The 269488-nt window shown below is 47.3% G+C and overlaps 1 protein-coding gene across 1 annotated transcript; it reads right to left on the reverse strand.

Annotated features, from left to right (window-relative positions):
* Positions 1 to 74186: 74186 nt before the first annotated feature.
* Positions 74187 to 193772, reverse strand: LOC147110442 (maestro heat-like repeat-containing protein family member 1). The gene is made up of 3 exons (XM_086002233.1): positions 191829 to 193772; positions 74584 to 74740; positions 74187 to 74212 (listed from the first exon to the last, which is right to left on the reverse strand). Exons 1-3 carry the CDS (start codon positions 193770 to 193772, stop codon positions 74187 to 74189), a joined length of 2127 nt encoding a protein of 708 aa, XP_085858359.1.
* Between the last annotated feature and the right edge of the window lie 75716 nt (positions 193773 to 269488).

Raw genomic sequence — 269488 nt, forward strand, 5'->3', positions numbered from 1 at the left:
GCCATGATGTTTTATAACAGGAGGTTGCGGTCCAGGTTGGACTTGTTAAAACCAAATGTGCGGAGGGAAGTTGAAAACAAACAGTTCCAGCATATAAATAACAAGACCACTCGGAGTTTCGAGGTAGGACAACCAGTGTTGGCCAGGGACTATGGAAACGAGAAATGGCAATCCGGAACAATTCGGGCCAGACAAGGACCCCTGATGTACACGGTAGATGTTGGTAAAAATGTAATACAGCGTCATGCTGACCAACTGGTGGAATCGAGAACAAGGGTCGCACCCATGGTTACGACAGAGACAACCGTGGAAGAAGTTAGTGAACCTGAAGCATCTACCTCGGCAGTGAATGTACCTGATGATGATGTCCAAGACATAAGAGACCAACTAGAGGAGTCACCTCAGCAACAAGAATCAGAGACCCCTGAAAGGCATTATCCAACTCGAATCAGGAGGCCTCCTGAGACTGAACCTTTGAACTGTTTCTACATGAAGTTGTATATGTATATATGTTATTATGTTATGTTAAATGGGGATATAACTGTTAAGCTAAAAAGGGAGGATTGTGGTGTATGTAACTTGTTCCACCTTAAGAGAACTTAAACCTGTTCCACCTTAAGAGATGTACTACTTTCTCTGGCTGCTGTATACGGTAATACCGGTGGTGACCACACCGGTATATAAGTGCTGTGTAGTAATTTGCTGAGTAGTTCAGCCCTGACCTTCGACTAGTAAAGACCTGTTAAAGTTATTCTTGTGGTCTGTGTGCAGTGATTCATATTAACCATAACTGGAACACACAGACTTAACACTCGGGTTTATAAATAGGCGTATAAAATGCAAGCTCAACAAGGTAATGCCAAATTGATACAAATGATTGGTTAGCCATAGTTACAATATTGTGTCCAGTTTGGGGTGACCTATTTTAGGAATGATATCAAGGCATGGGAAAGGGAGCTGACCAGATTCACTAAGAATGTTCCAGGGATCAGAGGATTTAGTGATGAGAGGAGATCGGAGAAACTGGGGCTCATTTCATTATAACGAAAAAATGTTAAAAGGAGAGTTGAAAGAGGTGTTTGAGATTATGAAAGATAAATTGCTAAAAACTATTTCCACTACTAGTGAGTCTGTAAGTAGAGGACAAACATTTATGATCATCATCAAAAGGATGAATGTGAGAAGTCACACAACACCAGGTTATAGTCCAACAGTTTTATTTGAAATCACAAGCTTTCGGAGCGCTGCTCCTTCATCAGGTGAAGTGGAGAGATGCATAAAGACACAGCTTATATAGTCAGAGAATAATGCCAGATGATTACAGGTAATCTTTCTAACTGCCATTTATCACACCTCGGCAGAGAGATAATCACAACAATCAAAGGTGTGAATGGTGTCCAAACAGGTTAGTCAGGAAAACATTACATCAAAGAACAATGAGGTGGGGTCACAAGGGGTCAAATGTTGCAGATGCTGGGGTCTGTATGAAAAACAAAAAACAGACAAAAAAACATTTTTTTTGCTGGAAATCACAGCAGGTCCGGCCGCATCTATGTAGAGAGAACAAGCCAACGGCGACTCGAGTCTGGATGACCCTACGTCAGGTGGGGTTACTTGTAGCGTGACATGAACCCAAGATCATGGTTGAGGCCGTCCTCATGAGTGCGGAACTTGGCTATCGGTTTCTGCTCTACGATTTTGCGTTGTCGTGTGTCTTGAAGGCCGCCTTGGAGAATGCTTACCCGAAGATCGGAGGCTGAATGTCCTTGACTGCTGAAGTCTTCCCCGACTGGGAGGGAACACTCCTGCCTGGCGATTGTTGCGCGGTGTCTGTTCATCCGTTGTCGCAGTGTCTGCATGGTCTCGCCGATGTACCATGCTTCGGGGCATCCTTTCCTGCAACGTATGAGGCAGACAACGTTGGCCGAGTCACATGAGTATGTACCATGTACCTGGTGGGTGGTGTCCTCACATGTGATGATGGTATCTGTGTTGATGATCTGGCATGTCTTGCAGAGGTTGCCGTGGCAGGGTTGTGTGGTGTCATGGTCACTGTTCTCCTGAAAGCTGGGTAATTTGCTGCGAACGATGGTCTGTTTGAGGTTAGGCGGCTGTTTGAAGGTGAGTATTGGAGGCATGGGGATGGCCTTAGCGAGGTGTTCGTCGTCATCGATGACATGTTGAAGGCTGCGAAGAACATGGCATAGTTTCTCCGCTCCGGGGAAGTACTGGATGACGAAGGGTACTCTGTTGGTTGTGTCCCGTGTTTGTCTTCTGAGGAGGTCTATGCGATTTTTTGCTGTGGCCCGTCGGAACTGTCGATCGACAAGTCGAGCGTCATATCCCGTTCTTACGAGGGCGTCTTTCAGCGTCTGTAGGTGTCCATCGCGTTCCTCCTCGTCTGAGCAGATCCTGTGTATTCGCAGGGCTTGTCCATAGGGGATGGCTTCTTTAACGTAGTTAGGGTGGAAGCTGGAGAAGTGTAGCATCCTGAGGTTGTCCGTGGGCTTGCGGTAGAGTGAAGTGCTGAGGTGTCTGTCTTTGATGGAGATTCGTGTGTCCTGACGAAGGAGCAGCGCTCCGAAAGCTTGTGATTTCAAATAAAACTGTTGGACTATAACCTGGTGTTGTGTGACTTCTTACATTTGTCCACCCCAGTCCAACACCGGCATCTCCACACCAAAAGGATGAAGGGAGAGCTTTAGGAGAAATGTTTTTGTATACATGCAGAGGGGGTTGTTAGGACATGGAATGGTCTACCAGAAACAGTGATGGAAGCAGAGTCTATAATAGATTTAAAAGAGAAACAAATAAATATTGGAAAAATAAAAATATATGGGGAAAGGCAGGGGAATGGGATTAAGTGCAGAGCTCTTTCAGAGAGTTGGCATGAATGTGATGGGTCAAATGGCATCCTGTGCTGTAAAATTTTATGATTCTAATATCAATTGATGGAAATTTCTGGCAAAGCACCCTCGACTTTCCAATAAATTGCCCCCTCTAAGAGGTCCTACTGATGGTGCAGGACCTCAGAAAGTTCTGCCCATAAATTCATGCTGGGGAACGATTCGATGTGTACTAGCAGCCAATCGTTATCCCTTATGGGTACGGTAGCATAATGGTTATGTTACTGGACTAGTAATCCAGTAGGCCTGGGCTAATGATCCGGGGACATCTGTTCAAATCCCACCACAGCAGCTGGGGAATTTAAATTCAGTTAATTAAATAAGTCTGGAATAAAAAACTAGTACCAGTAATGGTGACCGTGAAACTACCAGATTGTTGTAAAACCCATCTGGTTCATTAATGTCCTTTAGGGAAGGAAATCTGCTGTCCTTACCTGGTCTGGCCTATATGTGACTCCAGACCCACAGCAATGTGTTTGACTCTGAATTGGCCTAGCGAGCCACTCAGTTATACACCAAATCGTGAGGAAAGCCTTCACCATGCGGACTGCAGCGGTTCAAGAAGGTGGCTCACCACCACCTTCTCAAGGGTAATTAGGGATGGGCAATAAATGCCAGTGATGCCCACATGTAAACAAGTAGCCAAATTCCATTTATGAGCCTCAACATTGAGTGTTGCATTATTCAACTGTGGGAAGATTCCCACAACTGAAGTTGATCATGACCTTTTAACATTCACATGGATCATTGCATAGTGTCTGGGTGAGATGGTTAGCCCAATTCTTGCCATTCTAGGTGCTTTGAGTCCAGTTTTAGATTCCTCGCTCCTGCCCTGGCTGAGATCCGCTAACTCAGAACAGAACATTAAAAATGTATTCCTCTGGAAGAATTTTTTTACACACTAATACTATTTCCAAGTGTAACAGAGAAGAAAGAAAATAATTCTTTGCAATCTAGCTACTGACATCATTGCTCAAGGGACTGCAATCAAGATATTAACTGATTATATTACCAAATTAGTCCTTGGCTAAGCTCAATCTTTATATTCGTTGGTGGCATTCTGAATAACTGACATATTCCTTTATCCAGGCTGAAATTCATTATTATAATCTAAATGAACAATCAGACTTCATCTTTAAATAAGATTGTTCACATCACCGTGCAGACTTGGTGCATATGGTGACCATTCTTTCCTCATTCTCAATGCTGCTCCTTTTATTTTCCATAGCTCATATCACTTTCACAGTGGTGTTTTGTTAAAATGAAAGATGCTGAGGGAAGGCCCCCCACTTATTGACTCCACAAGTTGCCACTGAATGATGGCTGCGTTTTGCTTCACTGGCAAGTAATTGTATGAAAACTGGATCCTCTGAGGGCATTCCTTTAAAGTAGAAGTGGATAGTTCAGCTTAACTTACTGTAGCAGGCAACTACTAAATGCTTATTTTTTCAAATAAACACAAGCTCAAAATCAATTTTCTCTGCAGTTTACGTTAAATGAATGGACGTAAAGGGCTAAGTTAATATTTTTATGTATATTTTCTTATAATTATCAACTAATCACAACATCTTTACTTACCTTACCTTTTCTCCTAATCTTCAAACTTGACAGTGTTCTGCACTACAGGCCAGGCCATTTGCGGAGGTGACTCACTTTGTGTCCTGCGTTAAAGGCCTGACCCTTTGCTTAGATGCCACCATTTGTATCCTGTACCATAGCCCCTAGGTTTCTCAGTTTGTGCCCTGCATTAGAGGCCTGGCCCTTTGCCGAGGTATCTCAGCTTGTCTCAGCACTATAGGCCTGATCGTTCACCGAGTTGTCTCATAGCCCCAGTCTCTAGGTTTCTCCATTTATATCCCATACTATAGGCCAGGCCCATTGAATAGGCTTCTCCATTTTTAAAAAAATAACCATTTACCATGCCCCAGAAATTCCACGAGGGTCCTCCCAGTCTCCTGCAACATGGGAGACTGGCAGAACTGCCAGAGGAACAGTATAAAATAGCTGTAAACAGACACAAGCGGTTTTTCGGGGTTTCCACTGACCTCCTGTCAAGGTTACGGCGGGAGACGGGAGAACATGCAGGGAATGTCAGGGCCCATGTTCTAAAGTGTGACTACTAGTCCTGCAGTTGCTCTCAAATCTCCATTTAACATTAGAAAAATATAGGAAGTTTCTTTATTACTGTGATGTTCCCATGCTAAGCTTCATACGGAGCATTTGGGGTACTAAATATGAAACACTGTAAACTTTTGAGAGCTAATATCACATCAAAATAGCAAATAATAAATAAATGCATATTTTTTAAAGCTTTATAGATGGTTAAAAGCAAAGACAGCTTTGAAAGTTTCTGAATTACCACAGAAATCATTTGATTAACAGGAATACACAACAAAACTAATCAAGCAACTTGAATTTAATTAAAAATAAATAATACTATTTCAGTTTCTATTGTTCAAACAGAAAAGTCTGCTGATATGTTAGGAAATTGAATGGATGACTGCCATTTCCTCCTATCCCTTTACTCTATAACATCATTGCCATGACATAAGACCATTGATAAAGATTGTTGCTGTATTTTATACACAGTACTACTGTCGGCTGTGGCTCAGTGGGTAGCACTCTTGCCTTCGAGTCAAAAAGGTTGTGTGGTTCAAAGTCCCACTCCAGAGACTTGAGCACAAAAATCTAGGCTGACGCTCCAGTGCAGTGCTGAGGGAGTGCTGCATTGTTGGAGGTGCTGTCTTTCGGATGAGACGCTAAACCGAGGCCCCATCTGTTCTCTCAGGTGGACGTAAAAGATCCCATGGCACTATTTCGAAGAAGAGCAGGGGAGTTATCCCCGGTGTCCTGGCCAATATTTATCCCTCAATCAACATCACTAAAACAGATTATCTGGTCATTATCACATTGCTGTTTGTGGGAGCTTGCTGTGCGCAAATTGGCTGCTGAGTTTCCTACATTACAACAGTGACTACACTTCAAAAAGTACTTCATTGGCGCTTTGGGACGTCCGGTGGTCATGAAAGGCGCTATATAAATGCAAGTCTTTCTTTCTTACCATATTTCAACCCATATTGCCTGTACACCTCTGTGACCGTATTGTTCAGGGTAGTATTCAGGGTTGCACAACATACGGATTTTTGTTTCTGTAAGGTGCAATTTATTCATATGGTTAGATTTGCACAGCATAGCTTATACCACTTTAAAATGCAATAAAGAACTGCGCAGAATAAAATTGGCTACTGTTGAGAAGATTTTACTGGCAATTTCATATTGGCAAATGGGCATTAGTGATATGGGCAAATTCATATATTGTGTAAAAAAGGGCAGCCCTCAGGGTTTATAGGAATCACAAGCTAAGCCTTAATGCTTGGTCTGATACACACTATTTTTGGAGATTTAGATTTAATTTTTTTTTAAATGCCTTATGTGCTGTGTGAGGAATTATGAGAAAATTTAGAATCAGGATTACACTAGTGGTGCCAGTGAAGGTGTGACAGCAGTGTGGATTTTCTGTGTTGCTGGCAGCTTTTAAGGCCCCGGACTCAGGTTAGCAATGACAGAATCATTTCTCAGTGCACCGTTATGCTCGGGCAAATACCAAATTAGATCAGCTTCCCAGCATCGTTGCGCGGTGACAGAGAGCAAAAGAAGCATCGTGTGCTATTGCTGCACTCCACAATATCCGAGGTACTATAACCAAATTAGTAACAATATTGTGGAGGAGGAATTCCTGGAGTGTTTACGGGATGGTTTCCTGGACCAATATGTCGAGGAACCAACCAGAGATCAGGCCATCTTAGACTGGGTATTATGTAACGAGAAAGGATTAATTAACAATCTTGTTGTACGAGGCCCCTTGGGTCGGAGCGATCATAATATGATAGAATTCTTCATTAAGATGGAGAATGAAGTTGTTGACTCAGAGACTAGGGTCCTGAATTTAAATAAAGGAAACTACGATGGTCTGAGGCGCGCGTTGGGTAGGATTGATTGGGGAATGTCACTCAAAGGGTTGACGGTGGATAGGCAATGGCAAACATTCAAAGACCGCATGGATGAACTACAGAATTTGTTCATCTCAGTTTGGCATAAAAATAAAACAAAAAAGGTGACTCAACCGTGGCTAACAAGGGAAATTAGGGATAGCATAAGATCCAAGGAGAGGACATATAAATTGGCCAGAAAAAGCAGTAAACCTGAGGATTGGGAGCAGTTTAGGATTCAACAAAGGAGGACAAAGGGATTAATTAAGAAGGGGAAAATAGAATAAGAGAGTAAGCTTTCAGGGAACATAAAAGCTGACTGTAAAAGCTTTTATAGATATGTGAAGAGAAAAAGATTGGTGAAGTCAAGCGTAGGTCCCTTGCAGTCAGAATCAGAGGAATTTATAATGGGGAACAAAGAAATGGCAGACCAATTAAATATATATTTTGGTTCTGTCTTCACAAAGGAGGACACAAATAACCTCCCAGAGATGTCAGGGAGCATAGGGTCTGATGAAAGGGAGGAACTGAAAGAAATCAGTATTTGTAGGGAAATGGTGTTAAGGAAATTGATGGAATTGAAGGCCGATAAATCCCCAGGGCCTGATAATCTACATCCGAGGGTACTTAAGGAAGTGACCCTAGAAATAGTAGATGCATTGCTGATCATCTTCCAACATTCGATGGAATCTGGAACAGTACCTTTAAAGTCCGCGCCTCAATAATACACGGACTTCGGGAGAACAGTTAACAGGTACTTTACTGAACAAGAGGCAGCTTGAAACTGAAACTACAGAAGCCTGCTAGGGCCTTTTATACAGGGGTGGTCACTGCCGGTACTACAGTCTAAGACCAGTTATTCCCTTAAAGGTACATACACAAGAATTCCTCCCCTTTTAGATAAAAAGTACATAACATTCATTTAACAACTAAATAATAACTAATTACAATTACAATTTTCTCAGTAATATATACATCAACTGAAATAGTCATCTATAAGTTCAGTCTTTGAGGAGGCTTCCTGATCAGGACTGGATAGCGCCTTTCTCGAGTATCCTGTTCTGGCGGTGGAGTCAATTCTGGCTCATTGTCATTGGTTGGTTCGTCAGCTTCCAATACCCCTGCTTCTGAGGTAGATGCAATCTGTACTTCGGGCTCATTACCAGGTGCACATGCTTGCGGTACAGGTTTGGCTTGTTCCTGTGACCATAGAATCTGGTCAGCATGGTGTCTCATGATGCTCTTTCCAACGTCCACTGTGTACATTAGTGGTCCCTGCTGTGTGCATATCGTGCCTGGCTGCCATTTTTCTGTGCGGTAATCGCGGGCCAAGACTGGTTGCCCTATCTTGAAGCTCCTGGTTGGCTTCTCATTTATGTGCTGGAACTGCTTATCCTCAACATCTCATCTTATGTTTGGTTTGAGCAAATCCAAGCGACATCTTAGTCTCAGGTTGGAAAACAGTACGGCTGGAGTTTGGTTGGTTACTGCATGTGTCGCATTCCGGTAAGCAAACAGGAAGTTATCCACCTTGTGTTGCAGTGGTATGTCGTCATTATACATTGCCTTGATGGCCTTTTTAAAGGTCTGAACAACCCTCTCAGCCAATCCATTTGTGGCTGGATGATATGGGGCAGATGTGTAATGTTTCACCCCATTATTCTTCAGGAACCTCCGGAAATCCTCAGACACAAACTGTGGGCCATTGTCAGAACAGATCTGTTCTGGCAACCCATTCCTGGCAAAGATGGTCCTTAGGACTGCAATAGTTTTCTCCGTGGTGGTGGAGGACATTTTAATGACCTCTGGCCATTTCGAATGGGCGTCCACAGCGATTAGAAACATTTTGTCCATAAATGGACCAGCGAAATCAATGTGTACCCGTTGCCATGGAAATGAGGGCCACTCCCATGGATGTAGCGAGGCCTGTGGTGGAGCGTTTTGGACCTTCTGGCATCCTGTGCATCTCTTGGTCATATCCTCGATTTCTTTATCGATTCCCGGCCACCACACAAACGCCCTGGCTAGGCTCTTAATTTTTACCCCTCCCAGATGACCCTCGTGAAGCTCATTGAGTATTGAGTACTCTATCTCTCAACTTGGGTGGAATTACCACTTGGGATCCACACATCAAGGTTCCCCGGCACACTGACAGCTGTTCTCTCCTTGGCGAGAATGCTGGCAACAGTGAGTCGCCATATGCTGGCCATCCCTTCACCGTCAAATCATAGACCCGAGAGAGTGTCAGGTCATTTCGGGTTTCCTTCTCAATACTTGCGTTTGTAACAGGCAAACATTCGACTATGGTCGCATGGAATATCTCCACCGGGTCCACTGCAGGTGCTTCTTCCACCGTAGGCAACGGTAGGCGCGACAGCCCATCAGCGTTTCCATGTTGTTTCGTACCTTTGTACTCTATGTCATACTGATGTGCCCCTAGAAAAAGTGACCATCTTTGCAGCTGTTGCGCCGTCATCACCGGAACGCCCTTCTTTGGGTTAAAAATTGAGACCAGGGGTTGATGATCAGTCAGTAGGGTGAATTTCTGCCCGTGCAGATAGTGATTGAACTTCTTCACCCCCCACACCAGGCTGAGGGCCTCCCTGTCAATCTGGGCGTAGTTACGCTCGGCTGAGGTTAGCGAGCGCGATGCAAAGGCTATTGGCCTCTCTGAACCATCACGGAATTTGTGTGACAGCACCGCTCCAATGCCGTAAGGTGACGCATCACATGCCAACCGAATCGGTAGTGTTGGGTTGTAGTGGGCCAATACTTCTTTTGAAGTGATTTGGCATTTACATTCCTGAAAGGCACGCTTACACTCATCACTCCATTTCCATGTTACACCAGTTTGAAGGAGGGCGTTCAGTGGGTGCAGAATTGTAGATAAATTCGGCAAGAACTTATGGTAGTAGTTCACCAACCCGAGGAACGACCTCAGTTGTGACACATTTTCTGGTGCTGGAGCCTTGACTACAGCCTCAATCTTGTCCGGCGACTTATGCAACCCTTCCTCATCAACCATGTGGCCACAATACGAGATTTGTCTCCTGAAGAACTCGCATTTGGGGCGGTTGGCTCATAGCCCATATTCCTGCAATCTCGTGAGCACCTGTTCCATGTTGGCAAGGTGTTCATTGTCATTTTTGCCCGTAACCAGGATGTCGTCCAAATAACACTGGGTCCCCGGAATCCCTTGCAGGACTTGTTCCATTGCCCTCTGCCACATAGCCGGGGCCGATGCTACCCCAAATACCAGTCAATTGTACTGGTAAAGGCCTTTGTGAGTGTTTATCATGAGGTATTTCCTTGATGCTTCTTCCACCTCCATTTGTAGATACGCTTGAGCCAGTTCAATCTTTGTAAAACGTTTCCCTCCAGATAGTGAGGCGAAAATATCTTCTATCCGCAGAAGCGGATACTGTACTGTGTGCAGGACTGGGTTCACAGTCACCTTGAAGTCCCCACAGATGCGAACCTTCCTTGGCTCCCCAGGCGTGCTGCTCAATGCTTTCTTCATTACAGGAATGATGGGTGTGGCCCACTCGCTCCAGTCCACCTTAGACAGCACCACCGAATGCTCCAGACTCTCCAGTTCAGCTTCCACAGCTGGGCGTATCGCGTATGGCACCGGTCTGGCCTTGAAAAATGTTGGGTTTGCGTTATCCTCAATCTTTATGGTTGCCTTTACTCCTTTTAGAGTCCCAAGTCCTTGTTGGAACACCTCTTCCGCGTCAGATAGAATTTGTGACAGGCGTCCAGGTGCGACGTCATCATCTTTTTTGTCAGTCACAGTTAGTGCCAGAATGGAATGCCAATCCAATTGTAGTCTTCGGATCCATTCACGTCCCAATAATGGTGGTCCTCCATCTCGTAGTATATACATGTATAGTTTCTGTGTTTCCTTTCCGTTATATTCAACTGGCGCCCTTATTTTTCCTCTGGGGTAGACCTTTTGCCCCGTGTATGTCTTCAATACAATGGACGTGTCCTTTAAGGGTATGTGTGAGAATAGCCGCTCATAGTCTCATCGATTCATGACAGTTAGGGCTGATCCTGTGTCCAATTCCATCTTCACTGGGGACCCTGCTATCATGAGGGTGACCCAAATGGTTCGGTGATCTTCTTTTGCGAACACGTTGTGTAACTTTAAACAACTTAGTCGCCTGCTCCTGGAGTCCTTATCACTCTCCTGATCTTCTGAACTACTATCTGTCAGTTTCTTTACTTTCCTGTACTGTTCCTTAGTAGTTCTTGTCATGTTGGTCTTCTTTCCCGACCTGCAGACTCTTGCTATGTGTCCCATTTTCCCGCATTGCCTGCATATTTTGTCTTTAATCCAGCAGTCCTTCTGCTCATGGGTTGTTCTGCCGCAGCGGTAGCACTTTTCGGCTCCATACGCCATTTCGTTAGCGCTGTATTCTTGTGGTTTCTGTTGTATTTCTGCAGCTCCCCGTGCTGCTGCTTCATAGGATACTGCCACGCTGAAAGCCTGTTCTAGCGTCAGGTCCTTTTTTGAAAGTAGTCGTTTCTGGGTTCCTTCACTCTGGAGCCCGCAGACAAACTTATCCCGTAAGGTGTCTGCCAGTCCTGCTCCGAACTGGCAGTGCCTCGACAACCTGCGTAGTTCCGTAAGATAATCAGCATTGTTCTCATCTTTGTGCTGGTTTCTTTTATGGAATTTGAATCTTTCTGCTATCAGCAGTGGTGTAGGGCTTCGATGTTCCTGTAAGATATGAACAATCTCCTCAAAACTTTTCTCCATTGGTTTAGTTGGGGTAATTAAATTCCGCAATAGGCCGTACGTACTCGCACCCATCAGATTTAATAATACCGACGCCCTCTTTCCATCAGCCACCTAATTTGCCTTGCAGTACACTTCAATTCTTTCCACATACGTGGTCCAGTCTTCTACCTCGTTGTCAAAAGCAGTGATACTGCCACTTTTTGGCATCTTGGGCGATTTAAAATGGCGCCTCCCGCGCTTTTGCTTCTTCCCCAATGGAATAAAATGGCGCCTCCCGCGCTTTTGCTTCTTCCCCAACGGGATAAAATGGCGCCTCCCGCGCTTTTGCTTCTTCCCCGTACTGCCACGCTGCTCCTAGCGTTCTACAGGGTAATGGCGGCGACCCGCAGCTTCGGCGCGTCTCCCTTTCCTTCCCCCCCATTTAGTTTCTCTCCGCTGTCCTGTTCTTGAGCACCGACCACGCCCTGTGCGCTCCACCCTCTCTCTCTTGTTTTCTTTTCCCGGCGACGCTGCGCAGCCCGATTTGTAGAGCTGCTCGATCGAGCTTGAGCCTGCCGTAGTCCGGAAGGGTCAGCGCGCTACCTGCTACCAGCACGATTCGCTGGAACCACAGTCTCTCCCGCAATTCTCCAAACACCGATGGATTCTTTGGGCGGTTGCCCTCGGTCGACGCCCGTTGCTCAGACTACGACCTTCCAGGACCTTCCTTTCAGGCGAGATCCCCGTGAAATGATGCCACACTGCAGGTGAGTTCGAATTTACTCGTCGCCACAGTAAAGTCCGCACCTCAATAATACACGGACTTCGGGAGAACAGTTAACAGGTACTTTACTGAACAAGAGGCAGCTTGAAACTGAAACTACAGAAGCCAGCTAGGGCCTTTTATACAGGGGTGGTCACTGCCGGTACTGCAGTCTAAGACCAGTTATTCCCTTAAAGGTACATCCACAACAGTACCCATGGATTGGAGGGTAGCTAATGTTACCCCACTATTCAAAAAAGGTGGTAGAGAGAAAACAGGGAATTACAGTAAGCCTGACATCAGTAGTGGGGAAAATGCTAGAGTCCATTATAAAAGATGTAATAGCAGAGCACTTGGAAAACAGTGACAGGATCGGACAAAGTCAACATGGATTTACAAAGGGTAAATCGTGCTTGACTAATCTACTGGAATTTTTTGAGGATGTAACTGATAAAATAGATAAGGGAGAACCAGTGGATGTGGTGTATTTGGACTTTCAGAAGGCTTTTGATAAGGTCCCGCATAAGAGATTAGCGTGTAAAGTTAAGGCACATGGGATTGGGAGCAAGGTACTGACTTGGATAGAGAACTGGTTGGCAGACAGAAAGCAAAGAGTTGGAATAAATGGGTCTTTTTCCGAGTGGCAGGCAGTGACTAGTGGGGTACCGCAGGGATCGGTCCTTGGACCCCAGCTATTCACAATATATATTAATGATCTAGACAAGGGAACTAGATGTAATATCTCCAAATTTGCAGACGACACAAAGCTGGGTGGGTGTATGTGCTGTGAGGAGGATGCCGAGAAACTCCAGGATGATTTGGACAGGTTGGGTGATTGGGCAGAAGCATGGCAGATGCAATATAACGTGGATAAATGTGAGGTTATCCACTTTGGTAGCAAAAACAGGAAGGCAGATTATTATCTGAATGGCAATAGATTGGGAGAAGGGGAAGTGCAACGAGACCTGGGTGTCCTTGTGCACCAGTCGCTGAAGGTAAGCATGCAGGTGCAGCAGGCGGTTAAGAAGGCAAATGGTATGTTGGCCTTCGTAGCGAGAGGGTTTGAGTACAGGAACAAGGATGTCTTGCTGCAGTTGTACAGGGCCTTGGTGAGACCACATCTTGAGTATTGTGTGCAGTTTTGGTCGCCTTATCTGAGGAAGGATGTTCTTGCCATGGAAGGAGTTCAGCGAAGATTCACCAGGCTGATACCTGGGATGGCAGGAATGACGTATGAGGAGAGATTGGATCGATTGGGCTTGTACTCGCTGGAGTTTAGAAGAATGAGAGGGGATCTCATCGAAACTTACAAAATTCTAACAGGACTAGACAGACTAGATGCTGGAAGGATGTTCCCGATGGTCGGGGAGTCCAGAACCAGGGATCACAGTCTAAGGATAAGGGGTAGGCCATTTAGGACAGAAATGAGGAGGAATTTCTTCACCCAGAGAATGGTGAACCTGTGGAATTCTCTATCACAGAAGGCAGTAGAGGCCAATTCATTAAATATATTCAAGAAGGAGTTGGATATATTTCTCAAGGCTAAAGGGATCAAGGGGTATGGGGAGAAAACAGGGACCGGGTACTGAATTTGGATGATCAGCCATGATCGCATTGAATGGCGGAGCAGGCTCGAGGGGCCGAATGGCCTACTCCTGCTCCTATCTTCTATGTTTCTATTGACTGCACCCACAATGCACCAGGTGAGAGTGATAACAGGAATAGCTTCCATTTTGTTAATGGAATGTGATGTCTATAAGATTATTAACAATGTATGTGCACTTCTAATGATTCTCTTATCCTTTACAATAGAGATCGAGGCTGGAACTTTATTAAAGCAGAACTGGCTAGTGACTGGTTGCTAGGTAAGAGGCTAACCTATGGACCTCATTGCCTGGAATTTCCGCTGGGGTTCTCCCAATCTCCCACTGTAACTTTGGGGGGAAAATCAGTGGAAATCCTGGAGCAAGGTCAAAAACAGGGTTTCTGACAATCTTCCTGGTATCAGCCTTGGCTCAGTGATAGCACTCTCTTGCCTCTGAGTCAGAAGGTTGTGGGTTCAAGTCCCATTCCAGCGACTTGAGCAGATAATCCAGCCTGGCACTTCAGTGCAGTACTGAGGGAGTGCTGCAGTGTTGGAGGTGCCCTCTTTTGGATGAGACATTAAACTGTGGCCCCGTCTACCCTCTCAGGTGGACGTAAAAGATCCCACGCACTATTCAAAGCAGAGTAGGGGAGATCCCCTGGTGTCCTGGACAATATTTATGCCTCAACCAATACCTAAAACAGGTTAAAAAAGAATTGGTCATTTGTTCCCTCGCTGTCTATGGGACTTTTTTTTTTCCTTTTCTCACTCTTTTTATTTAAATAGAAATAAAAATCGGGAGAGATGTAAAACGGGCTGCTGATTCACTGTCGCCCGTTCTACACTATCGCCACAAAGTCAAAATTACCCCCATTGTGTGAAATTTATATGTGCTATTAGATTCAGTTCTGTGTAGCGGGACAGCTCTGTTTTTGAAAAGCAAAAATTGACATATTTTGAGTTATGCGGCTAAAGCCTAGTCCTGGTGGCATAACTTGTTGCTGCAAAAGTTTGGGTCTAAACCGCAAGTATATAGCTGGTAAACTAAATGTTACCTGGGAAAGGGAAGTGAGAAAGAGAACTACAGTACAAAACAAGTTCATGCACAATTTTACCACAAACATGTCTGACATGTGTTCATATCATGCATTTGTGTAACCATATAAATATTATTTTGTCATTTGGGAAGTATCAACATTTTTCTCTAAAATTCTAACGTTAGATGAGAAGAATGGGTAGAACCACACAGGAGCATATTTTTCTGAAGAGTTCACTGTATAAAGGAAAAAGTAAAGGCATTCAAATGTATTGTTACCTTAGTCTTACAGTATTAGTTAATGGGGTTAGCGTAGGGTAATGGAAAATTAATTGACTTAATGTGCACTTCAGTGAATTCCAGATGAAGTTACATTCAATTTCACATCATCCCGCAGTATTAGAATCTCTGAAATATTAAACTATCCAAACCATTCTGTTAATAAAAAGTGCCTTCCTCTGTGTCTTTTGAAAAGGTTTCTGTCAGTCGATACTGGAGGGTATTCAGTCTTCTCTCATGTAAAGGATATCTGTTTCTGTTTCATAATGAAATTCAGCTGCTGCGCTCATATTGATTAATCACAGGCAGGATTATATTAGATCAAAATCGAGAAATGCTATCTCTGTAATTCCATTTAATCTGCAAGGACTGAATCTGTAAGGAGCACAGAGATCTGTCAAAGCCAGACTGGGAATCATGACCTGCGATGGAATTCTAAAATAAATAATCATTCCCAAGTTACCTCAAGTTGCAACAAATAAGATCACCAATGAGAGAAAGTGGTCTACTGACTGATGAAGAGGAAGTACTTCCCATAACTGCTCTCAGGCAGTCCTCACAAGCAGTCCTCGGTGCCAAAGTACAACCGTTGTGCTTTTGGGTCATCTAACCTTCCTATCCTGGATTATTTCAGATCTTGTAAATTAGGTCTCTCTCATGGATGAGTCCCAATTCCCCATACCCTTTCAGACTTTCTATCCTTGCCTCGGGTTCTAGGTAGGCTTTCGGTAATGTGCCCAGGAAATGAACAGTAAACCTTGTCTGGTAATTGCTTTTAGCCACTGGACTCCTTACTATGTCTCCATCAGGTCTCACTCCAGTAGACCATCACATCAGACTACCTTTTCAGCTTAAAATATCGAGCAAATTTATTTTACAAAATATGTAGAAGCAAATAACCAGTAATCTATGGTTATATATTTACCAAACTCTTTGAGTGGATTAAATATTAGCAATACTAAGACCTCAGTTAATCCTTTGTAAATAGTATTTAAATATTGCCGTGTTTTTTTCCCTAGAATTCCTTACCACAGCGAGTGTCTAATTGATTTAAACTTTCTTGGAAATTGAAGCTGATTTTCCTCTCTTTCAGGAGTTTCAATCCTTCTTTGATATTTTCAGACTCTTCTGATTTTCTTATATCCCAGAAAAGAGTTAGTGCGGCCACCAGCATTTTGAATATGTTACCTCTCAAATTTAAAGACAAACTATCCGTCATATACACATTGAACCAATTGCGCAGTATTATTTAAATAGGAATTCTTTATCTCTCTAGCCTGTAGCCGAGGCAACTTGCAACATATTGCAACAAGCTGAGTCTTTGAATATTTTTAAGGCAAAGGTAGATAGATTCTTGATAAGCAAGGGGGTGAAAGTTTATCGGGAGTAGGCGGGAATGTGGAGTAATCAGATCAGCCATGATCTTATTGAATGGCGGAGCAGGCTCGAGGGACCGAGTGGCCTACTCCTGCTCCTAATTTGTATTTTCTTATATGTATCACGATAGGTTTGTACAAGATTCTGACTTAGCTGGTGTTAAACACCTGGGCCTAGAATGTCTTCCGTGGGCGCGACCCAGAAGTTAGACCCGAAAATGCATCCATTGTCGTGCTCATTCTGCCAATGTCAAGTTAAGCTCAAAATTCCTGTTAATCTCATTAGAATACGCCCAAATGTAGAATGGGCATAAATCAGCGTAAACAATTGGGGCCAAAGAAAAGCGTCAAACTCACACCATGGGCTGGATTTTCATTGAGCCGTGGAGGCGGGATTGGAGGCGTGTGGGGGATTAAAATCTTGAAATCAGGGGGCACGAACCCATCCCGCCCCCAACCCACCTCCATACCAGTTTCAAAGGAGGCAGGTACCCGACCCGCGCTGGGACCCGCCTCCCCGAGGCGGGAAGGGGATTAGTGCCAATTAACTGCCTGTTAACAGGTAGTTAACAGGCAGTTTTTAGCCTAATCCCTATTTTTATTGGTGAAGTGTGGGATTCCCGACGGCTCCAAACCACGCCAAGTTAGCGAGGCAGGCCGTCGGGATGAAGGGCTTGGAGGGGTCGAGATGTCCGGTGTTCAGGTGAGTGACGGGTGCATGAGTGCAGAGGTAAGCGTGTTTGGTGTGTGTAAAGTGTTTAAAGAAGTTTTACTTACATGTACTTACCTTTACAGCCTTCCTTCCTTCAGATCTCAGGAGTCCCTCATCTCACCGGCACAGAAAGCAGAATGGCTGAGATCTGTCAAAATCTGCAGCATTCAGCTTTCTGTTCCGGAGAGATCTCTAAATCATCCTGAGAGGAAGGAATTAACTTGTAATACAGATTGTCAGTGCTTGACAGTTTTAAACAGCTGTCAAACGCTGATATTTCATCTGTCAAAAGGTCTTGACAGATAAAATGTCTGTCTGTGATATCACCTGTTGCCAGGTGGCCCTTAATTGGCCTGCTGAGCCCGCTGGGCGGGCACAACAAGATCAATCAAGTGAAAATCGCGTGGGTTGGCCACAACTCGATGGAGGCGGGACTACAACCCCGAAAGTTGTAGTCCCACCTCCTACACACCTCCAGAATCAAAATCCAGCCCCATGTATTTCTTCTTTAAATATGAAAATTAAAGTTTCAGCTCATTAAACCATCATTCGTGCACATTAGGCACAGCCGGCTTATGGGACCTGCAATCGGGGAAGCTTTACAGTTTTAAATGTGATGAAAATACATGCACAAAAACAGAAAATACAGAGCAGGTCTCAGGGAGGATCATTTTTTTCTTAAGGCATTCAAACAATTGCAATAAAACACCAGAAAAAAATGACTTTGTTTCCTGTTGCACCAGAAAATCTGGTCATAGTTTGAAGACAGCCTCTGAGCAAGTGCAATTTGGGGCTGTTATTGTAAGCGGTGCTGCATTCTGGCAGAGGTATCTATAGACGATCGTAAAAGATCGAGGCGATTTGGTTGTATGGTACTTATGCATGTAAACTCATTCACACCCAAAAATCCGCCATCTTTTAGACCACGTACTTGATTTGCACCCAGATTATGCGTGTCTTTGGGTGTAACTACAAGGGAAATTCCAGGCAAAGGGGCCTGCAAATCCTTGCTGCACTGCTGACCTCCGTTCCTGACCCCAGTGGAGTATCTGGGATCAGGATGGAGCTGTCCTAATTAAATATTTTTAGATGACGTTTGTGCCAAGGTGGATGCATCTTGGGAAACCACTGGGGGGAGGGGGAAGCAAAAGGTGCGGTGCCAGACGGCCATATGGGTTGCTGCTGTCAGGTCTTGTATCTAAGATCTCTCTCATGGATAAGTCCCAACTCCCCATACCTTTTCAGACTTTCTATCCTTGCCTTATAATCTAGGTAGGCTTTCGGTAATGTGCCCAGGAAATGACCAGTAAGCCCTGTCTGGTAATTGCTTTTAGCCACTGGACTCTTTACTATGTCTCCATTAGGTCTCCCGCCAGTCTTCAAGAGCAGTAAAGCATCACATTAGACCACCTTTTCAGCTCACTTTCCTCCTTTAAAACACTCCTTAAAACATCCCAAAGATGTCGGGGAACATAGGGTCTAATGAAAGTGAGAAACTGATAGAAATCAGTATTTGTAGGGAAATGGTGTTAGGGAAATTGATGGGATTGAGGGCCGATAAATCCCCAGGGCCTGATAATCTACATCCTAGGGTACTTAAGGAAGTGGCCCTAGAAATAGTAGATGCATTGCTGGTCATCTTCCAAAATTCGATAGACTCTGGAACAGTACCCATGGATTGGCGGGTAGCTAATGTTACCCCACTGTTCAAAAAGGGTGGTAGAGAGAAAACGGGGAATTACAGACCGGTAAGCCTGACATCAGTAGTGGGAAAATGCTAGAGTCCATTATAAAGGATGTAATAGCAGAGCACTTGGAAAAAAGTGACCGGATTGGACAAAGTCAACATGCATTTACAAAAGGTAAATCGTGCTTGACTAATCTACTGGAATTTTTTGAGGATGTAACTGGTAAAATAGATAAGGGAGAACCAGTGGATGTGGTGTATTTGGACTTTCAGAAGGCTTTCGATAAGAGATTAGCATATAAAATTAAGGCACATGGGATTGGGGGCAAGGTATTGACTTGGATAGAGAACTGGTTGGCAGACAGAAAGCAAAGAGTTGGAATAAACGGCTCTTTTTCCGAGTGGCAGGCAGTGACTAGTGGGGTACCGCAGGGATCGGTCCTTGGACCCCAGCTATTCACAATATATATTAATGATCTAGACAAGGGAACTAGATGTAATATCTCCAAATTTGCAGACGACACAAAGCTGGGTGGGTGTATGTGCTGTGAGGAGGATGCCGAGAAACTCCAGGATGATTTGGACAGGTTGGGTGGTTGGGCAGAAGCATGGCAGATGCAATATAACGTGGATAAATGTGAGGTTATCCACTTTGGTAGCAAAAACAGGAAGGCAGATTATTATCTGAATGGCAATAGATTGGGAGAAGGGGAAGTGCAACGAGACCTGGGCGTTCTTGTGCACCAGTCGCTGAAAGTAAGCATGCAGGTGCAGCAGGCGGTTAAGAAGGCAAATGGTATGTTGGCCTTCGTAGCGAGAGGGTTTGAGCACAGGAACAAGGATGTCTTGCTGCAGTTGTACAGGGCCTTGGTGAGGCCACATCTTGAGTATTGTGTGCAGTTTTGGTCACCTTATCTGAGGAAGGATGTTCTTGCCATGGAAGGAGTGCAGCGAAGATTCACCAGGCTGATACCTGGGATGGCAGGAATGACATACGAGGAGAGATTGGGTCGATTGGGCTTGTACTCGCTGGAGTTTAGAAGAATGAGAGGGGTTCTCATCGAAACTTATAAAATTCTAACAGGACTAGACAGACTAGATGCTGGAAGGATGTTCCCGATGGTCGGGGAGTCCAGAACCACGGGTCACAGTCTAAGGATAAGGGGTAGGCCATTTAGGACACTGATGAGGAGGAATTTCTTCACCCAGAGAGTGGTGAACCTGTGGAATTCTCTGCCAAAGAAGGCAGTAGAGGCCAATTTATTAAATATATTCAAGAAGGAGTTGGATATATTTCTTAAGGTTAAAGGGATCAAGGGATATGGAGAGAAGGCAGGAACAGGGTACTGAATTTGGATGATCAGCCATGATCTCATTGAATGGCGGAGCAGGCTCGAGGGGCCGAATGGCCTACTCCTGCTCCTTTCTTCTATGTTTCTATGTTACCTCTTTTATCAAGTTTCTGGCCACGTGTCCTAATATCTCCCTACGTGGCTCGGTATCAAATTTTGTTTGGTAACCATCCTGTGAAGTGCTTTGGGACATTTTACAATATTAAAGGCGCTACAGGAAACTTTGGTTTATCCGGAGGTTGTATGTCCGGAAACCTCGATCTAACGGCAGAAATCAGCAGCCGTTTTGTTAGGTTTTTTTTCTTTTTTTTTCTTCTCCTAGCATTTTTTAAACAGTCAGTCTCTGGAAAGCCTCTCTGAAGCTGTTGCTAAGCTACAGAGACACTTCCAAGGTACGGGCCGACTGTTTACAAGCTGTTGCTAAGCAGCAGTGTTTGTTGTCAGATACGGAGATGAAAACCTCCGTATCCTTCAACATTAGCACTGGTCTGTCCGGAAGTTTTCATAGATCGGCATCACCCCGGTCCCGTCGGTGCCGGATATCGCAAAGTTTCCTGTACATATAAATGCAAATTGTTGTGATTGATCAAATCAAAAAAACGGAATGGGGTAGAGGAGCAAGGTGTCTGGGAATACAGATACATAAATCGCTAAAAGTAGCAACACAAGTTGATAAGGCCATAAAGAGTACAAACAAAGTACAGGAGTAAATTTCTAGAGGAACAGAATACAATGTTAAATTTATATAGAACTTTGGTTAGATCACACTTGGAGTATTGTGTGCAGTCCTGGTCTCCATACTACAAAAAGGAGATTGAATCATTGGAGAAAGTGCATTAAAGATTTACAAGGATGTTACTAGAATTGAGAGGGTGTAACTACAAGGAAAGATTGAGCAGGCTGGGGCCTAAATATAAGATAGCACTGACAGATCAAATAAAGAATTTAGGAGGAATTTCTTGACACAGAGTGTGGTGAGAATATGGAACTCAATGCAGTAAGGAGTGGTTGAAAAAAATAGAATTGATGCATTTAAGGGGAGGCATGATGCATACCTGAGGGAGAAGGAAATAGAGGGATATGAGGGAAGAGTGGGAAGAGATAATTAGAGTGGGAGGAGGCGTAAACCAGTTGGGCTGTTTCTGTGCTCTAGATTCTATATCATCCTATGTAATGTCATTTAGAGAAGGGAACCTCCCACCCTTCCCAGTCTGGCATGCATGTGACTCATGTCCCACACCCTGTGGTTGACTCTTAACGTCCTCATCGCAACTGAAGATGGGGAATAAATGCAGCCTTGTCACTGTTGCCCACGTCCTGAAAACAAATCATAAAAAAACACAGTGCAGCAAAATGCACTGAAAGACAGAGCAACACAATACATTCAGCACACTCTAATGCACTTACGCCTTCGGAAGGTTTCCAGAGTAAAGTTGTGTGTTCCTGGGCATGTATGAGATATTTGAAATTCTACTTAATGCAATGGATTACTTAAAAAAGGTAATTAAAAGGTGTTGGCTCAGTTATAGCACTCCTGCCTCTGAGTCAGAAGGTGGTGGCTGCACTGTTGGAAGTACCGTCTTTCAGGTGAGACATTAAACTGAGGCTCTGTCTGCCCTCTCAGGTGGACTACTTGAAGAAGAGCGGGGGAGTTGTCCTGGTCAACATTTATCCATCAACAAAAAAACCTAATTACAGGTGATCTGGTAATTTATTTCCTTGCTATTTGTTGGACCTTACTGTGGACAAATTGGCTGCCGCAATTACAACAGTGACCACACTTCAAAATTACTTCATTGACTGTAAAGCGCTTTGGGATGTTCTGAGGTCGTGAAAGGTGCTATATAAATGCAAGTTCTTTCTTTTTGTTTAATTTTGTGAAGCCCACTAGAGGGAATGCAGGATGCATGATCAGCACTATAGCGTTATAGCCTGATATCCGACCTACACTGCTGTTTAACAAGGCTCCATGCTGGTATCCTTGGCTCAAAAAATTACCCCTTAAAATTCATTTCATCCCCTAGGAAAGTAAACAAATAAAAGAATCACTTATTAAAAGATCTAAAGTAACTTTCACTGACAGAGAAAATAAAATCAGTCTGAAAACAGAAATGACACCAAACAATTCTTAACAACTAAAGCAAGGCTGGACAGAAACAATAAACTAAAACATATTAATAAAAATAGCAGCAGATTGGGAAGATGTTGAAGAGCCTTGTTAAACAGCAGTGTAGGTCAGATATCAGGCTATAACACTATAGTGCTGATCATGCACCCTGTATAGGATCTCAGGTCTGATAGACAGCAAGATAAACAAAATCAGCAAAATACTAGGATTGTAATAAACAAAGCTTCCAAAAAATAAAGATAAAGTATTAAACATCTTCTAATGAACAGAAGACAAAGCATGCAGGGAAAGGACAATGTGACATCTCCAGACAAATCTCACAGCATAGGCCAGTAACCATAGGCCAGTAAACCATTTTCAACTTGTGTTTTGGTATGTTCCGCCTAATTATATACCAAGATTCAACTCATATAGTAAAGTAACTGCACAATGTCATTCATTTTTTGTGAAGCACCTTAGGATATTTCTGAAAAGTGTGTTAATGTGCTTTATAAATGCCACTACCTTTCCTTTCTTTCATTCAGAGGTCCGTACACCAAATATACAGCAGTGCAGGTCAGATATCAGGCTATAACTAAAACATCTGCCTTCTCTCCTCCAAATTCACCACCCTCCTAGCCTCTCTAAATCTCCCCTTGCATCTAAACTCTCCCACCCATATTTACAGCCAGCCCCTTGACTTCACCTTCTCCTGTTGCCTCTCTCAATCAGCAACAAGGCTATCTTCAACCACTTCCTTGTATCCTCCACTACCCACCTCTTCCATCCACCTCTGGAAAAAATTTGTTTGTGAGTCCACTCTTGAGCTTTGCACTGCCTAGCCTTTGGCCCTCCTTTCGCCATGATACCTCTGCAGCTGTTGATTTGCTCAAATAATCCCTCATCTGTACCTTTGATGCCCTTGTCCCCAGCAAAACCTTCATTGTTTCCCATCATGGTCCTTTCTCCTGATATTCTCTCCCTCAAGTCCAAGGAGCACAAAGTTGAGAATAGCTGGCACACAACTGGCTTAGCCATCAATGACCAGATCTGGCTGTACCACACCAAGCTCTACCAGGACGTGCTCTCCTCTGCCAAAACTGCCCACTACTCCAGGATCATCCTGGAGAGTAAAGATAATCCCAACTTCTTTTCTCCACTATCAACTGTCTCCTCAAACCTCTCTTCCCTGCCCGCTCCACCATCACCTCTAGCAACAAGTGCAGGAAGCTCATGGATTTGTTTGTCTCACAATAGAGACCATCTATCCAGCTGCCTCTGCTGCTTCCCCCCATTCACTCTGGCCATTAAGCCAAACCTCCCCCAGTCCCATTCCCATCCTAGCTCTGAACCTTTGTCTCTCTATAATTTCTCCCCCATCTACGCCCATGCCCTCTCCAAGGGCACCACATCCATGAGACCTACCTCCCACTCCCTCCACCCCATTCCTACTAAACCACTGATCAACCAACTTCTGTCAACTCCATACTTTGCCACCAACTTTATTCTGCATCCTGGCCACTGACTCAAGCTGAACTAGACTGCTTTCAACTTTGGCATTCAATCTGACCCAGAGCTCAGTTTCTGACCTTGTATCTACTCTGGAACATCACATGCCTCTGAACCTACCTCAGCCAATCTCCCACTGAAACCATCAATCAAGCCTTTGTCCCCTCCAGACTAAATTATTTCAATGCTCTCCTAGAAGGCCTCCCATCCTCCACCCTCCATAACCTTCAGCTTGTCCAAAATTCTGCTGCTTGTATCGTATCCAATATCAAGTCCTGCTCGCCCATCACATTAGTCTTTGCTGCCCTATATTGGCCCCCGGTCACCCGACACCACTAAATTAAAATCCTTATCCTTGTGTTTAATTCCCTTCATGGCCTTGCCTCTCTCTGTCTCTCTAACTCCTCCATATAAACACTCTATAGGCGCTATAAACACTCCCTCTACCCCCGAAACTGTCCGTCCTCACTCCGGCTTCTTGTGCATTTCCTTTCCCTTGCCCCAGAATTGGCAGCTGCGCCTTTAGCCACCTAAGGCCTACGCTCTGTAATTTTCTCCCTAAACTCCTCCGCCACTGGGAAGCCCATTGTGCAGACCTCAGATTCGACCTCAGTAATTCTCTTGCAATAGAATGCCTTCCAAGTGTAATGCAGAATGCAGGGGAAGATTTCCTGGGTGTACCAGTGAAAACATTTCTTTCCAATATCTGCAGTGAGACGCAATATATGGCCATCAGGTTAATTCCCTGGCCTGTGCTGAGTTGAGTTCAGCCAGATTGACAGTGCGGCATTACAATTAGTCCTAATGCCCCTTGGCTGGGTAAAGGAAAAATCACTCATGATTGTCTTCACTGGTACTTGCTGGAAATGTCTGTGCCTATATGCTAAGGTGGAAGTATGGGTGCCACAGCTAACCTTAGTGTCCCCTCCCTAATTCAGGGACATTCAGCAAGTATTAAAGCTCCTGAACTCCATGCAATGACTCCTGCTGCAAGTACGCGTGGTGTCAGGCAAAGGCGGGATTGTTCTCGGCTGTGGCGCCCTCTCTTCACCGGTCACTGCTGGCATTCACTTTCATAGAAACATGGAATCATACAGCATGCAAGGGGGCCATTCGGCCCTTCGTGCCTGTGCCAGCTCTTTGAAAGAGTTATCCAATTAGTTCCAGTCCCCCCCACCCCCCCACAACTGTCTAGGTTCACACATGCTGATTATTGTCAAAAGCTTCAGGACATGGGAAACAAAGAGCATGGAAGGAAAATGGAGGGGAAATGTTCTTATAAATAAAAGCCACAGCTCATGAAAGTTTGGAGAACACATTAAGACTTTGAGGTTTGTTATTCATTAGAAAAAAATGTGGATTTAAAAGCAAAGGGAAGGAAAGTAAATTTCTAGTCTTCCTTTTTAATTATAACCCATTTCAACCACAATTACAGTTTAGAGCTGAATACAAATTGCAACCATGAAGTAAAATTCCACTTGAAATTTACAAAAACAAGAATATTTTTTGTTCCATCTGTGGAACTGGGAAAGTTGTAGCAAAGGAAGTTGAAAACATTCTAGTTCTCAGTGGTTTTGCATCTTGTCTTCTGGGCAACCTAAATGACTGCAATACCTTGGTACAATTCCAGAGTAAAGTCTTTTCAGTTCAATTTTCTTCTTCACAATGATACAGCAAAACTCATCAAAACTGAACTCCATACCGGCCCAACCCCTCTTTAAAAATCACTTTTTGATGTTCAAATTGATTTCTCTTCAGCAAACTTACATTAGCCCCAATATTCCACGTGGCCAATGACAGTGTTGCATCGCTGTGCTGGGGACTTGCACCTCCTGACTCTCTGCAGTGCTCAGCTCCACCATAATTGGCAGAGTCAGCTCATTTAAACATCCATTGGTGGTTCTCAAGTGCAAATCCCGTGTAAAATGGGAGTACTGTACTTGGTGGAGTGGTGTTGAAAAATTGGTGTGCAGTCTTTAAAAAGACAAGTATGGTTGAAGATTGCAGCCGTAGGCTGGGGCAGCAGCAGGTCAGTAGGGAAGTGCTTGGCTCAGTGAGTCGCCTGTCAGGTAGCTGTACTGGACGGCTTATGTGTGATTTTTGAGCTACTTTTAAAGAATGTCTTCCACTGGAGGACCTGGCAGAGGCAGCCAAAGTATGATACAGAGGTAGAAAAGAAGAGCACACCATCTCAATGAGACTGACCTACAAACTCTGTTGGATTCAGCAGAGGAAGGAGAGATTGCTGGGCTTCCATGGGAGAAAGCACTGAGCAGTGTGTCTCAGAGCAATGTGGTGGCAGTGGTGTTGGATGCTATCTCTCTCACCCCCAAAACTGCAGATCATGTTGCAAGAAGTTCAACAACCTGATGAGGGCAGGCAAGGTAATACACTGGCTACTCTCCCCTTTCCTCCCTGGGCACTCGAGGCATCAACACACTGTTCACCCTCTAACATTAATAGCTGCACAACTACCCCTTCCTTTCACAATGTATTCTGATTAAGGCGGTTGGGGAAATAACACGGGATCTTACAGTATGTGTTGCCATCTCCCCAGCATCAATTACTTGTATGCAGAACCTTAAAAGCTCTTACCCCAATTTAATAGGGTGATACAGCAAATCTATTCCATCAGCTGTCCAATGCCACTTGGGAGTGCTAATCCACACCTAATTCATTCATTGCAGGAGAAACTTGCACACAATGCCTGTGAAAGGCCGGGTACTGAGAGAGGGGTTCTTGACATCAGAGAGCCAACCTTCTATGAGGAAGAAGGCCATGAAGTTGCTGGGGAGGCACTCTGCTCTAGCCATGTCATCATGCCATCCCTGTGAAGCAGCACACAGCCACAAGTTTCCACAAATTTCACTCTCTCCTTAATCCTGAGGGCAGAATGCTCACCCCTTCTTAGCTTACGTCCCCCTTTCCTGCAGACCCATCGCAGTAACAGTGGATGAGGCAGAGGAGAAAGCTGATGATGAAGAGGAGAAGGAGGAGGAGAGAAGGAAAATCATCCTTGTCGAGTACGATGGTGATGATGATGATGATGAGGATGAAGAGGGAGAGAGTATGGAGATCAAGCCCGCCCAAGTGTTCATGGAGCAAGATCCTGCCTGGTGTTTCCCTGCCACAACCCCCTCAATCTCACCCCCGCTACGTCACTTGCTTTTTCACTCTCATGCACCATCTTAGATACTTTCAAGGGGGAAATTCGATGATATGGTACTGTGTGATTCACAGAGCATGAGGGTGCTGGAGTGGGAGTGAGACTGGATGAGGGTGCGTCATCTTCCCAACGGAGACAGAAGATAAAGCTGCCCATGACTTCAGAATTCTGGGACCCAGATCTCCTGGGTACATGCCTGAGGAGAAGAATGTTTGAGGCACATCACACCTATGTGCAGGTTGAGATCAGTCTCTGAGGATGTGCGACATGTGACAGCTGTAACCCTGGAGTCCTCATTTGCAGCAAAATCAAGGAAGATTTTTCTTCATTGCTGGAAACAAAAGAGCACATAGCAACTGCATTGAAATTTTCAGGAGCCTCCCAACCAAGAAGCAGCCAAGAACCAGTCAATTTCTCCTTCTTCACAGAAGCACATACTTCAGCTCTGGACTGCTGCTATTCAACTGATTGGTGGGAGGAGATAACCAGGGCCCAGTGAATGGCGGTGGTTAGAGATGAATTACCGAGGACTGCCATTCCTCAGAACAGCAGCACATGCCACGCATCCAACCTTCACCCCTTAGAGCGTTATACTAGTGTCACCTCAGTCCCTGAGCCTTTTGTAGCATGGGAGCAGCCAACCACCTCTTGCGATACTGTCCCGGGGTTGCACGTAGGAGAAGCACTAGAACAGGAGAAAGAAAGGCACATTCAGACACCCAGGGGAAGCACAGGATCAGGAAAGAGTAGATCAATTTCTCTTCACTTTGAAGTTTGTTGTATTAAAAGAGAATGTGCACTTATGTAGTGCTTTGTTATTTATGATTGTAGTCATATTGGACAGGATAGATTTATTTTGACTTACTCAATCAGATGATTGAGACTTGCATAGTCAAATAGGCCAAAGTGCTCTGATGTGATGTAATGTTCGAGGATGGGTACTGGAGTGAAGGATTTGTCCTTAACTTGAGGTGGGGAGAAGGAGTCACGGCAGTGGTGATAAACGTAGTTAAACCGATGATAATTCTTCATTGATCAGTTGTGTTCTGATGCCCCTTACACCAGTCACTAAGGACTCCATTAATTAACAATCATCCTGATGGTCTGCTCCAAAGTAGCTAGGGCCACATCTCTAGGCATGTCAATGCTCCGGCCTTTTCGAATTGCAAAGTTGTACAAGGCACAGCAGGCTACAACTTTGCAGGGCAGACAACCGGGAGCATAATATAGAGCTCCTTCTGAACTATCAAGGCAGTGAAAGCACCCCTTTAAGAACACTGGTCCTCTCAACAACTATTTTGGTAGAGTCACGTACCTCACCTTTGTTGCTGCAGCTCCTAAAGGGGTCAATATTTATGGGAGCAATGGGCACGCCTTGTCACACACAAGCCATCTGTTTACATTATTCTCTTCCTTGAAGAAGTCAGGAAGTCACTACAACTTCCAGCAAATCTCAATTGAAGGAAACTTTGTATGTTATCACCCCTGACCTCGCTGACCTACATTGATGCTCCCGGTTAAGCAGCGCCTCGATTTCAAAATTCTCATCCTTGTTTTCAAATCCCTCCATGGCCTCGCCCCTTCCTATCTCTGTAACCTCCTTCAGCCCCACAACCCCCCCGAGATATTTGCGTTCCTCTAATTCTGTCCTCTTGAGCATCCCTGATTATAATCACTCAACCTTTGGTGGCCGTGCCTTCTGTTGCCTCAGCCTTAAGCTCTGGAATTCCCTCCCTAAATCTCTATGCCTCTCTACCTCTCTTTCCTCCTTTAAGACGCTCCTTAAAAACTTTTGGTCACCTGCCCTAATTTATCCTTATGTGGATCGGTGTCAAATTTGTTGTCTTAAAATACTCCTGTGAAGAGCCTTTGGATGTTTTACTACGTTAAAGGCGCTATAAAAATACAAGTTGTTGTTGTTGTCGTTTATAACTTGAATATTGAGCGAGTGGTAGCCCTTTCTGTTCAGGAAGTTCAGGGGGTTAACCATGGTTTCTCACAAAGAGACCTCGATACCATCTATTTTATCCCACTCCTTGGGAATGTCAGCAACCTCATAATGGCCCTATCTCACTGCTGCATTGCTGTTATGCCAAACAGGAAGAATTCTCCAGTTCCGCTGGAAAAGTACATCAGTTCCCTGATGATTGCATGATTCCCAGGTTGATAGTTGTACGGATCCCTCATGCCTGCCTGAAATGGCGGCATAGTAAAAAGTTGAGTAATGCCTCATTACAGCCTTGGTCAGAACATGGACAAAGGAGTTGAATTCCAGAGGTGAGGTGAGAGTGACTGCCCTTGACATCAAGGCAGCATTTGATCGAGTCTGGCATCAAGGAGCCCTAATAAAACTGAAGTCAATGGGAATCAGGGGGAAATTGCTCCACTGGCTGGAGTCACACCTAGCACAAAGGAAGATGGTTGTGGTGGTTGAAGGTCAATCATCACAGCCCCAGGACATCACTGCAGGAGTTCCTCAGGGCAGTGTCCTAGGCCCAACCATCTCCAGCTGCTTCATCAATGACCTTCCCTCCAACATAAGGCCAGAAATGGGAATGTTCGCTGATGATTGCACAGTGTTCAGTGCCATTCGCAACTCCACAGATAATGAAGCAGTCCATGCCGGCATGCAACAAGAACTGGACGACATTCAGGCTTGGGCTGATAAGTGGTAGGTAACATTCACGCCACAGAAGTGCCAGGCAATGACTATCTCCAACAAGCGAGAGTCTAACCACCTCCCCTTGACATTCAATGGCATTACCATCACCGAATCCCCCACTATCAACATCCTGGGGGGTCACCATTGACTGGAAACTTAACTGGACCAGCCACATAAATACTGTGGCAACAAGAGCAGGTCAGAAGCTAGTATTCTGCGGCAAGTGTCTCACCTCCTGACTCCCCAAAGCCTTTCCATCATCTACAAGGCACAAGTAAGGAGTGTGATGGAATACTCTCCACTTGCCTGGACAACAACACTCAAGAAGCTCAACACCATCCAGGACAAAGCAGCCTGCTTGATTGGCACCCCATCCACCATCTTAAACTTTCACTCCACCACCGGCATACCATGGCTGTAGTGTGTACCATCTACAAGATGCACTGCAGCAACTCGCCAAGGATTCTTCGGCAGCACCTCCCAAACCCGCGACCTCTTCCACCTAGAAGGACAAGGGCATCAGGCGCATGGGAACACCACCACCTCCAAGTTCCCCTCCAAGTCACACACCATCCTGACTTGGAAGTATATCGCCAATCCTTCATCATCGCTGGGTCAAAATCCTGGAACTCCCTCCCTAACAGCACTGTGGGAGTACCATCACCAAATAGACTGCGGCAGTTCAAGAAGGCAGCTCACCACTACCTTCTCAAGGGAAACTAGTGATGGGCAATAAATGCTGGCATTGCCAGCGACGCCCTGATCCCATAAACGAATAAAAACATTTTTTTTAAATGACATTACCTTTGTAGCCATAGATCTGTATGGGAGATAACTATCTTAAAAAAAAAGAGCTAAAGGGCAGATCTACCAATTGTTGGCTGGCAATTGAAATGCCAACAGTAACTAAGAATAATGATGGAAATATTGGCAGGATAATACATGAAATTGCAAAAATGGCAGACTAACAATCTAAACTAAACTTTATATAGCGCTTTTCATGTCTACCGGATGTCCCAAACACTTTACAGCCAATAAAGTACTTTTTGAAGTGTAGTCACTGTTTGCAATGTAGGAAATGTGGCAGACAATTTACACACAGCAAGCTGCCACAAACAGCAATGTGATAATGACCAGATAATCTGTTTTTAGTGATGTTGATTAAGTGATAAATATTGGCTAGGACACCAGGTTTAACTCCCCTGCTCTTCTTCGAAATAGTGCCATACTGAGAGGGCAGATGCAGGCCTCGATTTAATGTCTCATCCGAAAGACGGCTAACTCCGACAGTGCAGCACTCCCTCAGTACTGCCCTGGAGTGTCAGCCTAGATTTTTGCGCTCAAGTCTCTGGAGTGGGACTATGAACCCATAACCTTCTGACTCAGAGGCAAGGGGGCTACTAAGTGAGCCACAGCTGACACTAATTGATACAAGGAACAAAGTTCAGCAAAATGCCATTAAAAATGCAAAATATAAAGACTGTTGCCAGCAACTGTAACTCCCATCTCCGTTTATGTAGGTCAGGTCTTCCCGCTCCCATGCTCCCATTTTATATGCGTGAGGTACAGGCCTTGGGCAAAGCCTTTTCGGAAGGCACCAGATTAGGCAAGGGACCTGGTTTAAATATTTTATCCACAATGTGGCCTTGTTTCCTTATCCCAAATGATGACACAGCAAGCTGGGCATGTGACCTTGCATGCCTGATTTTATGGTCCTTGCCCATCATCAGCATAGCCCTGCACAGCTGGCGAGACTCACAAAGTCGTGGCTGATATCTAAATCATTTCCTAATAATGCCACATATACTAATGAATTAACCACTCCTACCATGTTTCTACCCATCCAAGATGAAAAATTCTGTGTTGCTTTAGCTAAACGTGCTTTCAGCAAAGGTTGCTTAAGTGGCAATTTATGTGCTTAACAAGTGTGAAAACAGCACTATTACAGATAGACCCTCTTTGTTCAACTCACTCCTGCTAACTCCAATGGATTGGCAAATATAGTCACAACCACCATTTTAAAATTGCTCTCTTAAATTATACAAGATATGGAATAGTAATACAGGTACAAACTACTAAATGAGGAACATATAGGCCTTTATCTTTAAAATCTGCAGCAGCCCAGGTCTAGTCCGATTACTGTCGGAAATACTGTCAATTGAAGGGAGGACAGCTTGTGGTGTTGATTTACAGATTTAAAAAAAAAAGCATATATAGTATGATGACATGACTGATAGCTGTACAAACAAGCCAGTCTGTTTTCTTAGTACTTCTCATCTACACTTCAATATTCCACAGTGCTACCAGACAACAAGGGGGAGTCTGTAGGCCTGCTCAGATCTTGTTCATTCTGGCAGTCTTCCACATGTTAGGGGAAGTAACTTCGTCAAAGTATATCTTGTGATGTGTCACATCAAATGCTTCTGGAATCCTCAGAAGTCTGAGTTAAAGAGACAGAATTCATATCGCTAATTCCCTTCTTTGACTAATACTGAATATTTAATAAAATCAGCACAACCTTGGCTGCTAGAATCAGGCAGTCCGGAAATACAATTCTACGGCAGCAGGTGTGACCTGCCATATCCCTGAATTTTCAGCTTCCAGGTGTCAAGCTTCAATCAAAGTGCCCACACTGTTAATGCCACGGGCGTCCCATAATGGCTATTCCAGGCTCCAGTATCAGTGGCCTCGTCTCCCATAGTCACTACAGACATTCAACGGCGTTACCATCGCCGAATCCCCCACCATCAATATCCTGGGGGGTCACCATTGACCACAAACTTAACTGGACCAGCCACATAAATACAGTGACTACAAGAGCAGGTCAGAGGCTGGGTATTCTGCGGCGAGTGTCTCACCTCCTGATTCCCCAAAGCCTTTCCACCATCTACAAGGCACAAGTCAGGAGTGTGATGGAATACTCTTCACTTGTCTGGATGAATGCAGCTCCAACAGCACTCAGGAAACTCATCACCATCCAGGACAAAGCAGCCTGCTTGATTGGCACCCCATCCACCACCTTAAACATTCACTCCCTCCACCACCGGCATACCGTGGCTGCAGTGTGTACCTTCTACAAGGTGCACTGCAGCAACTTGCCAAGGTTTCGTTGACAACACCTCCCAAACCTGTGACCTCTACCATCTAGAAGGACAAGGGCAGCAGGCGTATGGGAACACCATCACCTCCAAGTTCCCCTCCAAGTTGCACACCATCCTGACTTGGAAGTATATCGCCGTTCCTTCATCGTCACTGAGTCTAAATCCTGGAACTCCCTCCCTAACAGCACTGTGGGAGTACCTTCACCACACGGACTGCAGCAGTTCAAGAAGGAGACTCACTACCACCTTCTCAAGGGCAATTAGGGAAGGGCAATAAATACTGGCCTTGCCAGCGATGCCCACATCCTGTGAATGAATTTAAAAAAAACCCTGGATCAACACAAGCCTTCTACCAACTGATGATTCAGGGCTTAGATTCCCTGCGGCATGTTTCAGGATCTGATAACAGTGACTGTTTCTCGAAGGGGCTCTCTAGGTTCTAAACAACATTAACTGGTTCAGTAGGGCAGAGTTTTGTTTTTGAATATTTTCAGGTACCTCTTGCAAACAGTGACACATCCATAGGACCCTGCAAGTATTGACACACTACTGGTGACTGCAAGTACTGATGGACTACTGAGGAACCCTTACAAATATTGACACACTCCTGGGTATCCCGAGCCTCAACCTTCAAAAGAAAGCATCCACTCATCCAAAGGAAAATTGTGCTATCATTACAGGAAACATTTTTATTAGTGTACAGCAACAAATACAGAAAAAAAATTAGAATACAGAATTCTCCCGATACTGTACCCAAGGCAGGGGCAAGGCTATACTGATTGCTTCAGTAGTTGATTCTATCGGATCCAGCCAACTGACTTCCTCCCTGATGGACTTTCCAGCTTCCCAGAGCTGCAAAAGCTTTTTTCCGGATTTTGAAGGTGCGCACCACAAATAAAAGCAGCATTTATCTGGAAGGAAAAGTTAGATAAATGTTGGAAAACTGACATAATTTAATGGGAATTATCACAAGAGATTACTCAATTGATGCTGTTCAGTCAAATATAATAGTTATGAATTCCCCATTATATTTAATGGCCCTGAAATTCCGCAGGAGTTCTGGTCTCCTGTTTTAACTCCATTGGGAGATAGGGCAAACCCTCAAGGGAATGTTGACATGGATGTTTTCAGCCACTTGCACTGTTTCTCAAGGGCTCCACCACGCTCCCACTGGATTTATTGCGGGAGATTGACAGGATGCTTGCAGTATTTCAGTGTCAGTGTTCACAGCAATAGAAATTAAAGGCAGAATTATTGATTGATATTTGGTGTTATATTTATGCTTGCAGTAGAACTGCTAGTGGTGTGACGCCATCTTTTTAAATGATAAAAATAAAGTTTAACAAGATCCCAAGGGCACCACTGGACAGCCTTTACTTTTTGCAACATTTACATAAGGCAGTCACTGTCACTAACTTCACCCATGAGCGGAGCTTCACTTTGCTTGAACATAGAACAATGCTCATCTGACAGTATACGGGATGTTTTCCTGGACCAATATGTCGAGTAACCAACTAGAGATCAGGCCATCTTAGACTGGGTATTATGTAATGAGAAAGGATTAATTAGCAATGTTGTTGTACGAGGCACCTTGGGGAGGAACGATCATAATATGATAGAATTGTTTATTAAGATGGAGAGTGAAGTAGTTGACTCAGAGACTAGGGTCCTGAATTTAAATAAAGGAAACTACGATGGTATGAGGCACGAGTTGGCTAGGATGGATTGGGGAATGTTACTTAAAGGGTTGATGGTGGATAGGCAATGGCAAACATTTAAAGATCGCATGGATGAACTACAGAATTTGTTCATCCCTGTTTGGCATAAAAATAAAACAAAAAAGGTGACTCAACCAAGGCTAACAAGGGAAATTAGGGATAGCATAAGATCCAAGGAGAGGACATATAAATTAGCCAGAAAAAGCAGCAAACCTGAGGATTGGGAGCAGTTTAGGATTCAGCAGAGGACAAAGGGATTAATTAAGAGAGGGAAAATAGAATATGAGAGTAAGCTTTCAGGGAACATAAAAGCTGACTGTAAAAGCTTCTATAGATATGTGAAGAGAAAAAGATCGGTGAAGTCAAGCATAGGTCCCTTGCAGTCAGAATCAGGGGAATTTATAATGGGGAACAAAGAAATGGCGGACCAATTAATACATACTTTGGTTCTGTCTTCACAAAGGAGGACACAAATAACCTTCCAGAGATGTCAGGAAACATAGGGTCCAATGAGAGGGAGGAATTGAATGAAATCAGTATTTGTAGGGAAATGGTGTTAGGGAAATTGACGGGATTGAAGGCCGATAAATCCCCAGGGCCTGATAATCTACATCCTAGGGTACTTAAGGAAGTGGCCCTAGAAATAGTAGATACATTGCTGGTCATCTTCCAAAATTCTATAGACTCTAGAATAGTTCCCATGGATTGGAGGGTAGCTAATGTAACCCCACTATTTAAAAAAGGTGGCAGAGAGAAAACAGGGAATTATAGATCGGTAAGCCTAACATTGGTAGTGGGGAAAATGCTAGAGTCCATTATAAAAGATGTAATAGCAGAGCACTTGGAAAACAGTGACAGGATCGGACAAAGTCAGCATGGATTTACAAAAGGTAAATCATGCTTGACTAATCTACTGGAATTTTTTATGGATGTAACTGGTAGAATAGATAAGGGAGAACCAGTAGATGTAGTGTATTTGGACTTTCAGAAGGCTTTCGATAAGGTCCCGCATAAGAGATTGGCGTGCAAATTTAAAGCACATGGGATTGGGGGTAAGGTACTGACTTGGATAGAGAACTGGTTGGCAGACAGGAAGCAAAGAGTTGGAATAAACGGGTCTTTTTCCGAGTGGCAGGCAGTGACTAGTGGGGTACTGCAGAGATCGGTGCTAGGACCCCAGCTATTCACAATATCTAAAAATGATCTAGATGAGGGAACTAGATGTAATATCTCCAAGTTTGCAGATGACACAAAGCTGGGTGGGCATGTGTGCTGTGAGGAGGATGCAGAGAAACTCCAGTATGATTTGGACAGGTTGGGTGATTGGGCAGATGCATGGCAGATGCAGTATAATGTGGATAACTGCGAGGTTATCCACTTTGGTGGCAAAAATAGGAAGACAGATTATTATCTGAACGGCAATAGATTGGGAAAAGGGGAAGTGCAACGAGACCTGGGTGTCCTTGTGCACCAGTCACTGAAGATAAGCATGCAGGTGCAGCAGGCGGTTAAGAAGGCAAATGGTATGTTGGCCTTCATAGCGAGAGGATTCGAGTACAGGAGCAAGGATGTCTTGCTGCAGTTGTACAGGGCCTTGGTGAGACCACATCTTGAGTATTGTGTGCAGTTTTGGTCGCCTTATCTGAGGAAGGATGTTCTTGCCATGGAGGGAGTGCAGCGATGATTCACCAGACTGATACCTGGGATGGCAGGAATGACATATGAAGAGAGATTGGATCGATTAGGCTTATATTCACTAGAGTTTAGAAGAATGAGAGGGGATCGCATTGAAACTTATAAAATTCTAACAGGACTAGACAGACTAGATGCAGGAAGGATGTTCCCGATGGCGGGGGAGTCCAGAACCAGGGGTCACAGTCTAAAGATAAGGGGTAAGCCATTTAGGACTGAGATGAGGGGGAATTTCTTTACCCAGAGAGTGGTGAACCTGTGGAATTCTCTACCACAGAAGGCAGTTGCGGCCAACTTATTAAATATATTCAAGAAGGAGTTAGATATATTTCTTATGGCTAAAGGGATCAAGGGATATGGGGAGAAAGCAGGGACAGGGTACTGAATTTGGATGATCAGCCATGATCTCATTAAATGGCGGAACAGGCTCGAGGGGCCGAATGGCCGAATGTTTCTATGTAAGTATGACCATGCTGCTGATTCGCACTGCTTTGAAACAAGTACTGATGCCAAAGGATCTAAGGACTGTCTGAAATTATGATCATTAAATCCTGCAGTGAAAATGAGCCGCCATTTATCAGAACATTCTGTAATCTCTAAACCAAATTCCTTCAAGCTTGGCAGATCACCCGTGATATTGCTTGTGCTAGTTCAGATGAGACACTGTTTTATAATGACAGTATTGCGATATCAATTAGCATGCAATGTATTATTCTGCTGCTTAAGTGTGGCCTGTGCCTTTTAAACCACAAAGTGTATTTGTCACAAATGAGGTCAGTTAGAGATTAAGGGGGAAAAATTCAGTCGCGTCCCCTTTGGGGCGTTAACTTCGCCGGTTTTTAGCGCCCCGGAAAAATGATCGCCCCCATGGCCGAAACTGAGTGGTAGCGCCCCAAACGGAAGCGGGGTGCTACTGGAAGCACCCCGCCTCCCTCTTGGGGCGCTGCGAGGGAATATCGCGGCTCTATGTGCCGCGGTATTGCAGGCCTTCCTCCCCTTCTTAAAGGGGCGGGGCCTTGCGCAGCACGACCCGGGGCCCAGCTGGGCCACCGGGAATCGGAGTGCTGGCAAAAGAGCCCGGCACTCAAGAGAAGTGCCTGGCTCATGGAGCGCAGCTGGCACTCCGTGGGGGTGGGGGACGGCTCAGGAGGCCGGGGACGGCAGCGGAGGCAGGTGCTGGCAGGCGACCAGCAACAAAAATTGCCGCCCAGCACCTCGCCTTTAAATAGCACTGCCCTGGCCGCAGGTAGACCCCCCTGACCCCGTCGGACATAGCGTCATTACCTTTCTTTCTCTCTTCTTTTAATACTTTTGACACTTTTGATGTGTGACATCTAAAGTGTGACATCTGAATTATGCCTAATGTACACTCAATGCAAGCCTATATGGAGGAACATTTCCACACATAATTTGAGTGCCTAATCAGGAAAAGTAACTTTTTGTGACAGAGAAATGGGGCAAAAACAGTTTGGCCCCAATTCTAACTGCCCGCACCTGGCGGAAACCAGGCAGGGGGTGGCAGTTAAAATAACGTGTGTCAGTTACCCCCCACCGATCGCACTTCCTCTACGCCGTGTTCCCATATTAACCTGCTTGTTTGAGCAGGTGAGCAGGACACTCGCAGGAAGGCCCTGTTTTAAATATGCAGGTTGTCATCAGGATCCGATCTGCAATTTCAAGCTGAGGTCTAAGCGGGGGCGGGAGGCAGTACCAGGGCCTGAGCTGGGGGGGCAGTGTTGGGACCTGAGCAGGGGAAAGGTGCAGTGTCGGGGCCTGAGCAGAGGTGGGGGGACGGGTGGGGGGGGGCGGCGGTGCAGTGTCGGGAGCCTGAACGGGAGCCGGGGGGGTGCAGTGTCACGACCTGAGAAGGTGGGAAGGGGCAGTGTTGGATCCCCTATCGGGAAAAACCTGCCAGGTGTTGGTTTGTGGGCCAGAAGATGCCCAGAAGGTAAGTTTTAAATAGATTTTTCAGGTTTCCTTGTGGGCCAGGAGGGGCAGGATTGCCCCTCTGGATCTCACAACAAAGCCTTGGGTCTCCTGTGCACCGGGCTACCATCCCCCTCCCTCTGATCGCAGCAAGACTTCCCACTAACTGCTGGGGACCGTCCCCATTGCCCGCACCTTGCTGGGTTTTCCCTGCGCTACCACACTCCCCTGCACCCTCCCCATTAATATCGGGGCCTTTATGTCAGTTTTTGGCTCCAAACTCCATTCCCCCAAAATTGCCTCATGCTTTTTGGCCCTTCTCGTGATCCATCCGCCGAGCCTCAAGTGACCTCATTTAATTATGTGATAATACTACAACTCCAGGTTCTCCTGTTTTTAGACTTACAAGGCCCAGCCATTGTTAGGAGTCATGGTGTGGAGATGCCGGAGTTGGACTGGGGTGGACAAATGTAAGAAGTCACACAACACTGTTGTGTTGTGTAACTTCTTACAATTGTTAGGAGTGACTGAGATACCCAGGGGGGAGGAGCTTGTGAGCCTGAAGAAGGTTGAAAGTATCACTAGTGATTTCTCGGAACCACTTCTTGGAGTGATTTTTTTTGCCATTCTGCCTACACACACCTGGGGGTTTTCACCACTGGGCGGAAAGCTGGCGGTAGCTAGGATTACCAACTCTAGTTGGATGTATTCCCGAAGGTTTCAAAACATGACCTCCCACCTCCAACTGTACCACCCAGCCAAACATCCGTTTCCCCTATCTCCCCCAATATTTTTTATAACTAAGAAATGAAACTGATTTAAAAAATTGAATGAAACTCATCATTTTTTTAATGCCCCTATGCTTTTTCTCCTGGGTTGATCGCAGGAGATTAATCTTCACTTGCTGGAGACTCCAGGGCAATCCTAGAGGGTTGGTGACACTAGCAGTAGCGATCGGTCGCCCGTTACACACCCCACCCAATTTTCCTTTCCATTGAAGTCATTGAACTTCTTGCCGTACCGGTCTGCCATCCTGAGGGTGAGAGAGTTGGCACTTGGTGCCAGTGCCACTTCCCTCTCTGCGGCACGAGCGGCATTTCTGACTGGTTTCCTGCCACGGACACCCAGCAGTCTGTGCCTTCCGATCTACAATTCAGCGAGGGGGGCTTGCAGGTCAGACTCCATTAAATTCTGGCCTCTTCTTCTCTGCCTGGGCCCCATTCCGCTGTGTCTTGTTTGGCTGCTTGAGCTCCTGTTGTAGACATGCTTGGAAAGTGGCACAAAAAGACTCATCAGACATATAATCAAGTTAGCTGAGAGTCAAGCGAGTGAGCCAAACACTGTAACCTCCTGACCTATGGTTCCCCCAGGCTTCTGCTGCAACCTTCAGCCAGAGCTGGCTTTCAAAAGGATGCACTCTAATGTTCATGCATGCCAGCAGATCAGTCCCATTTTATACGGGTTTGGCACAAAGCATTACTCCAATAGATATGCAAATGAGCGGATCCAGGAAATTCTGGTGTAAATACCTTCTCCAGACCAGCAGCGGGCTCAACTCATTTCCATTGGCATAAACATGGTGCAAATCACTGTGTGGAATAACTATAACATGTGAAGAGAAAAGACTTGTGGGAATTTAGAAGAAATGCTGGAAAAGATCATTTTAACAATTTTAATTCACAACCTGTTATCTGTTGATTTATTCAACGTTTTCATTGTTCCTTCATTAAAAATCGAACAGTCCAATGGCTTTTCTGAGCAGTGTTGTGTTTATTGGAATGTTTTCATTCAAATCTAAGGCTGTTTAATTTTATTTAACAGGCAGGGCTGGATGGAGTCTGGATTTACCTGTCAACTAAGTACGCTGGCAAATACTGCCAGAATGTGACTGATTTTTAAAGAGTTCATCAATCTTTTTTCATTCAATCAACGCAGCACTTTGCTGCATTAGTTACTCTAAATCTTCGAATGAAGTATTGACAGAAGATTCTAATTCTACATATTCCAAACATTTCACACACCACCAGCGGCGAACTGAAATTTTACATATGTTGTGTAGCCTGCGGATCATTTTTCTTTCCATTGTTTCTCCTTCCCTTCCCCCTCCAATTTCTTTCCCCTTGTCTCTTCTCCCATTCTCAAGATGCTGACCATTGTTGGGTACAACTCCAATACCTTGCCCAAGTGACCACTCTTCATGAGGGTTAAGAGAGAATTAGATAATTACTTGAAGAAGAAAAATATTAACCGGTACGGAGGAAGAGAGCAGAGATATCGATTTAGAGTAGATCGCTCCAGTGTGCATCTGGAGCCATCGCAGGCATGATGGACTGAATGGCCTCTTTCTGTGCTGAAATTGCTATGATTTTATACTTATAAACCCAGCCTCTATCCATAGTACTATATTACCCCCAACCCCATGAGCTCTTATCTTGTGTAATAACCTTTTAAGTAGCACCTTATCGAATGCCTTTTGGAAATCCAAATATACTACATCCACTGGTTCCCCTTTATCTACCCTGCTAGTTACGTCCTCAAAAAACTCTAATAAATTTGTCAAACACGATTTCCCTTTCATAAAACCATGTTGACTCTGCCTAAACATGTTATGATTTTCTAAGTGCCCTGATACCACTTCCTTAACAATAGATTCCAACATTTTCCCAATGATTGATGTCAGGTTAACTGGCATGTGCTTCCCTGTTTTCTCTCTCCCTCCTTTCTTGAATAGTGGTGTTACATTTGCTATCTTCCAATCCACTGGGACTGTTCTAGAATCTAGGGAATTTTGGAAGATCAAAACCAATGCATCCACTATCTCTGCAGCCACCTCTTTTAGAACCCTAGGATGTAGGCCGTCAGGTCCAGGGGATTTGTTGGCTTTTAGTCCCATTAATTTCACTAATACTATTTCTCTACTTATATTGATTACGTTTAAGTTCATCACCCTCATTAGACCCTTGGTTCCCCATGATTTTTGGTATGCTTTTTGTGTCTTCTACTGTGAAAACAGATACAAAATATTTGTTTAATGTTTCTGCCATTTCCTTATTCTCCATAATAATTTCTCCTGACTCAGCCTCTAAGGGACCAATGTTTACTTTTGCTACTCTCTTCCTTTTTACATACTTGTAGAAGCTCTTACAATCTGTTTTTATATTTCTTGCTAGTGTTCTCTCATATTCTATTTTTTCCCTTTTTATCAAATTTTTGGTCATCCTTTGCTGGTTTCTAAAGCTCTCCCAATCCTCAGGCTTACTACTATTCCTCGCAACATTATAAGCTTCTTCTTTCAATCTAATGCTATCCCTAACTTCTTTAGTTGGCCACGGATGGATCACTTTCCCCGTGGAGTTTTTGTTTCTCAATGGAATGTACTTTTGTTGAGAATTATGAAATATTTTTGTACAGGGGAGTGATGGATGGCACACAGGATGACCATCTGGGACCCTATCCATAATGCAATAGCCTGCATTAACAGAAAGGGTTCTATTCAGTGTACAGCTAATCTGTGGCCACCAGCACTGTATCATGCAAGGAGGATGAGGATATGGAAGAGGCTAAATCGCAGGCACTTAGTGTGAGGCATCACAGAAGATGTTTGTTTCCCCACATGTAAATACCCACTCAACAGGACTTACAAACTGAGAAGGTGTAACTTAGATTTCTCTGCATGTCTGGGGCCTTGTCCATCTATTGCAAGGCCCCCTCCAAAATTTGCAGTGGGCACGAAGATGGTGCGAAGCTGTCGATATGTTCTTCCTACAATTTTCATCTCACTACCACCACGTTCAGGGTGAAAAACAAAAATCGGCCCCACTATGACATTCATACTTTGCCCATCTATTTGGTATAAGGTGCTTTCAGGTTGCCTTTCCTTGGCTAATTTCTTACGGTCTGATAACTGCTTACGAATTTGGCTCCCTCCCCTTTGGTTGCTGCAGACCAAATTGACCTAAATCGACCTTCTGCCAGACATGATGCACCACTCTCCTGTGGGGAAGATGCTTTGACACATCAAACAGGCCAACTTTCCCACACTTCAAGCAAGCACCTCGATTGCAGTATTCATAAATCTAGGTACTCTTCCTGGGTGCAGCTCCATTTTAACTACAGACTATTGACAAGGAACTACAACTTCTCCACAACCTTTGTCTGAAAAAAAGGAACCTTTCCATTGAAATGACTGCAGCTGTGCCTGATATCCTATCTTTGAATCTGTGGGGTTTGATTTTAATAGCCCTGAGGAGGCGGATTTGGAGGCGGGTCGACAGCGAAAATCGGATAAATGGCTTCAGACACCTGACCCGCCTCCAGCCTGCCCCCACGCGATTTTCGTGAGTGTCCGTTCAGCCACTCCCAAACTGACCTGACTGGAACCGGTGGGACAGATAGTTAAGGCAGTTAAGAGCCTGTTAACTGCCTTGATAATCATATATTTATAGTGGTTTCCCATTTTCATGCTTCTGGCTCCTGTTTCCCATCTTGTCAGAAACAGGCCAGCTGCAAGGAGACAAGTTTTTCGAGGACATGATTTATAGCCATTGGTACAGCACTTTAAAAGCGCTCCTGTAACATGGCTGACATTAAAATGCAACAACTTTGTTGTTGGAGGTTTGGGATAAGATTTTGCAAATCTACTGACCTTGTGACTGTTCAAGCTGACACCCATCTGTAGTGTGACCTGATAGGAATAATTTCAGGCCACTACTAATGTGCGCTTGCAAGCTTCTTGCCTCAAGTGGAATCTATAGCTACGGGATGGGAAACATTTACACCCTCTCATCCTGGTCATCAGATTCGGAGGAAGAGCAGCCATGGCAGCACCACAACCAGCCACAACAGCAGCACCAGCACCAGGAGCACTAACCTTCTCCTCACCCACCTGATGATGCACAGGGCGGAGGGCTTCAGCTCAGGGCTGCACCTCACCACAGGAGATACCCCCAACACAGCGTTTACAGGCAGAGGATCAGCTTCCTCAGCATGACTGAGCAACAGTGCCAAAGGAGGCTGAGACTTTCAAGAGACGTAGTCGCTGACATCTGCGCAATGCTGCACCAACACCTGGAGCCCAGAAGAGCACGTGGACACTCCTTACCAGTGGCTGTCAAAGTCACCACCGCACTCAACTTCTTTGCTTCGGGCTCCTTCCAGGGATCAGCTGCAGACATCAGCGGCATCTCCCAGTCGGCCGCACACACCCGCATCACGCAGGTCACTGATGCCCTCTTTGCAAAGGCCCACAATTATATCCACTTCTCCACGGATGGCCCAAATATGACGGCTCATGTGTTTGGCTTTGCCAATATGGCTAGCTTGCCAATGGTGCAGGGAGTCATTGACTGCACACATGTAGCCATTAGGGCCCCCTATCACAACCCAGCTGTATTTGTCAACCGCAAGGGATTCCACTCCCTGAATGTCCAGCTGGTGTGTAACCACAGGAAGATCATAATGCATGTTTACGCAAAGTACCCTGGCAGTTACCATGACTCCTTCATCCTGTGCCAGCCTATGGTGCCTCAGCTCTTGCATCCGCCAAACCAACTTTCCGGATGGCTTCTTGGCGACAAAGGCTATCCCCTGAAAAAGTGGCTCATGACACCGATGAGGAGGCCATCAAACGATGCTGAGGAGCGGTACAATGTGAGCCACATATCCACCAGAAGCATCATCGAGCAAACCATCGGCTTGCTCAAAATGCGCTTCCGATGCCTAGCCAGATCTGGAGGAGCCTTGCAGTATGCACCAGCCAGGGTGTCCAGAATCACTGTGGTCTGCTGTGCCCTGCACAACATCGCACAGCAGCGCGGCTTAGTGCTGCCGCATGAACAAGCGGCTCAGCACACAGCCTCCTCGGAGGAAGAGGATGAGGAAGAGGACGAGGAAGAGGATGAGGAGGAGGACTGGGAGCGACGTGGATGTGGCCAATCCAGCAGCAGGCGAACACATTGCTGGCCATCAGGCAAGGGATGCACTCATCCATGCCAGATTTGCGTAAGCTTACACTTCAACCACACATGGAGATGAATAGAAGTCCGACATCCTCAAAACCCCAGGCATCATCTGTCTACTAAAGCGCTCAGTGTCACCACCAACATTCTACATGGCATTCGCCCTGAGCCCTCACTCTTGAACTTCCATTTCCCAGAACACAGAGGCCACACTTTAGGTGATCTCAGCAGATCGCGAAATCTTTAACAACACTGAACCCATGTGTGCCTGCACACAGACCTTGAACTCACCTCCTCAGCAATTTGCAGCTAAGTTGCCTTGGTTTGCTGAGGAGGCCGCCTCCTTCTGTTTCCAGGGAACAGGACCTCCTGATGTCCTCTAACTCCCTCCACAAGAGCATGGAGGGAGCCCTCATTGAACCTGGGTGCAGCCTTAGCTTTTGTGGCTGCCATTCCTGCAGCAGCCAGCACCTTTAAGAGAAAAAAGCATTAATTTTACTAAGCCAGTGATTGGAACACATCTGGCAAATGTTTCATTTCTTAGTTACATACTACATTGATAGATAAAAAAATCATAAATGTTTTTCTGAAATAATATGACCAGCAATTTCAATCCATTATTTGTGTTCACACCAGCCGCTGTCAACTCCCCTTTCTAGATAATACAGCACCAAGCCATTCCAGTTACATTTTTTGCAAAGGGGACATGGTCCCTTTAAATTTTTGCTCCCAAAATGCATCATCAGACGTGAAAAACTGACATGCTCCAAGCAATTGCCTGGAGGGACCCGCACATCTGCCGTAACGAGGCCAATCAGGCAAAAATCGGAACTGCGGGCCGGCGGCATCCGGGAGCGGGTCCGAAGGCTGCCAAACAGCGGGCCCGCCCTCAACCCGCCCTCAACCCGCCTCCTCGATAAAAATCTAGGCCGCGAACTCCCTGTGACTTCCAAATTACACACTGGGGTTTGCCATTAATATGTAATTCAGGGGGACTTCAGAATATTTGCCGGGTCCGCTGTGTGCTACTTGGATGGATTTCATATCCACACCGTAATATTCTGCCATGGTCCACGACCGTCGAGGAAAATCCACCACATATGTGTTGTTCATGGAGTAATGATATGAAACCTCGAGACATGCACCAACGTACCCTGCATGTAAACACACTGAGAGATAGCTTTTCATTTGGAATCATAAGATTATTGTTGCTGTCCTGATGTGGCTTTTTGTGAGATTGCATATTTTGCTTGTCTGTAAGCAAATAGGATTCTAAACTGTAAATCAGTCCTTGGGAGTCCCATGTGAATGTATAATTGCTTTAAAAAGGAAGCAGAATGAGGGAATGGAGTCCAAACTAAACACAAAATCCATTTAATTTCATGCAGAATTGCAGATCACTTCACAATAAGCCAGTCAACAACAGCATGCTCCAGGAATGAGGACAAAGAAAGACTTGCATTTATACTGCTTTCATGACCACCGGACATGCTAAAGCACTTTACAGTCAGTCAATGAAGTACTTTTTGAAGTTGTAATGTAGGAAATGTGGCAGCCAATTTGCACACAGCAAGCTCCCACAAACTTCTTCTCTTCTTAGGCAGTCTCTCGGAACCGAGGATGACTTGCTTCCACATTAAAAATGAGTTTGCAGGTGACTGATGAGTCCAATGCGGGACCTACAGTCTCTTTCACAGGTGGGGCAGACGGTGGTTGAAGGGGCGGGTGGGTGGGGTGCTTGGGTTGACGTGCGCTCCTTGCACTGCTTACGCTTGGCTTCCTCTTGCTCCCGGCGAAGAGACCCGAGGTGTTCGGCACCTTCCCGGATGCTTCTCCTTCACTTTGTGCGGTCTTGGGCCAGGGATTCCCAGGTGTCGGTGGGGATGTTGCACTTTTTCAAGGAGGCTTTGAGGCTGTCCTTGAAGCGTTTCCTCTGCCCACCTGGGGCTCTCTTGCCATGTCGGAGCTCCAAGTACAGTACTTGTTTTGGGAGTCTTGTATCGGGCATGCGGACGATGTGACCCGTCCATCGGAGCTGATCGAGCGTGGTCAAAGCTTCGATGCTGGGGATGTTGGCCTGTGCGAGAACACTGATGTTGGTGCACCTATCCTGCCAATGAATTTGCAGGATCTTGCGGAGGCAGCGTTGGTGGTACCTCTCCAGTGCTTTGAGGTGCCTGCTGTACATGGTTCATGTCTCTGAGGCATACAGGAGGGCAGGTATCACTACTGCTCTGTAGACCATGAGCTTGGTGCTGGGTTTGAGGTCCTGGTCTTCAAACACTCTCTTCCTCAGGCGACCGAAGGCTGCACTGGCACACTGAAGGCGGTGTTGGACTTCGTCATCGATGTCTGCCCTTGTTGACAGTAGGCTACCGAGGTATGAAAAGTGGTCCACGTTGTCCAAGGCCTTGTCGTGGATTTTGATAATCGGGGGGGGGGGGGGGGACAGTACTGTGTGGCAGGGCAGGTTGGTAGAGGACCTTTGTCTGACGGATGATTAGTGTAAAGCCCATGCTCTCATACGCTTCAGTGAAGGTGTTAACAATGGTTTGGAGTTCGACCTCCAAGTGTGCGCAGACGCAAGCGTCATCTGCATACTGTAATTCGACGACAGAGGATGGGACGACCTTGGATCTGAACTGGAGGTGACGGAGGTTGAAGTTTCCTGTTTGTTCTGTAAATTAGCTCCACTCCAGCGGGGAGCTTACTGAGGGTGAGATGGAGCATTGCAGCAAGGAAGATTGAGAAGAGCGTTGGTGCATGACACAGCCTTGCTTGACCCCGGTCCGTATATGAATTGGGTCTGTGGTGGAAACATTGGTCAGGATCATGGCTTGCATGTCGTCGTGAAGCAGGCGGAGGATGGTGACAAACTTTTGAGGGCAGCCGAATTTGAGGAGGACACTCCATAATCCCTCATGGTTGACAGTGTCGAAGGCCTTTGTGAGGTCAAAGAAGGCCATGTATAGCGGTTGGTGCTGTTCCCTGCATTTCTCTTGTAATTGGCGCGCAGTGAAGATCATGAGGTTGAAAAGGCCATCCAACAACTGAAGAACAACAAGGCCTCAGGAGCAGATGGGATCCCTGCCGAGTGTGATAATGAACAAATAATCTGTATCAGTGATGTTGATTGAGGGATAAATATTGGCCAGGACACCAGGAATAACTCGAAATAACAACAGAAGACACTGGAAAAACTCAGCAGGCCAGGCAACATCTGTGGAGAGAGAAACAGAGTTAAAATTTCAGGCCAAAACCCTTCTTCAGAACTGAGAAAAAAGCAGGAAATGAAACAGATTAAAAGGCCAGTTTGGGGGCTGGGAAATGGGGGAGGGGATGAAAGAACAAAAGGGAAGGTCTGGGAGGTGAAGATACATTAAGAGATATTCAAGACGAGACAAGATGGTAATAGGACAGGTAAAGAGACAAAAGATGGCTCTAGATGAAGTGTGAAATGTGCTGAATAACTCCCCTGCTTTTCTTTGAAATAGTGCCATAGGATCTTTCACATCCACCTGAGAGGACAAACAGTGCCTTGGTTTAATGTCTCATCTGAAAGACAACACCTCCGACAGTGCAGCACTCCCTCAGTACTGCACTGGGTGCATCAGCTTGGATTTTTATGCTCAAATCTCTGGAGTGGGACTATGAACCCACAACCTTCTGACCCAGAAGTGAGGGGGCTACCAACTGAGCCATGGCTGACACACAACATAACTCAGGAAAGAAATCTATATTTATTTGTCAGGAGAAACGTTTATTGTGTTAAAAAGCTGTAAAATGTTAAAATTGACACACACACGGATGCCTCTGTCAGGTGACTTGAAACATGTGCTCGTGCGTTGCAAAGAGCTTTTAATTCAAAACACTTTTTTCCATACAACCTGGGGGATATCATTGCCGCTTCTTTCTACAGTATTACTTTGCTTGTAATGGGTTTTTTTTCTGGAGGATCCTTAGCTTCAGATTTCTACAATGGGTCAGAATTTACTGCAAAAATAGCACTCACTGTTATTTATGCGCAAATCACATAATTTCAGGCGAGCACAGATGCGCAGTTAAACGTGAAAATCAGAATTTGCCGTCCGAGCTGCGTCGCTCCCCCGTAAACTGTGTGAAAACGGCATCTCACCGTCTGACTCAGCATTCAAATGTTGTGAACAGCGAGAAGTTCATGTACTTGCATGGTAGATATGGACTAAACTCGCCACTCTCACAGTCCAATCTTTCTTTACCTCTCTGCGTGCAGTTCTGGTCACCACATTACAGGAAAGATGTGATTGCACTAGAGAGGGTACAGAGGAGATTTACAAGGATGTTGCCGGGAGTAGAGAATCTTAGCTATGAGGAAAGATTGGATAGGCTGGGTCTGTTTTCCTTGGAACAGAGGAGGCTGAGGGGAGACCTTATTGAGGTATATAAAATTATGAGGGGCATAGATAAAGTGGATAGAAAGGACCTATTTCCTTTAGCAGGGGATCAAAAACCAGGGGGCACAGATTTAAAGTAATTGGGGGAAGGTTTAGAGGGGATTTGAGGGGAAATTTCTTCACCCAAAGGGTTGTGGGGGGGTGGAACTCACTGCCTGAAAGGGTGGTAGAGGCAGGAACCCTAACCACATTTAAAAAGTACTTGGATGCGCACTTGGGATGCTCTAACCTGCAGGGCTATGGACCAAGAGCTGGGAAGTGGGATTAGGCTGGATAGCTCTTTGTTGGCCGGCGCGGACACGATGGGCTGAAATGGCCTCCTTCTGTGCTGTAACTTTCTATAATTCTATGAGTCTTTATTTCACTTTCTGTACCTGATTTGACATTGAATTCACTGTTCTAACTTACACTTCCTGGTTCAGACTCTGCTTTATTCATTAACAATACTTCAATGCGATTGGTTAAGGAGACACACAGTTGCTTGCCCTGTTCACACAAGTCCCAGATACCCTGTAGGGGGCGCCACGCTGTTTGGCTCTGCAACTTCCAGCAACTTCCACTGCAAAAGGTCACAGAAATAAATGGGCAAAGGCAAGTCTAACAAATGGCGAGTGCCGACTACATTAAACTCTGGCCCAATATGTTATACTTTATGACCAGGCTATGCAACTTTCCACAATGTGCTGCTGGAAGGGATATGCTAGACATCTGCCTGAAGATTAAAATTGAAATATTTTAAGTTTGGATTCTTCACAACACCCTAGCATATCCACTATCTAACGTGATCTGGAATTCTGTATAGAAAGAAATGGATTTTATGTTTAGTTTGGAGTCCATTACCTCATTCAGCTTCCTTATTAAAACAATTATACTGTCACGTGAGGCTCAGACCCCTTGGCAGGTGAAATTGCTTCTGAGACTAACTATTTACATTTTGATTTTGTAAAGCTCCCAATTAAATGACAACTTTCCCTTAATTATTACTGTTGCAGATTTTTGAGAATATGACAGCCACACTTTGTGGCTTTGAAGCCATTTGCTACTTTGAAGCCATTCTTCAATCACTTTGTATTACAGGCTGTTATATTGTAGATTGTCAACCTTTCAGGGAGTGGAGGAAACCAACAGAACTGAAACTTGGAGAAGTCAAACCTGCTGATATTGGCTTTGCACTGCCCAAGGTGGTAGAGGAATGTGAATGCACCATGATTTTCCCCATACTGTTATAACTTATAAAGACTTATATTTATATAGCACCTCATCACTTCTCTTAGAAACATTTCAATCTTTAAATTACAATGACTGTTTTTATGTAGCCATGCACAGTAGTCATTTTGCATACACTGAGGTCACATAAAGAGCATTGAGCTAAGTACCCACTTGGTCCCTATTTAGCAGAGGAAAGAATGTTGCCCAGAACACCAGGAGAACTCCCTGCTCTTTTTCCAGTACTGTCATAGATTCTTTCACATCCACCTAAACAGGTAGACAAGGCCTCGTTTTAACATCCCAGCCAAAGACACTGCACCTCCAGCAACCCCTCAATAATGCACTGGAGTATAATGTACTCTGCTATCGTATCCTAACTCACACCCAGTCCCGTTCACCCATCACCCCTGTGCTCGCTGATCTGCATTGGCTCCCAATCCGGCAACGCCTCGATTTTAAAATTCAATCCTTGGCCTAGAAATTGGGTTGGGGCGCCAAAGTGGCACAAAAGTCGCCTGAGCGCAGGATTTAGCGCAGCGATTGGAGTGATACCGATCGCCAGAAATTCAGTTTCAGTGCCCCTCGAGGGACACGGGGTGAGGCTCGAGGCGCTCCGCGTCCCTCTTAGGGCGCTGAAACTGATTATCGCAGCGCAACGTGCCGCAGCGCCACACGCTGCGGCACGGCACGCTGCGGTACTGCAGGCCTTCCTCCCACTGTTAAGGGGGAGGTGCCTGCAACAGCGCGATCCCCGCTCGCGAGTGCCGGCAAATGAGCCCGGCACCAAGGAGAAGTGCCGGGCTCTCAGGAAACAGCCGGCAATGCCGCAGGGGGGGGTGGTTAGGAGGCCGGGGATGGAGGTGCTGGCAGGCGGCTGCCGAAAAAGCAGCCGCCCCGCACCTCCACCTTAACTTGCGGCGCTGCCGGCACAGTAAGGCCCCGTGAACCGGGCGCGGGTAGCGAACGGCGCAACTGCGGCGTTCGCTACCAAATATCGCGAACGGGGCACGAATGGGGCGCTGCGCACACCGATGACATCATCGGTGGCGGCGCAGCGCAACAGGCTAACGCCACCATTAGCGTCCCTCCTGAATATCGCGGGAGGCGCAGCCAGTGGCGCTACAGCCACTGCCTGCCTCTTTAGGTGCTAACAGGTGGCGCTACTCACCCAATTTCTCCCCCCTTGTTTTTAAATCCCTCCATGGCCTCGCCCCTCCCTATCTCTGTAACCTCCTCCAGCTCTGCAACCCTCTGAGATCACTGCGTTCCTCCAATTCTGGCCTCTTGTGCATCCCTGATTTTCATCGTTCCACCACTGGCGGGTGTACCTTCAGCTGATTTTGCCCTATCTCTGGAATTCCCTCCCAAAACCTCTACAACCTCTCTACCTGTCTCCCCTCCTTTAAGATGCTCCTTAAAACCTACCTCTTTGACCAAGCTTTTGGTCCCCTGTCCTAATATCTCCTTAGTGTCAAATTTTGTTTGGTAACGCTGCTGTGAAGCTCCTTGGGACGTTTTACTATGTTAAAGGCGCTATATAAATACAAGTAGTTGTTGTATCAGCTGAGATTATGTGCTCAGGTCCTGAATTGGGGCTTGAAACTCACAACCTTCTGCCTCAGAGGTAAGGGTGTTATTGATGGAGCCAAGCTGATACTTGTGGTATTTCAGAGTTTATAAGAAAGCTATTCAGCTATTAGTGCTGGAGCTGGCATGCATGATCCAGGCTTCTGTTGGAGCTGCAAAGCCATGGCAAATTGATTTCTATAGTGTCTGTAAACTGCGCGAATGCTTTGACCATTTTTTCACGAGCTGAATATTTGACATATGAATTACTATTTAAATCGATCCGCCTTCGCAGATCCTTGTGTCAAAGCCAGCCAGAGCATTGCAAGTTTAAATTCCCAACCTTGATTGATTTTCGGATTCCTGTACTTTCATCAGGCATGTTTTGAGTGCTCCTGCATGCGTTGCTAGATGATGCACTTTGGAGCACCATAACATAGGGAGCAGAAGTGCCCTGGAGGAGTGCACCACTGTTGACTGTGACACAACGTTGACAGAAGCTGCGGAGCGGTCTGCGGAACAGTTCATTCCCAATCTCTCAACGAAACAATGAAGCATGACAATGGAACCTAGCAGTGAGGGGCCTAAAAGGGTAAAATATTTTTAAGAATGCTAAGCAGTCAACCATATAAATTCTAAAACCTAAGCAGACAGGCGTCATGCGGATCTTAGTTATTATTCTGCAGAGTTTAGAGGAAAATTCAACCCATGTTTCATGAGATTTAATATGTGCCATTTGTTTATTTTATTTCTTTTAGTGGAGGAGGAGAAATTATAAATTATTAAAATATTTCTAAGTGAGGCGCCATGGCTGGATGAATCCTCTTTTGATGTGGCGGTTTCATTTTGAGCACTGAGCTATATTTAAGTCACTTCTGTTGACATTTTAAATCCGGATTCGCTGAAGATTGATCATCATTTGAGCACTGCTTACAGGATTAAACACAAAAATTCCGTCAATCTTAAAGGGAGTAAAATGAGCTGGAGAAATAACATTCCAGACACATGACTGTTAGCGTTGCTGATGAGAGTCTGAAATTGAACTTGAATTAAGAAAAGCTGCTGTAGGTGTGAATCGCAAGATACTTATGGATGAGGAAGGCCATTTGGTCCATCTTAATGTATCCGTCCCGAACATCCCTACACTCCCCCAGCCCCCCGACCCCCTCATTGCACATTTAATTGTCTCTTAAGTGCCAGGGTTTTGGTCTCCAACAATCTGATCGGGCATCGATTCCAAGTGATGATCATTCTCTACATGAAGAAGAATTTCCTAATATCAGTTGTAAAGTTCCCTTTCAGTAGTTTGAAGCTGTGTCTTCTTGCCTTACTTCCACAGTTTAATTTAAAGTAGTATTCCAAATGAACCTTTTCCATACCATTTACTATCTTCTATACCTCTAGAAGATCACCTCTCAGATGCCTTTCCAGGCTGGAAAGCCCAAAACTCTCTTGTATTTTCTTATAACTCAGGCCCCAAACACAAGAGATCAGCCTCGTGACTCTTCTCTGCACTGTCTTCTGTGCTTGACTGTCTCCTTTGTTTCTTGCTGATCAGAACTGGACACAGTACTCAAGAGGTTAGATCTTGACTTTGTGCGCTACTGCAGAACAGGCGATAGCGAGTCGGCAGCCCATTTTACACCTCTCCCAGTTTTTATTTCTACTGACTTCAATGGAAATAAAAATAGAGCGAGATGTAAAATGGGCTGCTGATTCGCCATCACCCATTTTACACTATCGCACAAAGTCAAGATCTACCCCAAAGTGTGATCTGACCAGAGCATTGTATAGTTTGATCACGACATCCTCTGATGTATTCTATTGCTTGGCTATATAGTTCAATGTTGTATTGGTTTTGTTGACTGTTTCTCTACATGGGTTGGGCGTTTGGGGTTAGATCTTGACTTTGTACGTTAATGTAAAACGGGCGATAGCGAGTCGGCAGCTCGTTTTATATCTCTCCCGATTGAAGTCAATTGAAATAAAAATCGGGAAATAAAAGTCAAGATCTACCCCATTGAATGTTAGGGCTATACTGTATACTGTAAAACAGTTAATGGCATTGCATTTTAATGAAGATATAGACAAGCTCCTAAGGTTCTCTGAAAGAAGACACTATGCTTCCCACTAGTTACGCAGCCTCAAAGCCAATCTAAACAGCTCACTTGACAGAGTTTGATGTTTTTACAGGAATACAGTTTCTGTTCCAAATAGTCGACTACGTTTTCATGAACAACCAAAAAGAAAACTGAAATGTTTTAATAACATTTTCCAAAGAGGCAGAAATTCTTTTGTTCTGCCAATAGGGTGTTTTTCAAACCTACTGAAAATCAAAATTTCCTTTAAATAACAACTCCACCCGACTTACTGTAAGCTGAAGTATGACTTGCTAAAGCAGCCAGTTTTTGTATTTCAAAGGTTATCAAGAGGCACAGAAACTCACTTCAGCATTGAAGTTAGACTGTGCAAATATTAGTGCATGAACGTGAACATGTTCCGTGTGGAAACCCTTTCACCGGGAATTTCCTCGGAGGTGCTCCTGATCAGCTGCTGTAACTTCGGCAGAAAACGGGCAGAAACCCTGGATAGATGCATAAAATGGGTTTCCGCCAAAATTACGCCGGTCCATCAGGAGAATCCCATCTTCCCCCTTAGGATATACCTGGCCTTCTTATCCACTATTTTAATGGCAGCTTCAGTCCCTTTAAGAACAATGGGGTAGAGTTTCCTGTTGTTTACGTTAGTAATAACAGTGCAGTCCGGGCAGAATCGACCAAACCAGTGTAAAAGATTGGGGAATTTTAAACGTAAGTGAGTTGCGCCCCAAACCACGTACATTTGTGCTTTGAGTGATCTTTTACGCTGGTTTAAGATTCAATTCACCCAGATCAGGCCCCGCCCACAAAAATGGCCACCCCCCCCCCCCCCCCCGCAAGTCACAATTGCGAGATTCTGCCGATTGCGTTGGTTCGGGAAGGTCTCTTCAAATTGCGCTCATTTTCATAATCTCACAGGCACTAGTAGGCACGTTTTAAAAGTTTCTTCCATCTCAAAAAATATTTAATTTAATAAGAAACCGTAGTAACGTAAAAAAAAAGTGCCCTCTAGTACGTCACCCAAATGGCTATTATTTGTATGTGAGCCTTGACAACAAGCAGTGCTGACCAGAGGACACCACAGCCAAGAGTCATCCTGTTCTCGCCTGTGCATTTCCACTGGAGGTCACTGGATCATGAGCATGAATAGAAACCCTGGGCGATTTTCCCTTCCCGAACCCATGTGTATCAAGGTTAACTGTAGTGTACCCACAGTGTCCCAGCTGAGATCAATCGTAGATCGAACTCCACTTCTCAAATGGAATCAATAATTCAAACAGATTGCTCCACAGCACTTCATGTTAAGCTTTTTAAACTGTTTCTTTAAAACAGTTTCGTGCTTATTATTTTCTTTTATTTCTTTGTATGAAATATGAACATTCCTTTTCAATTACTCGTGTTCAAACTCCACACTGAATTTAAAGTAAATCTGTTTGTTGTTAAAGCAGATTCTTAAATATTACCATGCAGTTGCCAAGTCATGAAAACAGATGAGTAACGAGGATCACAGCTAGAATCCTACATATTGCTGCATCAGTAAGACGTGCCCCCAATCCCAGCCCCTAAAATCCATGACACGCCATTGTGCAGCATGTAATCCACTCATTAATCACAATGTCATATCATCACCAAGGCATCCTCCTACTTCTTTTGCAAACTGCTGACTTGCTTCATTTGTCGATGAGCCTACCAGTTATTTATTACATGTTGGCAGGTTGATGGAGAATGTGTGCAGAGTGCAACTCAGCGCAGCCTGTCTTGCTCAAGGACCTGATAGTGTAAAAAGACATCTGCAAAACTGCAAGGCAGTACGTTCATTCCCTAAACTGCTCAAGTGCACCCATCCTGCTTTCTTAATGGCACTGAAAACCGTTTCCTCTTGTGTACACTTTAAATGTGGCAGTCATCTCGCACCAGCTAAAACAACACATTCTGCTTCATGTTCAAGGCGTACAAGAGATACGACTTGCATTTGCAAGAGTACTGGCACTGGAAATGGAGTGACCTCTCCAGGGCAATAGCTGAACTCCCTCATTTCGGTTCAAAGCCAACTAATTTTCTTTCTCCAACAAAATTGGACTTGGAGCTGCATCGGTGGTTTTGCTGCTGTTCAAATATTTTTTGGCTTGTTTGCCAAACAATTGACACAATGAGGCAGTTTGAATTAAGATATGTCATTGTGTTGTGAGAAAATCACTTGTATATGACATCTGGCCAATGAAAATGACATGTGACTGTTCTGTCTCTTCCCCGCCCCTTGTGACAGAGACTGTGCGCTATGAAGTAACCAATTAGTGTTTGAGCTCAATCTTTGATTATATAGAGGGACCAACAACAACAACAACAACAGCATGCACGTATTTAGCACTTTTAACGTACTAAAACGTCCCAAGGCACTTTACAGGAGCATTATCAAACAAAATTTGACACCGAACCACTTAAGGCGATATTAGAACAGGAAGAGGTAGGTTTTAAGGAGCATCTTAAAGGAGGTGGAGAGGTAAAGAGGTGGAGAGGTTTAGAGGTGGAATTCCAGAGCTTAGGGCCTGGTGGAGCGATGAAAATCAGGGATGCACAAGAGGCCAGAATTGGAGGAGCGCAGGGACCTCGGAGGGTTGTAGGGCTGGAAGCGATTTCAGAAATAGTGAGGGGCGAGGCCATGGAAGGATTTGAAAACAAGGATGAGACTTATAACATCGAGGCATTTCTGGACTGGGAGCCAATGTAGGTCAGTGGGACTTGGTGTGAGTTAGAATACGGGCAGCAGAGTGTTGGATGAGTTCAAGTTTAGGGAGGGTGGGAGGTGGGAGGCTAACCAGGAGAGCACTGAAAAAGTTGACTCTAGATGTAACAAAGGTATAGATGAGGTCTCATGGTCCAGTGGCCTAAAGTGGCCCCAACGAGAAATTCACAATCCATAGTTGAACCTGTAACTGCAGCTCATGTCACCCATTAAGCAAAGATAAAAAGGAAAACTGTGACACACGTAGATTACAACTTTTGGTGATAGCAAGATCCAGGCAGCTGATTGACACTGAGAACTCCAAACCCCAATGCTAGTCCCTGCATAAATATATCCCCATGGAGATGGGAAAAAAGCAGGAATACTAAAAAAAAACACCCTCTCCCAAAGGAAGGCAGAAATCCCATGCACATCCCTCCCCTCCACCCTTGCCTCCTTGCCCAAAGTCAGCTCCCAGTTGCTGGCTCCTAGATCCAAAAATGAGACCATGAAGATACCATGAACATGGAGAGCAAGGCTGTTCAGAAAACCCCCTACACAGCCTACCATTCATAGACAGGGGTCCAGAAACACCCAATAATAACAGTGACACTATCTGCCTGTACAGAGGACTGCACCTTCCTGAAACTCCCTCAGGATTTATCAGTTCTTTTCCCAATCTGGCAGAATGGAGAGTTCCCAGAGGTATTTGCCAGGGGTGGATCCTGAACCTGGCATAACAAAGATTACCAGACTAGGATAACTCTTTGACAGAGACCAAATTATGCCCTTTCAACAACTGGCAGACAAATTCCATTTTCATCTATTTTCAAACAATGTCAGATGCTCTCACATTGCTGCCAGTATTTGTACTGATGTGGTAGAATGATTCATTGTTTCCAGCAGGATCTAACCCACCAGCTCCAAATTAAACATTTCCTCCAAAGCCCAGCCATGTAAGAAATTCCAATATGAGACGACTCCCCACTGGAACGATACCTCCAGTCTCCAATAAATCCTCGCTAACATGTGTCCCCTTCTATACCCTACTGGCTTCCAGATCAAAAATGACACCAAAAGCCTTAGAGAAGCCTTGGAGTGAAACCCAAAGGTGCTGGATAATAAAGGAAGACTAGGTAGAATCATGGATGGAGATGCTCACAACTACCACATACAGGACAGTGTGCAAGTGTCTGCTCAAGTGTATCGCACCCCACTTGGTTCACAGATTCCACCCTTTGCCAGAGGACAAATGCTGGAGGGGTTGTGGTCAGAGAGGTACGCTGCTGCACATGTTCTGGTCCTGAAAACCCATTCCAGAGGGGAATTTACTTGCAGTCGGGATTCATTCAGTGTAACGAATTTTATGCAGCTATACTGTCTACTGGGGGTTAGATTTCCATAGATTTGGGCTCCAAACAAACATCCAATTGCCTGTATGGGCTTTAGATTTCCAATGGCACAACTGGTGGACCTATTTCTCTTGGTCGACAGTCCCAATTTATGACCTTTATTCCAATATTTTTTTTGCTGTGAATGATGTGTTTTTTCTTTTACATTCGAACAATGCCAGATGCTCCCACATTGCTGCCAGAAGTTGCACTGATGTGGTAGAATGATTCATTGTTTCCATGGTAAGTATTCTCAGATGCTGACAGATTACAAATTCAACCCATTATATGGGCTGGTCTTAGTTGTGATCTGCTTCTTTGGAGAAGGGCAAGAAAAAAGGTCAAAGAGGTGATGACATTGTGTCAATGATCATATAATTTTCAAAAGGTTTCTTTTCCAACTTCATAAGATATCTTGCAAGGCTCTTTTTATCAGATGACAAAACCTCTTTAAGTTCAAGTCTTCTGTTCATTCTTAATTGGACGACATCGCTAATTTGAAACAAATCCTTTTCTTAATGTTTTTCAAAGGAAACTCATGACATGCACACTGACAGAAGTCTCATTCAGTGTGAACTGAAGTTTCAAACAAAATATACGCTAAGTTCCTCTGATGGTTTAGTGAGCACATTCATCGAGTATTTGAGCCATACAGATCAGGAAGGAGTCATCTTCAATCATTGGTCTGTGCTGAGTTAATTGATCTCCATCACAATGGCACAGTAGGACTATTGGAATCGGCTAGTGTGCCCTTTGATTATGAATGGAATATTGGTGCTTCCTGTGACCCCTGCTGGAAGTGAGCCTGAGTGGTTGTTGGGTGAGGATAGGATTGGATTCAGCTATGACCTTTCCTATGGCAGAATAGACTGCTGTCAAGGCTCATGCATGAATAATGAGTAGGGTATTGGAGGATGAGGGCTACTGACCTGAGCGCACTTGGCAACTGACTGGTCTTGTTGTCCACTGCCAAATCTGTATTAACCATCTCAAGCATTACAGTGCTTCCCTCCCAACAGCTAAATCTTCCTACTGGATGAACAATCTCTGACTCTATGACAAAGTGCTCCTCAAAACCCTGCTCCTCCTGCCCCTTCCACCTGCATCGGCAACACCCGTTGTGAGGAGCTCATGGATTTCTTTGTTTTAAAGGGTGAGGCCATCTGTTCAACTGCCTCAGGCGCCAATTCCTCCTCTTCACCGCCCTACCCTCAATCACCTCCTAGCCTTTCACTCATTCTAACTGTGACTGCCCCCATCACCGTGCAGCTTATTTTACCTCTCTACTCTTCACTAAGACCCACCTTCTGCCCCTCAATCTTCTCCCCACCCTACTCCTGACCACTGCATTATCTTTCCTGACCCCGGTGCTCGTCAACATTGTTAACGGCTCTCTTTGTTCGGACCGTGAGATTTTATTCCCTCTCTATAGTAAAGCTGCTGTACAAATGCAAGTTGTTGTTGTGATTGGCTCCACCAAGAAGTCAATGTCTTCAAAAAGAAGAGGGGGAATGGCGGGGGGGGGGGGGGTTTGAAGAAAATTGATGGGGAAAAACTAATTTTTTTTAAAGTGTGCTGAAGAACACTTTCATATGGAACGCATTAACACTAATTATTTAATGAATCCTCGTAATCTGAGTGAAATGACCTTAGTCTTCACTTTTTACAGTGCATGCAAGATATCAATTAAACTACTTCTAAATGTCTAACAGAATCCAGCTGTTGACAGAACTTTGCTAAATGTATGGGTTTATTTTGAAACCGGGTCTTTGATAGACAATAGTCCTTAAGGCCTTAGGAAATAAAAGTGGAATTTATTTTGACATTTGTTATTAAGAAAATCTTACATTACGTTAAAGTACTGTTTGAAAAAGTACCAATATTATTCTCTGAAACTGCTGCAATTTTGGCGAAAATTCTGTTTGGGCCGAGCACTCTGCAGTACTCGACTTATATTAACTGTTTAAAGGCAAAAGAATAATGTACATATTAACACATTGTCCAATTTCCACTAAGCATAAGTATTGCAAACTAACTTTAACAGCTAATGATATTTAAACAATATAAATGAGCTTTCATAAAATTAGGAGAATTTCCCTTATGCAAGAGGTTGGTAAAACATGGATTGCCTTTCTAACAACAGAGGTGCACACAGCAGAATACACGACAGCTTTTAAAAGGGAAATGGATACATATATCAAAAATAAATAATTTAAAACGGTATGGCGAATGTAATTAAATGGATAGTTCTTCAGCACAGTCAGCACAGGCATGATGGGCCAAATGACCTCCTTCTATGCTGTTACATTTTGTAATTTTATTTTGCAAAAGAATCTTGCAGAGTGAGAACCCCACAGGATGAAGTCAGGTTTAATCAGAGAGTGGTTAGAATGTGGAACTTGCTACCACAGTAGCAAGTTGCTTCAAAAATACTTCATTGACTGTAAAGCGCTTTGCGACATCCAGTGGTCGTGAAAGGTGCTATATAAATGCAAGTCTTTCTTTTTCTTTCTTTCACATGAAGTAGTTGAGGTGAATAGCATAGATGAATTTAAGGGGAAGCTCGTTAAATACATGAGGGAAAAAGGAATAGAAAGATGTTGATAGGGTTAGATGAAGTAAGGTGGGAGGAGGCTCGTGTGGAGCATAAACACCGGCACAGACCAGTTGGGCCGAATGGTCTGTTTCTGTGTTATAAATACTATGTAGGTTACTCAGCATGGACTGTAATGGTTACAGAATCTGCCATTATTTCTCAATAATTTGAATGAATTGTTTGACCTAGATCCCATCTTGGAAACTGTTCAAAGCTTTTATTACATAAATATTGTGGGAGGCAACTGCAAGCCTGTGGCCATACCTTTGATTCAGGCCCATGGAGTTACAGACCCAAGAATCTTTTACAAGAAAATGCTCAGTGACTTTATAGTATCACTTTTAAAAAGAGACTTAATAAAATTAATAAAAATTGAAGTAACCAAATTAAAGCAGTGCCAAAGAAGAGAGTATCTTTACAGTTTCAGGTGATTGTTATTTCATTTGTCTCCTGAATTTAAGTACTAACAGACTCCAGACTCATGGATTACAGATGGATTTAATAGTTGATGGAGTAACCAATTAACTCTGAATTTTCACCCATTATTTGAACAGCTGTTAGGCGAGAGTGAGTGGGCAATTTTCCTTTTATTCAAAATTGGGTTTCGTGTAGTTAAGACTTTTGGAAGTCAGCAAAATGGCACTTATTTAATGATTGTTTTCTATCATTCCATGATTGTTTCATTGTCAACTTTTTATTTGTGTTATAATGCTCCTGTGAAGCGCCTTGGGACATTTTACTATGTTAAAGGCGCTATATAAATAAAAGTTGTTGTTGTACACTGCACAATGCGATCACAGCACCAAGTAAACTTTACAAATCGGTAGTAAAACATGTTAAAATACCATTAAAAATCTAAGACATCCAGATTCAAAGGTCTACAATGATTGGGAATGGGGTTTACTGGGGTTCTTGGTATAAGGTCCACTCTTTTTTTTACTGCTGTTACCATGCTTGGTAGTAGGGCTTTAAGGGAATGCCACCCTCGCTGTTTCTCTTCCCTGTTAGGTCTGGCCGAGCAGGATTGACATTCCTCTGTCCTGGATCCTTATTTATTTGTATATTTTGTTCCTTTGCTATACTGCAGAAACTAAGATGGAGTTTCAGATTACACCAGGGATTGTTGTAATGAAACAATAGCTGTAGGCACATTTGCTAAACAAAAAAATCACATTTAGGAGCACCTCCTCATGTCTCTCATGAAATTGCAACAATGAATTGTTTTGAAATCACTCTTGTGTATAAGTTTTGACTGAAATTTGCTTTCCAGAGATATGCCTCTATGTGTACAACTGTCTGAACACGCATAGTACCTTGGTAACTGTAGTGTATGTACCCGTCTACCTTTAAGGAAATTATTGTATGTAACCGTTCACCTTTAAGAGAACTACTTTAGGTGTGGCACTACTTGTTTGGCTTCTGTATACTGTAATACCGACAGTGACCACACCAGTATATAAGTGTTGTGACAGGATTGCTGGGGCAGATTCGCCCTGACCTTCGAATAGTAAAGACCTGTTTGTTGTTACTTCTGAAGTCTGTGCATTCATTAACTGCACAACCCACAGACTTTACAGTGGCGACGAGTCCGATCGTACCCTGCGGCAAGACTACCAAAGCAACGAAGAGCGTCGAAGAGAGGCAACCGCCCTCGTCGTGCTGCTGAAAGAAAACACGAGGCTGCAGCAGGAGAAAGGAGGAAGACTTTAGCAACAAAAGCTTCCATCAGCAACAGGCACTGACTACCCTTCTACCACGGTGCAGAGTGAGCCGATCAGCTGGAAACAAGGCGGCCGCGGAGACTGTGAGTAGGGGAAAGTGTAAGGAGTATCCGGAGGAGAAGGGCAGAGCACTCGACCTCAGTCGAGGAGGAGCTGAGCCAGTCAGAAGTCGGGTCCAACGGCGTCAGGTGACAGCCGGACCGCGATCGGCGGGAAAAATCCGGGCAGCGGCCGAAGCAACGAAGCGCTGAAACCGAGCGTGTGGGAGAGGCAGAGCCGAGCAAAGGAGGCTGCGCAAGAGCCAGCCCAGCGGCTGAACTGTTCTCCGCCAACGGGGTACCCAGCGCCGGTAGAGCCGAACGTGCGGGAGAGAGAGAGACAGAGCCGAGCAAGGGGAGAGAGACTGCGCGAGAGCCAGTCCAGCGGCTGAACTGTTCTCCACCACCGGGGTACTCAGCGCCGGTAGAACCGAACGTGCGGGAGAGAGAGAGACAGAGCCGAGCAAGGAGAGAGAGACTGTGCGAGAGCCAGTCCAGCGGCTGAACTGTTCTCCGTGAACGGGGTGTACCCAGAGCCGGTAGAACCGTGCGAGCGGGAGCGGAAGACAGAGCCGAGTAAGGGGAGCTGTGCGGGAGCCAGCCCAGCGGCTGAACCTGCCCGCTGTGGGGAAAGCGTACCCCTTCCACCAGGGAAGAAACGCGGGAAGCCGCCATTAGGCGAAGAAGACGACAGAGGCGGGAAACCGCCATTGAAGTGGGCGGGGAGAGAAAGGAAGAGCGGGAAACCGCCATTTTCGCAGGAAAACCGCCATTTTAGGAATAAACAGATAATAAATAATACTTAAAGAAATACTGTGCTGCTCCAAGGAAAGGAAGATGCCTAAGCGAGGGAATATTACCGATTTTAATTCCGAGATAGAAGACTGGGCCACGTACGTGGAGCGCATAGAGATCTATTGTGAAGCCAACAAAATAGAGGAAGACGACAAGGCGATAACATTGCTAAACTCGATGGGGGCAAAAACATACGGGCTCTTGAAGCACCTAATAGCACCAGCCAAACCGGCGGATCAGACTTTCGAAGAGACTGTGGCGGTGCTGAAGGATCACTTGAACCCCACACCGTTAATGCTGGCTGAACGATTCAAATTCTATGCAAGAACGCAGAAGAAAGACGAAAGCAACGCAGAATACTTGGTCGAACTGCGTAGACTAGCGAAATACTGCCAGTTCGGAGGGAATCTGACAGAAGCACTGCGGGACAAGTTCGTATGCGGATTGTCCAAAGAAGGGACGCAGAAGCGACTACTGGAAGAGAACGACCTCACACTGGACAGGGCTGTCCTTATAGCTGCATCGCACGAAGCCGCAGCGAAAGGAACGGCGGAAATGCAACTAAAGGCGGCGGCACTCGGGGTGGACCAAATTACCTCAAGCACAACAAAATGCTATCGTTGTGGGAAGACAACACATGACCAGAATCAATGCTGGTTTAAGAACCAAGAGTGTAGGAAATGTGGCAAACTGGGTCACACCGCAAAGGTATGCCGGTCGGGGAAGAAGACCAACAACCAAAGGAAGCCACCACAAGAAAAGTATAACAAGGTACACAAGGTGGCTGAGAAGAGTTCAGATGAACAGAATTCAGACTCAGACCCAAACAACCAGGAGCTGGGTATTCTGAGAATTCACAATGTGGGTAAGGAAGCTGACCTACAAGCTATTTGGGTCATACTAAAAATAGCTGGAGTCCAAGTAAGAATGGAGTTGGACACTGGATCAGCGCTATCAGTCATCAATAAAAGGGACTACCACCGGTTATTCTCGCACATACCCTTAAGAAATACCAAGTTCGTATTACAGACATACACGGGGCATAACGTATACCCCATGGGGAAGATAAGAGTTAAGGTGAGAGATAGGGGTAAAGAACACCCAAGAATGAACTTGTATGTATTACCGGAGGGAGGACCACCACTTCTAGGACGGGAGTGGATCAAGAAAATAGACATGGAATGGCACTACCTAAAAGCCATCATGAGTGAGGACTCGGTGCAAGCTATCAGCTCAGAGGCTGGAATGGATGACGATAAGACCAACGCAAATATGGAAGTCAAGGCTAAAATGGACTTGCCGACCATGGTGGAGAAAACGAAGACATGCTTAAAGGCTTATGCTACCAAAAAGAATAAAGCTTCAGAACAGAACTCCAGGTTGACAGAGAATTCTGAGCCTGTTCAAATTAAGGACTTATCCACGACGGTAGGACACCGAGCTCGGACTCAAATTTATTCCAAAGTACGACAACAAGTAGAACAGTTGAGTTACCGTCTCGTACAAGAGATGAAAAATATGGAAAAGTTCTGGAACACCGAATGGGAAAACCTGGAAAGACAACAGAGGCAGTTAGCTCAAGCAAAGAGCGACCATAGAGCCATCGTGACCAATTACCGATCACATCGCCCTTATGATGTTCAGGAGTTAGAATATTTGCAAAACGAACCAAAGGAAGAGGAATCTTCAGGAAGCCAGGAGTTTATTCCAATTCATCTCTACGACTCCTTACAAGCAGAGTGTGAGAAGTTGAAAGAACAGTATGAACTGGTCCAGACTACCATTCTGGAAGGGGTTAACTCAGCAACCTCCGAAAAGCTAGTTTCAGTAGAAGCATATGAACAACTAAAGGTTGAACATGAGCAGGAAGTCCAAAGGCTGCAGGAAATTCTGGATGAGCTCAAGGCCAAGACAGACTCATCGGTAGAGGTTCCATTCATCGATGAGAAAGTAGAGGTGAAAGACATGGCAGAACATGAAAGACAAGATGTCCAAGAACTCATAATAATATTGAAGGAAACCCAAGACAAATATGAGGCGGCAATGACCGAGGTTCAACGACTTGAAGAACAGATTCAACTGGGAATCCTTTCAGTAAAAAAAAAGGAAACTGTGAGAAACACCGAGACTGTAAGAATGGGCCCTGAACATGAGCAAGAGAGCATCAAGGCGCAACTTCTCCGAGCACTGGAAGCCAAAGTACAAGAGGAAGCGAAGGTGAAAGCATTGGAGAACAAGGTGGATGAAATGGAGAAGACTCTGACCCACCGTGTTCCCAGGGAAGAGTTAACGGTCAGCCAACTCCTTCATATGCTGAAGGACAAGACTCTGCAAGGGGAACAATCTGAACACGAGCTTCAATCTTCAGGGGGAAGGAGTTCGGAGCTCTCAAAAGTCACAGAGATAGCTGAGGTGGCAACACGGATTTTACAAGGATGCCAAAAGTACGTTGAATCACGTCAAGGTGAACAGAAGAATGTGGAAACAGTTACTTCAGTAGAAGGATTAAATAGCCTGATAACGCAATTCCCGATGGAAGGGAAGGTATTGAACTCACAAATGAGGTCCGTCGTGAAGGAATGGCAGATAACCCAGGAAGAGCGGGATGAATATGAATGCATGAAGAAGTCTTTTCAAGAAAGATGTCTAGGGAAGGAACCACCGTCAGCTAACGTCCAGATGGGTGAGGAGGAAGAAGAAGGCTCTCTCGCTGGCCTAACTCAGGACGAACCCGAATATTACCATGACCTGTTGAGTGACACTGAATATTACAAGGATCTGGTCTGCCCAGTTTGTGATGAAAACTCCCAAAGCGCCGAAATCAGGATGAAGCACTTAAGGTCGAAGGAACAAAGAGAGTTGGTGGCGCTACGGCTGGCAGCTGAGAAGGGAGCCCCGAGAGTCTCCAAAAAGCAGAAAAGAAAAAGAAGAAGCCGAAGATGATAACTATCTCAAATATTATCACTTCTATCAGATCATGCGTGGACCCTACGAAAAGAGCTAAATCAGTTGGAAAGTAGGAAATTACCAAGGCAACCCAGTTGTTGTAAAAATCAGCACTGCTGGTTCAGCAGGACGAAAGTTCACACGGTTACGTCAAGAAAAGGCTATGGAGGAGTCACGCTAGCCAAGTGAACCGTCTACACCAAAGAGATGTTGTTCGGACCAAGTCAAGATCAGAGACTGAATCTGTGAACTGTTCCTGCAGAGACTGAACCTGTGAACTGTTTTCCACTGAGACTCTATCTGTAAATTGTTTTATATGAAATTGAAGATATGTTATGTTTAATGGGGACTCTGTAAGTAATAAGCTAAAAAGGGAGGATTGTAGTGTATGTACCCGTCTACCTTTAAGGAAATTATTGTATGTAACCGTTCACCTTTAAGAGAACTACTTTAGGTGTGGCACTACTTGTTTGGCTTCTGTATACTGTAATACCGACAGTGACCACACCAGTATATAAGTGTTGTGACAGGATTGCTGGGGCAGATTCGCCCTGACCTTCGAATAGTAAAGACCTGTTTGTTGTTACTTCTGAAGTCTGTGCATTCATTAACTGCACAACCCACAGACTTTACAGTAACTACAGTTTCTCTGTTATGAGGGCCCCGATTTTAAAATAAGGCCAGTCATTTACTCCCTCTGATCCTGCTTCCTTCCCACTATGTCTCGCTGTTAACCCGCACCTTTGAGCAGGCAAGCACGATATTCGCAGGAAGGAAGTGGTGTCCTACTTTAAATATGCAGATCGGGTCTGATGACATCATCAGGACCCAATCTGCAATTTTAACCTGAGGTCTGAGCGGGGGAGCAGTGTGGGCAATGGGTATTCAATCTGGCCGGGTGTCGGGCTGCGCTCTGCGTACTTTTATTTAAACGAGGTCCTGCCGTTACGATCAACAGGGCCTCCATGTCCCCAGCCTTGCCGGGTTCATCGCCCGGTACTGGGCTCCCCCGCACACTTCCCGCCTCCCCATTAATATCGAGGCCTAGGCGTGGGTTTGTGCTGGATATTGGGTATAAACTACAGGAGACCATAAATCTGAATGAGAGCAGTGAGGAAACACATAGCCTGCTGCTGACTTGGTTCATTAACGGGCTGTAGTTTTTCTGCATCTATCACAGGAAATACTTTAGCTTGATAATTGATCCTGTTTGATATTTTCTGCTAATTTAAAAGCCGTTGTAGTCAGTTTAGTTAGAGTAATGTGCAGATCTTGAATTTGTTCCAATTATCGTCAGTACAAGTTGATTCCTTCACCGCTGCTTTCCCTATCCCTACCTTTTTTTGTCTTGCAACATGTGGTAAACCACTGTTATTGTTGTTCACCGTTGTTGTTGTTGTTGCACACTGTTGTACATATGCATGCCTCAGCATGTCTCTGCTGGCTCCGCCCCTGGCTCCACCCACAGGCCCAGGTATAAAGGTGACCGCTCTGCAGCCCCCTGCCTTCTTGGAACCCAGTCAACCACGAGAGGCATGCTCTGTTCTTTGCTAATAAAAGCCTTTAGTTACTCTCCTAACTCTCCGTCTTTTATGAGTAATTGGTAGCGCATCAATTTTATTAGCAAAAACAAAATGTCGACAACAAACGCTGAGCAGCAGGCTGCTGCACCAAACGCTGAGCAGCAGGAGCTGCTGCGAGCCCTCAGGCCAACATGCCTGGACCTAGATCCCCAAGAAGCGGGTTCGGCTACCAAATTCGCGCATTGGCTGCGTTGCTTCGAGGCCTACCTGCAAGCCTCAACTGTGACCCTGGACGAAAACAAGTTGGAAATCCTGGCCTCAAAGGTGAGCCACCAAGTTTATACAATAATCCAGGATGCGATGACCTACGCGGCGGCTATCGATCTGCTAAAAGGGCAATACGCACGCCCGGTAAATACGGTCTATGCCAGGCACCTCTTAAGATCCCGCAGACAGCAGCCCGGGGAATCGGTGGAGGCCTTCCTACGGGCACTACGGATACTCGGCCGAGGCTGCGATTGCAAAGAAGTATCAGCCGCAGCACACACGGAGGGACTGATCCGAGATGCTTTCGTTGTGGGTCTAAGGTCCGACTACTCCCGGCAGAGACTGTTGGAAAAGGGAGAAATGGACCTGAGAAAGGCAGTGTCCCTCGCGCTCTCGCTCGACGCGGCCCACAGGAATATGGACGCCTTCTCCCCTAACCGCTCCGCAACGTGGACGCCACAACCTTGGGTCATGGGACCACCACCTTCAACTGCTGCTGCGATGTCCAAGGCACAGAAATGTTATTTTTGTGGCCAGGCAAAACACCCCAGAGCACACTGCCCGGCGAGAAACGCTACCTGCTCCGGCTGCGGGAAGAAAGGACGCTATGTCAGCGCCTGCAAAGGTAAAACCGCTAACGCCAGCAGCGCCGCGTGCGAACCGTGGGGGCAGCCATCTTGTCCGCCATCTTGGGCTCCCCCAGCCACGTGGGGATCGGGATCATGGGCGCCGCCATTTTGTCCGCCATCTTGGACGTCTCCAACTTCAACCACGGGGGACCCGGACTCAACCACCGCCTCATCTGACGACCACATCGACTCGCTCGACCATACGCTGGCCTCCGTGACGCTGGACCAGTCTCTCCCTCATCAACTGTCCAGGTCCATGATGGACATTACGGTAAACGGCCGCGCCACTACCTGCCTTTTTGACAGCGGTAGCACGGAGAGCTTTATCCACCCCGACACGGTGCGCAGTTACTCTCTCCCGGTCCTGCCGACGCGCCATCGGATCCCTTTGGCTTCCAAAGCCCAGTCAGCGGACGTCGGTGGCTACTGTGTAGTGACCCTTTCAGTAAGGGGCACAGAATACAAAAATTTTAAACTCCTGGTCCTGCCCCATCTCTGCGCTGCCGTTCTACTGGGGTTGGATTTTCAGTGCCACCTTAAGAGTGTCACATTAGCGTACGACGGACCCCTCCCCCCACTCACAGTCTGCAGCCAGCAGCTTTTAAATCGCCCGCCGCGCACCATTTGCAGCCTCTCCACCCTTAAAGTCCCCTCCCCCCCTTGTTCACTAACCTCACCCGCGACTGTAAGCCCATCGCTACCAAAAGCAGGCGTTACAGTGCCGGGGATAGGAGCTTCATTAAATCCGAGGTAGCGAGACTCCTGAAGGAAGGGATTATTGAAAGTAGCACCAGCCCATGGCGAGCACAAGTGGTGGTAGTGAAGACTGGCGAAAAACAGCGCCTAGTTATTGACTACAGCCAGACGATCAATCGCTACACCCATCTAGATGCATACCCACTCCCCCGCATATCTGACATGGTCAATCAGATAGCACAATACCGGGTGTTCTCGACGATTGATCTGAAGTCGGCATACCACCAGCTCCCCATCAGGGCTGAGGACCGCCAGTACACAGCTTTTGAAGCTGACGGTCGTCTCTACCACTTCCTCAGAGTTCCCTTCGGCGTCACCAACGGGGTTTCAGTCTTCCAACGGGAGATGGACCGGATGGTTGACCAGAACGCGCTCCAGGCCACTTTCCCCTATCTAGACAACGTCACCATCTGCGGCCACGACCAGCAGGACCATGATGTTAATCTAGAGAAATTCCTCCGTACGGCCCAGCGGCTGAACCTAACATACAACAAGGACAAATGTATGTTTCGTACCAAGCGCCTTGCCATTCTTGGCTGTGTAGTGGAGAACGGAGTCATCGGCCCCGACCCCGACCCCGACAGGATGCGCCCCCTTATGGAGCTCCCCCTCCCCCACTGCCAAAAAGCACTGAAGAGATGCCTAGGGTTTTTCTCGTACTATGCTCAGTGGGTGCCCAACTATGCGGACAAAGCCAGACCCCTCATCAAGTCCACCTCCTTCCCCCTGACAGCAGAGGCCTGTGCAGCCTTCACTCTCATAAAAAGAGATATTGCGAGGGCCACGATGCACGCAGTGGATGAGTCCATCACTTTCCAAGTGGAGAGCGACGCATCCGACTTTGCCCTAGCTGCAACCCTTAACCAGGCGGGGAGACCCGTGGCCTTTTTCTCAAGGACCCTCCAGGGCCCTGAGATTCGACACTCCTCTGTCGAAAAGGAGGCCCAGGCCATTGTGGAAGCTGTGCGACATTGGAGGCATTACCTGGCCGGAAAACGATTTACCCTGCTCACTGACCAGCGTTCAGTAGCTTTTATGTTTAATAATAAGCAGAGGGGCAAAATCAAGAATGACAAGATCTTGAGGTGGAGAATCGAACTCTCCACCTACAATTACGATATCTTGTACCGGCCCGGGAAACTCAATGAGCCCCCAGATGCCCTATCACGTGGTACATGCGCCAACGCGCAGGTTGATAGACTGAAGACCCTCCACAATGACCTCTGCCACCCGGGGGTCACCAGGTTTTTTCACTTCATCAAATCCCATAACCTGCCCTACTCCATCGAGGAGGTCAGGACCATGACCAGGAACTGCCAAATCTGTGCCGAGTGCAAACCGCATTTTTATAGGCCAGACAGAGCAAGCCTGATCAAAGCCACGCGCCCCTTTGAACGGCTGAGCGTCGATTTTAAAGAGCCCCTCCCCTCCTCTGACCGCAATGTGTACTTCCTCAACATAATTGACGAGTACTCCCGTTTCCCGTTTGCCATCCCTTGCTCAGACATGACCAGTACCACGGTCATTAAATGTCTGAATGACCTCTTCGCCTTGTTCGGTTTCCCTAGCTATATTCATAGCGACAGGGGCTCATCCTTTATGAGCGACGAACTTCGTCAGTACCTGCTCGCGAGAAGTATTGCTACAAGCAGGACCACCAGCTACAACCCCTGGGGGAATGGCCAGGTGGAAAGGGAGAATGCGACGGTCTGGAAGGCAGTCCTTTTAAACTTGAAATCTAAGGGCCTTCCGACCTCTCGCTGGCAGGAGGTCCTCCCTGTGGCGCTCCATTCCATTCGGTCACTGCTCTGTACAGCCACCAATGCCACCCCTCATGAGAGAATGTTCTCCTTCCCCAGGAAGTCCACATCGGGGATCTCGTTACCGACATGGCTGACTTCTCCAGGACCCGTCCTACTGCGGAAGCACGTGAGGTCCCATAAGACGTGGTTGAGAGGGTGAGCCTCCTCCATGCCAACCCTCAGTATGCTTACGTGGTGTACCCGGACGGGCGGGAGGACACAGTCTCCATACGAGACCTCGCACCTTCGGGTGCTCCCGAAACACCTCCTTCGCCACCCACCACTACCCACGCCTACCCCCAGTACGCTTACATAGTGTACCCGGACGGGCGGGAGGACACAGCCTCCACACGAGATCTCACACCTTCGGGTGCCCCTGAAACACTACCATTGCCATCCACCACTACCCACAACCCAACCCCGCTAGATGGCATGCCGCAGCCCCAGGACCCGTCATTGACCACCCAACCACTCAATGAGACGCCTGATTCAACGTTAGATGCTGCACCATCACCGCCGCCACCACGACGATCAGGACGGCATACAAGGCCACCTGATAGACTTACTTACACGAACCTTTAGTACACTTCACCCCGCCGGACTCAATTTTAAACAAGGGGTGAATGTGGTAAACCACTGTTATTGTTGTTCACCGTTGTTGTTGTTGTTGCACACTGTTGTACCTATGCATGCCTCAGCATGTCTCTGCTGGCTCCGCCCCTGGCTCCACCCACAGGCCCAGGTATAAAGGTGACCGCTCTGCAGCCCCCTGCCTTCTTGGAACCCAGTCAACCACGAGAGGCATGCTCTGTTCTTTGCTAATAAAAGCCTTTAGTTACTCTCCTAACTCTCCGTCTTTTATGAGTAATTGATGGCGCATCACAACGCTCTTGTGAAGCGCCTTGGGATGTTTTACTACGTTAAAGGCGCTATATAAATACAAGTCGGCGTTGTTGTTGTTTATCTTGCTTACACTATACTAGTTAGATGATGCAGGATTTCAACTGACATGGCACTGTTTAGTTGTTGATAAATGTCCCTGAGAGATGAGACATACTAATCATTCTGGCTGATGCACAATTTTGATGTTGTAAATACCATAAATTAAACTATCGTGAAACAGCTGAGAATTGGAAATTCATAAGGAGGAAATTTTCTTCAATTAAAAATAATAGCATGAGGGAAGAGCAAATTACTGTTTCTAGCTTATACATACATTATCGATGTATTGAACTGTTGCATGTAATATATTTTACTCCCTTACCTCCAAACAGGAACACGCCTGGATGAGTGCAGCTCCAACAACACTCAAGAAGCTCGACACCATCCAGGACAAAGCAGCCTGCTTGACTGGCACCCCATCCACCACCTTAAACATTCACTCCCTCCACCACTGGCGCACCGTGGCTGCAGTGTGTACCATCTACAAGATGCACTGCAGCAACTCGCCAAGGCTTCTTCGGCAGCACCTCCCAAACCCGCGGCCTCCATCACCTAGAAGGACAAGGTCAGCAGTCGCATGGGAAGACCACCACCTCCAAGTTCCCCTCCAAGTCACACACCATCCTGACTTAGAAGTATATCGCCGTTCCATCAGCGTCGCTGGGTCAAAATCCTGGAACTCCCTACCTAACAGCACTGTGGGAGTACCTTCACCACATGGACTGCAGCGGTTCAAGAAGGCGGCTCACCACCACCTTCTCAAGGGCAATTAGGGATGGGCAATAAATGCTGCCCTTGCCAGTGATGCCCAGATCCCATAAAAAATGAATTTTAAAAAACACACACGTATATACTGCAGAGAAGGAGACCATTCGGCCCAGTGTGTCCAGGCCAGCTAGAGCAGTGCAAAACTAATCCCAATGCCCTGTATCTTTTTCTGCTTCCAATACTTATCCAATTTTCCCTTAAAGGATGCAATGGTCTCTGTCTCAACCACTCCCTGTGGTAAAGGTTTCCATGTTCCAATGATTCTCTATGCCAATAAATTTCTCATTAACTCCTTACTTTTCTTAGTGACAAGTTTAAATTGATGACCCCTTGTCACTAATTCCCCAACTAGAGGAAATAGTCTTTCCCTATTCGTTCTATCAAAACCCTTCATAATTTTACAAACCTCTATTAAATCTCCTCTTAGCCTTCTCTGCTCCAATGGAAATAATCCCAGTATCTCATGTCTCTCCTCATAACTGTAGTTTCCCTTCCCTGGCATCATCCTGGTGAATCTACGCTGATTGTTCTCTATCGTTTCACTGTCCTTTCTATAATGGGGGAGATAAAATCGCACACTGTATTCGAATAGTGGCCCGACAAATGCTTTGTACAAATTTACTTCTTTACTCGAGTACTTTACGCCCCTATTTACAAAACCCAAAATGCTGTTGGACTTTTTAAATGGCTTTATCTACATGCACTCACACTTTCATGGAATTATTGAGGTCTGTCTGTTCATCCACACTCTGGATTTTAAAGCACAGACGCACTGGAGTGGGGGCTGGGCGGGCAAATAGCCCACGGGAAACCGGGAAGTGAGTGCAGCGTCTCTGTCAGTGGCTTTTTAACTGAGCCACCTCATTATCATTTTACTTCTGGGTTTTCCATCCAATCAGCATCAGCGGGTGTGATGACAATGCGCATGACGTGATTTCAACTCCAGTATTTAAAGGGACGCGCCAAACATCCAAGTTGAAGGAGTCTGGAGTTGGCATGGAGAGCCACAGACCTGTTGGTACGGGCAAAGGCTGTGCCCCACTTCAGCAACGCCTACCTGGATGTGCTGCTGGGGGCTGTAAGGGCTGGGCGGGAAATACTCTTCCCTAATGATGGGAGGGAGAAGCCTGCAGGTGAAACAAAGAAGGCGTGGTTGGAGGTTGCCCAGGAGGTCAGCAGCAGGAGCGTAGTGCCACACTCCTGGATTCAATGCAGAAAGCGGTTTAATGACCTAAGCAGGGCAGGGAAGGTGAGTACAGTGGCACATTCGCCTGCATCCTGATGTGCGTATCACACTAACCCTCTCACTCTGCCTTCTCAAGCCAACTCCAGCACATCAGTCCTCACGCCAACTTACCTCGCAGGTGCAACTATCGCTCTCTGTCTATGCACTTGGTCACATCCCCATCTATCCATCCACCACTGACACTCACCCTTATCCTATTGCAATGTCATGCCTATCCCTCATAGTCACCCTCAACAAATGCTCTCCATCCATCGGGTGAACACATGCCATTACTCTCACTCATAGTTCTCTTCTTTCCCTCCTTGCAGGAGAAGAGAGCAGAAAACACCAGGGAGGGCCCTCCAACCATCTCTCAATTGACATCTGCAGAGGAGGAGGCGCTGGAGATCAGTGGAGTCTCGGTGTGCCTGGCCATTGGAGATGGGATCCTGCCAGCTACCTGGTGACAGAATTAAATATCAGACAATCACATGGCATACAACACTCAGTCATGTTGACTTGATGTCAACAGCCACTGAAATATTATCATGTACATAATCATAACTTCAAGCATTCTTACCTTCACACTACTCATGCATGTCTTTTATCTCCCACAGGGTCTTCACGTATCCAGCAGGAGGTGGTCCAGGTGACCCATGACGATGACAACTCCTCAGAGGAGCTCACTCCCTCTGAGGGTGCACCGTCACAGGACTTATGCAGACCATGAACCAGCTCAGATACTTGCACTTTGGTGGGAGAACTTAGAGAGATAGTTGGGTTTTCACATGGTGACTCGCACTTCACAAGCGAGCAAGAGCAGCTGGTGGAGTCAGGGACAGCAGTGGAGCGTCCGCGTCGGAGGCCGCAGGATTCTCCAAGCTCTGCCGTCGACAACCAGGATACTTCGGGAGCAGCAGCAGAGAATCTGTGATGTACTGGCAGGCGTTCCGGCCGCACTTTCCACGTTTGCAGACAGATTGGAGGAGTTTGTCTCGAGCTTGAGTTGCATGATGTCACAGGCCTTTGCGATGCTGTCTTCTTCCATGGAAAAAGTGGTCACCTACATGGAGCATCAAACGCGGCAATCACACGCGGCAATCACACGAGTGCACGCAGGGCTTCACCAATGGCTTGCACACTTAAATAGGATGAATTATATCCTAGCCTTGGCCATTCAACCCCCCAACTGATCTGCAACTAAGTGTTCTCCAGCACATTGCTAGCAGGAAAATATGGCTGGGCCATGAGAGGGATGATGTTGAAAGGGGACTCAGCTCAAAGTGCTTCCACTTCTCACCCGTTGCCCCCCACCCCCAGTAGTCAGTAACCCATGTGCTGCCTCGGGTCCTGAAGGCCGAGTTTGCCCCGATACAGGTGCAGGTGGAGCAGTCTGTGGTGGGTCCCTCACAGGCTCCAAAATCAAGTGAATGTCAGCCAAGAACATCTCAGCAGTCAGAGCAGTGATCTGAACAGCCTGCCTCTACCTATGCTGAAGCCACAGGGGTTGCACCACATAGAAGTGCTAGGAAAAGGAAGAGTAAAGAATTGTAGTTGTACAAGGATATGCACATGGGTGTGTTACACAATGTAGAATGTTAAGTTTCTGTTTTGTATTTGAGCCACATAAATATTATTCTTTTGCACCACTTTCCCATCTTGCCCATTCTTGGTTGCTGGCTGGCAAGTGGCCTTTTCAGTTGTGTGATGATGAATGGGAAGACATGAATTGATGCAGAGCTTGAAAGAGATGCTTGGCTGTTTGCAGGACTGCTTTTTGTTCATGGCATTGGTGGGAGGGGGCGGCAAAGTGGCTTTTGCATGTGGTTGTTACATGGGTGCAAAGGTGGAACCTAAGTGAACCTCACAATAATGAGGGCATCTCGGGCACCTCAGGCAACAATGTGCACTGCTGGTGGTGCGTTGCCTGCATCACCTTCCACCTCCTCCTCCTTCTCCTGCTTGGAATCATCCAAAGAGGCTCTGTGCTCTGCGCCTTGTTTCTCCTGCAGGTCCAAACCTTGCTGCTGCGCAATGTTGTGCAGAGCGCAGCACACCATGACCATTCTGGACACCCTGGCTGGTGCACACTGAAGGGCACCTCCAGATCTGTCCAGGCATCTGAAGTGCATCTTCAGCATGCCGATGGTTTGTTCGATGACACATGGTATTCATTGTATCGCTCCTGAGGCTCATTCCTTGGGTTTCTGAGAGGTGTCATCAACCACATTTTAAGTGGGTGTCCCTTGTCTCTGAGCAGCTAGCTGGGAACTCTGCTTTGAGGTGCGCAGAGATCAGGGAGGGTGGGCTGCTGCAGGACAAAAGCATCATGGCAGCTGCCCAGGAATCTTGCGCACACCTGCATAAAGATATTTTTGTGGTTGCACACCAGCTGCACAATTATGGAGTGGAAGCCCTTGTGGTTGATGAATACTCCTGTGTGATCTATGGGTGCCTTAATTGCTACATAGAATCATAGAATGGTTACAGCACAGTAGGAGGCCATTCAGCCTGTCTAGCCCATGCCAGCTTTCTGCAAGAGCACTTCAGCAAGTCCCACTCCCCCGCCCTTTCCCCGTAGGCCTGCAATCTTTTTTCCTTCAGGTACTTGTCCAATTCCCTTTTGAAAGCCACGATTGAATCTGCTTCCACCACCCTTTCAGGCAGTGCATTTCAGATCATAACCACTCGCTGCGTAAAAAAGTTTTTGCTCATGTCGTCTTTGGTTCTTCTGCCAATCACCTTAAATCTGTGTCCTCTGGTTCTTGACCCTTCCGCCAATGGGAACAGTTTCTCTCTATCTACTCTGTCCAGACCCCTCATGATTTTAAACACCTCTATCAAATCCCCTCTCAACCTTCTCTGCTCTACAGAGAACAACCCCAGATTCTCCAGTCTATCCACATAACTGAAATCCCTCATCCCTGGAATGATTTTTGTAAATCTTTTCTGCACCCTCTCTAAGGCCTTCACCTCCTTCCTAAAGTGCGGTGCCCAGAATTGGACACAATACTCCAGTTGAGGCCGAACCAGTGTTTTATAAAGGTTCATCATAACTCCCTTGCTTTTGTACTTTATGGGCCCTGTGAAGGCAGGTATGGAGGCGGGACTGCCGAGAAAATGGCAGAATTTGAGGGCGGGTGCCCAACCCGCCCCCAACCTGCCTCCGTACCATCTTGCCAGGAGGCGGGTAGCCATCGCGCGCCGGGTCCCGTCTCCTTGGAGGCGGGAAGCGATTACAGCCACTTAACTGCCTGTTAACAGGTAGTTAACAGGCAAAAAATAGGCTTATCACCATTTTGCCCACACAAGTGCGGGCTTCCCGAAGGCTCCGAACCCCGTCAGGGTCACCGAGGCAAGCAGTGGGTCTACGGGGGTCGGAGGGGTGCAAAAGTGCGCTGTGAAGGTAAGTGATGGGTGCAAGTGTGGAGAGGTGAGTATCTGAGGTAAGTGGAAAGTGTTAGAAAAAGTGTACTTACCTTTGTATCTTCCTGCAGGCTTCGGTCGGCGTGTATGCGGTAGAGATGACAGATGCAACAACCTTCTCATTTCTGCAAAAGAAAGAGGTTTGATGAGGTCTTGAATTCAAGACCTCATCAAACTACAGAGAATGTCATTGTTTGACAGCTTCACAGAGCTGTCAAAAGATGACAATTCATCTGTTCTCTGCAACTGGCTTTCCCATAATTGGCCTGCTAAGCCCGCTGGGCGGCCTTAACAAGGTCAATCAAGGGAAAATAGCGTGGGTTGGCCAGAAGTCGATGGAGGCAAGACTAAAACCCGACAAGTGGGAGTCCCACCTCCAAAAGCTCCCCATTGGCAAAATCACCCCCACTGCCTCTATTTATAGGTGCAGTCAATGATGCCCTGCACCTGTGGGAAGCCAGCCAGAGACGCAAACCCGAACACCCATTCATTCTGACTGGCGCCATCGCAGGACATGTTGACATAATTGCCGGCCCTGGCAAAGAAGCCATCTGTCACCTGTCTTATGCATTTGTGTGCTGCCGACTGCGAGATCCTGCAAATGTCTCCGGCAGATCCCTGGAAAGATCCGGAGGCAAAGAAGTTGAGGGTGTTGGTGACTTTGACAGCTACTAATAAAGCATGGCCACCAGGTCTAGCTGGCAGCAGGTCTTAATCCAGCAGGCTGAAGATGTCTGCCACCACCTGACGTGACATCCTGAGCCTCCTGAGGCACTGGTATTCAGACATGTCGAGGAAACTGATCCTCTGCTTGTAGACCCTGTTTCATGGGTAGTGCCTCCTGTGAGCTGCGCCTCCCTGCTGGTCCCCTCTCTGCTGGTCCCCTCTTTGCTGGTTCCCTCTCTGCTGGTCCCCTCTCTGCCTGTTCCCTCCCTGCTGGTCCCCTCTCTGCTGGTCCCCTCTCTGCTGGTCCCCTCTTTGCTGGTTCCCTCTCTGCTGGTCCCCTCTCTGCCTGTTCCCTCTCTGCTGGTCCCCTCTCTGCTGGTCCCCTTTCTCTACTGGTCCCCTCTCTGCTGGTCCCCTCTCTGCTGGTCCCCTCTCTACTGGTCCCCTCTCTCTACTGGTCCCCTCTCTGCTGGTTCCCTCTCTGCTGGTTCCCTCTCTGCTGGTCCCCTCTCTCTACTGGTCCCCTCTCTGCTGGTCCCCTCTCTGTTGGTCCCCTCTCTGCTGGTCCCCTCTCTCTACTGGTCCCCTCTCTGCTAGTCCCCTCTCTGCTGGTTCCCTCTCTGCTGGTCCCCTCTCTGCTGGTCCCCTCTCGCTACTGGTTCCCTCTCTGCTGGTTCCCTCTCTGCTGGTCCCCTCTCTGCTGGACCCCTCTCTACTGGTCCCCTCTCTGCTGGTCCCCTCTCTGCTGTGCAGCTACAGGTGTGTGAGCAGCAGGCTGTCGCTGATGCTCCTGTTGCTGCTCTTGCTGCATCTGCTGCTGGTGCTGGTCATCTTGGTCCTCACCTGAGGTCCAAAGTAACACAGCGTAAGTGGCACCCATGCTGAACTGATAGATCAGAGCTCCAAAGTGCAGATTAAACCTCCAAATCTCCAAAGTGTAGATGACACCTCCAAAGTGTGTAAAGTAACCTCTTAGCCCAAGTACTGTGAAGAACCCCTTTCACACAAGCAGGTTAGAAAGCAGCTATGAGTATTGAGTACTTATTGGCATATTTCCCTGTCATGGCTCAATTGCTACTGTCTTCTTGTCTTGCATTCACTGCCAAGTTCCAGGAAGCCTGGGAAACCTGTGGACCCAAAATTAAATTCCAAAAGCCATGTTAATATTAACATAAGAACATAAGAAGTAGGAGCAGGAGTAGGCCATACGGTCCCTCGGGCCTGCTCCGCCATTCAATAGGATCATGGCTGATCCGAATCTAGACTCACGTCCACTTCCCTGCCCGCTCCCTGTAACCCCTAATTCCCTTATCTGCTAGGAAAATGTCTATCTCCATTTTTAATTTATTTAATGTTGCAGCTTCCACAGCTCTCTGAGGTAGCAAATTCCATAGATTTACTACCCTCTGAGTGAAGAAGTTTCTCCTCATCTCAGTTTTGAAAGGGCAGCCCCTTATTCTAAGATTATGCCCCCTAGTTCTAGTCTCACCCATCAGTGGAAACATCCTCACCGCATCCACCCGATCAAGCCCCCTCACAATCTTATATGTTTCGACAAGATCGCCTCTCATTCTTCTGAACTCCAATGAGTAGAGTCCCAACCTACTCAACCTTTCCTCATACGTCAACCCCCTCATCTCCGGAATCAACCAAGTGAACCTTCTCTGAACCGCCTCGAGAGCAAGTATATCTTTTCTTAAATATGGAAACCAAAACTGCACGCAGTATTCCAGGTGTGGCCTCACCAATACCCTGTATAACTGCAGCAAGGCTTCCCTGTTTTTATACTCCATCCCCCTTGCAATAAAAGCCAAGATTCCATTGGCCTTCCTAATCACCTGCTGCACCTGCATACTAACTTTTTGTGTTTCATGCACCAGGACCCCCAGATCCCTTTGTACTGTAATTGGCATATTGAAATTGACTACCCGCCTCTCCCGAGGGGATTGCTCACACGCAGCTTAACACATTGCAGTGAAATGCGTAAGTCAGTGGGTTGGAGCCAGCTTACTGATTTAACCCCCTACCCGCACCCAATCTCACCTGCCCACCCATGTTAAAATTCTCCCCATTAAGTCTATACTCCCATTCTTTATTTTTATTCCAAAATGTATTACCTCACACTTATCCACATTAAATTGCATCTCCTATCTGTTTGCCCATTCTCTGACCTGCCTGTACCTTCCTGAAGTCTTTTCAATCCTCCTCATTGTTTGCCAAACCTCCTATTTTTATGTCTTCAGCAAACTGTAAGATTGTGTTCCTTCTACCCAGGTTCGAATCATATATACTGAGAACAAAGGTGGACTCAGCGCTGACCCCTGAGGAAACCGCTTCCAATCCAAGCAACACTAATTTATTCCCCAACTCTTTTACCTGCCCATCAATCAACTTTCTATCCATGCTGCCAAATGTTCTCTGTGAGACATCCTTATAGAATGCCTTATGAAAATCCATATAAACCACATCTACTACATTCCTTTTATATATCCAATTGGTTGCCTCTTTAAATTTGTCAAACATAACACCTTTAACTAATCCAAATCCATGTTGGCTGTCGTTGAATAACCTGTGCAATTCCTTGGCCCCCTCTTCTTCCTTAGCTACAAGCTGTCCCTTGGAAACATCATCCAAAGACACGGCATTAGGTTCTCAATGCATGCTGATGACACCAAGCTCCACTTCTCCACCTCTTCTCTTGACCGCTCCATTGCCTCTGTGTTGTCAGTCTGCTGCCCGACATCACAATTTCTTCTAGTCCATTTCTGGCCTCTTGAGCATCCTCGACTTCCTTCGCCCCACCATTGGTGGCGGTACCTTCAGCTGTCTGGGCTCTAAGTGCTGGAATTCCCTCCCTGAACCTCTCCACCTACCTCTCCTCCATTGCAACATTCCTTAAAACTTAGTTTTTTCAGCCAGCTTTTAGTTCCCCTCCTAATGTCTCCTTCTTTGGAATATTTGTTTGATTACGGATCTGTGGAGCACCCGGGCATATATTTCTGCAATAAGGGTGTTTTCTAATGCCATTTGTTGCTGTTGTTTTTGTTGTTCTAAGTGCTTACTAATTTTCTCTTGAATTATGGATTCTAAGGGGCAATTTTCAACTGCCAACTGCAATCGAAAATTGGGGGTGAGGGGGCACCTCAACTGCCCCCATTAATGCCAAAGGCCCTCCTGATGCAATTTTCAGATGGGTCTATAACAACAACAACAACTTATATTTATATAGCGCCTTTAACGTAGTAAAACGTCCCAAGGTGCTGCACAGGAGTGTTATAAGACAAAAAATTTGACACCGATCCACATAAGGAGATATTAGGACAGGTGACCAAAAGCTTGGTGAAAGAGGTAGGTTTTAAGGAGCGTCTTAAAGGAGGAAAGAGAGGTAGCGACTGGGCAAATAGGCTGCAAACAGGTGGGGAGGCTGCTTAAATAAGCCAATCACAGCCCTACACTGGTTGTAGGACCCCAATTGCACATGCTCCATCTACTTGCACCAACTGGCGAGTGGTCTAACCAGCAGGGCTGAATGGGCCTCCTGCAGGCCACTCACAAAATAGCTCAGGAAACTTGCAATATTCTTTGTGGTGGGCCCAGGAGGAACAGGAATGCAGCTCCTGGACCCCCAAAGAAACTCTGGCCCGCTGCCGGCCCATTCGAGGCTGCCCTCAGGATTGCTTCACCCCCGACCCTCCCCCAACCCCCAGGCCCAACCTGCCGGCTGGGTCAACGCGGGAGCCGACCGATTTCCCTCCCTCCCAGAAGCGGCAAGCTGCAGCGAGGCGCCCACAGCTCACCGCCAGCATGCTAATGAGGCCCGGGCTTCACAATGACTCGAGCCTCACAGCAGCATGAATCTCCATCTTTACGACTGTTTGAAAATCGACCCCTAAGAGTTTGGCCAGAACTGATGTTAGAACAGCTGGTCTATAGTTACCCAGTTTATGATTCTCTCCCTTTTTACAACAAGGGTATCAGATTCGCTGCCGACCAGTCCTTCAGCAGGATTTGGATATTTAATGAGGATTGACTGTGGACATAGCCTCTCGAGTCTGCTCTCTGTCTTGCTTCAGCATTCTAGGATGCATGCCTTATACATTGAGTTCTAATAATGTTTTCAGAATCAATTCCTTTTTTGCAGTTATCTCTAGCAATTGCTCCAGGTCCTCCTCTAGTATATCCATGTTCTCACTTCCACCATCATTTATAAATTCGGATGCAAAGTATTTATTTGCTATTTATATATCTCCGCCATACCTTCAGTTAGACTCCCTCCTTCACCCCTTAACTATTATTGTTTTAACTATTCTTTTACTTTTATATACAGAAGTGACTGCAGTTCCCCATTTGATCATGGTGATTGGAGATCCCCACGACATCTCCGCAAGCCCAACCTATGAGAGCCACCACAATTGCGGCATGTTCTGCGCTCTTAATCATTCCCAACAAAAAACAATGAATTTCTCCAGGATAACTTCTAATGGCGCAATCTGCCTATTCAGCGAGCAGCCCGATAGAAACTGACAGCAGATTCAATCAGGAGCAAAATGGCGGATCGATCCCGATACTTGCAGTGAAGCACGCAGTCAACACCAACGGCACTTTGCTAAAAATCAAAGTGCATGAATGTGTGCACAGAATCATGATGCCCATCTGTGCAAAAACAGCACACAAAAAATGTAACCTTGGAGGTGCCCTGCTGGGAGCCAACAGCGGAAACAAGTGTCTGCATACATTGGAAATTAAAGTGCTGCCCATGGTCCTAACTCGCACCTTGGCTGCCTGTGTCCTAACTCGCACCAAGTCCCATTCACCCATCACCCCTGTGCTCGCTGGCCTACATTGGATCCTGGTTGAAGATCAGCCATGATCTCATTGAATGGCAGAGCAGGCTCGAAGGGCCGAATGGCCTACTCCTGCTCCTATTTCTTATGTTCTTATGTTAAGCAACACCTTGATTTAAAAATTCTCATCCTTGTTTTCAAATCCCTCCATGGCCTCACCCCTCCCTATCTCTGTAATCTCCTCCAACCCCACAACCCCCCGAGATAACTGCGCTCCTCTAATTCTGACCTCTTGAGCATCCCTGATTATAATCACTCAACCATTGGTGGCCGTGCCTTCTGTTGCCTAGGCCCTAAGCTCTGGAATTCCCTCCCTAAACCTCTCTGCCTCTCTACCTCTCTTTCCTCCTTTAAGACGCTCCTTAAAACCTACCTCTTTGACCAAGCTTTTGGTCACCTGCCCTAATTTCTCCTTATGTGGCTCGGTGTCAAATTTTTTGTCTTATAAAAGTCCTTTGAAGCGCCTTGGGATGTTTTACTACATTAAAGGCGCTATATACATACAAGTTGTTGTTGTTGTACTGAGTCTGGACTAATGCACAAGAAACTCAGTATCAATAAAGTATTAGATCAGGGCAAATACCTGCATTCACTCTTGGAATTTTGCATGCAAACTTGCAACAAATATTACTTCACAGCTGTAGAGCAGACAGAGTCAAGACTGGCCTTTATATTGCAGGCCAATTGATAAAGGTTTATCTGTATAGCACACCAGCACAGTGTAATCTCCCATTAATCTCCTCTACTAATGTATATTCCGAGACTCCAAGGGTACACACAAATTCTTCTCTGGTACTCAGCTGAGCAAACTTATCAGCAAATTCCACAGGGCCTTTGATGTATAAAGTAGGTAGTTACAAAAGGGAGGAATCAGTGAGATGTCAGGTACATTGAACAGATATCTCCACTGGCAACAATGCATCTGGTTTTGTCTCTAACCAGTGATCTCTGTCCTTTCATCACACAAGCACTCATGAATATACTGCCCCCTAAGGAATCAAATCCTTTCAGACACTATTTATTTACGAAACATCACTGTTTGAAGACTGGGCAAACAGCACAGTACTTATCCTAAAGGCAATCAGGAAAGGATAATGAAATAATCTGCTTTTAATAAGTTCTAGAAAAACAAAGGAAACTGGAAGATTTGTATTTAAGTTTTTCAGTCTTAGCTCGTATTACCGTAAAGTAAGAAATATTTTGCACTGTATCATTGAAAACTTAGAAATGTAATATATTCAGATTAGTCATTTTGACTAATTAACACAGATAGCCCCTGCTCAACTCTTGTATCATTCTTTACCGCCTATGGTTCTGCCATGTTTTTCTGAGCTCATCATGACAGAGATGACATGGCTGTAGATTTAAATAGTCTTTCATATTTCACCCAATGGTAGCATTAAACAAACTAATGTCAAATATGGTATGGTCTAGATCAGGGGTGGCCAATTTTTTCCTCCTCATGGGCCACATCAGTGCATCGTATCAGCCTCAAGAGCCACATATATAAATCCATGTTCCAATTAATGTGTCCCTATCTCAAACTGCAGATACTAACATATCTTGATGTGCTAATTTAGGACTTATCCATCAATGAGGCACCAAGAACAGCCCCTTCAAACCCTTGGCCCACAAAATTCACATAGGACAAAGCAGCAAATAAGAAATATAAACACAAATAGGACTGAGCTACTCGGGCTCGGGTCTCACATGTGAGTACAGTTACCAATGCTCGGGGATTGCCCTGGAGTCTCCAGGAATTAAAGAATAATCTCCAAGGCACTGCTATGAGGAACCCAGGAGAAAAATCATAGGGGCATTAAAAAAAGTGCTTTTTAACATTTTCTGTGAACACTTTTAGTAAGTAAAATATTGGACATGGGAAAAAAAGGCTGTTTGACCGACAGGCAAGAACCATCCAATCGGGTAATGAAGAGTCTGTTCATTTTCCAATTGGCCGTGGAAAGGCGGGACACTGCGAGGACAGACATGTCAGGTGAACAATGGCGGGAGTGTGTGAGTGGGGGGGAGGTTGGAGGCAGGAAGTATATATCCAATCAGAATTGAGAACCCTACATGTGAGCCATGTGCTGTAGTTTGGACATCCCTGGTCCAGATGGAATGAGGGCTTCCCCATGTTATCTGAACCCCAACCTCTGAACAGGAATTACTACAGTACCAGGGGTAACATTGCGTGTCATTTTTATTCTTATGTCCTCTATCAGTGAGCAGCTCCACTGAGTCAGCATTCCTTGTGGCCTTGGACACTGATGCTCAGTCTTATGTTCAAATTTAGTAATGGCTGAATACTGCTGTAAGACACTATGCTGCCTACATTTGGAGACCTTTTCCACCCAAAACAGCTACTTAATAAAAGGGAGTAATTTTCTCAGAGCAATGGGATTAACAACCCCAGAGATCACTGAACATGTTAGCTCGAGATGATCTATTCAAGCTGGACGGGTTCAGGTTGTACCTCAGAGTAAAATGTTTGGCAGTCTACATAATCATAACTCATACAACGTTCTCCTACGCAGTCTGCTTATCTGTGCCAACGCAGTAAGATAAGATTGAATGCAGGCAACCATTCCTAAATATGTTATGTAATACAATAGATATAAAGAAGAAACAGGGCTGAACATTTTACATTTAAACAGCTGTTATTTGTCAAAACCAAACCTGTTGTTAACTCTTTTAAATCACCGCCAGCTCAATACCTCATCTAATCATCGACTTCTAACGTATCACTCCCATTAGAAACAGTTTTGCCCAAGTTTTCACACTTATGAGTATTTAAATGTATCACGCTATGTGTTTTGTGGTCAAAAGTGGACTCTACTCAGGGCGAAGGGTTAAGGGAATACAGTCAAAGAGATTAGTAGCTGTTTCCTGATGTTTTGCTTTGTTCCCTGGTTTTGGCATGTATGCAGTAAGTCAACTTCAAATAAGAATACATCATATCATGCATATATTGTAGTCAGAAATGATGCTGTGAACTGTGCGTTTTGAACTATACTTCCCTGCATGAGCGTGCATTTAGCAGGACAATGCTGTTCCTTGGAAATAATAACAATCAATTTGAGGAAGCAAGCAGTACTTTCTTTATCTGGTCTGATGCTTTGGGATCACGATATTCTTTTCATGTTTGGCAATCTGACCTTCCCCCAACTCCTTCTGATTGACTCTTTGTCCTTCCGCTGTCTGATGAATGTTCGGTGTGATTCACTGCACCTTTGCTCACATTGCATCCTTAAGGAAGGGAGTGGGGCAGCCTGCATTGTCTTAGGCCCACGATTAACTTCTAAGTAAGTCAATCTAAACAAATCTGTATTTAACTCTTGAATGGGCAACATCTGATTCCATTTGAAATGTTAGCCTGCTCCCATTTATCAAACTTGCACTGCGACCCCTAATTTGGAGTCAGCCTTTAAATCTCTGCAGACACATTGACTGAGGTCACTGTCTTGCTGGCTCTCAGTGAAGCGGTTTATTTTGTTTTTTCACATGTACAATATATACGCACATGCACTTTTAGTGTATAAAGCAGACAGAATGTGGTGGAGACAGTTTATGGCATGTGGTGGAATGCAATGTGCAGAATGATGGATTTTGTTATCATAACAAAGGGATTTGGTCCAGTTCCAGTTCATATTGCCACGAATCTAACATAGCAATAGCACTAATCAAATGACTGAGTTCTGATGGTTACATTTCACCGGTAACACTATTCACAGGCAGCAAGAGAAACCAGTGGGAGGGATATTATATTTGTGTATTTGATATCTATCTTGTACTTTTGTGCTCTTCAATTCTATTATTTACAATTGTGAAGGATCTTCTAGTGCAGCCTGTCAATCTGTAAGTACAGTGGGTGTTACAGTACTGGCTTAGGTGTACAGAAGGTATATAGGCCTAGAAATTGGGTTGAGGCGCCAAACTGGCGCCAAGTTCGCCTGAGCGCAGGATTTAGCGCAGCGTTCGAGTCTTCAGCAATTGTCAGATATTCAGTTTCATTGCCCCTAGAGGGAGACGGGGCGAGGCTCGAGGCGCTCCGCATCCCTCTTAGGGCGCTGAAACTGAATATCGCAGCGCAACGTGCCGCAGCGCCACACGCTGCGGCACGGCACGCTGCGGTACTGCAGGCCTTCCTCCCATTGTTAAGGGGGAGGGGCCTGCAACAGCGCGATCCCCGATCGCGAATGCCGGCAAAAGAGCCCGGCACCGAGGAGAAGTGCCAGACTCTCGGGAAAGAGCCGGCAATGCCGCGGGGGGTGGGGGGGAGGTCAGGAGGCCAGGGACGGAGGTACTGGCAGGCGGCCGCCGAAAAAGGCAGCTGCCCCGCACCTCCACCTTAACTTGCGCCGCTGCTGGCACAGTAAGGCCCCATGAACCGGGCGCAGGTAGCGAACGGCGCAACTGCGGCCTTCGCAACCAAATATCGTGAACGGGGCGCGAATGGGGCGCTGCGCACACCGATGACATCATCGGTGGCGGCGCAGCGCAAAAGGCTAACACCACCAGTATCGCCCCAACTCAATATCGCGGGAGGTGCAGCCAGTGGCGCTACAGCCACTGCCTGCCTCTTTAGGCGCTAACAAGTGGCGCTACTCACCCAATTTCTCCCCCACAGTGTTTACATATAGCAGGTATACAGTCCAGATATACAGCAGGGGTAATGATTTCCTCTGTGCATTAGGTGTAGCAAAATCATAAACCCGTGCTTTATAAAACTGTTATAATTTCACTACTCCTAGCTCACAGATACAAAGCACAAGTATACAGCACTCATGTGTGTGCTGCAAGTATGCACTACATAGATATAGGTATATAGGATACATGTACCAAAAATGACCCTACACATAATTGAAAATTGTTAAAATTGAAGTCAATTTTAAAAATTCTTAGTATAAACAGAGCACACAGTAGGCTACAGTAGTTTAGAAATATTATGTTGCACATGACCTTGGCCAGCATAACCAACTCACTGGTTGTAGTTAGTGACATGAATCTTGTCATTCATGTGGAAATGACTTATGAAATGATACTGGGTGGCCTGCTGGTGGCGCTGTCCAGGGAGAGTATAAATACTCGGGCATGGGCCCAGCTAGCTCAGGACATTCTTTAACAGGAACTAGTGAAGGACACAACTAGATCTCCATGTTGAAAATCAGTTGATTAAAGCCTTGTTTAATACTTAGACTAAAAGTGCCTAGTAGTTTTTTTACGTCAGTTAGCATTGCAAGTGATATAAAAATCATAAACTACTGTCACCTTTATGCATCGTGTAAATATATTATCCTTCTTATCACGTAAATTTCACTTTTCACCTCTTGAAAAAAGGCTGAGGGGTGACCTAATAGAGGTCTTTAAAATTATGAAAGGTTTTGATAGAGTGGATACAGAGAGAATGTTTCCACTTGTGGGGAAGAGCATAACTAGAGGCCATCAATATAAGATAGTCACCAAGAAATCCAATAGGGAATTCGGAAGAAACTTCTTTACCCAAAGAGTGGTGAGAATGTGGAACTCGCTACCACAGGGAGTGGTTGAAGCGAATAGTATAGATGCATTTAAGGGGAGGCTAGACAAGTATATGAGGGAGAAGGGAATAGAGGGTTATGCTGATAGATTTAGATGAGGAAAGTCGGGAGGAGGCTGTGTGGAGCATAAACTGTTTCTGTGCCGTATATCCTATGTAATCCTATGATCTTATGGAAACATATGAGATTCTGAGGGGGCTTGACAGGATAGATGCAGAGAGGATGATTCCCCTCGTGGGGGAATCTAGAACTAGGGGGCATAGTTTCAGAATAAGGGGTCGCCCTTTTAAAACGGAGGTGAGGAGGAATTTCTTCTCTGTAGAGGGTCATGAATCTTTGGAATTCTCTACCCCAGAGAGCTGTGGAGGCTGGGTCATTGAATATATTTAAGGTGGAGATAGACCGATTTTTGAACGATAAGGGAGTCAAGGGTTATGGGGAGCAGACGGGCAAGTGGAGTTGAGGCCAAGATCAGATCAGCCATGATCTTACTGAATGGTGGAGCAGGCTCGATGGGCCGAATGGCCTACTCCTGCTCCTATTTCTTATGTTCTTCTGTAAAAATAATAGGCTTGTTGTGGTTTCCATGAGGATAGCCTCAGATATTTATAATGCCAAGTTAATGTATAAAATGTTGATGGCAGCAATGGATAACCGTGAGTGATAGTTCTCCATCCAGATATAAATCTTTGTAATCAGATGTGTTAAGCTTTTCATTAGCAGTATGGTGAAAGATACTGTTTGCAGCTGATATCTGTATGGAGATGACATTGTTTAAACTCTTCAGAAACAGTGATTAAAAAGGCTCACAGTCCGACTCCAACTTGGAGACTCCTGGTTTGCGTCAGAAATGTATGACTCGTAAACCAGAAATATCTGACAATTGTCAGCAGAGCAGTCAGCACCGGGGAAATCAGCAAACCGATTGAGGCAGACGCTGGAGCGGTGATTCTTTTTTTTAAAGAGCGAAGCTCATAAAAAAAGGCCACCTTTTCAAACTAAAGTGAGTGAGTCTCACGTCAAATGTGTAAAAGTTGAGAGGTCTGGATGGTGAGCAGGCGTGGGTAGCAGCAGAGACTGTGGAATAGGCTTTTGTCTGCACTGCCTGGGCACTAATCTAGCGGGGGAAGATCACCCGCCCTTGACAGAACCTGTCGATTATCATTCCACTGAGTTTGATGGAATGGCAGTCAGGCAGGTTTTATAAAGGGGTGGGGAAAAGGTGGGGAGAGAAATTTGAAAGAAACTCCTCACCCTCGGCTGTTCTGACTCAATTCCCTGCGACCATTTCAGGGCAATCATGTATTATACAATAACCACAACTGGAGTGGGCCTTTGGCGTAGCGGTAAGCATCCCTGCCGCTGGGCCAGAAGGTGTAGGGTTTCGAACCCCGCTCTAGACAGTCCCAGCAAGTAGAGTCGGAGCTCCGGCTCTAAATTCTGGGTTGACATCCAGCAGGATACTTGCGTCCGTGGGTGTGGGTGCCCCCCCCCCCGTGGCCCCCCCCCTTGTATGGGTTGTGGGAGCCCGTAAAACCCTCCCGCCATAGGACTAACCACCCTAATGGCTGGTATGAAGATGGTTACGGTCACGGAAGGAGCGTTTAATGCGGCCAAAAATCCTTCCACTACTTCATACTGTTCCCCAAAGGGAACAGTGTGTAGACACGATAAGAAGAAGAAGACCACAACTGGTGGGTGGAATAGTATACATACTTAACTAGTAGATAAACTGCAGAGGCTGCATTCACAACAGAAATCTAAATGAAGTAAGTATGAAATATCGGAAAAATCCCTCGGTGTGAAAATAGACATAATATTGTGGTAGCTGCAGTCATTTTCTTTCTCTCTGTGTAACTTACTGCTGACCTGTCGTTTGATCCCACTTTGGCAGTTTCCCCCTTGAGATTACTATGAGCTTGTGCTGAGAAATTGTTTTGTTTTGTTTTCTCTGGCTGGCTGCTGGATGTACCAGGCACTGTGCCGGGCCTCCTCCCTGCTGTGACTGACGATGCCACAGGGAGCAATGCTCTGAAGCTTTCAGAAGGAATTGCAGCTTCCTTCACCGGCCTTATAAGGTTCACTTTTTGTACTGGGGTTGCCTTCCTGGATTGAACCATCTCCAGGAGCCACTTGAAAGCATGAACCGCAAAGTCAGGAGAATCAGTCCCTCTGGTAAAAGGAAAACAATTGTACTGAATGGCTTCAAAGCGCGCATAAAATGGAAGTAAATATTTAATGATTAAAAACTTGTGAATAACTCTCTCATGTCTGGTCCTTCTCTGTATCACTAACGTGCGAACATAACATGCAACAGGGCGTTGCCTTGTCCTGTATCCCCTCCCAGCAGTGTGAATTCCCAATCTCAAATGACCATCAAAGGGAGGCACCAAGTAGAGGTAAGCTGTTTCCTCCACATGGAAAGAGGATAGAATGAGAGGCCTCATCGGCCTGGGTTTCACCATTGCATCTCCTACCAATTAATTAGAGGAGAGTTCTAGAAACAGGTTACTGCTCAGTAGAAAAATCGGCAGAACCTAAAGAATAAATTTAACATAAGGGAGAAAGAAAGTGACTAGTGTAGGAATGTTCAGTTCCTAGCCAAAGACTGAGGTCCACTCAGGCGCTTAATCAAAATGAAGTTTAATGGAAACTAACAGGTTTAAACAAGTAACTGCAGGAGAACATCGAGTGTAGGTCTATTCAGTTCGGAGGCTCCACGAGGACTGCTCCCTGGTCCCGTGGTTGACGTCATGACGTTCTTCCAGCCAGTGGGGGATCACGTGATGTACGGTGTGACGTCATCGTGTTTACCCACGCTGTTAAAGTAATCACGCTCTGTACAAGTAAACAGTATAAATATACAGACTCAGGCTGTAGCTAACATGTTGTTAAAGGGAATTATATACAAACGATCTGAGTCCTTTAGTGGCTCCGCCACACTAGCACATATCTCAATAAATATTACTGCAGTAACTATTCATAGTAGCTGTTAGAAAATTACATATGACACAGTTAAGATTATAAATAAGTGTATAGTAAGCTCCATGGCCCTTCCAGCACACTCCTGGGCTACTTTGGCAGCAGTACGTCTGAAGGACTGGAAATTAGGAACCTGGTTATAGTAGGCCCCGGCCTAATATTGGGAGTTCCGTGGCTTTGTAAGGGGCGGAGCCTGTGCCCACCCCCTTACAAGACCAGCGGCACAAGAAGGTTTGAAGTTTGGAGTGAGGACTCCAAATGCTGATCGTTCCTCTGACTCCAGCCTCTCAGTCAGTGGAAGGGGAGGATTGGCAGCTGGAATGGGGGTCCAGACCTGGATTATGGTCTGGATCATGACCTAGATCACCGAAGAAAAAGTAAATTCATTTCTTTATTGTTTAAATGGGGTCCCCTTACAAAGGGAGCCACTGAGGACGGATCAAAGTTCGTTCGAAGGAGCTGAGAACCTCCGCTCCCCCCCCCACCCCCGACTTCCCATTCTTCTCCCAGACCTCTGCTGCAAATTGAGGCTATGATGGAAGGCAGGTGCCAGAGATATAACCCAAGCAGCGCAGGGACTGGCCTGGGCCATGCAAATCAATGGACCTCTCCTAAACTGACTAACTTTGGCCGGGTCAGTAGCTGAGGTCCCAGATGGACACATTCTGGTTATTAAGCCGAAATGCACCCCCACAGATATTCAGCCCCATGTCTCTTACAATCAGTACATGACAACATTTATGTGGAAAAGATTGGCAGTCATACTCTATCATTAAAAGCCATTGGCCTAGAAATCCGATGACGCTGCGCCCTTCCAGCACACTCCTGGGCTAACTTTGGCGGGAGTGCACCTGAAAGACCGGAAAGTAGTCCAGAACCCGGTTATACTAGGCCTCGGCCTAATATAGGGAGTTCAGTGTAAGATGGCTGCAAAGGTGTCCAAAATGGCAGGCGGTGTGTTTGCACATTCTGAGCTGAAAGTGTGCCAAGTGCCATATTGGTATAGGCATCAAAAGAGGCATCCAGGGCCCATGCCCACGCCAGAAAAAGGGGTTAGGCACTTTGTGTTAGATCCATGATTCTGAGAGTATGATGTTTTTCAATAACCACATGGATGCTGTAACTTAACAATCAACAGGTGTTTACTGGAGGAGGGTAGTCTCTAGACTGGGGTACAGAGGCATGCTCAAGGCTTATATACAGGTGTGGTCACTGCCGGTACTACAGTATAAGAACATAAGAACATCAGAAATAGGAGCAGGAGTAGGCCAATCGGCCCCTCGAGCCTGCTCCGCCATTCAATAAGATCATGGCTGATCTGATCCTAACCGCCAATCCACTATCACAGAACCATCTCCTGAATCTAACAGAATTAGACACCCGAAATAGAAGCAGGATCAGGCTACACGGCCCCTGGGCCCGCTCTACTACCCACAGGGCCATGACCGATCCGAACCTAGACTCATGTCCAAATTCCTGCCCGCTCCCCGTAACTCTTAATTCCCTTTAGTTCTAGGAAACTGTCTATTTCTGTTTTAAATTTATGTAATGATGTAGCTTCTACAGCTTTTTGGGGCAGCATATTCCATGGACCTACCACCCTCTGAGTGAAGTAGTTCCTCCTCATCTCAGTTTTGAAAGAGCAGCCCCTTATTCTAAGACTATGCCCCCTAGTTCTAGTTTCACCCATCATCGGGAACATCCTCCCCGCATCCACCCGATCCAACCCCTTCACAATCTTATATGTTTCAATAAGATCGCCTCTCATTCTTCTGAACTCCAATGAGTAGAGTCCCAACCTACTCAACCTCTCCTCATATGTCCATCCCCTCATCCCCGGGATTAACCGAGTGAACCTTCTTTGTACTGACTCGAGAGCAAGTATGCCCTTTCTTAAGTATGGACACCAAAACTGTACGCAGTATTCCAGGTGCGGTCTCACCAATACCTTGTACAACTGAAGCAATACCTCCCTATTTTTATATTCTATCCCCCTAGCAATGAACGCCAACATTCCATTGGCCTTCTTAATCACTTGCTGCACCTGCATACTAACCTTTTGAGTTTCGTGCACCAGGACCCCCAGACCCCTTTGTACTTCAGTACTTTCCAGTTTCTTGCCATTAAGATAATAACTTGCTCTGTGATTTTTCCTGTCAAAGTGCATAACCTCACACTTTCCAGTATTGTATTCCATCTGCCAAATCTCTGCCCACTTACTTAGCCTGTCTATGTCCCCTTGCAGGTTTTTTATGTCCTCCTCACTCACTACTTTCCCTCCCATCTTAGTATCATCTGCAAACTTTGATATGTTACACTCGGTCCCCTCCTCCAAATCGTTAATATAGATTGTAAAGAGTTGGGGACCCAGCACTGACCCCTGCGGAACACCACTAGTTACTGATTGCCAGTCTGAGAATGAACCATTTATCCCAACTCTCTGCCTTCTGTTAGATAGCCAATCCTCTATCCATGCCAGAATATTACCCCCAATCCCGTGATTTTTTATCTTAAGCAATAATCTTTTGTGTGGCACCTTGTCAAATGCCTTTTGGAAGTCTAAATACACTACGTCCACTGGTTCATTTACAGGAGCTGTAAAAGTAGTTCTCTCTTAAAGGTACATACACTACAATTCCTCCCCTTTTAGATTAGTAGTACCCATAATATTCAAATAACAATTAACACTTTAACATGTACCTTAAATAACAATAGTCCATTTATAGATTCAGTCTTTGGGGCGGCTTCCTGACCCTTTCGGGATAGCGCCTTTCCTGAGGTTCTTGTTCTTGGTGCGGAGGCGATTCTGGCCCCTTTTTATCGGTTAGTTCATCGGGTTCCACTGCTACTGGTTCGGAGGTAGATGCTACCGGTATGTTGGGTTCATCCCCAGGTACGCAAGACATGGGGTTGACTCGTTCTTGTGACGCTAAGATCTGATCAACGTGGCGTCTCACAATGTTCTCCCCGACATCCACTGTGTACATTAATGGCCCCTGCCGTGTGCATATCGTTCCGGGTTGCCATTTCTCTGTTCGGTAGTCACGGGCCAAGACTGGTTGTCCTACATTGGAGCTCCTTGTCGGCTTCTCATTGATGTGCTGGAATTGTTTATCCTCAACATTTCTTCGCACATTTGGTCTAAGCAAGTCCAGACGAGATCGCAACCTTCAGTTAAAGAACATCATGGCCGGGGTCTGGTTGGTAACTGCATGTGTCGCGTTTCGGTAGGCTAATAAGAAATTGTCCACCTTATGCTGTAGTGGAATTTCATCGTTGCACATGGCCTTTATCGCCTTCTTAAAGGTTTGTACGAACCTCTCAGCCAATCCATTTGTGGCTAGATGATACGGGGCGGATGTGTAATGCCTTACCCCATTCCTTCTCATAAATTTTCGAAACTCTTTGGACACAAACTGTGGTCCATTATCAGAGCAAATCTGCTCTGGCAAGCCGTTTCTGGCAAATATGGTCCATAGGACTGCAATCGTTTTCTCTGTAGTGGTTGAGGACATTTTTATCACCTCAGGCCACTTCGAATGAGCATCCACTGCTATTAAGAACATTGAGTCCATGAATGGACCAGCGAAATCAATATGCACCCGTTGCCATGGAGAGGAGGGCCACTCCCATGGGCGTAGAGGGGCATGTGGTGGTGCATTTTGGACCTTCTGGCATCCTGAGCAGCTCTTGGTTAGGTCTTCGATTTGTTGATCGATTCCCGGCCACCACACATAAGCCCTAGCAAGGCTTTTCATTTTCACTCCCCCCAGATGACCTTCATGTAGCTCATTTAGCACTCTCTCCCTTAACTTGGGTGGAATCACCACTCTGGATCCACACATCACTATCCCCTGGCATACTGACAGCTGTTCTCTTCTGGATGAGAATGCTGGCAACAGTGAGTCGCCATGTGTTGGCCATCCCCTCACCGTCAAATCATATACCCGAGACAGCGTCGGATCATTGCGGGTCTCCTTCTCTATATCCGCGTTCGTTACTGGCAATCGTTCAATTATTGACGAATAAAATATCTCGATAGGGTCCACTGCTGGTTCTTCCTCCACAGCAGGCAGTGACAGGCGCGATAGCCCATCAGCGTTTCCATGCTGTTTCATGCCTTTATATTCTATTTCATATTGATTCGCCCCTAGAAACAGGGACCATCTTTGTAACCATTGTGCCGTCATCACTGGAATGCCCTTCTTAGAACTAAAGATGGAGACAAGTGGTTGGTGGTCAGTCAGCAAGGTGAACTTCTGCCCATGCAGATAGTGGTTGAATTTTTTTACTCCCCATACTAGGCTGAGGGCCTCCCTGTCAATCTGGGCGTAGTAGCGCTCGGCTGAGGTTAGTGACCGAGACGCAAAGGCTACTGGCCTCTCCAACCCGTCTGGGAATTTGTGCGACAGCACCGCTCCAGTACCATAAGGTGATGCATCACATGCCAAACGAATTGGTAATGCTGGGTTGAAATGGGCCAACACCTCTTTTGATGTGATCAATTCTTTGCACTTCTGGAAAGCTCGTCTACTTTCATCATTCCACTTCCATGGTACCCCTTTTTGCAGTAGGGTGTTCAGTGGGTGTAATACGGTGGACAAATTTGGTAAGAACTTATGGTAGTAGTTTACCAGCCCGAGGAACGACCTCAGTTGTGACACATTTTCCGGTGCTGGAGCCTTGACTACTGCCTCAATCTTTTCAGGGGACTTATGTAGCCCCTCTTCATCGATGACGTGGCCACAGTACGAGATCTGCTTCTGGAAAAACTCGCACTTGTGGCGATTAGCTCGTAGCCAATATTCCTTTAATCTGGTGAGCATCTTCTCCAAGTTGGCGAGGTGATCACTGTCATTTTCACCCGTGACCAGGATGTCGTCCAAATAACACTGGGTCCCTGGAATCCCTTGCAGGACTTGATCCATCGCCCTTTGCCAAATAGCCGGAGCCGATGCTACCCCGAACACCAGCCGGTTGTATTGATAAAGACCTTTATGAGTGTTAATCGTAAGGTATTGTTTCGAGGCTTCTTCTACCTCCATTTGCAAGTACGCCTGGGCTAGATCAATTTTGGTGAAGCGTTTACCTCCAGATAGCGAGGCGAAAATATCCTCAATTCGTGGAAGCGGATATTGTACCGTGTGAAGGATTGGGTTCACTGTCACCTTAAAATCCCCACAGATGCGGACCTTCTTTGGTTCCCCAGGCGTATTACTCAACGACCTCTTCATTACAGGAACGATGGGTGTAGCCCACTCACTCCAGTCTACTTTGGACAGTACTCCTGAACGTTCCAACCCTTCCAGCTCTGCTTCGACAGCTGGTCTGATCGTATAAGGCACTGGTCTGGCCATAAGAAATTTTGGGTTTGCATTTTCCTCTATTTTAATCGTTGCTGTTATGCCTTTTAGTGTTCCGAGTCCCTCCTGGAACACTTCTTTTGCATCAGTTAGCATTTTTGACAGTCGTCCAGGTGTGACGTCGTCATCCTTTTTGGCCTCAACCTTCAGTGCCTGTATGGAATGCCAATCTAATTGTATCTTCCGGATCCATTCACGTCCTAGCAGTGGTGGTCCTCCATCTGGCAATACATATATATCCATTTTAGGTATTTCCTGGCCTTTATATATCACTTTCACCCTTATTTTTCCTTTGGGGTAGACTTTTTGCCCCGTGTACGTCTTCAAGACAATCTCTGTAGCTTTCAAAGGTATATGTGAAAATAGCCACTTGTAGTCCATTTGGTTTATGACTGTTAGGGCTGATCCTGTGTCCAATTCCATTTTCACTTGGACTCCGTCTATCTTGAGTGTAACCCAGATAGTCTGGTGATCCTCCATTTTGGTTACCTTATGTAGTTTCAGACAACCCAGCTCCTTGCTTCCGGAGTCTGTGTCACTTTTCTGTTCGTCTGAACTACTGTCCATCACCTGGTGTACCTTTTTGTACTTTTCCTGTGGAGATTTCTTACTGTTGGTTTTCTTCCCAGACCTGCAGACTCTTGCTATGTGTCCTGCTTTTCCACACTGTCTGCACACTTGGTCCTTGAACCAACAATCCTTCTGGTCATGTGTTGTTCTGCCGCAGCGATAGCACTTCCCTGTTCCATAGGACATTTCATTGGTGCCATATTCTTGCGGTCTCCGTTGTATCTCTGCAGCGCCCCTTGCGGCTGCTTCATGTGATACTGCCATACTGAAAGCCTTGTCCAGCGTAAGATCCTTTTCTGATAGAAGCCGTTTCTGGGTTCCTTCACTTTGCAGCCCACACACAAACTTGTCCCTTAACGTATCTGCTAGTCCCGCTCCAAACTGGCAGTGTTTCGATAGCTTGCGTAGTTCCGTTAGGTACTCAGCATTGCTTTCGTCTTTGTGTTGGTTCATTTTATGGAACTTAAATCGTTCTGCTATCAGCAGCAGTGTGGGGTTTAAGTGGTCCTGTAGGATTTCTACTATGCTTTCGAAATTCTTGTTCACCGGCTTCTCTGGGGTTATTAGGTTTCGCAGTAACCCATAAGTTTTTGCACCCATGGAATTTAAGAAAACCAGTGCTTTCCTAGCATCTGGCACTTCATTCGCCCTGCAATACACCTCAATACGTTCCACATATGTCGCCCAATCTTCGACTTCATTGTCGAACGTAGAGATACTGCCACTCTTCGGCATCCCTGGGTGTGATTTAACTGTCAAAAATGGCGTCTCCCGCGCTTCCCCTTCTTCTCCGCTGGCACAAAATGGCGTCTCCCGCGCTTTCCTTCCTTCCCGCGCTCACACTTCTTCTCCGCTGCGGCTTCTAAAAATGGCGTCTCCTGCGTCCTTCTTCTCCGCGGCTCAATGGCGTCTCCCGCGCTCTACCTTCTTCTCCCCGCGGACACTGTTCAGCCCTTGAGCCCTGGCTGTGCTCTGCGCGTTCTTTTTTTTTGTGCGCCTTTCCCGTTTCCGCCGCTCGGTCCTGAACCCGGCTGTTGCTTTACCCTCTCTCTCTCCATTTTGTTTTTCCTCGATGCCGCTCGGTTTTCAACCCCCGGCTGCGCCCTGTGCGCTTCACCCTCTGTCTTACCCCGTCGACGCTGCTCGGCTTTCCACCGTCGGTCGGCTCCAGCCGCCGCTATCCGGGAAGGGTCTGCGCTGTACCTGTCGTCAGTCTATTGCTGATCGTCGTGGCTGGGGAACCAAGCCCGGCTCTCCACAGCCTCCCCTGCGATGTTCACTCTCTGCCGGACGACTGGGCGGTTGCTCGTGGTCGACGCCCGTGTTTCTGGCCTCGACTTTCTTCCACCGCCCTCCCGGAGCGAATCCTCGAAGGGAAATGCAGAGTTGCAGGTAGATTCGAATCGACACTCGTTGCCACTGTTAGATCCGTGTTTCTGAGAGTATGATGTTTTTCAATAACCACACGGATGCTGTAACTTAACAATGAACAGGTGTTTACTGGAGGAGGGTAGTCTCAAGACTGGGGTACAGAGGCATGCTCAAGGCTTATATACAGGTGTGGTCACTGCCGGTACTACAGTATACAGGAGCTGTAAAAGTAGTTCTCTCTTAAAGGTACATACACTACTCTTTGCATATGCAAATAAGGGGCCTAATAATTGTTTGATGGCCCCTTTACCAAATTAGATTGCCCTGAATGCCGCCGATGCCGAGCTGGCAGTGTTCAGGAAAACCAGGTTGACATGCGGCCTAATCAGAAGTCCTTAAAGGGACCGCTGCAGGCCGCCACCAAAAAGGTAAGTTTTGATAAAGTAATTTGGAATATATATTGGCTGCGTTACACAAATAGCAACATTTCACACCATGTGAAATATTGGGGGGAAAATTGGGTTGCTTTGCGCCTCCCGTTAGCACCCTAAGAGGGCCCTAACGGGGCGCAAAGTAACTGGTGCCCGGGCACGGCGCCACCCATGCCTCCCGCAAAATTCAGAGGGAGGTTAGCGATGGCGCTAACTGGTAGCGACCTGTGGCGCTGCGTCGCCGGCAATGACGTCATCGCCGTGCTTGCGCCCCAGCTGCGATCTGCGGGAGGGCTCCCTGACTTACCGCCGGACGCTATGTCCGACGGGGTCAGGGGGGCCTACCTACGGTCCAGGAGGTGAGGGGTGGCCATTTTTGTTGCTGGCCACCTGCCAGCACCTGCCTGCGCTCCTGTCCCCGGCCTCCTGAACGGGCCCCCCAGCCCCCGCCGCAGAGTGCTGGCTGTGCTGCAAGAGCCCGGCACTTATCTTGAATGCTGGGCTCTTTTGCCTGCACTCCCGATCCCCGGGGGCCCAACTGGGCCCCCGGGTCACACTGCACAACCTGCAATACTGTGGCGTGACGTGCCGTGTGGTGCTGCAGCACATAGGGCCGCGATATTGACTCGCAGCGCCCCAAGAGGGATGCGGGGCGCTTCCAGTAGCACCCCGCTTCCCTCTTGGGGCACAACCACTCAATTTCCGGTGCACTACTCAATTTTTAGCCCATTGTCTCTATTCCTCTTTCATTTCTTTTTCGCTCTTTCTGTTTCTTCCCTCTTGGCTCATTTGTATTTGGGTGTGAGGGGTACAATTTGAACACCCAGAAGTCCAATTTATTTAATTTAATAACTGAATGTAAAAAGAAAGTTGCACTTTAACTTCAGCAACAGACCCTTCGACCAGTTACCAATGCAGCTGTATTAACTGTATGAAGTTCCTGTTTACTAGCAGTATTGTTAATGTATTGGTTATACTTAGTCAGTTACTCCAACACTGTGGGGATTTTAACTTCACCGCCTGGGTGGTAACCTGGCAGAGCAGATCACCCGCCCATTGCAGAATCCACCCGATTGTCGTTCCATATAAGTCAAAATGGCTAAATTTCCAGCATTGGTCCCGCTTTCAGCGGGCCGCTTCTTTTTTCTTTTAAATCCTGGACATAAAGTATACACTGGAGATGAACAAATTGGTGTTTGGGTTTTGCTTGGTTTGCCTTGAAGTGACATCAGTCCATTGAAAGCAGAGCTAGATCAGAAAATGGAGTCAAAGTCATCACATACAAGTAAAACTTGGGCTCTCTCCCATCACTCTGAATTCAGGTTTCCTAAGGACCAGAGAAATTTGCTTTTTTGCAAGAAACCCAAACAAACCTGGAGGAGTGCCAATAATTGCAGCCCATCCTAATTGAATTGGCAAAATTCAGATATTATTCCTTGTTTTGGCTCTGTACCGTCCTCACCCTGACTATGCATGAACCAAAAATAATACTCCAACTTTTTCCCATGAGATTGTCTCAGTGGTGTATTCATGTCACAAAGTTCACTTGTCAAAGCTGAAATCATACCAGATTTGAACATTTTGTTGAAATAAGCTATAATCTCAACGGGAAAGTTCTTTTGCATTGTGCATAGTGGTTCTGGGAGGAGAGAGAGAGAATAAAAATGGAGCTAGGAAGTCCAGTGAAGAGCGGTATTATAGTAAAAGGATTATTGACCTAATAGGAAGTAATAGTGCACATAATATCCAAACGCCATCAATCAATATTGAATCTTTACCAATAATTTGAATTAATTTCTGTGTCGTTCAACAGAAAGTATAATAAAGCAGCTTTAACAGCAAAATGCTAACTTTCTCATTTTTAGCGCTTGTGTATGAGGAGAGAGATCCAACAGGATTAGATCTTCTCTCAACACTGTTTCATTAAGTCTTCTTATGTTTCAAATCCTGACATCCAGGTAGTTGCGAAACACAAGCACTCTTTCTATTCTTCTTTTTCTTTAGAATAAAACTCTGAAATTAGCTGCATTACTCTTCAAGGAAAATTTGCTCCGATCTTGATAGGGGTGGACTGCGTAGGCTGGGCGGGGGATGTGGTGGGTTGGATTGCGCAGGCTGGGCGGGGGATGTGGTGGGGGTGTGGTGGGGTGGATTGCGTAGGCTGGGTGGGGGATGTGGTGGGGGTGTGGTGGGGTGGATTGCGTAGGCTGGGCAGGGGATGTGGTGGGGTGTGGTGGGGTGGACTGCGTAGGCTGGGCGGGGATGTGGTGGGGGTGTAGTGGGGTGGACTGCATAGGCTGGGTGGGGGATGTGGTGGGGGTGTGGTGGGGTGGACTGCGTAGGCTGGGCAGGGGATGTGGTGGGGGATGTGGTGGGGTGGATTGCGTAGGCTGGGTGGGGGATGTGGTGGGGGTGTGGTGGGGTGGACTGCGTAGGCTGGGCGGGGGATGTGGTGGGGGTGTGGTGGGGTGGATTGCGTAGGCTGGGCGGGGGATGTGGTGGGGGTGTGGTGGGGTGGATTGCGTAGGCTGGGCGGGAGATGTGGTGGGGGTGTGGTGGGGTGGACTGCGTAGGCTGGGCGGGGAATGTGGTGGGGGTGTGATGGGGTGGATTGCGTAGGCTGGGCGGGGGGTGTGGTGGGGTGTGGTGGGGTGGACTGCATAGGCTGGGTGGGGGATGTGGTGGGGTGGGTTGTGTAGGCTGGGCGGGGGATGTGGTGGGGGTGTGGTGGGGTGGATTGCGTAGGCTGGGCGGGGGATGTGGTGGGGGTGTGGTGGGGTGGATTGCGTAGGCTGGGCGGGGGATGTGGTCAGGGGTGTGGTGGGGTGGACTGCGTAGGCTGGGCGGGGATATGGTGGGGGTGTGGTGGGGTGGACTGCGTAGGCTTGGCGGGGGATGTGGTGGGGGTGTGGTGGGGTGGATTGCGTAGGCTGGACGGGGGATGTGGTGGGGGTGTGGATTGCGTAGGCTGGGCGGGGGATGTGGTGGGGGTGTGGTGGGGTGGATTGCGTAGGCTGGGCAGGGGATGTGGTGGGGTGTGGTGGGGTGGACTGCGTAGGCTGGGCGGGGATGTGGTGGGGGTGTAGTGGGGTGGACTGCATAGGCTGGGCGGGGGATGTGGTGGGGGTGTGGTGGGGTGGATTGCGTAGGCTGGGCGGGGGATGTGGTCAGGGGGGTTGGGGGGGGCATTGGTGGGTGCAGTTTTGGATGGGAAAATCCGAAGTCTGGGTTTCCCCGCATGCTGTGGAGTTTTAACTTGACAGGTTCCCCACCCAGAAGTTAGTCTGAGTGACAGGCTTGGCTTCCAGTTGGTTGGGGAGGACGCTGCAGCTGGCTGCAGGAGCAGGTAGGAAGCTTGTGGCTTCTACTGGGACCCCAAGGGGGGTCCGATCCCCGATCCCAGGTGGGGGGGTTCCGATCGCTATTCCTGGGTTGGTCCGATCCCCGACCCCCGGGGGTCATTGTATGGAGGGGGATCTGATGGGGGGGGGGGCGGTGGGGAAGCTTGGGGAGCTGGGGGGGAAGCACTCCTGCTCCTCCTGGCCCACAAGCAGTGCTGTAAAGGCACTTACTTTCTCCCCGAAGTTGTCCTTGCCTCCCTTCAGCTGCCGGGTTTCCCGAGGCCTGGAAACCCTGGCCGACCTCTGTTAAACCTGCAAAGCAGGTTAAATCAGAGACTGCCAGTCTCATTAAAATATTCACGCCTCCTGGCAGCTGATTGGCTGCCCACTCCTTGCCCCGCCTCCGTTAATTAGCCGAGTCGAGGTCAGTTTTGATTTTTAAAATTTTAACATCTGACCCAACCCCAGCCCACCTGTTTTTGGGGGTTAAAATTCACCCCGTTGATTTCCTCACTGCCATTGCCTACACCTATTCTTTAGTTTCATGAATTAATAATCTAATATTGTTTTTTTGTTTTCAGCCAGACACTGGACTGACATTAGTTAGCTTTTGGAGAAATAATTTTACTGATAATCATGTGCTGGCTGCATTTGAGGCCTCTTCAAGAGGACATGGACCAAAATTTTGCCTACCTGGGTGAGTCCAGTGCGGGCAGTGGCCATGGCGGGTCACGACCCCGCTGCTGGCTCCATCCCACTGCTGAATAGGACCTATTAAGCCCGCCCTGCGTGTTACCCGGCTAATTAAATGGTGCGGGTCAGGTGACGTCATCGATGATACATTTTCAGCCATGAAATTTAAAGGGGCCATGGTCAGATTGGATTTGAATGTCAATGTAACATAGTGCTGTCAATGCACTACAGCATTGGAACGCTGCAAACACTGACAATGACTGCACAGAGGCAGAGGACTGCACCCAGGTTCTCTGATGACTCCCTCCATATGCTTATGGGAGTCAGAGCACGCAGGGAGGTCCTCTTCCCTTCCAATGGGCGGAAGAGACCTCCCCAAGACACCAACAGCCTGGTTGGAGAATACAGAGGAAGTCACCAGCAGGGATGTGGTCAGGAGGACCTGGATGCAGTGCCGCAAACGTTTCAATGATCCCATTAGATCAGGAAACGTGAATACAAAGCCACACTCACCCTCATCCTGCTGTATCTCTCATCACATCCCCATCACTCTGCCTTCCCAACCCTACCCCTGCACATCCTTACTCACATCAACATACCTTGCACCTCCACCCATCCCCCTCTCTCTATCTTCATTATTACATCCCCATCTCACTAGCCAGCCCTCACACTCACCCTCATCCTAGTGCAATCATACCAATTAACAACACACAAGGAGGCCACTTGGGTGTTTTATCCAATGTTTATGTAAAGTTTTCATTAATGTGTTGTCAAACATAAAATCGGTACCTCCAGCAATGGTGGTGAGTGTGAAAGGAATGGCTTGGACATTGTAGGGATGCTTTATGGTGTTGGTGTGGGGTGGTGCCAACCTGGTGCATCATGTGGCAGCCATATGGGTGTACAGCATCAAGTGAAGTAAATCTGGCCATGGTGAGGCCATCCCTGGCCTCTCGCGAGCAATGTGCTCGGGTGCTGATGCCCTCTGTCCTGTGCAACATCAGGTGATTGCGGAGAAGGTTGGTGGTGTTGTTGTTGGTGCTGCTGGTGTGCCTGGTGCTGCTGGTGTTGGGGCTCATCATGGTCAGATTCTGAGGACAAAAGTGAGACAGTATAAATGGCATCCATGCTGATGGAATAGATGACAGGTTAAGTAGAGATGACAGAAGCAATCTGTCAATGGTGAGAGAGGTTCTTCCAATGAGGTGACACTGGATGGAGACTTTGCTGGAAAGACTTGCAGTCTGCAGAATCTGTGCTGGGAATGGAGTGAGCAACAGCTTCTGCCTGAGGAAAGTGATCAGCTGTCAGGTGGGAGCTTTCACTGTACATTTGATGCTCTCAACTAATCAGCTGGAGCAATGGCCACTGAACTCCCACCTCAGGTTGACAGATGTGGTTCCCGAGCAGCATGTTTCCCGTGGCCATGCAGGTAAATTTAAAAGGCAAGGTTAAAACCACTCTTAAGGGTCTGACAACTAGCTACTAATAGTTTAAATTGGATCGCCTGCCATTGCTGGTCGGGTCAGGTCTGCGCTGACAGACGGGTTTGGGGGAAAGGTGCGTGGGAGTGGGCCACTCCCACGCGCCTTTCCCCCAGGCGTGTCTGTCAGCGCAGAAAGTTGCCACAGGATGTTGCAGACTGATCAAGACACCAGATGACACCAAGACACCCGCTCCCAAAAACAACAACTTTCTCACCCGACCCGCCTCCGATTGCGCCTGCTACCACCTCGGAAAATTCCGGCCATGGTCTCACAGAATTTACGCTAATGTATATTTCAGTTAAGATTTTCTTTCTTGCAACCCATGTGGGAATCCGATCCTAACATACAACAGGGTGAGTTTTCTGGTAGCGACCTTGCTAATACCTTTACCGTTTCATCTGCAATTTGCCTTTTGTGTTGTAGTTGATCAACAACATTTCAGATTGAACAGCAATGACGTTGAACAGCACGTCATCAATTTGCCCATATCCCTAATTTCTCCAGGAATTCAGCTAATCCCCCTTGCACCTTTCCTTACCTCCAACCTTAGCTCTTACACTGTATCAGTCACCTCACCACTGAGATCTTCCGAAACTCTCGTTTCTAACACTTGCAGAATACTTCACAACCAACCACACGCCGTAGCCCAGTGCTGTCTTGTTTTGAACTATGAATCAACCAACTGGAACAGTCTGAGAATTCCTGGTTGCCTTTCTTGGTCCCACGGCTGTTTTCACTCTTCAGACCTTACTATCCCTGCCAGTGAAGTAACTGATGTTATTCTAGCTGGCACTGTAGGATTCACTCATCACTCTTCCCCTTCTGTCAGGTTTAATACTTCTCTTGGTTCAATGCCAGTTGGTCTGTCTCTTGTTAAAAAAAATCTGACTATCTCATCCTGAGGCAACTTTATATCTGCTCAAACCTTCTGCAAATCCATTATTAGAGTTACTGAAAGCAACAATATTGAAAAGAACTGGTGAAGGATTTTAGTCTTTTGCTCCATTCTGTCCAACGATTCGGACAAATATCAAATTTTGATTCCCACCAGGTGTGTTGGAAGCTCCACCTTCTGGATTCCAATAAGATTTCTGGTCCGGATAGTGTCCCTCCCATTGCCCTCAGGATGTGTGCCTCTGACATTATACCTGTCCTGTGCCATATCCTCAATCTCTCTCATGCCTAGTCCACTTTTCCTTCTCTTTGGACATTTGATCAAGTGCACTTGTTCAAGAAAGCTTATTCCTTTTACCCTTCAAACTAGTGTAACAGTACTTTGAAAAATGTTTTTTTTCTTTATCTTCTTATGGTCTAATCCACAATCACCAGTGTGCTTTTTGGCATGGCTGCTCTCGTGGTGACCTTGTTGCATATGTTAAATACCAATGGAGCCCTACTCTTGATTGCTTTGATGATTGATTTTTTAGTGCCTTGAATATCTCCAAAGCCTTTGACAGAGTCTGGCACTGTATACTTCTAAACAACTTACCATAATATGGCCTCCCACCAAAGCTGGTTGTCCAGTTCTTCTCAGGTCACTTCATCTGTGCTGTCATTAATACATCATCCTCCGACTCTTTTTCCATTTAAATCAAAGGTTTCTCCAGTATCTGTTCTCACTTCTACGCACTTCTTTCTTATCACAGAAACCCCACAGTGCAGATAGAGGCCATTTCGGCCCATCGAGCCTGCACCGACACATATCCCACCCGATCCCCGTAACCCCACGTATTTAATCCCCCCCTAACACTAAGGGTTAATTTTTATCATAGCCAATCAACCTAACCCGCACATCTTTGGACTGTGGGAGGAAACCGGAGCACCTGGAGGAAACCCACGCAAACACGGGGAGAATGTGCAAACTCCACACAGACAGTCACCCGAGGCCGGATTTGAACCCGGGTCCCTGGCGCTGTGAGGCAACAGTGCTAACCACTATGATTTCCTTCACTCATTCAACCATATTCACTCTTCCTGATGATTCTGCTTTACGTTTAACTTACTTCGGATTGCTCCTCAATAATAAAGGACTTACATTTATTTTTCACATCTTCAGGACATCCCAAAGTACAGCACAGCCAATTAATTACTCTTGAAGTGTAGTAACAGTTGCTTTGTACCCAATCTCTAGTCCTCTCACAGTGCAATGACTAAACCATTACATCTTGAACTTCACTATGCCCTTCAGTGGGGCAATGAAAATCTTGTATCTTTCAATTATTCAAATTCACAGTTTCTTTGGGCTGAATTTTGCCGGCGCTCAGAGGGTGGGTTCGGAGGTGGGTCTGCAGTCAAAATAGAAAAGATTAACAGCGGCTAGGGAATCCGCTGTCAACCCGTCTCCATGCGAGTCTTCCAGGTGTCGGGTCTGTCGACGCTGAGCAGACCCGACACCAAGCAGCGGGGGAGGCAATTGACATCATTAAATGGATTGTTAACATCCAATTAAGTGTTATTTTATGTCTACATTTCAATTTTACGTGCTCCCCCACGGGTTACCAGCTGCTCAGGGAACACGTCAGCTCAGCATGTCGTGAGTGGATTCAGCATTGAATTATCTCATGACCTGACAGCTGCCAAAGTTGTATAAAAGATCCCACGTTACAACTGTTCACTTTCAAAGCTCAGAAACTGTTGGTTACTGCATCTGGAAGACAGATTGAGCTTTCTGCAGCTTGCAAGTGTTTGGAGCCAACTCTCTATCCAGTGACACCTCATTGGAACAACCTCTCTCTCACATTGATAGATTGCTTCTGTCATCTCAACCTCACCTGCCATCTATTCCATCAGCATCGATGCCCTTGAAAAAATCTCACCTTGGTCCTCAGAACCCCACCAAGATCAGCCCCAACACCAGCATCACCAACAACAACACCAGCCTTCTCCACAATCAACTGATGCTGTTCAGGACAGAGGGCATCAGCACCCGACCACACTGCTGCTCAGGACGCCAGGGATGGCCTCACCATGGTCAGATTTACTTCACTTGACACTGTACACCCTGGATGCCACATGATGCACCAGATTGGCACCACCCCACACCAGCACCATAAAGCATCCCTACAAAGCCCAATCCATTCCTTTCACACTCATCACCATTGCGGGGGGTACTGTTATGTCTCACCATTCACTACAACCCACTAAGCCACTTCCAAAGGTGCACGCAAATCTGTCCAAGAATGTACAGTGCTGAAAATAAAGGTTTCAATGTTTGACAGCACATTACCAGAAACTTCACATGAACATTGACTAAACCACCCAAGTGCTTACCCTTGTGTGTTGTTAGTTGGTATGCTTGCAGTAGGATGAGGGTGAGTATGAGGGGTGGCTAGTGAAATGGTGAAGTGATAATGTAGATAGAGAGGGATGGGTGGAGGTGCAAGGTAAGTTGATGAGTAAAGATGTGCAGGAGTAGGGTAGGGAAGACAGAGTGATGGGGATGTGATGAGTGGCACAGCAGGATGAGGTTGAGTGTGGCTCTGCAGTAATGTTTCGTGATCTACTGAGATCATTGAAAGGCTTGCGCTACTGCAGCCTGGTCCTCCTGACGACATCCCCCCTTGTGCCCTCCTGTGCAATGTGCAACCAGGCTGCGTTGGTCTCCTGGGGAGGTCTCTTCTGCCCATTGGAAGGGAAGAGAACCTCCCTACATGCTATGACTCCCTCCATAACCACATGGAGGGAGTCATGGGAGAGCCTGGGTGCAATGCTGTAGAACAGTGACAGAACTGTCAAAATCAATTTGGGCATGGCCCCTTTAAGGAAACTAGCTGATGACGTGTCATCAAATGATGTCATCAGACCCGCTTCCTTTTAATTGGCCGAGAACCTCGCAGGGTGGGCTTAACAAGCCCAATCAATGAAAAATCACTTGGAGAGTGTGGGCTGCAGTAGGCAATGGGCTGGGACTGCGACACCGACCCCGGCCACCCCGGACCCACCTCGGTCGGCGAAATCGTGGCCGACATGTCCCTTGCAAGTCAAACCAACAGCTACAACCTCTTGGCTCCATGCTTAGATCTTCTTCATCTTTTGACATTCTAGGACACTTCTGAGCTCAAGCGGAATTCCCACATCTCCTCCATTGTTAAGGTTTCCTCGTTCATGCCAAATACTTCTTTTCCCCTCAACAACATTTAACTCTCTATAACGCCCATGTCTGTTTAAGGGTTGAATACAGCTTTCAAATCTATGGAGGCGTTTATAGCACCTTTTCTGCAAGAAAAGGTCTGTTCTATGATAGGTGATCAGTCTTTTACTTTTAGCTTCTATCCCCTCTCCATCACAACAACAGCAACAACTTGCATTTAAATAGCACGTTTAACGTAGTAAAACGTCGCAATGCGCTTCACCGGAGCGCTTTCAAGCAAAATTTGACACCAAGCCACATAAGGAGATATTAGGGCAGATTTGGTCAAAGAGGTAGGTTTTAAGGAGTGTCTTAAAGGAGAAAAGAGAGGTAGCGAGGCAGAGAGGTTTAGGGATAAAATTCCAGAGTTTAGGGCCTAGGCAACAGAAGGCACAGCTGCTAATGGTGGAACGATTAAAATCAGGGATGCTCAAGAGGCCAGAACTGGCAGAGCGCAGAGATCTTGGGGGCTCTTCAGAGATCTTGAGGAGATGCATAGAAGCATAGAAGATAGGAGCAGGAGTAGGCCATTTGGCCCTTCGAGCCTGCTCCACCATTCAATGAGATCATGGCTGATCATCCAAATTCAGTACCCTGTCCCTGCCTTCTCCCCATATCCCTTGATCCCTTTAGCCTTAAGAAATATATCCAACTCTTTTTTGAATATATTTAATGAACTGGCCTCCACCGCCCTCTGTGGCAGAGAATTCCACAGGTTCACCACTCTCTGGGTGAAGAAATTCCTCCTCATTTCAGTCCTAAATGGCTTACCCCTTATCCTTAGACTATGACCCCTGGTTCTGGACTCCCCAGCCATCATAAACATCCTTCCTGCATCTAGTCTGTCCAGGCCTGATAGAATTTTATAGGTTTCGATGAGATCCCCTCTCAATCTTCTAAACTCCAGTGAGTATAATCCCAATCGACACAATCTTTCCTCATACGTCATTCCTGCCATCCCAGGTATCAGCCTGGTGAATCTTCGCTGCACTCCCTCCATGGCAAGAACGTCCTTCCTCAGGTAAGGCGACCAAAACTGCACACAATACTCAAGGTGTGGTCTCACCAAGGCCCTGTACAACTGTAGCAAGACATCCTTGTTCCTGTACTCGAACCCTCTTGCTACGAAGGCCAACATACCATTTGCCTTCTTAACCGCCTGCTGCACCTGCATGCTTACCTTCAGCGACTGGTGCACAAGATTACAGAGATAGAGAGGGGCGAGGCCATGGAGTGATTTAAAAACAAGGATGAGAATTTTAAAATCGAGGCGTTGCTTAACCAGGAGCTAATGTAGGTCAGCGAGCACAGGGGAGATGGGAGAGCAGGACTAGGTGCGAGTTAGGACACAGGCAGCAGAGTTTTGGATGACCTCAAGTTCACAACCCTTTCTTCTCTTTTGTGATTTTATTAATGCTGCCATAGCCAAGTGTTGCTCTGAATTTAACACTCTTGTCCAACTAAGCTCAAAATTTGTATTGGGCACGGTAGCACAGTGGTTGTGTTACTGGACTAGTTAATCCCGACACCTGGACAAACAATCTGGAGATATGAGTTCAAATCTTACCATGGCAGCTGGGGAATTTCAGTTAATTAAATAAATCTGGAATAATAAGTTAGTATAAGTGCCCATGAAACTACTGGATTGTTATAAAAACCTAACTGGTTCACTAATGTCCTTTAGGGAAGGTAATCTGATGTCCTTACCCGGTCTGGCCTTTATGTGACTCCAGACCCACAGCAATGTGGTTGACTCTTAACTGCCCTCTGAAATGGCCTAGCGAGCCACTCCGTTGTATTCACCACCTACTTCTCAAGGGCAATTAGGAGTGGGTAATAAATGCTGGACTTGCCAATTGTAACGTATGTACCTTTAAGGGGGAGAACTACTTTTTACAGCTCCTGTATCCTGTAGTACCGGCAGTGACCACACCTGTATATAAACCCTGAGTAGTGATCTGTACAGTCAGTTGCAGTTTGAACCCTCATTCAGTAAACACCTGTTGATCGTTCCCTGCAGTCTTTTGTCTGATTATTGAAGGACACAACATTAAGATACCCGGATCTAACATTGGCGACGACGCAGATTCGAACCTACCTGCAACTCTGCATCACCTCCCAGGGATTCGCTCCTGGACAACAGTGGAAGGAGGTCGAGTCCAGAAGCACGGGCGTCGACCACGGGCAACCGCCCAGTCATCCAGCGGAGATTTGAGCATCACAGGGGAGGCTGTCGAGAACCAGGCTTGGCTTTCCAGTCACGGTGGTCCAGCGAAACGGGCTGGCAACAGGTACTGCGCAGACCCTTCCCGGACAGCGGCGGCTAGAGCCGACCGAGCAGCACAGAAAAAGGCCGAGCAGCGTCGACGGGGGAGAGAGAGAGGGCAGAGCGCACAGGGCGCAGCCGGTGTTCAGGACCGAGCGGCGTCAACGGGGGAGAGAGGCGAGAGAGAGCAGAGCGCAGCCGGTGTTCAAGGGCCGAGCAGCGTCAACGGGGGAGAGAGGCGAGAGAGAGCAGAGCGCAGCCGGTGTTCAAGGGCTGAGCAGCGTCAACGGGGGAGAGAGGCGCGCAGGAAAACGCGAGGCGCTGCCATTGCCACGAGGACCGCAGAGAGCGGCATTGGCAGCAGCACAGGAGCAGCGCACGAAACCCACAGGGCATCGCCATTTGCCACGAGGACCGCCGAGAGCGGCGTTGGCAGCAGCGCGGGAGACGCCATTTTAAGCCGCAGCGGGGAAGAAAGGAAAGCGCGGGAGACGCCATTTTAAGCCGCAGCGGGGAAGAAAGGAAAGCGTGGGAGACGCCATTTTAAGCCAGTCTAACCACACCCAAAAGTGCCGAAGAGTGGCAGTATCACAGCGTTCGACAATGAAGTCGAAGATTGGACGACATATGTCGCACGCATAGAAGTATACTGCAAGGCGAATGAAGCGCCAGATGACAAGAAAGCGCTGGTATTGTTGAATTCAATGGATGCAAAAACGTATGGCTTACTACGAAACCTAGTAACCCCAGAGAAGCCAGTAGAAAAGGATTTTGAAAACATAGTGTCAATCCTACAGGACCACTTAAACCCCACACCGCTGCTGATAGCAGAAAGATTTAAGTTTCACAAAAGGAACCAGCATAAAGATGAAAGTAATGCTGAGTATTTAACAGAACTGCGCAAGCTATCGAAACACTGCCAGTTTGGAACGGGACTAGCAGATACTTTAAGGGACAAGTTTGTGTGTGGGCTTCAAAGTGAAGGAACTCAGAAACGGCTTCTATCAGAAAAGGATCTTACGCTGGACAAGGCTTTCAGCATTGCAGTATCACACGAAGCAGCCGCACGGGGCGCTGCAGAGATACAACGGAGACCGCAAGAATATGGCACAAATGAAATGTCATACGGAACAGTGAAGTGCTATCGCTGCGGCAGAACAACACACGACCATAATGATTGCTGGTTCAAGGACAACGTGTGCAGACAGTGTGGAAAAGTAGGACAGATAGCAAGAGTCTGCAGGTCGGGAAAGAACCAGCAGCAAGAAATCTCCACAGGAGAAGTACAAGAAGGTACATAAGGTGACGGAGAGTAGTTCAGACGAACAGAAGAGTGATACAGACTCCGGAAGCAAGGAGCTGGGTTGTCTGAAACTACATAATGTGATCAAAATGGAGGATCACCAAACTATCTGGGTCACGCTCAAGATAGCAGGAGTCCAAGTGAAAATGGAATTGGACACAGGATCAGCCCTAACAGTCATAAACTGAAGGGACTACAAGCGGCTATTCTCACATATACCTTTGAGAGATATAAAGATTGTCTTGAAGACGTACACGGGGCAAAAAGTCTACCCCAAAGGAAAAATAAGGGTGAACGTTATATATAACGGCAAGGAAACACCAAAAATGGACCTATATGTATTGCCAGATGGAGGACCACCACTACTAGGACGTGAATGGATCCGGAAGATACAGCTAGATTGGCATTCCATACAAGCACTGACTGTAGATGCCAAAAAGGATGACGACGTCACACCTGGACGACTGTCAAAAATGCTAACTGACGCACAAGAAGTGTTCCAGCAGGGACTCGGAACACTAAAAGGAATAACAGCGACGATCAAAATGGAGGAAAATGCAAACCCAACGTTTTTTAAGGCCAGACCGGTACCTTATACGATCCGCCCAGCCGTCGAAGCAGAGCTGGAAGGTTTGGAACGTTCAGGAGTACTGTCCAAAGTGGACTGGAGCGAGTGGGCTACACCCATTGTTCCTGTAATGAAGAGGTCGTTGAGTAATACGCCTGGGGAACCAAAGAAAGTTCGCATCTGTGGGGACTTTAAGGTGACAGTGAACCCAGTCCTTCACACTGTACAATATCTGCTTCCGCGGATTGAAGATATTTTCGCCTCGCTATCTGGAGGGAAATGCTTCACTAAGATTGATCTGGCCCAGGCGTACCTGCAAATGGAGGTAGAAGAAGCCTCGAAACAGTACCTCACGATCAACACTCATAAAGGTCTCTACCAATACAACCTGTAATGTCTGCGCCTTAATAATACACGGACTGCGGGAGAACAATTAAACAGGTATTTATTTGAACAGAGGGTAACGTCAGACTGAAGTACAGAAGCCTGCTAGGGCCTTTTATACAGGTGTGGTCACTGCCGGTACTGCAGTATAAATCAGTTCTTCTCTTAAAGGTACATACACAACAATTCCTCCCCTTTTAGATAAACAGTACATAACATTCATTTAACAACTAAATAATAACTAATTACAATTACAATTTTCTCGGTACTATATACATCAACTGAAATAATTATTTATAAGTTCAGTCTTTGAGGAGGCTTCCTGATCCTGACTGGATAGCGCCTTTCTCGAGTATCCTGTTCTTGCGGTGGAGTCGATTCTGGCTCATTGTCATTGGTTGGTTCGTCAGCTTCCAATACCACTGCTTCTGAGGTAGACGCAATCTGTACTTCGGGTTCATTACCAGGTGCACATGCTCGTGGTATAGGTTTGGCTGGTTCCTGTGACTCTAGAATCTGGTCAGCATGGCGTCTCACGATGCTCTCTCCAACGTCCACTGTGTACATTAGTGGTCCCTGCTGTGTGCATATCGTTGCTGGCTGCCATTTTTCTGTTCGGTAGTCGCGGGCCAAGACTGGTTGTCCTATCTTGAAGCTCCTGGTTGGCTTCTCGTTGATGTGCTGGAATTGCTTATCCTCAACATCTCGTCTTATGTTTGGTTTGAGCAAATCCAGGCGACATCTTAGCCTTCGGTTGAAGAACATTATGGCTGGAGCTCGGTTGGTGACTGCATGTGTCGCATTCCGGTAAGCAAACAAGAAATTATCTACCTTGTGTTGTAGTGGTATGTCGTCATTATACATCACCTTTATTGCCTTTTTAAAGGTCTGAACAAACCTCTCAGCCAATCCATTTGTGGCTGGATGATATGGGGCAGATGTGTAATGTTTCACCCCATTATTCCTCAGAAACCTCCGGAAATCCTTGGACACAAACTGTGGCCCATTGTCGGAGCAAATCTGTTCTGGCAAGCCATTCCTGGCGAAGATGGTCCGTAGGACTGCAATAGTTTTCTCCGTGGTGGTGGAGGACATTTTGATGACCTCTGGCCATTTCAAATGGGCGTCCATGGCGATTAGAAACATTGAGTCCATAAATGGACCAGCAAAATCAATGTGTACCTGTTGCCATGGAGATGAGGGCCACTCCCATGGGTGTAGAGGGGCCTGTGGTGGTACATTTTGGACTTTCTGGCATCCTGGGCAGCTCTTGGTCAGGTCCTCAATTTGTTTATCGATTCCCGGCCACCGCACATAAGCCCTGGCTAGGCTTTTCATTTTTACCCCTCCCAGATGACCCTCATGAAGCTCATTGAGCACTCTGTCTCTCAACTTGGGTGGAATTACCACTCAGGATCCACACATCAAGGTCCCCCGGCACACTGACAGCTGTTCTCTCCTTGGCGAGAATGCTGGCAACAGTGAGTCGCCATGTGCTGGCCATCCCTTCACCGTCAAATCATAGACCCGAGAGAGTGTCGGGTCATTTCGGGTTTCCTTCTCTATACTTGAGTTTGTAACAGGCAGACATTCGACTATGGTCACATGGAATATCTCAACAGGGTCCACTGCAGGTGCTTCCTCTACCGTAGGCAATGGTAGGCGCGACAGCCCATCAGCGTTTCCATGCTGCTTCGTGCCCTTGTACTCTATGTCGTACTGATGTGCCGCTAGAAAAAGTGACCATCTTTGCAGCCGTTGCGCCGTCATCACCGGAACGCCCTTCTTTGGGTTAAAAATGGAGACCAGGGGCTGATGATCAGTCAGTAGGGTGAATTTCTGCCCGTGCAGATAGTGATTGAACTTCTTCACCCCCCACACCAGGCTGAGGGCCTCCCTGTCAATCTGGGCGTAGTTACGCTCGGCTGAGGTTAACGAGCGCGACGCAAAGGCTATTGGCCTCTCTGAACCGTCACGGAATTTGTGTGACAGAACCGCTCCAATGCCGTAGGGAGACGCATCACATGCCAACCGAATCGGTAGTGTTGGGTTGTAGTGGGCCAATACTTCTTTTGAAGTGATTAGGCATTTACATTTCTGAAAGGCACGCTTACACTCATCACTCCATTTCCATGTTACTCCAGTTTGCAGCAGGGCGTTCAGTGGGTGCAGAATTGTAGATAAATTCGGCAAGAACTTATGGTAGTAGATCACCAGCCCGAGAAACGACCTCAGTTGCGACACATTTTCCGGTGCTGGAGCCTTGACTACAGACTCAATCTTGTCTGGCGACTTATGCAACCCTTCCTCATCAATCATGTGGCCACAATACGAGATTTGTCTCCTGACGAACTCGCATTTGGGGCAGTTGGCTCGTAGCCCATATTCCTGCAATCTAGTGAGCACCTGCTCCAGGTTGGCAAGGTGTTCACTGTCATTTTCGCCCGTAACCAGGATGTCGTCCAAATAACACTGGGTCCCTGGGATCCCTTGCAGGACTTGTTCCATCACCCTCTGCCAAATAGCATGGGCTGATGCTACCCCGAATACCAGTCGATTGTACTGGTAAAGGCCTTTGTGAGTGTTTATCGTGAGGTATTTCCTAGATGCTTCTTCCACCTCCATTTGTAGATACGCTTGGGCCAGATCAATCTTCGTAAAGCGTTTCCCTCCAGATAGTGAGGTGAAAATATCTTCTATCCGTGGAAGTGGATATTGTACTGTGTGCAGGACTGGTTTCACAGTTACCTTGAAGTCCCCACAGATACGAACCTTCTTCGGCTCCCCAGGCGTGCTGCTCAATGATTTCTTCATTACAGGAATGATGGGTGTGGCCCACTTGCTCCAGTCCACCTTGGACAGCACACCCGAACGCTCCAGACTCTCCAGTTCTGCTTCAACGGCTGGGCGGATCGCGTACGGCACCGGTCTGGCCTTAAAAAATTTTGGGTTTGCGTTATCTTCGATTTTTATCGTTGCCTTTACTCCTTTTAGAGTCCCAAGTCCTTGTTGGAACACCTCTTTTGCGTCCGTTAGAATTTGTGACAGTCGTCCAGGTGTGACGTCATCATCCTTTTTGTCAGTCACAGTTAGCGCCTGAATGGAATGCCAATCCAATTGTATTTTTCGGATCCATTCACGTCCCAATAATGGTGGTCCTCCATCTTGTAGTATATATAGATACAGTTTCTGTGTTTCCTTGTCGTTATATTTAACAGGCACCCTTATTTTTCCTCTGGGGTAGACTTTTTGCCCCGTGTATGTCTTCAATACAATGGACGCGTCCTTTAAGGGTATGTGTGAGAATAGCCGCTCATAGTCTCGTCGATTCATGACAGTTAGGGCTGATCCTGTATCCAATTCCATCTTTACTTGGGACCCTGCTATCATGAGGGTGACCCAAATGGTTCGGTGATCCTCCTTTGCGATCACGTTGTGTAACTTTAGACAACTTAGTCTCCTGCTCCCGGAGTCATTATCACTCTCCTGATCTTCCGAACTACTGTCTGTCATTTATTTTACTTTCTTGTACTTTTCCTTAGTAGTTCTTGTAGTGTTGGTTTTCTTTCCCGACCTGCAGACTCTTGCTATATGTCCCATTTTCCCGCATTGCCTGCATACTTTGTCCTTAAACCAGCAGTCCTTCTGATCATGGGTTGTTCTGCTGCAGCGATAGCACTTTTCTGCTCCATACGCCATTTCGTTAGTGCTGTATTCTTGTGGTTTCTGTTGTATTTCCGCAGCTCCCCGTGCTGCTGCTTCATAGGATACTGCCATGCTGAAAGCCTGTTCTAGCATCAGGTCCTTTTCCGAAAGTAGTCGTTTCTGGGTTCCTTCACTCTGGAGCCCGCAGACAAACTTATCCCGTAAGGTGTCTGCCATTCCTGCTCCGAACTGGCAGTGCTTCGATAACTTGCGTAGTTCCGTAAGATAGTCAGCATTGTTCTCATCTCTGTGCTGGTTTCTTTTATGTAACTTGAATCTTTCTGCTATCAGCAGCGGTGTAGGGTTTAGGTGTTCCTGTAAGATATTAACAATCTCTTCAAAACTTTTCTCCATTGGTTTAGCTGGGGTAATTAAATTCCGCAATAGGCCGTACGTTCTCGCGCCCATTAAATTTAATAATACCGACGCCTTCTTTCCATTGGCCACCTCATTGGCATTGCAGTACACTTCAATTCATTCCACATACGTGGTCCAGTCTTCTACCTCGTTGTCAAAAGCAGTGATACTGCCACTCTTCGGCATCTTGGGTGATTTAAAATGGCGCCTCCCGTGCTTTTTCTTCTTCCCCAATGTAATAAAATGGCGCCTCCCGCGCTTTTCCTTCTTCCCCAATGGAATAAAATGGCACCTCCCGCGCTTTTCCTTCTTCCCCTTGCTGCCACGCTGCTCCTAGCGTTCTACAGGGTAATGGCGGCGACCCGCGGCTTCGGCGCATCTCACTTTTCCTTCCCCTCGTTTATTTTCTCTCCACTGCCCGGTTCTTGAGCACCGAGCGCGCCCTGTGCGCTCCACCCTCTCTCTCTCTTTTTCCTCCCAGCGACGCTGCGCGGCCCCTTTTGCAGAGCCGCTCGATCGAGCTCGAGCCCGCCGCAGTCTGGAAGGGTCAGCGCACTACCTGCTACCAGCACGATTTGCTGGAACACCTTGACTGGGGAGCCAAGCCCAGCTCTGCACAGCCTCTCCCGCAATTCTCCGAACACCGATGGATCCTTGGGCGGTTGCCCGCGGTCGTCGCCCGTTGTTCAGACTTCGACCTCCAAGAAACTTCTTCTCAGGGAAAGATCCCCATGAGGTGATGCAGTACCGCAGGTGAGTTCGAACCTGCTCGTCGCCACTGTAATGTCCGCATCTTAATAATACACGGACTGCGGGAGAACAATTAAACAGGTATTTACTTGAACAGAGGGTAACGTCAGACTGAAGTACAGAAGCCTGCTAGGGCCTTTTATACAGGTGTGGTCACTGCCGGTACTGCAGTATAAATCAGTTCTTCACTTAAAGGTACATACACAACACAACCGACTGGTGTTCGGGGTAGCATCAGCTCCGTCTATTTGGCAAAGGGCAATGGAACAAGTCCTGCAAGGGATTCCAGGGACCCAGTGTTATTTGGACGACATCCTGGTCACAGGCGAAAATGCCAGTGATCACCTCGCCAACCTGGAGCAGGTGCTCACTAGATTGAAGGAATATGGGCTCCGAGCTAATCGCCACAAATGCGAGTTTTTCCAGAAGCAGATCTCGTATTGTGGCCACGTTATTGATAAAGAGGGGTTACATAAGTCCCCTGAAAAGATTGAGGCAGTAGTCAAGGCTCCAGCACCGGAAAATGTGTCACAACTGAGGTTGTTCCTCGGGCTGGTGAACTACTACCATAAGTTCTTGCCGAATTTGTCCACCGTACTACACCCACTGAACACCCTACTGCAAACGGGGGTACCATGGAAGTGGAGTGACAAATGTAAACGAGCTTTCCAGAAGAGCAAAGCATTGATCACATCAAAAGAGGTGTTGGCTCATTTCAACCCAGCACTACCAATTCGGTTGGCGTGTGATGCATCACCCTATGGCATTGGAGCGGTGCTGTCGCACAAATTCCCAGACGGCTCGTAGAGGCCAGTAGCCTTTGCGTCTTGGTCACTAACCTCAGCCAAGCGTAACTACGCCCAGATTGACAGGGAGGCCCTCAGCCTAGTGTGGGGAGTGAAAAAGTTCAATCACTATCTGCACGGGCAGAAGGTCACCTTGCTGACTGACCACCAACCACTTGTCTCCATCTTTAATCCAAAGAAGGGCGTTCCGGTGATGACTGCGCAACGGCTACAAAGATGGTCCCTTTTTCTAGGGGCGCACCAATATGAAATCGAGTATAAGGGCACGAAACAGCATGGAAACGCTGATGGGCTATCACGCCTGCCACTGCCTACTGCGGAGGAAGCACCAGCAGTGGATCCTGTCAAAATATTTCATTCGACTATAATTGAATGCTTGCCAGTAACTAACGCTGGTATAGAGAAGGAGACTCAAAATGACCCGACACTGTCTCGGGTATATGATTTGATGGTGAAGGGATGGCCAGCACATGGCAACTCACTGTTGCCAGCATTCTCATCCAGAAGAGAACAGCTGTCAGTATGCCAGGGGACCTTGATGTGTGGATCCCGAGTGGTAATTCCACCCAAGTTAAGGGAGAGAGTGCTCAATGAGCTTCACGAAGGTCATCTGGGAGGGGTGAAAATGGAAAGCCTTGCTAGGGCTTATGTGTGGTGGCCGGGGATCGATCAGCAAATCGAGGACCTGACAAAGAGCTGCTCAGGATGCCAGAAGGTCCAAAATGCACCACCACATGCCCCTCTACACCCATGGGAGTGGCCCTCATCTCCATGGCAACAGGTGCATATTGATTTTGCTGGTCCATTCATGGACTCAATGTTTTTAATAGCCGTGGATGCGCACTCGAAATGGCCTGAGGTAATCAAAATGTCCTCCACCACCACGGAGAAAACTATTGCAGTCCTACGGACCATTTTTGCCAGGAACGGCTTGCCAGAGCAGATTTGCTCTGATAACGGACCACAGTTTGTGTCCGAAGAGTTTCGAAGATTTATGAAAAGGAATGGGGTAAGGCATTACACATCCGCCCCGTATCATCCAGCCACAAATGGGTTGGCTGAGAGGTTCGTACAAACCTTTAAAAAAGCAGTAAAGGCCATGTGCGATGACGACATTCCACTGCAGCATAAGGTGGACAATTTCCTGTTAGCCTACAGAAATGCGACACATGCAGTCACCAACCAGGCCCCGGCCATGATGTTCTTTAACCGAAGGTTGAGATCTCGTCTGGATTTGCTCAGACCAAATGTACGAAGAGATGTTGAGAATAAGCAATTCCAGCACATCAATGAGAAGCCGACAAGGAGCTTCAATGTAGGGCAACCAGTCTTGGCCTGCGACTACCGAACAGAGAAATGGCAACCAGGAATGATATGCACACGGCAGGGGCCACTAATGTACACAGTGGATGTTGGGGAGAACATTGTGAGACACCATGCTGACCAGATCCTAGAGTCACAGGAATGAGTCAACCCCAGGTCTCGGCCATATGTACCTGGTGAGGAACCCGACGTACAGGTCGCATCTACCTCAGAAACAATAGCATTGGAAGCTGATGAATCAACTGACGACAGGATGTTAGAATCGCCTCCGCACCAAGAGCGAGACACTCGGGAAAGGCGTTATCCAGAAAGAATCAGGAAGCCTCCCCAAAGACTGAATTTATAAATAGACTATTTTCAGTTAATGTTGCATGTTAAAAGTGTTAATTGTAATTAGGTTGATATTTAATTATTAAATGAGTGTTATGGTACTGTTAATCTAAAAGGGGAGGAATTGTAATGTATGTACCCTTAAGGGGGAGAACTACTTTTTACAGCTCCTGTATCCTGTAGTACCGGCAGTGACCACACCTGTATATAAACCCTGAGTAGTGATCTGTACAGTCAGTTGCAGTTTGAACCCTCATTCAGTAAACACCTGTTGATCGTTCCCTGCAGTCTTTTGTCTGATTATTGAAGGACACAACATTAAGATACCCGGATCTAACACCAGTGATGCCCACAGCCTGTGAATGAATAAAAAAAATCCTGCATTCTGCTCTTCCTCTGTTGTGCTGAAATCAGGACTCATTGCACATCGCTAACTGCAACTCTTTGCCAGTATCTCAAACTGTGAAACTCCTCTCCTTCCTCCTCCAATCACCAAGCTTTTAAAATCCAGATTCAGCATAATCTGATTAGTACTTCCTGATTTACTCATCTCTTTATTCTACCTTGATGCTGTTCTGCATTGTGGGCCTTGGCCCTTCATTTTGGTTTCTTAATAACAAAACAATTAGGCCACTCTTCACATCAATGTATGATGGAGTTCGCTCTACATCGACGCCAATGACTGAAGATGCTGAAACCGCTCAGCAGGTCAGTGAGCATCTGTGGAGGGAACAGGGGAATGAATGTTTTAGGTGTGGACGTTTCATTAGAACTGGAATATATTAAAGATGAACAGCACTGAAAAAGGAAAAGTACAAATGAAAGGGGAGGGAAAATACACCTGCACTCGAGAAAAGAAATAAGGAGGTGGTGACGGGTTGGGGTGGAGACCAACAGTTGGAACATTTTGCTGGCAGGGCAGTCTGCACCCTTGGTGTTGACCTGCTTCTTCTTCTGCCAGCCTGCTTCACTTTGCCATTTTCTACCTGCCTTACCTTAACCCCCGAACCTATTCACACATTCACTGTGTCTCGTAACTAGCTTTAATTTCTTTTATTCCCTTATGTCATTATGCCTCCTATTGTCTCATATTAATACCATCCCTGCCATTTAACCATCTCCTGTTTTCCACTTTAAAGGTCATTCTATTTCTTCTCTGGTGTGGGTGTTTTTACCCCCTCCCCCTTCCCTTTGTTTATGTTCTTTTTTCAGCGCTGCTCATCCGTCACTTCTTGTAGCTCAGAGAGAGTGTTCGCACCTGTAACAGTAACGTGTCTGTTCTCTCCACAGATGCTTACTGAGTGTTTCCAGCATTTTCTGATCCTGTTTCAGATTTCCAGCACCTGCAAATGTTAGCTTCTTGATCAGCTCTGACGAGATTGATTCCGACGCAAGTTCTTTTAAAATCTTGTGGAAAACCATTTCTGTTGAGTCTGTGTTTTCAAATGTAGTTATGCTGAATAACAGGACACAGACTACAGAAATAATTAAACAGGTCTTTAGTGATTGAGGGTCAAGGCTGAACTGGGATACAACTTTGCTCCGCAGGGTTTATATACCGGTGTGGTCACCACCGGTACTACAATGTACAGGAGCCATCAAAAAGTAGTCCATCACCTTAAGGTATCCTCTTAAGGTGGTACAGGTTACATACACTACAATTTCAATTCAGTGCAATATATTTTTCTCTCCAAAATCTTCCTCCTCTCCAACAATGCTGCTTTATAAAACCAGTCTTCCTCTCCCTTTCCTGCAAACCACCCCCCCCCCCACCCCCACACCCCCAGCAGGCTAGTTCCTTCATATTATCAACTGGCCAAACCTGTAAAATGTTCTGTGAAGGCTGCCCTCACTCACAGGGACAGCGTGGCAGGTGTTGCAGTTTACTGGAGTGCCAGTGTGTGGTGCCGCTCGCTGAGTTAGCACTCTCGGCTGTGTTACCATAGGGAAGTGCCAAGTGAAGGCCAACGGCTGTTAAGTAAGAGAGCAGCAAATTAAAGTCTCCCCTCCTCGATATTTATTATCTAAAATATAAAAAGTGGTTTCCACTTGAGGAACACAATAATAGGAGGGAGAATTTTACTTCACGGCAACTAATTTCATCGAATATTTTACTAGAATTTTTGCTAATTCCCTTCAGCATATTTACAGTGACGTCTGTGAGGAATGTTTTAGATTACCTACTTTGAATTCCAAATCATATTATTAAATGTCTATCACCAAATTATATCATCAATAAAGGAAAGTATGATGTTAAACATAACTATTTAAATTAAGTCATTACTGCCCCGTTAATGCCAGACTCGAACACCTCGAATCTCTTCGCCGGTAGCAAGCAGAAGCCAAGCGCAAGCAGCGCAAGGAGTGCACGTCAACCCAAGCTCCCCAGCCACCTGCCCCTTCAACCACCGTCTGCCCCACCTGTGACAGAGACTGTAGGTCCCGCATTGGACTCATCAGTCACCTGCGAACTCATTTTTAATGTGGAAGCAATCATCCTCAGTTCTGAGGGACTGCCTGAGAGAGAGAGAATGCCAGGCGATGACAGTGAAAACCGACCTCAATGAGTTGCAATTTTGCCCATTTCTTGCCACCGGTCACATAATGACTGTTTCTTCATGTGGTTTCTTAGCACCTTTCCCAAACATATTGCTCCCAGCCCTTCCTTTCTCACTAACGGATCCCTGCGATATGGAAACTTACCAAGACACTCAACAAGCTGAGATAAATCAACATGGGATTAATGACAAAGGACAGGGTAAACGTCAGAACATTCACTAATGCTACAGAACAAATTGCTTTAAAAAATGAAACAAATGAGTTGCAAATGAAGCCCAGCTGCTTACACAGTCACCGGAGGTTATTTTTATTGTCTGGCTTTGCTGTGGCACCAATCAATTTTGACTCTTAAGTAGCAAGAGTTGTACTGAGGTGCAGTCTTAAGATTGTTCTGTGCTACAAAACTTAAAACTGCTACGAGTTCCCTTTCAGTAGCCATTTAATCACTCTCTTTAATGTTTAGGAGACAAAACTGTTCCAGCCACAGCATTAGGAACAACACCGAGCCACATAAAGCGAAATTAGGGCAGGTGACCAAAAGCTTGGTCAAAGAGGCTGAATGCAACTTTTCTGCACTTTTTGTTCTTACTAACTGTGGTGATAGTCTGGAGTACCATAATGCTAACGGTTATTATGTAGTGGAGATTCTTTTGTTACACTGCTGGATTCAGGTAGAATCTAACACTCAATGGAACATTTGTACTATGTCATTTCTGACCTTGCTTTTGCTTAGTAATTGACTGGCAAGCTTTACATAGATCTGTAATATCGTGACAGGTAATGGTTGATTCTTATGAATTGTCAACAGTACACATGCCACAAGCTCTGTTTATGAATTTTTGAGCTTCTTAGTTTCAATCAATGTCTGTGCCTGTAGATATTCATCTAGTTGCCTGGCGAACCCTGCCCGCCCCCAGGAAAGATTTGAATTGGCACAGATTTGCATACAAACTTAGGCTGTGAATTTCTTCGGAGCTGCTCCTACTTCACCACCAGAACTTTAACGAAAGTGCGGTGGAAAGCCCGTGTGTCTTACAACAACAACTTGGCCTAGAAATTCAGTATCGCCACGTTTGGGGCGCTACAGCCAGGCGTTCGCTAAATTTAGCGCCCGGCACAACTTAGCGCCACCTTCGCCAAAATTGAGATGCATCACCCCAAGAGGTTGCTGCTGCGCTAAAGCAGGCGATGCATGACTATCATAAGGCGCTAAGCCGGCGAGCTGAGGCGCTAACACCAAGGGCGGGCGCAGTGCAGGTGCGGCGAGTTGCTGATTGAAAGCAGACACACTGGCGCCGGTCAGCTCTTAAAGGGGGAGGGTGGACTTGTTTGGCACACTGCAGCCCTGAAGCAAGGCCTGACCATTGCTGGATCATCATTTCTATGCCCAGGACCATGCAGAAGGCTAGGGAGCGAGCGGAGCGCTTCAGCGAGGGTGCCCTGAGGCTACTGGTTGGCGCAGTAGAGCGCAGGCGACCTGTCCTCTTCCCTGACAGTGGGAGGAGGCCGCTTCCCAGCGAATACCGAAAAGCCTGGAGGGAGGTGGCAAACAGGGTGACCACCAACAGCATGGTTGCCAGGACTGCACTTCAATGCAGGAAAAAGTTCAACGACCTCAATCGGGTTGTCAGGGTGAGTACCCTTTCCACTATCCTGTTCATCCCTGCATGTGCACCTCAGTTTCTGGCCAAAGGGACCTGAAAGCCCCAATGCCCAGCCCTCATCCAAGAGCTATGGGACTCTCATGAAAACCACTTGCACATTCAGCACGTTACACACTGTCAGGGCTATTCCACCATGGGAGGCAGTGCAGGAAAGATGAGGGCTTGACACTGTCAGGGCTATTCCACCATGGGAGGCAGTGCAGGCAAGATGAGGGCTTGACACTGTCAGGGCTATTCCACCATGGGAGGCAGTGCAGGCAAGATCAGGGCTTGACACTGTCAGGGCTATTCCACCATGGGAGGCAGTGCAGGTAAGATGAGGGCTTGACACTGTCAGGGCTATTCCATCATGGGAGGCAGTGCAGGCAAGATCAGGGCTTGACACTGTCAGGGCTATTCCACCATGGGAGGCAGTGCAGGCAAGATGAGGGCTTGACACTGTCAGGGCTATTCCACCATGGGAGGCAGTGCAGGCAAGATCAGGGCTTGACACTGTACTTAGAGGCCATCCTTTCTCTTGCAGGGCAAGCTGGCCCACAATCGCAGGCAGCAGCGACGGACCGGGGGAGGTCGTCCTGACCTCAAAGAGCTCAGCGACCTGGAGCAGCATGTGGAGCGCATTATGGCAGGCCGGCTGATTGGCCCCGTCGCCAGTGGAGATGCCGACCCTGTTATGGACAGCAATGATAAGGTCATCACCTTTTTGACCTCTCTCTTTCCACTTGTGCCTCACACCAGCATCCTTTGCCACTATCGAACCAATGCAGTGCATAGCAGCACTCATGCCTCCCTCGCTGCCGCCCTGTCCTCACTCTAAAGCAACTCTTGTGCCTCCCTGCTTTCAGATGCTGATTCGCCAGGGGAGGAGGTGGGCCCTCAAGCTGCCACTGTCAGTGATTCTGAATTCGAGGAGGAGGAAGAGGAAGCCGGCCCATCAGTGCCACCCTCAGCCGAGGCAGCCCATGGCCATGATGGGGACACGTCTTCCCTAGAGGGGAGCAGAGGGGAAGGGTCTGAGGAGAGTGAAGCTCCGGGGCCCAGCGGGCTGCAGCAACGCGGGAGGGGTGGGGAAGCTCGGCGGCCTTCTCCCCGGAGGGAGAGTGTGGCCTCGAGTCCTGCTACGGTGAGCGCAGAGGAGGTGCGGCTCCTTGGTGAAATGGGCGCCCAGGCTGAGCGCAGGCACACTGAGCTCATGGCTGCAGTGGCAAGGATGCCTGACTCCATAGAGTCACTGGCAAGGAGTGCTCAGGAATTCGGGGCAGCACAGGCCAGGAGGCTGCAAGAATTCAGTGCAGCACAGGCAAGGAGTCTGCAGGACTTCATGGCAGCACAGGCTAGGAGTCAGCAGGACTTCGCTGCATCACAGGCGGCTTCCAGCCAAGTGCTCAGTTGTGCCGTGCATTCACTGGCTGGTCTGATGTAGACACAGATCAGGGCCACACGGGCACTAACTGCTGCCACCCTCGCTGGATCAGCCAGGCATCGCCGGGGCCCTCGCCGCGCCGCAGCAGCCCAGCAGTCTGTGCTTCAGCAGATTGCTGTGCATGCTGCAGTGCTGGCCCATGCGAGGGCCAGTGTATCAGCCGACCAGGGAGTGCCCGTGCTCTGTCAGGTTGGCAGCATTCCTGCAGCCAACACTGTCACTCCTCCACTGCAGCTGCCACCACCCGTAGGACAGACTGCTGCTGTCCAAGCAGAGTTGGAGCAGTCAGCAGCCGGGCCCTCCAGGCCCAGAGCTGGTCCAGGCCGTCCCCCAAGGGCATCTGCTGTCTCACCATCTGACCCTCAGCAGCCTTCCCCCAGCCTTGCTGCAGCCACTGGGGTCCCATTGAGGAGGAGCTGCAGGGCGGGAAGGGGCCATTTGCGGAAGCGAGGCGGATCACCCTCACAGGGGAAAAAGTAGAAGGTGTGGCCAAATGTTGTGTTTATATATGAAGGCCGATAATGTTTTGTTTATATATGAAGGCCGAGACTGTTGTGTTTGTTTTTTACGAAGGCCGAGACTGTTGTGTTTGTTTTTTATATGAAGGCCGAGGATCATGGTCTATTTTGTTTAACTGTTTTTTTCATTTTCTGAAGGTTGTGAGAGCCAGTTATGTCTCTGACTGTTTTTTGGGGGGTTTATCTGAATTAGTTTGTCATGCTGGAAGGGCACAGAGTTTGCACAGTAAAAAAATTTCTTTAATCACATTGTCCATGTTTGCACTTTGAACTATTTGTTGCCTTGACCGGCTGAGGGCTTGCGGAGCGGCTCCATTCATGTTCTTTCATTGGCACAAGCCATTCCCTGAGAGGGGGCCTAGAACCGAGTTGCAATAAGCCGCCGACGGACGGCCCTTGCACTTTGTGCTTCCCTCCCGTCTTGGTGCTCCTCCTCCTCCTCCTCCTTTGGTGGTCTTCCAATGTCTGCTGGCGGTGGCTGAGTCCTGAGGACAGCCAGGTTGTGCAGCATGCAGCACACTACAACGAAATGGGAGACTCGCTCAGGCGAGTACTGTAGGGCTCCTCCGGAACGGTCCAGACAGCAGAACTGTTGCTTGAGCATGCCGATTGTGTGCTCAATGATGTTCCTGGTAGCTTGATGGCTGTCATTGTATCGCTCTTCAGCAGGGGTGCTGGGCGCATGGAGCGGGGTCATCAGCCAGGTGCACAAAGGATAGCCTTTATCCCTGAGGAGCCATCCTCGTGGGTGAGCCTGGGCTTCGAAAATGTCTGCCACAGAAGTCTGGTGCAGGATGAAGGCACCGTGGCTGCTGCCTGGAAAGCAGGCATTGACAGCTAGTATGAGCTGCCTGTGGTCACACACCAACTGGACGTTGAGTGAATGGTAGCCCTTCCGGTTGTGGTAATCCTCGGCATTCTCTAGCGGTGCCTGCAAAGCCACATGCGTGCAGTCAATGGCGCCCTGGACCATGGGGAAGCCCGCTATTCCTCCAAATCTCATTGCACACTCTTGCTGCTTGTCCAGGGTCATGGGGAAGGAGATGTACTGACGTCTCCTTCTGAAAAGGGCATTGGTCACCTGGTGGATGCAGCAATGTACCGCAAACTGGGAGATGTTGGCAATGTCCCCAATAGCAGATTGGAAGGAGCCGGTGGCATAGAAGTTGAGCGCTACCGTCACCTTCACTGCCACCGACAGAGACATCCTGCTCCTCAGCTGTGGCTGCAGATCTCTGCAAAGCAGATGGCAGATCTCAGTGACCACCTCCCTTCTGAATCGCAGCCTCCGAACACACTGCTCCTCAGACGTGTTCAGATATGAGAACTGCTGGCGGTATACCCTGGGTGGGTAAGGCCTCCTGTGCCGACGCCTGTTGGCCCTTCTCCGTCTGGCCATGACTGGCACTCTCTCACGGCGTCTCTGAGCCCTTTGAATGCAATGCAGTAAGCCAACGTTTCCACCCATTGCAGCCCCCATTATATATGGCGACTCAAGACTATGGCACTGAAAGTTAAATCCAAGTGCAAAGCTCTGGCCTGAAGCCAGAAGTACCTGTGTGAGCGCCGAGTCAAAGCAGAAAGCTCTCTCCCTTTGTGTCTCTCCAAATATCCGTCTCTCACACAGGACTGCCACAAAATGGCTGCCACTTATAATGCAGGAGGAGTCCCCTTTAAATAGCGTCCCCCGCGCCCCACAGCGACTGGGAACCGTTCCCCTCTACCAGTCGCTAGGGGCGCCAGGCACACAGAAGGGCGGCGCCACTGAAGTTCCGGTTCGGGGCGCACCAAGGGCGTTGCACCATGAAATGACGTCAGGATCTGTGCGCGCAGCTGAGCGGGCGCTGCAGTTTTGCGCCGCTGCTAAATCTTGAGTGAAGTTCGCGAGAGGCGCAGATTGCGCCGCGCCCGGGCGCTAGCCAATTAGCGCCCCACTTCTCCTCCTCCTAAGGCGCTAGCGGCTGGCGCTAACAACTGAATTTCTAGGCCCTTGTATTTATATAGCGCCTTTAATGTAGTAAAACGTCCCAAGGCGCTGCACAGGAGTATTATAAGAAAAAAATTTGACACCGAGCCACATAAGGCGGAATTAGGGCAGGTGACCAAAAGCTTGGTCAAAAAGGTAGGTTTTAAGGAGCGTCTTAAAGGAGCAAAGAGAGGTAGCGAGGCGGAGAGGTTTAGGCAGGGAATTCCGGAGCTTAGGGCCTAGGCAACAGAAGGCACGGCCACCAATGGTTGAGTGATTATAATCAGGGATACTCAAGAGGGCAGAATTAGAGGAGCGCACATATCTCGGGGGGGGGGGCGGTGGTTGTGGGGCTGAAGGAGATTACAGAGATAGGAAGGGGCGAGGTCATGGAGTGATTTAAAAACAAGGATGAGAATTTTGAATTACCCCACATATAGTCCATTTACTCTAGTAAAATAGAGAAACTCCACATGATTCGATTCTTTCATCATTCTTCTTTTGAGTCAGAGTTCTGCGACACTCAAATAGCAGCCATTACTGAGATCCAAACTATTGAAAGCACACAGTCACACAGCAAGATTACATAGGATTACTTAGAATGTACAGCACAGAAACAGGCCATTCAACTCAACAGGTCTATGCCAGTGTTTATGCACCAGATGAGCCTCCTCCCACCTTACTTCAAGTTACCTGTCTACATATCCTTCTATTCCTTTCTCCCTCATGTACTTATCTAGATTCCACTTAAATGCATCAAGTTTCACATTCTAATCACTCTCTGAGTAAAGAAGTTCCTCCTGAATTCCTTATTGGATTTCTTAGTGTCTCTCTTATATTTATGGCCCCTAGTTTTGGATTTCCCCACAAGTGAAAACATCTTCTCTACTTCCACCTCCATAACATCGCCCGTCTCCGCCCCTGCCTCAGCTCATCTGCTGCTGAAACCTGTAGACGCGACTATTCCAATGCTCTCCTGGCCAGCCTCTCACCTTGCACCCTCTGTAAACTTGAGCTCACCCACAACTCTGCTGCCCTTATTCTAACTCACACCAAGTCCTGTTCACCCATCACCCCTGTGCTCGCTGACCTACATTGGCTCCCGGTTCGGCAACGCAGCAATTTTAAAATTCTCATCCTTGTTTTCAAATCCCTCCATGGCCTCGCCCCTCCCTATCTCTGTATCTTCCTCCAGCTGTATAACCCTCTGAGATCTCGGCGTTCCTTCAATTCTGGCCTCTTGCGCACCCCTGATTTGGCGACCATGCACCCAGCTGCCTAGGCCCTATGCGCTGGAATTTTCTCCCTAAACCTCGCTACCTCTCTTTCCTCCTTTGAGACGCTCCTTAAAACCTACCTCTTTGACCAAGTTTTTGTTCACCTGTCCTAATATCTCCTTATGTGGCTCGGTGTCAAATTTTGTTTGATAATTGACATTTTACTACGTTAAACGCACCGTATAAATGCAAGTTGTTGTTGTTGTTGTTTACCCTATCGAACCCCTTCATAATTGTAAAGATAGCTATCAGGTCACCTCTCAGTCTTCTCTTTTCTAGAGAAAAGAGCCCCAGTTTGTTCAGTCTTTCCTGATAATTGTATCCTCAGTTCTCGTATCATCCTTGTAAATTTTTATTGCACCTTCCCCAGTGCCCCTATGTGGAGGCCAGAACTGTGCTCTAAGTGTGGTCTAACCACAGTTCCATATAAATTTAACATAACTTCCCCACTTTTGAATTATATTCCTCTAGGAATTAACCCCAGTGCTTTGTTTGCATTTTTTTTATGGCTTTGTTAACCTTTGTTGACAGACATAACCTCATCTCACAGCGCTTCTGCCAGCCACACCCTAATGCTTTAATGGTAGGCTTCAAAGGCTGGGGAATTCATTCATTGTCTCGTCCCTCCTTCTCTGATTTTGTCACTAACCTAACACTGTGCATAGAATAACAGTTGCAATACTGAATTCATGGGTGTGGTGGTACAACAGCCAGACAGCTATGTGTCATTGCCACCATGATGATGTTGTACGCAAGGAAAGCAACACAATTATGTTTCCGCAATGCACTAATTTTGACACAAATTGCATCATCTAGTCCTCTTGTCTAACAAACAAATGAAAAGTTTGCCAGACTCTTTCAAGTAAAGACCATGCCCCTTAATCAATCACCACAACAGAAACAAGTGAGGCCTTGAGCATCCTATTTATTCTACCACCATTAGGTTGTAAAGGAGTGGGATTGGATAGGTCCTGTTTTAAACACATTTAACAGTTCTATCAAAATCAAGGCTATGTATATGAGAGTCCCAAAGCTTCACAACTCCCTCAGCACAAAGTTCTTTGTGTGTACTGTTGTATGAGTTTAATTTTAAAAAGTTAACCTTTTAACCTCTCCTCCCACCACCGCCACCCCAATGTGCTCAATGTGGAACTGAGTCACACTGACCAGAAGGGTCACAGGTTTCCGTGCTGACGTCAATGAAGGGTTAAAATCGGTCGCGGTGTAAAGCGGGTCCGGTCTGAACCTGCCCCGTTCACGGTGGGTTTACAAACTGGGGCTCAGGGGTTTGGCTATGGAGGTCAGCAGGCCCCACAGGATATTCTGTCCATTAAAATGAATTGTTGAAAGTCCCGCTGATCTTCACGTCGGAATTCCCGCTATGTGCTCTGAGTGCGCGAAGTGGGAGCATGAACTTGTAAAATTACCCCTTGTATAAGCTTAGAGGAGAGTTGAGCAGCAGAGCACGGAGTAGATAGCATAGTGCAAGTGTACGGCTATTGTACATTACTGCAAAGTTTTGAGTGATCCCAAACCAAGTCGGAATTCAGCCAATGTAAATATTTGCATTTTACTAAATAATCCACCGCCGTATTTTATTTGAAAATGTGGTCCGTTAAGAAAGAAAAAGAATGCTGGCTAAAGTTCTGACATGTAATGTGTGAGTTTAAAATATCTCTTTAAGATGTTGCTATTTCCAGGATAAAACATTTTTCTGCTGATAGACAATAAACGTTTCTCCTCACTGTGCACACAACCCCGTTCCACTTCTTCAGACAACATGAGGTTTGTTATAGTCTAATTTACAGCTTGTTGATATTCACATAGTCTTAGCCTTTATAGCATACATACATATAAATATAATATTGCTTAAAAAGACAGTCATTCAGACCCTGAAATTCCATAGGGGGTTCTACTGGTTTCCCACCTTAACTCCATCGAAAGACTCATGAAATCCCCGGGGAAATGACATAAACAGCTGTTTTCAGCTGGCGCTATGGCGAGAAACCGAGAGAACCCCTGTGGAATTTGAGAGGCTCCTGTCTTTTTTCCGGCGAAGAAAGTGATAGCAGCCCACAGCTGCATATAAATGTGCCAGAGTTTCCAGCTGACTGGGACTGGGAGTGATAATGTGCCCGTGGCCCTGATGGCTCGTATTTTTGCGGCACTGAGGCCCAGCTCCGTTACAGCAGATCACATAATCTGTTATCAATTCTATAGCGCCTTTCACAACCTCAGGACATCCTAAAACCCTTTACAGCCAATTAAGGACTTTTTGATGTGCACTCACTGCTGTAATGCTGGAAACATGGCAGCGAATTTGTGCACAGCAAGATCCCACCAACAGCAATGTGATAATGACCTGATAATCTGCTGCAGTGATATTGGTTGAGGAATAAATATTGGCCCAGGACTCTGGGGGAGATCTCCCCCTGCCCTTCTTCGAGAAGTGCCATAGGATCTTTTACGTCCACCTGAGGTGGCAGATGGGGCCTCGGCTTAACGTCTCATCCAAAGGACGACACCTCAGTACTGCGCTGGAATGTCACCCTAGACTTTGTGCTCAAGTCTCTGGAATGGGACTATGAACCCACAACCTTGTGACCCAGAGGTGAGAATGCTACCACTGAACCACGGCTGACAGACAGTGACTCTGGTGTTGAAGGCTAATGCGCCAGGCATGCACAAGATTCATTAAGGTCCTGGAACGTATGTAAGTTGCCCCACACCTCCATATTGTGTTTCCAGCCCCTAAACAGTGCTGCAGAAGCCTGGCATCCATATAAAATAAGAGCTGCATGGTAGATCCATTCAGCAATGCTAGTTGCTCTTTCATAAAGAGAGTTTGCCTTGGTTGTTGCAACAAGAAGCTAATCATTGACTGCAATTCGACTGCTTATTTAGCGATTTTTTTCCCCATTTTAGTCCAGAAAGTATTCAATCTGCTCCTCATTTCCTATCTGGGGGCTGCTTGACAAGGGAAATATAGTTGAGGGCAGAAATGAACCCGCTGTTATTTCTCAAAGCTAAAAAGGCATCTAATTGCAAGCTTTTGGCCGAGAAATTGGAGGGTTTAGTGCTGGCCATTAAGGCACATATTGCTGAAAAAAATGGCGGCCGCTTCACTTCTGCCCGCTTCCGGTGGGTCCCGCTGCGGCCGCCATTTTCATCAGGTCGGCAGCACTGCCGTTGCCTGCGCTCGCCGTAAGTATTTTAATTAGCAGGAGCATGATGTCAATCGATGTGCAATGCCAACTTGATACACACACATCCATTTTGGAGCTCGCCGTTCCTCTTACTGCCCTCTCCAAAGCATGCAGATGTGTGCAGCCGTTGACAGCGCAGAGAGGCGGGAGAAAGCGATGGTGAGCTAGAACCCATACAGTAAACAGCTGCTGAGATAACTGCTTCCAATGAGATGCACCAAATCTCTCCCCGCCCCCCCCCACCTCTGCTCAGTCAGACATTACAGGAGGTAAATACTTTTAAAATAAACTATGCTGTGCTACAGTTGTAAGAATCTCAGAAAAAAAATCAAAGCTGCATTTCCTTAAATTTTATACATTGGGTTTTCTAGTTTAGGAACTGATAAAATAAGATGCAAAATTTGGAAGTCTATTTTTAAAAGGCTTAACACCATATTCTCACCAAGAGTTCTTCAAAAGTCTGCTGTTGTTAAAAATGTAATTGAATTCTCTTCTGCACCATTTACACCAGTAAACTCCTGACCAAGAGTTCATGTTTCCCTCTTTTTAAAATGTATTTCAATTGATTTCTCATGCACAGACTTTACGTGGTGTTTCCAGTCACAGTCCCTCCCGATCTGAGCCTGTGCTTTAAGACTCACTCACCAGGGAGTGAATCCCCTATGTGATATGCAGGCTAGCGCAGTGTCCCTGCTCGCTGCAAGATGGTGCGTTCCCATCCCCCTCCAGCACCATGATGGAGCACAAACCTCCACACAGCAACCAGCTGGGTGAAACATCTGCGGACCTATGGCAGCCAGCCAAGGTGGGAATACCAGGCAGTCTGGTAACCAGTTGTGGACCCCACACAAGACCTAGACAACTGTCCGCGAAAGTAAGAGGGGAGCCGTGGACAAACAAATGCCTCCTAATGTGCCACAAAGCACAACGCCCTAACCCTACAAGGGCCATCAGCGGACTCGATACCTCCTGACCCAGCAAAACCCAGGAGCTGCCACCAAATGATCCGAATTGGCACATTGCCCGAGAACGCCGCACCGATCCTTCAGACGTGACCCTCAGCCTCCTGCGGAGGTTAGCGCCGGAAAGAACGCGTTGCACAAGAGATTCTGCACACCGCTTATGTAAATCAGCAGGCAGCAACAAAATTCCGGTGCTGCCTGCGCTCCTTTTGCGGGCGGCCGTTAACTTCGGCCCGTGGTGTCACCGGCCATTTTCTGGCCTAATCGAATTTCTAGGCCATAGAGTCTTGTGCCAGTTGGTTAGTCTAGAGATAGCCAATGAAGGAGCTTGCTTTAAAAATGCTCCAACTCCAGTATTTCATCATTGAGGTAGTACAAGGTGAACGAAGAGATGCCAGGGAGATCAGCTAGCACCAGAGATGGGCTGCCAACAGTTGCTGTTATTCCACCTACCATATCTGCAGGCCTTGGTGCACCTACCTCTCAGCTTGGCTCACTTGCCTCTGAGTTAGGAGGCTGTGAGTTCAAGCCCCACTCTTGGATTTCAACACACAATCTAGCTGAAACTTCAGTGCAGTGTTGAGACAGTGCTAAGTTGTTGGAAGTGCTGTCTTTCAGATGCGACATTAAACTAAGGATCCATCTATTCAGGAGGACATATCCAATCCCATGGCACTGTTCAAAGATGAGCAGAGAGTTCTCTCAGTGCCACGGCCAACATTCCTTCTTCAACCAACATCACCAAAACACAGACTAACTCGTCATTCATTTGCTCTTTGGGTGTCCTTTCTGTGCACAATTGTCTACCACGTTTGCCCATATTTGAACAGTAACTCCACTTCAGAAGTAATGAACTTGTTGCCAAGTGCTCTGAGATGCCCTGAGGACATTATAAGGTGCTATATAAATGCAAGTTCTTTCTTTCGTACCTGACAATGACTGAGGCCAGCTGCCCTTCCAAGCTTCGAGCCAGCACGGAGCCAGTTGTGGAGTGGTCTCAACTGCTGCAAGAACACTTGGTAGGTGGAATAACAGCAACTGTTGGCAGCCCATCTCTGGTGCTAGCTGATCTCCCTGGCATCTCTTCGTTCGCCTTGTACTACCTCAATAATGAAATACTGGAGTTGGAGCATTTTTAAAGCAAGCTCCTTCATTGGCTATCTCTTGACTAACCAACTGGCACAAGACTCTATGGCCTAGAAATTCGATTAGGCCAGAAAATGGCCGGTGACACTACGGGCCAAAGCTAACGGCCGCCCGCAAAAGGAGCGCAGGCAGCACCGGAATTTTGTTGCTGCCTGCTGATTTACATGAGCGGTGTGCAGAATCTCTTGTGCAACTTATAATGTAGACCTGCCAGTGGCAATAGAAGATCACCTTCACCCTCAACTTTTCTGTCTTCATGGCTCTCATCTAGAGTACAGCCCATGTGCTGCCCTCAATTGTATTAAACACATGACAGATGCACTGATCTGCAGGGTAAGCATTTTCATCCACTTTCCCACTGAATAGCAACTGGAGCATGAAACTGATGTCCAATTTCCCTGCACTGCTGCACACCCTAAAGTACAGGAGGGCATTGTTGGCAGCCACATAGCCAACGTGACAGCAGGTTCTTGCTCCTCCTCCAGCCCCACCCTTACCTGTGTATTGTGACTCACCTGGTGCAACTCATGTCCTCTGGTGTACTGGCGTTTGACAACATTGATGAGAGAGATCCAGAGTGGTGTCTTGTTCGGGATTGCTGGCAAGCTACTCTTCCAGGCCCAAATGACAAAAAAGGAACCAATGTTAGAATGCTGGCTCCAAGATACTTCTTCAAATATACTAGCCTAGAATTCCGATTAGGCCGGGAAACGGCCGGTGCCACCATGGGGTCGAAGTTAACGGCCGCAAAAAGAGCACAGGCAGCACCGGTATTTTGGTGCTGCCTGCTGATTTAAATTAGCGCCGCGCTAAACTTACCGTGTAACGCACTGTTTTGGGTGGTAGTCTCAGCAGGAGGCCCAATGTAGCGTGGCCGTAGCATCCCTGGATTTGGCCAAAGAGGTAGGTTTAAAGGAGCATCTTAAAGGAGGAGAGAGGTAGCGAGGTGGACAGGTTAAGGAAGGGAATTCCAGAGCGTAGGGCCTCGGCAGCTGAAGGCATGGCCGCCAATGGTGGAGCGATTAAAATCGGGGATGCGCAAGAGGCCAGAATTGGTGGAACACAGAGGATTGTAGGGCTGTAGGAGGCTACAGAGATAGGGAGGGGCGAGGCCATGGAGGAATTTGAAAACAAAAATGAGAATTTTAGAATTGAGGCGTTGCCGGACCGGGAGCCAATGTAGGTCAGCGAGCACAGGGGAGATGGTTGAATGGGACTTGGTGTGAGTTAGGATACGGGCAGCAGAGCTTTGGATGAGCTCACATTTATGGACAGGAAGGTACTGGTCCTGAGCTTGGGAAAGGCCTTTGGCTTCACCTTCCCCATCTCCCATAATACTATTATAGGCAAGGATGTTCAGAGTGGCCTCCTCAAAGGGAACCATTGGATTGTAATTTCAGGGCTCTCCTCCAGTTTGGGTCTGTTTCCTTGTATTAGGTGTCATCTTGCTGTGCAAGCACAGAAGTAGTCTTAACATATTGTAAGTTGAAGGAGAAAATACACAGGCCTAGAAATTCGGTTGGTTGCGCCAGCGATTAGCGCCTAAAGAGCCCAAGAATTGGGGCGTTACCCAATGTTCGGGCGGGCGCAATGAAGATAGCAACACCTCCCATATTGCGTATCCATTTAGCGCCAGCACTAACTCTTAGCGCGCCCGCGTGCGCAGGCAGTTAATGACGTCATTTCAGTGTGCAACGCCTTTTTGGCGCCCCTGACCGGATATTCAGTGGCGCCCGGAACCTTTCCGCCTGGCGCTATTAGTGACAGTTGGATGGAACGTTCCCAGGCCCTTCTCGGAGTCGGGGGCGCTATTTAAAGGGGACAGCTCTAGTATAAAAGCTGCAGCCACTTGGCCTGTTCATTCTGTTCGTTGCTGGAGAGAGTTGGTGAACTACTGTTGCACACTATTTTTTGGATTTAGCCTTCGAAGACTTGGGACCTGCAGGCCTGTCCGGAGCAGTTGGAGCGCTAGACATTACTGCGTGTTGCCCGTCTGGCATAGCAATGGGAGCTGCTTTGGAGGGGAACGTCCTCATGGCCGGACACTTGGAAGGGGCACAGAGACGGCGGGAGAGAGGGCCAGGATTGGCCAGAAGGAGGAGGGGCAATGGAGGTCGGCCAATCCGATGATACGCTGCGAGGGTTTTCAGGCAGCAGGTGTCATACCTTAGCATGTCTGAGGAGCAGTGTCTGCGAAGGCTCAGATTCGGTAAGGAGGTTGTGACTGAGCTGTGCCACCTGCTTGCTGAGGATCTGCAGCCGCGTCTACGGTGCAGGACCTCTTTGTCGGTTGCCGTCAAAGTGACTGTTGCCCTGAACTTTTACGCAAGCGGATCCTTTCAGTCAGCCACTGGGGACATCGCGAATATAACACAATTTGCAGTGCATTGTTGCATCCGGCAAGTGACAGCTGCCCTCTATAGAAGGAGGCGTCAATTAATCACCTTCCCTGTGACCCTGGAGAAGCAGGCGGAGCGCGCGCAGGGCTTCACTGCTATTGCGGACTTCCCCATGGTGCAGGGGGCCATTGATTGCACACACGTGGCTTTGCGGGTGCCATTGCAGAATCCGGAGGAGTTTCACAACCGCAAGGGGTTCCACTCCCTCAATGTCCAGCTGGTCTGTGACCACCACCAGATGATCATGGCAGTCAACGCACAATTCCCTGGGAGCAGCCACGATGCGTTCATCCTGCGGCAGACCTCAGTTTCTGACCTTTTTGAGGGCCCGGCTCACCCACGAGGCTGGCTTCTGGGTGACAAGGGCTATCCTCTCTGCCCATGGCTCATGACCCCACTCCGTTTGCCCGCCACCCCGGCAGAAGAGCTTTACAACAGCAGCCATCAGGCGACCAGGAACATTGTGGAGCACACTATTGGTGTGCTCAAACAGCGTTTCCGCTGTCTGGACCATTCGGGGGAGCCCTGCAGTACTCGCCGGAGCAAGTGGGTCGCATCGTCATCGTCTGCTGCATGCTCCACAACTTGGCCATTCAACGAACCCAGCCAATGCCAGCCGACCCTCAAGGTCCAGCAGAGCAGGCCGACAAGGAGGAGGAGGAGGAGGAGAAGGAAGAGCAGGCGGACGAGGAGGAGGAGGAGGAGCATGCGGATGAGGAGGAGGAGGAGGAGGAGGAAGATGGGAGGGCTCCTGAAAGTGGAAGGGCCGTCCGTCAGAGGCTCATAAGGACTCGGTTCTAGGCCCTTCTGACGGAATGATGGCTGTCATTCGTCCTGCGCACTTCGGATCGTTCAAAGCCTATGAAGGCCACCATGAGTGTAAATAGTTACGAGTACCATTGTAAATAAAAAAAATTCTTTATTGTCAAAAAAGTGCTTCCTTCCAGCATAACAACGTCATGTCAACAGAAACCATAACTAACAAAATAACAGTGAACTCTCTGGCAAAGCCGCAAAACTAAACAAACCATCACAAACAATCACAACAGGTGAGGGCGTCCTTGAATTTGGAGGAAGAAACGTCTCAGCAACTCCCTCTACTGCTGGCCCCTTGATGGAGACCGACTTCTCTTTTGCGGTCGGCCCCTTCCCGCCCTGCTGCTCCTACGCAATTGAACCCCAGTGGCAGCATCAAGGCTGGGGGACGCCTGCTGACTGTCTGGAATCGCAGAAGCCCCTGAGGGACGGCCTGGACGATCTCTGGGCTTGGAGGGTGCGGAGGCTGGCTGCTTGATCTGGGCATGGCTGGAAGCAGTGTGCACTGCAGGTGGTGGCAGCTGCACTGCAGACGTTCCAGCGGTGGCATGAGCAATGGTCACCTGCCGAGAGAGGACACCTGCACCATGGTCGGACGACACACTGGCTCTCTGAGGGGACCGGTTCGGCTCAGCCGCCACAATCGACTGCTCCACTGATTTCTGGCCTCGTGTGGTACTGGAAGGGCCCGGGGCGATCCTAACTGATGCAGATAGGGTGGCAGCAGTGAGAGTTCGCATTGCCTCAATCTGGGTGTGGACGAGGCCAGCAACTGACTGCGTGGCAGCAGTGAGGACCTGTGTGGCAGATGCCAGTGCTTTGGAGAAGCCCTGGACAGTTCTTACCATTGCTTCGGACAAGGCCGGAGCAGTCCGTTCCACTGCCTCGGACAAGCCCTGGACAGACCTTTCCAGGGATTGTCCGAAGCTCTGAACAGTCCTTTCCATAGCGGCCTCGAAGCCCTGGACAGTCCTCTCCATTGCTGCCTCGAAGCCCTGGACAGTCCTCTCCATTGCTGCCCTGAAGCCCTGGACAGTCCTCTCCATTGCTGCCCCAAAGTCCAGCACACTCTTTGCCAGTGTTTCTATCGACTGAGGCATCCTCCCCACTGCAGCCATAAGCTCAGTGTGCCTGAGCCGGGCCTGGGTGCTCATTTCAGCCAGACTCTGCACCTCCTCTGCACTCTGTGCAGCAGTCATCGTTCCCTGCCTTGCCCTCCGGGGAGCTGGTGGCCGAACTTGCCTACCCCCCTCGCGTTGCTGCAGGCCGCTAGTTCTGGCAACTGGCTCCTCATCAGAGCCCCTCCCCCCCTCCCCTCCAGGGAACTACTATCCCCAGTCTGCAGATGTGAAGGCTCCCCTGTGGCTGGAACGGATGGTCCAGCTTCCTCCTGATCCTCGCCTCCGGAGGCACTGGCACTGGCAGCTTCAGGGCCCGGATCCCGAGCTGGTGATGCAGCATCTGAAAGCAGGGAGGTGGAAGAGTGGCTTTAGCAAAAGGACAGGTTGGCAGCAAGGCATGCCAGATTGCGGCAAGGCTCTGACATGGCTGCACACTGAGAAAGCATGCTGGCGGGGGGACCAAGTGGAAGGAGACAGCTGTAAAAGGTGAGAACCTTACCATCGCTGTCGACAATGGGGTCGGCAGCTGCAGTGGTAACAGGACCACTCAGATGTCCTCCAAGAATCTGGTGCACTCTCTCCTCGAGATCCGTGAGAGTTGTGGTGTATGTAACCTGTTCCACCTTAAGAGAACTTAAGCCTGTTCCACCTTAAGAGATGTACTACTTTCTCTGGCTGCTGTATACGTAATACCGGGGGTGACCACACTGGTATATAAGCACTGTGTAGTAATATTGTATTCAGTATAGTCCCTACCTCCAACCAGTAAAGACCTGTTGAATTTACTCTTGTAGTCTGTGTAGTAATTATCACTATAACACACAGACTTAACAGTGGCGATGAGTCCGATTCTTACCCTGCAGCAGTTATTTCCACGGCGGCTTTGTCCACAGACAGGACGTCGAAGAGAGGTTTCCACCCTCATCACCCTACTGGAAGACACGTCGAGCAGCAGGCATCGAGAAACCGGAGTGCAGAAGACATCCTGACCTCGAAGCCTCCATCAGCGACTGTCAGCTTTCTTTTTTCTACCTCGGTGGTGGGTAAGCCGGGCAGCGACGCGACAGAAAGTCAACCGCGTTGGCTGTACAGACGGGGCTGGGAAGACGGAGGAATAAGGGCGGTGAGATCGATCGCGACCGGAGATAAGGGCCGGGCCGCTTTCGAGCGAGAGGCGCAGCGCGAGGACATCGATCGCGACCGGAGATAAGGGCCGCATTCGGGCTAAAAGGCGCAGCGTCTGGGGAAACTGAAGGCGCGAGAGCCACGGTGAAGCGGAGACAGCGTCGGGGGACGGTTGAAGACCGCCAAGCGCGGGAAAACCGCCATTTTGTGGGCGGAGGACGACGACAAGAGCGGGAAGCCGCCATCTTGGATAACATAAAAATACAATAAATTGCAACGATGCCTAAACATGGGAACATTAATACCTTTGATAGTGACATCGAAGATTGGGCCATGTATGTGGAACGCATACAAAATTATTGTAAGGCAAATAAAATTCCTGATGCAGATGAAGCACTAACACCTGTTATCACCAGATGAACCGGCGGATAAGACATTCGATGAGATTGTTACTGTCCTGAAAAATCATCTAAACCCCACGCCGCTGATGCTAGCGGAACGATTTAAATTTTACGACAGAAGGCAGCTGCAGAATGAAAGCAATGCTGAATATTTGATGGAATTACGTAAGCTAGCAAAATATTGTCAGTTTGGAACGGGACTGACAGAGGCACTGTGAGATAAATTTGTGTGTGGTTTATTTAAACAGGATACACAAAAGCGACCGCTCGAGGAGAATGAGCTGATGCTTGAGAAGGCGGTCACTATGGCAGCAGCACACGAAGCCGCAGCGAGAGGCACGGCAGTAATGCAGCTACGGTCACCGGAACTTGGTACAAACAAATTGGGTTTGAGTTCTGTCAAATTTTATCGTTGTGGAAAGACAACGCACGATCAGAACCAGTGTTGGTTTAAAAACCAAGAATGCAGAACATGTGGCAGGCTTGGCCACATAGCTAAAGTATGCCGGTCAGGAAAGAAGACCAGCAACAAAGAGTCACCGCAAGGAAAATACGCAAAGGTACACAAGGTGACAAAGAACAGTTTGACCGAACAGAAGTCAGATTCAGACGCTAGCAGTAATGAACTGGATAGCTTAAGAGTACACAACGTTGGTAAGGATGCAGATCTCCAGACAATTTGGGTCACTCTTCAGATAGCAGGAGTCCAAGTAAAAATGGAATTGGACACTGGATCGGCATTGACGGTCATGAATAAGAAAGATTGCAGAAGGTTATTCCAACATATTCCCCTACAGGATACGGAGATTATATTGAAAACATACACGGGGCAAAGAGTGTACCCCATCAGAAAAATAGAGGTTGAAGTGGTCCACAAGGGCGAAGAAAGCCAAGTAATGGACTTATATGTGCTACCTGAAGGAGGTCCACCACTACTAGGGCGGGAGTGGATTAGGAAAATGAATATGGACTGGTACTCCTTGAAGGCACTAACGGTAGATTCCGGGGAAACAGATGTCAAACCTAAACGATTGTCCAGAATATTGGATGATGCTAAAGAGGTGTTCCAGCAGGGACTGGGAACACTGAGAGGAATTACAGCAAACATCGAGATTGATGAACATGCACAACCAAAATTTTTTAAAGCCAGACCGGTACCCTATGCAATACAACCTACTGTTGAAGCGGAACTGGAAGCACTAGAATGTTCAGGTGTACTGTCTAAGGTAGATTGGAGTGAGTGGGCTACGCCCATTGTTCCCGTTATGAAACGTCCTGCGAGCAACAAGCCAGGAGATCCAGGGAAGGTTCGCATCTGTGGAGATTTCAAAATCACCATTAATCCGGTGCTTCACACGGTGCAGTATCCGCTTCCACAGATTGAGGATATTTTCGCTTCATTGTCTGGCGGGAAACACTTCACCAAGATAGACCTGGCGCAGGCGTACTTGCAGATGGAGGTTGAGGAAGAGTCACGCCAATACCTCACGATCAACACGCATCGAGGGTTGTACCGGTACAATAGGCTGGTTTTTGGAGTGGCATCGGCTCCAGCAATTTGGCAGAGGGCCATGGAACAGGTATTACAGGGAATTCCAGGCACACAATGTTACCTGGACGATATTCTGATCACAGGTGATGGTGATGAACAACATCTCGCAAACTTGGAACTGGTGCTCAACAGACTGAAAGAGTATGGACTTAGAGTAAATCGGCAGAAATGTGAGTTCTTCCAGAAGCCGATCTCGTACTGTGGCCATGTCATTGACCGGGAGGGGCTTCATAAGTCTCCTGACAAGATTGAGGCAGTTGTAAAGGCTCCTGCTCCGGAGAATGTCTCTCAGTTGAGGTCGTTTCTAGGATTAATTAACTATTACCATAAATTTCTGCCAAATCTATCCACGGTACTGCACCCGTTAAACGCTCTTTTACAGAAAGGGGTACCATGGGAATGGGGCGAAAACTGTAAGAAGGCATTTCGCAAAAGCAAAGAATTGATCACCTCAGAGGAAGTGTTGGCTCACTTCAACCCGACACTACCTATTCGGTTGGCTTGCGATGCTTCTCCATATGGTACTGGGGCAGTACTCTCACACAAGTTGCCAAATGGCACGGAAAGGCCAGTCGCGTTTGCATCCAGATCATTGACCTCCGCTGAGCGCAACTATGTGCAGATCGATAGGGAGGCTCTTAGCCTTGTATGGGGAGTGAAGAAGTTTAATCATTACCTGCAGGGCCAAAAATTCACACTTCTGACAGACCATCAACCGTTGGTATCCATTTTTAACCCTAAGAAGGGTGTTTCGGTGATGACAGCGCAGCGTCTCCAGAGATGGTCTCTTTTCCTAGGGGCACATCAATATCAAATAGAATTCAAAGGTACAAAACAGCATGGCAATGCTGATGGGCTGTCGCGCCTGCCACTACCTGAAGAAGAAGACACGACGAAAGTTGACCCTGTTGACTTATTTCATTCGACCATCATCGAGTGTTTACCAATCACCAATGCAAGTATTGAAAGAGAAACCAGGAACGACCCGACACTGTCCAGAGTCTACGAGGTGACAGTGAAAGGATGGCCAACACGAGGTGATCCTCTGTTACCGGCATTTTCGGCAAGGCGAGACCAGCTGTCCGTCTGCCATGGTACCTTGATGTACGGGACAAGAGTGATTATTCCTCCCAAGTTAAGGGAAAGAGTTTTAAACGAACTGCATGAAGGTCATCTGGGGGGAGTTAAAATGAAAAGTCTTGCTAGGGCTTATGTATGGTGGCCGGGTATTGACCAACAGATTGAGGAGTTAACGAAAAGCTGCGCTGGGTGCCAAAAAGTGCAAAATGCACCTCCGATAGCACCGCTACACCCATGGGAATGGCCTTCAGCCCCATGGCAACGCGTACACATTGACTTTGCTGCTCCATTCATGGACTCCATGTTCCTAATCGCGGTGGACGCACATTCCAAATGGCCAGAAGTCATCAAGATGAATACCACTACTTCAGAAAAGACAATTGCGGTGTTAAGAACAATATTCGCAAGGAACGGATTGCCAGAACAGATCTGTTCGGACAACGGACCACAGTTTGTATCGGAAGAATTCCGACAATTCTTAAAGAAGAATGGAGTAAAACATTTATACCTCTGCCCCATATCATCCGGCGACAAACGGGTTGGCTGAAAGATTTGTCCAGACATTCAAAAAGGCAATTAAGGCCATGAACGATGATCAGATTCCGCTGCAACACAAGGTCGACAAGCTCCTGATGTCATATCGAAACGCCGATCATGCAGTGACTAACCAAAGTCCTGCCATGATGTTTTATAACAGGAGGTTGCGGTCCAAGTTGGACTTGTTAAAACCAAATGTGCGGAGGGAAGTGGAAAACAAACAGTTTCGGCATATTAACAACAAGACCACTTGAACTTTCGACGTAGGACAACCAGTGTTGGCAAGGGGCTATGGAAATGAAAAATGGCAGTCCGGAACAATTCGGGCCAGACAAGGACCTCTGATGTACACAGTAGATATTGGTCATAATGTGATAAGGCGTCATGCGGATCAACTGGTAGAGTCGAGAGCAAGGGTCGAACCCATGGTTGTGACAGAGACAACTGTGGAAGACGTTAATGAACCTGAAGCATCTACCTCGGCAGGGAATGTACTTGATGATGATGACACCCAATACATTGGAAACCAAATAGAGGAGGCACCTCAACAACAAGAATCAGAGACTACTGAGAGGCGTTATCCAAGCCGCATCAGAAAGCCTCCTGAGAGACTGAACCTTTGAACTGTTATACCTGAAGTTATATATGTATATATGTTATTATGTTATGTTAAATGGGGATATGACTGTTAAGCTATGTATATATGTTATTATGTTATGTTAAATGGGGATATGACTGTTAAGCTAAAAAGGGAGGATTGTGGTGTATGTAACCTGTTCCACCTTAAGAGAACTTAAGCCTGTTCCACCTTAAGAGATGTACTACTTTCTCTGGCTGCTGTATACGTAATACCGGGGGTGACCACACCGGTATATAAGCACTGTGTAGTAATATTGTATTCAGTATAGTCCCTACCTCCAACCAGTAAAGACCTGTTGAATTTACTCTTGTAGTCTGTGCAGTAATTATCACTACAACACACAGACTTATCAAGAGTGACCACTTGTGGAGGTCCTCCACCGGTTCGAAGCTGGTCTTTGCGATTCTTCGCCAGCTTGGACTGCAGGGGAAAGAAGGGGAAGTTATGTTACATGATGCCCTGAGTGATCATCTCATGCCCCCCATGGTGGAAGAGCCCTTACATGATGCCCTGAGTGATCATCTCATGCCCCCCATGGTGGAAGAGCCCTTACATGATGCCCTGAGTGGTCATCTCATGCCCCCCATGGTGGAAGAGCCCTTACATGATGCCCTGAGTCAAATGTGCATGTATGTGCCCAGAAAGGGCCATGGGTGCTTGCTGACACATGGCCATTGGGGCATCGCGCACCCTGTAGCCATAAAGTCAGGTGCAGATGGAGGGATTCAGAAGTTTGAATAAACACCACTCACCCTCACGACCCGAGTGAGGTCGTTGAATTTCTTCCTGCACTGTACAGGGCTCCTGGTCACCATGCTGCTGGAGTTGACCCTCTGAGAAACATCCCTCCAAGCTCGGTGGTATTCCTTTTGATTCGGCCTCCTGCCATTGTCTGGGTAGAGAACATCTCACCGGCGCTCCACTGTGGCCACCAATTGCTCCAGAGCCTCATTGGTGAAGCGCTCTGCTCTCTGTCTCACCTTCTCCATCTGGTCCAAGGTTTTTGCGCCAGAGAAGGGCCTGCGCCGATTCTGAGGCCTACAAGGCACTGAGTGTGGAAGCTGAGGCTGACTGACCCACCCCTTTAAGAGCCGGCCGGCGCCTGGAAGTCTCGTGGTTTTCGGTAATTGAGAGCACCTGCGCTGCGCCCGTCCGCGCCGATATTGGGTTGCGCTGGAAGTTTTGTGCCTTAGGAGTCCCATGCAACGTCTGAAGTTGCGCCTCAATCACCTTTGGGAGCGATGCAACCCAATATCGCGCCAGGCGGCGATAAGTTGCGTCTGGCTATAAACTTTGCGCAGCGCCAGTTCTAACGCCTCAAGCGGGGCTATACCCAATTTCTAGGCCACAGTGACAGACCTGTGCCCAGCTTGAGGCCCATTCTTTCTCAATAGTTGCCCATGCATCATGCAGTTAGCTTGTGTTATAAGGTCTTCATTGTAAGCTGTCAGTGGGCCAAAGATTTCAGTTGTACATTATAACTTGAGTATGGATATCCAGTGTGAGAAGAATAAAGTATTTTTGTCTATTCTAACTTGGTATTAGCTCATTTAACTCAGTCATAGAAATATTGTTCCAGCCTAAATCGATACAAATAAAGCTAGGCTTATTCACCTGTCTCTGGGCAATTGGCTAGAGGAAGGAGCCAAACCATATAATGCAAGCACGGATATATTGTTTTATTTATCCAGTCATGTGAGCTCGGATTGTAATTTGACTGACAGTTTACTCAGATTGTTTTCAGGACTATTTATTAGCATGAACTGCTCAAATTGGAGAGTCGCACTGAAACTTTCAAAGAGACTAGGTCAGGCCAGGTAGCTCCTGAACTTGGTCGGAAGTAAAAAAAAAAGTGATGATTGTAAAAGTTAATCATAAAGTGTAAGATTCTGTGAGATTAGATTCAGCAGGTAACACAATCGAGAGAAATGTCTTCTGTTTGTTACCTTCGGTAGTCTATCAAAATTACCAGTGAGAGCAATCTAAAATACAAAAACCAAAAATATATCTCGAGTAAAAAAGGGAGGGGGGGAAGAAAAACCAAAAACACAGAATGCATGGAAAGCAATGAAAGTGCTGTAAGATTGATTGAGGGCTTGATATGGACCTGCAATAATAGTGCAGCTTACTGACGAGCAGCGCTTTACAACACTCATACTTGGGGCCATCTGCCAAGTAAATGGCACTGTTTGTGTAGCCATATGTCGATAGATTTCTTAAGGTCAGTCATTTTCTTCCTCATCTGTTCCCACGTCTTGCAGTTACTGTATAGAGCATTGACCATGGCTGCCTCCTCCTGCCTGGCATACTGTGCAGCTGTCTCTGGAGAGGGTGCCATGTCGTACTTAAACAGGGTAATCCTCCTTGCACCCATCTCATACAGCAGTGCCTCCATCAGACAAGGGGTTTGGATGCTGTACCATTCTATCTGCTCACAGACTCTCTCTCCACATTTGTCTTGCCATCCACTCGTTTTTGCCAACCACTTCTTTTGTCCCACACAGCCTTTGGAAAAAACAGCCAAAGATTTTAACCCCACTATAGCCATTTATCCTTTAGTGGCTACAGCCCTTGAAATCCCAGTGGCAGCCCTTAAAGAGATTCAGTTGCAATGGATATTCCCCTTGTCCCCTTTTGGCAAGCTCTTGACAGGGGGGGGTTTAATTGAGGCCCAGAGTTTGCTCTGCATATTTAATTAAGGCCAACCCGGGAAGATTCGGTAGGGTTGGCTATTCCACTTTCTCACAATACACCGTGACAGGAAAATATAGTCCATAGACCGTTCCTCTGCCAAACAGGCTGAAGCCAACAAAATTCCTGGCTCTCGGGGTTAAACAGATGCCATCGCATAATACATATTTGAAATACTGGCCCGGAGTTTCCTGGAGATTTGCGCCATTGTAACGGATTCACGGCACAGAAGTCCCAGGAAATGATGGCATAAGTGACGTCAACCATTACTTGCGCCACTCCATAATTTCCTGAGACTTTTGCGTCACTTCGCCGTTTAGTGGGAGTTACTTCTGAAATTGCTTTCTGATGTCAATCAGAGGTAAAGTACAGCACTCTTATAATCCACAGCTCCCAGTAATAGCCTTGTGATACAGTGTGAGAATTACAGAAGCACGGTTTGTTTCGGTGGCCATATTTATTCCTGTTTATATATTTTAGTCATTTGCTGCCAGATATAAATAAATAAACAAATACATTTGGTCGAAATTCCTGCAGATACCAGAAAGCAAAAGGAATTCTTCACTAGCCATAGGCCAACCCACTCCCGATTCACCGCTACGCTCGCTGCGGCGTATTCTAATCATTTTCCAGCAAATGGTGGCGTAAGTCTGCCACTGGAGGATCGGGGAGCACATCGGTGAAACGTAAGGCGTTCCGTCACCAATATCGCCATTGCAGCCTTTGAAAGGTACAGGAGAAGCCTCTTTAAAGGGAGAGTCCCCACGGCAAACGAAGCCAACTCTTTGATTTGTAGAACGTCTGGAAAGTAAGCCAGTGTCTCTGCAGCGGTGCCTTTAAAAACGAGTGATCCAAGCAGCAGTGTGCCAATTAACTGCCCTGTGCCAAACTAGTAAAACGCACAGTAATTTCTGATTAGCAGCAACAACGTTTCCAGTTCCCACAGTGCTTACAATAAACAAAAGAGCCATTGGTGTTGGAGGAGCTATGGGGAATTGCTGGACATTTTTGACATAACTCATTCCCCATTGTTCCCCCCCCCCCAAAAGCCTTACAACTTATTTTTCCTCCGTCCTTTAAACAGTTTTCATTTTTTATTACTATAACTTGATGTCGGCCTGGCTTTGTCGACAGACCCAGAAATTCCCGACATCATTTCCCACAGTTGGACTTATCCACAAATCAGTTTTAATTAAGGGAGAATTCCAGCTCAAATAGCAGTAAAGTTGAAAATCCTGAGCTAAGATTCTCAACAACAGGTGGACTGTTCAAAGCTGGTGAGAGACTTTCTTTCCCATAACAATATAGCCAACATTGAAATGTGTGGAAGAAATGCCCTCTATTAGTTAATTTGTTTAATTAATTTTGGCCCTATGGCATCCACTAACTCTCTTGGGATTCATTATGAGAATGGAACAATCATGGGAACTTTCCAAAACACATTCGTTTCCCAATCTTATGAAATTATTCATGGGAGAGCATATGCCTCACTCAGCTCCTTCTTGTCTAATTAGTTTTAGCAATCTCTTTTTACTATTCACTGAATACCTCCTCAAAGGAAAAGAGCCCCACACTGACACCACATTGTACAAGTTATCCCCATTACTTTAAAATGCAAACTATTCTTTTCAAGAAGAGAGCAGGCTATCTTCAAAAAGACTATGCTCGTCAATCTATACAAGTGGAACCCTTCTTTATACACGTTAACGGTTTTTAGGTATAGTAAGTATGTACTTATAAGACAAGTTAAAGTATGTAGCAGTGATGGGTGAGTTTCCCCAAAGAGAATGCCTAATAAACAGCATGCCACTCAAAATGATAGCTGTTCAATCACAGGGACTTTCTGTTTATTCAACAGGATAGAGGTAAGTACATCAAACCATAAAATAGATTTTGTTCATTTATGTTAAGTGAAAATTTTAGTATCAGATTACAATTTCGTAAATACTTTGACCCAGATATTCCATGAGGGTTCTACCAGGGTCCTGTTATACCTTTGGTGGGAGACTGGCCGAACCCCCAAGGAAATGGGGAAGACCCGGTTACATCAAGTCTCCACCGTTTCAGTCGGTTTCTAATTTGACTTGTAGGAGTCGGTGATGAGGCCAAGTGCAGGGACTCCGTAAGACGGGTGTTCCCACTCTTGGCCCTGGATGGACACCTGGTGTGTCAGTGGTGGCCAATAAATGGCTGCCACAAGGGTGCATTGAGATCCCATTGGTGAGTTCCAACCTGGCAAGGGGCCGGGACCCCAAACAGAAAGGCATTTAAAGAAAAAATCATGGCTTGCTGCCGCAACTCACTCCCCCCGCCACCCCCCCCCCCCCGCACCGCACCTCGGGGCAGGTGGCCATCACACTTTACAGGTGCAGGCGGGCATCGAAGAAGTGCCCCAAGTGGCATGGTGCCTGCTGGCCACATGTACATGAAGTACCCTCCCACTGATCTCGGAAACTCTAGCCAGGTGGGGGCAGTGGGGGGGGTGGCAGTCAGCATTGGCGGGTGCCAGGGGGGCATGATCCCGATGTAACTGAGAGGATCGCAGTTTGAGGAATATTGGGGCCTTTTACTATGACTTGTTAATTGTGCAATATTTACGGCCCAAACTAGAGGCAGGCGTTCTTTGTACTGTTCTGAATGGCTTTTTAAAAAATTCTGATTTACTGCAATACAGCAACATTTAAATGCAGCACTATTTACATTTTTAATAAGTAAATTTGAAATTCTTCTTTAAGTAAAGATGGCAATAATTACAGTCTCCCAGCCACGGATTATGAAACCAATGTCTCCTCTCCAAAATTGGACGACAGACACAAATTATTATTTGAAGATATGATTTGACTAAAATGCTCCATGCTAGTGTACAATATGACAAAAAACCTCCTTGTTTTGACCAAGCATAGCCAAAGTTTCACAGTTAAAAACCGTAACCCTGATCTTCTTTGAAATGGTGCCAAGGGATTGAAAGTGGGACAAACGCACAACCTTTTGATGTTAGAGGCGGGAGTGCTATCACTGAGCCACAGCTGTCACTCAATTTTAAGGGAAGACGTTAGTGGATGGAAATCCTGTGGGAATTGCTGACTTCTGTGCTTGAATTCTCAACGTGTTGCATGTATCATTCTGCTTGTATCTGCCATTACTCCAATTACATTTCTGACACTTGAGGCGCAGTATGGCCAATCTACAGTGTACAACGATGCTGTGGTGAAAGTACCACACGTCGATGGAGTTCTCACAGGAATCTCACCTTGTACACCAAACCGCAAGTACTCATCTGAGAATAGCACCTGCCAACTGCGATGTGCAGTTGGTAGATTTTTGCTACACTGCAGGCTGACGTCAGTCTGACGGATGCTAAGGTGCAGGCGCGGGTTTGCTTGCACAGAGCTCTGCTGCCCCGCCACTAATTTTTAAGGGTAGGTTTTAATGGATGGAAATCCTGTGGGAATTGCTGACTTCTGTGCTTGAATTCATGTGAAGCTCAGTGCCCAGAGCAAAGTGCATAAAATCTACCCTTTAATCTAAGGAGAGAACAGGTGGGAGAGCCTGCTTTATCCTAACATGAAGAAGATTTTATACAAAGTTTTGAAAGTTCCCAGGCAGTCCAATGGACAACATGGCTACTTTCAAAATGTAACTTTGCACTAGACTGAAGTTGTGCTCGAAAGTGTATGAGACAGTATCTTGGAGGGTGTCTCACAACGAGTGGCTTAGGGCACTCCAACATCAGACTGGGATCTAATAGCCAAGTTATTAGCTTCCTCAGCCTTGGCCCAGTGGTAGCATTCTTGCCTCTGAAGGTTGTGGGTTCAAGTTGCGCACCTAACCTAGGCTGACACTTTAGGGCAGTTTTGAGAGGGGGCATGCCCTGTGGGGGATGTCATCTTTCAGATGAAACATTAAACTGGCACCTTGTCTGCCCTTTCAGGTGGATGCAAAACAGCAGGAGAGTTCCCCCAGGGTCCGAGTTCATATTTATTCCTCAACCAACATCACTAAAACAGATTATCAGGTCATTAATCTCATTGTTACTTGTGGGACCTTGCTGTGCACAAATACGTTACAACAGAGACTACACTTCAAATTGGCTGTAAAGTGTGTTGGAACGTCCTGAGGTCATGAAAGGTGCTATATAAATGCAATTTCTCTATTTCTTATATTGCATTTTTCATATTGATGGTCACCTGAAGCTGCTTCACATTGATGCAAAAATTGCAAAATAGCTGCACCCTTTGTTAGTGTAACGTCGGACAGTTATACTCTCCTGAAATGTGATGAAGGGACTTATACCTAAATTAGCACAAGAGGAACAAAACAAAATGTTATGTTACGGTCAGTGTGAATTGTAAATACAGTTGGGTTTGCGTAATGTTAAGTCGCCAATTGTTACAATCCGCAGAATAAATGACCTTAGTCTTATGAAACGGTTTTAAATGGAAATGTACTCGCTCTAGAATTAATCAGCCACCCACAAGCAACAAATTCTAATAAGGGATATAAATAGGTCACAACCAAAGCCCCAGGCTTGAGAAAGCATCAATTCCCAAAAGTTCCATCCAGATGCTATCAGTGTTGGGGTAGAAGGGCTCGGATCAGCTGACTTCAATCCAGTGATACTGGTAGATTAGCAGGAAGTGAGACCTAATTGCTTATAGTCAATTAATTGCCCAATTAATATTTTAAGCTTCATTGCACTTTGTGTTTTGTCAGTCAAACAATGGAAGCTGCGATTTACAACCTATTTTTCGCTTGCATTTCTTGTGTCCCTTTGGTCTTTGGAAGAACCCTTGTTGTGTTCTACTTCTCTTTTGCATAAATAAAATTGATCTGTGGTATAACTTTGCTTAGAAAACAAGCTAGCCATTGTCTTTTGTTATGTTGATGCTAGTGTGAATTGGATGTTTTGGTGTGGCACAGGATTGCACAGACGCTTACTGAAATTACGTACAAATGCAACTTTGGGTAGTGTACACTGCGCCACATGCTATATTGGTCAAAGTTCGAAGGACTAGTCACTGCAGGTAATGGGCGAGCACAGGACCTTTCCCTGCAAGATAAATTAATTTTAAGAAAGTGAAGGTGGGGATCATTTAGAATAAGGCTACTTTCGTCAAATGACAATTTTGAGGCAAAAAGAAAGTTTGTCTTGGTGCAATATGTTAAACCGAGGCCTGGTCTGCCCTCGCAGATAGATGTAAAGGATCCTGTGGCATTTTTCGAAGTAGAATGGGGGAGTTCTCCCAGTGCCCTGGTCAGATGACCTGGGCATTTAAATTATTGCTGTTTGTTGGACCTTGCTGTATGCAAATTGGATGCTACGTTTCTTACATCACAACAGTGACTACATTTCAAAAGTACTTCCTTGGCTGTAAAGTTCCTCCCTTCCTCCCTTCCCTCCTTCCTGTCTTCCTTTCCTCTTTCCTTCCTTCCTTCCTTCCTCCCTTCCTTCCTTCCTCCCTTTCCTCCTTCCTGTCTTCCTTTCCTCTTTCCTTCCTTCCTTCCTTCCTTCCTTCCTCCTTCCTTTCCTCCTTCCTTCCTTCCTTCCTTAGTTCTTTCCTTCCTTCCTGCCTTCCTTCCCTTCCCTCTTTCCTTCCTTCATTTCCTTTCCTCATTCCTTCCTTCCTTCCTTTCTTTCCTCTTTCCTTCCTTCCTTTCCTTTCCTCTTTCCTTCCTTTCCATTCCTTTCCTCTTATTCCTTCCTTCCTTTCCTCTTTCCTTTTCTTTTCTTCAATTGTATGGAAGAAAGTCATTCTGGGTTGCTGAGAACATGGAAATATTTCTTGTGGAACAGTAACAACTCACATCTCCAAATCTCTCATGTACAGAAAGACATCTCAAAAGGCTTCATAGGTTGGAGGAAAAACAATGGATCCAAAAAGAAGGGGAAGAGGGAAAAGCCGGGGAGAGAGGTGTATGAGCCGGTTGAAAAGGAGGGTTTTGAAGAGGCTTTTGAAAGCAGGGAGCGAGATGACAAGGCAGGGAGTTTTGTGGAGTGAGTTCCAAACGGCAAGCATATCATGGCTGAAGGAGCGGCTAGGTATGATGGAGTAGAGGGTGCAGGGAACAAGGAGTAAGCAGGTGTCTCAGGAGTAAAAGGTGCATGCAAAGATGCATGACTGGCTGAAATCATGGAGGTAGAGTGGGGCAAAGTTTTGGAGGGATTTAAATGTAAGAATGAAAATACTGCTGAGGACCGGGGAGTAAATGGCACTTGCCAAGAATGGGGACCATGGGAACTTGGCTTGGGAGGGGGATGTGGACCACTGCATTCTGAATGTGTTGCCATTTATGAAGGGTGGAAGCAAAGAGGCTGGAGAGTGGAGGAAGGGAGACTGGCTAATGGAGTGTTACAGAAGTCAAGCATTGAGGTAGTAAAAATGTTTTTTACGGTTCTGGCAGAAATGGGGTTAGTGATAGAGGTTCAGGGGTGGGTGTCACAGAAGTGGAAGAAAACAGTCTTTTTAACACTAATCTTGGCTGTGTTAACATCCTGCAATTCTCAAATGATTCTCTTTAGGAATCAGGGACAACTTTTACAGAACTTTTTTTAATTGGAAGTTTTACTTGGCTATTCCATGGGCACAAACTACAGTGCATATTGTATATAGAATCACAGAATGATACAGCACAGAAGGAGGCCATTTGGCCCATCGTGCCTGTGCTGGCTCTTTGCTAGAGCTATGCAATTAATCCCACTGCCCTGCTCTTTCCCCATAGCCTTGTAAATTCTTTCCCTTTAAGTATTTATCTAATTCTCTTTTGAAAGTTACCATTGAATTCGCTTCCACCACCCTTTCAAGCAGTGCATTCCAGATCATAACAACTCGCTGTGTAAAACAATGTTTCCTCATGTTGCCTCTGGTTTTTTTGCCAATCACCTTAAATCTGTGCTCTCTGGCTACCGACTCTATCAAAACCATGTTCATGATTTTGAATGCCTCTTTCAAATCTCCTCTTAACCTTCTCTGCTTTAAGGAGAACAATCCCAGCTTCTCCAGTCTCTCCACGTAACTGAAGTCCCTCATCCCTGGTACCATTCTAGTGAATCTTATCTGCACCCTCTCCAAGGCCTTGGCTTCCTTCCTAAAGTGTGGTGCCCAGAATTGAACACAATACTCCAGCTGAGGCCTAACCAGTGTTTTATAAAGGTTCAGCATAACTTCCCTGCTTTTGTACTCTATTCCTCTATTAATAAAGCCAAGGATCTCATGTGCTTTTTTAATCAGCCTTCTCAACCTTTCCTGCCACCTTCAAAGATTTGTGTAGATACACCCCCAGGTCTCTCTGTTCCTGCACCCTTTAAAATTATACCATTTAATTCATATTGCCTCTCCTCATTCTTCCTACCAAAATGTATCACTTCACACTTCTCTGCATTAAACTTCATTTGCCATGTGCCTGCTCATTTCACCAGTCTGACTATGTCCTCCTGCAGTCTGTTACTATCCTCCTCATGGTTAACTGAACCTTTATAAAACACTGGTTTGGCCTCAGCTGGAGTATTGGGTCCAATTCTGGGCACCGCACTTTAGGAAGGATGTGGTGGCCTTAGAGAGGGTGCAGAAAAAAATTATGAGAATGGTTCCAGGGATGAGGGACTTCAGTTACGTGGATAGACTGGAGAGGCTGGGGTTGTTCTCCTTCCAGCAGAGAAGGTTGAGAGGAGATTTGATAGAGGTGTTCAAAATCATGAGGGGTCTGGACAGAGTAGAGAGAAACTGTTCCCATTGGCAGAAGATTCGAGAACCAGAGGACACAGATTGAAGGCGATTGGCAAAAGAACCAAAGGCGACATGAGGAAAAACTTTTTTACGCAGCGAGTGGTTACGATCTGGAATGCACTGCCTGAAAGGGTGGTGAAGGCAGATTCAATCATAGCTTTCAAAAGGGAATTCGATAAGTACCTGAAGGAAAAATAATTGATGGGCTATGAGGAAAGGGCCGGGGAGTGGGATGAGCTGAAGTGCTCTTGCAGAGAGCCGGCACAGGCTCAATGGGCCGAATGGTCTCCCTCTGTGCTGTAACCATTCTATGATTCTATACTACATTTCTGAGTTTCGTATCATCTGCAAACTTTGAAATTTTGCCCTGTATACCCAAGTCCAGGTGATTAATATATATCAAAAAGAGCAGTGGTCCTAATAACGACCCCTGGGGCACACCACTTTATATTTCCCACCAGTCTGAAAAACAACTGTTCACCACTACTCTCTGCTTTCTGTCCCTTAACCAATTTTGTATCCATGCTGCCACTGTCCCTTTAATCCCACAGGCTTTAATTTAAGTCTATTATGTGGTACTTTGTGAAACACTTTTTGAAAGTCCATAAACACTTCAACCGCACTACTCTCATCAACCCTCTCCGTTATTTCACCAAGAACTCGATCAAGTTAGTCAAACATGATTTACCTTTAACAAATCTGTGCAGAGTTTCATTTAACCCATACTTTTCCAAATGCCAATTGATTTTGTCCCGGATTATTGTCTTTAAAAGATTCCCCACCACAGACATTAGGCTGACTGGCCTATAGTTGCCGGGTTCATCCCTCTCCCCATTTTTAAACAGGGGTGTGGCATTTGCAATCCTCCGGTCTTCTTGCAGCACCCTTATATCCAAGGAGACTTGGAAGATTGTGGCCAGAGCCTCCACAAATTCCACCTTTACTTCCCTAGGATGCATCCTATCTGGATCGGGTGACTATTCTACATTGAGGACTACCAACCTTTTAAGTACATTCTATTTATCTGTGTTCTATTCAGAGTAGACTCAGTGAACTGACCAATAAAAACAACTTGCATTGATATAGCGCCTTTAACATATTAACACATCCCAAGGTGCTTCACAAGAGCATAATCAAACAAAACTTGACACTAAGCCACATAAGGAGATATCAGGACAGATGACCAAAAGCTTGGTCAAAGAGGTAGGTTTTAGTGAGTGTCTTAAAGGAGGAGAGAGAGGCGGAGAGGTTTAGGGAGGTAAGTCCAGAGCTTAGGACCTAGGCAGCTGAAGGTACGGCCCCCAATGGTGGAGCGCTTAAAATCGGGGATGCGCAAGAGGCCAGAATTGGAGGAGCACAGAGATCTTGAAGGCTTGTCGTGCTGGAGGAGGTTACAAAGACAGGGTGGGGCGAGGCCATGGAGGGTTTTGAAAGCAAGAATGAGAATTTTAAAATTGTGGCATTGCCAGACCGGGGGCAGGTCAGCGAGCACAGAGGTGATGGGTGAACGGGACTTGTTGCAAGTGAGGAGACAGGCAGCAGAGTTTTGGATGAGTTCCAGTTTATGTAGGGCGGAAGATGGGAGGCTGGCCAGGAGAGTATTGGAATAGTCCAATCTAGCGGCAATAAAGGAATGGACGAGGGTTTCAGCAGCAGATGAGCTGAAGCAGGGGCAGTGTCGGGTAATGTTATGGAGGCGGAAGTAGGCAGTCCTAGTGATGAAGCGGATATGTGGTCGAAAGTTCATGTCCGTATCAAATACGACACCAAGATTGCGAACGGTCTGGTTCAGCCTCCGACAATTGCCAGGGAAAAGAGTGGAGCCGGTAGCTAGGAAACGGAGTTTGTGGCGGGGGCTGAAGAAAATGGCTTCGGTTTTCCCAATATTTAGTTGGAGGAAATTTCTGCTCATCCAGTGCTGGATGTTGGACAATCAGTGTGACAAATCAGAGACAGTCGAGGGGTTGAAAGATGTGGTGGAGAGGTAGAGCTGGGTGTCGTCAGTGTACATGTGGAATCTGATGTATTTTCTGATTATATTGCCAAGGGGCAGCATGTAGATCACAAATAGGACAAGGCCAAAGATCGATCCTTGGGGGACTCCAGAGGTAACGGTGCAGGAGTGGGAAGAAAAGCCATTGCAGGAGATTCTCTGGCTATGAATGGAAAGATAAGAATGGAACTAGGCGAGGGCAGTCCCACCCGGCTGGACGACGGTGGAGAGGAGTTGAAGGAGGATGGTGTGGTCAATCGTGTCAAAGGCTGCAGACAGGTCAAGAAGGATGAAGAGGGATAGTTAACCACAGTCACAGTCACACAGGATGTCATTTGTGACTTTGATAAGGGCCGTTTCAGTACTGTGGCAGGGCGGAAACCTGATTGAAGGAATTCAAACGTGGAATTGTGGGAAGGTGGGCACAGATTTGGGAGGGGACAACTTGTTCAAGCACTTTGGAGAGGAAAGAGAGGTTGGAGATGGCGTGGTAGTTTGCAATAACAGAGGGGTCAAGGGTGTTTTTTTTGAGAGGGGTGATGATGTCTGATTTGAAGGGGAGGGGACAGTAACTAAGGAGAGGGAACCATTACAACATCAACTAACATGGGGGCCAGGAAGGGAAGTTGGGTTGTCAGTAGTCTGGTGGCAATAGGGTTGAGGGAGCAGGAGGTGGGTCTCATAGAAACATAGGCCCCGATTTTCGGCTTGTGTGGGAAATGGTCGGGTTTCCCCGAATGTGGGGTTTCTGACGCACATAAAAAAGTGTCAGCCAGCTCCACGCAATTTTCCCTCAAGTGGCCAATTAATTCCCAGCATGTGGGAAGCCTTGCTAATTGTCCAATTCGAGTCAGAAATCCCCACAGTATGATGTCATCATTCGTGGTGCTTTCAAGGTCCATAGCAAGCACTGCATCATCTGAAGGCTTCCAAACAAACCATACAGGATGGCAGAGGAGCCTGCACCAGCTGCTGCCAGCGGCAGAGGCCGAGCTGCCTTCAAATTCGACGAGGCTTCACTGCAGGCATTATTGGATGGGGTTAGGGCCCAGAGGGAGGTCCTCTTCCCTAGGTCAGGGAGGAAGAGGCCTCCCACTGAGACCAATGCTGCATGGATGCAGGTGTCAGCAGATGCCAACTCGCTGGGAGTCACCAGAAGAACCTTGGCATTACATCTCTAACTCCTTCCTTTACTCCCCCACAGTACCATCCAGAGCCCCTGTCCTCACTGTGGAGGAGGAAGAGGCTGTGCAGCCAGACTCCTCAGAGGAAGCTCCAGCCTCTGAGGGCACAGCGTCAGCAGAAGTAAGCGCACCCAGCACCAGCGCAGACACTCGCACCTCGGGGGGACCTTCGGGACATAGTGTAGTGTTGTCACCTGGTGTTTCACAGCTCACAAGTGAGCCTCAGCACATTCCTCAGCACATTCTGGAGACAGGGACAGCAGTGGAGAGTCCTCGTCGGAGGGCGCAGGACTCTGCCAGCTCAGCTCAGCTGCGCTGCATGTCGACCCTCTGCCTCTGGGTCCATCCGCAAGAGAAGAGGTGATGGATCTCCATGCACAGATGCAGGAGTCTCTGGCAGGTTTTGTCTCCAGGGTCACTGCGAGCGTGTAGCGAATGGAGGAGTCCATAGCGACCATGAGCAGAGCCTTTGTGGAGTCATTGGCGCATGAACGCATCACCATGGAAAGGTTGGCAACCTCCATGGAGGAGATAACTCGCCAGGGTACAGAAAACATGGTGAGTGCTCATAAGAGAATGACATCTTTTGAGGAGCGTTGGCCATCTGTTGAACAGAGAAACCAGACCTTCATGGAAGTCCTTCTGAGTAGGACTGCCAGTGCAGATACGGGTCCCCATGGCCCCCTAAAGCGCAGCAAGGTGCTCTCAAGCCACTTCCAAGCACTGGCCCCTTCTGGCTTGTGCAGCTTCAGGTGAGTGAGCAGCAGCCTGGTGCTCCTGTTGCTGATCCTGCTGTTCCTGGTTCTGCTGCTGCCGCCTCTGCTGCTGGAGATCCTCTAATGGCAAGAAGGGAAGGAAAAAAAGGCGTCACATGCTTCTCGCAGATGCCTCCGCTGAGGAAGCGCTGAGTGAGGGTGCCGAGAGGGGCTTCCCAGGAGATCACATTGGAGAAGTGTGTGAGGCTCCAACCTTCCACAGCTGTGCCTAAGCCTTGAAGAAGTAGCCCCAAACCTGCAACAACAAGGTCCTTCAACATACAAGTGCTGTCCCTTTAAATCGCAGCTTCTCCGAATGACCTGCAGCTGACAGCAAGCAAGCAGGCAGCTTCACGCCAGGTCTCATCAGCGGGGTTTCCCGCAGGCGTATTTGATGTTGGGAAAGCCCCAAAGTCGCAACGGCCCCGGAAAATCTACTTCAACAAGGTAATTATTGGTCATTAGTGTGCCGACGACCAGTCCCGCTAGCGGCGGCCGGGACTGAAGCGGGTTGCGGAGAAACGGCGGTCCGAAAGTCGGACGGGGCAGGGAATCAGGCGGGGGGGGTCCCAACCTGCTTTTTCGGTGATTTTCGGCCCCCGGCCGCATGAAAAGCCGCCCGACGATGCCAGAAAATTGACCCGATAGAAACATAGAAGATAGGAGCAGGAGTAGGCCATTCGGCCCCTTGAGCCTGCTCCGCCATTCAATGCAATCATCGCTGATCATCCAAATTCCGTACCCTGTCCCTGCCTTCTCTTCATATCCCTTGATCCCCTTAGCCTTAAGAAATATATCTAACTCCTTCTTGAATATATTTAATGAATTGGCCTCAACTGTCTTCTGTGATAGAGAATTCCACAGGTTCACCACTCTCTGGGTGAAGAAATTCCTCCTTATCTCAGTCCTAAATGGCTTACCCCTTATCATTAGACTGTGACCCCTGGTTCTGGACTCCTCCGCCATTGGGAACAGCTTTCCTGCATCTAGTCTGTCTAGTCCTGTTAGAATTTTATAAGTTTCAATGAGATCCCCTCTCATTCTTCTAAACGCTAGCAAATATAAGCCTAATCGACCCAATCTCTCCTCATACGTCATTCCTGCCATCCCAGGTATCAGTCTGGTGAATCTTCGCTGCACTCCCTCCATGGCAAGAACATCCTTCCTCAGATAAGGCGACCAAATCTGCACACAATATTCAAGGTGTGGTCTCACCAAGGCCCTGTACAACTGCAGCAAGACATCCTTGCTCCTGTACTCGAATCCTCTCGCTATGAAGGCCAGCATACCATTTGCCTTCTTAACCGCCTGCTGCACCTGCATGCTTACCTTCAGCAACTGGTGCACAAGGACACCCAGGTCTCGTTGCACTTCCCCTTTTCCCAATCTATTGCTGTTCAGATAATAATCTGCCTTCCTGTTTTTGCCACCAAAGTGGATAACCTCACATTTATCCACATTATACTGCATCTGCCATGCATCTGCCCAATCGCCCAACCTGTCCAAATCGTACTGGAGTTTCTCTGCATCCTCCTCACAGCACACATGCCCGCCCAGCTTTGTGTCATCTGCAAACTTGGAGATATTACATCTAGTTCCCTCGTCTAGATCATTAATATATATTGTGAATAACTGGGGTCCTAGCACCGGTCCCTGCGGTACCCCACTAGTCACTGCCTTCCACTCGGAAAAAGACCCGTTTATTCCAACTCTTTGCTTCCTGTCTGCCAACCAGTTTTCTATCCAAGTTAGTACCTTACCCCCAATCCCATGTGCTTTAACTTTGCACGCTAGTCTCTTATGCGGGACCTTATCGAAAGCCTTCTGAAAGTCCAAATACACCACATCCACTGGTTCTCCCTTATCTATTCTACCAGTTACATCCTCAAAAAGTTCCAGTAGATTAGTCAAGCATGATTTACCTTTTGTAAATCCATGTTGACTTTGTCCGACCCTGTCACTGTTTTCCAAGTGCTCTGCTATTACATCTTTTATAATGGACTCTAGCATTTTCCCTACTACCGATGTCAGGCTTACCGGTCTATAATTCCCCGTTTTGTCCTCTACCACCTTTTTTAAATAGTGGGGTTACATTAGCTACCCTCCAATCCATGGGAACTGTTCCAGAGTCTATAGAATTGATGGACAGAGTCATGGACAAGGTGAGCTCGGAGAGGGCATGATGGGAGTTAGAAGAGAAACTAGAGAAAGATACGAGTTCAGGGCTAGGGTATGGGAACATTAGGGGAAATTTTGCCCAGTGTGCTAGGGGAAGGGAGGGAAGCAGCAGAGGCAGCTGAACAGATGGTCTCAATCTTTCTGACAAAGAAGTCCATGAGCTCCTCGCACTTGTTGTTGGAAGTAAAGGTGGAGGAGGCAGGGGAGAGGGGTTTAAGAAGACGGTTTGTAGTGGAGAAGAGAAGCCGGGGTTATTTTTGTATTCCAGGATGATGCTGGCATAGTGTGCAGTTTTGGCAGAGGAAAGCAGGACCCGATAGTTTATGTGGTTCAGCCAGATCTGGCAGTGAATGGCTAAGCCAGTTGTCTGTCATAGACTTTCAAGTCTGCGTTCCTTGGGCTTAATGGAACGGAGCTCTAGGCTATACCTGGGGGAACGACCAGGGTGAGAGAGAGTAATGGTTTTAATGTGGACAAGGGCATCAAAGGTGGAGGTGAGGGTGTGATTCAGCAGATTGGTAGCTGCAGAAATATCTTGATGAATGGCGGGCTAAAGGCTGGACAGTTGGGAATTTGAAAGTGCAGTTGCAAGTGAATTGGGAGAGGGTTTTATTCAGGGGCGAACACAGAAGGAAGTAGGGTTAGGGGGCTGAAGGGGGATGTGGGTGGAGAGGGATATGAGGAAATGATCAGTTACGGCCAGATCTGTGATTGACACGATGGGAGTAGCGAGGCCACGTGAGTTGGCGAGGTCGAGGGGGTGGCCGTGAACAATCATTTCTTAAGTTCTTATCGTAGAAGAAAATGTTAAAATACTGATGATTTTGCAGTTATATAATCAAAATTATAGCTTTAAATAGAACTGATTTTAATATGTGTCTAATCCTTTAAGTTAGTTCCAACTTATATAACATGCAAAGAAAGTTGTTCCCACAATTTGTTCTTAAGGAACAGGTCTGAACATTATATGGGCTTTTCCTGGGAAAGTATCCGATCTTAGCCGTGCTATGTTTACTTGTTCATTGAACTCCTAAATAATTCTTGGTTCAGAGATTGCTTCTGTCCAGTATGGGAATGTTTATTTCATATCTGAGTTTGTTATGGGAGCAGCGAAGCTGCTGAAAGCAGGCTCGCTGGATCTGTGGGTAAATGGTGTTTTGTTTATCACACCTGCTGCTGGTTCAGGCTCTTGAGGAAGGACATTCTGCAGCTGGGGGCAGAGAATCAACCACCACCATCACCCACAATCTGGGTGCATGCCAGCCAACCACTGTAAATAGTCTGCCAAAGCTTTCAAATTCATTTGTGTTTAGTGATACTTTTTGTCTCAACATTTAATAGTCTCTGAAGACATAATATTCTCTTTCTGGTTCTCTATTACTTCTTTCTGTTATTGTTCCTTATTTCTTGCGGGGGGGCAATTTTAATCCACCCCATCTGACAGGAACAAGGTGCAGTTAAAATAGCTGTGCTAAGACTTACCGCCCCCTTCCCGCTCGATTCCCGCCTGCTGCCATCTTAACTGGGACCCCTTTTTTTAGATGGCCGAGGCACATGCCTGACTCAGGCAAAAGCCCTATTAATACATGCAAACTGGGGTCCTATGATGTCACTAGGACAGGCTATTGAATGGGACACCTGTTGCTGGCATCTGCTCAGTAAAACCTGGAGGGGAAGAAGAGGTGGCTCTCTAAGGTAAGTCAAAAATTTTCCTTAGTGGGGCCAGGAAAAGCAGGAGTGCTCCTCCAGGCCCCACAAGGAAAGTCTGGACCTGCGCTGCCCCAGGCTCCTCCCCACCCACCCCCACCACCTGAAAAGTGGTCCCAATTCCCCTCGTGGCTTACCTTGGTGCCAGTGGGTGACCTCTGGCCCTTGCGATTTTGACCTGTCTGAAGCTGTCCACCTGCCTCTTTCCACCCATTGTGGACAGTCTGGAGGCAAATGACAGCCGTGTGTTAACAAGCTCAGGACCTCAAACTGATGACGTCAGGTGGGTTTGACGCTTACCCTGCCCCCGCCCACCGAAACCCACTCCCAGTTAAAATCCACCTCCTACCCCAAGAGGATAGGAATGTTAATATAAAAATGTCTTTACTGAGCAGAGATTTGACAAATTTGTTTTAAAAAGTAGCAGTCAAGAGACAAAAGCCTATTTTGGTCTGTTCAAAATTTGAATAAACATAATGAGAATATTTCACATATCATCCGTCTAAATTTTCACTTTAAAACTTAAAAGCTAGAGTGAAGAAATAACAGCTCTGCATTAGTAAGTGAACAGCAATTTTTATCGGCAATGCTCGCAATAGATACAAGACCTGGAACACATAAGAACATAAGAAATAGGAGCAGGAGTAGGCCATTTGGCGCCTTGAGCCTGCCCCGCCATTCAATAAGATCATGGCTGATTTGATCTTGACCTCAACTCCACTTTCCTGCCCGCTCCCCATAACCCTTGATTCCCCTGTTTTTCAAAAATCTGTCTATCTCCGCCTTGATTCAATGACTCTGCCTCCACAGTTCTCTGGGGCAGAGAATTCCAAAGATTCACGACCCTCTGAGAGAAGAAATTCCTCCTCATCTCCGTTTTAAATGGGCGACCCCTTATTCTGAAACTATGCTCCCTAGTTCTAGATTCCCCCATGAGGGGAAACATCCGTCCTGCATCTACCCTGTCAAACCCCCTCAGAATCTTATGGAGGAGAAATTCGGTATTACCAGTTTGGGGCGTAATTATCGGCCGGGTGCAAAATTTAGTGCTTGCTGCTAATTATCACCTCTGACTGCAAACTTGGCTTCTATCGCCACTGCAGTTGATTGGAGTGCTAAATCAGGCACTACACACCTCTCTTAAGGCGCTAATGCCGAGGAGCGAAGCGCTAACTCAGAGCGCTGGCGAAGCTCATGTGATGTCAGTCAGCAATGGAACACAGGCGCACTGGCACCGGCCAGTTCTTAAAGGGGAGGGTTGATCTTGCTCTCCATCCACACCCTACTCATTGCAGCCTTGAATCTCGGCCTGGAGAGACCTGTACATCAAATCTGCTGGAAAGAACAATGGAGAGAACCAGGGAAAGAGCTCAGAGTGCAGCCCCCATAGTCTCTTCTAAATCGATGCAAGGAAGGTCAAATCAAAATGAACCTGCAAAGTGCTGCTCAGTACCCAAAACTCCTTCGCACAGCGTTCAATCTCTCCAGAAGTCTCTCTCTCTCTCTCAGAATGTGTGGTGCAAAAATGTCGCCGACAAAAAAAGGCAGGAAGCGGTCACCTTTAAATAGCGCTCCCCCAGTCCCTTCCCGACTGCAAAACATTCCCCTCAACCTGTCATTGCTAGCGGCAGGCGGAAAGGCAGGGGGCGCCACTCAATATCCGATCCGGGGCGTTGCACGCTCGACTGGCGTCATGATCTGCGGGTGCAGGAGATCATGGCAGTAGTGTTTAGCGCCACCGCAAAATGTCTAGTCAATTTCGCGAGCAGTGCAAACATTGCCGCGCCCGGGCGCTAATTGCTTTGCACCCCGTAACTAACGGGAGGCGCAAAGCAACCAAATTTTTCCCCTATATATTTCAATAAGTTCACCTCTCATTCTTCTGAAATTAAAAGAATGAAGTAAGAGTTGATTGAACACTTTAACTGCACAGGTTTGCTCCATCACCTGACTGAGACGTTGGCCGCGATTTTCTGCTCGGTGTTGGGATGGGTGCGGGTCAGCTGGTTTCCGGGTTCCAGTCCTGCCCCCAGCTGTCTCCACTCCACAGACGTGATTTTCCCTTGGTTGGCCTTGTTAAGCGGCCAATTAACAGGAAGTGGGTCTGATGATGTCATTTGATGACGCGTCATCTGCCGGTTTCCTTAAAGGGACCATGCACAATTTTATTTTGACAGTTGATTTTTCAGTGTTTGACAGCATTGAGGTGCTGAAAACACTGACAATCACTGCACAAAGGTGAACTCTTGCACCCAGGCTCTCCAATGACTCCCTCCATATGCTGGAATAGATGGCAGCTGCAGGTGAGGTTACAGAAGCGATCTGTCAATGGTGAGAGAAGTTCTCCCAATGAGGTGGCACTGGACATATAGTTGGATTTAAAAACTTGTAAGCTAAAGAAATCTGTATATGTTTTAAAAATGCAGTAACCAACATTTTCTTTGCTCTGAAACTCACCATGTGCAACATTGCATCCTTCACACCACTTCTGCAGCTGTCATCTTTTCACAAACAACAGACCAGACTCGCAACACGCCACACTTACCTGGCGTGGTGTCTGGATGTCGTGAAACCCGACCCAGAAGTGGGAAAATCAAAAAACAGGCTGAAAACTGCTGACAAGAACCTGTTAATAGGCAGGTAATTGCCTTTAATCTGTTTCCCACCACTAGGTGTTGGGTCCATTCGCAAATCGGGGACCCGACACTTGGGAAGGTTGTTTGGAGGTGGGTTGACGGCGGGTTACGAACCCGCCGTCAATCAAAAGGACTTTAACCTCTGACCTGCCTCTCTAAGCGCCGGCAAAATCCTGACTGTCAACATTGCACGATAATTATAAACTGTCACTTATTAGACCACACATGCTTTACAAATCGTTGCTCTTCCTAACTTCCTAATACAAATCATAAGCCATAATATTTATATATTTTTCAATTCCATGTGTTCTGAAAAGATTACACAAATCTCCAAGCTGTGATTGGCTTCCCCTTTGGAACCATAATGTTAATACTTCCAAAAAGCCTGAAACAATTAGGTCTCATAGGACTACAATGAATGCTATTAAACAACAACAACTTGGTATTTATATAGCGCCCTTAACGTAGTAAATAGTTTTCAAAGACAGCCTGATTGATCATCCACCGGTGACTGAGGGACGCTCCATGTAAAAACATTGTAGACTGGAGCCCCTTGCAGGGACATCAGGAACATCTGTGCTCTGTGGAAGTGAAAAATTGGCTCCATTCAGTTAAATTAATTTTTTTTACCAAAACTTTCAAACCCATCATTATTATGCGGCTGTGATTCCATGGTTTGGCAGAGTTAGCTCAAGAATAAAACCATCATAGAACCTTACCCTGGAGTAATTCTTTAACTAACCTCAATTTTCATAAAATGAGACAGGCCATTTGTTATCTTGTTGCATGATGACATTTAAGAAGATTATAGCTAAAGGGGCTAATTTATTTTTGGTTTCCTTTTTAATTTGATAAAGATGGACCATAGGGGGGGAAACTCAGTAAACTCTCTGGGTTTATCAGCAGCTTTGGGAGAGTTAATAGTGTCTCAGAATTCTTTTGCTGGAGTCTGAAAAATGATCCTTCTTACCCTGTGCTGATCATTCCTGGATATTTATTACACTCTGTGCAGCAGTATAAGTAAAGGATTGCATCCTAAACAGACCAGCTGTGAGAAGCTTCCTTCAAAGAACACAGAGGATGAGGTTGGAGGGATGTTGTCCAGCAATGCAGCTGAAGGTTCAAAGCCAAGACCTCCTGTGGTGGCACATTTGCTTTAGAAAGATGCTTTCAGTCGGTCCTGCTCTTTGCCAAAATTACGTAGATTATTCTGCACCAGCTTTCACCCTGTATTTTAGATAGCTTCAAAGCCAGAATCGAATGTAGCCAAAACAAGCCCAGCAGCAAGGATTTGGTTCCTGAGTAGTGTTACAAAACTCTTTCGCCTTGCACCATCATTTAATCTTTTGTCATTTAATCTCTCCTGCCTTCCACCCAGTCACAGACCTTCCCTTTGGTTCTTTCCTCCCCTCGCCCCTTTCCCTGCCCCTGCACTTGCTTAAAGCCTGTTGCATCTCTAACTTTTTTCAGTTCTAACGAAAGGTCAGTGACCCGAAACATTAACAACAACAACAACTTGTACTAATATAGCGCCTTTTATGTAGTAAAATGTCCCAAGGCGCTTCACAGGAGTATTTTAAGACAAAAAAATTTGACACCGATCCGCATAAGGATAAATTAGGGCAGGTGACTAAAAGCTTGGTCAAAGAGGTAGATCTTAAGGAGCGTCTTAAAGGAGGAAAGAGAGGTAGTGAGGCGGAGAGGTTTAGGCAGGGAATTCCAGAGCTTAGGGCCTAGGCAACAGAAGGCACGGCCACCAAAGGCTGAGTGATTATAATCAGGGATCCTCAAGAGGGCAGAATTAGAGGAGCGCAGATATCTCGGGGGGGGTTGTGGGGCTGAAGGAGATTACAGAGATAGGGAGGGGCGAGACCATGGAGGGATTGGAAAACAAGGATGAAAATTTTGAAATCGAGGTGTTGCTTAACCGGGAGCCAGTGTAAGTCAGCGAGCTCAGGGGTGATGGGCGAACGGGACTTGGTGCGAGTTAGGACACGGGCAGCCGAGTTTTGGATGGCCTCAAGTTTATGTAGGGTGGAATGTGGGAGGTCAGCCAGGAGTGCGTTGGAGTAGTCAAGTTTACCCTCTTTAACTCTGTTTCTCTCTCCACAGATGCTGCCAGACCTGCTGAGTATTTCCAGCATTTTCTGTTTTTATTACAAAACTCCCTCTTTGTATTATAAATTTGCCATTTTATATTTTCTTTGCCAGGTGTGTAAGAATCTTCAAACCAAATTACTCAAAAATCCACACAGGTAGAGTTTCTGTTTACTGAATATAATGTTTCACACTCTTTCTCCTCAGGGACGCATCCCACTTACGTGAGCCAGAAAGCTTAGGTGCAGGTGAGCATGAGCCAAGGGATCCGCAAGTCTGCGCAGGGCTGGATATTAGCACAGACCATTGGTAAGCTTCCTGCTGTCTGTCCACCTAGGAGGACCCCCTTACCCACTGGGACACTGGCTTGAGGGGTTATCTGGAGCCAAGTGAGAAGAATCCCAGCTGTTAATGACAATGAACCATGTTTCCTAACCTAGAAACCACTTAAAAGAAAATTCCTAGCCTAAAAAATTGGCTTCTATTTCTTTTGGCTTCACATGAAGTATATCAGAAAGAAACCAATCAAATCAATACAATTGATTCTCAGTAGACTTGTATCTGGAAAAATAATTCCCAAGCATAGCCAAGCATTAGAAACAATTAATAGTTTTCACAATGTTGTTAAGCAACGGCATAATCTAATTAGGATAGCTCTGACATAGCTCTGGTATAGATAGTACTTGTCAGACACCACATTGGCATTAACATGACTTTGTGTATATATTATGGAGCTGGTGGTTCATTGTTCAGATAAAGTACCTTACAGATTAATGACTTAAATTCAAAAGTGTTCAATCCTTAAATCCTTAAAACGCTTTGAAATAGGTTTTATAAGGTTTTACAGATATAAGGATTAAACACTTGGATTTACTCGTTAGGTACAGTTTTCACCAGGCTATAACAGACGTGGAAGCAAAATGTTACTCCATAGTAACATTGAGCACAAAAATCCAGGCTGACACTCCAGTGCAGTACTGAGGGAGTGCTGCACTGTCAGCGGTGCCATCTTTCAGATGAGTCGTTAAACCGAGGCCCCGTCTGTCCTTTCAGGTGAATGTAAAAGATCTCATGGCACTATTCGAAGAAGAGCAGGGGAGTTATCCCCGGTGTCCTGGCCAATATTTATCCTCCAACCAACATCACCAAAAACAGATTATCATCACATTGCTGCTTGTGGACCTTCCTGTGTGCAAATAGGCTGCCGTGTCTACTGTGGCTAAAGTAGGTACGGACCAAGCCATGTTAGCAGCTTTGGAGCAGGCAGTACTGGGGCTAATGTGGCCACAATTATTGGGGTGAATTTCTGTGGGGTTCCCTCATTCGTCCACCACTGCATCTCTGGGAAAACAGCATTTACACTGTTTTTCTGGGATTGCCGCGGCTCTTTCACCGAAGTTACAGCAGACAATCGGGAGAAATCTCGTGGAAAGTAACCACAACGAATCAGATTCAATGATGAATTCCATTGCTTCACTCTCAACAACAACAACAACAACTTATATTTCTATAGCGCCTTTAACGTGGTAAAACATCCCAAGGCGCTTCACAGGAGAGTAATCATACAAATTTGGCACCGAGCCACATAAGGAGATATTAGGGCAGATGACCAAAAGCTTGGTGAAAGAGGCAGGTTTTAAGGAGAGTCTTAAAGGAGGTAAGAGAGGTACAGGGACGGAGAGGTTTAGGAAGGCAATTCCAGAACATAGAGCCTTGGCAGCTGAAGGCACGGCCACCAGTGGTGGAGCGACTAAAATCGGGGATGCTCAAGAGGGCAGAATTAGAGGAGCACAGATATCTCGGGGGGTTGTGGGACCGGAGGAGGTCACAGAGAATTGGAGGGGTGAAGCCATGGAGAGGTTTGAAAACAAGGATAAGAATTTCAAAATCGAAGCCTTGCTTAATCGGGTGCCAATTTAGGTCAGCTAGCACAGGGGTGATGAGTAAACTACACTTTCAAAAGTAATTCAATTTCTGCAAAGCGCTTTGGGACATCCTGAGGTTGTGAAAGGTGCTATATAAATGCAAGTCTTTCTTTATAGATAAGAACGCTGGAGAGGCCAGGTGGCTACTCCCTTTCAAGGTGTTTTATCTATTGTTTGCCTGAAAAATCTCTAAAGACGCCTTTCAAAGGAACCTAACTTCTTGGTTTATCTGCTTAACATTTTCATGAACCCCATCACAAAAACCAGCCACTTTCACTTTTGTAACATTGTCCACCTCCGCCTCAACCTCAGCCCCTTTGCCACTGAGACCTTTATCGATGCTTTTGTCACTTCCAGATTTGACTAATCCGATGCTTTCCCGGTTGGTCTTCCCATTCTTCACCATCTGTAAATTTCAGCTCATCCAAAACTCTGCTGCCCATATCCTATCCTGCACCAAGTCCCATTCGCCCACCACCCCTGTCCTCACTGACCTACATTGGATCCTGATTCCCTCCCAACACCTCACATTTAAAACTCTCATCCTTGTGATTAAATCCCTTCAGGGCCTTGCCCTCCTAATCTCTGTAACTTTCTTCAGCATTATAACCCACTCCATTCCTCTGACTCAAGCCTCTTGTGCATTCCCTCTCTATTTAAACCCACGATTGAGGACCAAGCCTTCTGCTACTTTTACGCCAACCACTGGAATTCCAACCCTAAGCCATTCTGTCTCTCTGCTTTCCTCTCCTCCTTTAGAGCCCTCCTTAAAACCAACCTTTTTGAGCATAGCTTTTGTCACTCCTCTTTATAGCTCCTTCTTTGGTTCGTGTCCATTTCTTTCCTTATGCCTCTGTGAGGCACCTTGGCCTCTTTTTTACATTCGCCCTACCATTGGCATCCATGCCTTCTGCTGTCTAGACCTAAGCTTTGGAATTCCCTCCCTAAAAACCTCTTCACCTCTCTCTCCTAGTTTAAGATGCTCCTTAATACTCTTTGAGCAAGCTTTTAGTCACCTGTTCTAATAGCTCCATCTTTGGCTCAGTGTCAGTCTTTATCTGATTATGCTCTTGTGAAGTGCCTTGGGATGTTTTACTACCTTAAAGGTGCTATATAAATGCAGGTTGTTGTTGATTCAAAATTGCTGTCTTATTTGAAGTGGCTTCAACAATTGGCTGTTACTGCCTACTTGTGTGAATCACTGTTAGTAAACCTATTTGGTATTCGATCTGCAATGAAAGTGTCTGGTGTGATATTGTCTTCTGAAGTGAGGGGTTGTCTCATAGTACGAATCTCGCGTGTGAGTCCAAAGAACAATAAATGGATTTAATGTTTGTCCCGAGCAGCCTATCCCAGATTAGAACTGCTTGAAACAATTGTTCCTCCCATTTTAACTGTAAGGGAAAGTGAGTAGAGTTTGCATGTCATGCTAGCTTATTGATCTGTTTATGTTTATTTTCTCCCTCCCTTTTTGCATTGATTCACTGATCCTAAAGGGTGAAATTACCATTCTCAATTCATTTATTTCTCATGGGAAAAAAATAACAAGCCAAAGATCTTGATTCAGTTCAAAGGAAGTGTGTGGTTGAATAATGGAGCCGGTTTTTGTGTTGGGCACGAGAAAAAGTATTTGGAGAAATCTGAGTTGTAACAAGCATCTTATTACATAATTGAAACGCCTCAAAGCTCTTCACATGATATTTTGGAATGCTGCGATTGTTTTTATATTGGCAAATCCAGTAGTTATTCTGCACCTGCAAACAGCAATGTGAAGAATGATCAGTGCTTCGGTTTTTTTTGGGGGGAGGGGTATTTGTTGAAAGTACATTCGTTGCATTGCCAACATATCCCTTGACTCTGCGGGTACGGGGGGAGACTTTCTGCCGCGTTCTCCCGCTCGCCCACCATAGCTTCGATGGAAGGTCGACAGATACCCTGGTGGAACAGCGCAAATGGACAGATTGTGTAGTGCGCTGGAGTGAAAAATCATTCGCTGGGAATTTCCTTGGAGCTGCATTTACGTGCGTATACGGGGTTTCCGCTGCACCTCCAGTGAAGCTACGGCAATTGCGCCGGAGCAGCTTTGAGGAATTTCACGCCCAATATTCCTCTTGTCACCTCAAAGAAAGTGCATTTTCTCCTTACATGTATACCCACAGTAGTAATGGTTAATTGGGTTAAATGCACATCCTTGTCCCACGAGGCTGTCTTTTGTTCCTCTATTCTTCAGTTTATTGTAAATTGTGTAGGTTTGTTTGTATTAGAATGGTTTGGCCACTAATTCCATGCAGTGCCTTTAAAATAAGAAGCATAAATAAAAAAAATGTGTAACTAAAATAGGCAGTAGTTTATAGTTTGCATAACAGGATACAGTTGATAATAGCACAGTGTTTAGGACAACAGTGTGCATAAGGGGAAATGTTACCTATAGAAGTAATTGAGTGTGCAACAATACTACCGGAACTTTCCCAGCACTTGCCAGTGCTGCTTTACAGGTGCAAAGCCAGCTGGTTCAAGCCCAATTCTGTTTATATTTTATGTTTACATTTTTTTTACATCTATTTGAAGGGTTCAATATCCCTTTGGGAACAGGAGTTCTTTGTTGATTTCTTTTGTATATGCTGGAATTGAGCGACTTGTCGTGTGTTGGATTCCTGCAGCTGTTTAAAATTAAGATTACTATTGCAATACTGACAATGGTCTTGAAGGAATCTCTGCCTCGACCATCCTGTCATCCTGTAAAAGGGCAAAATGGTACAGGTCATGGTTAACAGTGAGACACTATAAATAGCTCCACTGGTGAGACTGACTATTGCTACTTATCTGCTCAGACGCAGAGAGTGCAATTATATCTCTTCGTTATATTGTCCAACATTTCTGTTCATCTAATGAACTAAGTATGTGTGAAACATCTGTTCCTTGAGCACACCCTCTACCCATTGTGCCTGGTCAACAAAGTAGACAAACCTTTTGAAAAGAGACAGCATTTTTACACCAAGGTTATATTTTCACAGAGTATACAGAGAACGGTATGAATGAAGGGATGTTGTGGGCTTCCTTATTTTTCTATGATTGTACTTTAACAGATTTCAACATAAGAAATGCAAAGGAAAGAGCTCTTCCCACACATTGAAAGCAAAGATGTGCACAGAGTGCAGGGGCCGAGCTAATGTACTATAGTGATGAGGCGTGCCTCTCTCATTTTGGGGAGGTGGGGGGGTAGCAGGGAAGAAGTTGTGATAGGTTTACGTGCTAAATGCAGCAACTCGACAAAGTAAACTGATTCTGCTCACCTTGCCAGTGATGCCAGCAAAGCTTAATATGTGTGTGAGTTTTCTAAACTAGCCTTCTATATGTACACATCTGATGGGAGAATTCAAACACGATTATGGTCTGTGACTTCTATTGCAGTCTTTGTCTAAATTGACACTCTGACTGTTAATGCGACATGTTTATATGATAGCATCTATCTTTGTCCTGGTATATATCAGATAAGTTATTTCTTAATCATTTAAAACAGAACGGGAACTCCTGAGATTTCCCTTCAAAAACCTGCAGGAAATGCAATCTAAAATATAAGAAAATGGTCCAAAGTTTCTGTTATACTCCTGGATTCCACTAAGGGACTTTGCTCTTTCCCAAGTGGTGCTGCTTTCATATTTGTTGCCTGTCACTGGCTACTGCCGTGCAATGAGCGCATAAAGGGAATGTCATCTTTTAAAGGGGCACTGAACGACTTGCATGTCATCTTGTTAGGATTGTGCACAGAAAATACTCCGTGGCATTGGCACAGCATCAATCTTAACTTCTGGTTTAAAAAAAAATACGAACTTTATTTAAGGTACCTTTAAACAATATGTGCACAAAAACTATGTGGCAGTCATTTGCACAGCAGCAATGTTACACCGAACAGGACATGTCCAGTTTAACAGCTGGGCATGGAGTTCCCAGATCAGGTTATGCCCAGCTGAAGCCGCACTACAACTCTCCGATATAAAATTCACAAGAGCTACATTTTAATCTAAGTATGGGAGGGTGTAATGTTTTTATGTGGATTCAATTTGTTTGCTTTGACTATATATACATGTAAAGATTTTTTTTTGCAGTAGTAAAATAATAATGTTTTAGTTTTCAGACCCAGAAAGTTGTCTTTTCTTTGTGTTATCAACCGGGAACAAAGGCCAGGCCTTCTGCAGAGAGCATGTATCAGGGGACAGATATCATTAGCATATGAAGACTTGGTTATGCAGCCGAGTCGGCGGTCATATTGTCTACGTGTTTGATTGGCTGGGTGTAATCGGACAGCACGCAGCAGTTGATTGATGTTATCCCCTCCGAGGTCTGAATTCCATCGAAAACTTTCACAGGGTTTTGGCGCCAAAAGCAAGGGCCTTTTCTTTCCTTTACCGATATTCTTCCTGATTAATTCCTTTATTCCGAAAGCAGGGATTAAAACCATCTGCACCCTCTTGAGACACAAAGTTCCAAAGCAGAAACTGGTGGCTGCCTGTACAACAGGTAAGCTTGACACAGGCTTTTGTGGGTAGCTGTAGGTGTCTCATTAGGGCAGCGACTAATATGCTTTGAATCAATTTAAACTTGTAATCTGGAAAATCTACCTTTTAAATAAAAACATTAAATTGAGAAAATGAGTACCAAAGTTGCTCAGTGGATAAAGGCACTGCCCTGTGTAGTACTGACCAGATAGGCCCCAGATTCCACCCCAAATCTGTGCCGAGTTGGCAGATCTCAGCAAGGCAGCAGTGTCGGGGCTGCAATAGGCCTCAATAGGTACCACCTGTGACTTAGTGGGTAGCACTCTCACCTCTGAGTCAGACAGTTGTGCGCTCAAGCACCCACTCCAGAGACTTGAGCAGAAAATCCAGGCTGACACTCCAGTGCAGGGAGTGCTGCACTGATCGGTCTTTCTGTTGAGACGTTAACCGGAGGCCCTGACTGCCCCCTCAGGTAGACATAAATGATCCCATGGTGCTCTTTTGATAATGAGCAGTGCAGGTTCCCCCCGGTGTCCTGGCGAATATTTATCCCTCGACTAACATCACTAAAAACAGATTATCTGGTCACTGTCACATTGCTGTTTGTGGGAGCTTGCTGTGCACAAATTGGCTGCTGCGTTTCCTACATTACAACAGTGAGCGTATTGCATTGGCTGTGGTTGTATAAAAAGATAGAGCTAATGGTTAACAGTTGCAAAAATATTATTGTTTTGCTCCCTGGCCAGTAACAGTGTTTTGCTGAGATCCTGTTGTTTAAAGCAATGCCCACGAACGGTTACATGACTGACACTTTTATATGCAGCACTTCTGTTTCCTTCTTGGAATTAGAGGCTGATTGTACAGAGTGATAAGCTCCAATAAAAATAATAACAGAGCTTGTGCATAACATTAGCTTTCCTTTCTTTTTTCTCTAATCTTCATCCATCTTCTCTCCTTCCCTCCCATCCAATTAATCAAGTGCTCTGACCCTGACTCCCTCCCACTCTATATCTCCCATAACTCCATCCCGAGCTGCCTCCTCGGCCTTTAATTGCAACATTCCTGCTCACTTTCCTAATCAGAAGCACATTGGTCTCCTCAGCCCTGTTAATCTGACCTAGTACTAATGTAAATTGAAAGGGATCAGAGAAGAGAGTCCTCCCAAACAATGAAAAAAAGAAAGGGGACGTGTTGAGGTGGCAATAATGGAACAAATTCATAGGGGGTGATTTTCATTCAGAAGTCGGGAAGGAGGCGGGACTACAACTCTCGGGGTTGTAGTCCTGCCTCCATCGAGATGCAGCCAATCCACGCGATTTTAATTAGATTGACCTTGTTGAGCCCACCCAGCGGGCTCAGCAGGCCAATTAAGGGCCACCCGGCAACAGGTGACGTCACAGACTGAAATTTCATCTGTCAAGACGTTTTGACAGATGAAATATCAGTGTTTCACAGCTGTTTGAAGCTGTCAAACACTGACAGTCTTACTTCTAACCTGAGTCCTTCTACACAGACTCAGTTAGAAATCTCACTGGCACAGAAAGCTGCAGGCTGTCACTTTTGACAGATTGCAGCCATTCAGCTTTCTGTGCTGGTTAGATGATGGACTCCCGAAACCTAAAGGAAGGAAGGCTGTAAAGGTAAGTACAGGTAATTTAAACTTCTTTACACACTTTAGACACACCAAACACACTTACCTCTGCACTCATGCACCCATCACTCACCCGAACACCGACATCTCGACCCCTCCAAGTCCTTCAACCCGACGGCCCGACTCCTCTAACTTGGCGTGGTTTGGAGCCGTCGGGAATCCCACACTTCAAGCTTTAAAATAGGGATTAGGCTAAAAACTGCCTGTTAACTACCTGTTAACAGGCAGTTAATTGGCACTAATCCCTTCCTGCCTCGGGTAGGCGGATCCCAGTGCAGGGCGGGTACCCGCCTCCTTTGAAACCTACATGGAGGCGGGTTGGGGGTGGGATGGTGCCGGGACCCCCGAATTCAGGACTTTAACCCCCGCACACCTCCAATCCCGACTCCACGGGTCAATGAAAATCGACCCCATAGTCTCGACTGGTTCTCCAGCATATATTACGAGGACACTGCACTACCACCTCAAAAACGAAGGATATGTATAATGGCCTGGAGTTTCCGCTCGATTGTGCTGTTTTTTTCAGCGCAATTCGCCCAATATTGACGTAACTGGTGCGAAAGATCATGGAATTTTAAGCACAAATTGCAGTCAGCACAACTCGAGTTGCTGCGATCTTTTGCGCTAGTTTTAAAAACATCGCGCTGGAAGCAAGCCCACAAAACTGACCACGCCCCCCCCCTCCCAGGGTGAATTAATCACCATTGGGAGTTTCCACTAATTACACTCATCTGCGGGACTTTGAGGATGCTCCAAGAATTAAGCTGGATCTTTTGGGCGCAAGGACACATTTGAAAGGTTTTGAAAGGTTTTAAATGAAATTTTCTTTTTAGAACTGACTATTGTACCCCAATCTAACTAGAAAATAGTTTTGTGCATTTTTCAAAAGTAATTTTCAGTCACTTAAAATCGGGTTACACACAGGTGGTGGATTGACTCTATGGGGGCGATTTTCTCACGAGGCGAGATGGAGGCGGGTTTCGGTTTGGGTGGGTTTGAAACCCACCTCCACTGATAGTTTTCAAAAATTTGCGATTTTTCCCATGATTGGTCACTTGATTTCAGAGGTGTGGGATGCCCTTGGTCAATCAGTGTTTTGGGACTGAAACTCGCCTCTGCTGACATCACTTTTCCAGTCTAATTTTAGGGCTGTTGCTGCCTTGGCTCATTCCACTGGATTTCTGCCTATGCTGCACCACCTGCAACATTTTCTGAGAAACCACTATGTCCAATTCCAAAGCAAGGGCCTCCCCGAGGCTCTCGGATGAGGCGCTGCAAATGTTGTTTGAGGGGGTGACAGCTAGCAGGGAGGTGCTCTTCCACTCATCTGGGAGGAAGAGGCTTCCCAAAGAAACCAAGGCTATGTGGGTCCAGCTGGCAAGGGATATAACCTCCAGATCTGTGTGCAGATTGGAAGAATGTTTCTGTGCTTTGATGAAATGCCATCCCTGTTGGAAAGCATTAAAATGATTTGATGCCAAAATGTTGGCGTTATGGCATCTGTTCTTTCGCCTTAGGCAGCTCCACATTGCGGGCTCTGCCATACTTGCATTGTCAGGTTGGTGGCCTGAGTGAATGGAGGCCAGAGACAATGTCCATTGTAAATGATGTCTTAGGATGGAGCCAAGGACATGTGTCAACTTGGGCAACCTATGCAAATCTGGCCATGATAAGTTCATCCCTTGCATCACGGGCAGCCATGTGCTCGCATGCTTCCGCTGCTGCTGTTCGATACACCGGTGCTCTGACCTCCTCCTGCTCCTCCTCCTCCTCCTCATCCTCATCTAAGAAGGGCTGGAACTGAGCCACTTGCTCATCAGGAAGCTGCAAGCCATGACGCTGTGCGATGTTGTGCAGTGTACAGCAGACCACGACCATTCTGGAGACCCTGTATGGTGTATACTGCAGGGCTCCACCTGGTCGGTCAAGGCAACGGAAGCGCATCTTCAACATCCCAATGATTTGCTCTATGATGGACCTGGTTGAAGTGTGGCTGGCATTGTAGCGCTCTTCAGCCTCATTAGATGGCCTCCTGATCAGCATCATTAACCACTTCTTCAGGGGGTAGCCTTTGTCACCAAGGAGCCATCTGTTAAGTTGGTTTGGTGGATTGAAAAGTGGAGGAACACTAGAGATCCGCAGGATGAAAGAGTCATAGCAACTACCACAGAACTTAGCACAAACATGCAAGAACTCCTTCTTGTGGTTACACATCAGCTGTATATTGAGGGAGTGGAAGCCCTTTCGGTTGACAAAGATAGCTGGGTTGTGATGGGGTGCCCTAAGGGCCACATGTGTGCAGTCTATGATGCCCTGCACCATTGGCATGCCTTCCATATTTGCAAAGCCAACCCTTGAGAACTGGATGTAATTGTGGGCCTTAGCAAAAAGGGCATCAGTAACCTGCGTGATGCAACTATGGGCGGCCGTCTGGGAGATGCCACTGATGTCTGCTGACGATCCCTGGAAGGAGCCCGAGGCAAAGAAGTTGAGTGCAGTGGTGACTTTGACAGCCACTGGTAAGGGATGTCCACCCATTCCTCTGGGCACCAGGTCTTGCTGCAGCAGGCCGCAGATCTCTCGGACAACCTCTCGCAAAAGTCTCAGCCTCCTTTGGCACTGCTGCTCACTCATGTTGAGGTAGCTCATCCTCTGTCTGTAAACTCTCTGTTGGGGGTATCTCCTACGGCGAGGTGCTTCGATGCACTGGTGCCTTCTGCCCTGTGCAGCATCAGGTGGCTGAACAGAAGGTTGGGGCCCCTGCTGCTGAGCTGCCTAAGCAGGAGGTTGGGGCTCCTGCTGATGTTGCTGCTGAGCTGCCTGGTTCTGCTGCTGCCATGGTTGGTCCTCATCCTCATCTGAGGTCCATGGAGAAAGAAAACAAATGGTTCCTGTAATGATCAGTAACATGTCATTCTAGAATGGTACACTAGGTGGAGCTGTATGTTTAGTAGTGGGCTACCCATAAGCCAGTAGTCAAGATGGATGCCTGTACACTAGTCCACATGGCTGAATAAATGACTAGCTCAAGCTAGCTGTTCATAATGAAAACGTCTATTTATTTATGAACATAACATGGTACCAGGATTGGTAATATCTGCTGAATATTGTGAAACGCGACATGGAGAATTTGAAGCCACCAGAGGGTTTGAAACTCACGGGGAATGTCGACTGCAATTGGCGGACTTTCAAACAACAATTCGAACTCTACATTGCTGCCATCGGGTTCGGTACGAAGCCAGGCGCAAGGAAAATAGCATTGCTGCTCACGGTTGCAGGCCCGCAGGCAATAGAGGTATTTAATACGTTTGTATTTGATCAAGAGGAGGACAGAGAAAAAATGGACGACGTGCTAAAGAAGTTTGATACACATTGTTCTCCCAAAAAGAACGAGACCTATGAGAGGTACGTGTTCCGTTCATGGACACAGCAGCAAAATGAGACTTTTGATAGCTTTGTGACTGATCTGAAACTGAAAGCACAGACATGTAATTTCTCTGAACTGAAATCATCCATGATTCGTGACCAGATTGTGTTTGGTATTCATGATAAAAAAGTCAGGGAACGTTTGTTGAGAGAAACCGAACTAACATTGGAGGATGCTGTGAAAATATGCCATGCCAGTGAGCTAGCTCAGAAGCACGCAAAGACTTTCAGTGCAATTAATAATAATGCGACTGTAATGAGTGACTGTGCTACTGTCGGTGCTGTGTCCTACAAGGTGAAGAAACAGGGGCAGAACAGAAATGCAAAGCAATCGGAGGATGGAATTTTTAAATGTAAACACTGTGGTTACCAGCACCAGTCAAGACAATGCCCTGCGTTTGGGAAAATGTGCACAAAATGTAATGGAAAGAATCACTTTGCCAAACAATGCTTTTCAAAAATAAAAGCAAAGAAAGGGCAACAAGTCAATGTGATTGAGGACTCTGATTTAAGTGAGACATTTTTTGTAGGAATGGTGTCATGTGACAATATAGAAAAGGATACAGAAAATGTGGCGCCCTCAGGAGTGGACAATGCTGAACATAAAGTTAATGCAGTAAAAGAGGACAAATGGATGATGCCACTGCAGGTAAATGGAGCATTCGTTACATTGAAACTAGACACTGGGGCAAAAGCAAACTTAATCAGTATGAGTGACATTAAAAATATGAAAGAAAAGCCCAAAATACAGAAAAAGTCAGTACTACTGAAGAACTATAATGGACAGAAAATAGATAGCTTAGGTGTATGCAGACTTAAAGTGACAGTCAACGACAAAGTGCATCATCTCATGTTTTCTGTTGTGGCTGAAGGACCTGATTCACTACTAGGTGACAAAGCTTGTGAGGACTTAGAACTGGTCAAGAGAGTCTACCGTATAAACTGTGCCATAAGCAGACCAGATGACTCAGTGGATTCTGTAGTGAGTAATTTCCAGGATGTGTTCAAAGGATTTGGAGTTCTACCATTCACTTACAAGATCCAGCTAAAGGAGGATGCTCAGCCAGTGGTACATGCTCCACGGAGAGTTCCAGCACCCCTGCGTGACCGGCTCAAGAAAGAACTGGACAGAATGACCACACTAGGAGTCATCAGGAAAGTCGAAGAGCCAACAGACTGGGTTAACTCCATGGTATGTGTAAAGAAAAAGAACAATGATCTAAGAGTATGCATGGATCCAAAGGACTTAAATGCAAACATAAAACGTGAACACTACCAGATTCCCAAGTGAGAAGAAATCACCAGTGAAATGTCAGGTGCCAGATACTTCACAAAGCTCGATGCCTCACAAGGATTTTGGCAACTAAAACTGGATGAAGAGAGCACCAAATACTGTACCTTCAACACACCATTTGGCAGGTATTGTTTCCTCAGAATGCCTTTAGGGATAATATCTGCATCTGAAATCTTTCATAGAGCGATGGAACACATAATTGAAGGTCTGGAAGGAGTTTGGGTCTATGTTGATGACATCATCATCTGGGGCTCCACACTGAAAGAACACAATGAGAGACTGACTAAAGTGCTACAGAGCATATGCCAGAATGGACTGAAGCTCAACAAAGCCAAGTGTCAGTTTGGCGTCCAGGAAGTCACTTTCCTAGGAGATAATCTATCTGGTAAAGGAATAGAGCCAGATATGGAAAAAGTAAACGCCATACTCAAAATGTCCCGACCCACTGACAAAAAAGGAGTGCTACGCATCATGGGGATGATAAACTTCATTGGAAAGTTCATTCCTAACTTCATTCCTAACTTGTCAGCCAAGACAGCCTGTCTGCGAGACCTGCTACATAAAACAAATGAGTTCGCATGGACAGAAAGACATGAACAAGAGTGGATGAACCTCAAAACAGTGCTGACAACCACACCTGTACTCACCTTCTTTGACCCAACAAAGAGATTCAAAGTGTCAACGGATGCATCAAAAGATGGCCTAGGCGCGGTCTTGCTACAAGCAGAGGGTGAAGATTGGAAGCCTGTTGCCTATGCCTCCAGGTCTATGACTGATTCTGAGTGTCGATACGCCCAGATTGAAAAGGAATGTCTAGGCTTGGTAGTTGGACTAGAAAAGTTCCATGGCTACATATATGGACTTCCCACCTTCACAGTTGAGACAGACCACTGCCCACTGGTTGCCATCATAAAAAAAATCTGAATGAGATGTCTCCAAGGATTCAACGACTCATGATGAAGCTGCAAAGATATGACTTTGAACTGATCTACACACCAGGCAAACATATAGTGTTAGCAGATGCACTATCCCGAGCACCCACAATGAGTCATGTGAGCTCTACTGAGGAAGACGTGGATATTCATGTGAGTATGGTCACTGCTGCGCTGCCCGTGTCAGACACAAAATCAAAGCAAATAGCAGAAGAAACAGTAAAAGATACAGTGTTACAAACAGTAATAGAGAACATTCATCATGGTTGGCCAAAAGGTTCCTGTCCAAAGCACTATCACATCAGGTCAGAGTTAAGTGTTCCAAGTGGACTATTACTAAAACAGAACAGAATAGTCATTCCACAGGCTCTACGTCAAGACATGCTCAAAAAGATTCATGAGGGGCACCTCGGAATTGAAAAATGCAAAAGGAGAGCAAGAGACACTATTTATTGGCCTGGCATAAATAAGGACATTGAGAACATGATAGGCATATGTGAGACATGTCAGAAACACCAAAACAAACAAGCAAAGGAACCAATGATAGTAGCTGACTTACCAACAGCACCATGGCAAAAGGTTGGTATGGACCTTTTTCATTTGAATGGTAAAGACTATCTAATAGTGATTGACTACCATTCTAACTATCCTGAGATGGCGCTGCTCTCAAGCACATCAGCAAGCAGTGTCATAATGCATGTTAAATCCATCTTTGCCAGACATGGAATTCCCAGGATTGCCATTAGCGACAATGGTCCGTGCTTCAACTGTAAGGAGTGGCAACAGTTTGCAGCACATTATGACTTTCAACACATCACATCCAGTCCTCTGTATGCTCAGTCGAATGGTAAGGCAGAGAAAGATGTTCAAGTTCTCAAACAGCTACTGAAGAAAGCAACCGAAAGCAAGTCTGATCCTTATCTCGCCCTGCTGAGCTACCGAGCCTCCCCTTTAGACTGTGGTTCTTTGTTTATTTCATCACCTGCAGCTGTGAGGAGACCACCCACGAGTCAACCCGTCAGGTTTAGCTGGCGTGGTTTAGGAGGGTTGTGGAACTCGCCAAAATGCTCGAAAAATCACGAGGGCCTCTCAAAATAGGCTTAGAGAGGCCCTTAACGAGCATTTAATCATCTTAACAAGCGCTATGGCCAACTGGAGGCGGGACCGTTTCCCTCCCTCCAAAACCGGCACTGGCAAAATCCCGCGGAGGCGGGTTCCGAACCCGCTCTCATTGTTTCTGATTTTCCCGCCTTTCCCGCCTCTAAACCTGCCTCCTCGGACGTCAGAAAATCGCCCCCTAAGATATAAAATGCTTTATTTTTTGTGAAATCCGTTTTTAGCTGTATTAATCAAACTTTAGGGTCGCAGAGACGATGGCAAGTTACTACTCTTAAATATATCAAGGAACATTTTTCAAAGCAATATTTTTTAAAATAAAAATTACGTTTTAAAATGATGCCCGATTGCACTGGTTCATGGCAGAGTTTGCATTCACCGATATGCAAATGAGTTTGAGCGGAAAGGGGAGGGGTGGGGAAACACTTTTCAAAACGGGCGGCAATTTGCGCCTGAATCGCCAATTGCGCCCAAAGCTACTCCAATATACTTATACATGTATAAAATATTTATTCCAATCTTGGCAAATTCTTTCGGTCTATTTTTTTTCATGTCGGTAACTTAAGGAGAGATTCTGTGGTGCTGGGTGTCGGGAGACTGGGGTGAAACACCATGGGATATTTTTCCACATTATGGGCACTAGATAAATGCAAGCTATTGTTCTTGGTCTAAAGCATGGGCTGCAGCAGACCTGTTGCCAGTCTTCTGCAAATGCCAATTATTGGGTAGTACATGAGACTGATCCAGGGGGACTGGCCTTCTGTTCTGTCTGTCTCTGTAAGGAAGCAGCTAGCTTCTGCTGCGATGTGCAATTCTTTTTAATGGGAATGCGCCTGAAACATACCATTCCATTGCACAACTGGTTGGAGTTCAATAATCTGTACTATCGTGCTATCTTGGAGTGACTAGTTGATTAGATTATGTGCTGGACATCTTATCAAACACAGGTCTAACTCTAACTTGGCTTCGCTCTCGTCAATGGAGGTCCCAATAGCACACAGAAAGGTCCCTAAGCAGTCCCGCAACACCTGGCAGACAAACTTCCTGAGGCTCACAGTCTAGATGATCATTTTGTACAATATGCAATGCAAACAATTCACAATGGGGGGAACAGGGTCGCAGAGACGATGGCAATGCTTCCATACTATTTTGGGCAGGTTTTGATTGATGACAGTGTACAGGAAACATTATCAAAGCTGCACAGGAACTTTTCATAATAGCCTAGTCAGGATCTTGGAGCCCTGTGGCTTAGAGTTCTGTTGTTTTCTAGCAGTTGAACGCTCCAGAAGTGTGAAAGGATTTAACCTTGTTAAATATAAAACTAATTACTAGAGTGTAATATAGCTGATCAAAGTGGGGTGGGAATTACTCTCTCCATGTCGATCTGCTGAAAGGGTCTATTATTGGGTATGCAGTGCTGATGGGAGGGAGAGGGGGTGAGGGGAGGTGGAGGGGGAAGGCCATGGAAAAAGGAAGAGGGGGAGAGGTGGAAGTGGAGGGTGAGATGGGAAGCGAGAGAGGAGAGATGGGGGTGGAGGGTGAGGTGGGAGGGGAGAGGAAGGAGGGAGAGGGGGAAGGGAGAGGGGAAGGGAGAAAGGACATGGAAAAGGGGGAGGGGAGAAGAGAGGTGAGGGGAAGGAGAAGGGGTGTGAGGAGAGGTGAATGGGTGGGGAGGGAGAGAGGACAGAAGAGAGGAATGAGGGAGAGTAGGGGGAGAGGATTGGGGAGGGGGAGAGAGGGTGAGGAGGGGTAGGGGGAAGAGAGAGGAGAGAGGGGTGATGGGAGAGTAGGAGGAGGAAAGGTGACAGGAAAATGGTAAAATGGACCGGGAGTTGCACAAGAAGAGAGGATGAGGGTAAGGGGAGGGGGAGCAGGGGAGGGCAAAGTGGGGGGGAGGGAGGAGTAGTGAAAAGAAGTAGAGGTTTCAGGAAAAGAAAGGGGGAGGGATAGGGAGATGGGGACAAGGAGAGGTAGAGGGTCGGGAACAGGAGAAGGGCGAGAGGCAGCATATTGCACCTTTAGCTACATTGTGTCACCTATCCAGGGCAGCCAATGCATTTCAGAAAATTTTCACTAAAACCACGTGGCCTAACAAGTAAATCAGATAGAAACATTGGGCTGGATTTTACCAACCTTGGCGGGTTGGTGGCAGGCAACATCGGCGGCGTGTCCCGACCCCGCTGCTGGCTCCATCCCGGCCTCTGAAATGAATTTACCGTGATTGGGCTTGTTAAGCCTGCCCAGCGCATGTCCCAGCCAATTAGAGGAAGCGGGTCTGGTGATGTCATTTCATGATGCCTCATCAGCCAGTTTCCTTAAAGGGACCATGGCCAACTTTCTTTGGACATTTGTGCTGTCAGTGTTCTACAGCATTGAGGTGCTGCAAATACTGACAAGCACTGCACAAAGGCACAGGGCTGCACCCAGGCTCTCCCATGACTCCCTCCATATTCTTATGAAGGGAGTCACAGCACGCAGGGAGGTCCTCTTCCCTTCCCATGGGCGGAAGAGACCTCCCCAGGAGATCAACACAGCCTGGTTGCACATTGCAGAGGAGGACACAAGCAGGGATGTGTTCAGGAGGACCTGGGTGCAGTGCTGCAAACATTTCAATGATCTCAGTAGATCACGAAACGTTAGTACAAAGCCACACTTAACCTTATCCTGCTGTGCCTCTCATCACATCCCCATCACTCTGCCTTCCCTACCCTACTCCTGCACATCCTTACTCACATCAACTTACCTTGCACCTCCACCCATCCCTCTCTATCTACATTATCACTTCCCCATCTCACTAGCCACCCCTCACACTCACTCTTATCCTAGTCCAATCATACCAACTAACAACACACAAGGGTAGGCTCTTGGGCGTTTTATCCAATGTTCATGTAAAGTTTCTGTTAATGTGGTGTCAAACATTGAAACCTTTATTTTCAATACTTTGCGTTCTTGGACAGATTTGTGTGCACCTTTTGGAAGTGGCTTAGTGAGTTGCAGTAAATGGTGAGACATAACAGTGCCCCCCACAATGGTGATGAGTGTAAAAGGAATGATTTGGGCATTGTAGGGATGCTTTAATGTGTTAGTGTGGGGTGGTGCCAACCTGGAGCATCATGTGGCAGCCAGGGTGTACAGCGTTAAGTGAAGTAAATCTGGCCATGGTGACAGCCTCCCGGGCAGCAATGTGGTCGGCTGCTGATGCCCTGTGTTCAGTGCAGAATCAGTTGATTGCCGAGAAGGTTGGTGTTGTTGGTGCTGCTGGTGTGCCTGGTGCTGTTGGTGTTAGGGCTGATCGTGGTGGGATTCTGAGGACCAAGGTGAGAGAGTTTCAAGGGCACCCATGCTGATGGAATAGATGGCAGGTGAAGTAGCGATGACAGATGTGATCTGTCAATGGTGGGAGAGTTAATGAGGTTAGACTGGATGGAGACTTATCTAAAGACTTGCAGCATCCTGAATCTGTAGCGGAATTGCAGTTTCGAGAAACTAGTGGTTAAGGGAACATTTCTCAATCAGCTGGGAGCTTTGACTTCACATTTGAAGCTGTCAACTCATCAGCTGATTCAATGGCCACTGACCTCCTGCCTCAGCTTCACAGACAAGGTCTAGGCACAGCAGGAAACCGGTGGGCGACCTGTCAAATCCAAAAAGCTGTGAAAAAAGCATTAATAAGTGACTATAAACAAGCCACTAATAGGTTTAATTGCCTCCCCCGCCGCTGCGTGTCGGGTCTGCTCAGCGCTGACAGACCCGACATTTGGTAAAGGTGTGTGGTGACGGGTTCACAGCGGGGTTCCGATCCGCTGGGGGGAAAAAATCACTTTCCCACCCGACCCGCCACTGATCATACCCACTGATCCCCCGCAAAATCCAGCCCATTAAATTTACACAGAACCGGTGTATCTTGTTCAAAATGTTCTTTATTTAGCGGAAAAGGGCAGCCAATAATGTTTATTGAGCTCTGAAGCCCATTCCGATACAAAGCTGCCATTATTCTCTGTATTTTTCTCAAAGAGTTGACATTACTGAATTTCTCTATGGTAACAGTATTTTTATTGTCTGCATTTTCACAATGATTTGATTAGTGTGGAGGAATTATCAGTCTGACTCTTCACATTTTTTTCCCATGGTATGCACAGAATGCAGTTCCACGGTTAAACATAAATCCATGCAGCTGCCTGACTGGAATATTTTACATTTCTCGAAGGATATTTTCCCACTTTAATATTCCTTACGGATTGACAAGATTAAGACTGCCCCATGCCCTAGCCGGAAGTGCCTGCAGGCAACTATGCTGTACTTGCTATTTATTGTCTAATCCCCTGTGATTCTTTACATTGTGGGTGGATGGCCAGTTCTCATGGAGCTTGATTAATAGGAATTTATGCGGTCATGTCACTTTTAGACATTTAAATAAGGGGACAATGCATGGGGTGCTGCTGCTGCTCCGATCATCGGGAAAGCAAGTTCCTGGCTTTTTCTGGTGGAGGAGTACAGCTGGATATAACTACCTAGAGGCCTCACAAAACACAAAGTGATAAGTAACTGAATGTGCTGTGTGTCTGTCTGATTTATCAGGTTCCATCTTCATTAATGCACTACTGTTTTCTTCCCTTGAGAGCTGAATTTCAGCTAAAATTCGACACACAGAGATGGTTATCCTTCACCAACATATTGCGTGACATTAAATCCGATAGCATTTCTGGAGCAAATTCTGCAGAATCCCAATGAATGATTTCTAAATCTTTTCGACTTTGCCTGAAATTGTATAATACAAAATTAAATGCAATTTGACAATGCTGGGATGTCTGGGAAGGGATTCCACGAATTTGCACATTCTCTTTTTCTTGATGATGTCATTTTTTAGCCTATAAGTTCTCAATAGCCGAACAAAAATTAAATATAGGAGTCATTCTTTCATGGCTTGAATAGACACCTTCATCAAGGTTTGATTATTTAAGAGGTCCCATTTTGAGACATTGGCTGATGGTCCAGTTGACAAAGACAATGACCAGGGTGCAGCTAACTCGCACCAAGTCCCGTTCGCCCATCACCTCTATGCTCGCTGACCTACATTGGCTCCCGGTTAAGCAACGCCTCGATTTCAAAATTCTCATCCTTGTTATCAAATCCCTCCTTGGCCTCAACCCTCCCTATCTCTGTAATCTCCTTCAGACCTACAACCCCACCCCCCCCCCGAGATATCTGCGCTCCTCTAATTCTGCCCTCTTGAGCATTCCTGATTATAATCGCTCAACCATTGGTGACCGTGCCTTCTGTTGCCTGGGCCCTAAGCTCTGGAATTCCCTGCCTAAACCTGTCCACCTCTACCTCTCTTTCCTCCTGTAAGACGGTCCTTAAAACTACCTCTTTGACACCAAGCTTTTGGTTACCTGCCCTAATTTCTCCTTATGTGGCTTGGTGTCAATTTTTTTGCCTTATAACACTCCTGTGAAGCACTTTGGAAGTTTTACTACATTAAAGGCACTATATAAATACAAGTTATTGTTATTGTGCAGAGGGGAACTGAGCCACACCGACTAGGCAGGTCTTCTCTTCAATTCCCCGGCTTAGCTGAACTGAGTTGCAGAAGCTATTGGGCTGCTCTAATTAGCTCCACCACCTCTGAGTTAGAATGAAAAGTTAAGGGCCCTGCTACGAATCACTACTTTCCAGTGACCTCTCCTGGAAAGGGCATGGGTTTCAATGGACTTCAACAGAAATGAAAAGCAAGAGAGATGTCTAATGGGCAGCTGATCCGATGTTGTCCAAAGTCAAAATGACCCCCATTGGTGTGTGGATCTCAGGTAAGGACAGGACTGGACTTATCTGAGATTCCCCCCTTGGTTGAATAGCCTGTCAACTCTCACATTGTAGGTTCACATTTGAAGCATGTTCCATGGATAAGGTAGCAGAGCCTGTGGAACTGTACTGCACCATGAGTTGGATTCTTCAGGCAGGGAGAGGGAGGGAGAAGACTTTGCTATCCAAAATATGGCCGAAACACCAATACTTATAGTCAGTTCAGGGCCGATGAGCCCAGAATTTAAATGATCAGAACAAGGCCGATTCGGAAACAATCAAAGACCTTTGAATTTGCCGATTGTTGGGAATTTGTATAACATTAAAAGTACCTGCAATTAATGGAAAAATACAGGCTTTAGTGCTTATTACTGGGCAACAAAAAACGGTCAGGTCACGCATTAGTTTACAAGCTTGTTACTATTGAGCAGAATCAAAGAAAATGTATAGCTTGCAGAAGTGGAAAGAATCATTAAGCATATTATAGTTTCCAGCTAAAAGCTTTGACTAATGTTGCAGTCAGTGAAATTATTCAGCATTGTGGACTGGGAGGTAATTTAAGAACTCCTGGCACACAGAGAAACCAGGGCAAAGGGAAAACAAGCTGTTGGAGCTGACTTATTTCACAGAGACTTTGTGGGGCTGCTTTTATGTTCTGTGAGTCAGACAGCTTCATGGGGACGGGGGGCTGGAGACTGGAGTCTGGGGACTGGGGGCTGGAGACTGGGGACGGGGGGCTGGAGACTGGGGACTGGGGACTGGGGGCTGGAGACTGGGGACGGGGGGCTGGGGGCTGGAGACTGGGGGCTGGAGAAAGGGGACGGGGAGTTGGGCTGGTGGGCTGGGGGGCTGGGGATGGGGGACAGGGGGCAGTGACTGGAGACTGGGGACGGGGACTGGAGACTGGGGGCGGGGACTGGAGATAGGGACTGGAGATAGGGACTGGAGACTGGGGACTGGAGACTGGAGGCTGGGGACTGGGGGCTGGGGGCTGGAGACTGGGGGCTGGGGACTGGGGGCGGGGACTGGGGGCTGGGGGCAGGGACTGGGGGCTGGGGACTGGAGACTGGGGGCTGGGGACTGGAGACTGGGGGCTGGGGACTGGAGACTGGAGACTGGGGGTGGGGACTGGAGACTGGGGGCGGGGACTGGAGACTGGGGGCGGGGACTGGAGACTGGGGGCGGGGACTGGAGACTGGGGGCAGGGACTGGAGACTGGGGGCGGGGACTGGAGACTGGGGGCGGGGACTGGAGACTGGGGCGGGGACTGGAGACTGGGGGCGGGGACTGGAGACTGGGGCGGGGACTGGAGACTGGGGGCGGGGACTGGAGACTGGGGGCGGGGACCGGAGACGGGGACTGGAGACTGGGGGCGGGGACTGGAGACTGGGGGCGGGGACTGGAGACTGGGGGCGGGGACTGGAGACTGGGGGCGGGGGCTGGAGACTGGGGGCGGGGACTGGAGACTGGGGGCGGGGACTGGAGACTGGGGCGGGGACTGGAGACTGGGGGTGGGGACTGGAGACTGGGGGCGGGGGCTGGAGACTGGGGGCGGGGGCTGGAGACTGGGGGCGGGGACTGGAGACTGGGGGCGGGGGCTGGAGACTGGGGGCGGGGACTGGAGACTGGGGGCGGGGACTGGAGACTGGGGGCGAGGACTGGGGACTGGGGGCGGGGACTGGAGACTGGGGCGGGGACGGGAGACTGGGGGCGGGGACTGGAGACTGGGGGCGGGGACTGGAGACTGGGGGCGGGGACTGGAGACTGGGGGCGGGGGCTGGAGACTGGGGCGGGGACTGGAGACTGGGGGCGGGGACTGGAGACTGGGGGCGGGGGCTGGAGACTGGGGGCGGGGGCTGGAGACTGGGGGCGGGGACTGGAGACTGGGGGCGGGGACTGGGGACTGGGGGCGGGGACTGGGGACTGGGGGACAGGGTTTGGAGACTGGGGTTGGGGTAGGACTTGCAGCAGTGCCACGCTGGCCAGCTACCCCAAATAACTAGGAGTGAACGGGCTTTAATGTATTATCATAACTTTGCTTCCATGAAGACAAGAAAACAATTTGCAACAATACAGATTTTAAACTGTAAAGATTGTTTGTAACAACACAGTCTGCATTTTCCACCACGTACCAATCGTTTTTCGGGTTATGCCATGTCCCCACCCACTTTGGTGCCCACCCAATTTTCCGCCATCATTTCTGGAGATCTTCACAAACACACTTACAGTGCCATTGCACTGGGGATCAGAGGTATTCTTACCCCCAAGAATGCCCCAGCTTCAATCCCTGATCTGTGCTGAGTGACTGAACTTCAGCTGGGATTCTACAACTGGCCTCAGCACTCTTGGCTAAAGGGAGAAAAACTTGGGTTCCCTCTTGGATTCTAGAACGGTTCCCACGGATTGGAAGGTAGCAAATGTAACCCCATTATTTAAGAAAGGAGGGAGAGAGAAATCGGGGAACTACAGACCAGTTAGCCTGACATCAGTAGTAGGGGAAATGCTGGAATCTATTATTAAGGACATGGTAACAGGGCACTTAGAAAATAATAATAGGATTGGGCAGAGTCAACACGGATTTATGAAAGGGAAATCGTGTTTGACAAATCTTTTAGAGTTTTTTGAGGTTGTAACTAGCAGAATAGATAAGGGGGAACCAGTGGTTGTGGTGTAATTGGATTTTCGGAAGGCATTCGATAAGGTGCCACACAAGAGGTTATTAAACAAAATTAGGGCTCATGGGATTGGGGGTAATATACTAGCATGGATTGAGGATTGGTTAACACAGAAAACAGAGAGTTGGAATAAATGAGTCATTTTCAGGTTGGCAGGCTGTAACTAGTGGGGTACCACAAGGATCAGTGCTTGGGCTTCAGCTATTCACAATCTACATCAATGAATTGGATGAGGGGACTAAATGTAATATATCCAAGTCTGCTGATGATACAGAGTTGGGTGAGGAGGATGCAAAGAGGCTTCAAGGGGAAATAGACAGGCTAAGTGAGTGGGCAAGAACATGGCAAATGGAATATAATGTGGAGAAATGTGAAGTTATCCACTTTGTTAAGTAAAGTAGAAAAGCAGAGTATTTTTAAATGGTGAGAGATTGGGAAATGTTGGTGTTCAGAGGGACCTGGGTGTCCTTGTACAGGATTCACTGAAAGTTAACATGCAGGTACAGCAAGCAATTAGGAAAGCAAATGGTATGTTGGCTTTTATTACAAGAGGATTTGAGTATGTGAGTAAAGACATCTTACTGCAATTATACAGGGCCCTGGTGAGACCACACCTGGAGTATTGTGTACAGTTTTGGTCTCCTTACCTGAGGAAGGATATATTTGCCATAGAGGGAGTACAACGAAGGTTCACCAGACTGGTTCCTGGGATGGAGGGGATTGTCCTATGAGGAGAGTTTGAGTAGACTAGGCCTATATTCTCCAGAGTTTAGAAGAATGAGAAGTGATCATAGAATCATAGAAATTTACAGCACAGAAGGAGGCCATTCGGCCCATCTTGCCTGTGCTGGCTGACATATGTTTTCTGACTCCATTATTGGACCGTAGAAATTCAGCACGGATTTGCAGACTTTGATGACCTCATTGCCCTCATCGTTGAGATGCAGCAGCAAGCTGATCAAGGTGGACTTGATGTGCTCCATAAGTGGAGGGTTCATTTCCATAGTCCCAAATCTGATTAGCTTCCCAAGTACATTAAACGTCGCAGCTCTCACTTTCTCATGTTGATTTTCAAAGTAAGGCTGAACTACAAGTGCTACATCGCCAAGAATGGGATTTGTGTAATTCTCCTGGTGCTGATCTAGAACTTTGGAAATGCTCAACATTGCCTCAACAGCAATGAGATTCTTGGGTTTGGACTTCTCGTCAATCACAGATATCATTGTGGACAACAGTTTGACGCAGTGTTTGTCTATCTGTTGAGAAGCTCCGATTGCAGCGTTTCCCAAACCTTGTAGAACGAGCCATTGGACAATAGGGGACTCATCACTCAAGCATGGAAACAAACTCTCCAGAAGGGTATCCGTCAGCAACAAGTCCGATACCACTGAATGATTTAAAAGCTCCCCAAAGAAGGCAGCTATTGTGATTCTCTGACTCGCGCCTCTGTTGACAAGGAAAGGAGTGAGTTGTTCCACAATGCTGATCAGATGAGGGGCAGCACACATGGTCAATGTGCTTGCCAGCAGTGTAACCCCCTCATGGTGCTTTCTTGGACTCACAAAGAGATCCCAACCTCCCATTTCTCTCATGATGGTATCATCTCCCTTTCCCTGTGTCAGGACAGCTTGAAATATCTCAGCTGAGTAATGGCAAGTGCCAGCGTCATTCAGTTTTAGAGTAGGACGGAAGGTGTTCCCATCCTTTGGAATTCTCAAAAAGTTGGTCGGAAACCAAACCCAAACACTGAAGCTGAGTTGAATTAGAAGGGTGCTGACTAACTGGGGGTATAGAATGTTTATCACTTCCCCTGATTCGAGCTTTCGTACCACTTCATGAAGAGCACAGAGGACAGCTAAAGGTTGCTGAGTTGCTGAATCTTTTGTATCTCTGACATGGGAATCTCTGCCGCCGTCATAAAATGACTTTAAGTTGTCAAGTAGGTAGTTGGTTGCGGCTGTGGCTAGTGCATTATCTGACAGTAGTGATCTCCATATGTCACTAATGTACCTGTCAGGTGGACTAGGGTAAGTGAGGAGAGTGGACAACACTGCTGGCACATGGTGTGACGCCAGAATGGAGATAGAATGCGTCACTGCGTTTGTCACCTGTGGCTCAGTAATTGAGTGCAAGTGACTGCACAATACTTTGATTGTTCCCCGAATGTCTGCAAGGGCGGCTCCACTTTTGGTAATGAGGACATTTATGACAATAGAAGCTGTGCAGGAAACGTTCCGTTGCTTGTCTGTTAGTCCTTTAAAGGTGGTGAAGAGCAGAGTGTTCAACTGATCACGAGCTATGCACTTAGATAAAACTTTACTAACATCAGTGCACGTTTGAAAGAGGGCCTGACTGGTAAGTGGGTTTAACCTGCCTTTGATGGCTTTCAGATGCACCACTTCCTTAACTTGATGACCCACAGGAAACCCTTCAAGGTGTAACTGGATATAAAGCAATCCAGACAAGCTTTTAATGGCTGCCTCCCTTACAACATGCGATGGATCTGCATATTGAAGCCCCACACTTCCAATAATAGTCACCAAGTTATGGGATGGCACCCTATTGCTCACATCCAGTTTCTCCAGGTAAAACGTCACCAGCTGTAAAGTAGTCTCCATTGTCTTTTCTCGCTCCTGGTTCTTTGTGGATTGCATCCCAGTCTCCATGTTTTTAAATACAGAATGAAGCCCATCAGAAGACAAATCCAAAAGTAAATATTGCTTCAGAAGATCCTGCAGAGAGGACATTATCTTGGTGTGAAGGTTCTGTCTCTCTGCCATGTCCATGTTTGTACTTTCATTGGCAGTGCTGGGGGTCGATTTTAACTCAGCCATCAGGCGGGCTTTGAGGCATGTGGGGGGTTAAAATCACAAAAACTGGGGGTCAGGACCCCCCCGGCCTGGTTCCCGACCCCAAGCCATTTTAACCCAGGCGTGTCTGATGGTCCTGAATCAGTCCCGCCTCCAACAGGCGGGACTGGTCTTTAAGGCCCTTAATCAGCAACAATTGGCCTTTATAATACCATTTTAACAGGCCCTTGCATTTTTAACCCTTTTCCCATGTAAAACACGCCTGGTGGGGATCACGCCTGTGAAACCTGGCGTGAGCACTATTGGCTTGCTGACTATCAGCTGCAGGTCAACCATTAAAGAGGAGATTTGATCAGTCATCATTTGCAGGTGGCAGGACTTTGTTGTTTCAGGCCTGGGGCAACTTTTACCAGGCTTAACCACACCTATGGAAGGTTGGAGCCTCACACACATCTCCAGTGTGAACTCCTGGGAAACCCCTCTCACCACCCTCAGCGCTTCCTCAGCGGAGGCATATGCCAGAAGCATGGGAGCCATTTTTCTCCTTCCCTTCTTGGCATTAGAGGAGCTCGAGCACCAGGTGCGGCAGCAGCAGAACCAGGAACAACAGCAGCACCAACAACAGCAGCAGCAGCAGGAGCGACAGGCTGCTGCTCACCCACCTGAGGCAGCACAGGCCAGAAGGGGCCAGCGCATGGAAGCCCGTCGGCGCAGGAGATACCCCCCAAACAGGGTCTACAGACACAGGGTCAGCTACCTCAACATGACTGAGCAGCAGTGCCAAAGGCGGCTCCGACTTTCACGACAGGTAGTGACTGACATCTGCGCAATGATACAGCAAGACCTGCTGCCCAGGTGACCAGGTGGACACTCCTTACCAGTGGCCATCAAAGTCACCACCGCACTCAACTTTTTGGCCTCAGGCTCATTCCAGGGATCAGCAGCAGACATCAGCGGCATCTCCCAGGCGGCCGCACACACTTGCATCATGCAGGTAACCGATGCCCTCTTTGCCCTCGCGCACAATCACATCCATTTCACCAGGGATTGTGCAAATGTGACGGTGCGAGTGGTTGGATTAGCTCATCTGGCAGACTTTCCAAGGGTGCAGGGCGTCATTGACTGCACACATGTGGCCCTTAGGGCACCCCATCGCAATCCAGGTATTTTTGTCAACCGCAAGGGCTTCCACTCCCTTAACGTTCAGCTGGTGTGTGACCACAAGAAGGAGATTTTGCATGTTTGTGCCAAGTACCCAGGCAGTTGCCATGACTCCTTCATACTGCGCCAGTCTAGTGTGCCTCTGCTATTCAGGCTGCCAGACCAACTTCACGGATGGCTACTTGGAGACAAGGGCTATCCCCTGAGGACTTGGCTAATGACGCCATTGAGGAGGCCAGCCAATAAAGCTGAGGAGCGCTACAACTCCAGCCACATTTCCACCAGATCCATAATCGAGCAAACTATTGGCTTGCTGAAGATGTGCTTCAGATGCCTGGATAGATCTGGTGGAGCCCTACAGTACTCAGCAGCCAGGGTCTCCAGAATCATCGTGGTTTGCTGTGTACTCCACAACATGGCACAGCGTCGTGTGGCTTGCAGATTCCTGAGGACCAAATGGCTCCTCACATACCCTCCTCAGATGATGATGATGATGATGATGATGATGAGGAGGAGGAGGAGGGCGAAAACGAGCATCTTGCAGAGGCCCATCTGTTAAGTCTGTGTGTCCCAGTTATGCTTATTATAAATCACTGGACACAGACCACAAGAATAACTTTAACAGGTCTTTACTATTCGGAGGTCAGGGCTGAACTGCCCAGCAAATCCCTACACACTTATATACCGGTGTGGTCACCACCGGTATTACAGTATACAGCAGCTAAGAGAAAGTAGTACATCTCTTAAGGTAGTTCTCTTAAGGTGGAACAGGTTACATACACCACAATCCTCCCTTTTTAGCTTAACAGTTATATCCCCATTTAACATAACATAATAACATATATATATACAACTTCATGCAAAACAGTTCAAAGATTCAGTCTCTGAGGAGGCCTCCTGATTCGAGTTGGATAATGCCTTTCAGGGGTCTCTGATTCTCGTTGCTGGGGTGACTCATCTAGTTGGTCTCTTATGGATTGGACATCATCATCAGGTACATTCACTTCTGAGGTAGATGCTTCAGGTTCACTAACTTCTTCCACGGTTGTCTCTGCCGTAACCATGGGTTCGACCCTTGTTCTCGATTCTACCAGTTGGTCAGCATGACGCCGTATTACATTTTCACCAATATCTACCGTGTACATCAGGGGTCCTTGTCTGGCCCGAATTGTTCCAGATTGCCATTTCTCATTTTTATAGTCCTGGGCTAACACTGGTTGTCCTATTTCGAAACTCCGAGTGGTCTTGTTATTTATATGCTGGAACTGTTTGTTTTCAACTTCCCTCCGCACATTTGGTTTTAACAAGTCCAACCTGGACCGCAACCTCCTGTTATAGAACATTATGGCATGACTTTGGTTTGTCACTGCATGAGTGGCGTTTCGATATGCCAGTAGGAATTTGTCCACCTTGTGTTGTAGTGGAATCTGATCTTCGCTCATGGCCTTTATTGCTTTTTTGAACGTTTGTACAAATCTCTCGGCCAATCCGTTTGTAGCCGGATGATATGGGGAAGAGGTATAATGTTTCACCCCATTCTTCTTCATGGATTTCTGGAATTCTTCTGACACGAACTGCGGTCCGTTGTCTGAACATATTTGTTCTGGCAATCCATTTCTTGCAAATATCGTTCTTAGCACCGCGATCGTCTTTTCCGAGGTAGTGGTAGTCATCTTAATCACTTCTGGCCATTTAGAATGTGCGTCCACCGCAATTAAAAACATGGAGTCCATGAATGGACCAGCAAAGTCAATATGTACACATTGCCATGGGGTTGAAGGCCATTCCCATGGATGCAGCGGTGCAATCGGAGGTGCATTTTGCACTTTTTGGCACCCTGAGCAGCTTTTCGTCAGATCCTCTATCTGTTGGTCGATACCCGGCCACCACACATAAGCCCTAGCAAGGCTTTTCATCTTGACTCCCCCCAGATGACCTTCATGCAGTTCCTTTAGAACTGTCTCTCTTAACTTAGGAGGAATAATCACCCTTGTTCCATACATCAATGTTCCTTGACAGACGGACAGCTGTTCTCGTCTTGCTGAGAATGCCGGTAACAGTGGATCACTATGTGCTGGCCATCCCTTCACTGTCACTTCGTAGACCTGGGACAGTGTCGGGTCGTTCCTGGTTTCTCTTTCAATACTTGCATTGGTGACTGGTAAACATTCGATGATGGTCGAGTGAAATAACTCAACAGGGTCAACCGTCGGTGCCTCCTCCTCTGTAGGTAGTGGCAGGCGCGACAGCCCATCAGCATTACCATGCTGCTTTGTACCTTTGAATTCGATCTCATATTGATGTGCCCCTAGGAAAACGGACCATCTCTGGAGTCTCTGTGCTGTCATCACCGAAACACCCTTCTTAGGGTTAAAAATGGATACCAACGGCTGGTGGTCTGTCAGAAGCGTAAACTTTTGGCCCTGCAGGTAATGATTAAACTTCTTTACTCCCCACACAAGGCTGAGAGCCTCCCTATCTATCTGAGCATAGTTGCGCTCAGCGGAGGTCAATGATCTGGATGCGAATGCAACTGGCCTCTCCAGGCCATTTGGCAACTTGTGTGAGAGTACTGCCCCAATACCATATGGAGAAGCATCACAAGCCAAACGAATAGGCAGCGTTGGGTTGAAGTGAGCCAACACTTCCTCTGAGGTGATCAATGCCTTGCTTTTGCGAAAGGCCCTCTTACAGTCCTCGCTCCACTTCCATGGTACTCCCTTCTGCAAAAGAGCGTTCAGCGGGTGCAGCACCGTGGATAAATTTGGCAGAAACTTATGGTAATAGTTAATCAACCCTAGGAACGACCTCAACTGGGATACATTATCCGGAGCGGGAGCCTTCACAACAGCTTTGATCTTGTCAGGAGACTTATGAAGCTCCTCCTGGTCAATGACATGACCACAGTACGAGATCCGCTTCTGAAAGAACTCACATTTCTGGCGATTAACTCGAAGTCCATATTCTTTCAATCTGGTGAGCACCAGTTCCAAATTTGCAAGGTGTTCCTCGTCATCATCTCCTGTAATCAGAATATTGTCCAGGTAACATTGTGTGCCTGGAATTCCCTGTAATACCTGCTCCATGGCCCTCTGCCAAATTGCTGGAGCCGATGCCACTCCAAAAACCAGTCTATTATACCGGTACAAGCCTCTATGCGTGTTGATCGTGAGATACTGGCGTGACTCTTCCTCAACTTCCATCTGTAAGTACGCCTGCGCCAGGTCTATCTTGGTGAAGTGTTTCCCGCCAGACAACGAAGCGAAGATATCTTCAATCCGCGGAAGCGGATACTGCACCGTGTGAAGCACCGGATTAACAGTGATCTTGAAATCTCCACAGATGCGAACCTTCCCCGGTTCCCCCGGCTTGTTGCTCAATGAATGCTTCATGACGGGGACAATGGGCGTGGCCCACTCACTCCAGTCTACCTTAGACAGTACTCCTGAACGTTCTAGCCCTTCCAGCTCAGCTTCCACAGCAGGTCGTATCGCATAAGGTACCGGTCTGGCTTTGAAAAATTTCGGGTTTGCATGTTCTTCAACCTTGATGTTTGCCGTAATTCCTCTCAGTGTTCCCAGTCCCTGTTGGAACACCTCTTTAGCATCGTCCAATATTCTGGACAATCGTTTAGGTTTGACATCTTTTTTACCAGAATCTACCGTTAGTGCTTTTAAGGAATGCCAGTCCATATTTATTTTCCAAATCCACTCCCGTCCCAGTAGTGGTGGACCTCCCTCAGGTGGCACATATAAGTCCATTCCTCAGCTTTCTTTGCCCTTGTGGACCACCTTTACCTCTATCTTCCCGATGGGGTATACTCTTTGCCCCGTGTATGTTTTCAATACAATCTCCGTATCCCGTAGGGGAATATGTGGGAATAACCTTTTGTAATCTTTCTTATTCATGACCGTCAATGCCGATCCAGTGTCCAATTCCATCTTCACTTGGACTCCTGCTATCTGAAGTGTAACCCAAATTGTTTGGAGGTCTGCTTCCTTACCAACATTGTGTACTCTTAGACTACCCAGTTCATTACTGCTGGAGTCTGAATTTGACTTCTGTTCGTTCGAACTGTTCTCTGTCACCTTGTGTACCTTTCTGTACTTTTCCTGCGGTGACTTTCTGTTGCTGGTCTTCTTTCCTGACCGGCATACTTTAGCTATGTGACCAAGCCTGCCACATTTTCTGCATTCCTGATTTTTGAACCAGCACTGGTTCTGATCATGCGTTGTCTTTCCACAACGATAACATTTTACTGTACCCAAGACCATTTGATTGGTGCTGAGTTCCGGTGACCGTAGCTGCATTTCCGCAGTGCCTCTCGCTGCGGCTTCGTGCGATGCTGCAATAGTGACAGCTTTATCAAGCGTAAGATCATTCTCCTCAAGCAGTCGCTTTTGTGTTCCTTCTTTTAACAATCCACACACAAATTTATCTCTCAGCGCATCTGCTAGTCCTGTTCCAAACTGACAGTACTTTGATAGCTTACGCAGTTCAATTAAAAATTCAGCGTTGCTTTCGTCTTTCAGCTGCGTTCTTCTGTAAAATTTAAATCGTTCCGCTATCATCAGCGGCGTGGGGTTTAAATGATTTTTCAGGACAGTAACAATATTCGCGAAAGTCTGATCCGCCGGTTTATCTGGTGACAGAAGGTGCTTCAATAGCCCGTATGTCTTCGCACCCATTGAGCTTAATAAGGTTAGTGCTTTCTCATCGTCTGGTACCTTATTTGCTTTACAATAAACTTCCATGTGTTCTACATACGTGGTCCAATCTTCGATATCGCTATCAAAGGTATTAATGTTCCCATGTTTAGGCATCCTTGCAAGTTTTTAAATTTTTCTTTTTCTCAAAATGGCGGCTTCCCGCGCTTGTCTTCTTCCCCCACCTACTAAAATGGCGGCTTCCCGCGCTTGGCGATCTTTCCCGCGCTCGTCTTCTTCCCCCGCCGACTACAATGGCGGATTCCCGCGTTTGCCTTCTTCCCCCGCTGGCTGCAATGGCGATTGCCGTGCTGCTGCCGTTCTCGCCTCCCCAGCGGTTCTCAATTCCCTGACGCTGCTTTTACTCCCCCGCGGTTCCCGTGGGCATTCACGCTTCCCCTGCTGTTGCGCCTCTCAGCCCCGCATGCAGCCCGGTCCTTTACACTGGCTGCGTTTGAGTTCTCCGCGGCTCTCGTGCCTTAAGCTGCCCCAGTCGCTGCGCCTCTCGGCCTCGACTGCAGCCCGACCCTTTTCACCGGCCGTGGTCGAGTTCTCCGCCCTTTTTCCTCCGTTTTCCCTCCCCCACTCCACAGTCAACGCGGCCGACTTTCTGCTCGTGTCGCTGATCGGCTTACCCACCACCATGGTAGAAGGGATGATCACTGCCTGTCGCTGATGGAGGGCTTCGTGGTCAGAACTTTTTTTCTTTTTAACCCGGGTTCTCGATGGCTCCCGTGCGATGGTGCTCAGCAGGATGATGAGGGCGGATGCCTCTTCTCGACGCCTGTTCTGAGGATGAAGCTGCCTTGGATGTAAAACTGCCGCAGGGTAAGATCGGACTCGTCGCCACTGTTAAGTCTGTGTGTCCCAGTTATGCTTATTATAAATCACTGGACATAGACCACAAGAATAACTTTAGCAGGTCTTTACTATTCGGAGGTCAGGGCTGAACTGCCCAGCAAATCCCTGCACAACACTTATATACTGGTGTGGTCACCACCGGTATTACAGTATACAGCAGCTAAGAGAAAGTAGTACATCTCTTAAGGTAGTTCTCTTAAGGTGGAACAGGTTACATACACCACACCATCAACCAGCAGCAGCATTACGTGAGAACATTGCTGCCCGGGATGCAAGGAACGCACTCATCCTGGCCAGATTTGCTTAGCCTAGTAAATCAAACTCTTTTGCCTTGCAGCTTCTTACCTGTGCATCGACAATGGCCAAACCCTGCGGATTCCTAGCTATTTGACCAGCATCCTGACAACTGCAAGTAATCCTAAGCCCTCAGTGTGAAAGCCCCATTCGCGAAATGACACATGCCAGAAGTGCAACAGTTGCCATCAGAATTTTTATGCACAAGAACCAACTGATGGCATTTTTACAATATACACAACTTTTCACCCAAGTGACTACCCTTGTCACTACTTGTGCTTTATTTTCCTCTTACGCATGCTCCTACGTAGTGGTTCCCCTGTGGCTTCAGCAGATGTGGAGTCCCCTTGCTCACTTTCCTGCTGCTCCTGTCTCGACACCTTTGGCGGGCATCCTCTTGGGTGGCGAGCCTGTGAGGGCTCGTCAGCAGTCTGCTGCTCCTGCAGCTGTGCAGGGGTTGAGACGTCTATCTCACTTGGGTGTGGACTCCGGTGGGGCTCTGACCGAGGGCTCTGCAGTGGCATGGAAGTGTGAGCGCTTGGAGAGGATCCCCCACTTCCTTGAGGCCTGCCACCAACCTCACTCTCATGGGTCAGCTCCCCCTCCGCGCCTGCAAGTGGCTTGAGAGCACCTTGCTGCACATCAGGGGGGCCATGGGGACCCGTATCTGCAATGGCAGTCCTACTCAGAAGGACTTCCATGAAGGTCTGGTTTCTCTGTTCAATAGATGCCCATTGCTCCTCCAGAGATGTCATTCTATTCTGAACACTCACCATGTTTTCTACACCCTGGCGACTAACCTCCTCCATGGCCGTAGCCCTCCTCTCCTCTACCATAGCCAGCCTTACCACGGAGGCAGCGATCATTTCCACGTAGGTAGCCATCCTTTTCATGTTGATGCATTCATGCGCCACTGACTCCACAAAGGCTCTGCTCATGTTTGCTATGGACTCCTCCATTCGCTCCACACTCGCAGCGACCCTGGAGACAAAACCTGCCAGAGACTCCTGCATCTGTGCATGGAGTTCCATCACCTCTGATCTTATAGATGGACCCAGAGGCAGAGGGTCGACATGCAGCTGAGCCAAGCTGGCAGAGTCCTGCGCCCTCCGATGAGGACTCTCCACTGCTGTCCGTCTCCACAATCTGCTGATACTCACTTGTGAGCTGTGATACACCAGGTGACAACACTACTTTATGTCCCGAAGGTCCCCCCGAAGTGTGAGAGTCTGCGCTGGTGCTGGGTGCGCTTATTTCTGCTGACGCTGCACCCTCAGAGGTTGCAGATTCCTCTGAGGAGTCTGGAATCTCAGGCTCTTCCTCCTGCACAGTGGGGACGGGGGCTCTCGATGGTCCTGTGGGGGAGTCAAGGAAAAAGTTAGAGATGTGATGCCAAGGTTACATGCACATTGCATTTTGCAGATGATCATAAGTCCATATGATGTAGCTTCAGAATCATTATCAGCGACTCATGCAATGTCAATGAGAGAGATGGAAAACTATTCTGTCATCAGCTTGCGGGGATGCACCTGTCTGTCCTTCCCCAACTTCCACATCTGTATCAGCCCCGACAATCTCCAGGACGTCTTCCTCCCAGGGGGTGAGCTGGGCTAATGAGGGTGGCCCTCCTCCTGTCCTGGCTCACTCTCTCCTGTTGTGAGCTCTCTTCTCCTGCAATGAGGGAGACAAGTGGAGGTTGAGTGAGAATGAAGGAGTGAGTGCAGAGATTGCATAGCATAGATACTTAGAAGGAGACAAAGATGGAGTGAGGTTGCAAGACCAAGGGCCCTCCCTGTGTGTTGTCAGTTGTGTTCAAAGCATCAGAGTGAGAGGGAGTGTGAGGGCTGCATGGTCGAATAGTTAGGTGAATGTGAGCATAGAGAGAGAGGGAATGGCTAAGGGTGCATGGATGTGAGTGTCAAGTGGGATGTGGAGGAAGAGATTGCTAAAGCTGAGTGCTGGTGAGGAAAGGCAATGGGGATCAGGTTGAGGGTGATGGAAACTTCATACTTACTTTTCCAGTGCGATGAAGGTCATGGAATTTTTTCCTGCACTGCATCCAGGTGCGCCGTGTGAGGCCCAAGGAGTTGACTTCCCCAGCCACCTGTAGCCACACAGCCTTGGTCTGACTGGAAGGCCTCTTCCTCCCTGAAGAAGGAAACAGGACCTCCCTGTGGGCCCTAGCCCCATCCAACAATGCCTGCAGTGATGCCTCATCAAATTTAGGCGCAGCTCCTGCCCTCCCGCTGGCCATTATTCCTACAGGCTCCTGTGCCATCATAAGGGGAAAGCTTGGAAGCCTTCAGAGGAAGCAAGGCTTGCTGTGGACCTTAAATGCAGCAGCAACGATGACATCATATTCTGCGACTTTCTGACTGGAAATACTCAATTACCAAGGGTTCCCACACGTTGGAAATCAATTGGCCAATTGAGTTAAAATTGCATCAATCTCACACACCCATTTAGATTCGTGTGGGAAACACGAAATTCGGGGAACCCGACAATTCCCCACACCTGAGTTAAAATCGACCCCCTGGTCTCCAAATCTGGCAAGCTGAAGACACTATTCAAACTGATGCTAATCAGCTCACTGTTAGCGTTCAATGAAGGCTCCAGTTTTATGAGGGATGCACAGGCATCCATGACAGACTTTCGAACTGAAGTGGTCATTGTCTCTGTTGGTTCGGCCATGATCAGCTCCTGCATGCAGGTCAGCAATTCTGCCTTTCTGTTCAAAGTGTAGCGGGGGTGTTCTTCACTGGGTTCGATAGCTTTGGCCAACAGTGTCACCGTCTTGATCAAACTTAACTTGAGTGTCAATCCTTCATCTTAGATTTCAGTCCAAAAATCTTTGTGTTGAAAAGGCACAGCACATTCTGCAGAATGTCGGTCTCTATTCTGCGCAGAATGAGGTCCCGAGGACAATGTGACATAATCTGCCCATAGCATAAAATAAGCATCCTTAATAAAGTGGAAGGAACTTGGTATCTTCGAACTATTGAACTTCATGAAACCCTTCAGTGTGGTGAGCATGGTGTCTAAGTGAGTTACAGCACAGTCCCCAATTCCAGAAGCTACCCCGTCTCTCTCTAAATCTTCATTGTGCTGAACACTCTGTAGCATCTGCTGAAGAATTTTTCTTATGATTTCTTTGTCCTGGGTCATACGGAGCACTCTCCCTAAACACTTGTACAGAAAACCCCTCTCTGTTGGAAACAGGTGATAGGTGTGAATGCAGTTGGTCATTTCTTCAATTAGCTGGACGATCCACACCTCATATGCGATTGCCTCCAACGTTTGGGACAAAACCCCCAACAGTTTCTCTTCCACTCATTCTGGAGGTTGGACTGCTCTGAATTCTCCCCGAGAAAGTTAAATAAAATTGGGAATTCCTTGTCCCATACTCTCACTGCTGCTGGGTGGCTGTCCATTCCCGGGAGATAGAGTAAGCCCAGAGCAGGAACACCTCTGCCTTTCCCATGACACAGAGAAGCAGACGCAATCAATAGCCGCGTCAGCAGTGTACGAGGCTCAGGAAGATTTGGATAGTCCTCGTAATTAAGGACAAATTGTGTCTCGCTGGCTTCCAGTTTCTTTATTCCAACGTACAGTGAGGAACCGCAGATGATTGTAAAGGCGGCAGTGTACTTCACTGTGATCACAAACTCCAGTAGGTAGGGCCAGAGGACATCGCCAATCGGTAAATTCACCACCATCAATTTCAGCAATCCTTCGCACAGTCTCCTTAGATCGTTCTCCATAACCATGGCTGCCATTATGTTGCAGAGCTCCTCTTCGCTTTCAGTACTCTCCTCGTTCTCCTCGGTGGGCAGAGCACACTGTTGGATGATAAATTCCACCAGCTGCTTTCCTCCCTCGCGCTCCAAGTAATTGTGACTGGCCATAATTTATATTACCTGGGCAAGTAGTCCCTTCACTCTGTTAATCTCAGATGAAAATGCTCGTTGTATGCTAGTCAGAATCTGATTTTTCTGACTCTCCATGTTTGAAGGGACTGTATCGAGAAGGTACTTCAGCACGGTCAGTGCCCCAAGTTGAACTTGGTCATTGTCAATTGCCAGCTGCCTCTGAAGGATCTCTAGTATCTGGCTTGTAATGGCTGGAGCTAGAACTCTGAAGCACCAAAGGATTTCATTCAGCAGCTTCTCAGAAAGAGGCTTGGTGGGTTGTTCCATTACAATACAGATCTGCTGATGTAAGTTGATCAGCAGACTCTGCAGTTTTGTCACTAGTACTTCACTGTTCCTCTCTATGGCAATGCGCAGAACACTGTACAGACACAAGAATCAGGAGAGGTTTTCTGGTACATGGAGAGAATGGTTGGAATTAAGTTGGGGAGCTCCTTCTCCAGTTTGTCATCGGGTAGTAAGTGGATTATCTGGGCTACTGTTTCCATTACTGCTGTGCTCACCTTGGGCTCATTCGTGGGCAGCCATGAATTCAAAAGTAGATCATAAGCCACAGAAACCTCATAGAAGAATATCTTCTTCAGTTTAGGTTTTCGGGTCCTCTCTGTGTTAGACAAGTATTTTAGAATGCTCTCACTAAAAAGACCCAATGCAACACAGAGAGTCCACTTCATTTCCCCATCGCTTACCTTATGAAGCATGGAGGGCATGTGTTTCAAGACAGGCTTGAGCCGAGGAACTGTGCAATGCACATTTGTTCTACCCAGCCCTGCCAGTGTCAGCACCACATAGAAATGTGTTTGGTTCGATGGTTGGCACACTAACTCCATGTGCTTGAAAATTTCAATGGGAAAGCAGGCACCCAGACTAACCAGGACGTAACTTGCCGCTTCGTGATGTTCAGTAGTCACATGCCCCGATCTGGTCATGTCCATCAAAGCCAAGTTGGTCAGTTTTGTAGCCAGCTGTTTGCGTAAATGTTCAATGTTATCCTTTATTACCAACGTCATAGCTGTTAGTAAGGCAGGACGTTGTACCACTGGCAATTTGTTTTTGGTAAGGTACTTACGGCAGAATGTAAGTAGGAATTTGTGATTGATACTTCTTAGTTTTTGCAGTGATTCAGATAATCTACTGTTAACAAATTCATCTTCATCAGAAAGCAAGTTGATAATCATACCCAATGAATCTTCTATTCTATTAGTCACCATTTTGCTTGAATTCAATCACTTCTCTTGTTCATACAATGTGCCCTAGTGAAACACTATGGGGGCGATTTTGCCAATGGAGGCGCATTGGAGGCGGGACTGCTGCTTCTCGGGTCGTTGTCCCGCCTCCATCGACTTGTGGCCAACCCACGCTATTTTCCCTTGATTGACCTTGTTAAGCCCGCCCAGCGGGCTTAGCAAGCCAATTAAGGGGAAGCCGGTTACAGAGAACGTTAGCGTATGCTTTATGAAGCTGTCAAATACTGACATTCTATGTTGTTTGATGAGTCCTTGTATTCGAGACTCATCAAACCTCTTTCTTTAGCAGAAATTAGATGGTTGTTGCATCTGAGAATGCAGCAGCCATCTGTCACCTCTGCCGGTGAGATGCGAGACTCTCCGCATCCCCAACTGTTGAAACCTGCAGGAAGAAACAAAGGTAAGTAAACATTTTCTATCACTTTCCACTCACCTCACATACTTACCTCTCCACACTTGCACCCATCACTTACCTTCACAGCGTACTTTTGCACCCCTCCGACCCCCGCAGACCCACTGCTCGCCTCGGTGACCCTGGCGAGGTTTCCCGATGTCGGGAAGCCCACGCCTCTCTTGGAAAAATGGGACTAATCCTCTTAACTGCCTGTTAACTACCTGTTAACAGGCAGTTAAGTGGCTGTAATCTGCTTCCCGCCTCCAGGAGACGGGACCCGACGCGTCGGCTACCCGCCTCCTGGGAAGATGGCACGGAGGCGGGTTGGGAGCGGGATGAGCACCCGCCCCCAGATTCTGCCATTTTCCCGGCAGTCCCGCCTCCATACCCGCCTCCCCAGGGCTGGCAAGATCGCGCCCTATGTGTTACAACACAGTTCTGCTTTTACTAACAGGTTTTCACGAGTATTGCTGGTGTTATATTGTAGATTTGTTGTTTTGATGTTTAGTTGTCGCCACCCTAACGCGGGCTCTTTCTCTCCTGTGAGTGGATGTTCTTAGACTCACAGATGTCCGTCCTATGCAGACTTTTCTTTGTAGATTCCTAATTTGATGGTCTTGAACTAGTTTAATGATTTAAAGAGTTTGGTTGATTGTTTTGAAAAGGTTGCTTTTGAAAAGTCGCTCCCTCCTTCTCCTCGTGGTCAAACGTAAAGTTTAACTGCTGGATGACCAAGCAGCCGACAACTTTATTTGAAAAAGGCGCTGTGTCATTATTTCCTGCTTTTGTGAAGTCACGAATTTCATTGTGATATCTTGTGCCACATGACCTGCCAGGTGATGACCTCACTGGCGAGGGTGACCTCACAATTGATTGAGTCGTGCATTTATAGGTTGATTGTTAAACTGCTTTTAAAATTATTTTTTGGAAAGCTAATGATAAATAATACAGATTTAAGGGTCGATTCTATGTGTTCCTGACAGGGTGCACTGACCCCCCCATGCCCCAGATTCCTATTATGAGCTCCCAATGGGTGAAGCACAGCAATGGGAGTCTGAGCTCCTAATGTCTCCCTTATACAGCATCATTACAGGGGTTCAGCTCCAATAATTAGCTGTGGGGTACATAGATTGCAGTCAGGTGCATCAGTAATACCAGGGCCTCATTTCTTTTTTGGAGTGACTATTGACAAGGCCGCTGACCTGCAGCATCGGTGACATCAGAATGACAACTGGTGACATCACAATGAGCTCCAATGATGTCACAATGAGCTCGGATGATGTCACAATGATTAATGATACTGCAGCCGGCTCTGCATTGCGTGATTGACACCGCACGATTTGGGGTTTAGGGTTAAAAACTCTCACCCAATTCACTTACAACTGCACTTTCAAAATCGCAACTGTCTTGCCTTTGGCCCTCCATTCACCATGACATTTCTGCAGCTACCAATCTGCTCAATCCTACCCTCACCATCACCTTTGATGCCCTAGTCCCCATTAAAAGCATTACTCTCTCTCACCCTGCCCGTTCCCCCTGGTATGGCACTCATCTCTGCTCCCTTAAGTCCAAGGGACGCAGACTTGAATGGATATGGCGCACAACTGGTTTAGCCATTCACCGCCAGATCTGTCTGGACCACATAAAGCACTATCGGGTCCTGCTCTCGTCTGCCAAAGCTGCTCACTGTTCCAGGATCATTCGGGAATTCATAGATAACCCCCGGCTTATTTTCTCTACTGAAAACCATCTTATTAAACCTGTCTCCGCTGTCTCCCCAATCCTCACCTCCAACAACAAATGCGAGGAGCTCATGGACTTATTGTCACTGAGACTTCTAAGGTTTCCTCCTGCCCTAGCCCTGAACTTGCATCTTTCCCCAGTTTCTCTCCAATCTCCCCTCATGCCCTCTCCAAGCTCATTACATAGGATTACATGGATTACATCGGATATACGGCACAGAAACAGGCCATTCGGCCCAACCAGTCCATGCCGGCATTTACGCTCCACTCGAGCCTCCTCCCATCTTTCCTCATCTAAATCTATCAGTGTAACCCTCTATTCCCTTTTCCCTCATAGGCTTATCTAGCTGCCCCTTAAATGCACCTGTACTATTCGCTTCAACCACTCCCTGTGGTAGCACATTCCACATTCTCACCAATCTTTGAGTAAAGAAGACTCTTCTGAATTCCCTATTGGATTTGTTGGTGACTATCTTATATTGATGGTCACCAGTTATGCTCTTCCCCACAAGTGGAAACATTCTCTCTGTATCCACTCTATCAAAACCTTTCATAATTTTAAAGACCTCTATTAGATCACCCCCCAGCCTTCTTTTTTCAAGAGCAAAGAGACCCAGCCTGTTCATCCTTTCTTGATATTTATACCCTCGCATTTCTGGTATCATCCTTGTAGATCTTCTCTGCAGCCTCTCCAGTGCCTCTATATAATATGGTGACCAGAGCTGCGCGCAGTACTCAAAGTGTGGTCTAGCCAGGGTGTGATACAGGTTTACCATAACTTCCCTACTTTTCAATTCTATCCCACTAGAAATAAACCCTAGTGCTTGGTTTGCCTTTTTTATGGCCTGAGCAACCTGTGTCTCATCTTGTCCATGAGACCCACTTCCTGCTCCCTTGATCCTATTCCCACTAAACTGCTGACCACCCAATTTCCTTCCTGCATACCATATTAGCTGATATTGTTTACAGCAGTAGGGATGATGGGTAGGTACTCAAATTGGCAGAATGTGACTAGTGTTGTCCCGCAGGGATCTGTGTTGGGGCCTCAACTTTTCACAGTATTTATTAATGACTTAGATGATGGCATAGAAAGTCACATATCCAAATTTACCGATGACACAAAGATAGGCGGCATTGCAGGCAGTGTATGTGAAAGTCTAAAATTACAAAGAGATATCGACAGATTAAGTGAATGGGCAAAACTGTGGCAAATGTATTTCAATGTAGGCAAATGTGAGGTCATCTACTTTGGACCTAAAAAGGAGAGAATAGGGTACTTTCTAAATGGTGAAAAGCTAAAAACAGTGGCTGCAATATTCCCTACCTGGGAGGGTCCGGTGCCGGCGGTTGCCATGGTGGGTCATGACCCCGTTGCTGACTCCATCCCACTCCACATAATGACTTTACGTTAATAGGGCCTATTATGCCCATCCTGCGTGTTACCCGGCCCAATTAAATGGTGCGGGTCTGGTGACCTCATCGATGATGCATTTTCAGCTGGAATATTTAAAGGAGCCTTGGCCACATTGCATTTGAAGGATCATCTAGGAGTGTGCAGGCAGTGCACTTCACTATTCCACTGCTGCACACACCACCAGAGATGACTGCACAGAGGCAGAGGGCTGCACCCAGGTTCTCCGATGACTCCCTCCATTTGCTTGCAGAGGGAGCCAGAGCACGCAGGGAGGTCCTCTTCTGTGTTAATGGGAGGATGAGACCTCCCTAACAGAGCAAAGGAGCCTGGCTCCAAATAGCAGAGGAGGTGAATAGAAGGGATGTCGTCAGGAGGACCTGGGTGCAGTGCCGCAAACGATCTTGTTAGATCAGGAAAGGTGAGTACGAAGCCACACTCACCTCATCCTGCTGTACCACTCATCACATCCCCATCACTCTGCCTTCCCTACCCTTCTCCTGTACATCCTTACTCACACCAACATACCTTGCACCTCCATCCATCCCTCTCTCTAGCTACATTATCACATCCCCATCTTACTATCCATCTCTCACACTCACCCTCATCCTAATGCAATCATATCAACTAATAACACACGAGGAGGCCACTTGGAATTGCCACCCCACTCTATCATTGTCACCCTCTACAGATGTAACCCATCCATTCCTTACACTCATTCCATCACTCTCGCTCAACCTTCTCTTCTTTCCCTCCTTGCAGGAAAAGAGAGCCCACAATAAGAGGGAGAGGGAGAGAACTTGTGGTGGAGCGGCATCAATGGTCATCTGACCACAGCAGAGGAGGCTGCCTTAGAGCTGGTGGGAGTCACCGAGGACCTGGAGGTGGTAGACAGAGAGAGGGGGTCATCACAGCAACTTGGTGACAGAATTACATATCATACAGCTACATGGCATACATCAGTCATTCATATGTGAGCTGATGTCAACAGCCATTGAATGGTAATTATGTGCATAATGGCATCTGTACCCAATCTACATATGGCATATCTAACACATCTCTTTACTCTCCCACAGATCCATCAAGAGCCCCCACCACTGACCAGGAGCAAGAGGAAGACGACTCCTCAGAGGAGCCTCCAGCTTCTGAGGGTGCACCATCACCAGACAGAAGCGCACCCAGCACCAGTGCAGAAATGCACACCTCTGTGGGTCCCTCACGAGATACAGAAGTGTTGTCACCTGGTGTCTCGCAAATCACAACCAAGCAAGAGCAGATGGTGGAGACAGGGACAGCAGTGGAGACTCCTCGCCGGAGGATGCAGGACTCTCCCAGCTCTGCTCAGCTGTATGCAGAGGGTGAGCCTCGGGGACCATCCAGAAAGAGGATGATCCAGAAAGAGGATGATCCTGGAGCTGCAGGAACAAGTGCAGGAGACTCTGACAGGTTTTGCGAGTGCAATGTCTGCAAATGTGCAGAAAATGGAGGAGTCCATCCCCAACATGAACACCACCGTGTCGCAGGCAATGGCTCCTCCATGGATAGGATGGCCACCTACATGGAGCAGCTAATGCGCCACTCACAGGAGAATAGATGGCAGAGGCTCAGAGACCTCTCTATGAGGGATGTCTGTGTAGACTTGGGTCCGCATGGCCCTATTGCTGTGCAGAAAGGTGCTCGTCAGCTCCTTGCTAGCAGAGAAGTGTGGGTGGCCCATGAGAGGGATGATGGTGAGAGGGGACATGGAAGTGGGAGCTGCTCTCAAAGCGCTTACACTTCTCCCCCATTACCGCTCTCTCAGTCAGAGCCCCAGGTGCCTCCCGGGCAGCGATGACCAAGTCTGCCCCTGCACAGTAGCAGGAGGAGCAGTCTTTGGCGGGGCCATCACAGGCTCCAAAACCCAGAGGACAACCGCCAAAAGTGTCTAAGCAGTCGCAACAGAGATGTGAGCAGGCTGCCTCTACCTCTGCTGAAGTCACAGGGGTAGCACCACGTAGAAGTATGCGGCAGATAAAGATGCCACACAAGTAGACTCACAAGGGTAACCACTTTGGTGTTTTATTCAATGTTAATGTGAAGTTTCAGTTAATGTCATAAATTTCCTTATTTTCAAAAGTTTCCGGTCTTGGACAAATTGTGTGCACCTTTGGAAGTGGCTCAGTTTGTTGGAGTGAAGGGTCAGACATAACGTTACCTCCAGCAATGGTGGTGACTGTGAAAGGAATGGATTGGTCATTGTAGGGGTGTTTTATGGTATGACTGTTGGGTGTTGCCAATCTGGCGAAGCATGTGGCAGCCAGATGGGTGCAGGGAACATACTTGCTCTGAACCCTCACTATCACCTCCTTGAATGCCTCCCACAGCTCTAACACTGATTTACCTTCAAGTTTCTGTCTCCAGTCCACTTTGGCTAAATCACCTCTTAGTTTAGTAAAATAAACTTTTCCCCAATTGAGAACTTTTATTCCTGGTCCATCCTTGTCCTCATTGAAACATATAAAATTCTTACAGGGCTTAACAGGGTAGATGCACGGAGGATGTTTCCCCCTGGCTGGGGAGTTTAGAACCAGGGGCCATAGTCTCAGAATAAGGGGTCAGCCATTTAGGACTGAGATGAGAAATTTCTTCACTCAGAATTCTCTACCCCAGAGGACTGTGGAGGATCAGTCGTTGAGTATATTCAAGACAGAATTCGATAGAGTTTTGGATATTAAGGGAATCAAGGGATATGGGGATAGTGCAGGAAAGTGGAGTTGAGGTAGAAGATCAGCCATGATCATCTTGAATGGCGGAGCAGGCTCGAGGGGCCAAATGGCTTACTTCTGCTCCAATTTCTTATGTTCCAGTGACCCATGCTGGAATAAAAAGAAAACAGTGAAAGATTGGAATCATTATGTAAAATCAAACATGACTGGGAGTATACAATCAATGGGATGAAAATCAGGCAGGTTTTATAACAGATGGGAGCGTTGCAAGACTAGGTTACTGCCTACGTGGTGAAAGCAAATGTTAACCCCAATGTTCTGCTTCTGGCCTCTTTATAAACAGTCTGAGCTTAGGAACATAGGAACAGGAGGAAACTGTCAACCTCTTGAGCCTGTTCCACCATTCAATTAGATCATGGCTGATCTGTACCTAAACTCCATTTGTCCGCCTTTGATCTACATCCCTTAATGATGGAATACTCTCCAGTTGCCTGGATGAGTGCAGCTCCAACAACACTCAAGAAGCTCGACACCATCCAGGACAAAGCAGCCCGCTTGATTGGCACCCCATCCACCACCTTAAACATTCCCTCCCTCCACCACCCGTGTACCGTGGCTGCAGTGTGTACCATCTACAAGATGCACTGCAGCAACTCGCCAAGGCTTCTTCGGCAGCACCTCCCAAACCCGCGCCCTCTTCCACCTAGAAGGACAAGGGCAGCAGGCGCATGGGAACACCACCACCTCCAAGTTCCCTTCCAAGTCTCACACCATCCTGACTTGGAAGTATATCGCTGTTCCTTCATCGTCGCTGAGTCAAAATCCTGGAACTCCCTCCCTAACTGCGGGAGTACCTTCACCACTCGGACTGCAGCGGTTCAAGAAGACGGCTCACCACCACCACCTTCTCGAGGGCAATGAGGGATGGGCAATAAATGCTGGCCTTGCCAGCAACGCCCACATCCCATAAACGAATAAAAAAAGAAATACCCTTACCAAATAAAAATCTGTCGATCCTGGTATAGAAAATTTCAATTGACCCAGCATCCACGGCCTTTTGGGGAAGGGAATGCCAGATTTCCACTACCCTTTGTATGAAAAAGTGCTTCCTAATTTCATTCCAGAATGGTCTAGTTCTAATTTTAAGATTGTGCTCCCATGTTGTGGATTCCCCACCAGAGGAAATAGTTTCTCTGTATCTACCCCATAGAATCCCATTTCAATGACCTCAAGTAGATCACTCCTTAATCTTCTAAACTCGATGGAGGATCAGCAAAGTTTATGCAACCTGTCCTCATAATTTAAGCTTCATTCTCAAAGTTTATGACATCACTCAAAGTTGTGTCACGACCTCATAGGATGCTCACTGCCATATTTGATTATTTTATAACCAAATTAGTGTTGCTACATAAAAAGGGAAAATGCTGGCAATAGTCAGCAGGTCAGGCAGCATCTGTGGAGAGAGAAACAGAGTTAACGTTTCAGGTGGATGACCTCTCGTTAGAAGTTCTGCCTGACCTGCTGAGTATTTCCAGCATTTTCTCTTTTTTGGCCAGAATTTTGCCTACCTGGACGGGTTCGGTGCGGGCGGTAGCCATGGCGGGTCATGACCCCATTGCTGGCTCCATCCCGCTGCTGAAAGTGGCTTTCCCTTAATAGGGCCTATTAAGCCCATCCTGCGCGTTACCCGGCCAATTAAATGGTGCGGATCTGGTGACATCATCGATGATGCGTTTTCAGCCGGGATCTTTAAAGGGGCCATGACCACATTACATTTGAATGTCAATCGAACATATTGCTGTCAGTTCACTACAGCATTGGATTGCTGCAAACAACAACAATGACTGTACAGAGGCAGAGGGCTGCACGCAGATTTTCCAATGACTCCCTCCATATGCCTTAAATAAGAAGAGCGGGGGAGAACCGGCGGTGGCCCTCCATCATTTGCAAACCTTACAACAGCAGAGGAGGCTGCTTTAGAAATATCTGGAGTCACCGAGCAGCTGAAGGTGGGAGACGGAGAGAGGGGGACATCTCAACAACCTGGTGACAAAATTACATCTCATACAGCTACATGGCATATATCAGTCACTCATATGGGCGCTGATAGCAGCAGCCAGTGAATGGTCATCATGTGCATAATAGTATCTGTATCCATTCTTCATATGACATATCTAACTCATCTCGTTGCTCTCCCACAGGTCCACTAAGAGCCACCCCCCCCTCCACTGTCCAGGAGGAAGTGGAAGACAACTCCTCAGAGGAGCCTCCAGACGTAAGCGCACCCAGCACCAGCGCAGATACGCACACCTCAGTGGGTGCCACGTGAGATAGAGTAGTGTTGTCACCTGCTGTCTCACAACTCACAAGTGAGCAAGAGCAGATTGTGTGGAGACGGGGACAGCAGTGGAGACTTCTCGCCAGAGGGCGCAGGACTCTCGCAGCTCTGCTCAGCTGTAGGCAGACGCTAAGCCTCGGGGCCCATCCAGAAAGAGGGCAATCCTGGAGGTGCAGGAAGAACTGCAGGGTGCTCTGACAGGTTTTGCGAGTGCAATGTCTGCAAATGTTCAGAGAATAGAGGAGTCCATCTCCAACATGAGCACCACCGTGTCGCAGGCGATGGCGACTGTAGGGTTCTCCATGGATAGGATGGCCACCTACCTGGAGCAGCTAATGCACCACTCACAGGAGCACATGGTCTCTATGGAGAATAGAAGACTATCTACAGAGAATAGATGGCTATGTATGGCGAATAGATGGCAGAGGTTATGGAGGGACTGCTCTCTCCATGACACCCTGGTCCACTCCTCAATCACCTCCAACAACCCGTCCCCTTCCTAGGGCACCTTCCCGTGCAAGGGGACATAGACAAGCTAAGTAAGTGGGCAGAGATTTGGCAGATGGAATACAATACTGGAAAGTGTGAGGTTATGCACTTTGGCAGGAAAAATTGTAGAGCAAGTTATTATCTTAATGGCAAGAAACTGGAAAGCACTGAAGTACAAAGGGATCTGGGGGTCCTGGTGCACGAAACTCAAAAGGTTAGTATGCAGGTGCAGCAAGTGATTAAGAAGGCCAATGGAATGTTGGCTTTCATTGCTAAGGGGATAGAATATAAAAATAGGGAGGTATTGCTTCAGTTGTACAAGGTATTGGTGAGACCGCACCTGGAATACTGCGTACAGTTTTGGTGTCCATACTTAAGAAAGGACATACTTGCTCTCGAGTCAGTACAAAGAAGGTTCACTCGGTTAATCCCGGGGATGAGGGGATGGACATATGAGGAGAGGTTGAGTAGATTGGGACTCTACTCATTGGAGTTCAGAAGAATGAGAGGCGATCTTATTGAAACATATAAGATTGTGAAGGGGTTGGATCGGGTGGATGCGGGGAGGATGTTCCCGATGATGGGTGAAACTAGAACTAGGGGGCATAGTCTTAGAATAAGGGGCTGCTCTTTCAAAACTGAGATGAGGAGGAACTACTTCACTCAGAGGGTGGTAGATCCATGGAATATGCTGCCCCAAAAAGCTGTAGAAGCTACATCATTACATAAATTTAAAACAGAAATAGACAGTTTCCTAGAAGTAAAGGGAATTAAGGGTTACGGGGAGCGGGCAGGAATTTGGACATGAGTCTAGGTTCGGATCGGTCATGGCCCTGTGGGTGGCGGAGCAGGCCCAGGGGCCGTGTAGCCTGATCCTGCTCCTATTTCGTGTGTCTAATTCTGTTAGATTCAGGAGATGGTTCTGTGATAGTGGATTGGCGGTTAGGATCAGATCAGCCATGATCTTATTGAATGGCGGAGCAGGCTCGAGGGGCCGATTGGCCTACTCCTGCTCCTATTTCTTATGTTCTTATGTTCTAAGTGTAGTAGATGCAACACCTTTTACTTTCTCCCTTCCCACTGTCCAGGGCCCCAAACACACCTTCCAGGTGAAACAGTGATTTACTTGTACTTCTTGCAATTTAGTATTCGCTGCTCACAAAGCGGTCTCCTCTACATTGGGGAGACCAAACACAGATTGGGTGACTGCTTTGCGGAACACCTCCATTCAGTCCATAAGCGTGACCCCGAGCTTCTGGTCGCCTGTCACTTTAATTTCCGCTCCACTCCCACTCTGACCTCTCTGTCTTCGACCTCATCCACTGTTCCAACGAAGCTCACCATAAGCTCGAGGAACAGCACCTCATCTTTCGATTAGACACTTTACAGCCTTCTGGACTCAACATTGAGTTCAACAATTTCACACTATAACCTCGGCCCCTATTTTTTCGGATGGCAGCTGTTGATGATTCTACCATTCCCATTTACACCTCTTCTAGACCCATCTTTTGTTTCTTTACTTGTCCCATTAACATTTCCTTTTGTTTTGTACCATCATACCTTTTGTTATTTAATCACTCCTGCCTTCCACCCAATCACAGACCTTCCCTTTTGTTCTATCCTCCCCTCCCCCCTTTCCCTGCCCCTGCACTTGCTTAAAAACCTGTTACATCTCTAGTTACATTTCCAGTTCAGGCAAAAGGTGAGCGGCCTGAAATGTTAACTCTGTTTCTCTCTCCACAGATGCTGTCTGACCTGCTGAGTATTTCCAGCATTTTCTGTTTCTATTCTAAAAAAAAGGGTAACCGCGGTGACTTAAGCTGACAGAATATAGAGCTGAGGTAGTTTGGTGAAAAGACAAAAGCAATTCAATTAAGGGAATTATCCAGTAATACTGAAAAGTTCACACTGAAGTAAATCTGGCAGCAGACTCGATTGTTTTGTTTACCAATGTCCTTCCCTCATCACCTAAAGTGGCTAGTGCATGTTGGGGTACGGTTCCACAGCAACTAGTACTTTGCCGAAGTGATCATTCGTCAAATGCAAGCCTAGACAGTGAGTGTTGACAAACTATTTGACTTTAGGGGCATAATAGCAGAAGCTTGGCCTCCCTCGACAACATTTCTAGCATAGATCAAAGATAGTGATCAAAAGCTTGAATCCTGGCTAACGTTTTCCCTGCTTACCATGGGGACATTGAGGCCAGTTAGAACCCTTTATTATCACATGAACTAAGCGCAGACTGGAGGCTGAGGTTGGGACTTTCCTGATCCGCATGACTCACTACCACACCAGGCAGTGCACTTACCATTGCTCAGTGGGAGCACTCTCACCTCTGAGTCAGGAGGCCGTGGGTTCAAGTTCCACTCCAGAGACTTGAGCACATAATCAAGGTTGGCACTTCAGTGCAGTGTTGAGGGAGTGCTGCACTGTAGGAGGTGCCGTCTCTCGGATGAGCCATTAAGCCGAGGCCCCATCTGACCACTCGGGTAGATGTAAAGGATCCCTGGCACTATTCAAAGAAGAGCAAGGGAGTTTCTCCCGGTCTCCTGGACAACATTTATCCCTCAACCAACACCTAACAAAAACAGATTATCCGGCCATTTATTCCATTGGCGTTTGTGGGACCTTGCTATGCACAAATTGGGTGCCGTGTTTCTTAGATTACAGCAGTGACTACACTTCAAAAGTACTTCATTGGTTGTAAAGTGCTTTGGGATGTCCTGAGATTGTGAAAGGCGCTATATAAATGCATTGTCTTTCTTACATTATGAGTCTTTCAGAAGCTTGGACTGCACTCTTGAGGTAAGGTGGCAATGTAAACCTCTCCAACTGGTATGGTAACTTTATAAAAACTCAAGACTCTAGGGGGGAAAAATTTGGTTGCTGTGCTCCTTCCGTTAATGCCCTAAGAGGGCACTAACCGGGCGCAAAGCAACTAGCGCCAGGGTGCAAAGCAACTAACGCCCGGGCACGGCGCCGCCAACGCCTCCCGCGAAATTCAGCGGGAGGTTAGCAGCGGTGGTAACCGCTAGCGCCCCGTGGCGCTGTGCCGTGATCTTCGGTAGCGCCCCCTGACTTACTGCCAGACACTATGTCTGACGGGGTCAGGGGGCCTACCTGCGACCGGGGTGGCACTAATTAAAGGCAAGGTGCCGGGCGGCCATTTTTGTTGCTGGCTGCCTTCCAGCACCTGCCCCCATTGTCGTCCCCGGCCTCCTCTGCAGCCCCCCCGCGGGGTGCCGGCTACGCTCCGTGAGCCTGGCTCTCCTCGAGTGCTGGGCTCTTTTGCCGACACTCTGATCCCTGGTGATCCAGCTGGGCCCCGGGTCGGGTGACGCCAGGCCTCTCCCCTTTAAGAAGGGGAGGAAGGCCTGTAGTACTGCGGCGCTGCGGCACATAGCGCCGTGATATTCTCTCGCAGCGCCCCAAGAGGGAGACGGGGCACTTCTAGTAGCGCCCCGCTTCCCTCTTGGGGTGCTACCGATGAATTTCGGCCGCGGGAAGTGCTAATTTTTTTGAGAAAGTAGCACTCCGGCGAAGTTAACGCCCCAAAGGGAGCGTGACTCAATTTTTCCCCCTAGGCATTACTTTCATGCTGCGCTTCATGCAGTGTAAATGCAAGCTTAGCCTGACATCAGAGTGGTTGATTTTCCCATCTGCTTTCAAACACGAAACATGTCACTGTGATGACTGGAAGTTGCCTCAGTGCCAGTCTTTCTCTGTAGCTGTGTTATTGGATTTAAAGGGCAGCAATGTAAATGGTCACATGGGTATCTGGAGTGAGCATCCAAGTTGCTCTGGATACAGATGTAAACACGACATAAAGCAAGTATGATCATCCAATGTAAATGGGCAAGAGAGTTTGACCCACACCCCAAGTATGTCAAACAATACATTTAATCAGATCATGAGATTCATAGCACATCACTAAACTTAATGGAGTTTACTACATTTCAAGTAATGCTGAAAACAAACACAATCGTAAATGAACTAACAACACAAAGGTAAGGACATTCCCTGGCAGGTTTCTTTACAAGCTATCATTCTTATTATCTCAACTGCCAGTCCTGCAGATGATCAATGCATTGTTTCCCTAAAACTAATGAAAACAACAAGCCTCCCCTTTGTTATCCCCACCGTCAATCACCAGCTCCGGTAATGGGTCTTCTGAGCACTTGGGGTTATTAAAGCATTAGTGAAGTATGTGGTCCTTAAAGGCACAAACGGCTGCTCAGTCACATCTCAGATGTGGTGGGACAGATTAACTTGGTGCTCATCACAACGACTGCAGATACAGGTCCACCTCAGTCAGCCACTATCATGAGGCACAGTTCCAAAATGAAAGGGCTAGAATGAACCCTGAATTCATAGTCCAGTGGGAGAAACTCTGACCAAAGTGTCTGATGAAAAAGAAGCCAAGGTGGGCACGATTTTAAATTAATAGCCTTATATTGAGAGAAATTTGTAGATAAAACCCTTGTCTGTTAAAAGTTTAGCATACAAAGTGTGAGTTTTAAAGTATTTTACATAGCAAAAGCCATTCAATATGGAATTTTTCATTTTGATCAGAGTTAATAAATGATTGCACCAGCCATTGATAGCACTGACTAATTCCACTAACCGGCGATCACGCTTGACTGACTGATTCCATTAACTGGTAACACTGAGTAATTCCACTAATCAGTAATTGCATTTACTAATTCACTAATAAGTGATCACACTGACTGACTAATTCCACAAAGCGTGATCACACTGACTAATTCACTGAACAGTGATCATATTTTTTACTTTATCGATTTTCTCCAGGAAAGTATTTCATCATTGATCCTGATAGCTTTTTTTTTACAAGTTAAAAGGAGATTTAATAATAAATTATTAGTAAATAATGGCTCCAGTTTCACAATTATTTTTTTCACTAGCTTTATTTCCAACCTAATTAATCAAATACTGCAATGACAGTATATGGTAAATCAGAACCTTAGTTTGTGGTATCATGCAATCTGTCATCATTTCTATAGTAACATTTTTTTGAAGTTGTAAAGGATTGTTGTCTGTCGGGTATTATTAATGCATGTTGAACATGGGCTGAGAAGTGGCAGGTAACATTCACGCCACACAAGTGCCAGGCAATGACTATCTTCAACAAGCGAGAGTCTAACCACCGCCCCTTGACATTCAATGACATTACCATTGCCAATTCCCCCACCATCAACATCCTGGGGGGTCACCATTGACCAGAAACTTAACTGGACCAGCCACATAAATACTGTGGCAACAAGAGCAGGTCAGAGGCTAGGTATTCTGCGGCAAGTGTCTCACCTCCTGACTCCCCAAAGCCTTTCCACCATCTACAAGGCCCAAGTACGGAGTGTGATGGAATATACTCCACTTGCCTGGATGAGTGCAGCTCCAACAACACTCAAGAAGCTTGACACCATCCTGGACAAAGCAGCCCGCTTGATTGGCAACCCATCCACCACCTTAAACATTCACTCCCTCCACCACTGACGTACCGTGGCTGCAGTGTGTACCATCTACAAGATGCACTGCAGCAACTCGCCAAGGCTTCTTCGGCAGCACCTGTCCAAACCCGCGACCTCTTCCACCTAGAAGGACAAGGACAGCAGGCGCATGAGAACACCACCACCTCCAAGTTCCCCTCCAAGTCACACACCATCCTGACTTGGAAGTATATCGCTGATCCTTCATCGTCGCTGGGTCAAAATCCTGGAACTCCCTCCCTAACTGTACTGTGGGAGTACCTTCACCACATGAACTGCAGCGGTTCAAGAAGGTGGCTCACCACCGTCTTCTCAAGGGCAACTAGGGATGGGCAATAAATGCTGGCCCTGCCAGCAACGCCCACATCCCATGAACAAATTAAAAAGAAAACACTGGTTGTGGTAGAAAATTACCTTTTCAACTCATTCACTATTCACTGTAATTGGGACATCACTTTTACACCATTGCAACAAAGCCAATATTTAACTTTCCTTGGCATCAGAAATTGCATCAGAAATAATAGTATGTGACATCTTTAGTAGTGAATAGTTTGAGAGCATTGCATTTGCCTGGAACAGTTGTGAGCAATCTCAATTATTTAAAATCTTTCTAAGAGCAATTCTATGAATTTCTAATCCTTCTCCACTAATGTCTGGATAGTTTTTGCCTCCATGAAGTGTTTTAAGAACTTATGCTTTGTTAAAAAAAAAGAAAGTCTTGCATTTATATCGTGCCTTTCACGACCACCAGATGTCTCAAAGCGCTTTACAGCCAATGAAGTACTTTTGAAGTGGAGTCACTGTTGTAATGTGGGAAACACGCACAGCAAGCTCCCACAAACAGCAATGTGATAATCACCAAATAATCTGTTTTTTGCTATGTTGGTTGAGGGATAAATATTGGCAAGACACCGGGGATAACTCCCCTGCTCTTCTTCGAAATAGTGCCATGGGATTTTTTACGTCCACCTGAGAGAGCGACGGGACCTCAGTTTAATGTCTTGTCCAAAAGACAGCACCTCCGACAGTGCAGCACTCCACTGGAGTGTCAGCCTAGATTTATGTGCTCAAGCATAAGTGGGACTTGAACCCACTCACCTGCTGACGCAGAGGTGAGCGACGGCTGACACGGTGCTGCATTAGCACAAATTGGAAAATCCCAGTTATTTAGTAGAACCGTGCAGATAAGGGAGCTCAATCGGTATTAGAATGCGATATGCTATACAGAGGGGGGGTGCCTTTAAACACGGTGAGTGACCTTTGACCTTACCCGTGCTGTGACAAAGAGATGCTCCGGAGAGCAAGCACTTCCCCATAGCGACAGAGGCAAAATCAGAGGTAAAGTCGTTTCCGCCGAAGCAGCAATAGTGGAAGTCGGAGAGCAGGCTGTTGTCTTTCTTCTGCACATAGGTGTGGTGTGTGGCTTGCCAAAAGTTATTGGACATTCCTCAAAGGACTGATACTGATGCGGAAATGAAATCATTTTATATTTGACACTTCAACATTCTTAGGCCAGTGAAACAGCATTGTAGATGTTTGAAGGGGGGACCTGTAAGATCACTGTCTCTGAGGAAACTTATCTTGTCTCATATTCAGCGAACAAGTGCAGAAATGCTACTTTAGCACACAGACGGTTTCTATATGCCTGTCCGTGTATTATCTTGTGTAGTGAAGCAAATGTCCACTTAGAGCAGCTAATAAGGCAGAACAGCATGACTGACATTACCAACAGAGTCATGACAGTGCTTTACCTCTGGCTGCAGGGCACAGAGGCTGCCTGTCATCTGGTTGTGATTTCGATCCATTTACAAATGTCAGCAATACTTGCACAGAAGGCCGATGAGAGAAGACAGCATACTTAATGGGCAACTGCAAAATGGTGGCCTTTGTAAACCACGAACAAGCTGGATTTAAAAAAAAAACGATTCAAAGAGCTCATTTAAATATTCCAGGCTCAGTGTATTTGAAGTAAAAATAGAAATGACTAATAGTCATCCTCCTTCTAGTTTTTAGTGTTCTGGGAGGAGAAAAATATTCTGTTTTGTTGAGAAGTTCAAGAAAGTGTAGTTGTGATACTTGAGCAGTTGAAAAGCTTTTAATATGATTTTTGAAACATTTTTAATAGCATTCGCGACATTCCTTATTGGGTCTTTGAGTACTGCAAGTACTTAATTAATTGCAGTGTGAAGGAAAATAGAGGCCAGTCCTGACCCTTGGAAACAATATTTATGCGTGTGAAACTCAAAAATGATAATTCCCACATTTGAAATAATGCTCAATGGTTAACATTTTGCTTCCAGCTTCATCACACGGTTGTACCATATGCAATGAAATAAATGGAATATTTCTCTAATGAGAAGCGCACTCTTTCATTTATTTGTCTAACAGAAACTTCCCCAATTGAATATTATCCATGAGGTTTCCTTTATCTATAATTGCAAGCGCACATAATAGAAGCAAGTGGGGTTTAGAAGATCTGTGCAAGGCTATTGTGCAATTAGATAAAGGCCCATGCTCCATAATGTCTATTCAAAAAAAATCAATCGTACTCCCAATGTCATCACTCCTTATGTTCATGTGAGGTAGACATTGGCGGAGCAATGACGTCATCACAGTTAACTGAGAATTCTGCCAGGACTGCCTGTGTGGGGTCTGAAACTGCTTCTAGTATGTAACTGAGCAGTGGGAGTTGTATGAAAATGGCCTGGGATGATTCATCCCTCGGTTTTATTTTCCACCTAGGAAATACATGTAGTTGAACTCTTAAATGGGAAATAACAACAGAAAATGCTGGAAACACTCAGCAGGCCAGGCAGCATCCGTGGAGAGAGAAACAGAGTTAACGTTTCGGGTCCGTGACCCTTGAAGATCTGAAACGTTAACTCTGTTTCTCTCTCCACAGATGCTGCCTGGCCTGCTGAGTGTTTCCAGCATTTTCTGTTTTTATTTCAGATTTCTAGCATCCACAGTATTTTGCTATTGTACTCTTAAATGGGAATTTGTGAGCTGGCTCAAAAGGGTCCAATTTGGATCATGTTTGATTGAAAATTTTGTGAGGGAGAAATTCGGTAGGTTGCGCCACCCGTTAGCGCCTTAAGAGGGCGCTAAGTGGGTCGCAAGCCAACTGACGCCCGGGCGCGGCACTGCCCACGCCTCCCGCTAAATTCCACGGGACATTAGTGGTGGCGCTAACCGTTAGCGCTGCACCGCTGCCGATGACGTCATTGGTGTGCGCAGCGCCCCGCTGATGCCCCGGCCGCAATATTTGGCAGCGCCCCCTGATTTACCGCCGGATGCTATGTCCAACAGGTTCAGGGGGGCCTACCTGCGGCCGGGGAGGCGCAAATTAAAGGCGAGGTGCGGGGCGGCCATTTTTGTTGTTGGCCGCCTGCCAGCACCTGCCAGCGCTCCTGTCCCCGGCCTCCTGAACACCCCCCCCCCCCGCGGAGTGCCGGCTGCGCTCCAAGAGCCCGGCACTTCTCCTCGGTGCCGGGCTCTTTTGCCTGCACTCCCGATCCTCGGGGGCCCAGCTGGGCCCCAGATCGCGCTGCACAAGGCCCCTCTCCTTTAAGAAGGGGAGGAAGGCCTGCAATACCGCAGCGCGACGTGCCACAGCATGTGGCGCTGCGGCACGTAGCACCATGATATTCACTCACAGCGCCCCAAGAGGGATGCGGGGTGTGGTAAACCACTGTTTGTATTCCACTGTGTACATGCCTGGACATGCCTTGGCTGACTCCTCCCACAAGTCCTAGTATAAAGGTGACTGCTCCCCAGCCCTTTGTATTCTGGACCGGTCGACCACTCGAGGCAGACCTTCATTCCTTTGTTAATAAAAGCCTTTAGTTACTCTCTTAACTCTCAGTCTTTTATGAGTAATTGATAGCGCATCAATTTTATTAACAAAGTTTTTATAATGGAGAAGATCCTCACACCAGCATGCCTGGACTTAGATCATCGGGAGGCGGACTCATCCACCAAGTTTACTCACTGGCTTAAGTGTTTCGAAAAATTCCTGACCGCCTCCGCAGCAATCAAATCGGACGAGGACAAACTGGATGTCCTGACCTCCAAAGTGAACCACCGAGTGTACTCGGTCATCCAAGACGCGACCTCGTACGCGGACGCTATCAAGCTCCTCAAGGACCAGTACACGCGCCCAGTGAACGAAGTGTACGCCAGGCACCTTCTGGGGAGTCGTATACAACAACCTGGGGAATCGACCGTGGAATACCTTCAGGCACTGTCTGTGCTTGGTTGCGCTGTGGTTGTAAGGATGTAAAGGCCGCCGTGTACACAGAGGAACTTATCCGGGACGCTTTTGGAGCGGGCCACAGATCCAATTACACCCGACAGCGACTGTTGGAGCAGAGTGACCTCGACCTCAACAAGGCCTCTGAACTCGCACTATCATTGGATGCAGCCTACCGGGGCATGGATGCCTACTCCTCTGCACCGTGGACGCCGCGGGGAATGACAGCCTGGGACACGGTAGGACCGCCTCATAGCGCCGTGCCACCCCAGCCACACCCCAGCAACGGCCCAACTACCGCAGCAGTGTCCCAAGGCCAGACAGCAGTGCCCCAAGGTCAGAAATGCTACTTCTGTGGCCAGGCAAAACACCCCAGAGCGCGCTGCCCGGCGAAAAACGCGATCTGCTCGGGCTGCGGGAAGAAGGGACACTACGCTAGCGTCTGCAGGGCCAAAGCCACCCCGAACCCCAGCAGCGCCGCGTGTGGGCCATGCGGGCCGCCATCTTGGGCCTCCCCGGCCATGTGCGAACCACCGGTACAGCAGCCATTTTGGACGCCTCCAGCCACATGGGGATCATGGATGCCGCCATCTTGGACGACAGCCGGAACGCAGCAGGCCCCCAACACCGCCTCATCTGATACCCGCAGCGACACACCGACCCCTACGCTGGCATCCGTTACACTAGACCAAGCGAGACCGCACCAGCTGGCCAGTTCCACAATGGACATTAAGGTAAATGGTCACGATACAATCTGCCTTTTTGACTCTGGGAGCACGGAGAGCTTCATCCACCCCGACACGGTGCGGCGTTGCTCTCTCCCAGTCCTGCCTGCGCACCAGCGGATTTCTATGGCCTCCGAGTCCCAGTCGGCGGACATCGGCGGCTACTGCGTGGTGACACTCATAGTAGACGGGACTGTGTACGATCATTTTAAACTTCTGGTCCTGCCCGACCTCTGCGCTGCCGTCCTGCTGCGGTTAGATTTTCAGTGCCACCTTAAAAGTGTTACGATGGCGTACGGTGGACCCCTACCCCCACTCACAGTCCGCAGCCAGCAGCTTCCAAATTGCCCGCCGCGCACCAGGTGCAACCTCTCCACACTCAGAGTCACCCCCCCCCACTGTTTGCTAACCTCACCCCCGACTGTAAGCCCATCGCCACAAAGAGCAGGCGATACAGTGCCGGGGACAGGGTTTTCATTAAAACCGAAGTGGAGCGGCTCCTGAAGGAAGGGATTATTGAGGGCAGCACCAGCCCCTGGCGAGCCCAGGTTGTGGTCGTTAAGACCGGCGAGAAGCAGCGCCTGGTCATCGACTACAGCCAGACAATAAATCGCTACACCCTGCTGGACGCCTACCCATTCCCCCGCATAGCTGATATGGTCAACCAGATCGCGCAGTACCGCGTCTTCTCGACCATTGACCTGAAATCAGCGTACCACCAGCTCCCTATCCGCCCTGAGGACCGCCAGTATACTGCCTTTGAGGCAAACGGCCGCCTCTATCACTTCCTTAGGGTTCCCTTTGGCGTCACCAATGGGGTCTCCGTCTTCCAAAGGGAGATGGACCGGATGGTAGATCAAAATGCGTTGCAGGTCACTTTCCCATATCTGGACAATGTGACCATCTGCGGCCGTGACTTGCAGGACCATGACGCAAACCTCGAAAAATTCCTCCGCACCGCCCAACTCCTGAACCTAACATATAACAAGGAGAAGTGCATATTCCGCACAAACCGCCTCGCCATCCTTGGCTGTGTTGTGGAACACGGAGTCATCGGCCCCGACCCCGACCGGACGCGTCCCCTTATGGAACTCCCACTGCCCCACTGCCTCAAGGCCCTGAAGAGGTGCCTGGGGTTTTTCTCCTATTACGCCCAGTGGGTCCCCTACTATGCGGACAAGGCCCGTCCGCTGATCAAGTCCACCTCTTTTCCCTGGACGGCAGAGGCCCGCTTAGCCTTCCACCGTATCAAGGAGGACATCGCCAAAGCCACCACACACGCAGTGGACGAATCCATCCCCTTCCAGGTGGAAAGCGACGCGTCCGACTTTGCCCTGGCCGCTACCCTCAATCAGGCGGGGAGACCCGTGGCCTTCTTTTCACGAACCCTCCAAGGCCCGGAGACCAGACACTCCGCTGTTGAAAAGGAGGCCCAGGCGATTGTGGAGGCTGTGCGTCATTGGAGACACTACCTGGCCGGAAAACGATTTACCCTGCTCACTGACCAGCGTTCAGTTGCTTTCATGTTTAACAATAAGCAGAGGGGCAAAATCAAAAATGACAAGATCTTGAGGTGGAGAATCGAACTTTCCACCTACAATTGCGAGATCTTGTACCGGCCCGGGAAGCTCAATGAACCCCCGGATGCGCTATCGCGTGGCACCTGCGCCAGCGCGCAGACCGATAGACTGCGGGCCCTCCACAATGACCTCTGCTACCCGGGGGTCACCAGGTTCTTCCACTTCATCAAGGCCCGCAACCTGCCTTACTCTATTGAGGAGGTCAGGACCATGACCAGGAACTGCCAAGTCTGCGCTGAGTGCAAACCGCACTTTTATAGACCAGACAGAGCCCACCTGATAAAAGCCACTCGCCCCTTCGAGCGCCTGAGCGTTGATTTTAAAGGGCCTCTCCCCTCCTCCGACCGCAATGTGTACTTCCTCAATATTATTGATGAGTACTCCCGTTTCCCGTTCGCCATCCCCTGCCCGGACATGACCAGTGCCACGGTCATTAAATGTCTGAACGACCTCTTCACCCTGTTCGGTTTCCCCAGCTATATCCATAGCGACCGGGGCTCATCGTTTATGAGCGACGAACTCCGTCAGTACCTGCATAAAAGACTGAGAGTTAAGAGAGTAACTTAAGGCTTTTATTAACAAAGGAATGAAGGTCTGCCTCGAGTGGTCGACCGGTCCAGAATACAAAGGGCTTGGGAGCAGTCACCTTTATACTAGGACTTGTGGGAGGAGTCAGCCGAGGCATGTCCAGGCATGTACACAGTGGAATACAAACAGTGGTTTACCACACGGGGCGCCTCCAGTAGCGCTGCGCTTCCCTTTGGGGCGCAACAACTCAATTTCCGGTGCGGGGGCGCAAATGTTTCCGGGGCGCCCTGGCGAGGCTGGCACCCCAAACGGGGCTATACTCAATTTCTCCCCCTGTGTGCCTTTGGTGTTGTTAATTGTGTATTTTATTGTGTACATTTTGCTCCAATTGAGTGCTGGTATTTACAGTATTCATAGTTTACACAAATGGGATAGTACTTATCTTGGGCACATGAGCAGTGTTTGTTTTTAAAATAACACACTGTACAGTAGAGGAAGTGCTTTGGTACCTGAGCTGCCTTTCTGAATGTTCTAAAAGGGTTAAACCTGCCATAAGGTAACTTGCAAGCAATCTTTTCAAGTTGAACTAATCTCTTCTGAACTGATCAAAATAATGTGCTCTGAACAATATGTGCACGCATTCAAACATCATATATACCTGTCAAGCTCTGTACCCAGTGTGAGATACAGGAATAACATTTGTGTGACCTGACAAGCCAATTGACCGAACGGGGAGTGACTTCTTGTTGCTATGGTGACGTGACTGCCAGACCCCGGCCTGTCTCCTTTTACTCCCTTTGAACATATCAATGGTTTGGAACCTCCTATGCTTCTGTGGTTTTATTTGCCTGTTTTTAAATACTAGCTTTTTCCATTTAATGACTTTAAAACACTTCATTGCTGCCATTGTTCCTTTTGATAATATATGGATGTGATTCTGTAGTGAAACTAGTAGATGGGTTGCTGCCGATGTGCTTTTACTTTACCTTGCTTCTGTTCCTGCATCGGGAGGAGATGAACTCCATGTGCCTCTCTCCATCATTTCTATTTTGTCTTTGAGTGCAGTCTTGTAAGCCCTACTGGGTTCTCTAGTGAGGTACAAAGACCTGATTGTTAGAGTGGTACAAACATATGTACCAGACCAACTTGCGCGCTTGCTGCAATGGAAAAGCAGATTTGTAGACCTACAGTCTTGTGGGTCTACAATGCTATTGGTTTTCTGGTTACAGCTGCAGCTGATGGTGGAAGGACTGCACATCTGCATTTAATGTAGATGACACACTTTGCAGCAATACCTGTACGGAGTTGCACCTCTGTTGCATGTTGGCATGACTCCAAAAATTGAACAGTATAAAAGGGGGCACCGAGTCTTATGCTAGAATCTAAATCCAGCAGGCATTACTATTGCCTAGTAACACCGATGTTAGCAAAGTGATGCCCGCAGAGCCTGACATCACAATAATGTCATCTGAATATCAACAAAACCATTATCAACAATGGGCATGATCTCGCTAGGTTTCTGGGAGCATTACAAGGAAGGAGGGAATTTTACTGGAGTAACTCTGATACCGGTTTAAACCAGACTCATTTCAGTGTCCAGTTACCTGGATTTATTTAGGGTTAAAAAAACTGATTTGATTATGTTATGCGCCAACTTCAATTACAAATTTTGAAGGAAGGTTATTTCTGCAGTGTTGCTTATGTTAAAAATACAATGGAGTCCTGTGTGCACTATGTTGGGACAGATGGGGTGGTTTTCCAGCTTCACGTTGTGGCGGAGAGTGTCGCCCATCCGCAGCGTAAATCGGAAACTGAGGAACATGCTGCATATGATTTTACAACCATTGATTTAGATGGGTGGAAAATCATGAACAACGCACACACGAACCTTGGCTATGTGCTCCTGGCAAGCTAGACTCCCCTCCAGCAGCATGTAGTCGGAAAATTTCCTCTTTGGATTCAGCGGCGGCTAGTGACCTTTTTGAGAGGTGAGACACAACTATACATGCCTAACCAAGTCATCATGTTACCATGGCAACGGGCCTTTCCTGTGGAATCCCACCACCAACATTATAAGCCATATATTATCTTTTTCTAACTGCACTGTTCAGCGGTTGTTTTCTTTTAGACCTTTACATCCAAGATTAGACTTTTTTTTTAAAAAAAAGCAACTAAAACTTTGTCGGAAAAAACTGACGTATCACCAGGCTGTTTTAGCAAAATGTTGCTTCTTGGGGTTGTCTAGAGTGCAGTGGCCAATAAATCCATCCTGGGACGTCCTCCCTCGTGTTGACTTCTAGTAAGGAAAAGACAATCAGGCGGCAGGCAGGGTTTCATTTAATAGCAGGGCCGAGAACTTTCTGGTGGGACACATCCTCCCTCACATTGCTGCAGGAAGTTGGGAGAAGAAAATCAGGCAGCCTATCTGAATTTTAAATACTGCAACTTTCCGGCAGGAAGTCTGTGCAGGTTTCCAGGTGAGGCAGGGCGTCACTTACCACATCTGACGAGCTGCTTCTGGTTTGGTCCGAGTATCACCATCGAGGGTTCTCCAGTCACGTACAGCTTTGGTTAGCTGCAAGGCAAAACAACTTATACATTCTCTGAACAATGTGCTTTATCCTAACAGCACCAGTATAAATTGTCCATTTCTTTCACTAAACGTCCTTGTAGTGCGAGTGCAACTGTTACTTTAGTCCCAGTTTGTACCAAATTATGGGTGGATTTGTTGTTATTAGAAACTGGGTTGAAGTTGCCCAATCTCATTTCATTTGCAGTTGGTGATGGGTTGGGGTGGGGAGGGGGGCGGGTGGGGGCGGGAGACAGAGAAAGGAAGAGAGAGAATACTTTCATCCTGGCAGATTGAATTCCAACTAAAAGCAGATCGATTCATGTTGGTATTTCCGGAGGTAGCTATAGATTTTAAAATATATCGTTAAACCCGGAGATGTTGAGGAAGGGCTTTTACCTGAAACGTCAACTGACTCCACAGATGCTGCCTGACCTGCTGAGGGTCTCCACCTTTTTGTCTGTTTTTGATTCAGATTTCCAGCATCTGTAGTATTTTGCTTTATATTTAACTATATCATGACGTGAAAAGCCACGTAAGGGTATAATATGCCACCTCACACATCTAGATTAACCATTTCTTTTGAGTTCATTTCCACAACCATAAACGTTAAAAAATTTAAAACAAAGTTGTTGCCATAAATATTTCCAGCTATGTGTTCTGTTATCTCTTGAGCTGTCCCGTCATGCACATCAATATGGTAGCTGGGGATTCCAAATATCTCACTGAGCAAAAGGAGGTACATTTTGTGTCTTTAGCATTCATCATGCAGAGCTTTGCAAACCAGGAGCACATAATGGGAATTCGGGCAGGTGTCCTATTCCATGAATCATAGAAAAGCAGAGAAGGAGGCCATTCAGGCCATCGTGCCTGTGGCGGCTCTCTGAACAAGCTCTCCAATTAGTCCCACCACCCCCTTTGCTCTTTCACCATAGCCACCCTGACTATTTACAGAATCAAGTCATCCTACAGCACAGAAGGAGGCTATGCATTTTTTTTAAATTCCCAATTTGAAGATATATGCAAAATTGTGGTGAGGGTGTTGCCCACATTGACAATATGCCCTGCCAGCTCTGGCAACATTGGCGATGAAAAGTTACCACCATGGTATGTTCTTTGTAAAAAATTACACTGTGTAGTGGTGTCTAATTAAAATGCATGGTTAAGAATTGAAAATAATCTGTTTGAAGCTGCCATTCTATGATCTACTGTGTATACGGACAATAGCGCTGCAATTAGCTGCAAGTCGGTATGGTCTCAGTAATTCAGTGAAGGAGATTCTTGAAAATTCTTTTATTTGAATAAAAATTCTAAAAAGTATGAAGTGACTCACTTTGCAGGGTAGTACATTTAAGATTCCACAATTAAAGGGCAGCGGAGACTGATGCAGTTGAATATGACCCATTCAATTCTTTTAAAGTAACATTGTATATTGTCAGCTGTGGCTTAGTAGGTAGCCCACTCACCTCTGAGTCAGAAGGTTGTGGGTTCACGTCCCACCCCAGGGACCCCAGCATATAAAGCTAGGCTGACACTCCAGTGTAGTGCTGAGCGAGTGCAGCGCTGTTGGAGGTGCCGTCTTTTGGATGAGACATTAAACTGAGGCCCCGTCGCTCGCTCAGGTGGATGTAAAAGATCCCATGGCACTATTTTGAAGACGAGCAGGGGAGTTATCCCCGGTGTCCTGGCTAATATTTATCCCTCAACCAACATAACAAAAACAGGTTATCTGGTCATTATCACATTGCTGTTTGTGGGACCTTGCTGTACGCAAATTGGCTGTGACTACACTCCAAAAAGTGCTTCATTGGTTGTAAAGTGCTTTGAGACGTCCGGTGGTCATGAAAGGCGCTATATAAATGCAAGTCTTTTTTTTAATATTTAGTTTTGCACCCCTTACATAAAAGAATGGCAAAGCACTTTACAAAGGGGGAGTCGGAAACACAGCCAAAGGTAAAAGGATTTAGAGGGGAGGCAGAAAAAATGATCAGTTCTTTACTGTCTAAGATGGCGGCCGTGACGGTCCGGTGCTGAGATCGCTCTCCCTGTTTCGGGCGGCCAGCTCTCGCCACTCGCTCCCGCAACCGGAGCGAGGTGCTCAGCGAGTCGGGCAGAGGCAGCGCAGTGCAGTGAGCAGCAGCAGCAGCCAAGCCGACCCGCTGGAGCACATCGGCCGGCAGCTCCTCGGCGGGAAGGAATTCCGACTGGGAGGAGGGGAGCCGAGCATGGCGGCCAGAGGCCGACCCGCGAAGAGAGAGAAGTAGGCCCTGGGCTGTGGAGCGTGGAGCCAGCGACGGTGAAGAGGAGGCCGCATTGGAGCATTCACATCCCGACGATGTGTTCGGCGAGTCGGGCAGAGGAGTGCAGCACAACGAGCAGCAGCAGCAGCAGACTCGCGACACACTGCAGCACGTCGGCCGGCAGCTCCATTTCGGGTAACTCGCAGTCCGGATGGGAGGAGGGGAGCCGGGCATGGTGGCCAGAGTGGGAGAAGCAGGCCACCACACGTGGAGCCGGCAACAGTGAGGAGGAGGCCGCGGTGAAGAGGAGGATGGAGCGGCTGAGGGACATCGTGCTCCCACTGCCACGGGAAGCCATTGTATTGACTCTGAACGCAGCGCTGTATGTATAGCTGACGTGTCCCTATGGGGAACAAGCATTCCATTGTACTTGTTACATATGGCAAATAAATCCAATCTGAATCTGAATCTGAACAAGACAGGTAATATGGAAAAAGTGGTTTCAGGACAGATTCAATAGAAATAAATTCTAAATGTATTAGGTGAGAGCATGAGGTGCAACAGTAAGAGTTATTTCTGTGGAAATAGTGGCTATTTTTAATCATGCTGAGGTAAACAAAAATGTCTTTAGCTCATCTAAGACACATTAGCCTATCAACCAATCTGGGGCTTGTCCAAACGAATACCCATCAGCAGCAGATAAACATCAGGACACTTGATGCTTAATGACTCTGACGAATAACATGGATAGATCCACAGGTGCACTCACTGGGAATTGCGAGTTGCTGTGGGTCCCACAAGCAGTATTGCCTCGTCAGCACGATACAAAGTATTCACCTTGGGCGATGGATAAAATGAGTTTCTTTCTTTTGGAGTGGTGTCGAAATTCCTGTCCCCTGAAGCACATTGAGAAATGGGACACCAACTCGTTTAAAGTGCATCTTTTCCACAGGCACGGCCGCAGCAGGCAATTTCAGCAAATTCCAGCTTAATTGATTAAATGCAGCAAACAGCGCTTGCGTTATTTAAGATTTAAAAGCTGATGTTCGCCACATTGACCACATGTGACTTTAATGAACCGCAATTTATTGGCTACAGCTGTGTCACATACCATCAACCTGACGCCACCCCACATTGCAATTTTCAGAGATTTTGCCCCCAACAGCTGGCCAGCTTGTGCTGGAATGTGTCTTATCTTCCGCACATCCTGTTCGTCTGTGATACGCTCAATTACTCCGAACCCCTTTGACCTAAAAAGCTTCATACAAAAAAAAACCCTGTAAAATAATAAGCTATGTAGGTGATTAATAAATGGCGTCATGGAAAAGAAAAAGCAGACGGCAATGTTCACTGCCAGCAGTGTGTCTCAGTGAACCGGTAGCATCTTCACGCACCGAACTCTGTAAACAGCAACAAAAAAAAATGATGCTGGAAATCTGAAACAAGAACAGGAAATGCTGGAAACACTGGGCAGGTCAGCTAAAATTTGTGGAAAGACCAGGCAAATTAACATTTCAGGTGTGGACTCTTCTTCAAACCTGAAACGCTCAGAGAGGAATCATGAGCCGAATGATGGAACGGATCACTTTAAGTTAGCATTGGACAGAACCATTATAGGGTGTGTAAATAGCTAAAGGCCTCCCACTTCCTCCTCTATTTACACACCCTGGGGGTAATTTTTGTCTTCACCACTTGGGCAGGGTGGATAGCCCGTCTGTTATAGAAACCGCCCGCAATAGAAATGAAAATTGAGTGATTTCTATAATGGGCAGACAATCCGCCCCATTTGTTTACTGCCCAAGTGGTGAAGACAGAGACATGCCGCCTCCCTTTATCTCTTTGGCCCAGAAATTCGGGTCCCAACGCGTGAGTACATGCTGGATACTCACGCGTCGGCCCAACGAAAGTGCCAGTTTTGTGCATGCACTGTGCTTGCGCGGGAAACCGGCACTTCCGTTCCCCTGAAAGAAGGGGTTGACGGGTGGAACGCGTGCACCAGAGAGGCAGCGCGTGCGCATCGAACTTACGTTTTTTTTGCAGGTTTCTCCAGGAGGGTAAGTCTCCAGCAGTTAAACTTTTAAAAAGCAGGCGCAAGGCCTGCTTTTAACAAGGTAAGTGGTGAATTAATTAAAATTAAAACATTTTTTCCACAGGTTTATTATTTTTTAATACTTTAAAGAAAGGTAAGTTGATTTTTAGCCCTGTTATAAAATGTAATTAATTTTTTCAAAAATTTAAGTTACTGTTTAAAATAGTTATTTCATGTAATTTATAGTTATTTTAAAAATGTGATTAAAAAAAAAATTATTTGAAGTTTTAGTGATGTTTTGGGGCTTATAGTATTTATAGGTTTGACAGCTCTTCCTGTCAAACTTATGAATGAAGCATTCCCTGCTACCATTGGCTCTCCATGGCCCACGTGATCCCAGGGGACACATCGAACTAACTGCGCCCCTGGGATACGCAAGCACTGCGCGCCAGCAGTTGGAGGAGGCCCAGGATCGGAATCCCACGCGGGCCCACAGCTCAACGGCCGGCACGCTAGGTAAGTGCAGGTCAGGGGCTTGCACCCGCGGGAAGCCCCCGACCTGAATTTGTGGGCCAATGCTTCTGTCTACTACTCAGGTAAGATGATCCGCTTAATCATTCCACTCATGATTCCTTTGAGTTTGTCTGTTTTATACGTGTATATTCCCCACTCCCCATTTAATGATTGTATTGGTATGCCTATCCATTTTGAATAAGGGTCCAATAATGAAAAGTTAACATACAAATATACAAAATGAATGCCAAAGCTCACGACTAAACTTTTCCTCACCCGCAAAACCCTGGTGAAATTCTGCGACTTACCCGAGTGTTGGCAGGTGGCCTCTGGGCTGCCCGATCTTTGCCTGCCACCATCAATTTAATTGTTGTGTGTGCGTTGCTGCTATTATGGAATAAAACAGGTTATAATTTGAACCAAACTTCACCTTACCCAGTATTAACTCGGGAGTTTGAAGGAGTACAGGTGTGTAAGGTATATAAATCTGGTCCAGATCACAAGGGAGTTTCATTACTATACTCCTGGGTCGCAGTACTGCACAAGCAGCTATACGGCAGGGAGAGTCAACTTCCATGAAAAGCAGGCACTCAGTCCATTAACAGAGTGACTGACACAACTGTACCTGGGAAGTTGTCTACAAATTCGTAACAGGTGCCTTGAAGAATGTGGTAGCGTGAGAGCTTCAAGTCACTTCAATGAGAAGAGCTGACCCTGATCCAAATATGTGCAGATCATTTGGCAGCAGATAGCACAACTCTGTCTTAGGAACAACATAGGCTTCTCGAGCCTGTTCTGCCATTCAATTAGATCATGGCTGATCTGTGCCTTAACTCCATTTATCTGCCTTGGTTCCATATCCCTTACCTAACAAAAATCTGTCAATCTCAGTTTTAAAATTTTCAATTGACCTAGCCTCAACAGCTTTTGGGGGACGAGAGTTCCAGATTTCCATTACCTTGTGTGAAGAAGTGCTTCTTGACATCACCCCTAAATGACCTGGCTCTAGCTTTAAGGTTATGCCCTCTTGTTCTGGACTCCCACACCAGAGGAAATGGTTTGTCTCTCTATCTATCCTATCAAATCCTTTAATCATCTTAAACACCTCAATTAGTTCAGCCCTTATTCTTCTTTTCTCAAGGAAATGTAAGCCTAGCCTATGTAACCTGGCCTCATAATTTAACCCTTTTAGCGCTGATATATTTTCTGGTGAATCTGTGCTGCACCCCTTCCAAGGCCAATATATCCTTACTGAGGTACGATGCCCAGAATTGAACACAGTGCTCCAGATGGGGTCTAACCAGAGCTTCATACAACTGTAGCATAACTTCCACCCCTTTGTATTCCAGCCCCTTAAGATACTGCCAACATTCCATTAGCCTTTTAAATTATTTTTTGTACCTGTTCACCTAATGTTTGGTGATAGTCTTGTGAAGCAGAGCTGAAGAAGACAAGTCTCCTCTAACATGTCTAGACTTGTTTGGTTGGGCCTATAAATGCACGTCACCAGGTAGTGATCAGTGGAGAAAATGCCTCGGGTATTATTGCACCTGCAGTTGTTGGCCCCTTACTTGTTAATAACTCCCAAAGGAAAGGCCATCATCACCTCCTTGTGTGGTGTGATTTTAAACGTCAGTAGCAACCAAAAATAATAGACAAATGCTTTGCCAGTAAAATGCCAGTAAATGGTGCAAAATGCACATGAGGTAAATGAAAACATTTTTTTTACCTGCAAAAGAAACCATCCTCAACAAGCCTAATTGTTGAAGCCTAAGGTGTTAGCTGTGGCTCAGTGGTAGCACTCTCACCTCTGAGTCAGAAGGTCATGGGTTCAAGCCCCACTCCAGAGAGTTGAGCACAAAATTCTAGGCTGACACTCCAGTGCAGTGCTGAGGGAGCCCGAGCCTGTTGGTGGTGCTGTCTTTCCGAGGCCCCATCTCCTCTCTCAGGTGGACGTAAAAGATCTCACAGCATTATTTCGATGAAGAGCAAGGGATTTGTCTCCGGTGCTCTGGCCAATAATTATTTTTAGAGGTTTTTGTAATTTGCATATGTTATTTATGATGCCTAATATAGAAATATGGGTCAAAAGATCTAATAATAAAATGATTGCCTCGCGTACCAGTTGCAGCTCAATAATTAAATTAGTAGAGTTGCGACATTTTAATTCACTATGTGAAGGTACAACAAGGAGCTTTATTTTCATAGAAACTTTTCAACCCATTGTGTAACAAAAGATACTTTTTTTCTCTCCTCCTCCCCCATAAGAGACCTTGAAAACTAATTTAAATCAGATTCAATTAGTATTGTAAAGTAGAATGAGAGAAAAGCACAGAACCGGAGAACAGACTTAGTTGAAGATATTATGGTACAAAGGGGAAACTAGATAAGTACATGAAGGAGAAAGGAATAGAGGGATATGCAGATAGTGTGCGATGAAGTAGGGTGGGAGGAGGCTCGTGGGGAGCATAAGCACCAGTTGGGCCGAATGGCCTGTTTCTGTGCTGTAAATTTTAGGACATTTATGGAAATTATCACTCAACCAACATCATTATCTCGTTGCTGTTTGTGAGACTTTGCTGTTCACAAATTGGCTGCTGCGTTTCCTACACTACAACTTCAAAAAAGTATTTCATTGGCTGTAAAGCACTTTTGGACGTCCTGAGGTCATGAAAGGTGCCATATAAGTGCAAATTTGTCTTTTTTCTTTCTAATTGAGCAGGCCAAGTTTCCAGACTCATTGCGGCCACTATTTATGGGTCGCACTCAGGCTATGGGAAGAGCTTCAACCAAAGGCCGGAAATTCAGAGTGGGACCAGTTGACGGATTATTTAAATATTGAAATTAGGCCATGAAGGCTGGTAGTGTGTTTCGCCGCCACCCGCCACCCCCCAAATTGTCCATTGATAAACTGGGCATGCAAAATTAGGCACCTGATTTTTACAACTTGTGCCCGCTACCACCAAGTCCCAGAAAAATCTCCTGTTCCTGAAGTCTGCCTGGAGATTGATTGGAACAATGTTGGAGCCTAAAGATGGAAAGGTTGGAGAATGGGAGAGGTGTTAAATTGGTGTACCTATGAAATCAATTAGCCCGTTCAAGACAGTGAATAATCAATCTGAACCGTGCCTTGCAGTGTGATTGGTGCTATTCATTATGCTAATTTGTTTTGTCTTCGTGGCAGCTGAAAAGGAAGATTCACTTTCAGTGAATGTGTTTAGATCTGAATGACAGCTCTAATTTCTTAATCAGTGTACAATCGTGATCTTCACAGCGACATCATGGGAACTCATAAATGGAATCTGAGCCGCTCCAAGACACAGCCTGATACAGATTTCCAGAGGCAGGAGAAGAGATGCATATAAAAGCCATGTTACTGGAGTGTTTGTTGAATTTTTTTGAATGTTGTCCTACTGCTGCTGCTCGTGTTTCTGGTGTAAACAGAGACATTAGCCTGACATGCTAGCAGCTCCTGTGGTGCAGTTTTTCACACACAGAATTACAGAGAAGTTACAACACCAGAAACTAGTTCAGCCCAACCAGTCCCTGTTGGATTTTACCCTCTATGCGAGCAAATAGTTCTAATCGCATTTATCCACCCTGTTCCCATATCCCTTCAACTACAAATTAAATTGATTGAGATCAAGTTTTTTTTATCAATACAACTTTTCCTAAGAAAGGTTCTCTGTCTCTTCAGTGTTGAATATATTTTGAAACAGTGATTCACAATTTCGAAACAGCTTTTATGCAATAAAGACAAGCGACTCTTTCCTCTGCCTCAGAATCACCATTTCATGTGCTTGTACACCCTGCAAATAATATGTGTATTATTCTAAATCCCGTCAAGTCACACGCTAATCCCGTCAAGTCACACGCTCATCCCGACAGCACTTTTTTGATTGCAGACCTCTTTTTGCAAAAATGTACGTCTGATTATTTTAAAATTTTACTATTTCCTGCATGAAGTAAACATAGTCAAGTTGTATCTTAACAAACTGTATTATCGTTGAAAAATCACACATGGTGTCACTACAGGATCTAAATATTCTGCTGCAAAATAACTATAAAGCTGATGGGTTTATTTCTTGGATCTACATTCAAATATACAAAAATAATCACAGTTGTATTCATTAAAATAAAACCCCAGATACCCTCAGATATCAGCATGTTACTGAGCAAGTTCTTAAAAAGCCCGATTCTAGAGGCAGCCCAAAGAGGTAGTGGGTTGTTGCGGTTTTTTTTATTTGTTAATGGGATGTGGGGTCTCTGGCAAGGCCAGCATTTATTGCCCATCCCTAATTGCCCTTGAGAAGGTAGTGGTGAGCCACCTTCTTAAAACGCTGCAGTCCATGTGGTGATGGTACTCCCACAGTGCTTTTGGGGAGGGAGTTCCAGGATTTTTACCCAGCGACGATGAAGGATCGGTGATATACTTCTGAGTCAGGATGGTGTGTGACTTGGAGGGGAACTTGGAGTTGGTGGTGTTCCCATGCGCCTGCTGCCTTTGTCCTTCTAGGTGGAAGAGGTCGTGGGTTTGGGAGGTGCTGCCGAAGAAGCCTTGGCGAGTTGCTGCAGTGCATCTTGTAGATGGTACACACTGCAGCCACAGTACGCCTGTGGTGGAGGGAGTGAATGTTTAAGGTGGTGAATGGGGTGTCAATCAAGTGGGCTGCTTTGTCCTGGATGGTGTCGAGCTTTTTGAGTGTTGTTGGAGCTGCACTCATCCAGGCAAGTGGAGAGTATTCCATCACACTCCTTACTTGTGCCTTGATGGCTTTGGGGAGTCAGGAGGTGAGACACTCGCCACAGAATACCTAGCCTCTGACCTGCTCTTGTTGCCACAGTATTTATGTGTGTCAAAGTATTTCCCCAGAAAGTGATAGGAAGCAGGTTTGTGCTTACAGTTCATCGATAGGTGAGTTCCTGATCTCGGTTAGGCTGTCTGAAGTTGGCATTGAGTGGATCTGAAACATTTCCAGATTGCAATGGAAGGAAAATTTGTAGGACAAGTCAATCTTTTGTCAGTTTTAAAGGCTTGCATTCTTACTCTCTTAGCTGTGTTTGTGTGGGTGGAATAGTGTACGCTGTGAGATACCTCAAATAAGAAAATGTTCAGATCAACAAGTAAAGGTAATTTTACAAGCCTTTGATGCCAGCAGGAAGCTGATGTCACAGGGATTCCAGGTTGTGGTTAGGGTTACAACACTGTTGCCCCAATTTTGTGACCTGCACTCCCTGTGAGCTTGGCTCCATGCTGAGAGCAGAGCATCGTGGAATCACTCTAGATAGCTTTTCACAATTGTTGTTCATCAATGTTGTTCACAATTTATATTAACGATTTAGACTTTGGAATCAAAAACACAATTTCTAAATTTGCGGATGACACCAAATTGGGGGGACAGTCAATACTGAGGAGGACTGCAACAAATTACAAGAAGACATTAAAAAACTTGCAGAATAGGCATATAATTAGCAAATGAATTTCAACGCAGATAAATGTGAGGTATTACATTTGGTAAGAAAAATAGGGAGGTCACACCTTACTTGGAAAATAAGAATCTAAATGGGGTAAAAGAGCAAAGGGATCTGGGAGTACAAATACACAAATCACTAAAAGTAGTGATGCAGGTTAATAAGACCATAAAAAAAAAACAAGCACTAGGGTTTATTTCTAGAGGGATAGAATTGAAAAGTAGTGAAGTTATGCTAAACCTGCATCGAACCTTGGTTAGACCACACTTAGAGAACTGCTTACAATTCTGTTCACCATATTAAAAAAAGGATATAGAGGCACTGGAGAGGGTGCAGAGAAGATTTACAAGGATGATACCAGAAATGAGAGGGTATACCTATCAGGAAAGGATGAACAGGCTGGGTCTCTTTTCTCTTGAAAAGAGAAGGCTGAGGGGTGACCTAATAGAGGTCTTTAAAATTATGAAAGGTTTTGATAGAATGGATACAGAGAGAGTGTTTCCACTTGTGGGGAAGAGCAAAATTAGAGGCCATCAATATAAGATAGTCACCAAGAAATCCAATAGGGAATTCAGAAGGAACTTCTTTACCCAGAGAGTGGAGAGAATGTGGAACTCGCTACCACAGGGAGTGGTTGAAGCGAATAGTATATTTAAGGGGAGGCTAGATAAGCATATGAAGAGAAGGGAACGCTGATAGATTTAGAGGAAGAAAGATGGAAGGAGGCTCGAGTGGAGCATAAACGCCAGCATGGATTGGTTGGGCCGAATGGCCTGTTTCTGTGCCGTATATCCTATGTAATCCACTCTCTGCTTCACCCGATTCACATAATTCCTAGTGGGTGTGGCTTCATAGCATAAAACTGCCCAAAGTTCAGCACCTTAACATGAAATTGACACATGTTATTGTGGGGGCCTGTGCTACAGCTAATCCAGGGGTGCTTGATGTTGACACAGGGACCTGGATTTTCTGAGTTTTAACAGCCCAAGTTCAGGTGGTGTCAGGATGACAGTGTCTTGTTATCCCACATTTCTCTTCCTGGAGGAGCGTGTGGGTTAGATTACAGGTGGGGGGCTGAAAACTGGCAAAAGTGTCAGTACATCGGGATGCCAGCTCCAACTCATTGACTTCCGCATTTAACTGGAGCGCGTTAGGTTCTTGTGAGCAGCCCCCTCGGGAAAGGCGGGTTTTCTATTAACGTACCTTACTCGCTCAATTAGAGTGCTATTTCAACTGACTTTTAAATTTAACAGCCCATCCACAGATTTCCTGGGCTTCCTGAAACTCGCCAGTGAAAGCAAGGCGAGTACACAGCGGCAATTGAGGGAGTTGAATCAATCTCATGGAAATACTGCAATAAATACTCAGTACTCACGGCTGCTTTCTTACCTGCTAGTGGGAATGGGCTTGTTCACAGTACTTTTGCCGAGAGGTTACTTTCTACACTTTGGAGGTTCCCTCAATCACATCAGGATGGGACCTCAGACGAGGACCAATATGACCAGCAGCGGAACCAGCAGTAGCCTGTTGTTCAGAGACGTGCAGCTGGACAGAAGAAAGGGCAGCAGCTGAGAGGGGAGCAGCTCGCAGGAGGCGCTGCACGCGAGACAGGCTGTACAGGCAGAGGCTGAGTTTGCTTGACGTGTCTCAGGAGGCTCAGGTTGTCACGTCAGGTGGTGGCAGACATCTGCAGCCTCCTCGAAGAAGACCTGCTCCCTTGCTGGAACTGGTGGCCACGTGTTACCAGTCAAAGTGACCACCATCCTCAACTTTTTTGCCTCCAGATCAATCCAGGGCTCTGCTGAAGTCAGGAGCTCCCAGTCGGCTGCTCAAAAAATGCATAAAACAGGTGACTGATTGCCAGGGCTGGCAATTATGTGAACTTTGCCTGTGATGACGCCAGTCAGAATGAGCGGGCGCTCAGGTTTGCGACTCTGGCTGGCTTCCCACATGCACAGGGCATCATCGACTGCACACACCTGGCAATTTGGACACCCCCGGATCAACTAGGAGTATTCGTCAACCGCAAGGGCTTCCACTCCATCAATGTTCAGCTGGTGTGCAACCAAAGAAAAATATTTCTGCAAGTGTGTGTCAGATTCCCATGGAGCTGCCTGATGTTTTTGTCCTACTGCAGTCTAAGCTCCCCAATGTCTTCTGACCTGCAAGCAGACTTAAGGGGTGGCTACTAGGAGACAAGGGCTACCCAGTTCAAACATTTTGCTGATGACACCCGTCAGAAACCCGACCATTGAAGCCCAACAGCGCTACAATGAATGCCATATGACACCAGATGCGTGACCGAACCAGCCATCGGCATGCTGAAGATGCGCTTCAGGTGCCTGGGCAGATCTGGAGGCGCCCGTCTGTACACACCAGCCAGGGTCTTCAGAATGGTCGTGGTGTGCTGTGCTTTGCACAACATTGTGCAGCACTGAGATTTCGACCTGCAGGAGGAACAAGGCGCAGAGCAGAGACGCTTCGGCCGATTCAGAGGAGGCAGGGGTGGAGAAGGAGGAGGAAGACGAGGAGGAGGAGGGTGATGAGGGCAATGCTCACATTGCTGCCCGGGATGCCCTTATTAATACAAGGCTCACTTAGGTTGCAACAGCGGACTCGAGTCACAAGTAAATGCAACAGCCACTCCTCCCACCTCCACCCCCTGCAATACCACTGACACAAAGCAATCCTGCAAACAACTAACCAACCCTTCCACATCCCACCATCGATCCCGTCAATTCATGTCTTCCCATTCATCATCAAACAACTTAAAAGGTGACTTGCCACCCAGCAACCAAGAATGGGCAAGATGGGAAAGTGGTGCAAAAGAATAATATTTATGTGCTTTAACTAAACAGCAGAATCTCAACAACATTACATTTTATCATACACCCATGTGCAACTACAAAGCGTTACTCTTCCTTTTTCTACAACTCCTAGGTGGTGCAACCGCTGTGGCTTGAGCAGAGGTAGAGGCAGGCTGCTCGGATTTCCCACAACGGCAAGATTGGCGACGTACACCGTAAATCTCTCCTTCTCGCGGACTGATCCTGCTGCTGCTAACCTGCTCTGAAAGTTGCTGGTTTTCTGATTAGAATATGCTGCAACCAGCTTCGTGATGAATCAGGCTCTCGGGGCTGATCTAAGAGCTGAAGTGACGGCATGTGCACCATCCAGAGCTGCGGCAGGGTAACTTCTTAAAATAACCTTTAATCTACAATTATTTTAAGCTGTAGTCTCCCTTTTCGAGTTTCGAGATTGCTGCCTGTTTCACTGCTGTGTGCAACCTATAAACTCAGGCCACTCTGAGTCGCTATATTATAAATTATTAATTATTTCGGAATAAAATAATTATTGACTTTTAATTTTGTGGATTAACATACGAACATAAGAAATAGGAGCAGGAATAGGCCACTTGGCCCCTCGAGCCTGCTCCACATTCAATAAGGTCACGGCTGAACATTACAAAGACATAAATATGCGTAAGTTAGCCGTGAATTTTTAACTTATTGAAAAGTTGCGTCTTTGAATGAGGCTGAAGATCACAATCCTTTGTGGATAGCAAAAATTGACATAATGATATACTGATTTTCCTCTGAGTAACTGGGCTTGAAATGTTTGTGAGGTATATGTACATCAATCTACCCATAATGGATTGAAACAAGTGTTCAATAAGCAAATCAGGGTTATTAGTAAAGATAATGGCCTAGAAATTGGGTTTTGGCGCAGCGACGGCTTTAGCGCCGGAAGTTAGTGCCGGAGCTAAGTCGCGCTGGGCGGGCCAAAAATTCACTACTTCTGCGCCCAAACGGCTGCCGGCACTGCTGAAAGCTGTTAGCGCCTGAAAACTGGCGCTATGCGCTGAATTTCGGCGCTATTCCGGCGCTGCGGCGCCCGCTGCGGTGCGGCAGGTTCGGGAAGTGCAGGCCTCCTCCTTCCCTTAAGGAGGAGCTGCCTGCACCCGGCCGCGGCCCGCGATAATCTTTTTAAAAATGAGCCCGGCACCTCGGACAAGTGCCGGGCTTGCTTCTGGTCCGGGGGGGGGGGGGGGGAAGTCCGGGGAGGGAGCTGCGGCCAGGCGGGCGGCGGGAAAGCGGCCGGCTGCCGCGGGGCCTTTAATGCGCCGGCGCAACGTTCTGTAAGGCACCTCTGCCAGAACGTTGCTTGCGGCTGCCACGGGCGAGGCGGCCGCAACTCAATTTCCGAGTTCGGGCGGGTTACCATGGCAACCGGGACGCTGCGCACACCGATGACGTCATCGGTGCCGGCGCAGCGTTACCGGCCTAACGCCGATTTAGGGCCCCTGTCAATTTCAAAACTGTCCATAACTTCGCCGCTAGGCCCTCTAGCGCCTCAAAAGCGGCGCTAAGGCCAGTGAATTTCTAGGCCAATGTTTGTTATGTTAGCTAAAATCTTGCAGGGGAAAAAAAGGGGTCATTTAAATTCTGAAAACGATCTCTTAAATTGAATGGGCTCCGGATATATGGCGTGGCAATATTAAAATTGAAATCCCAGGTGCAGGAAGTGGATACTCAAACATCTTAGTCGTTTAATCTTTGCAACAGTAATACATTTTTAACAACTGGGAGTGTAAACCTGATCTTGCAGCAATGAATCACGCCGCTGCTGGGCCACTTAGATCATTATTTGTAAGTCTTTAAAGAATCATTTTTAAGGGTTTCCCTTCCCCCTCTCTGAACACGATTGCCTCCAGACAGCCCCCTCCCCCACCTAACCCACTCACCACTTAAAATGATGCCATCACTGTCGTAGGCGTTTCCTGCCCTCCCCAGCCCCCGCACACCGCCACTCACAACCCAAGTTAAAATCGGGGCTACTAACTTAACCGCCTCTAGTGGGAGAGACGCTCTGCTGCTTGTCAGCTGTTTCTTGCCTGAGAAACGGGGCAACCGGCAGCTGAACATTGGGTGGGCACTTTGTGCACCCATTTGCCTGCCTGAGTCAACGTTCAGGTGTGCCTTTAAAAGGGTGCCCAGCACTCTCGCCCGAAACAGGTGGGAGGCTGATTAGATCAGGGTTTTACGCATTGTCCCCTGTAATTTTGTTTGGCGCCGCGCGGCCCCTTTAAGGCCTGCTTTTGCCAGCATAAGAGTTCTAAAAAATAGAAAAATAAGATTTTATCACTCACTTATATATTAAAATCCCTGTCCAATAAGGTAAGTTTATATTAAGCCCTGTTAAAGCATACTTAAAAACATTTCAAAAAATTTAATTTTTGTTTAACATATTTAATGCCATGTTAATTAATGTTATATATGTAATGGTTTTTCTTTATTTATTTCAGTGTGTTGGTGCATTTTTGCAGTCACCCCCATTCATACTTTTGACAGTTCTGTGCGTAGGGAACTGTTAAAAGTATGAAGGGGGGTTCCCTTCTTCCATTGGTTGAGCAGGCCCAAGTGATCCCAGGGGCACGTTTCCAAGAGGAGAGGCCCAGGATCGGAAGCCTCTGTATCCCTGGGACCAGCTGGTAGGTTCGTAGATTTTTTTTGTTGATCAGAGGCATCCACCCGCAGGAAGCCTCCGATCGGAAATTCAGGGCCAATATTGCAGGTGCAATCAATGTTCCCTCTAATTTTATTTTTTGGCTGCGCAATGCTTTTAACTGGCTGCCCGGCCCATTCAAATTTTTGCGCGTGCGCGGTTTCTTGCATTGAAAAGCCGGTGAGCGGCCTGCGCGGGACCTCCAGACCGCTGCGCAGCCGCCCAGCTTAGCGGGAACGCCGGGTGCAATATGACGAGCTGCTATTTTTTTTCCCCGCTGGCACTAATGGAATCACATTTTTCAGAGTGGAACCTTTCAAACCAGAGCCTTCTTGTCATTTCCACGGCAAAGGCATACAATAAAACGGAAAATGGACTTTTCTTCACTTTTGAGCATAAAAAGGGGGAACTTCTGTGAAGCAGGTGTTTTGTGACAGGTCCTGGGAAGAGCAGAGATATATGCGTGTGAGCAATAAGACTGAGACTAAATCCAACAGATCATTCTCCATCTGGATTCAGAGCCGTTAGAGATTTTGTTTACCCAGGCAACAATAAAACACCAAAAGAAATAACAAGCAGACAGTTACAGGCCCACGTCGTTTTTTGTCAAACCTCCTGTGTTTATACAAAGTCCTGGTAACACTGTGAACACACAGCGTCTCCTAGAACTTGCAGCGTAGCAACATTGATTCTCATAACACCCTTATTGTGCTTCATAAAAGAACTTGTATTGACAAAGAACGGAGACTAAGAAGAAAACACATCTAGGTACTGTCCTCCGAATAAATCAAAACACTGGACCAAATACATCCTATTAAGTAATCCTTTCATTTGCATTTTGGTAAATAGAGTTTAAATGTGCCAATTAGTTTTTTTATTAAAGGTGATTGTTACAGCTACTGACTGATAGAATAATCATGCCTGTGGAAGAGTAAGACTACAGTTGTAACTTAATTTGTTTCTGTAAGGTATTAAATCCCCCATTTTTCTCCTCAAACATGTAGCTGAGAAGTTGGGTAACTGACTTGCTCCAAAACCTCTGCTAAAGCCCTGTGAGCAGGCCAATGATAATATGGTTAGACTGCGGAATTGCAGCCACCCTGAGAACTATTCAGAAGTCACGATCATGACTACAATTCTGGCAATGGGATCTTCCCTGGTAGGGGGGAATGTCCATTCTGGCACCAGTACAAAAACTGTATTGTGCCACAGGGATTAAGCATTTTGACTTTTCAATCCGATGTTTACAAAGCCCGCAAAGTAGGGGCCAGACTGGAGGGAGAGGAGACCAGCACTAGATTCTCTCCCTTCACTGGGGCCTGCTGCCACCTTACACAACGCGGCCCCAGAAAGCAGCAGCAGCAACACGGACAGAGGGAAGGAAAGTCACCGTGGACCTAAGCCCTGCCCCAGCCACCATTTGCACGTGGCGGACAGGGAAGCAGTGTCCAGTGGCGGTCGCAGCAAGGATGGGGGAAGGGAAGTGCAGTTGGGTGCTGAGCTAGTGGTCTAGAAAATTCGGTACCGTCCATTTTTGGGCGCCTTACCCACAGAGCCCTAACAGCCCACGCTCAAATGGGAAGGTCCGAGGAGCCCGGGATTTTGTAGATGGGGCTGCGGCAGGAGCCCACGCAGGTTGAAGCTCCAAATTCCAGATAGGTGACTGGGTTGCATAGCGTGGGTCTGGAGCAGGAATGGGTGGGCCTTGGAGTCCGTGATCGGAGGGCTGTTGGGGTAGGAGGAAGATCGGGGGAAGGGGGATGGGGGGGCCGGCAGCATTTTTGGGGAGTTGGTAATGATGTTGGGGGTGATCGGAGGGCTGTCGGGGTTGGGTAAGGAGATCGGGGGGGGGCCTGCAGTATTATTGGGGGGTTGGTATTGATGTTGGGGGTGATCGGAGGGCTGTTGGGGGTTGGGTAAGGAGCTCGGGGGGGCCTGCAGTATTATTGGGGGTTCGGTATTGAAGTTGAGGGGTGATCAGAGGGCTGTTGGAGGTCAGAGGAAGATCGGGGGGGCCTGCAGTATTATTGGGGGATCAGGATTGAAGTTGGAGGGTGATCAGAAGGCTGTTGGAGGTCGGAGGAAGATCGGGGGGGGGCTGCAGTATTATTGGGGGGTTAATAATGCCGTCGGACCCTCTGATCACCCCCGACATCACTCTCCACAGATGCTGCCTGACCTGCTGAGTATTTCCAGTTTTTTCTGTTTTTATTTCAAATTTCCAGCATCCGCAGCATTTTGTATCAGAAAAATGATATTTGTTGCCACAAAATAAATATAAAATTTAATCATAGTTCACCATTCCTTCAACTGAATTTCAAAAGAGCAAATGATGGTGAGTCCAAGATTCTTTCTTTGATTTTTTAAGTGGACATTAATAATGCTGACTGTATACATTTATAGACTGCTCCCAACACAGATCCAATCCCAACACAGTGTGGTAATCCACCAAATATCATCACATTCATTTTGATTGTATAGAAGTCCTGATCCAAGATTTTATTTTTAATTCCCCATGTTAGCTATTTTTATGTTCCATAAACTAAGTCTAATTGATCTACTGGCAAATCCATTTTTTTTGTTTAGCTTGAATTACTGTATGAATAATGACATAGTCTATGAGGCACAGTTTGACAATTTGGCTGTTTTTATCTGCAGTTTACAGAAATCCCATTCCAAGTTTAACAATTCTTAGCAATCTAGTTTTAACCATTTAACAGGATTCAACTGTTTCTTTAATATATTTTTAAACAGGATTAGGAGATCTCCCAAGGCTTTGCTCACACATAGGGGAAAATTTTGCCAGCCCTGGGGAGGCGGGTAAGGAGGCGGGACTGCTGGGAAAATGGCAGAATCTGGGGGCGGGTACCCATCCCGCCCCCAACCCGCCTCCATGCCATCTTCCCAGGAGGCGGATATCCGACCTGCGCTGGGAGCTGCCTCCCTGAGGCAGGCAGGGGATTAGTGCCAATTAACTGCCTGTTAACGGATAGTTAACAGGCAGTTTTTTTGAGAATCCCCATTTTGAGCCCTGAAGTGTGGGCTTCCCGATGGCTCGGAACCATGCCAGGGTCAGCGAGGCGGGCCGTCGGTCTGCGGGGGTCGGAGGGGCCGAGATATCCGGTGTGCAGGTGAGTGATGAGTGCAAGTATGTGAGGTGAGTGTAAAGTGTTTTAATAAGTTTTGCTTACCTTTACTTCTTCCTGCAGGCTTCCTCCCTTCAGGTCTCGGGAGTCCCTCAGCTCACCGGCACAGAAAGCAGAATGGCCGCTGAACTGTCAAAAGCTGCAGCCTTCTGCTTTCTGCTCAGGAGAGAGATCTCACTGAGTCTGAGTGGAAGGACTCAGCTTAGAGGACAGATTGTCAGTGTTTGACAGCTTCACAGAGCCGTCAAACCATGACAATTCATCTGCCAAAAGCTCTTGACAGATGAAATATCACTCACTGATGTCACCTGTAACCAGCTTTCCCTTAATTGGCCTGCTAAGCCCGCTGGGCGGGCTTAACAATGTCAATCAAGGGAAAATAGCGTGGGTTGGCCACAAGTCGATGGAGGCGGGACTAAAACCCAACAAGTGGGAGTCCCGCCTCCAAAAGCTCCCCATTGAGAAAATCCAGCCCTCAGACTTGGGTCTACAGCATAGTTGTATGCCTGGAGTTTCTGCAGGGGTTGTCCCAAACTCCCGCCATACAATGGAAGGTCTGTGGAATCTCAAGAGATATGGCGTCAATGACCATTTGCCCTGTTTCTCCTGAGGTTCCCCAGATCTTTTGCTGGTAATGGCCAGAGATTGAGAGAATCCTACGGACATTGACCCCTCCTCCTGATGTTTAGCAGCCCTAAATAAGCAAATCCAGGCGGTTGTCATGACCTATAAACCAATTATTAGACAGTTGTTAATCATTATAAATTTCAGGCTGCAGTCTTAAAAAGATTGATTTGCATCTGTAACAAAGTGTGATGTTCTGATGTGTGATAGACACAATGGGCTGGATTTTGTCAATGGGGAGCTTTTGGAGGCGGGACTCCCACTTGTTGGGTTTTAGTCCCTCCTCCATCAACTTGTGGCCAATCCACACTATTTTCCCTTGATTGACCTTGTTAAGCGGCTTAGCAGGCCAATTAAGGGAAAGCCAGTTACAGGTGACATCAGCGAGTGACGTTTCATCTGTCAAGAGCTTTTGACAGATGAAATGTCATCGTTTGACAGCTCTATGAAGCTGTCAAACACTGACAATCTGTCTTCTAAGTTGTGTCGTTACTCAACGCTCAATTAGAAAGCCTTCCTGACCAGAAAGCAGAAGGCTGCAGCTTTTGACAGTTCAGCGGCCATTCTGCTTTCTGTGCCGGTGAGCTGAGGGACTCCTGAGACCTGAAGGAAGAAGTAAAGGTAAGTAAAACTTATTAAAACACTTTACACACACCTCACACACTTACCTCTGCACACATGCACCCATTACTCACCTGCACACCGGACATCTCGGCCCCTCCGACCCCCGCAGACCGACGGCACGCCTCGCTGACCCCGGCGAGGTTCGGAGCCGTCGGGAAGCCCACACTTCAGGGCTCAAAATAGGGATTAGCCAAAAAACTGCCTGTTAACTACCTGTTAACCGGCAGTTAATTGGCATTAATCCCCTTCCCGCCTCGAGGAGGCGGGACCCGGCGCAGGTCGGCTACCCGCCTCATGGCAAGATGGCATGGAGGTGGGTTGGGGGCGGGTTGGGCACCCGCCCCAAATTCTGCCATTTTCCTGGCAGTCACGCCTCCAAACCCGCCTCCCCAGGGTTGGCAAAATCCAGCCCAAGACATCTGTGTGCCTTTGCCTGGTGGGCACAATTTTAAAGGTGTAGAAAACATTGGCTGGGTTTGGGTGGGACAGTGACAGGAAGCGAGGCAAAAATCGGGCAGCGAAGCCTGCCATCACCTCCCCGCTCCAAGCTCCATATCTTCAGGGGTCTTCTGCCTCTTCAATCTGGCCTCCCACCAGAACCAACGGGAATTCATCAATATCAATATAATGACTTAGACTTCAATGTAGGGGGCATGATTAAGAAGTTTGCAGATGAGACAAAAATTGGCCGTGTGGTTGAAGAAGAAAGCTGAAGACTGCAGGAAGATATCAATGGACTGGTCAGGTGGGCAGAAAAGTGGCAAATGGAATTCAATCCGGAGAAGTGTGAGGTAATGCATTTGGGGAGGCCTAACAAGGCAAGGGAATACATGGTAGGATACTGAGAAGTGTAGTGGAATAGAGGGGCTTGGAGTGCATGTCCACAGATCCCTGAAGGTAGCAGGAGGTAGATAAGGTGGTTAAGAAGGCATACGGGATACTTGCCTTTATTAGCCGAGGCATGGAATATAAGAGCAGGGGGGTTATGCTTGAACTGTATAAAACACGTTAGGCCACAGCTAGAGTACTGCATACAGTTCTGGTCACCACATTACAGGAAAGATCTGATTGCACTAGAAAGGGTACAGAGGAGATTTACAAGGATGTTGCCAGGACTGGAGAACTTTAGCTATGAGGAAAGATTAGATAGGCTGGGGTTGTTTTCTTTAGAACAGAGGACACTGAGGGGAGACTTAATTGAGGTGTATAACATTATGAGGGGCCTAGATAGAGTGGATAGGAAGGACTTATTTCCCTTAGCAGAGAGGTCACTAACCAGGGGGGCATAGATTTAAAGTAATTGGTAGAAGGATTAGAGGGGAGTTGAGAACATTTTTCACCCAGAGGGTAGTGGGGGTCTGGAACTCACTGCCCGAATGGGTGGTAGAGGCAGAAAGCCTCATTGCATTTAAAATGAACTTGGATATGCACTTGAAGTGTCATAATTTACAGGGCTACGGACCAAGAGCTGGAAAGTGGGATTAGGCTGGATAGCTCTTTTTCGGCCGGCTCAGACACAATGGGCTGAATGGCCTCCTTCTGTGCCGTAAATTTCTTCTATGATTCTATGAATTCCCTTGTTGGCAGCGGCGGACTGCCTCTTGTTGGTAGAAATCCCGGCAAGAGGCCGCCCTGCATGAAACATTTACTCCGCCACCCCCCACCCCACCCCGCAAAACAAATGAATCGAGATTACAGTAGGGTCGGAGGGGCTGGTGGAAATCTCACTCTGCCACTCCAGCGCCATGTGTCCAAAATCTCAGCTCCTTGACCTGACAGTCACTTTGTACAGTACTATATTATGCCCTAACGTCGTCAAACATTTTGCATAATGACACTAAATTTTTGTAGTACATTGTAATGTATTATCACACGGTTTGTCACATGGTTTGCTATAAGCATGTTCAGTTCGCTCTGGCCTAATAAAGCAATCACATAGACTTGCAACTCATTGTGTTTCTGTGCTTCACTTTTTCTACTCACATATATTACATCTTGGCGACAAGGATGGTATAGAAACAGGATCCTCTTTGTGTTCGGAACCAAAACAAAACAGCCTGAAAATTGGTTCAACACCAAAACCTTCTGTAAGGAGATCAGGAAGGCTCCGCAAACCTGTTATTAAACTGGATTTGTAGTTCATTTAAAAGAAAAAAAGCCAGGCGTTTTTGTTATGTGGTACATGTAATGCTGGGAAAGGTGGGACCATAGTTTTGTTGTACTGCATTTGAGAGGAGAATATGTACATTTTTTTAAGGGGGAAAGCAGTGTAATGTATTATCACATGGTTTGTCACATGGTTTGGTATGAGCATGCTCAGTTCGTTCTGGCCTAATAAAGCAAGCACATGGACTAGCAACTCATCATGTCTCTGTCCTTCATTTGTTCTACCCACATATGTTACATATGTGGCGGAGACCACATAGGGACAATAACACAATTCACAATGTATAGCCAATGTGGTTATATGTACCTAAACACAACTCACTATGTATAGCCAATGTTGTTATATGTACGTACTTGGTTGGGTTATCGGGGCAGGGTCCCTTTAAGAGCGTCGGTAGCGTGATGATGTCATGCGTCGGTAGCGTGATGACGTCATAGCCCTGTAACAAGGCTGAGGACCTCAGTCCTCATGGAGAGTGAATAAAGTAACACGCGTTTTGCCTTTGCTGCAACAAAAGTCTCAGAGCCTGTTGATTTCTAGCGACTCCAACATTGGTGACCCCGCTGCTCTTTTGGACGATTCCAAAGACCGCATCCGAAATGGCGACGAACGCCGTTTCCATCAAATTACCCGAGTTTTGGGAACGACAGGCTGTCGCTTGGTTCGCCCAGGCCGAGGCTCAATTTGCACTCCGGGACATCACCGCGGACGACACAAGGTACTACTACGTCATCTCTGCTCTCGGCAGCTCCACCGCGGCCAGAGTCGTGAGCCTGCTCGAGAACCCCCCGGAGCTCAACAAATTCGAAATGCTGAAAATGCACCTCTTAGAAACTTTTGGACTCACCGAAGCCGAGCGCGCACGTCGGCTTCTCTCTCTACCCGGGCTTGGCGACTCCAAGCCCTCGGAGCTGATGGACCACATGCTGGCCCTACTGGGCACACACAGGCCGTGCTTCCTCTTCAAGGAACTGTTCTTTCAACAGCTGCCAGGTCAGGTACGGTCGGCTTTAGCCAACTTTTCCATTACTGATTTCCGCGACCTGGCCAAGGAGGCCAACAAATTTTCCTCCGCCGGGCAACAGTACTGCGTGGCCACACGGAGCCCTGCCCCCACCGATACAGCCCAACGGCGGCAGCCCCCAAGCCTCTGCTTCTACCATGCGCAGTTCGGCCCCAAAGCCAGGAAGTGCCGGCCCTCGTGCAGTTTTCCCGTGTCGAAACAAACGACAGACCACTCGTCGGCTGCTATGGCTGTCGGCCGTTCAGGCAGTTTGTTATTTATTACGGACACCGAGTCCGGACGTCGTTTTCTTTGCGACACGGGTGCCCAGGTGAGCGTCCTGCCCGCGTCAACCATAGACATGCAAGGGGGGAACCACGGCCCCGTCCTCGAAGCTGCCAATGGCAGTTCCATCCACACCTTCGGGAAACGGAGCGTGGCACTTTGTTTTGGCGGGCAGCGGTTCACCTGGGACTTTGTCACGGCAAAAGTGTCCACCCCCCTTCTCGGCGCTGACTTCCTCTGTGCCAATGGCCTTTTGGTGGACGTCAAGAACCGACGTCTCATCAACGCTGAGACTTTCAGCTCGCTCCCGTGTTCCCTCAGTGGGTCCAGCACGACGAAGTTGTCCAGCGCACTCTCGGCCTCCGATGAGTTTTCCTGCCTCCTCGCCGAGGTCCCGGACCTCACGAAGCCCACGTTCTCGTCCGCCACCACCAAACACAGGGTAGAACACCACATCTCGACCACCGGTCCGCCCGTCTACACCCGTGCTCGGCGCCTCAACCCGGGGAAACTCGCCATCGCTAAAGCCGAGTTCGACACCATGAAGCGCCTCGGCATCATCCGCCGGTCGACCAGTCCGTGGGCCTTGTCCCTCCACATTGCTCTGAAACCAGGCGGCGGGTGGCGCCCGTGTGGCGATTGCCGGCGCCTCAACGACGCTACGACCCCCGACCGCTACCTGATTCCACACATCCAGGACTTCTCCGCCCGCCTGGCCGGGAAAGTGGTATTCTCGAAAGTGGACCTTGTCCGGGGTTACCACCAGGTCCCTGTCCGGCCGCAGGACATCCCGAAAACCGCAATCACCCCGTTTCGGCTGTTCGAATTCCTCCGCATGCCATTCGGCCTCAAAAACGCCGCCCAGGCTTTTCGACGCCTAATGGACACTGTTACGGGACCTGACATTCCTGTTCGTATACCTGGACGAAATCCTCATTGCCAGCGCCTCCAGGACGGAGCATGTGTCGCACCTTCGGACTCTCTTCCAACGCCTCAGCCAGCACGGCCTAATTGTCAACCCAGCCAAGTGCCAGTTCGGGCTGTCCTCGATCGACTTTCTCGGGCACTGCATCACGAAGGACGGGGCTGTGCCACTGCCATCGAAAGTGGAGGCCATGATGGACTTCCCGCGACCCCTCACCGTGAATGCCCTGCAGGAGTTTTTGGGCATGGTGAACTTTTACCATCGCTTCGTCCCCCGAGCAGCCCAGCTTATGCGGCCCCTTTACGAGGCCCTCAAAGGCAAGCCCGACAAGCTCGCCGTCGACTGGTCCGAGGAGATGGCCAATTCTTTCACGGACACGAAAAGGGCCCTGGCTAATGCGACCATGCTGGCGCATCCATTACCTGATGCGCCGATCACTCTCACCACCGACGCCTCGGATTATGCGGTCGGCGCCATCCACGAACAGTGGGTCGATGGCACTTGGCAGCCGCTCGCCTTCTTCAGCCAGCAGCTCCGCCCCAACGAGCGGAAGTACAGCACCTTCGATCGCGAGCTTCTCGGCCTCTACCTCGCCGTCCGACACTTCCGTTTCCTACTGGAGGCTCGCCCGTTCACAGCGTTCGTGGACCACAAACCGTTGACCTTCGCCATGGCCAAAGCTTCCGAGCCGTGGTCGGCCCGTCAGCAATGCCAGCTGGCCTCCATCTCAGAGTTTACAACGGACATCCAGCATGTGGCTGGGAAAGACAACCCCGTCGCCGACTGTCTCTCCTGAGCCGTCGCCAGCACCGTACACCTCGGCATCGACTACATCCGCATGGCGGCCGACCAGGCCTCCAACCCGGACGTCCAGGCCTACAGGATGGCGGTCACGGGCCTTCAACTAGCGGACGTCGCGTTCGACGATGCCGGCACCACACTCCTGTACGACATCTCCATTGGGCAGCCACGTCCCGTCGTGCCCGACGGGTGGAGACGGCAAGTTTTCGACGCCGTCCATAATCTTTCACACCCGGGCAGGAAGCCGTCACAGAAGCTGGTGGCGGCTAAGTTCGCCTGGCATGGGCTCAGGAAGGACGTTCGCGACTGGGCCAGCACCTGCGTGGTATGCCAACGCTCGAAAGTGCATCGCCATACTAAGGCCCTGTTGACGCCTTTCGCGGTGCCCGAGAGGCGGTTCGACCATGTTAACGTGGACCTGGTGGGGCCCCTGCCCGATGGCCGGAAGCCATCCCGCTGTCTTCAACGACGTCCGCCGATGTGGCTCGGGCGTTCATCAGCACTTGGGTCGCCCAGTTCGGCGCCCCATCTGACATTTCCTCCGACCGGGGCCCCAGTTCACGTCAGAGCTCTGGAACGCTGTCGCCAGAGGCCTCGGGTTGAGACGCCACCGCACCACAGCATACCACCCTCAGGCTAACGGGCTGTGCGAACGGCTTCATCGCTCCATGAAGACCGCACTCCGGGCCAGCCTCCAGGGCGACAGTTGAATTGACAGACTCTCGTGGGTCATGCTGGGACTCAGGACCGCCCACAAGGAGGACCTCCAGGTCCTCGTCCGCCGAGCTCGTCTACAGACAGCCGCTGCGCGTTCCCGGGGATTTCGTCCCCAACGCAACGGAACCTTGGTCCGCAGCCCGTCAGCGGTCCGACCTTCTGGACAACGCCAAGGTTTTCGCGCCGGTGCCCACGTCGCAGCACGGCCTCCCGCAGTCCCACGTTCCGCTCGACCTTCGTGCGGCGGAGTACGTTTTCATCCGCTATGCCACCCACCGGGGACCTCTTCAGCCACGCTACGATGAACCATTCCGCGTCCTGGAAACCGGGGACAAGACCTTCGTAGTGGATGTCGGCGGCAAGCCGGACTGCATTTTCGTGGACTGTCTTAAGCCGGCCCACCTGGATCTGGACCGACCCGTTGAGTTGGCACAGCCCCCGAGGCGGGGCCGACCTCCAGTTTCTGCACCCTCAGTCCACCACCGAGCGCCCGAGGTCCCTCCGACGAACCCCCCGGTCCCCGCCCCGGAATTGAGGAGCCATTCCGACCGTGTGATCCGGCCCCCCCAACGACTGACATTGCCAGTGCTAGTGAATTCTGGGGGGACGTATGTGGCGGAGACTACATAGGGACAATAACACAACTCACAATGTATAGCCAATGTGGTTATATGTACCTAAACACAATTCACTATGGATAGCCAATGTTGTTATATGTACGTACTTGGTTGGGTTATCGGGGCAGGGTCCCTTTAAGAGCGTCGGTAGCGTGATGACGTCATGCGTCGGTAGCGTGGTGACATCATAGCCCTGCAACGAGGCTGAGGACCTCAGTCCTCATGGAGAGTGAATAAATTAACACGCATTTTGCCTTTGCTGCAACAAAAGTCTCAGAGCCTGTTGATTTCTAGCGACCCCAACACATACATATTTAATTCATGCTTTACCAAAATGTCTGGCCCCCAAATTCTGGATCCCCAATGTACTTCTGTCCTCTTGCACTGCCCTGGTTTCCATTGGCAGCCGTGCCATCAGCTGCCGAGGCCCTAAGCTCTGGAATTCTCTCCCTAAACCTCTCCTCCTCTCTACCTCTCTCTCCTCCTTTAAGTCACGCCTTAAAACCTACTTCTTTGACCAAGCTTTTGGTCATCTCTCCTAATATCTCTTTATGCGGCTCAGTGTTAAGTTTTGTTTGATAATGCTCCTGTGAAGTAGCTTGGGATGTTTTTACTACGTTAAAGGTGCTATATAAATGGCAAGTTGTTGTTGTTATTGTCGACCTGTGGCCGGGCTGGATTCCACCTGTCAATATCCAAGGACTCTGACCGTGTCAGAAATCCCGGGGGTCAGTTAATTCCCATAACGCTGGGCAGGGTGAGTCCTGCCGACAGTAGGCTAGATATGTTGGGAGTGGCAGAATATTTAGGAATGTGGCAGAGCATAGGTTGATGTTGGAAGTTCTCCTGCCAGAAATCAGAGAAAGGAGGGGCGGCATTGTTTGCATAACTGAAAAGAAACCGTCAAATGTAGCAGCGTATGTGGAAGGAAGTGGCTGTGAGTGGGACCTCTATAACTCCTCTTAATTTTCAGATACCTCCCAAGAAAGGGCTGAAAAATCATCAAAAACAATCTCCCCTTTAGCTGCTTCCCTTTGAACAAGTACTTCTACCTTGATGAGCAATTGCGCCTGTTACATATTGGTGTACAATTAGAAGGACACATGGGAAGGTGGAATATACAGAATTTAGAATGGATGATGCCATCTTATACTAACTCCATGTGTTACATAGGTCTGCGATTCAGAGGACCAGTGCTTCTAGTGCCCACCCTGAAGCCTGCGGAATTTACACCATGGGGCTTTTGGGATCTCGGATCTGCCCCTAAATTCCAACACACTCTCCCCAACCCAGTAATTCCTGTCTCTTCCCTCCTGAAGTGAAAGCATCAACTTACTGGCTTTGAAACTGTTGTGTCGGTACCTTTCTACCTAGACACAATTTAGGACTCAGAACTCAGAGATTCAAACATGAAGTGCTTTATTGGAAGGAAAGAAAGTTCTGGAAAGTTCCGAACAAAGAGAGCTAAACTTAACCGAGAGAATACCCAACCATTTATCTCCTGTGACAGCGCCACCACAGGTGGGAGGAGAACACACAATAGAACACACAATACATAACATTTCTTCCCCTCTTAAATGGAAGGTCCACATTATTCCTCAATAGGTAAGTTACTTTCAATACACTCAACTAACCTAAGGTAGAGGTAGACTGCCTCAAACCCTGACTTTACCCTGGGGTTTATTCTGCCCCAGTCTTGTGGGTAAGTCACTAAGCCTACAGATCCAAGCGTCTTGGAGGCCGCCACTCTCTGACAGGATACCGGTGGTCATCGCTGGCTTCCACAGCAGTAGGCATTGACACAGGCCTGGATGGAGAAGGTGCCTGTGTCAGTTGAAAGTCAGGAGTTTGCACAGGTGGAACAGTCTCTTTGACTTCCTGTGTTGGAGAAGAGCACTGTGGCAAAGGATGCTGGTTTGCGGTATCATTCGGAAACACTTCAGGCCAACCAGCCGTTGGAGCCTCTGTGGCTGTCTCTGCTCCTAGCAACAGTTGATCTGTGTGTCTTCTCCAGACGACGTCCTCAGCAGTCTCAACTGTGTAAGACACACGGCCCGTCTGCGCGATCACCATAGCAGGAACCCATTTCGATCCAGTGTTGTAGTTTCGAGCTAGGACGTGCTCTCCCGGATGAAACCGTCTCTCCTTGGCTCTTTTCTTTCTATTTCAACTTGAGCTTGTTGTTGACGATGGACAACCTGCTCTGCCCTTGGAGGTTTGAGTAAGTCAAAACTTGTCCGCAACTACCTCTTCATCATGAGCGAAGCGGGGGAAGTTTTGGTTGTGGCATGCGGCTCGTTCCTGTAGGACAACAGGAAGCTGTTCAGACATTGGTGGATTGAGCCCTGACCTTGTGATGCCTTCAAGGCGTGCGTCAAAGTTTGCACGAACCTTGCTGCCTGGCCGTTAGAGGGATGATAGGGCGCAGACCTGATGTGTTGGACACCATTCACATGCAGGAAGGTTGCAAACTCCTGTGATACAAATTGTGGACCATTGTCACTTACGAGTTGTTCCGGTGAGCCATAATGGCTGAACATCTCACCAAGTTTCTCAATTGTTTTCTCTGCCATGGTAGACCTCATCACGGCAACCTCCGGCCACTTGCTACGAGCGTCCACAACCACCATAAACATCTTCCCTTCGAAAGGACCGGCGAAGTCCACATGTACTCGCTGCCACACTTCTGCAGGCCAATCCCAGGGGTGTAGGGTTGCCAGCTGTGGAACATTCCGGACCCTTTGACATGGGGAACATGTTTTGGCTTTCTCCTCAATATTCCCATCGAGACCTGGCCACCAGAAGTAGCTTCTTGCCATTTCCTTCATCCGAACCATCCCACTGTGGCCTGTATGAAGTTGTTGCAGTATAGGTTCCCTCAGAGATGGCGGAATGATGACACGGCGTCCCCAAAGAAGACAACCTGACTGGATGGAGAGCGCATTTCTTTTTGAAACATAAGGTTTCAAACTAGGAGAATCTCCTATCGCTCTCCCTCGAATGACATCGTCCATTACCTCAGACAGGACTGGATCGTTGCGGGTGTACCTTCGCACCTGAACTGCAGTGACAGGTGCTCCCTCCACTTGTCTAAAGTAGAAGATGTCTATCTGACGAGGCTCTGGGGGAGTAACAGGCAAGGGTAGCCTCGAGAGACCGTCTGCGTTGCCGTGCAAGTCTGATTTGCGATATTTGATGTCGTATGTGTGTCCTGACAACAGTAAAGCCCACCTTTGCATCCTGCTTGCAGCGAGAGATGGAATTCCGGTGTGGGGCCCGAAGATTGAAGTCAATGGATGGTGGTCTGTCAGGAGTGTGAACCTTCTCCCAAACAGGTACTGATGAAATTTTCGAATTCCAAAAACGATTCCCAAGGCCTCGCGCTCGATCTGTGCATAGTTACTCTCGGTCTTGTTCAAGGTGTGTGATGCGAAGGCGATAGGTTTCTCTTCACCCGAAGGCATGATGTGGGATATGACTGCTCCCATACCATATGGTGATGCATCACATGCTAGCTGCACGGGTAGCTTTGGGTCGAAGTGTGTCAGGACCTCCGAATTCAGCAATGCTTTCTTTGCTTGGGCAAAAGCTTCGTTGCACAGTTCAGTCCATTTCCATGTTTTGCCTTGACATAGCAACTGATGTAACGGCTTCAGCAATGTTGCTAAGTCTGGAATATACTTCCCATAGTAGTTAAGTAGCCCCAGAAATGAACGTAACTGGCTCACATTCTGGGGTGCTGGGGCCTCCACGATCGCCTTGACCTTTGGCGGCGCCTTATGCAGGCCGGTAGCGTCAATCACATGCCCCAGGTACTCAACTGAAGACTGAAAGAATTCACATTTGTCTTTACGAACTCTGAGTCCGTACTCTTTCAGTCGTTGTAGTGTCGCATCCAAGTTCAGAAGATGATCCTCCTCATTTGTCCCAGTGACAAGGATGTCGTCCAGGTAGCACTGGACTCCTGGCAGTCCACTCAAAATCTGATCCATTGCCCTTTGGAATAGAGTAGGGGCTGACGTAATTCCAAATGGAAGGCGGCTGTACCTGTATAGCCCCTTGTGTGTCACAATTGTCAGCAGCTCCTTTGATTTGTCGTCGACATGCATTTGTAGATAAGCCTGGCATAAGTCTATTTTGCTGAACTTTTGCCCTCCGCCAGGCCCGTAAAAAGATCATCAATGAGGGGAAGAGGGTACTGTTCCACAGACAGCACCGGGTTAATAGTCACTTTAAAATCCCCACAGATTCGAACAGATCCATCCTTTTTCAGGACAGGAACAATGGGTGTGGCCCATTTGCTCATGCTCACAGACTCCAGGACTCCATTCTCGACTAAGGCCTCCAAGTTAGCCTCAACCTTTGGCCTAATTGCATAGGGTACAGGTCGGGCTTTGTGAAACTTCGGCTTGCTGTCAGGTTTAATGTCCAGTCTCACGCTGATCTTTTTCATGCTCCCAAGTTCCCCATTGAAGAGTTCTGCATGTTTGTTTAACACTGCAGTCAGACCTGACTCCCCTTTTGACATCATGTGGACTGCAGGCCAGTCCAGCGTGATTTTCTCTAGCCACGCACGTCCCAGTAGCGATGGGTAATTTCCCTTTACCACATATAGTGGCAGTTTTGCAGTCTGTCCGTTCAATTTAACTGTCGCCTCAATGACGCCTCTCATGGCCACAGGTTCGCCGGTATACGTCTTTAGCACAATGTTTGTTGGCTGAAGGGTAAGATGCTTTAGCATTTTGTTGTAGACAGTGTCTGAAACAAGGGACACAGCCGCGCCTGTGTCCACCTCCATCCGCACTGATTGTCCCTCCACCAGTGGTGACACCCAGTAGCCATTTGAACCACCTGCAACCGTCAGTATATGCACCTCTTCCTCCTCAGAGGTGTCGCTCCTCTCTGTTTTGCTTGTTCCATCATACTGCACTGAATGAACACTCTTTTTCCTCTCTTGTCCAAATACAGACATTTTGCTTCCATGCTTCCCAGCTCTGTCTGTTCTTTTTTTACCTCTACAGGCGCATTCAATGTGACCCTTTTTGCCACAATTTCGGCATTCCAGTTCCGTACACCAGCAGTCATTAGCGTGATGGCCCGTTTTCCCACAACGGTAACATGTGCCGTTCCGTGCACCTTTAGGCTCAGACGACACCTTGTGAACTCTCCCTGTTGAACTCAACTGGTGAGCCTCCTTTTCCGCCATCTCCATGGAGACACTAACTTCAATGACCTTTTCAAGAGTAAGGTTGTCCTCAGTAAGAAGGCGCTTCAGTGTGGCTGCATTTTGCAGACCACACACAAGTCTGTTTCTAATGGTGTCATTCAGCACCTCCTTGAACTGGCAGTGTTCCGACAACCTTTTTAAAGCAGCAATAAACATCGTCACTGATTCCCCCTCCTCTTGATTCCGTTTGTGAAATCTAAATCTCTCAGCAATAACCAGAGATTTTGGTGAAAAATGTGCTCCAAGAATTTCCACCAGTTGCTTATATGTTTTAGTTCCTGGCTTATCTGGCTGCGCGAAGCTGCAAAGTAAATTGAATGTCTTCGGCCCGATTACACTCAAAAAGGCATGGCCTTTTCATTTGCCACTGCATTCGCCAATACAAAATAGTCAAAACGTTCCGTATATGCGCTCCATTGCTCCACATTTTCATCAAAATCACCGATGTTTCCTAATATAGTAGCCATCTCACGTTTCAAATTAAATTTTCTGTTTACTCACTGCACCCGTAACGTACGCAGATTCATCCGCTCCTCGTTGCCACTTGTTGTGTCGGTACCTTTCTACCTAGACACAATTTAGGACTCAGAACTCAGAGATTCAAAGATGAAGTGCTTTATTGGAAGGAAAGGAAGTTCTGGAAAGTTCCGAACAAAGAGAGCTAAACTTAACCGACAGAATACCCAACCATTTATCTCCTGCGACAGCGCCACCACAGGTGGGAGGAAAACACACAATAGAACACACAATACATAACAGAAACAACAAAATCTCACTAGCTTCCAAAGAAAGCATAAAAATATTCCCATGAATTGAGAGCATTTGCAGAATTCTGGTACTTTTCTGAGTGCAAGCGGTAACCTCAAATGTGTATGTAGGAAGCATACTGGTAACTCTCTTTTAAAGTTTGAACATATTCCCAAATATTTCTTAACAATTGTGTGAAGTACTGAAAACAGGACACAGCTTGCCAAACCATAATATTTTGTTATGACCAGATAGCAAAACAGTTCTTTCCAGTTCATCTTCCAGTGAATATTTTTGTAGTAGGTCTGGTCATTGCGAACAGCACCCTAAGTTATATCTACCTTTCTCTAACCATCAAAGTGCTGGGTAATACCATGGTCATTCAACTACAGCTAGATGCCAAGGAATTAGGATTATTTCAGCATCTCGGCCTGGAAATCGGAAGGTCACGTCCTATGAAAGATGGGGGTGAATTTCTTCGCTGTTTTCAATGCATTTACTGTGGGGAAAGTCGGGCGAAAGGCATTTCCACCTGACTTCTGCGTTTAAATGGCTTGCCCCGAGTTTCCTCGTGCTTCCGCAGCTGGCCTGCTGCCTGACTGGCAAATTGCCATTGGCCACATTGGAATACTTCAGACTGAGAGCCAGCGATGAAGTACTCCTGAATTTCCTGAGGTTGGACCGCTGCTGCACCCGGGGTAAGTTACACACGGAGTTCGGTGAGGGTTCAGCAGCTGTTGGAATCAGCTGTTCAGCACAGAGGACGGGAGCTCCTGAAACAGAAGAACCTGGAGGAGGTAGAAATTGGTAGAAACATAGAAACATAGAAGATAGGAGCAGGAGTAGGCCATTCGGCCCTTCAAGCCTGCTCCGCCATTCAACGAGATCATGGCTGATCATCCAAACCCTAGCAACCGGTCCCTATACTGACAGCCATCCCACCCAAGCCCTATCCCCGTAACCCCGTAACCCCACGTATTTAATCCCCCCTAACACTAAGGGCCAATTTTTATCATGGCCAATCAACCTAACCCGCACATCTTTGGACTGTGGGAGGAAACCGGAGCACCCGGAGGAAACCCACGCAAACACGGGGAGAATGTGCAAACTCCACACAGACAGTCACCCGAGGCCGGATTTGAACCCAGGTCCCTGGCGCTGTGAGGCAACAGTGCTAACCACTATGCCACCGTGCTGCACCCAATTTTTTTTAGCTGTAAAACAGGCGCAAAGCATACCAATTTAGCAGTGGGATGCGGCCAACCTGCACAGGTGTTGGTCTCACTGCTAAATTCGTGGTGCCCGTTTTTTTAGGCATCGCGTGTGGACGCCAGAAACAGGCCTCTTGAATGTGTTAATGAGGAGCCTAATGTCTGTTGAAGAACCCCTCGGCAAAATGAGTCACCGGGGCGGGCGTCGGGTATACACAGGGTTTCTGGTGACATTATGGTGATGATTTGGGAGAAGCTCGAAGAAAATTCATATATCATTGGATTTAGGAAATCCGAACTTTCTTAAATTAACACTGGAATGCTGTATTCTCAATAAAGCAACTCAGTTAAAAGCAATTTTTTAATTGCAACTTTCTGCTACTCGAAATAACGTTAAATTTCAGACCCTATTGCAATAAAAAAAGCTATTATAAAAATGTACAATATTGGATTGTTTTAATCTAGTTTTAAAATCATACTGGGCTCCCATGTGATTGGTAAGAATGCTGAACCCTCAGCTGATCACTATATTGGAAAGTCTACAGGACTGACAGCAAGCACTGTAACTGACACTAACCAGCAGGTATTCAAGTGCCTTGTAATGCATGGTATGAGGCCAGCTAAGTACTGGCAGGGGTCTAAAAGTGTGAGCAGATAGACCCTGACAAGCACTGTAGAATGTACACAACCACTCTGTCACCCACACCAGTGATTAAAGCTGTAGGGGGAGAAATTCGGCACGTTACCGCCTCCCGTTAGCGCCTGGGAGTGGTGCTAAAGGGGCGCTAATGGGTTTGCGGCTGGGGGAACGGCGGCGAGTCCGACGCCGCACGTGAAATTCACCCGGGATTTAGCACTGGCACTAACAGTTATCGCCTAGGCCCTTTAGCGCCTGCCAGATCATGACGTCAATAACGGCCCAGATGCAAAATTGACTGTCGCCCCCCCCCTGCCTTAGCGCCTGGCCTGAACAACGGCAGGAAGAGGAGGTGTGATGCAGTTGGACGGCCGCTGAAGGAGCGATATTTAAAGGGATCAACATCCGCTTTCATTTTAGTGGCCAATCAATGTTGCCTTCTCAGTTTCACATAGAGAAACAGCCGCTTTCAATGAGTTAAACGTTTCTTACTTTCAGGAGTGTTCTGCCTGCTAAAAAATTGTCACTTTCATTCTGCTAAGATTTTGAAGTCCTACATTTGGTTACATTAATGGGGGCTGTACTGGCGCTTGACCTCGCCCTCCAGCATCAACGTCAGAGGCAGCGGAGGCAGAGACAAAGATTGGAAAATGTGGCCAGAGGGAGGAGGGCCAACAGAGCTCTCAACAGGGGGCCTTACCCTCCCAGGGTGTTCCGGGAGCACTTCTCCGACATAAATTTAACTGAGGAGCAGCATCTTAGAAGGCTCCGCTTCAGCAAGGAGGTGGTCACTGAACTCTGACACCTCCTGCAACCAGACCTTGGGCCTCAGATCATGACGAGGACGGCTCGCTCAGTGGCAGTCAAGGTCACCGTCGCCCTCAATTTCCACGCCAGCGGATCCTTCCAATCTGCAGGAGGAGACATAGCTAACATCTTGCATCCGTTGCTTCATCTGGGAGGTCAAAGAGGCCCTCTACAGAAGGAGAAGGGACTGCATTTCCTTCCCCATCACCAGAGAGAAGCAGGATGAGCATGCATGTGGCTTTGCCAGGATAGTGGGCTTCTGCATGGTGTACGGCACCATTAACTGCACCCACGTCGCTTTGCGGGCACCCCATAACAATCCTGAGGTCCTGCACCCACTCACTTAATGTCCAGTTGGTGTGTGACCACAGACAACGAATCCTCACCATCAATGCCCGTTATCCTGGCAGCAGCCACGATGCCTTCATCCTGTGCCAGACCGGTATGCCAGCACTCTTCCAGCCACCACATCAAGCTCACGGCTGGCTAGTCGGAGACAAGGGTTATCCAATCTCTACCTGGCTCATGACTCCCCTCCTCAACCCCTGCACTCCTGCCCAGCACTAAGAACATAAGAACATAAGAAATAGGAGCAGGAGTAGGCCATTCGGCTCTTCGAGCCTGCTCCACCATTCAATGAGATCATGGCTGATCTTCTGCCTCAACTCCATTCACCGGCCCTATTGCCATATCCCTTGATGCCTTTACTAGTCAGAAATCTATCGACTTCTGTTTTGAATATACCCAATGACTGAGCCTCCACAGCTCTCTGGGGTAGAGAATTCCAAAGATTCACCACCCTCTGTGTGAAGAAATTTCTTCTCATCTCAGTCCTGAATAGCCTACCCTTTATCCTGAGGCTGTGGCCCCTGGTTCTAGACTCCCCAACCATATAATGAGAGCCATGCCGCCACCAGGAACATCATCGATCAGACCATTGGAGTGTTCAAGCAATGGTTCTGCTGCCTTGACCGCTCGGGAGGAGCCCTCCAGTACTCGGCTGAGTGGATGTCCCTTTTCGTCATGGTGTGCTGCATGCTGCACAACTTGGCCATCATGAGGGCCCAGCCATTGCCACCAGGCATAGCGAGGCCACCTCAGGAGGAGGAAGAGGAGGAGGAACAGCAGCGAGGGAGGAGGCAGCCTCTCAATCCGCCTTCTGACCGCCTCATCATACTGTAGTTCCAATAAATTCTACCTCACATTCTGGTTGCTCACCACATCCCCATCATTCCATCCATTTCGCATGCCATATCACAACGCACAGCTGAAATAAGAGACAGCACAAATTCTGCAAAATTCAATTTATCAACATTCAGTAAACACATATATACAACAATATTAACTAATCACCCTTGTGAAAACCCTTACTTCCCCTCTTTACAGTGCCTTTTCCTAATCTACTGCTCCTATCTAGTGTCTCCCCAGTGGCTGCAGCAGGGCTGGTGGAAGGCTGCTGAGTGTCGGTGCCATAGACTACAGATAGCCTTGCAGGACACCCTCGACCAGCTCTGAGCCTGGAAGGCCTGGCTATACACTGCATCACCTCAGACTGGGTGGCGGCAGTCTGGCCTGACTGGATGACAGGCAGCGACAAGTGCCATGGTGGAATGGCAGTGGTGAGAGCAGGAATGCTGTCATCCTGAGAGAGGACAGCAGGTTCTTGCTCAACTGACACACTGCCACTCCCCCGGGGCAGCACCTCAGCATCCCTACCAATCTGCTGCAGCACAGATTGCAGGCCTCCTGCGACACCGTGAGATCCCCGGTGGACTGTGGTCAACCCAGCAGTCAGAGCTTGCATGGCATCAAGCTGAGACTGCATGGGAGCAGTCTGAGACTCGATGGCAGCAACCATTGACTGCATTACAGCACTAAGACGTTGCGTGGCTTTTGCCTGTGCTGCAATGGAAGCTGCCACATCACCCATGACACACAGCATGAGTTCTGGGTCCCACGGTCTCTCAGGGAGTACACCATCCTCTGCAGAGTGCCAAGGATGGGCTCCATGGTGTACGCAGAGCTCTGTGCAATGTTGGAGGTGGACTCCTCCATGCTCCTTACAATTGCCGACAGGTTTTGCCATTGCACCTATCATCTTGGTGAGCATGCCCATCATCCTTCTTGTGAATGCTTCCCCATCGAGGTCCTCATCTGAATCCTGTGCAGCAGAACTCATGCGTGAACTCGCCCTCTGGGGAGCTGGCTCCTTTCCCCCTGGCCTTGCTGCAGCCCACTCGTCCCCGTTGCATCACCCAGTGCAGACCCCTCTACTAAACTTGCATCTAAAGATCGTGTAGTTCCAGTATTTGAGGTGGTGCCTGCGGATGAGACATGCAGTGACGCGGTGCTTTCTTCCTCCTCCTTTTCTCCCGCCTCAGTCTCACTGGGGGGCCCAGGGACAGGCTGGTCAGCTGGTTGCTGATTACCTGAAAGCATAAAGGCACAAGACTCGTGTTAAGGTGAGGGCAGGAAGGGAGTAAGGAGTGCAGACAGTATAATGAGCTGGAAAGTGGGAAAGGCTTGTGGTGTGAGGGGGAAGTGGGATGAGAGAAGGAGAGGGGATGAACCGTTATTGCCCCCGAGGGGGTCGACATCGCCGATGGCCACGGCCCCCGCCACCTGGCACCTAATGACTCTCAGCATTCACTCCTCCAGGTCTGTAAGCTGCTGGATGTCTGCTTCACCCCCGCCTATTCATTCCTGTTCTCTCCTATTGTGGCCCAGCTTGGCCTGCAAGAGAAAGGGAAGTGTGTGAGTGAGTGAGTGTGCAGCAATGTGTTTGGGAGATGTGCCTGCCATAGATGAATAGCTGTGATTGTAGGCAAGGCGTGAGATGTGGATGTGAGGTCGCTGAATTTTTTTACGGCACTGTGTGAGGGTCCTGAGGACCACACTGCTGGCCGAGACGTCCTTTGCCACTTCCCCCCACATTGCCCTGAAGACCTGGGGCAATGGCCTCCTGCCAGTGGTCGGGAACAGCACTGCCCTCCTTCTTTCGACTGCCGCGACCAATGCCTCCAATGCCTGGTTGCTGAAACGGCGAGCTCTCTCCCTGGGACTGGGATCATAAGAGGTGTATCTGTTGAGTTGCTTAGAGGTTGCCTTCAGAGCCAGCAATGTTGAGAATGAGGTGGTGCAGAATGATTGAACCTCCCCTTTAAGAACTGGAAGGAACCAGTGTGAATGATGAGTCTCAATTGGACTGCACCTGAAATTGGTTATCGCTATGCGGGTAGCGCCCCGCTCTCTGTGTGTAGTGCCCTAAGTTAGGTGATTAGCACTTGATTTAGTGCTCCAGTTCTTTCTTGGAGCGCTAACAATCAATTTAGCGGGAGGTCAGAAGGATTAGCGCCGGCATTCTCCAACTTTTTAAAATTTAGCGCCCCAACCGGGGCGACACCGAATTTCTAGCCCATAGTAGTGTCTCCTAAATGTCAAATATTTGGAAGGTACTCCTCTGTAATGAGCCTTGTGTTGTTAACAGCTCTGTATAAATGTAAGTTGTTAATGTAATTCACATGAACAATATAGTAATTTTACAATATTTAAACTGGCATTCAAACAAATAGAATTTATGCAGCCATTTTGAAAACATTTTCCTCTTTTCAGGAAACTCATACAGAATCATACTATCAAGCAGCGCAGAAAGAGCCTATTCGTCCCACAGTGTCCATGCCGGCTCTTTGAAAGAGCTCTCCAATTAGTCCCACTCTTTCCCCATAGCCCTGCAAATTTCTGCTTTTCAAGTATATATCCAATTCTCTTTTGAAAGTTACTATTCAATCTGCTACAACCACCCTTTCAGGCAGGTGAAGTTTGTCAGGGTTTAAGGTGAAGTTTGTCAGGGTTTAAGGTGAAGTTTGTCAGTGTATAAGATGAACTTTGTCAGAGTTTAAGGTGAAGTTTGTCAGAGTTTAAGGTGAAGTTTGTCAGAGTTTAAGATGAACTTTGTCAGTG

This window comes from Somniosus microcephalus, chromosome 11 (genome assembly GCF_052327205.1).
Source record: "Somniosus microcephalus isolate GS21.2 chromosome 11, FLI_Smic_1.0, whole genome shotgun sequence".
NCBI lineage: Eukaryota > Metazoa > Chordata > Chondrichthyes > Squaliformes > Somniosidae > Somniosus > Somniosus microcephalus.

Bases quoted from the DNA above. Each gene is read 5' to 3' on its own strand.
- LOC147110442 (XM_086002233.1), bottom strand. From the start codon at position 193,772: ATGGACATGGCAGAGAGACAGAACCTTCACACCAAGATAATGTCCTCT. The intron at 74,741-191,828 runs GCAAGATGGGCC...TGCTCCATGTAG, and splicing joins ACATATGTCAGCCAGCACAG to GTGACCACTTTTTCCATGGA. The intron at 74,213-74,583 runs GTATCCTGGTTG...ATAATATTTCAG, and splicing joins TCTCTGCTGCTGCTCCCGAA to TGGCTGTTGACATCAAGTCA.